This window comes from Saccopteryx bilineata, chromosome 12 (assembly GCF_036850765.1).
Source record: "Saccopteryx bilineata isolate mSacBil1 chromosome 12, mSacBil1_pri_phased_curated, whole genome shotgun sequence".
Lineage (NCBI taxonomy): Eukaryota > Metazoa > Chordata > Mammalia > Chiroptera > Emballonuridae > Saccopteryx > Saccopteryx bilineata.
This window is the reverse complement of record NC_089501.1, coordinates 15,600,891-15,889,248: the sequence shown is the minus strand read 5'-3', so window position 1 is coordinate 15,889,248 and position 288,358 is coordinate 15,600,891. Positions and strand designations below refer to the sequence as shown.

At 39.2% G+C, this 288,358-nt stretch overlaps 2 protein-coding genes across 3 annotated transcripts; one reads left to right on the top strand and one right to left on the bottom strand.

Annotated features, from left to right (window-relative positions):
* Positions 1 to 92,027: 92,027 nt before the first annotated feature.
* LOC136316470 (collagen alpha-2(I) chain-like) lies at positions 92,028 to 93,301 on the bottom strand. The gene is made up of 2 exons (XM_066248529.1): positions 92,952 to 93,301; positions 92,028 to 92,745 (listed from the first exon to the last, which is right to left on the bottom strand). Exons 1-2 carry the CDS (start codon positions 93,299 to 93,301, stop codon positions 92,724 to 92,726), a joined length of 372 nt encoding a protein of 123 aa, XP_066104626.1. The 3' UTR covers positions 92,028 to 92,723.
* MAN1A1 (mannosidase alpha class 1A member 1) lies at positions 93,275 to 256,896 on the top strand. 2 transcript variants are annotated; one of them, XM_066248528.1, is made up of 13 exons: positions 93,275 to 93,502; positions 93,760 to 94,566; positions 139,993 to 140,089; positions 142,555 to 142,670; positions 149,038 to 149,118; positions 186,380 to 186,474; positions 235,058 to 235,181; positions 236,327 to 236,420; positions 241,714 to 241,829; positions 245,774 to 245,993; positions 246,756 to 246,928; positions 253,733 to 253,848; positions 254,209 to 256,896. In XM_066248528.1, exons 2-13 carry the CDS (start codon positions 94,006 to 94,008, stop codon positions 254,333 to 254,335), a joined length of 1,920 nt encoding a protein of 639 aa, XP_066104625.1. In that variant the 5' UTR covers positions 93,275 to 93,502; positions 93,760 to 94,005; the 3' UTR covers positions 254,336 to 256,896. The 2 variants fall into 2 exon arrangements, with proteins under 2 accessions (XP_066104625.1, XP_066104624.1); XM_066248527.1 differs by having other exon boundaries at positions 93,275 to 93,548.
* The last annotated feature ends 31,462 nt before the right edge of the window (positions 256,897 to 288,358 follow it).

Below are 288,358 nucleotides of genomic sequence, written 5' to 3'. Positions count from 1 at the left end.
CGTTGACCAACAAAACTATGTGTTAATAAATAGGTGTTATTTTAAGCACTAAGTCGGTAGTACTCAGGTATGCAGCAGTAGCACAGGAATATAGTAGGTGACAATGGTAAGGATGAGGAGGTGACATGAGCCAGTGATATGAGTCTCACAGAGTAGAACATCAAGATACTGTATTTAGTAGTATTACAGGTCATTCTAGTATGACATCAATGATGAAACCCTTTTGCTAGAGGTTATATGTTTTATATGCATGTGTCACAGATCCTCACAGTTACAATCAAGATACATTTAAAAATGAACATTAATGCTAGATAGTAAGATGTAAAAATGTATTTTACCTTATCACTTTTTTTTTTGTATTTTTCTGAAGTAAGAATGGGGGAGGCAGAGAGACAGACTCCTGCATGCGCCCGACTGAGATCCACCTGGAAAACCCACTAGGGGGTGATGCTCTGCCCATCTGGGGTGTTGCTCCATTGCAACCGGAGTCATTCTAACACTTGAGGTGGAAGCCATAGAGTCATCCTCAGAGCCCCGGCCAATTTTGCTCCAATGGAGCCTTGGCTGTGGGAGAGGAAGAGAGATAGAGAGAAAGGAGAGGGGAAAGGGTGGAGAAGCAGATGGGCACTTCTCCTGTGTGCCCTGGCTGGGAATTAAACCTAGGACAACCACATGCTGGGCCAGTGCTCTACCACTGAGCCAGCTGGCCAGGGCTGCCTCGTCACAAAGTTTTAATTGTCACCTATTAATTTTCAAGAAATAAAATTAGTTGTATCAAAAGGTTGTTTCTTGGTATATTTACACTAGTATTAATTCATTTTATTTTAAATATAAGTTGTGATGAGTAGCTAGATATGATATATAGATTCATAAAATTAATGAACTTATCAGTTCTTCCTTCTCATCAAGGAGATTTCTCTGTTTCATGAACTAAATGTTGGGAAGACAATTTTAAGGTATCATTTGATCTTGTTTCTATAATGAGTCTAAATTAATTTAGGAAAATATCACCTTATAAATTGATACATCAATTATAAATTTTAATGTAAAGTTATGATAAGTTGTGTACAAGATCATGATTTGTAATTTTTAGTGAAAACAGAGAGGTATTACTTATTGTTGTTGTGGTATAAGGAAGCAACTAATGCAATGAACAAAATTTTTATATCAATTTAATGTTTTCAATGAAGCAAATAAAACCATTATCTCAATGATTTACAATTTATAGGACTTTTCGATCTCTACACTTAGGTAATATCAAGGTGCCCTTATAAATAGCCTGACACATCTGAGTAATAAATAGTCATTTCTGGATTTATTTGTAATGTACTTATTAAGGAAATTTTGCACTGAATTGCCTGTTTTGAAATTCAATTAGAATTTTGTTATTTTCTGGCTATGAGGTTTAATCCTTCTAAAAAATGCATACTTTAGTTTTCTTTTATAGTCATAGATAAAAAGGCATCTCATGGCACTCTGTCAACTTGAATACTTGGAAATGCTAAGCGATTGTAAATGAAGATATGACTAACGTACAAGGAGAAATGAGGATGTGGATATCTTAAAAATGAAGAGAAATTTAGAGCTAGAACAATAACATAGATAAGGGAACATGAATAAGGAAACAAAGAAGGTCAAAAAGGGACTAAGTAAAAAAAAAAAAGGAAGAAAGAAAGAAAAAAGACCTGAAGAAAATATAACAAAATATTACTACCCTTTGTTCAATAAAGCAAATAAGAGAAACAAAATAAAGATCCAGAGGACAAGTGGATTAAAAAGCTTTGGTGCATATATACTATGGAATACTACTCAGCCATAAGAAATGATGACATCGGATCATTTACAATAACATGGATGGACCTTGATAACATTATACAGAGTGAAATAAGTAAGAATGTGATGGCAACAGGTGTGGGGAGGTGGGGGGAGGAGGGATGGGGCGAGGAAGGAGAGGGGGGGTGGGGGAGGGGAGGGGCACAAAGAAAACCAGATAGAAGGTGACAGAAGACAATTTGACTTTGGGGGAGGGGTATACAGTACAATCAAATGTCAAAATAATCTGGAGATATTTTCTCTCAACATATGTACCCTGATTTATCAATGTCACTGCATTAAATTTAATAAATAAAAATAAAAATAAAAAAAATAAAGATCCAAAGAGGTTTTGTAAAAATGCTATTTTCAGGTGAAATTATTGTCTTGTCTATCCTGAGTAATAAACAAAGCAACTAGAACTAGCAAGTACATTTAGCTAAGTCATAACATACAAGTTCAAAATTTAAAATTCAGTTGTATTTCTACACAGTGGCAGGAAACAACTGGATAGTGAAATTTAAAAAACAATTTTATTTACAATAGTATCAGAAACAACATTTACACTGACAACAAAAGAATGTTTAAATACTAGAGATCTAAATAAAACAGAATATAACACGATATTAGATTGGAAGAATTCATATTATTAAGATGTCAATTCTACCTACATTAATTTATAGATTCAATATAAGCCAAATCATAATCCCAACAGACTCTTATAGACTCTTGCAAGCCAATTCTAAATTTACCTGGAAATAAAGTGTTCCTTAATAGCAAAATAATCTTGAAAAAAGAAAAACAAAACTGGAAGACTTAGACTAGGTAACCTCTACTGCATATCTATCCCCAAAACTCGAAAACATTGGTACGTAAAGACATATACACCCCATGTTCATCACAACATTATTCACGGTGTTGTTTCCAAGACATGGAAACAACCAAAGTATCCCTCAATAGAAGATTGGATAAAAAATGTAGTACATATATACAATGGAATACTACTCAGCCATAAGAAATGTTGACATAGTGTAATTTACAGAAAATAACATGGATGGACCTTGAGAACACTATACCAAGTGAAATAAGTAAATCAGAGAAAGCTAAGAACTATATGATTTCATACATACGTGGAATATAAAACTGAGACTCATGAAATTAGATAAAAGTGAAGTAGTTACCAGGGGGAGGAGGACACGGGGATGTGAGGACATGGGAGGGGGTGGGGGAAGAATGTAAAGAGGGACAAATATAAAGTGACAGAAAACTATTTGACTTCCGGTGATAGATATACAACATAATCAACAGTTCAAATGCTATAGAAATGTTTACCTGAAACCTATGTACTCGTATTGATCAAAGTCGCCTGTTGGGCAAATGAGTTTGCAAAATCTGTGTTTTTTTAGTTTGCTCACTTTTAGTGTTAATAAATGGTGCTAGGCAGCACCTGGTATATGTCTGTGAAATTGCAAATTACCTTCCTGCTTGGGAAGGGTCATTGTCTTGCTAATGATTGCTGGAGGAAAGGTTTTCACTCCAGAAAGTTTTGAAAAGAGCAGAGAAGAAGAAGAAGGGAGAAAGAAGCCAGTTTTGCAGGGAGAGCAGAGAGAATGCAAAGTGTGGAGAAAGAAGCCATGTCTGGAAAGTGAGAGCAGAGAGAATGCAGAGTATGAAGAAGAAGCGAGTTTGTGCAGAGAGGACAAGGTGTGCAGATGGGGAAGCAGAGGTGAGGGCCTTGGCAAGCTCTGCTGAAACTGATGGGGCCTTTGATTGGAGGAGAAATCAGAGAAGATTCTCCTGGTCGTGGAACCAGAGAATGTTTGAGTGGCTTTGGAGGCCCTGTGTGTTTGCTCGTCAGCTGGTGCGAGACTTTAATAAAGGAATGGCCCACCATTTTTTGGCCCCACTGTTTCTTAACAGTCTGCCCAAATCCAATGAGAACCTGCATGTGAATGGCCATGATGGCCACAACTACTGGCCCTACGTCGCCCTATTAAATTTAATTTGCTAAGTAAAATTTTAAAAAAGACTTAACCAAAACCTACAGTAATCAAGACAGTATAGGATTAGCATGAGGAGAGACAACTAGATCAATGTCACAGAATTAAGAATTTCTAATAGACTACAATTAAGGCAGTCAGTTGATTTTCAACAAAGACACTAAGGCATCACTAATTTGAAAAGAAAATCTCAATAGCCCTGGCCAGGTGGTACAGTGGACAGAGCAGTGTGCTGTTGTGTTGAGGTCACAGGTTCAATTCCCAGTCAGGGCACATACGAGAAGCAACAAATGAGTGCACAACTAAGGGGAATGAGTTGATGCTTCTCTCTCTCTCTCTCTCTCTCTCTCTCTCTCTCTCTCTTCATTCCTCTAATCCCCTCCCCCCTTCTCTCTCACAAATGAATGGGGAAAATGTTTTAATTTCAATAAATGGTTCTATGGTAACTAGATATTCGTGAGAGAGAAAACAAAAGAACTCTGATATCTCTGAAACTATACACAAAAATTAACTCAAGATGAATTACAGGCCTAAAAGTTGAAACTAAAGCTTTACTCTTTTAAAAGAAAACACTGGAGAGTACCTTTATAAATTGGGATAGGCAAAAAATGAAAAGAGAAGTCACAGACTGGGAAAAAAGTACTTTCAGTGCATATCTGACAAGGGACTTGTACCCAGAACATAAAGAACTCCTACAACTCAGGAAGAAAAAGACAACCAAACAAACAGAAGACAGGGAAAAAAAGGAACAAAAGACTTGAATAGAAAAATGAGACGACATCCATGTGTCTAATAAACACATGAAAAAGTGTTCAACACCTATAGCCATCAGGAAAATGAAAAATAAAACTGCTAAAATGACTAAAACAAGAGATTGACAATACCTAATGTCAAGGAGGATGTGAACCAACTAGAACTCCTGCATATTGCTGGTGGGAGTGTCAATGCTAGTCATTTTGGAAAGTAGTTTGGCATTTTCACATACACCTACCCTCTGACTCAGCAATCCCACTCCTAAATAATTACCTCTCCAAAAAGAGAGAGAGAGAGAGATGAAAACATATTCCAGAAGAAATCTATACAAGAATTTTCACAGTAGCCTTAACTGGAAACAACCTAAATGTCACACATCAACAGGGAGAATAAACAAATGCAATGAAATCCTATTCATCAATGAAAAGAAACGAATTATTGTAATATGTAACAACACCACGACTTTAGAAAACATTATGCTGAGTGAAAGAAGCAAGACACAAAGGAATGTGTACCTGTGACTTAATTTACATAAAGTACAAAAACAGGCAAAACTAATCTGTGGTGACTGAATATCAGACAGATCATTAGAAAGGTGGTGTTTTGCATGGTGGATGGATGGAAAAGTGGCTTGAGGGAACTTTTCAGACTCCTGGGTCTGTCGTATATCCTGTTTAGAGTGGTTGTTAAACAGGTATGTGTAATTGCCAAAATCTCTGACACTGTATACTGAAGACCTATGCATATACTGCATATAAATTATACCTCAACACTCTGCCGTGCCAACAAAACGTCTGTAAGAAAATACAGCATGTCACCCTTTGTTAATGTTGATTGTTGGATAATGGCAAAGAACTATTCTTTACATTTTCTTGTATTTACAAAAACCTCTAAAATATTTTAAATTTAATGTGCTTAAAACCATTTCTAAAGCAAATAAATACTTCCTGGTCTTAGAAAGCTTGCCAAATAATGCAAAATCAGAAAAGTAAGTAAATGCTTGCAATTCACAAGGATCATTATGACAGCAAAGACGTTGTTTCTTGTGTGTCTGAAGTACCAGTGCGTCTGGGATACAAGAGATTGGATCTGGAGATAGTCCCAAGGGCCCAATGAGCTTGCTTTGGGATGTGACTACAGTGTGCAATGACACCTGTGCCTTTGTCTTTGGCCATCAAAATTTATAGGAAGCAAATAATAATATTTTTCAATGTATTTCTTTTAACATATGTGACATTTACATGTTTCCAGTGTACACTCCCTTTCAGTAACTCAGACACAAGTGAACTCAGCACCTGGCTACAAAAATAACTAGTACAAATAAGTAAGGACCAGATGGCACCTACTGAATATAGCACTGTTGGAAAGCCACATCACAGTTCTCACAGGCAACGAGTTTGCTTTTCATTCAGCTTGTCCTGGGCTCCAAAACCGCTCTGCTCTGAACTCTAAGGTCACACAGTGAATGTTTTTCACTCCAAACTAAGTGTCAACAACTGGGTTCCAGCTAATGAGGGAAAGGAATCCCTAAACACCACAATTATGCTTGTGTGTGCTTTAGTTGGCTATATATCCCAGCCTTCATTCAATCACAGATGGAAGTGTTCTGTCGAACTAAATGCCAACTTTACTTCTGTTCCTCTGGGTGTTTCAAATACTGTTTATGGTTGAAACTTACACCATCAGGGAACTCAGGACTTGAGAAACATTACTTTGGTGACTTTTGAAATCACCTTTCATGTACTGCACATAATCGGGTTAGGTTGCTTTTAGAGATGGTATTAGGGACACTGCCACAATTTCACAAGGTTCCACGTACGATGATTTACAGGAGATTCTGCTCTAAGGTTCCAGTGTTTGGGAGCTGTGCCACCACTGAACAGTGTTATGATGACACATGAATCCTTCAATAAACTGTGATCTCCTCTTTGCTTTAGCTGCTAAAAAAACTCAGGATTAAATTTGCAACCCACTTCTGCAATTTTCTATAAATTTATTGAATGATTTATTTTTATCTATTCATTTTATCATGATATATTACTGTATTCATTTCTGTTAGCTCCCTGAAATCCTTTCTAGAGAAAAGAAGATTATAAATAATTACATTTATAAATTCATCAGCCATATGGCTATTTTTATTTACTTTTATGCATAGCTACTTCCAAAAAGAATTTGAAGTGTCTCCATTATGTATTTCTAAAAATAAATTGAAACTTAGATTGTATTTACCTCAGTTTCATTTTGCTTCATGGAGATATGACGTACAGACCATTTGAATGAATACTTATGAAGATACCTAGAGAATGAACTGCGGTAAAATAATAAATTATTTAATCCCTAGAAATCATTTAAGAAATAAATTGGGGTTTTTTCCCTTAGGATAATTCAGGACAGAAATAAGAGACAGGTCTGCAAATATCTCTATAAATGGATAAACGGCATGGGCACCAGACAAGCCACTTTCCAATCACTTGACAGAGAGTAAACCCCCCACACGTTAGCCACGACCCGGGGGATACAGGAAGAACATCCAGATTGATAGGTTAGATTTCTACCATCCCAGAAAAATGGTAGAAATTTCTACCATTCCATTTCTACCATTGAAATGGAAAATACATTTTTAGTAAAATAAAGTACTATGTCCTGCACACCTTAATTTGTATACATATTGAAGCTAATATGAAGCAGGATGATTTGTTTTTTTCTATATATAATGCATATGCCTATCTGTATGAATTATATGTGTACATTTCTCTCAGCAAAACTGGCAGGAAATATAAAACCAGTGGGTTTTTAAAACCTATCATTTTACAAAAAAAAATTTCCTATACATTTTTATGAGATTAAAACTGTCATTATTTTTGTTTGCTTTAATCAAAAAGGTAAAGTGATTCATTTTATGTAATAGTTATTTTTAAATAAATATTAGGAATATCAATTGAAACATTTAAAGCAATTGATATGATGTATTTCTCCAAGCAGGAAAATCTTTTACTGTGACTTCAATGAATTTTTTAGAGTATTTTCTTTTGTTTTCAGGTAAAAAGTTACACCCTAAAATGGTTAAATGGTATTGAAGTTGATACACTGGATCTATAATAATGAAATAATCAAAATATTCTACACACTATTTGACCTTGAACATTAAGATATATTGACTAATATATGGCATGGTTTTACCTTAATGGGTCTTTTCTTCTTTGCCCATTTTTTTACTGTTACCCCTTCTATAAATATGACCCACTTCTGAAACTCACACATGGATTAGATAAATACAATGACGGCAGTTGTATCTAAAATTGCTTCTGTCACTCCTGAAATAATGAACGTGATAAATTATTCAAAACAACAAGCAGGAAGTGATGGTTGTGTGTGTGCTTCTCAAGACCCAGAAACACAGTCACCACAAGCAGACTATAATCTAAACCCAGAAGCAAATCTTCACCTATCCAAGTTCATGGCCTTGTCTATATGCTTCCTGCAGCTTGGTTTGGATTTCTGTCATAGGACTTTTCCATCTTAATTTATAGTATACTTCTCTATTTGTATAAGCATCTCCTAACTTGGACTATAAACACCTTGAGGACAGTAACAGTGTCATGTCATCTTTGTATCTCCCTCAGTATCCAATATAACTTTGTGCAGAACTGTGCTATAACAAGCATGCTCTGACTTAAAACAGTTTTCAATATGACCTAAAGGGGAAGTCTATTTACCCAAGGTCTCATTTACAGTAATTCATTTAGCTAAACACCAACAGTTCAGCCAAGAGTTGGCACTGTACAGGCGGTGTGAAAAACTATCTCTCGGTGTTTTTTTCTCCACTGCGTGTCATGCATCTTAAATGACTGCAGTGCCAAGGCTCTGATGGACCGTCCTTGCCATTAGCCTATGGCCATCTGTCTTGCCAGGCTGTGAATGGCAGCTGGTCAAGGGATCCAGGCGTGGGGCCAAAACCAGGAAACCAGGATACAGACAAAACATGAGGGTCACAACAGTAATGGGGTTGGTCAAAAGTCATTAAACAAATAAAAGTCAAAAAGACACTGACAGCAGAGGCCAGAGAATGATAAAAGGCCCAACAATGAGCAAACAGGAAATCAGCAAAAGTTGAAGCTTAACACAACGTGGAGGGTCCTTATGCCCAAAGGAGGTTACATACACAGATGGAGAGAGAAGCTGACAGGATTAAGAAAAGGTGCTTGTCATATAACTTAAATAACAGTCCTATGACCAAACCTACTAGTGCACTTTGAGCTAAACAAGTTTTACATAAATCTTGTATTATCTTACAAAAAGCACAATTATGTTGCATTATGTTATTGCCTGATAAAACAATAATTTATTAAATTTCAACATTTTAAATAGACCACACTTCTTGCAAATTTTTTTAGATTTTCTTGTTTTGTTAACCTATCAGGAGCTTCAAAAAAACTTCAGCCATACTTAACTTAAATGGTACTGAAAAGAGCCCATTCTATAGATTGCTTTTATCATATTGACAAATATCCAAGCAAACAAGAACTCAGTAAGCTCTTTCCTCAGCAAGACCACATCTCACCTCCTTACTCTGCTTTTTAAGGCCTTCCGTAGCCTGACTCCAACTTACTGCTCTAACTTTTTCTTCAATGGAAGCAGCCCAAGTGTTCATCAGTAGATGAGTGGATAAAAGAGCTGCGGTGCATTTACACAATGGAATACTACTGAGCTATAAAGATGAAATCTTACCTTTTGCAACAGCATGGCTGGACCTGGAAAGCATTGTGCTAAGTGAAATAAACCAGTCAGAGAAAGACAAATACCATATGATTTCACTTATATGTGGAATCTAATGAACAAAATAAACTAACAAAATAGAAAAAAAAAACCACATATTTTTCCAACCTTAACTCATACTATTTGTAAAGAATAAACCTGGGCCCTGGCCAGTTGGCTCAGTGGATGACTCAGAGTGTGGATGTTCTGGCTTTGACTCCCAGTCAGGGCAAACAGGAGAAATGGCCATCAAGCAGCTTCTCCAATCCCCTTCTCCTCCCTCTCTCTGTCTCTTAACCTCTGAAAGCCATGGCTCAATTGGTTTGAGTGCATCAGCCCTGGGTGCTAAGCATGGTTCTGTGGAGCCTCCTCCTCTGGTGCTAAAAATAGCTCAGTTGCAATGATGGGCCCAGATGATCAGAGCATTGGCCCCAGATAGGGGTTCCTGAGTGGATCCCAGTCAGGGTACTTGCAGGAGTCTGTCTCTCTATCTCCACTCCTCCCACTTGGAAAAAGAAAGAAAAAAAAGAATTAAGCTATTCCTCCCAGCTTCCCTTCCCCCATAGCAGAAATAAAGAAGCCAGGAGTTCCATGAGCTCAGAGTAAGTCTGAGCCATTCCCAGCAACCCCCACCATTGGCAGGAATAAGAAGGGGTCCTAGGGCCTGACCAGGTGGCAGCACAGTGGATAGAGCATTGGGCTGGGATGCTGAGAACCCAAGTTAGAAACCCCAAGGTCGCCACCTCGAGCGCAGGCTCATTCAACTTGCATGTGGGATCATAGACATGACCATGGTCACTGGCTTGAGCCCAAAGGTCACTGGCTTAAAGCCCAAGGTTTTTGGCTTGAGCAAGGGGTCACTCACTCTGCTGGAGCCCCCCAGTCAAGGCACTTATGAGCAAGCAATCAATGAACAACTAAGATGCCACAATGAAGAATTGATGCTTCTCATCTCTCTCCATTCCAGCCTATCTGTCCCTGTCTGTACCTCTCCTCTTTCTCTCTCTCACTAAAAAAATAATAATAATAAGGGAAACTTCATCCATGCATGTTCCTGACAAGACCTCAACCCTTTCCTGACACACTCACAGCCTTGCCACCACCATATCCTTGGACACTTTTAAGAATTGTGTTACCTTGCCCTGTATCTCTGTGCACATATGTCAGAAAAAAATGGTGCAGACGTCCAGGTCTAGACTCCTCCCCGGAATCATGATGCTCATCATGCTGTCCCTCCCTTTTCCTAATTTTTCTCTATTTTATCTGACATGAGTAGAGGAGGGATAAGTGGTGATGGACAAAGACCTGACTTGGGGGGATGAACACACATATGGTGTACAAAGATGTGCTATAGAACTGGGCAGCTGAAACATTATGGTTTTGTTAACCAATGTCACCCCAATAAACTCAATATATATATTCTTATGTGGCTGTTCCTCCACTGGAACACAACCTCTATGAAGACAGGAATGTTTATCTGTCTGGTTTTTTGCAGTATTCTCTCTGGGAAGAAAAAGGCCTGGGACAAAACAGGCACAGAAAAAAATAGTTCTCTAATGAATGAGTGAAAAATATATGTTTGAACAGTCTTCTCTACATGCTGGATACAAGCAAAATTATACTGTTCCATCACTCCATTCAAATAGTTCCTGATGCAGAAGCTGGAAACCCTCCCTGTTCCTGTCTCCTTCCGCAGATCTACCTGTCAAGATCCATCTACACCCCCTACTCTTCTAAAAGCTTTCTCAGTCTGATCCTGCTGAATAATATGCCATTGTATGTACAGACAACGTTTTATTTTTGCATTCATCTGTGCATGAACAGTTGGGTTGCTTCCACCTTTTGGCTATTATGAAGGATGGTGCTGTTAATGTGCCTATACAAATATCTCTTTGAGATCCTGCTTTCAGTGGTTTTGGGTATATACTCAGAAGTGAAATTGCTGAAACATGTTGTGTGAAGGTATTTTTTTATATGTCATTCAAATTTAAATCAGTAAAGTTGGAGTAAAGCAAATTACCTTCCATATGTGGATAAACCTCATCCAATCAGATAAAGGTCTTAAAAGAAAAAATTCAAGTCCCCTGAGAGAAAAGAAATCCTTCCATTAGACTACCCTCAGACTTGAAGACAACATCAGTTCTTCTTTGGATCTCTAGCCTATAGGCTTGTCCTGTAGATTTCAGACTTGCTACCCTCAGAGTCAGGGGAGGCAGTTCCTTAAAATAAATGTCTCTGCATAGATTAGAGAGAGAGAGAGAGAGAGAGAGATCTGTGTGTGAGGCACTATCACAGATGCTAGAAGTAGGAAGTAAGACACCTGGAGTAAGAATCACAATGTGGTTCAATATATTCTTCTCACCTCCATGGGACTACAGAAGAAGGTGTGTTTAAATGTCCTATGATGGTCAATAAAAGCTTCGCTATGGCCTGACCAGATGGTGGCACAGTGGATAGAGTGTAGACTCAGGATGCTGAGGACCCAGGTTCGAAATCCCAAGGTCACCAGCTTGAGCACAGGTTCATATGACTTGGGCACAGCTTGCCAACTTGAGCACAGGGTCACGGGCTTGAGCATGGAATCATGGACATGACCCCATGATTGCCGCTTGAACCCAAGGTCACTGCTTGAAGCCCAAGGTTGCTGGCTTGAACCCAAGGTCACTGGCTTGAGCAAGGGGTCCCTGGCTCATGATCAAAACACATATGAGAAGCAATCAATGAACAACTAAAGTGATGCAACTATAAGTTGATGCTTCTCATCTCTCTCCCTTCTTGTCTGCCCATCTCTCTGTCTCTGTCTCTCACTAAAAAATAAAAATAAATAAAAAGCTTTATTGCCTGACCAAGTGGTAGCACAGTGGATAGAGCATCAGTCTGGGATGCAGAGGACCCAGGTTCAAAACCCCAAATTCACCAGTTTGAGCATGGGCTAATCTGGCTTGAGCACGGAGGATCACTGGCTTGAGCGTGGGATCATAGACATGACCCCATGGTTGCTGGCTTGAGCCCAAAGGTCACTGGCTTGAAGCCCAAGGTCACTGGCTTGAGCAAGGTGTAACTCGCTCTGCTGTAGCTCCCCATCCCTGGTCAAAGCACATATGAGAAAGCAATCAATGAACAACTAAGGTACCACAAGGAAGAATTGATGCTTCTCATCTCTCTCCCTTCCTGTCTGTCTGTCCCTCTCTCTGAGTCTGTCTCTGTCTCTGTCCAAAAACAAACAAACAGAAAAACAAACAAACAAAAAACAAATGCTTCATTGTGTCAGGAGATAGTGTATGAATGAAGTCTTTATAAAGGGCAATCATCAAGTGGTCCAGGTAGCCCACATGGTTAAGAAAAGGAAGAACATCCAAGCAGAATATATGATATATATGTATGCAAAAATACAGAAACATAAAAAAACAGGCCACTTTGTGTCAGTACACCATACACAACTACTTCCTTGCTGAAACCTAATAAAACTAACAATACTTGTTGGTGATAAGGAAGTTCTGTGTCAGAACTATATTACTAGATAGCTAATGTCATTAATTAATTATTGCTCTTTGTTTAGTTTTTATTGTAGAAAGAATAGGACTTCTGCCATTTTATTTATTTTTTTATTTTATTGATTTTAGCCAGAGAGGAAGGAGGGGGGGGAGATCGAGCTATTCTTGTATGTGCCCTGACTAGGGACCAAACCAGCAACCTCTGCACTTCCAAACAATGCTCCAACCAATTGAGCTATTTGGCCAGGACAAAATTTCTGCAGTTGTATTAATTCTGAATAAATGCAGTTCAATTTTTCTCCCTTTCCCAAGTAAGTACTGTGTTTCCTAAGCAGAAGAAAACCCCTCTCCACTATCGCTGTGTTGGATAAACTCTACACAGGGCACAAATGGTAAAAGTTCAGACTCCACAATCCCTAATGGAATGTACTTTGCAACCTCAGGGTACATCTTATTTGACCAACATGCTAGACCTATTTTTCAGATATTATAGACTTCTGCAGTAAGTAGGAGGAAGAAATTCTCTTTCAGTTCTCCATGTAATCAAAACAAAGACTCTATACAGGGTAAATTTTTTTCTTACTAAACACTGTTTAAAATGTATTATTATACCAGAGAACACATTTTTTTCCTATATTCCAACCACAGCTGAAAAAGTAAAAGTTTCCCACTGTACACAGCTTTAGAATATTCAAAGTATTTCTACATATTGTTCATTTGAACCTCAAAACAACCTTGGAGAATCTTCAAACTTAAAACAACCTTGGAATATTATCCCTATTTTTGCAAAGGAAATCAAAGCTGAAAGTAAAGCTTACCCAAACTCACACACTGAAACACGCTACTCAGAAGTCCATAGAAGCCATCATCTAGTCTAAGAAGCCTTCTGAAACGTCTCGTTCAAAACTCAACTAACTGTCCTTTCTTTGGGTTTCCATTGCCCTGTGCCTGCCCCTACCAAAGCTCTCATTTTACCAGTGCTTCTCAAACTTCAGTGTGCATGCAGACCACCTGAGGATCTTGTTTAATGTCAATTACGATTCCATTGATTTGGAAGTGGGGCCGGAGATTCTGTGTTTCTAACAGGATCCTGAGTGATGCTGATACTTCCGGTCTAAGGCATTCCAACAGGATCCTGAGTGATGCTGATACTCCTGGTCTAAGGCATTCCAACAGGATCCTGAGTGATGCTGATACTCCTGGTCTAAGGCATTCCAACAGGATCCTGAGTGATGCTGATACTTCCAGTGTCGTTGCAGCCTGTTTTTTTGTGGTTGTTGTTTCTTAATTCTCCTGCACTGTACTGTAACTCCAATAAGGCTATGGACTAGGCATATTTAAACATAGCATTTTCAGCACAAGATTTGACAGCCTATAAAAGTCTAAGTAAATATGAAAAATGAATAAGTAAAATCCATATTTGCTAGCCTAGAGTCGTTTCCACTGTCACGTTGTCTTTCAAAATCATGGGCCAGGGCCTACTGTTCCCTTTTAACTACCACATTAGTTAAGAGAAATTCCAGCTTTCTCAAGAAAACTCATCTCTCAGTGGCTAAACACATTAACGAGTTTTTTTCCTTGCTCACCTAAGTACACGGGTGTTTCCACTGTGGGTAGGGCAAAGGCAGGGAGTGCTCTGCTCCAGTCAGTCATTCAGAATCCAAACTGACAGTGGCTGTGCCGACTGCAGTATGAAACTTTCAAGGTCACTTTCAGAATCAATATCTAACTGGCATATGAAGCCTAAAAATAACCCATCACTTCTGCCACTGTTACAGGAGAAACTGAAATGTAGCCTTTGGTTGGGTAGTCAGTCTCTACTAATAACATACAAGAGAAGACCGCAGGGATCTTAGGTGGACACAGCCTTCCCTACTTCTGTATGAGCCCCAGGACTACCCACTGTCCTTTAATGACATGCCACCCTTTCCCAGATTCTATGGCAAACCCACAATTTTCCCTTTTCCTGAATTCTCCCATCTTTCAAGGCACATCTCAAAGATGTTGATGGGGTTATTTCAGATCTCCAAATCAAAGGTTACTTTTTTTTTTAGTCTTTCTAATCCTTTGTATTTTTCTAATTATCTTGAACACATTCTATCTTGCATTTTAGCTACAGGTACATTTAGAAGTTCCCAAAGAGCAGGAACTATACCTGAATCATCTTGGTAGCCCTCTCAGGATCTAGTGAAACATCTTACATATAGCAGTAATTCAGTCAATAGTGCCATCTGTACATTGAACTGAAAACACATATAATAAAGAGAAAATGCTCATCTAGCAATGACCTTGCTCTATGTTTTTCAATAGAGGAGATGGCTATAACTCCAAAAGTGAAAGAAACTGGAACTACCAGTGCTCAAGAGCTACCAATATAGCTAGAGCCATGGCATAAAATGAAATACTTCTGGTTCATATACTCCCACTGAGCAACAGTGCATTTTATACACTCCTTCTTTAATGGTTCAGGCATACAGTTCTTAACATCACACGGAGACTCATAACCTTCAGAATACAGCATGAATCAGCCGGCTGCACTGCAAAGAGAATATAAAATGCCATCAGGAATGTCCTAACGGAAACGGTAAACTTTTAAAGTACAAACCATTCATCTGTTAGCAGCCTGGCGTTTGGCTGTCTAGAAAGTAAATATGTTAGAAAGATATCTTTAAAGAGATTCCATTACTTGTATAAGTCAGAAATTTTCAATCGTGGATCTGTAGCAGATCCAGGTAAGAGGTGCTATGGCATGTCGACACTGCATAGGGCAATGCCGTGGTCCTACCATGAGGACTTTCTAATCACCAGTCCTTGAATCTGAAATAACTTCCTTAGGCTGAGGCACATTCATCCTCACTGACCAGCTTATGCGGCGCGGATTCACAGAAATACAGTCTATAAAAGGATGTCATTAAAAACATAAATCTGAAAACAAATATGTGCTCCATTACCTTACCTTTCTGTTTTTTTCAAAATCTTGCCTAAGTGGTCTGGTTTGCTTCAGGGTGCTCCAGGGAACCCAGAGTCTAAGCTTAACCGCTCATCCAGAAAAACAGTTTCTGCTTTGGCTCCAGAAAGGCCAGTGGAAACTGAAACTCTGGTTAATGGCCCAGGGCCATATAGCTAAAGGCAGCACAATCTGAAACTGAGAGCAATTCAGGTAACTGTGAGAACTAAGTTGCCAGCAACCCCCCCAAACTGTGAAAAAATAGATAAAAGGCCCAGTTAACCCAGATCCTTAAAAGAAACCATGTCCTACTGATACTTTGATTTTGGACTTCTAGACCCTGAACTGTTGAGTCATTAAATTGCTATTGTTTAAAAAAAAGTTTGAATAGAGCATTTAGTACATATGGAGAAATAGAAGGAACCAAGTCGAGCAATGTAGGTCCGGTTTTCCCAAGCCTGCACATGCTAGAGTAGGGACTTCACACACTTAGTTGACAGGCAATGAGCAGTCCTGAAAGTTGTCGAGCATGTTTTGTCATTACCCAAGCTGATGGCATTATGAAGACGTACTGGGGTTGAGAGATCTAGAGGGACAATAAGACCAAGGAAGTCATGGCCAATTTTTCAAGTAAGAAGCAAACTTAGAGTGAAGGCCTTGATAAGGAAAGGAGGAAAAAGATGTGATAAACATAAGAAGGGCGGCCCTGGCCGGTTGGCTCAGCGGTAGAGCGTCGGCCTAGTGTGCGGAGGACCCGGGTTCGATTCCCTGCCAGGGCACACAGGAGAAGCGCCCATTTGCTTCTCCACCCTTTCGCCGCGCTTTCCTCTCTGTCTCTCTTCCCCTCCCGCAGCCAAGGCTCCATTGGAGCAAGGATGGCCCGGGCGCTGGGGATGGCTCTGTGGCCTCTGCCTCAGGCGCTAGAGTGGCTCTGGTCACAACAAGGCGACGCCCAGGATGGGCAGAGCATCGCCCCCTGGTGGGCAGAGTGTTGCCCCTGGTGGGCGTGCCAGGTGGATCCTGGTCGGGCGCATGCGGGAGTCTGTCTGACTGTCTCTCCCTGTTTCCAATTTCAGAAAAATGGAAAAAAAAAAAAAAAACCCATAAGAAGGGCAATTCAATAGGACTTGTCAACTATATAATTGACTGAGTTCCTAAGTGTTAGAGAAAAATAGGAACTTGTTGGGAAAATAAGTTTGTAGAATTTGTGTTATTTGGTTTTGCTCACTTTTATTAAAATTGGCGCTGCCTACGGGGGGGGGGGGGGGCGGGCGGCAGATTATTTTTATGCTTGAGAAGGGGCTTGGTTATGTTAATGTGTGCTAGAGGAGGGGTTGTCCTGCTGAAAAGTTCTGAAAGGAGGAGACCAGGTTGTTGCAGGGGAGAGAGGCCAAGTGGTTGGAGGGGAGGAGAGAGCCAAAAATGGAGGCATGCAGAGGGGACTGAGTGAGATTATTGGGCCTTTGATTCTAGGAAAAACCAGAGAAAGTCTGTGGCTTTGGGAGCCCTGAACGCAAAGGGAAGTGTTTTCCCACTGTGTGTATTTTCTTGCCCGCCGAGTGCAAGCTAGGATTAAAGCTAATGGCCCACCAGTTCTTGGCTCCATTGTTTCATTACCGTCTGTCTGAATCAAATGGAAACCTGCATGGGCCAGGTGGGTGTAATGGCTGCAGCTACTGGCCCTACAGAACTGAACAGTGATTTCTAGATTTGGGGTTAGAGGCTGAAATGGTGGTTTCAGAAAAAGAAATTGGTCAGAAAAGATTGTTGAAGGGAAGATAATGCTTATGAAAGCCTCCTCCTCCTCTTCCTATCCCCTCTTCCTCCTCCTCCTCCTCCCCCTCCTCTTTTCCTTCCTTCACGTCATTGCCAGCATCAGCATCAGCATCTACAGGTGATGGCACTTAGTCTGTGCTGGGCTGCATTTTACACATATGACTAATACAACACTAAAAGCCAGTTCAGGAAGTACACACTAACAATATCCTCAATTCATAAACAAGGAAATGGAGAGACAGATAGGCAAATGACTTGCCCAAGGTCACATCATTAATAAAAAAGCAGTGGAACCTGAATTACAAACCCAGGCATTCTGACTCCACAGTCCAGCTTGAGATTTTTTTTTACTGAGAGAGAGACATCAAAATGTTCTTGTTGAAAAAAAAAAAACATTTTTTTTAACTGGTGCTTCTCAATAGCATACATGAGGGAAATAAGGGTTAAGAAACAATCTCGTGGCCTGACCTGTGGTGGTGCAGTGGATAAAGCGTCGACCTGGAAATGCTGAGGTCGCCGGTTCAAAACCCTGGGCTTGCCTGGTCAAGGCACATATGGGAGTTGATGCTTCCAGCTCCTCCCCTTTCACTCTCTCTGTCTGTCCTCTCTCCCTCTCTCTCTCCCTCTGTCTCTCCCTCTCTTCTCTAAAATGAATAAATAAAAAAGAAAAAAAAAAGAAACAATCTCGTACTTGCTGGGAGGACCTCTAGCCATAATAGTACACAGAGTATCAGTTCCAAAGCCTCCCCTCTCCTTTCGCAGGTGGCCAGGGTTTCATCTGCTTGTAGCTGGCAATGCTCCATTAACTTTTCAGGGACCGCCTGCTGGAATCTGTCTCCCCAGGCTGTGTGATCCTGATCCTGCCCTTTGTAGGTAATAGGGACATTCTCTCCTTCGCAGAAAGAGTGTTTTACCATTTGCCCTTTTCAGTCTTCTGATCTAATACATCTGGACAATGTATGACACTGCCCAGGCTTCCTTTTTTCTTTAACAAGGCAATTTAAAAATATTTACTCACAGTGTTTTGCATGTGGCAGAGAACCCAGCTCTTGCTGTGATACTGGCTACAGAGGAATTGTTTTCATTTTGCTCAATTACAATCTCCTCCAGTGTCTTGGGGTGATATGTTTATTTGATTTCCTTGTTTCTCTTTTCCTGGTTCCAAAACAATGGAGTTGAACCACTTGAGATCATGAGAAGGGACCACAAAAAAGGAAGGCTGCACCCAAGGAGAAAAGGAAAGAAAAAGGGAGAGGTTGCCTAATGAGAAGCCCCCAGGACCGCCGGCCATCAGCCAAGTGGCTGAGTGAGGCAGCAGCTGGCCCGGGCCTTGCCTCTACACTCCAGGGAATGTGAAATGAGCTGGCAGGACCGGGAGGACACAGGAACAGCATGACACAGCACTCTGGCTCAGTGTGACCATTGTACAGCACTCCAGGCCCATGAAACACGTGGACTTCAATAGCAACTAACTGATGCTTTAGGACTGCCCTCCAAATTTACTATTATACATTTCTTAAACATATAGAAAAGTTGAAAAATTATTACAGTGATTATAAACATTCTTACTGCCTAAACTCGACAATTGTTAATATTTTTTAATATTTTCCTTTATTTGCTTTATCTGTGTATATGCATATATATAAGTGTTATTTATATACATGTATAAATTTGTTTTACCAAATCATTTGAATGTATCTTATCAATATCATAGCATTTTATTTATGATCACTTCAGCTTACCTCTAATATACATCAAAACGTTCTCCTTAAAGAACATACCATTATATGTTAAAAAACAAATAAATATTTTAATGTATTCTAATATCTAGGCAATATTTAAATGTTGGTATTATCCCAAAAAACATATTATCAAATTCTAATCTAAGTTCAACTTTGCATTTGGGTGTTATTTCATTTTATTTTTTAAGTTTCTTTTTATTATAGCATATGCACAGAAAAAGGCAACAAGTCATGTGTCCAACTCAGTTTTCACAAAGTGAACACATATGTGTAACTATCAGTCAGATCAAGAAATAAAGTATTACCAACACTTCAGAATTCTGCCTTGCATGCCCTCCATCAGTACACGTCCCCTACGAGAACCACTACTCTGACATCAATTACCATAGATAATTTTTGCCTGTCTCTGAACTTTACATAAATGGCCTCATACAGTTTATACTTTATTTGTTCTAATGTCTTTTGAGCAACATTATGCCTATGAAGTTCAACTATCTTGTTATATGTAGCAGTAGTGCCTATATTCTCATCACTATATACTTCTACATTTTACTAAAATGCTACAATTTATTTGTTCATTGTTGATTGGCCATTTGTATATCCTCTTATAGTTAAATGCATGCTAAACCTATGCACATTTTTAATTAGGTTTCCAATCGTTTTCTTATTAATTTATGAGTTATTTTTATACTGAGGATATGAACTCTGTTAAATATGTGTGTTCCAAATACATTCTCGCACAGTGGTTTGCCTTTCATTGTTTACTGTGTTTTCTGAAGAGCTATTTATTTTAATGAATTTTAATCCTTCCTTTTTATGACTAGTACTTTTTGTGTTCTTTTAAAGAATACTCTGCCTACTCCAAAACATAAATATGTTCTCCTTCGTTATCTTCTGTGAGCTTTATTGTTTCTTTTTTTTTTTTTTTTTTTTTTTCCTGAAGCTGGAAACAGGGAGAGACAGTCAGACAGACTCCCGCATGCACCCGACCGGGATCCACCCAGCACGCCCACCAGGGGCGACGCTCTGCCCACCAGGGGGCGATGCTCTGCCCACCCTGGGCATTGCCATGTTGCGACCAGAGCCACTCTAGCGCCTGGGGCAGAGGCCAAGGAGCCATCCCCAGCGCCCGGGCCATCTTTGCTCCAATGGAGCCTTGGCTGCGGGAGGGGAAGAGAGAGACAGAGAGGAAAGCGCGGCGGAGGGGTGGAGAAGCAAATGGGCGCTTCTCCTGTGTGCCCTGGCCGGGAATCGAACCCGGGTCCTCCCCACGCTAGGCCGACGCTCTACCGCTGAGCCAACCGGCCAGGGCAGCTTTATTGTTTCATTTGTTACTTTGAGATACATAATCTATCTGGATTTGATTTTTGTGTGTGAGACAGGTAAGGGTCAGATTTTTTTTCCGTATGGCTATCCCATTGAACCATTCCATTTATTGAAGCAACCATTCTTCTTTCTCTTCACTGCTGTGTCAACATTGTCATACATCAGGTAATCATAAGTTTTAATGTCACATTTTCAGTATTATTCAACTCAAAATATTTTTAATTGCCATTGTTATTTTCTCTTTGACCCACAGGTTATTTGCAAACATTAGGGATTTTTTTTTATTCTTGATTTTAAGCTTAATTACGATGCTACCATAACAGAAAAGTTGTTAAAAAGAATTGTAAGATTGGTTATGAAAAGAATAGCTTTTTGCAAATGAGTGTTTTTGATGAGAATGGCTAGAAAAGCTGGGTAAAGCATAAAAATCAGCATCTGGTCTAGAAAGTGGAAATAGCCAGCAGAGGAGAACAAATGGATTTATAAGATAATACTGAATAGATCCTATAAAAACCAAGAAATAAGAAAGGGAAGAAAAAAATGGAATAAATAAATAATAAATGGTTATATGATAATGATAAACTTAAGTACATAATAACTATAGTAAATGAAAAGGATCTAAAAAATCTAATTAAAGGTTGAATTCTCAAATATGTTAAAAAAAAAACACCTCTGTTTCTGACAAGAAACGTAACTTAGATATAAGGATGCACAAAACCTAAACGTAAAAGAATTCACAAAGACGTATTGAGGGTAATAGTGTGCTATTGCTGCTGTAGCAGATTACCAGAAATATAGATGAAAATAACACAAATTTATTATCTTCTAGTTCTAGAGACAAGAAGTCTGAAATGAATCTTAGGGAGCAAAATCAAGGAGTGTTCTCTCTGAAGGTTCCAGGGGAGACTCTGTCCCTTGCCTTTTGCAACTTCTGGAGTCTGCCTTCATTCCTTGGCTTACGACCCCATTTCAGCAATCACATCACTCCTACCTCTGCTACTGTTATCACAGTTCTTTCTCTGACACTCCTAATCAGCATATATGGAACATGGCCCTTTTTCATATAACCACACATATTATTTTCAAGTGCATGTACATTATCCAAACTGATTTTGTGATGTGTAACAAAGTAACTATCAACACATGTTAATGAATTGAAATCATTGAAAATGATGTAAACATATCTCTTTACATAAGCACCAGAAAACTATCCTTGTTACATTTCTCTGTACTTCAGGAACTCACCCTTCTAACTGTTATAAATTCTTATTTTATCACATTTTAATCACATACACACAAAAAGAATTAAAATATTTGAATTTAATACTCCCTTGGGGACTCATTTTTCTCTCTCAAAAGCAAAAACATTTAGCCGCATCGAGTGAAATGGGGATAATAATCATAAGGGTATTCACAGTTAACCCAGCATATGTGATAACCTGATCCTGACTCCCAAATTTTAAGGGAAAAGTTGAGTGAGATCCCAACTTACTTGAGTGCAAGGTCATAGCTGCTATTTACACGCGGGATATGCAATAAATTTAGCAGTGGCCCAGAGTTTGTTGAATTCTATTCATTTGTTGATTTTCTAAAATTATACATTCTTGGGCAAGTCAGTTAGACTCTCTAAATCTCTGTCTCTTTTTCTATAAAGTAATCAAAGTAATAGTAATTCCCTCGTGTGTGTGTGTGTGTGTGTGTGTGTGTGTGTGTGTGTTGTGTGAAGATTAAATGAGCTAAAAACAAGTAAAACAGTATAGTACCTGGCATATTATATATACTCAATAAACACTAGTAATTTTAATTCCAATCCTAGCATGCTAACACCCCTACAGGAGCACTGAATGACCTAGAGGGACGCTAAACCAGCAGATGGAAGGGCAATCAATAAACTTCACCTCCTTGACACTTCTACCATGGGAATGGTTAAGAGATTAAAAGGTTAATTTGTAAAATTTTCCTGAATCTGCCCCCTATCCACCTAGGGTCTAAAAACCAGATGGTGGATAGGAAAAACTATATATACCTTCTGTGTTAGGAAAAAGAAACAGTACTTTTGTAAATATGGATGTGATCCATCTTCTGTGAGGGGTCTCTGTAGGTGCTTCCCTCTATGTCTGTCACTGTCTATTCTCATTTACAAACATGTATTAAGCACCTCCTGTGTTCCTGTCAGTGGGCATAGCAGCAGGTATGCCGATAAAAGAGCCTATGTTAAGTGCCAATGTTCTATTTCCTCTACCTACTTATGTTACTTAGCCTTCACCAACAACTCTAAAGTGCATACCATGTTATCCTAATTTTACAGATTAGGAAACTGAGACACAAAGAGGTTAAATAATATTAATGATTTAGTCCTTGTTCTAATAATGCTTACAGTCTACAAAGTAGAAGGCTTTTAGAACATTTTTCAAATTCTATTTAATGTAATACCATCCAAAAACTGGCACGCATCCAGGTAACCAGAAGTTAGCTTCATATACAACTTTCATTTACGCATTTGCAGGTATGTCATCTCAGCCCATTTCTGTGGCTCTAGCATTCCTGGTGTCTCATTATTTGTCAGCATAAGAAATATAATCAGGTTCTTATCCAAGTAATTTTGACAGTCTTCAGTAGATTTAACTGGAGCTCTTTTAAAATTTATTAGCAACACTAATTTAACTCTGTTCTAAAAGAAAAAAAATGTGATGTGTGCTAATTACAAGTATAAGTAGGTTAACTGACAATTTTGTTAGAAGTGGTGCTAAGAAAGCTGAAATATCGTGTATTCAATTAACAAGACACCAGCGTAACCAAAGTTTGTTAAGCATGACTAAGATATAAAATACAACATGAGAGAAAATATTTAACCACTATTTAAAAACTTAAAATTAAGTATAATGCCTGGGAACATAGGATAAGAATGTTGCCAGTTTAATTGCAGTCATATTAAGAATATTATTTTAACCAAGTGCGTGTGTGGCATGACTTCCACATTGTGAATGTGCTCACTGTTGATGTAATAGGTGGGTCCGACAAGACTACATCTATCTGTCTTTGGACTTTAAAATGCCAGTGGTACATTTTTAAGATGTAATATAAACATTGCTTTAAAGTCGACCATTGTCAAGAAACCACAGCCATCCGTGAAAGAAATATGCCAGAAACTGTAGAATATAGCTTCCTAGAGTTAAAACTCCTAGATGTTGGAGTTTCCTCAGGATTTTGGAGTAGAAAATGGAAATCAGCTAACACAACAAACAGTCATCTGAGCATCTACTCTGTGTACACATGGGACTTAGATGCCTCTTTGTAACATTTTTTTAAATGGGTTTGTGTGTGTTTGTGTGTGTGTTGTGTGCTTTTTCTCACTCCTATCACCCCCTCCCAACACATCTACAAGTACACTAAAATATATTATAAAGAAAAGAATGTATCTTTGTCCTATCATTGGTACCTAAAAGAGTACCCATATTTTTTGGTCAATACATAATTGATAGATCAATAAATAAAACAAAATCATGTAAGACACAGCCTTTGCCCCTACAAGGAGGAGCAGGCGATAGAAGAGAGAGCACTGAGCTGCGAGTGCAGACACCTGCTTCTCTCCCTCCGTGGCTTGGCCACGACTTGACCAATGAGCCTCAAGCAGAGGACCTTATTTTGCTTATGTGTAAAGCAGCTGGACTATCTCTGTTGTTTGTCAAGGTGTGGACCTCCTTCCTGGCCCATGACCAAATCAAGCCCATCCTAATTTCATCAGCTCAGTAGCAAATTTCCTAAATTTAAGTATCAACTATACATTTCCTAATATCCCTAAAGAAAAGTCATCAAACCCAATTGTTTCCATATCTCACAGCGCACACAATGGTCCTGACACCCTACCAGCACCTTTCTCCTCTGGCTGTTTCGCCCTGAGTCTGTCTCTCGGAGTGGGAGGCTTCTCTCTAGGCACTAGGCCTGGAGTTGGGGTGGACTGTGTTAGAAGTGGATGAAACAAGATAGCCAAGGGATGAAACAAGAAGGGGCAAGAATAGGTGGCAGCATGCATCCTCAGAGCCTGTGGACAGGGAAACCAAGGGCTGAAACCATTTCTGTACACAGCCCTAAGCGTACTCTGAACAAGAGCCTAACTGCAGGCAAACAACACTCCGAGGCTGGACTGTGGCCTGCAGAAGATGGAATGAGTAGAACATTCGAGTCTTTCCTTCCCCTCTCTCTCCCATAACCCACTTGCTCCTCTCTTTCTCGTCTTGTCTCCCTCTCTCCAAGCACCTCCCCAGACAGGAACCCATTTCCTTCTCACCCTTTATCTCTCCCTCTTGCCCCCACTTTTTCCTTTTTTATTCCTCTCATTCTGCCTCAAAGGGCCATAATACACATTTTAATCAATTTTATGTGTTAGATGAAATAGTATGTTCTATTTTCTTTTTTTTTTTTTAAGGAATGAAGTAATTTAAAACCTGTATTTTTTCCTCCCTTAAAAAACGGGCCCACAGTTTGTTTTAAATTGTTCTTTATGTGTCCCCTGCCTGAGATTATTTTTACCCTGCAGGTCAAAGTCTCCCCAAAATATATAGATTCTACATAAGACCTTTGGAAGTCCTACTTTATGAAGTTGTCCCCAAGAAGACTTGGCTTCTTCTTCCCTTGAATTCAGCAGAAAATTATACAAGTTGAGTCTATGGGGAAAAAATTTATGTCAGTGTGATTTGCAGAAGCCAGAAACTTTCTAGACCAGGCAAGGAGACACATATCACCCTGCTCTGGCACATCACGCTGACCCAGGAAGGGGTATGGTGGACATGAAATGGGTGATGCCGCCTGACCAGGTGGTGGCGCAGTGGATAGAGCATCGGACTTGGATGCGGAAGGACCCAGGTTCGAGACCCCGAGGTCGCCAGCTTGAGCGCGGGCTCATCTGGCTTGAGCAAAGAGCTCACCAGCTTGGATCCAAGGTTGCTGGCTCCAGCAGGGGGTTACTCGGTCTGCTGAAGGCCCACGGTCAAGGCACATGTGAGAAAGCAATCAATGAACAACTAAGAAGTCGCAACGCGCAACGAGAAACTGATGATTGATGCTTCTCATCTCTCTCCGTTCCTGTCTGTCCCTGTCTAACTCTGCCTCTGTAAAAAAAAATAAAAAATAAAAAATAAATGGGTGATGCCTTTAGGAGAGGAAGGATTTTCTCATATTAAGGCAAATGCCTTTTTCTCTGGTCTCCTCAGTGTCTTAGAGGAAGGCCTGAACTTTGAGTTTGAGGACAATGGCCTTACGCATGGAGTTCTTGGGTTATTTATTTAGTACAGGTATTTCATAAAGAAAAAGAAAGGGTTAGAGTGCTCAGGATCTGGGTACCCAGATGAACATTATCACCTTCTGTCAAACTAACATGCCTTGTATATAATAATAGCTCCATTATTAATTATTGTACATTCTTATGTAATTCACTTTATTCATTAATCCTCTCAACTACCATATATATGGGTTTCATTATTTTTACTCTGGAGATAAGAAAAATAAGGCTTGGGGAAGGCCAGTAATTGACCCAAATTAACAAACTGATAAATGTTAGAGATGAGATTTTTGACAACAAATCCAATGTTCTTTTTCCCACACTATATTTCTCACCCAATGTAATTGACCTTTTTATGTTCCTTCCTAAAACTAAGAGACTTCATGATCTCTATAAAAACACCATTTTCATAAATTTTAAACAAAATCTGTTCTTTGTCAGATTTTCTTTGAGTTCATTTTAATCTCCCAATCTGTGCTCTGTCCAAGGAAATGTTCTCAGCTCCTGCTTAAGAACCTTGCTTTCCACTATGGTTAGTTGTTTTGGACAGCAAATACTTTCTCTAGCTGAATCAGGCACCATGCTATTTATTATTCACTCAAGAATGCAGGGCTGAGCACAGGTCACTGCCCATGGTGCCTTCTAAAAATGTGTGAAGAGCTGAATTGGAGCTGAGAGTTCAGGGAGCATGAGGAGTAACTGGTATGGACAAAATAGAGCGTGGAGACCGGTCTGTTGTGAGGAATAGGTTTGTCGGGTAGAATGTGGTCAAAGTAGCAAGGAAGCTGAAAGTCGTGCAAGTGGTTTAAACTTGATGCTTCAGGCAAGAGGAAGCCAATAAAGATATTTGACTAGCTGTGTAGTAGGAAGAAAAGCAACATTTCAGAAAGCTCTGCCTCACAGGATGGTGCAAGATGAACTACAGCTGGAAAGAGAATAGAGCCAGATGCACCAGCCAATGGAAATGGTCCAGAAATCCAAGCATGAACTAATGAGGGCTCAGCCAGGAAACCCAGGTAGAAACAGCAATGATGTCTCCACACTGAACTAGGCACGTGTGTTAAGTTTCGTAAAGACAATTGTCTGTCGAAATTACTTGGAGAGCTTAAGTGGTGATGTAATTGCTGGTGTGTTTAATAATGAAAAAAAAAATCCTGATATATTACACTTAATATTTTTCTCTCATATCCTTAACATTTTTTCTCTTTAATACACTGGAGCCCTTATCTTTTTGACAATATCTCAATATATGTCTTTTTTAAAAGTTAATGCTTGGGAGAAAACTCACGTTTTCGTTCCAGGTTGACTAACAGGTACAGCTGTGAAGGGGAAGCTGGTGTCAGGAGGCCTTGGTTTTGATCCCAGATCTACCAGTTAGATGCTGTGTAGCTTTAAGCAATTTTTTTCACTATTCTGAACTCCAGTTTCCTAAGCTGTAAAATGAAGACGACGATACCTTCTAATCTACAAGATTATGGCCAAATTTAAGTGAAAACAAAAAAGGACATGAAAGCACTTTATACATTTTACACTGCAATGTAAATGCAGAATTTTATTTTTGTGCACTATTATACACAAATTAAAACTAAAGCTCTCATTCCTTCAAAATGAAACTTCATAAAAAATCTCTACAGTTACTCATTTCCTGCCGGTATTAGGGTGCACCCAGCAGCAGAGAATGGGAGGAAGTGGCATCAGGCAAGCAGGTGACATCAGAAATATTGTCAGTCAAGGCTAGGGCCCCAGGCAGGTCTGGTCAACAACCGCCACGATGCTGAACAAGCAGGGGACACATTAAGACTTGGGGAAATGGGCTTGGTAGCAGGGAGGTCAGACAGCAGGAGCGGGAATCCTGGAGTTCAAGTCAGGGAGGATTTGCCAGGGTGAAACCAGGCCCGTTTCAGAGAAACTTAGAGACCAAAAACCCGAGGCCAGAGCATAGGCACAGAGACAAAACCGGAGAGAGCCGTGCTACCAGAGGTGGGTCACAGGGAGAGAATTTGCAGAAGGGACAGGACAGCAGTTCTGCTACGGAAGCAGGATGTAAGGGGCGAGCCGCGCAGCCCTAAGAATACAACGCTGAGCTGCCTGGGTTCCTGACCTGAGGTGCGGGATCTTTCCCCTCGGCTGGTGAGGTGGACCATGTTTTTAAACTTAAGCGCAGGAGGTTATATTTCTACCTATTAAATTTCATCTTTTTTCTTTTGGCCCGTCAGTCCAGCCTGTCAATATCTTTTCGAGTCTTGACACTGTCATCAAAGTCATTAGTTGTTGCTCCCAGCGTAATGTCATCTTCAGATTTGATGAGTGTGCTTTCTATGCTTTGCTGCTGGTTTATTAAAGATCCGACAGAGCCCTGTGGCACATCCTGAAAAACTTCCTCTAGGAGATAGCCAGCTTCAAAGCCACTTAAGACACTCGGAGGGAGTCCCATTTCTTCACCCTTCAGCAAGAGCATCAAAAGAGGACTGTCAAATGTCTTGCTAAAAGCACAAATCACTGTAAGTCATAGCTCGGCCCTTGCTTTTCCCCTCCACTCCCCTCTCTCGCAGTTAGCTCCCTCTGCATATGTGCTCAACCACCCCGACCTCAAAGTTCAGTCACTCTCTCTGCCAAGGTCCTCTCCCTCCGCTGTGCCATGAATCCAAGTGCCTCCAATCTCCTCTAGGTCTTTCAATGCATTGTTTTTTCCTCTTTGTTTTCCATCCCCTCCTTTTCACCAGCTTTTTCCTTAGCCTAGCCCAGTGACTCTGAGACTTTCAGCATGCATCAGAATCCTTATTAAATTACACAGTGCTGGAGCCCAAGCAAGTGCATTTCAAACCAGTTCCAGGGGTTCTGAAGTGTGGTCCTTGAGCCGGTAGCATCAGCACTACCTGGGAACCAGTTAGACATGCACATTCTCAGGCCCACTCCAGACCTACTGAAGCAGCAACTGGGGGGCTAGAGCCCAGCAATCTATGTTTTACTCACCCCTCCAGGTGGGTCTCATGCATGCTAAAGTCCGAGAATCACTGGTCAGTTTATTAAATAAAAAAGGACATCACAGCCAAGGAAATTTGAGTTTGGATCCCTGCCATCTCCCTTCCTATCTGTGCACTGAGAGGTCACATGGCTTACTATCCCTAAACCTCAATATCTTAATCTATAAACTAGGAATAATAATATCCAGCTCTATGGATGGTAATGAAGATTAAATGAGATAATGTAAGTAAAGCACTCACTGAGCACAATGCCTAACTATTCAATAAATGGAAGAAATACTTGCTTATGCTATTAGAAAATGCCTAAATGTCTATCATTATTTAAAAAAAGAAAAAGAAAAAGAAAGTCTTGCCTCATACCCTATGTCGCACTCTAACCTTCATAGCCAAGCCCGTAGGAATCTCTATTCTTTGTCTCCACTTTCTTACATCTCATCACTTTTTAGCTCGCCACATTGGCTCTGTCCTCACTACTCCACTGCACTGGCCTTAGAAGATATCAATGTGATCATTCTGAAAGTAGGAGACTCTGCAGGTCTCTTGTTTCTAATTTCTGGCTTTTTTGCTTCATGACGCTCTCACTTCCCTTGGTTTTTAGATAACCACCTTTCATGATGCTAATCTTACTTCCTGCTAATCCTGTCTCAGTCTCTTTAACTGGCTCCTCCCCTCACTAATTGCTTTTCACTGTTCTCCATAAGTGACATTCTTCTCACCTGTGACCCCAGTTTTACCAACCACCTATCCACATTTCCAGGCAAGAGCTCTCTGGAGCTCTAGACATTTCCAAATGACAACTAGACTGCTCACAAAAATTAGGAGATATTTCAAAATGAATATGAAGAGACAAAATATCCCCTAGTTTTTGTGAGCAGTATAAATATCCCAACTCAGAAGACCCAACACAGCCTGTAAAGCCAGGAGGCAGGGCCACAGTCAGAGCAGCCCGGCCCATGCAGGTTCGCATTGGATTCGGACAGTCGGTAAAGAAACAATGGAGCCACAAACTGATGGGCCATAGTCTTTAATTCTAGCTTGTGTAAGGACCAAGAGAAGATCAGAAAATAAGCAGGGCACTAATGGAACAGGGAACTTAAGGGTTACAGGCAGGTCCTGCTCCTGTTCTGTTAGGGATAACATGCCCAAGGTCGTTCAAGAAGCAGAGACAGATAGGGACTCTGGGAGGCTGAAAGAAAGAGAGAGAAAAAAAGGAAAAAGAGACAAATGTTTGCATTCTATTGGTTAAGAGACCCTTATCAGAAGTTTATGTTTGAAATTCTCCACTGAGTAATACCCCCCCCCGTAACTGCGCACGACCTCCCTAGCCAATGACTAACAGCCACATCAGCTTCTGTATGATGCTTGCTCATCCTAGACAGCCACCCTATAAAAAGGAGTCATTTTAGAAGCTCGTGGCTGCAGTGCTCCAGTCTCTTCGGAGGCGTGGGTTGCCTGCAGTCCCTGCGCTGGTTTAGGGGGCTGCAGTGTTCCCCTGTGTGGGTTACCTGCAGTCCCTGCACAGGTTTAGAGGGCTGCAGTGTTCCCCTGTGTGGGTTACCTGCAGCCCCTGCACAGGTTTAGGGGGCTGCAGTGTTCCCTTGCATGCGTTGCCTGCAGTCCCTGTGCAGGTCTGCAATAAAACTTATAAAATTTACTTTGCGTCTGCTGTGGCCTATCTCGCTAGGATGTAACACTTGCACCCTGCGGGCAAGTAAAAACACACACTGGGCTCCAAAACCCACTCACATTCAGTGCTCACAAAGCTACTGATTTATCCGAGTTTCCTAGAATCAAAGGTTTCTAGCTCACCAGACTTATTCATCTCAGTTCCCCATCTCCTTCCTTCTCCAGCATCAAACTGCACAAACTGGCCTCTCACTCAACACTCCGCCATCTTGGCTGCTTCTCCTGGCCTCCTCCACGTGGCCTTTCTCTGCTCTCTGCTCTGCTCTCTCCTGCTAGTCATCCAGGAACCAAGCGGGCAAGTTCCCGTTCTACCCCTATTTTATAGTGTAGCTTCACAACCTCTAATCCAATATACAAAATAGGGAAGTCTCTAATACAAAGTCACTTCTCTGAGGCATGATTGGATTGTACCACTCCACATCAAAAAGGGTGGGAAAGGCTTAATCCCAAAACCAAGCCCCAGGCTACAATGATCCTGCCTGCCCCCAACACACATTAATATCACCTGGGCGAAGGCCTCCATCTTTAACAAAGTGAGCATAATACATTTTATCTGCCCAACACAGCCCAAAGATCAGACTCATTGCGCTCCTTCAGATCTGCATTCTCCTCTCAGTTCCTTATGTTCCCAGACAGACTGGAAGCTCTCGAGGTCAGAGTTAGGGTCTGACTGTCTCTGATCTTCCTTCCATACCTGGCCTCAGAGCCAGTTAAGAACTTAATAATATATGTGTTTGCTGAATGCCTAAATCAATAAAGTAAATTATGTCATATTACCTAGTAACTTTCATTAGAAGAAATTTAGAACTCTCATAGGAAAAAGAATTAATTACTTTCTAAATATACACTATTAGAGTCATCACTTCTTCTAGATCTTGACTTCAAATTCACCAGTCTTTAGTGCCTAAAATCCACCTTTCCCCCTTATTAATAATTAGGATATTTACCCATTCCAGACTTTGGATATTTCTCTTCATAAATCCTCCGAGATTACCAAGAGTAGTTTCATAATCACACCAGTAAGTACTCTCTAATTCTGCTAGAATCCAGTTTATCCAGAGACTTGAATACCCTTCAGCTGTTAAGTGTTTTCTCACTATTTCTGTTTCTTTCTAACTGTTGGGCAGATAAAATATATTATGCTCACTTTGTTAAAGACGGTGCTGCCCATGAGGAGGCCGTCGCCCAGGTGATATTAATGTGTGTTGAGAATCCTTGTAGCCTGGGGCTTGGTTTTGGGATTAAGCCTTTCCTACCCCTTTTTGATGTGGGGCGGTACAATCCAATCATGCCTCAGAGAAGTGACTTTGTATTGGAGACTTCCCTATTTTGTATATTGGATTAGAGGTTGTGAAGCTACGCTATAAAATGGGGACGGAGCGGGAGCTGGGGCTCTTGGTTCCTGGGATGATTAGCATGAGAGAGCAGAGGGAGCAGAGCAGAGAGCAGAAAGAGGCCATGTGGCAGGAGAAGCAGCCAAGATGGCGGAGTATTGAGTGAGAGGCCAGTTTGTGCAGTTTGACGCTGGAGAAGGAAGGAGATGGGGAACAGTGGTGAATAAGGCTGGTGAGCTAGAAACCTTTGATTCTAGGAAACTCGGATAAGTCAGTGGCTTTGTGAGCACTGAATGTGAGTGGGTTTTGGAGCCCAGTGTGTATTTTTACTTGTCCGCCGGTGCAAGCTAGAATTAAAGAAAATGGCCTATCAGTTTTTGGTTCCATTGTTTCTTTACCGACTGTCCGAATCCAATGTGAACCTGCATAGGCCAGAAGGCTGCTGTGATGGTGGCCCTGGCCCTGGCTCCTGGCTTTACACTAACTATGGTTTTTCTGCTGGTTTCAGCTTGAAGGTCCTTCTCCTTGACAGAAAAGACAGGGGTGAAATCAAATTTGAGTAGTTTTGTTCTCTCGGTCATTTAGCCTTACACCCCCCCCCCCATCCCTATTCCATCAAGCCCTTACCCCTTCCTGGTGCCTTAGTTTAAAATATAGTTTCCAATGTCCTTTTCTATCGTCTTTGGCATTTTTATCATGACAACATTTAGACTTGCTGATTATATTCTTACATTTTTAGATACTTTAGGAAGATTTGTTCTTGTCAGTGAGCCCCTCCTTCAATCTTTATATCCTGGCCAAAGGAGAGCAGGGTGAACAAAAGGAAGGGAGTAGGGAGGGAGCCAGACTGAGAATGGAGCAGGTGTCCCTGCCCTGGGGGAGTCCGAGCAGTACAAGCAGCACAGGTATCAGAAGGACACATATTTTGAGCATCAGATCTCAGTAACCAGAAAGGCAAATCCAGGGCTGGCCAGAGGTCCCCTGCTGAACTAGGCAGTCAAGTATTTTGGCTTCTTATCTGATAGCATGAACATTTCAAATTTGTTGTTATTCTAATTTTAGATTTGCCTATCTTCGTTCCAGATTGCTATTTAATCAGCAGTAGTTTGGAACATTTCAACTTTTAGTTTTTTACCAAGTTAAGTATTTAATGATCTGTAAACAAACACTTGAGAAGATGCCACTTAAAGGGTCTCTAATCCCTCTGTACTTTGTTAAATGAATAAATTCACTCTTGAATTTACCTTCTGATTTTCTTTCTGGTACTGGTATGGAAAAAAAAATACTGGGGCTAAGGGTGGTGGAGGTTGAATATTTTGTGAGTTTTATTCCCTACTCTGACTAGGGGAAGTCTTTTTGTGAAGGCTCCCTGGCCAATGTAGCTGGGAGAGAGAGGGAAAGAAGGAAAAAGGAAAGCAGGGAGATGAGAAAAGGACTAGGATTATACCAGGACTTGCAGGGAGAAGAAGAACCTATGTAAGTGTAGGTTAAAGTCCAAGAAGAGAAACTCTGAGAAGAAATTACAGTAGTGAGGAGGAGGGGGGATTAATTTAAACACAGAGGTGATTTTACAGGCAAAAGGAAATCAAAAGCCTTTAAAAAAAAAACAAGGGAAACAGAACAAAGGTGAGTGGAAACAAGGCTGTGATAAAACAACTGATCATTATCTACACTCACTTCAGTTTCCAAGAATGAGACTGATATTCTGCAAGTTGTGATGCTGGGAGCACATCCTTTTGAAATATGCGCACACTCCTGAAACTAATTTTTTAGATAATTTAATTTTATCCACATAAGAATAAGAACCATTTTTCACAGAACTGTAAGATTTTTACTTTGGGGGGAGCGGGGGGCGGATAGCCACTTATGCTTCTTGGGTGCCTTCTAAAATCTCAGGTTTGAGAATTATGGTTTTTGAAAAACGTGCCTCCCCCTAGAAGTGAGGGTTCTTTCCCCTGGCTATCACACACATCGTACCAGAGTCCCTTCCACTTGAGCAATTACTCTTCGCTTATTCATCAGAATTAGATCCAGAGTAGCAGTTCTTCTTTTTCACTTCTAAGAAATGAAACTGTCAGGAGAACAAGTCAAGTATTCTCAGATGTTCTTCCAACTAATTGTCAACATTGTCTCATATTTGAAAATCTGTCACAATGAGATTTTAGCCACAGTACCCCAAAGTGTTCCAATCTAATTCCCACCTGACAGCACAGAGATGGAAACAGATGTACACAGAAGCCATCACCGTGCAGGCTGCACCACCAAGGAGAGCATTGCTTGGTCTCTGTAACTGCCATGACATGGGTTGGTAAAAATGGGCAGGATTGTTAGGGACCAAGGTCACCAGCATTAGGTACTAGCCTGAAGCAATGGGGAAGGCAGAAGTCAAAGGGAAAGCAAAACTGGAGTTGGTGATGTCTGCAAAGATCCAAATGCCTGCAGGGGAGTATGCAGAGCATCAGACATGATGTGCTTTTGAAACCAACATTTAGTGTTGAGCCAAGAGTTCATTTAAAAAAAAAAAAGTACAAAAATAGCTTAAGCAACCAATAGGGTTTATTTTGATCATGACTTGATTCACCTACTGGTGTTGTTTTGCAGGTTCATGAGAGCAGAATCTCATCTGTATTTTCACTACTTTATCCCTGGGGCCTACCACAAATACTGGCATATAGTAAGCACTCAACAAATTAGTAGTGAACCAATCAAATACCAGTGTTTTCAACTTTTAAAAACTAAACCAGCATAGGTATGGTACACAGTGATTAGAATGGATTTAAGGTGCCAACACCACAGTGGGGACTATCCTGTTGGGCTGAGTCTACCCATTTGGCCTGAGTCTGTCCTCTGTCAGTTACATCAACTCACAATCCTCTTTCAGTTTCAATACTGCTAAACAACTCCTAAGAATAGAGATGACAGAAAAGATTCTAGGTACTTTTACTGTAGCATCTTTGGCATAGACATCTTTGCTCTACAAGCATTTTTGCAGCATAACTAACTGGCCATGAGGAAATTTTACCATAAAGAAGATATAGTTATGAAAGAAAACAAGACATAATGAAACATAGAGAAATGAATAAGAAAATCAAAAAGACTTTTTAAAAAATGTGTGTAGATTCATGGCAATCCTACACAAATAACTGATCTGTTTTGGATTTTTATATCTAAGCACTTGTCTTCATTCTATGGGAAATGTAGATTCAAAGCTGCACCTTCAGAGATAGCCCTGGGCCCCTCTTTCCCCTTCCAATGTAGTGTGTTTCAAAATAAGAAACAACTCTTGAGGAAAATTATCCTCACAGGAAAGAAATGCTAACTAGTTTAAGACCACCACCACATTTACTTGTCATTGTATACCATTCTGAGGGCTAGCTAAGAGTTATACACAATTTGAAAATGGAGCCTGATCAGGCAGTGGCACAGTGGATAAAGCATTGGTCTGAGATGGTGAGGACCCAGGTTCAAAACTCTGAGGTTGCTGACTTTAGCACGGGCTCACCAGTTTGACTGCAAGGTCGCTTGCTTGAGTATCAGATCCTAGACGTGACACCATGGTCAGTGGCTTGAGCCCATAGGTCACCGGCTTAAAGCCCAAGGTAATGGGCTTAAGCCCAAGGTCACTGGCTTAAGCAAGTGGTCAATGGCTTGACTGGAGGCTCCCCAGTCAAGGCACATATGAGAAAGCAATCAATAAACAACTAAGGTGCTACAATGAAGAAATGATGCTTCTCATCTCTCTCCCTTCCTGTCTGTCCCTCTTTCTTTCTCAAAAGAAAGAAGAAGAAAGAAAGAAAGAAAGAAAGAAAGAAAGAAAGAAAGAAAGAAAGAAAGAAAGAAAGAAAGAAGGAAAGAAAGAAACAGGGAGGGAGGGAGGGAGAAAGGGAGGGAGGGAGGAAGGGAGGAAGGAAGGAAGGAAGGAAGGAAGGAAGGAAGGAAGGAAGGAAGGAAGGAAGGAAGGAAGGAAGGGAGGGAGGAAGGAAAAGAAAGGAAAACGGAAGTAACTGCAAGAATTTCATCAGTGGAGAAATAAAACCAAACAAACAAAAGAAAACCCAACAGGAAACCAGTTATTTTTATCTTTTTTTTTACAGCAAAATTGCCTTACAGCCAATTATGTGGTAAAAATGTTTGCAGCAAAATATTTGTGACAAAGGTATCTATGGCAAAAATATAGAAACTACATTTTATGTAAGTATAAATGAACTACACCCTTCAAACAGACAATTACTTTTTTGAAAGGTTTTTCCTAAACAAAATTAATCTCAAATCTTACGTGACACTATTAAATATATTTTCAGCTTGATTTAGAATTTTTAATAGTGGAAGACTTTAGAAAGGTATTAATGAGCTTTTAAAATACTTCTGTGTTAAAAATAAATAAATAAATAAAATGCTTCTGTGTTGCAAAAAATGAAAGGATTCCATACCTACCTGAGCCGTATAATAATTTAACAATTTTTCAATTCCATGCTATAATTTCTATCTGAGTAATGATCCCACTGTTATCACTGATGTTGAAGCCTTCCCAATGGGTTAAAAAGATTTCTTTTTATCATATCACGGTAGAGCAAGATGCTTTCTTTTGATAATCTTGTAGCTATAGAATTCTAATATCCAACTCTTTATAACTTCAAAATATTGAACACGGAGCACTTTCCATGCTGGTTTGCCTGGTCCTAACCTCTACGCTCCTCTGCCCTTCAGCGGGGCCATTAATCAACCAGCAGAAGGTATGGCAAAGGGTACATGCTCAAGAAGTTGTTTACCAACAAATGGATGAGCTTTTCTGAGCTTCCCCTCTGATTTTGGCTTCCTTTGGGGATGATAATCTGATGGCCATATCCCTGCTGCTGGAAAGCTGAGCACAAGGAAAGGTCATGAATGGCAGCAAATGGGGAACAGCAACCTGGCTCAATCTTTCTCAAATTGTCACTGAGACACACAAGTCATAGAGGTGTCATTTGAGTGGGTGATAATAAAAGTTAAATGAATGAAAATCATTTTGAAGTGATAGGAAAGAGGACTTAAAATGAATCCTAACTAAACAAATGAAAAAGATCCTTTCTCTAAATCTCTTTCTTCCCAAGTACCATGAAAATGCTAGAATTCTACCCTTAGCACATAGATGTTCATGGCCATGATTAGAACAAAGGCGAGAAGAGAAAAAGCATTTTATTTACTCTACCAACTCCTTTTCCCTTCGCTTCAGCCCCTAGGTTGTGGCTGATTATGGCAGTGGGTAGTTAGCATGCTACTGCATGAGGATCACATAGAAATGAACTCTGATGCTAAGTAAAGGTGAAGGCTACCCATGAATGCAGGACATATGATCACAGGGTAGCAATCATCCTAGATATGGTAGGATCCTGACACCAATTTCAATATGTGTGGGGCTTTCTACACCAACAAGCAATTTTTGAATAACAGCTGGTGTCCTACAATTCAGCTCGATTCTGATGCTGTCTGTCTGGAGACCGCATCAGATTCCATGGGTGAAGGACTCAGTCCTGCTACCCTGCTCTCCACTTCAGATGCCAACTGAAGTCCAGGTTGTCACCTATCAGCTACAAATCAGGGGTTCCAACAACCCCCTCCTTGGGTTTGATTAATTTGCTAGAGTTTGATTAATTGCCTCATAGAACTAGAGAAACATTTTAGTTATTACCTGATCACCAGTTTATTAGAAAAGAACAAAAACTAGGAACAGCCAGAGAAAGAAATACACAAGGCAAAATGTGGGGGAAGGGGCAGAGCCCCTACACACCCCCTCCCAGCGCCCCACTCTCCCAGCCTCTCCACTCGTCCCCCAACCCAGAAGCTCTCGGAACCTTGTCTTTTTAGGGGTTTTATGGAGGCTTCTTTAAGGAGACATGATTAAATCACAGGTCATTGGTGGTGGAAATCAATCTCCAGGCCTTCTCCCCTTCCTTGGGGGCTAAGGAGAGGTGCTGAAAGTTTCAGCTCTCTAATCACATGGTTGGTTCCACTGGCAACCAGCCTCTATTGTTAGGTTACCTAGAGACTTTCCTAAAGCCACTTAATTAATATGACAAAATGCACCTCGATCACTTCCTTCACTTAGGAAATTCAAGAATTTTAGAAGCTATGTGACAGAAATGAGGATGAAGACCAATTAAGTATTTCTGACTATAAATCACAATATCATATACAAACATGGTGGAAAGCGAGAGGCACTATAAGCATCGTGACCACGGCGAGAGAGAAAAATGGTACTGAAGTGGAAGTCTAGCTAAAAGAATGAGAACTGACAAGAACAAGAGAGTGAGTTTAGGAGACGGAGCACTAGAAATGTCCTCTGACGCAATGCTGCATGCAGGAAAAGGGTATGGTAATCCATATGTGTTTTCTTAGGCAAGAGGTTGGGGGAAGCAGTTAAAGGACATCACAGATGTAAGGACATTTTTAGGATCATACTCTCAGTTCTTTACATGCTGAAATAATAAAGTAAGGATATAATGTGTGTGAATGAGTGTGTGTGTGTGTGTGTGTGTGTGTGTGTGTGTGTGTGTGTTTTGAGAAGGATGTTTCTACTTTGTCCCTTAAGGCTTCACAATGGCAACCAACAGTCTCCCAAGTAGGTAAGTCATTAATTTGGTTACTTGAGCATAAGGTAAGGCACAGCATTGGGCTGAGAAAAAGGCTGTTCTTCATATCAGTAATCCATGCTCAGAGAATGCGTATTGTTCAGCAAGAGCAGAAAAGTGAGCTAAATAAAGGCTCTTTTCTACAAGGTTTATGACATTTGAAAAATTGTGTAGGTGATTGTTAATATCAAATAAGCTCCCCCTAAAAATATAAGAAAAATGCTCTGAAGGGATATGAATTACACATATGTGAAATATGCCCATATCTGCTAAACTGATGTGAGCCACAAGGAAGAAATAATGTGGAAATAAAACAGGCAACATGAAACAAACAAAACCATTTATAACACGTGAAAATGGGCAGGCAAGAAGGTTGGCAAGCATGAGGGATAGAAAAAGAGTGCACTTGTTTCTAATGCTCCTGATGAATTGTTCAAGAACACCTCACCCTTGGAGAAGGATTCCGTTTAATTCTGTCAAGGTTGGTGTCTGCATGGGTTATGTGCCAAGTAATTGTCCAGTCTCAAGTTAACAGTGTCGCGAGGCTATTTTAAAGATGAATGGGAACATAAAACATATTTTGTCTCCACTTTAAATATGTCTCTGGAACAAAAATTGTACTTGAAATGAAATGGAGAAATGTGATTTTTATGAGTTACACGTTCTTTTTTTCTTCTTCACACCACTGACAGAACAAAAACATTTAGAGAAAGACAGCCCAAAGTCATGAAAGTATTTGTACATTCGTTCTTACGGTGGTACACAAGGGACATATGGAAGCCCCTCCCTGGCTAAAAATAGGACATTATTTAGGCTCTGCCATCATACTCCAATGCTTTTCTATACCTAAAAGAATCTTGCATTTCTTCCCATAGGACCTGCAAACTCAAAAAGAAAGATTCTTCTGCAACACATTCTATCGATAAATTGTATGTTTTACTTTCTGAGTTACTTTTAAAAAAACATATGCTAAGAAAAAGAGAAAGGGAAAAAAAGAAGGCCTCCATTTATGAATTGCTCTTTCTTATTCATGCTATTTATTTATACTATTTCCAAGACCAGGCAAATCATCACCATCTTCCTAATGGAGGTCTATAATTCCACCTAAGAATTTCCATTTTTCCTAAGCCAGTAAAAAACCGAGTTTTCATTTGCTGGATAAGTCATCTGTATGTGCTCATATGTGCACCCTGTCAATTTCTTTTGAATTTTAAGGTTATAAATAATTCCAAAACTCAAGTGTGTGCTGGTATTTTAATACGGATTCTTTGTACTCCTCTGCTGGTGTTAGTCCTTTTGATTTAATCATTATCTCTTACAGGCTGGCAGTAGTCCATTCAGTACACTGATGGGAACCAAGCCATCACCCCACCTCAGAATATCAATTATGTTTTGAAAGCATACATTCGATTCATGCAGAAACCACTGGACGTGCGTCATGGTGTTTTCACAAAGGCTGTTTTATTTACTCAGTTGGTCATATAGCAACCGTTTAACCTCCTTAAATCTTTTCAAGAAATCTTAAAGAACAAAAAGGAAAGCCTGACCTCAAGAATACATTTTTTTTTTGTTCTTATAAAAACCAGCTCCTCTATGAATACCTAAAATGAGGCAAAGCTTCAATGCCGCAGCCCAAAGCGCCATAAATACTGCACTGGGGAGACGGCTTTCAGCCAGGTCGGATCGATCAGCAGAAGGAAGCCCTCTGTCAGCTGATGTGTTCTTCACAAGTTTTTCTCCTCTAAAAAGGATACCAGACTACAATCCCTACTCGATTTCCCACTCAAGGCCTCTTAACAAGGGATTCTCACAATAGAAATAGGGATATACACACACATACACACACACCACCACCACCACCACCACACTCCTTCACTCAGGATTATCAGGACTCAGCCCTGAGCCAGCTCTGCTTACTGTGCTGCCTGATTTCTGGAAGCACAAACAGGCTCAAATGAGCCCAATATTTGCGCCTCCACCCCCGCCACCACCATCAGAAACAAGCAAACAAAACCAAGCCTGCCTTTTTCTATGCCTTTTGAAATAGGATCATGGGTGGGCCATGCACTGCTCAAGCTCTCTGTTCCTATGGACCAAACCACCTGCATCCTCTTCGTACCCATGAGCTCACCCACCAGCACAAACACGCAGACTCACAGGTGCGTGCACGCACATGCTCTCAGCAACCTCAGAGTGGCCACCCTTCCCTTCACACATACCCGTACCATGTGATAAATATTGCGGCAAGGATATAAAATTACTTGGTCTCCCCAAACCAACCCCGATGCCCTCCCTTTGTTCAGTGGAAATGACACACGTTTCTACACGGCGGCTTCCACACGGGACCAGAGGCTGGGTTTCTCCAGACACTCCCTCATCAAGAAATAATGAGCACAGCTGTACAGTGGGGCACACAGATAAACAACTGCAGTACAGTTGAGAACTGCTCTGTGCAGCCTGATTATCCACAGAGTGCCATGCTCTGCCAGGGTCAGTGTTGCAGAGGGGGGCTGTCTCCTCCATGTTATCCTTCTAGGATCAGTTATGACAACTCATGTAGAAAACTCCTTATTAAAAACAGCTGATGCCAGAAACCAGTAATGCACAGGAGAGAAGATTCTGAGGATATTCGCTCATACACCCCTCCTTGGTTGGTGTGTGCACAGGTTTGCCTGGGTCTGCATACTATACGTCTTAGGATGGATTTTGAAATATGACCAAATGATTTTACTCATTTCCCTTCACTTTAACTCTTCAATAAACCAGCAAATAAAATATCTTTGTGACAACTTCTGCAGTGTTTTTATAGGCATACCTGTGTATTTTTTTAAAGTTTAAATTCACACTATATTATGCTTTTTAAAGCATTTTTACTTACATATTTTATTTTTTTTCACTAAATGTTCTTTGATAATAATGTTAGTGATTAAATCTCCTTGGATGACATTGTTGGCCTTTATTATCTTAATTAAACATTAAACATTTAGGTGTAATTGGGGACAAACTCGTCTGATAAAGAGTGCTGAGGTCCAGATCCCACTGCGCCAAGCAGATTTCTTTTTCTGCGTTCTGTTATCATTGTTTAGTATATGGATTTGTTCATGCTCACTGAAGGTTTCTAATTCTTGAAAGCTTATGTATGGGTCTTTATTAAGTCTAGGGGTGCTACTGTCTGGCTGAGTGTGACATTCTGTAGTATTTATTTCATTTGTAAACATAAGCAATTCTTTACTAATCTAGAACTAGATTCACATTTGTTGTTAGACTTTCCATATAATTTGTACAATTACTCAAGTCTAATTTTTAGTCTAACAGAGCACGAGGAGAGCTTATAATCTTTATCATCCCCTCTCTAATCACCTTGTAAAGATGTATGTCAAGAATAAAACACAACATAGTATTGGTCACACAAGCAGCCATTCTGGTACAAAATGAAAGATGGTTGACTGTCCTTGGCCTTCAACTCTGCCAACCAGAAACAATCATAGGTTAAGCCTGTGCCCCAACCTGGTAACTCTTCCACAGAACCCGCTCTTTAGTGCCACCCTCAGACTGGGATCTGTAAAAAGCTCCCTAAAAGATCAGACCATAGTTTAAACCTTTTAAAATTTATATTATAATGAAATAAAACCCCCTTACGATGATTTGAAAGCACATTCTCCAGCTACAGAGAGAAAGAAAAATATCCCTCTCATACATTGATGACATAGTTTTATTGTCATGAACTGAGAGCAGCAGTAGACAATTAATTGGTTTAGCTGTCTAATGATTGTTCAAAAGAATAGGTTATGACCAATAATTCTGAAGGTAAAAAATCATTATTTTTGACAGTTATTCCCTGATTCAATTGATTTATATTTAATGATTTCATCTAACAAATCATTCCTGTGGTCACTTAGCGCCTTGACAGTTTCAGTGAGAAGCTCTTTTGCCAAACCAGATGTTTCTTGAACAAACTACTAACAGCTCTCTATGACTGACAGGCAATTGGCAACTCCTCCTTTGAAAATATTCTAGGATACATTATATGCCCCACATTCTATAGTATATAGCTTTGAAACATTGATAATTCATTTGTTTTTGTAAATGAATATAGAGGGGCTTTCTATAGAAAATCCTACACTCTCCCAAAGATCTTTTGAGCTATCTCATTGGAAAGTTAAAATAGCCATCCATTCAGGCGTGTAAGTTTTAGTTGGATTCCAATGGTAGCATCAAAAATGAGATTGGCTGATAATGGAGGAAGGTGAGAACAGGGGAGATTTCTAGAGAATGTGATCCCTGTTATGATTTTGAAGGACAAGTGGACTGGAGCTTGCTAGGGGATGGGAGGAATGGCACGCCAGGTAGAAGGAGCAGCAAGTGGAAACAGGCTATACTGTAGAGAATGGTAGGAATGAGGGTGCCAGAAATAGGAGGGTGGGTGGGAATGAGGCTATAACATGGTCAGGAGACAAGCCATGAAGGACATTTTGCGTCAAACCAAAATGTCCAATCTTTATCCTGAAGAATATGGGAGCTCATTCAAGGATTTTAAAAGCAGGGATGTGACATCTTCTGATTTGCCTTCTAGAAAGGTTACTCTGGCAACAGTGCAGAGAATGACAGTCGGTAAGACTGGAGGCAGAAAAGACAGATCAGATGTTATTGAAGCCATACCAAGGCCAAAGGGCACAGGAAGGTGGTGACAGTGAGAACAAAGAGCAATAGAGAGGTGCAAAGGTATTTAGGAAGTAGAATTAACAGGACACATTGAAGGTAGAGAAAGAAAAAGAGAACAGAATTAAGAATGGTACTCAGGTTTCTGGCTTGGAAGATTACATGCATAGTGGTGCCAGTTTCTGAAATAGGGAATACTACAGTAAAATCAGAATCTTATACCAAGATAATGAATTTGATTGGGGACATGTTGAATTTGAAGTGCAGGTAGACTATCCAGGTAGAGCTATCTTATCAGCAACTAGGTTACATGAGTGTGGAGGTTGGGGAAAAAATCTGGGCTTTGAGTAGATCTGAGATTTATCCATACGCAGATGGTAAATAAAAGCCACTGGTTTAAAGGAAGTTGCCCAGGGTGAGTGAATAGTGATAAGGCAGAGAGCCAGGGACAAAGATTATTGTCCACCGGAAAATCATCAGTAACCTCACTGGTAGCATTGTACTAGTGTATTAGGAAGCAGGAGGCTCACAGCCATGAGTTAAGAAGTGAGTGGCAGGTCCAGATATTGTTGAACCTCTGGAATCAGTACAACGAATGCAATAAGAAAACTAGGAATCTAGAATGAAGTCTGTAAAATAACTTACATAATCATAGGTTGGATTAAAGGGCTGTATCTGAAACTAAAAATGTGGTCGCACATGGAATACTACACTCAATTCTGGGTATCACCTTAAATTTCAGCTGAATGGACTTTCAAAGCTCATAGATTTGCCCCTCCTTCCCATCACTGCTGCAGCAAGTGAAGACAAGATGTCAGGGATTAAGCCAAAAGGGAAACCAAAAAAATATGATTTATCATTATGACAAGTGTTGGGCTTTATTAAAAAAAAATGGGAGAAAGTGGTGGGGCTCCTTTCTCTCAGCCACTCTGAATTAAAAACAGCCAGGCAAACAGGGTATGGCTGACCTGGAATTGGGAAAATTGGAAATTAAAGCAGAATCCTGATACTTCCTGGCCACTTCTAGAAGACAGTCTCCACCCTGCCTCACATGTGCTCACTTGCTGGAAGTAAAAAGGAGGCAAGAGTGAAGTTGTATGGCCCATAAGGCTCAGGTGGACAGTGAAAGAAATGGAATAGAGCCTATTTATCACCTTTGAGGTCAAGGAATCCTGGTCATTGTGAGAACCTTGGCCAAAAGGTTATGATTCTCAACAATCAGATTAGCTACAACTCTTCCTCTCCATAAGAATTAAGAGAAAAAGTGAATGGAGAAACTATAAAGTGTTCACACCCACCAACTCCTACACAGAGAAAGAATATTCCACTCTGTGTGGAAACATGAGGGTAGGAATGGAGAGCACCTCCCCCGGCAAGGACAGCACAGTCTGAGCAGATCAAGTGGAAAATAAAGGATCTAAAACTGTCAGCTGAGAGTTTGGGGAGCAAGAGAAATAAATGTACCTTAGCTGTGTCAAAAATGGATGTTGTTTGGAAGAAGAAAAAAAATAGCACTCTTTGCATAGCCAAAGATGGAGAATAAGTCCAACAGATGAAAATAAATAACAGAGTGATCGGATATCCTGATTTTCCAGGACTGAGGGCCGCCCCAGGATCCAGGACTTGGCTGAGCAAACAAGATCAGTTGATCATCTGGAATGACATTTCAGTTCAGTTAAAAGAAGACACTTGTTAACAGTTACAGGTGTCCAACGGGAGGTAAAAAGTGAGCTCTCACTGGAGATACTCAAACTGAGCTCAGCATGAGGCTGCCATTGAAAGTGAGAGCTGATGACTTGCCATGGCAAACCCATCTATGGAATCCAAGACTTCATAAAGGGTTTGGAAAATGAGGAGAAAGATTTCATGAGCCACCAAGGAAATGTTTCTTTACTATCAAACATGCTTCCTATTCTCAGTATTTGTTGTTTTGTGTTGTTTGTTTGCTTGCTTTTAGAGAGAAAGAGACAGGAAGACAGGAACAGATAGGGAGAGAGATGAAAAGTATCAATTCTTCGTTGCAGTGATCCCTTGCTCAAGCTAGTGACCTTTATGTTAAAGTCAGCAACTATGGGGTCATGTCTATGATCCCACGCTCAAGCCAGTGACCCCACACTCAAGCCAGAGACCCTGTGGTTTTCAATCTAGGTCCTCAGTATCGCGGGTCAACACTATATCCACCGTGCAACTGCCTGTTCAGGCTTTTGTTTGTTTGTTTGTTTTTCTGATGGTTGGCTGTTCATAGCTTAAAGTCAGTAGGAGGAACAGTGCTGGTGCCTACCCCAGGTCCAGCCTTAGGGTCTCAATTAAAGGGAAGTAATGAGGATCCCCTCACAGCAGCCATCCTATAGGAGACATAGCATCCTAGTGTCCTGGCCTTTTCAAAATCTTACTGGAATATAGCATTATCAAATTAATGATTGGGTTGTTTTTGATATCTGTATAATAACCTTCCTTTAAGAAACATATTTGTTCATGCATTTTATATAACTATGTATGTGTACATATATATGTACACATACATATTTACACATTTGAAGGGAGAGGGAAGAAAAATTTAGCTCTAAATCTAATCTCAGTTCTTTTCCATTCTCTTTTTTACCCACCCCATCATGTCTAACATACACACACACACACACACACACCACTATATTTATATTTTTCTTCAGTAGAAATTGCATTACAAGTAAGATGCTCTCTACAAAGGACTTGCTTTTACTTGCCATAGCAGATTCTGTTTAAATTAAACAGTACTTAAGCCGGAAAAGGGAAGTTAGTTCCTCAAACCACTCTCTCACTTCCCTCTTAAAGTAATTTATTGAAGGCCTGCTTCACATGGAGCCTATATTGGGCATGGTCAGAGTAGGGGCTGAATCAGCATAGTCAGGGGCACTTGATTACCCCTCTGGCTCTTTCTGAGTGTTAGATTCCTGACATATACCATGCTGAGTTTGAGTCTCAAGCAGATGTTTATGCCCATGTATATACGCCAGAATTTTTATTATCATTAAATCATGATGAAAAGGAATTTATGACCACTCAAAGAAGACATAAAACAAAATTAGAATTCAAAATGTTTCTCAATAATACCTTTGTGGGCTTTTTTTTTTCTTTCTTGGTCTTCCTCTTTGTTTAACACTCGTAGAATGAAGAACAGCATTGTCTGGCTGGTAGTGGTAATTTTTTTTTTAATTGGATATTCTTTTTGGCACTGTTGCTAATCTGTCCTGTCAGACTGGCCAAATTCACCCTAGAAAAACATAAAGGTAATTCTCACAGGAACACTCATTCTACTTTTCACTATCAGTATGCTTCACTGGGTGACCACAATAATTTAGTGGCTAGATGACAAAAGTCAAGAGAGCAAATAACTGTGACCCAGATACTTAAAATTTGAGAAAACTGCAAACAAGATCTGTAATGTAGCCAGCTGGCCCCAGACAGGGACATTTTCCAGACTTATAGAGCAAGAGCCAGACTGCAACATTCTCAAGCTGGTTCAGAGATGCCCACCAATCACCACTCACACAGTGACTTGTAATTAGTGTTTAAGAAGGAGATTTTAAAACTGAAGATCATGTCAAAAGAGAAAAGACAAGAAACATGTGGCCAGAATAGTATGGATAGGTAGGAAGAAAAGAGGAAGAAAATGTGGGAGGCATGGACTGATTGTGTGGCTGGCCCAAGAACAAGGGCAGCCCACTAGGAGGTCCCCTTCTTTGAGGGTCTAGACAGCTATACTAATATGAAAGAGTCAGGCAGACAAACTTCATCCAGTTAACAAAAGCTTTGTTGTTGGAGAGGAGAGAAGATTCTCAATATAGTATTGTGTCTGTCACTCAACAAACCATCATTGGGCATCTATGATGTGCCAGGTACTGTCCTCTAGGTGGGGGCAGGAGACGCACAGTCAACAAATGAACAAATAAATGTACAAGATAAATTCAGATAAGTGCCATGAGGAAAATGCAGCAGAGTGATGTAATGGTGCCATTAGGGAGGAAGGAAGGGACTATTTCAGCTACAGTCATCAGAGGAGTTCTTTCTAAAGAGATGAAGTCTGAATGAAAAAGGGAGCCATCCTGTCTGTGAGTGAATCAAATAAAGATAAAGCAGCATCCACCGGATTTGACAGCATGGAATTCATTGGTGACGTTACAAAAGCAGTTTCATTGGAGAACTGGTGTAGATGACAAGAAGGTGGGTGTACAGTAATCGTGGGGTAAGGAAGAGTGGAGACAGAGATTGCAGAAGTTCCACGTGAGACTAAACTTCCTAGAAATCGAAAGGATGTGAGCAACTGCAGGAGAGTTCCCTCCAGGAACATTGCTGAGAGGGAGAGTTAGACATGAAGAAAAGAAGGGAGAAAGTTGTTACAAATGCAGTAGAGACTCATATCCTGAATACAGGAAGAGGCTGGTCTTTGACAAGAAAAGGGACGGGAAATCCCTTTCTGCCTATGAACAGGAGGAAAGGAAGGGAACGAACTAATGCAGGGGTGGTTTCATGGGTCTGGCAACGGGAAGTGGAAGAAGTTTCCTTTCTTATTGAAGTAAAAAACAAGGTCATCAATGAGAGTGAGTGCTAAGAGAAGGTGTGCAATATGAGAGATAAGGGGAGAAAGTATAAAATAATTATCTTGAGAGTGCTTAAGTTTTGCTAGAGAAACACTATACTTCAGACAATGCCACTGCCAACTTAGGGCACTTAAATAAGATGATTAATTTTTCTCATGAAAGAATCAAGCAGCCTGGTTATTGATTTTTCTCTAACCATACACAATTGTTCAGATGTAGGTACAAAGAATGTGTAGCTCATTGGGCTCCACCAGTATTAAAGTTCTCCGGATGAGTGTGAGAGGCAGAGAAGTAAATAAGGGAATTGAGATCCTCTACAAGGACATGGTCATGATTTGAACCATCAGATCTGAGCTGGGTAAAAAGACAAGTGAAAGATAAATAACAAAATATTTGTGGGTTGGTGTCTCAGTGAGGATGTACCAAAGTGGTAGTGGGCTGTGATGACATAGTGAGAGAGGAGTTGGTGACTTCAGAGATGGTGAAGGATGCAGGCTGTGTTGTCGCAGTGGGTAGCTGAGCTAATGTGAAGAATGTAGAAGAAGGAGTTTCAGCAGAGGAGACAAAGAAAAGAATAATAAATGGGGAATGAGCCACCCCCACACAATTTAAAAAGCCTAGGCGAACTGAAGCAGAAATGGCTTTAAAGCTGCGAGCCAAGGATATTATTACTGAATGAAGAGTGGTCAGTAGCGTGTGGCCTGGCCATGCACAATGATTAAGAATTATGTTCTAGAGTCAGACTGCCAGGGTTTGAATCCCAGCTTCTTCACTTCACACGGATCCCCCTTGGATAGCAAAAGTAACAGCAAACACTTACGTGGTATTTACTGAGCATTTTATATAATTATTTATATCTCCCAATAACAGAATGAGTTAGACACTTATACCCACATATACAGATACGAATAAGTTTCTTGGCCTCTGTAGAGCTCATAATGACATGATGATAATAGTTTCTACGTGATGGAGCTATTGTGTGTGTTCAGTGAAATAATCTGTGCAACATGATTAGCATACCACCTGGCTCAGTAGAAGTGTTCAATAAATTAACTGATATTGTTAGATGAGAAGAAAAGGGTTAGCCTCAAAAGAGCAGAGTTTTAGTAAGAAGGAATAATGCTCTGAAACCAATACTGGCAAGCAAGGACACGCTCCCACTTCTGGCCTTGAAGAACATGCAACATCAAACAAACAAACAAACAAATAAAATGAAAGTAAAATCCTGGCTGAGAGTGTCCAGCTAGCTGTCAGGCAAGGAAAGGAACTAGAGAAAGGAGGTCAGCGAAAAAGGCTAAGAATATCGGAGAGTTTGCTGCTCAAGAAAGAGGAGTTTGAGGGCATGGAGCAAGAGTGAGGGGCAACAGAGGGTGCTGGGCTGGAAGAGAATGTACACGGGAGTGTGGGTGGTACTGAGTCCAGCACAACCTCATCTCACACACACACACACACACACACACACACACACACACACACACACACACACGTCTGACAGGCTGAGTTCAGATCTTAACCCTTGAGGAAGTTATGACTCTACTTTGGGGTAATGAGACCAATAGCCATAAAAATGACAGCCATCCAAAGAAGAAAAGTAAGTTGGAAAACAGGAAACAGCTGGCCTATTTTTAAAGAAAAGTGTATATGTTAATGTGACCAAGCAAGAGTTAACCTTGAATTCAGCAAACATTTTTCGAGTGTTTACCATATGCCAAAGCCCAAGCTAGGTATCCTTATGCTTATTATCTCATTTAACCCTTACCACCAAAAATCAAGCTGTATTAAGATTATAAAGGCTTAATAATTTTGCAGTCTTAATATAGAGTGATTACTCATCAGACGAGCTAGAATATTTCAGAATCCTGCACCCCATTTCCTGTCGGGGGTCATGGTTACCTTGAAGGAGATTAGTCAGCCACACCTGCCTGTACTTTTTCCCTTTGTTCCTCCCTTTAGTCTTCCTAGTGGTTCTCAAAGAATTGCTGTGGAAAGTTGCACCTTAAAATCATGTAAACAATTTTGCATGGATAATTTAAAGGGTTTTCAAGAGTAATTCTGACGTTACCTCAAACACTAACTACAGAGCCCAACTTCTAAGTAAGATGGAAGTACTTCTGTCCAAGAATTTACAGACACATGGAGAGGCTTGCATTTTAGATAAGAACCCATAAAACAGGGACAACGGGCAGGATGGATCATTTCTAGTCCCATCTCCAGTGGTTTAAAAGCTGGTTGCCCTAAAATCCATTTTAAACATTGAGTCACAAGGCAGTAGTACTTTGGCCACTTTCTAGCAGAGTATTATATCCAAATAAAGAGAGAATGTCTTCTCCCCAAACTGGCTTATCAAAGACAGATCCTGAAAGTGAAGCTAAAGAAAGAGTGAAAAACAGCGTTGATGGGACAGGGGAGAGTGAAAGTAAGACTTTGCATTAATTGAGGAGGGTATGTGTGTGTGTGTATGTGTGTGTGTGTGTAGGGCAAAATTAGGTTTACAATTGTCAGTACACAAAACACAGAGTTTATTACTTTTCTTTTTTTTTCTTTGTTAAGATTTTATGTATTCATTTTATTTTATTTTATTATTTATTTATTTATTTATTTATTTATTTATTTATTTTTGTGTTTTTCCAAAGTGAGAAGCGGGGAGGCAGACAGACAGACTCCCAAATGTGCCCAACCGGGATCCACCCAGCATGCCCACCAGGCGGCTATACTCTGCCCATCTGAGGCATTGCTCTGTTGCTACCAGAGCCCTTCTAGTTCCTGAGATGGAGGCAATGGAGCCATGCTCAGCACCTGGGCCAACTTTTGCTCCAATGAAGCCTTGGCTGCAGGATAGGAAGAGAGAGATAGAAAGAAAGAAGAGGAGGAAAGGTGGAGAAGCAGATGGGTGCTTCTCCTGTGTGCCCTGGTCAGGAATTGAACCCAGGACTTCCACACACCGGGCCGATGCTCTAGCACTGAGCCAATCGGCCAGGGCTATATTCATTTTAGACGGAAGAGAGAAAGACGGGGGGAGGAGCAGGAAGAATCAGCTCCCATATGTGCCTCGTCCAGGCATACCCAGGCTTTCAAACCAGCTACCTCAGTGTTCCAGGTCGACACTTTATCCACTGTGCCACCACAGGTCAGGCCTCATTTTCTATATAAAATACATATATGCATATAAATATCATATGCAAAATTCTTGGTGAAAGTGAATTGATACAAGGCTAGACATCTGCATGATCAGGTAGGACAAGGTTACAGATGGAAATTCTCAAAAATAAGAAAAATATTTGGTGGTGGACTTTAGAAGGATTTGTGCATGTTTTGGTTGTTTATATTGTTGCTACTTGTTTACTTTTAATTTTTTAGATTAAAGCATCATTAGGCATATCAGTTTATTTATCTGTTCTTTAAATTTACTTTGAATTGTAAGAAGTTTTTTACCATTCCACAGAAGTCTAATAATGCTTAAAGAACAGACAGATATATGAATGCATACAACTACAGCACCCAGCATTGTATTTTTAGACCCCTAATAATTGCAGCATACCAAATTACTTGCTGATTTATTTACAATTACAGGTAATAGAAGCAAAAGTCAAACCCATTGCCCTAGAGTAAGTAGAAAAAACATTTGGGTGACTATTGGTCAAATAAGCTTGTAAATATGATGTAGGTCTTTGCTTGCTTTGGGTGTGGGAGACAGTCTGTAAGCTGGCAAAGTCATTATAGCCTAAGGCTTAGTTTTAAGACTAAGCCTTTCCCTCCCTTCTAATACTAAGATCTCAAAACTAAGCTTTTCCCCATACCCTTGACTGTTGCATGATAGGGGGTTGTACACTCTTATGAGGAATACTGTTTATGCCTCAGATAAGTGGCTTTGTATCAGAGACTTCCTTATTTGTATGTTGGCTTAAAGGCTTTAATTTTCTACACTATAAAAATGAGGCAGACCAGGAGCTCTCGCTCTCTCTCAGTTCCTGCTATCAGCATTGCAGAGCCCTCCCTGATCCCTTGCGCTCTATGGGAAAAACAGGTTTTCTGCTTTTCCCTTGGCTTTTCTTATGGCTTGCCTGTCTTGGTGAGACACCAATAAACAGAATGGCCCAACATCCTCCGACTCCGCCATTTCTTTACCACCTGCCCAAATTCATTGAGAACCTGCATGTGAATGACCACAATGGCAGCCCCTGGCAATACAGTGACTGAGTTGGATTACTTCACAAGCATTATACTTGAAAACATAGTGACAACATCAAAATGGCAATGAAAACTTGCATGTGGTTCATACACGTAGTAAAAATTTTAGAAAACATAATAATATTCTTCCTTTGGATTTTGAAGCCATTCAGCCACAAAAATCACTGATACAACACACGCAACTACACAGAGAGGAGTGGGATCAATGGAGCAAGTAGAGATTAAACTGACAGCAGGAAAAAGAAGTACTCTAAAATGGAGAAAGTACATTACATCTTGGTAGAGAGCTATCTTGGTAGAAGAGGGTGGAGAAAGAAAGGAAGTTGAAGTTGCCTCCTTCAGACTTCCTCTAGTTTAGGAGATTAAACCATCTGCTGAGAGCCTGGAGAATCCTACAGGCCTAGGGAGGAATTTCAAAGGTCTGGGATAGCTTCATATATTTATGGATGGGCTTGTTTGCTTATTGGTAAATAGCTTATTAGACAAATAATAATTTCATAATTAAAAACTTTTGTCAAAATGAAAAAATTAAAAATTATATTTTCACTACCCTAACTTTTGTTTTTTAATTTGGTTTGAATAACTGTTCCCTGCCAATAAGTGGCATTACAAGGATATGCTACTCAATCAGCAATATGCTTTCTATTAGGTAAATTGCAACACTCTTATAAAACAACCACAAAAGGTTATTGTCTCGATATATTTACCTTATGTTTACATTTACCATAAATTTCATTTCTTTCCGAGATGGTGAAATTCCTTTCTAATACTAGTGATATGAGATAGGCCCAAGATTATTTTAATAATAAAACTCTGCAAATTTAATTTTTACATGAAGAAAATACAATGTAGCCACAGTGTACCTAAATCTTTAACAAAAAGCTATGTTATAATAAACTTTCAGTTGTAATCTTTTTTTCTTATCCTGTCATTTTAATTGTACATGAATTGCATTTTTGATTATCTAAAAGAGAAGAGTAAAAATAAATGACACAAAGATTTACACATTGCAGTAATTTAGCCTAAATTACAGATTGATGATATATAATTTAGGTGAAATTTTCAGGGGAAAAAATACCCCTGTTTTCATATGTGGTTAATAGTTGAATTCCTATGGAATCACATTTCCAAGCCAAAAGTAATGATCTAAATCTGAACAAAAACTTTCAATGGAAGTCTCCCAATAATTCATTGAGAATGTAAATGCAGTGAACTGTAAATTTATATTGCCTACAAAGACTGAGCTGGACATTTCTCAAAGTAATAAATTTGCTCAATATATTTTTTTTTATAATCTGTTTTATTCCTGTAAAGGACAAACGGCTACTGAGAATGACAAAAGATCAGTCAATCAGAGTAATAGTGGCACAAAATAATATAGCTGTGTCAAGTACAGATTGCTGTTAGACAGAGCATCTTAAATTTGGTACTTCTATAACTGGACTACATCAAATTTGAGTTTGAACCATTTTCATTTTACAACAGTTAAGGATTAGTCTCTGGAAAAAATTTTTAAACATTTAGCTAACTAAGTACCTCTTTCTAGTGTTTACAAGAATTGTACTAAATTGGTAAACAGAAAGCCTACACATATAATCTCCTAATTATAGTACAGTGCCAGATAAAAGAAAATAAATTTGTAATTGTAGAATGGGCAATCTATTGATGAAATTTACCTATTAAATACTAATGCACAGTTTATAATATACAGTGTGTCTGTAAAGTCATGGTGCACTTTTGACCGGTCACAGGAAAGCAACAAAAGACGATAGAAATGTGAAATCTGCACCAAATAAAAAAAAAACTCTCCCAGTTTCATACCTATTCAGTGCAGTTCGATGTGGGCTCATGCACAGAGTTTTTAGGGCTCCTTAGGTAGCTATCCCGTATAGCCTCTACAGACTCGTCACTGACTGATGGTCTACCAGAACGGGGTTTCTCCACCAAACTGCCGGTTTCCTTCAACTGCTTATCCCACCGAGTAATGTTATTCCTATGTAGTGGTGCTTCGTTATAAATGCGCCAATATTCAGGTTGCACTTTGGTCATGGATTCGAACTTAGCGAGCCACAGAACACACTGAACTTTCCTCTGTACCATCCACATCTCGACTGGCAAGGCCGTGGGCTGCTCTGCTGCATACATGGTATTATGTCATCATCTGCGCATGCGCACATGCTGCCACATCATCCTACAGAAACTGGGAGGGTTTTCCTTTTATTTGGTACAGATTTCACATTTCTATTGTCTTTTGATTTTTTTCCTGTGGCCGGTCAAAAGTGCACCATGACTTTACGGACACACTGTAGTTTATTTCAACTAAAATTCTTTCGTTTACTCCCTAGATTTTATTACTTATGAATATAAGATACTTCATTTAATGTCAAAACACTTTAAAAATTTGAAAGCAAAAATGAAAAGGTGATAGGAGTCTCTGTTTTTTCTTCTTAACTTTAAAATTTAAGAAGATTAAAAAGTTGCACTTTGGAACTGTTATATAACACTAATTGCAAAGTATCTAGCAAATGTTCTATCCTTTTATAATCCTATTGTACAGGCATACCATTTAAACTCACTGCCTAGTAGTAGAAATGCCATAAAACATTGGGCAAACATGCAGAAAATAGCTGGCCAACCTAACTAGTATAGTATCAGAACATATAACAGAGGGAAAATTAACTGGCTCAAAGAAAGACAATTACTGTTCAGTTTTAGACAAAAATTAAGTTTAAGATAAACCTTATTGTCTGCTCTAACTAATTGAGCTAATCAGCTATCATACAGTATTTACATTAAGAAATATTTATGCTTAATTGTGATAAAAAAAGCATTAAAATTTACCATTCTTAAGTGTATAGTTCAGTAGCATTAAATACATTCAAATTGTATTGCGACAGATCTCTAGAATGTTTTTGTCTTATAAAATTGAAACTCAGAACCTATTAAACAACTCCCCATTTCTCCTCCCATCTTATAACCCCTAATAACACTCTTGAGTTTGACTCGCTATCTCATGTCCATGGAATCATACATTATCTGTCTTTTTGTGACCTGTTATTTCACTTAGAATAATGTCTTTAAGGTTCACCCATGTTGTAACATGTGATATAACTTTCTTTTTTTAAAGCTGAAAACATTTGCCTGTATGCATATACCACCTTTTTTAAATTTTTCCCCAATCATCCCTTGATGGACATTTAGGTGGCTTCCACCTCTTGGCTATTATAAATAATATCACTACAAACCTGGATATACAGGTATCTCTTCAAGATCCTGCTAGTGATTACCCATTTTTAATCAAATAGTTATAAACTACATAAAATCCATGTAAAGCCAGAAGGCATGGCCACTATCACAGCAGCCTGGCCCATGCAGGTTCGTATTGGATTCGGACAGTTGGTAAAGAAACAACAGAGCCGCCTGACCAGGCAGTGGCGCAGTGGATAGTGTGTCAAACTGGGATGCGGAAGACCCAGGTTCAAGACCCCGAGGTTGTCAGCTTGAGCGAGGGCTCATCTGGTTTGAGCAAAAGCTCACCAGCTTGAGCCCAAGGTCGCTGGCTCAAGTAAGGGGTTACTCGGTCTGCTGAAGGTTTGTGGTAAAGGCATGTATGAGAAAGCAATCAGTGAATAATTAAGGTATTGCAGTGCACAACAAAAAACTAATGATTGATGCTTCTCATCTCTCCATTCCTGTCTGTCTGGTCCTTGTCTATCCCTCTCTCTTACTCTCTGTCTCTGTAAAAATTAAATAAATAAATAAATAAATAAATAAATAAAAACAATGGAGTCAAAAACTGGTGGGCCATCATTTTTAATCCTAGCTTGCACCCGACGGGCAAGTAAAAAACACACACTGGGCTCCAAAACCCACTCACATTCAGTGCTCACAAAGCTACTGACTTATCCGAGTTTCCTAGAATCAAAGGTTTCTAGCTCACCAGACTTATTCACCTCTGTTCCCCATCTCCTTCCTTCTTCCTGCACAAACTCTGCACAAACTGGCTTCTCCCTCAACACTCCACCATCTTGGCTGCTTCTCCTGGCCTCTTCCACATGGCCTTTCTCAGCTCTCCTCTGCTCTCTCCTCTAATATTAATCTCAGGAACCAAGAGAGCAAGCTCCCGTTCTGCCCCCATTTTATAGTGTAGAAATCAAAACCTTTAATCCAGTACACAAAATAGGGAAGTCTCTAATACAAAGTCACTTATCTGGGGCATAATAGGATTGTACCACCCCACATCAAAAAGGGTGGGAAAGGGCCCTGGCCAGTGGGCTCAGCGGTAGAGCGTTGGCCTAGCGTGCGGAGGACCCGGGTTCGATTCTCAGCCAGGGCACACAGGAGAAGCACCCATTTGCTTCTCCACCCCTCCGCTGCGCCTTCCTCTCTGTCTCTCTCTTCCCCTCCCGCAGCCAAGGCTCCATTGGAGCAAAGATGACCCGGGCGCTGGGGATGGCTCTGTGGCCTCTGCCTCAGGCGCTAGAGTGGCTCTGGTCGCAACATGGCGACGCCAGGATGGGCAGAGCATCACCCCCTGGTGGGCAGAGCGTCGCCCCATGGTGGGTGTGCCGGGTGGATCCCGGTCGGGCGCATGCGGGAGTCTGTCTGTCTCTCCCAGTTTCCAGCTTCAGAAAAATGAAAAAAAAAATTAAAAAAAAAAAAAGGGTGGGAAAGGCTTAGTTCTAAAACCAAGCCCAGGCTACAAGGATCCTGCCTTGCCCACAGCCCACCCCAAACACACATTAATATCACCTGGGCGGCAGCTTCCATGTGGGCAGCGCCATCTTTAACAAAGTGAGCATAATATATTTTATCTGCCCAACAATCCATCTATAAAATAGAGAGATTTTTGATAGAGAAAAGTCCCGAACAAAATGATAAAAAAAAAACTACACACACAAACCATGTTCACTACTTAACTAGGCAACAACTTCAAAAAAAAGAAAAGAACATCCCAGATATTATCAGGTTATGTTTGAATCTTCCAAGGCCCCGGCCCAATTGTTTGAGTCCTGTTAGGAATCGTGGCAATTAGTTGAGTTCAATTTGTTTCTCTGGCCTTTAATTCTGGCTGAGCAGATGCCTGAATGCCATTCTGAGGAAAGTTCAGATGAGGCTGCCATTGCAAGGCTGATTATGAGCAGCAGGACTGAGCGGCTGCTACCACCCGGAGCTTGGAAGCGGATGAGTCAGGAGGGAAACACAGAAAGACTGGAAGAGGCTCCCAGGAAACCATTTGTACTGCTTGTCTTTAGGATCTGACTTATGCATATACATGTTCTCATTCCTCTCTAAAGGACTTATCAAAAGTCAGTAGGAAGTTCTTGATAGTTTATTTAAAAATAATTATAAAAAATTCCATCCCAAAAAATTTTAATTTTAAATTTCGACTCATACAAATGAGAGAAAAACAGTAAATGTCTAAATTAATAGTAATGTTCATTAACTTCTAAAAAGTCTTATTCATATGTTTGCATTCAAGATAACAGCTATACAGGGTGGGGCAAAAGTAGGTTTACAGTTCTGAGTATGCAAAACACAGAGTTTAGTCAGTATTATTATTTATTAATTATTATGTTATTTTCATACAAACAAGTATAAACCTTCTTTTGCCCCACCCTGCATATTATATGTAGTTATAAGTATCAAAATAGATTTAATAGAATAAAATTCCAAAAGGTATCAAAATATTTCTCCAATACATAAACATTTCCTCACATTTTCTACCATGAATTTTTTTCATAAGAATAAAAAAACATAATAAATATTAGCTTTTGAAATACATAGAAAATTTGTCAAAACAATCTATTGACCATCAAGTGTTTAAATAGGTTAGAAAAATACTTCATGTTTACAGATTGAGCTTGACGTGGTCAGAAAGAATGAAATTTCATGCCTAGACATCAAGCAGTGCAGCAGACAGATGAGTCAAGGGCTTTCTGGTGTCAGGTAGATTTTTTCTTCACTAGAGGGCTGGTTAAAATGGTGTTCTGTGCACTGTAATGAAAAGCTGTATCCTTATAATGGTTCTATGGTGATTTAGCTTAGAATAAATATTTAATGCTACAATCTTAGCACAACAGATACTAATTCTCTTCATGTTCACTGTCCCAAAAAAGATCCACAAGAAAACAACAATTCCCAGTCGCCCTCGACCCAGGGCCTTGCTTCCAGAGCCAGATTAACATCTGTTGATGAAGTCGTCTGGGAGGCTGATGCTGTTTCCTGTCTTGGAATTAGTTTGGAATAAAAACCAAATATATTTGCTTACAAGTCTGTCAACCGGCCTGAATGGGAGTGGCACAGTAGATAGAGCATAGACTTGAAATGCTGAGCACCCAATTTCGAAACCCTGAGGTCATCGGCTTGAGCGCAGGCTCACCAGCTTGAGTGTGGGGTCACCAGCTTGAGCGTGAGATCATAGACATGACCCCATGGTTGCTGGCTTGAGTCCAAAGGTCACGTGGTTGAAGCACAGGGTTGTTGGTTTGAGCCCAAGGTCATTGGCTTGAGCAAGGGACCATTGGCTGAGCTAGAACCCCCTGGTCAAGGCACATATGATAAGCAATCAGTGAACTAAGGTGCCACAACTACAAGTTCATGCTTCTCATTTCTCTCTCCTCCTGTCTGCTGTCTGTCCCTGTCTGTCTCCTGTCTCTCTCTCCTTCCCTCACTAAACAAACAAACAAACAAACAAAACAAAAAAAACGAAAGAGACTGTCAACTAGCACTTCTCAAAAACCTATAAGACATATACATATGAGAACTCCATCTTTTCTGATTAGTCAGTGTTGAGGGAATTGGAGGAAATTGATAATATTTTCAGGACAATATGACTCCTTTCTAGCAGGTCTCATTGGTTAACAAATAGAGGGTGCACTGCTCTGACTTAATAGAACACTAATAAAAATAAAATAAACAAATAATGACAGAATGAATAAAGAACAGGAGAATTCTTAAATCAATATTGATTAGGTATAGTTTCAAATATTTATCTTGGTGATAACACAATTATATTTTACATAAAATATTTTAAAATTATGAGTGCTTCTTGTTTTTCCCCTACTTGAAATAACAGCTAAGAATTCTGATATTTCTCACTAATCCCCCTCCATAAAATCAATAAATAAAATCTTTAAAAAAAAAAAAAAGAAAAGAAAGTCTTTAAAAAAAAAAGAATTATGTTTTAAATCTCTTAAGAAGCAAAGCTGACCAAAAATATGATATATTGAATTTCTATGCCAGAGGTCCTCTGGCTTTGCAAACTAAACTTTATGAAGATATTAATTGGGTATTTGTTAAAATACTGACTCAGGGTGGGTCTTAGCCCTAGAGTGTCTGATACAGGAGGAATCTGACTCATGGGCATATACCAGGTGATTTTGAGGCAAATGGTCTGGGGAGCAGGAACAGCTATACAATTTGTGGAGCCCAGTGCAAAATGAAAATGTAGGCCCCGATGTTACTACATAGGCCCTGTGCCCATGAAGCTAGACCTGCTGGGAGATTTAGAAATATTGTTCTAAATAGAGTTGAAGACAGGCAGCTTTGGATGTCTCCAGCACCCTTAGAGACTCAAATAGAACCTACTACCATTGGATCAAAACAGGTATTAATCCAGAAGGGGCAGCCCAAGATGACTTCTATTTCTCAGAAATCCTTGAGGAGCAGAGTAGTACCTGAGGACCTTCTTCCAAAATGAAAGAACGCCTTTTAAATCCTGTTTTTGGAAAAATTCAAGAAAGAGCCAATTTCCAATAGGCTAATTTGATGCAAATCTGTTTAATTTCATTTTTCTCTTTGATAGCTCTTCTGCAGTTCCATATTATCCATGAGGCCATAACGAGTGTAAAGAGAAACAGAGGAGTTAAAGAACAGTGCCGTGTGAGCCTTCTCACAGCTGTGCAGAGATCTGGCCATGAGCCTTAGCATGGTTTTAAATCCCAGTCTAACCCGCATGTAGAAAGGGACAAAAAGCAGAAAATGACTGTGAACCAGGACGTCTGTGTTTCCTCAAGGATGGTCTGTCCTGAGGCATTCTGCCTGGAGTCATTTCCTCCCTATTCAAAACTCCGGAGCAGGATAATGGCTCCTCTCTCCAGGGTAAGAGGGAGAGTCCATGTGAATTCCTGGACACAAAGGTCACATCAGAACACAAAGGAAGAGTCTGAGCTAAAATGGTAGTGTCCAATAATTGAACGAAGGGGTCCTCAGACTTGCTTTCTGAGCTCAGGAGGCCACAGAAAATGTGTGTGCTTAGGTTACACAGCTCAGCAGAACGCAAGCATGAGGGAAGCCAAGCCCAGCACGGGGATTGCAACACAGAGCCCAAGTGCGCTGAGCAGAAAGGAGAAGTCCTGGCAGGAGAGAATCTATTGCAGCAGGTTGGCAAGTCATCATTCTAAAGCAATCATGAAGAAAAAGCCGTTAGGAAAACTAAAATTCTACATCAATGGTGAGGAGTATGCAAGAATCAGAGGAATACAAAGAAGGCCCTGGCCAGAACTCAGAATTGGCCTTTAGTCCTAGGGAGAGGAAGATAGATGAAAGACAGACAGACAGACAGACAGACAGATAGTTGTTAGATAGAATCTGCCTGGTCTTGAGGAGGTAATAGTATAAATAAGACAGTTCTTGTTGTACACATTGCAAAAAATTTTTAAGTATTTTTTTTTGTTTTCTAATAGCCTGAGTTCAAAAGAAAAAAACAAAACTCAATTATTATAAATGGACAAATTAAACCAAATGGACCTTAAAGACTATATCATGCTCTGAGTTCCTAATTGGGGAATTAGGTTTTCCAGGTCACCAGTTACAAATGCATCTCTGCTACACTGCTAACTCACTCAAACCATGTAGGGTCCTGATCAAGAATTTCCAGATTATTTTATTCTGCAAATTGTGTTAAAATAAAACATCCTGATGATGGTTTATTGAGGTAAGTCTTTAAAATATCAACATCAAATATATAGTATGTAGTTGAAACAGCCTATATGTAATATAAATTAATGAGACAAAAACAGAGGGAGTGGCAGATAGGAGAAAATAAAGCATTAAAGTGACATTGAAATGTGGACAGAAAAGGGAATTGCAACAGAAAAATACTTCATGATATTCTACTTGAATATAGGCTTCAAAACCTCCACCTTACTATATTATTCATTAGAAGCAAGTATATGGGGTTTCTACAAAACCATGGTCAAGTCATGTAATTTTTCTGAACTTCTGTCTCTTCACCAATAAAATGGAAATAACCTTTGAAATTATTAAGATTAAAGTAAATAATGTATGAATTAGGTTCTTTCAAGTTTCAAGGGGAAGGGATGCCTATTCCGAGTGCTTTAATTTCAGCAGCTACAGTGTCAGGCGCCCTGGATGGAGAAGCAGCTGATCCCTCAGAGCTGAGCACCCTGCTCCCTCTCTAGCATCTCTGGTTCCTCTGCCAGCTTCCCTCCCTGTGTCTGCTTCTACAGCTGTCTTCCCTTGACTTACGACACTCTCTTTTTTCCTATTAGCCTCCACTGCTTCGTGACATATGCTTCCTCTTTTCTGGACGCAAGTGTGATCCAAACCTACCCTGGTAACCTACAGTCAAGTTCTTGAAAGAGAGACACTGCATGGGTTAGTCAGACACAAACTAGAAAGAGCATTCTGTTGGATAGAGTTCTCTTGCCAGGCCCACTCATGGTCACTGACTTGCCTTTGGACAATCAGTCTGTTGTCTCACCAGCTGTTGGACAAATAAAGACGAATTGCCTGCAGTATTGTTCCTCAGGAAGGGCAATAGCGGGGCAGGCATTTAGAGCGCCCAGTCCTGGCCCTATGAATGGGTAAGCTCTTACTCAGTAAGGAGCAGGAGGCGTGGATCCCCAGATGTGCTGCAAGTGTAAAAGGAAGAAGTCCTAATTGGAATCAGCCTCTCTGTTCTCTCCATTTTCAAATGGCATACAACAAATCTTGACAAATATTAATCTTGATGTATAGCAGGAGACCAAAGAGAAAAAAAATAGCGTGGGCGTGTGAGGGTAGCTTCAGAGGCAGGGAATATGAAGAAAGAAAAAAAAAAAAAACAGTAATGAGGAGGGAGAAAAGAGAAAGTATGTGTGGCCGGGATAGGAAGACAATGAATAAGGACAAGTGACAGAAACTGTGAGCGAAGGGATAGACCTAGGGAAGAATGGAGATGAGCAGAAAACTCCTAGGGAAAGAAATGCAAAATAGGAGTGCTCTCCTCAAAAGTCTCAGAATAGGACCTGGCCGGTTGGCTCAGCGGTAGAGCGTCAGCGTCGGCCTGGCGTGCAGGAGTCCCTGGTTCGATTCCCAGCCAGGGCACACAAGAGAGGCGCCCATCTGCTTCTCCACCCCTCCCCCTCTCCTTCCTCTCTGTCTCTCTCTTCCCCTCCCGCAGCCGAGGCTCCATTGGAGCAAAGATGGCCCGGGCGCTGGGGATGGCTCTGTGGCCTCTGCCTCAGGCGCTAGAATGGCTCTGGATGCAACAGAGCGATGCCTCAGAAGGGCAGAACATCGCCCCCTGGTGGGCATGCCGGGTGGATCCCGGTCGGGCGCATGCAGCAGTCTGTCTGACTGCCTCCCCGTTTCCAGCTTCGGAAAAATGAAAAAAAAAAAGTCTCAGAATACAGCTCACTGCAGAAGGCCAGCTGCCCGGACACTGTAGTCTTTCTACTTGTGATCTTCATTCTCAACCAACCTCCAAGTCCAATGGGGGAGGGGAGGTGAGGGTGGAGGTAACAGGAGACAAGAGTCTGAGTGGGCTTCTCATTTCCAAGATTTTCTCACTTCCTGCCCCTTAAAATGTGGCCGCTCTCCAGAGCTGAACCTGTTTCCTTGACAAGGAGACTTGACTATGGGGGGGATGAAGATACAATACAGTATACAGATGATGTATTATAGAATTGCACATCTGAAACCTATATAATTTTATTAACCTATGTCACCCAATAAGTTCAATAAAATTTTTTAAAATAAAATAAATAATATAAACATTTTATCAGCCACGCTAATTAGAAAAAAAACATAATATCCTCTTGCCTGTTTGCTACACACATTAATCAAGAACATGATAAAAAAAACATAGCTGACAGTACAAAAAAAGAGGGAAAAGGCTCCTCCTCTCCTGCATTTCCTTTTTTCTTACCCCACTCCCACATTGACCTGCTTAAATTCAGAGATTACCAGAGCAAACAGGTGCATTCATCAACTCCCTTGAAGGTGGACGTATCAAGCACATGCAGGGCAGGCATAGTGATTATAGCTGCACAAAGGCTGGGCCATCTTCTACCCTACCTCCTTAGAGAATGGTTTCTATACAGTATCCCATTCAAAAGATTCACCAACCTGGCCTCCAGAAAACAAATGAAAATCGAAACCTAAAATGTCTCTCAAAGAAAACTGAGTCATTACATGTATAATGTGCAGCAGAACTTCAAATTAACCCTCACCCCATTTTTCTCTTAATGTATCCTATAACATGAAGAGCTCTCCTCTTTACTTCTATTTTAAAATTCTCCAAAATATTTCCCCTCAAAACCAGCCCTTTCTCCTCCTTTCTTTCTTCCTTTCCTGAATCTAGTCTCTTTTTTTTTATCCTGAAGAAACTTTATGGCTTTTCCTATCTATCTATCTATCTATTTATCTATCTATCTATCTACTTATTTATATATTTTTAAGTGGCCTGACCTGTGGTGGCGCAGTGGATAAAGTGTCGACCTGGAAATGCTGAGGTCACCGGTTCAAAACCCTGGGCTTGCCTGGTCAAGGCACATATGGGAGTTGATGCTTCCAGCTCCTCCCCCCTTCTCTCTCTCTGTCTCTCTCTCTCCTCTCTAAAAAAAAAAAAAAAAAAAAAAAAAATGAATAAATATATATTTTTAAGTAGGAGGAGGGAAGTGAGACAGAGGTGCATGCACCCTGACCGGGATAATTTTTATCAGTATTTTCCATTAGTTTTGTGCTTTTACATCTTCTTTAGAAATCCTTCCCAGCTTTGATTCATAAAGATATTCTCAAATATATTTTTTCAAAAGTTTAAAATGTTGCTCCTCACATTAAAATCTATACTTCTCCTGGAATTGAATTTTGTAGTGGGTAAGAAGTGAGATCTCAATTTAATTTTTTTCATGTTGATAATTATTTCCATATAGTTTATTGAAAAGGTTATTCTCCTACTTATATTTGATAAAAACCATCATCAATCATGTATCAAATGTTCTTATATGCAAGGTCTGTTCCTTGTTCTGTACCACTTACATTTTTGTTACTAAACCAATATCATACTGTATTAATAACTACAGTTTTCTGATACAATCTGGATATTAAATAGAGAAAATACCCTCCATGGTCTTCATAGTTAAGTGTCCCCTGGCCATTCTTAGCCTGTGGAATTTTACATAAAATTTAGAATCAGCTTGTTACATTTGCAACAACTTCCCCCTAAATCCAAATAGAAAACTTACTTGAAACTTTAATGAACCATCATTGAACCCACAGATCAATTAAGGAAGAGTTAAAATATTTAAAATATTAAGTCTTCCAATCCACGAATATGGTATATCTCTTCTTTATTTGGGGCTTCCTTATAACTTTAAATAAAGTTTTATAATATTCTTTATCATAGTGATGTCCATGTACAACTATATTTATTACTCTATAGTGGATGTAATAATGATATTGTTGATGAAATCACTTTTATTTTATTTATATTTTTTATTTATTTTTTTAAAAATTTTATTCTCTAAATATTTTTCTTGTTGTACAGGACTTCAATTGATATTTATACAATGTGTCAGTAAAGTCATGGTGCACTTTTGACCGGTCACAGGAAAGCAACAAAAGACGATAGAAATATGAAATCTGCACCAAATAAAAGAAAAACTCCCAGTTTCATACCTATTCAGTGCAGTTCGATGTGGGTTCACGCATAGATTTTTTAGGGCTCCTTAGGTAGCTATCCCGTATAGCCTCTACAGACTCCTCACTGACTGATGGCCTACCAGACGGGGTTTCTCCACCAAACTGCCGGTTTCCTTCAACTGCTTTTCCCACCGAGTAATGTTATTTCTATGTGGTGGCGTTTCGTTATAAACGCGCTGATATTCACGTTGCACTTTGGTCACGGATTCGAATTTAGTGAGCCACAGAACACACTGAACTTTCCTCTGTACTGTCCACATCTCGACTGGCATGGCTGTGGGCTGCTCCACTGTATACACGGTGTTACGTCATCATCTGCGCATGCACACATGCTGCCACATCATCCTACAGAAACTGGGAGGGTTTTCCTTTTATTTGGTGCAGATTTCACATTTCTGTTATCTTTTGTTGCTTTCCTGTGACCGGTCAAAAGTGCACCATGACTTTATGGACACACTGTATATTGATTTTTAGATCTAGAAATACTGCTAAATAAGTACAGTAACTCTAATAAATTTTTAATAGATTCTTTTGGATTTCCTTCACAATTAAATTTTTTGAGAAAGATGTTTTATTTTTTTTTGTACTATGCATTTTTTTTTCTTGACCTTTTTGTACCAGTTAGGCCCTCCATGATTAGAATGAACAGCAGTCAAGACAGAGGGCATTTTTATCTCCAGTATTAAAGGGAAATATATTTAAGATTTTACTATTAATATAATGTTTTCTGTAGTTAATTTGGGGTTTTATTTTAAAAGAGGTATTCTTTATTATGTTGAGAAAGCTTTCTATTGCTAGTATGATAAGAGAAGGTTTTAGTTTTATTTAAAGTATAAACGGGTGTTAATTTTATCACATTTTTTTACTACATCTATTGAAATTTTATATAGTTTTTCTCCTTTAACTTGTGAATGCTGTAAATTAAATTAACATTTTTATATAAACTTTTTATTCCTGGGATAAAACAAAATTGGTTATTCATTCATTCTACAAATATACACTTTACTCCTAATTTGCCAGGCACTATTCTAGACATCACATAAATAACCTTGTAAGTGTACTATAGGTAGAAAGCTGTAGAAAGAGGAATTGTGAAAAGAAATTGAGATGCTTGAAACAGAATTTTGATAGTATTCACAGTGATATTGAAAAGGTCCAGTGCGTGCTATCCAGAGTGGATAGCTGGGGTAGACTACAGAACATTATCATTAAAATAGAGGAGTTCTAGAAACTGAAAGGACAAGGTCTTAAAGGAATTGCTTATGTGACTATTAAAATCTCTCATAATTCAGATAATAATAAGGTTGGAAAGAATAAAAGTAAGTCAGGAACTAAAAATTTAAGGATTGTGAATAAGTGACTTAAGTCTAAGGAAATGACCTGAAAATGCAAAAAAAAGAAGTGCAGGAAAAAAAATTAAATAGACTGATAATTTGAAATTCAAAGCTTGAATAGAGGTTGGGGTGAAAGGTAGGAGGAGAAAGAAAGAATGACTTGGAACAGCAGTATGTCTGAAGGGCCATTTCTGGGAGCAGGGGAAAATATGGTAGGTAAAACTGCCACCACTAAAGAAGGTTGAATAGGGTGCAGTGTCCTCTGGAGAGGGCTAGGTTTCCTCTAAAGTGAGAAAGGGAAGACAGTATTCTGACAAAAATGTTGAGAATGAAAGTTTTGCTAAAGATGGAGTGTTAGTTGCAGAAGACCCAGTGGAAAGCGCAGATATTGAGGAGAGGTGGGTGAGGAGAGAAAGAGCATGTTCAGAAGTATAGGGAGAGAGGGCTAGAGATGAGGATGACCTGGGAATAAAAGGTTTCTTGTGGAACTAACATAGAAAGGGATAGCAGGCATAATGAAATGGTTTTGAAGCTCTCTAGGTAGACAGTGATGAGCAGCTGTAAGATTGGGAGAAAAGAGTAATGGGGACCTGGGCTGTCCTCTTCAACCTTAGATGTGATAACAGCGGTCTTACTCCAGTGCACATGGAACATTTTCTTGGTCCAACCAATGGAAAGGGGTCAAGATGTGCTTTCTTTGATGTGTGTGTGTGTGTGTGTGTGTGTGTGTGTGTGTGTGTGAAATACATTTTATACATTGTGGATTCTATTTGCTAATATTGTTTCTATGACTTTTCCATTTGTGTACATAAATGAAAATGTCCTGTCATTGTTCTCTTTCTATCTTTGTCACGTTTTGCTATCAAGGTTATGCCATTTTCTAAAATGAGTTGGGCATTGTTGTTTTTCTACAGCCTAGAATAATTTGTACAATACTAAAATTGTTTGTTCTTCAAATGTTTGGTAGAAATCAGCCTTAACATTATATGGGTCTGCAGTTTCATTTGAGAGAAGATTTCAAAATAGTGATTCAATTACTTTAATGAATCAGCAACCCTTTTTTGCTAAGGGCCAGGTAATAAATATTTTAGACTTTGTGGGTCATATACAGTCCCTGTCATATAGTCTTCTTTTCTTTTCCTTTTTTAAAAAAACCTTTTAAAACATAAAAACTATTTTTAGATTGCAGGCTGTGCAAAACTGAACGCAGGCTAGATTTAGCCTGTATACCATTGTATACCAAACCTAGCTATAATGGACGTAGGATATTCAGGTTTTCTATATCCACTTGAGTCAGTTTGGTAGATGACGTTTTTGTATATGAATGGGCTCATTTCTTTTCTTTTTTTTTTTTTTTTACAGAGGCAGAGATAGACAGGGACAGACAGACAGGAACAGAGAGAGATGAGAAGCATCAATCATCAGTTTCTCGTTGCGCGTTGCGACTTCTTAGTTGTTCATTGATTGCTTTCTCACATGTGCCTTGACCGTGGGCCTTCAGCAGACCGAGTAACCCCTTGCTGGAGCCAGGGACCTTGGGTCCAAGCTGGCGAGCTCTTTGCTCAAGCCAGATGAGCCCCGGCGCGACCTCGGAGTCTCGAACCTGGGTACTTCCGCATCCCAGTCCGACGCTCTATCCACTGCGCCACCGCCTGGTCAGGCGGCTCATTTCTTTTACAGTTTTGATTATATTGGGATAAAGTTGATAATACACTCTTACCTTTTTAATACCTGCCACATCTAAAGTTATGTCCCCTTCTATTTTTCCAATGTTATTTGCTTTTTCCCATTTTTTTTTCTAATCGTGCTTGCCAAAAGTTCAATTTCATTAGTCTAACAAAGATCTAGTTTTTATCTTCATAAATACATAAATTCTATCTAGTGCACACAATTTTATATTTTTTTTACTCATAAAAAATCTATACTTACAACCAAAGAAGAAATCATTATAAACTGTTAATGTAGTAAATTTGGGGTAGAGCTCTATAAGCAAGAATTATCTCCCAAATTTCTTTTACCCTACCATGTTTTTATAATTAAAATAGTTCAGAGCATTGTGCAGAATAACGTTAAGAAATAAAGATACCAATTTTACATTGAAATCCAGTTTTTATCTATGCTCCAGGAATATTCATGATTACAATAGAAGTTAATATTTTGACTATTTTAGTCTTTATATATGAGTTGTCTAAAACCATTCTTATATAACACTGGGGAACAAAATTTTTGTTGCATCAACAAAAACACTTGTTCTTACCTAATTTGAGTATGCTGATCTCAAATCTGACATTAGTTTTTCTCTGTAAGCTACAGTTTATTTGCAATTCATCAGATTTTAGGTTTTCATCTTATTGTAAAATTTTCAACATTTAGTTTAACATAATGAAGTAGAATGTCTTCTTGGGCATCATTGTGAAAATATAGTAAGTTATATAATGCAGTAAATATACTAATACACTAAAAGATATGATTGCATCAGAATTTGTCTACAATTTTGAAATAGAACATATTAAAACCTTATTTTAATCATAAAATTTGCGCAAAACTTATTTAAATTCTATTCAGGCAAAATTTTGTGTTTGTAGCTCTTGCATTTGTGTACTTGCTGAGGACAATCTTGTTTAAGGCTCCATAAGTAGTCTGCTGATCACTAACAGCTCCAAGATTTTTGGGAAACTTATCAAGGTGACTGTTCAGGAAGTGAATCTTAACACTTGTTACATCCAATGTCATGGAAAGCCAACAGCATCCTTTGATTCAGAAGTTCATAGTTTTCTGCTTTTTTGTTGCCAAGGAGGTTCTTTGTAACTGCCACAAAAGATTGCCATGCTGCTTTCTCCTCCTTATTCATCTTCCTGGCAAATTCTTCATCACGTATGAGGGTTCGAATTTGTGGTCCATCGAATACAGCTGCTTTTATCTTCTCAAAAGACAAGGCAGGAAAATCAGAAATAATATATTGAAAGCATTCATTTTCTCTATTCAAAGCATGAACAAACTGCTTCATTAAGCCAAGTTTGATGTGAAGTGGGGGGGAAATGATCCTGTCTCAATTAAGTACAGGTTCATTCACAATATTTTGCATCCCTACTTCCAGAGCTTCACATTTCAGCCACTCCTTCTATGTCCAGTGTTTCTCCCAAGCTTGGCTGTCCCACAAACACAGAAAGCAATGATACTTTGTGAAACCTCTCTGTTGTCCTAGCAGGAAATTTACCATTTTAAGATCCACACAAATGATCCAGTTATGCTCTTCATACTTCGGAAAGTCAAGGACAATTTTTATGTCATTCTTACTAAATCATTCAATTCAGGTTGGCTAAACTGCTGAGGGGTTAATGACTGCTTGCCACCAGATGAAGACCCTTCAGATTCTACAACCATTTCCTCATGCATCTTATCAAAATACACTTGATCACCATGTTCACTTTCTTCGTCCTTGGAAGAAATAAAACCATTGAAAACCGGAACCGGGAGTGTCTCAGAGTGTGGAATAGGTTGTATTGCTGAAGGAATATTAGGATATGCGATCATATGCCGTTTTTTCTTGCTGATGCCTTTGTATGGATCAGACAGAAATAACAGTCACTGCTGTGGTCCTTAGGTTCACTCCAAACCATGAGAATACCAAAAGGCATTCCTTTGTGTTTTCCTTTTGTCCAGTCACAAAGCATTTCCTTACAATTATGACACACAATATGAGGAGCCCAATTCTTGTCTTGATCACCCAGGGGAACTTGAAAATGGGCAATACATGCACGTGTCACAAATGATGAAATATTGCACCTTTGACATTGACGTGTGTAACAGCCACATATATAACAGAAGGTGTCAGGACTATTCTTACATTTATGCCTACTCGAAGAAGCCGTGATTCAATCTTAAAACAAAATAAGAGGGTGTTTTTATCAGATAATAATTTTTTACATTTAAAAACAACTACTATTATGTAAAAGTGATGTTTGTAAAACATTAATTTCCTTGTGGTTATGTTCAATCCAAGAGTCGTTGCCCTTTAACTCCAATTTAGAAACCAATGCATGCCATTAACTGTAACAAAAAAGAAATTAAAATTGCATAAAAACTGGAGCATGCACTGAAAAACTGATTTCAGATTTGGAATCAGTGATGCAGAGATATATAGAAACAGTTCTAAAACTTCATGCAACAAAAAATTAAAAACAAAATTGTTTCCCAGGATAATTCATAGTTTATCCATACATTTATCTTTAAGATTAAAAAATAATTTATGTAAAGCATTTAGTATATAATAAACATTGGGAAATATTAGGTATTGTCAATTAATAAATGATGGTATTACACACACATGAACTTCTCTACCTTATGCAGAATATTATACAACAAATCTGAAGACATTCCTTCCAGTTTTGTCAAACCTCAGTGATAAGGAATGGCTAGTTAAAATAATATACAGTAGAAGGCATAGGATAGAGGGACTTTTTAGAAACAATAAGTTTATTATTTACTCAGCCTATTCTACAATGAGAGAATAATAGAAACAGCATTCAGTCATCTAGCAAGTATGGTACTGAGCATCTACTATAGGGCAGGTGCCGGAACATAGTAGCAAACAACACAGGCCGAGTCCCTGTCCCCACTGAGCATGCCATCTGTTATGAAAGAGAAATATTAAGCCCATGAAGAAATGTGATGAGTATTAAGAAGGAGAAACAAAAGCAAGTAACAAACCCCTAAACTAAAATTGATCTGGGTTAAGAAAAGCTTCTTTGAAGAAATGACATGACCTCACATTTTATATAGATATGTAAGATTTTGTTCTGTTAGAGATATTAAAATGCTAGGGACTGGAATTTCCAACTTACATGGGTGCTTTTAATACTTGTAGTAAAGTCATCTTAAGCAATAGTTAAATTCTGCAGTTGCCACCTGATTGTAGTATATAGTGTAAATTACCTTCAAAAAACTTCTTAAATAACCCTCCAAAATTCAGTATCTGTAATAATATTTATATGCTCCTGACAACATTGAATTTTAACTGCACCCTGTTCTTCCGGAAAACAGCAAAAGTTAAGAATTGCCATCACCATCTTGTGTTCCAGGAAATGACTCACGATGAAGACAACCTTTTTCTAAACAAGTTAGATAAGATTTAGGGATACCTCTCTAGTTCCCTTTGATGAGACCAGACACAGACCCTTCAAATGATCATTCTTTGCTTCAAAAAGGATTAGCCGAACTGCTCACCCCCACTGATCAATGTGGACAAAATGCTTCTTAACTGAGTTTTGGTTAAGTTTTTCTCCCTGCCCAAGGTTCCCGACCCTCGGGTCCTCTTCAGCCTGAGCCAGCACGCAGCCCTCCCCAACAAGCTGACTCGGGGTAAAACCTCCTCTGAACTCCTCTCAGGGTGAGCCACTCTCTCATCCACTTCTCCCCGCCCAGTCTCTCCAGCCTTATTTCTTCATCTTATCAAATAAAAACCAACCTCATTGCCCCACTCTTGAGATGCTTGCCCTTCCCCCACAGTGCAGAATCCTTTCAAATCAAAGTCTCACCTTACTAAGTCCAGATTAGATTTTTAAAAATATAATTTGACACTAAATACTGGAAGCTAACCCAATAACTATAATACACTCTTTTTTTTTTTTTCTACTCCAGTATTTGAAGAGTTTAATGTTTTCTCAGTTCAACAAATAAAATACTTATTTGGTAACAGGCACAAAAAATAAGTGCTTCAAACACTATCATCACAAAGCAGATGCTGGCATCATTAGAGCCCTAAGAGTAACTGAGATTCAAGTGACAGCAAAGGTCTGTCTTCCATCTCAACATCATGCCAAACTATGTGCGCACCGAGTGCAATGGCTGCATCATTTTTTCTACCTTTTTTTTTATTGTCCTGCATACGTACAGTTGCATTTAGGTAAGTGAAGTGCAAGTGCTTTTCCCATGCTCTAAACCACTACAATAGAAAGGGAGACAAAGAAAGTATAATAAATCTCATCTATCAGGAATCCTTAGAGGATGTGTCACTCCGAAACATTGAAGATTTGCTCACTTAAATCTCTTTATGGAAATCTTTCTGAATTGTACTACATATTTTATTGCTTTCTTAAACAAAGTGCTCTAAATAGAACTTAACCTTTTCTTGGATGATGTACAATGATCCTTATGTTGAAATGAAATTCCACTCCAGCGTAGAACAATGACGACTGCGTGATCTGCTGTGATGCATAGAACTATCACTAAGCTTTCGGAGTTCTCTCTGCTCCTCCTCCTTTTTTCTTTTGACTAGTGTCTCTTTTCTAATTAAAAAAAAAAAAACCTTTTTTTTTTTAACCTCATTGTATCGCTCTGTGACTAGAACTCTTCCTCTTCCAAATGCTGCTTTTTATATGCTTTAAATTTCAGAGGAGGGGCGGGGGGAAGGAAGGATGGTAAAAATCCCATACTTCGAGGGCCAGTGCCAGGCCATTCTGAGCCTAGCGGGGAGGAGAGTCCAGGACCCTCTCACCTGAGAGACAGTTTCCCTCTGGGTAAACTGCACAAGCTTTAGCATTTTGATCTTTTTGTTTCCACTTTGGCTGTGCAGAGCTATCTTTATTTCCTGACTTTCAGCCATGTTTCAAACATCAAAAAGTAAAATATCCAGAGAATATCTTAGAAGAACATGGTGATGATAGGGTAAAGGCTGTTTTCTGGGGAATTGAAAGGGGCAGCCAGAAAAATCATGTGAAAAATTTGATTGGAACAACCAATTCCCTCTCAAGTAGTACATTTCCAAATCAGCTGTTTTTAATAGATAGAAGAATCTGGAAGGGCAAGTTAATGAAAAAGAATACTGACTCGGTTCAAAATAAGACCTGTCATGTATTAGCTGTGTGACCTTAAATAAATGAATTATCTATTCTAATTTTTAGTTCTCAACTATAAAAAGGAAATAGGATTGCTTGCTTTATCTATATGACGATGTTTCTGCAAAAATAAAAAAGTAATGTATTTTTTGATGCTGCTTATGAACTATAATAGTATTAAAAGGGAACGGACTGTCCAGCTAAACACCATCTGTCATGGACAAATGCTCTATCCACAAGTTTTCCATGACTCAAGCCTATTATATTCTCCATGGAAGTTTCCCTAAATTTCCTGATACAAAGCAACTAGAACAGTGCTTCTCAATCAGTAATCAGCACGCATCATCTTAAAATGCCTTGTTAAATGTAGATTCAAGGCTGGAGATCAGATGGAAATTTTGCATTTCTAACAAGCTTCCAGACCATGCAGATGCAACCGACCTGGAAACAGTTTGCTCTTCACCTGAGAGTTTGTTTGACCTGCAAAATCCCCAGCCTCACCCGGCCTACAGAATCGGAATCCGTATTTAACTAGATGACCAGGGACTTATGTATACCTTAAAGTTTAAGAAGCGTGTTCATAGTCTTATAGTAGTGATTCTCAAAATTAAAAATGCAAACCCTCAGACAAAAATGAGGAACAGGTCATTGGAAATTGGAAGAAAGGTAATTATTCTTATAAAGAGGAAAAGGACTTAACTGAATTGTATTGTACTGTTATATGGAAGGTACAACCTTTGAGCAATGAAATTGTACATAAGCAGAGGAGATTTCTAAAAAGTATTGAAGGTGCAGCTTGAGTCCTTTTTACTGCCTTAATAAGATAATGAGAGAAAACATGAATTAAAGAAAAGATTTTTAAGTATAAAAGAACCAGCACTTGGAGATTTGGAACATTCTATGCCTATCCAGAGAGAGAGAGAGGGGGGGGGGGAGGGCTTGTTCTGAAGAGAATACTAATGGATGGCTGAACAATCATTTGATAAAGAGATCATGGGTGTGACTCATGGATTTAATCAGCCATCTCAGCAGAAGTCATGAATAGGCTTGAGATTACACAACCCAGCAGAGGCAGAGAAAGTGAGACAGAAGGAAAGAAGACTGTGAGCGTTCTTGGATTCTAAAGGATGGGCCCATAGAGCTATCTGGCTGAGAACATGCTCTACCTTTCAGAAAAGGGAAAATGCCCCCAAAGGTGAGTCAGAGATCATCCCCAGTTTCATCGGACCAGATGGAGTCTGCGTGACAGAGCAGAGAAGATGTGACCCCTGCCTAGGATCTGGAAGGCAGGGCACCAAACCAGAGGATCGTTTCTAAACTTTAAAATCTAATGGAATTTGCCTTGTAGGGCATTGGGCTTGCTAAGGATTCATCATCTCTTTCTTCCTTATTTCACCCTTTTGGAATGACAATATCTATCCTGTGCCTGTCCCATCTTTGTATTTAGATGCAAATAATTTGTCTGGTCTCACAGGTTCACAACTGGAGAGGATTTTGTTTCAGAATGAATTATACCTCCAGTCTCACTTATATCTCATTTAAATGATACTAGGATGAGACTTCAGACTTTAGTCCTTAGAGTTGATGCTGGAATGAGTTAAGACTTTGGGGCTATTGCAATAGGATAAATATATCTTGGATGCATTAAGAACGTGAATTTTGGAATACCGTGGGCAGAATAAATTGTGTTCTTCCAATTTGTCTGTTAAAGCCTTAACCTCCAATGTAAGTGTATTTAAAAATAGGGTCTTTGCGAGGCAACTAAGATTAAACGAGATTACAAGGGTAGGATGGTCATATAAAAAGAGGAAGAGATCCACCCTTCTCCTCCACTTCCTGCCTAGGCACTAAGAAAGGCCATGTGGGGACACAGTAAAGTCAGCTGTCTGAATGCCAGGGAGAGAATTCTCCAGGAAACAAATCAGCCAGCACCTTGATCTTGGTCTCCCCAGGCTCTGGAACTGTGAGAAATAAGCATTTGTATTTAAACCACTCAGTCTGTGGTATTCTGTTACAACAGCCTGAGCATTCAGGGTCAGACAGCAATCATGAAGAAACGCTACGTGACAGAAGATGTGAAGGATGAGTATGAGTTAACAATGTAAAGGGTAACAGAGGAAAAAGCAAGCTATAGAGAGAAGGAACAGCATATGCAGAGACCAGGAAGCAGGAAGCAGTAAAGCAATCTCCCAGGTGACTGAGAGGATTTAACTGGGATGTGGGGCTGTGTGTAACAGGATCAAATTTTACATTAGAAATGAATAGATCAGAGGAGGGGCAAATATACAGCTAGACCAGTGGTAGTCAACCTGGTCCCTACCGCCCACTAGTGGGCGTTCCAGCTTTCAAGGTGGGTGGTAGCAGAGCAACCAAAGTATAAATAAAAAGATAGATTTAACTACAGTAAGTTGTTTTATAAAGATTTATTCTGCCAAACTTAGTGAAAATCTGACATAAAGTACTTGGTAAGTAATTATTATTATATGCTTTAACTTGCAGTAACTCTGCTTTATAAATTTTATAAAGTAAAGTTACTTCCCTACTTTATAAATCACCATTACTGTGGAACCAATGGGCGGTTAGAAAGTTTACTACTAACAGAGATACAAAAGTGGGTGGTAGGTATGAAAAGGTTGACTACCCCTGAGCTAGACCCAATAGGTTGTTGTAATCCAGGTGGCTTGCACCTGGAGATTTGATGGTGGCTTGCACTTGTTACTGTTGATGTTGGTAGAGCTGGAGAGAAGTGGATAGAGTCTAGAATGTTCAGGAGGAAAAAAGAAATCAATAAAATTTAGTGATGCATTAGATGTGGGATCGAGAGCGAGAGATTGTCAAGGATGTACCCTGGGCTTTTGGCTTGTTCAGTTCAATAAATAACAGTGTCATTCACTGAGACTGGAGATATTAGAAGAGGACCAGGATTATGGAGAAAAGAGCATTAGCATTTAAATTCTGTTTCTATTAGGATACAAATAACATGTGCAGGTACTATAAATGAACTCTGTCTAGTGCAAGAAAATGGAGGAGAAATGCTATAAGAAGCTCACCACTTCAAGTACTCTGAAGCACAAGCCCTGAAAACCAGGAGGAAATCACAGCTGGTCTATGCGGTCAAGAAGAGGGGTTATGAAAAGTCTTTTGACACAAATCATCAGGCCAGTCACCTCTGACTCTGCAAGAATCATGCAGTTATGCTACCAAAGATGACTTTTCGTCTGTCTTCATTTATGTGCTCCATGCTTAAATTTACCACCCAATGTAGCAGTGTCCAATTGGCTAGGTTGTATGCCCAACCTCATCATCCAAAAGCAGGGAAAGAAACTGACATCTTCAATGTCAATGTAGGAGGTGGGATGCTTTTCCTTTCCAAGACAATCTTCACTGGGAAAGACCCCAAATAGGAATGTAGTAAAATGGTAGATAGAGATAAAATTAAAAATGTACACCCATGGTCCATACCTTTGGTAGACCAACATCCACTCATGTCTTTTTTCCTAATATTATACTTCCCCCCAAATTGTTCCTCCTAACTTAATGTATACATTACTTGCACCACAAAAATACACTCTTTTTCCAACTGAAGACAATCTCAAATCTCATCTCTTACTCTATGTCATCAAAAGTCCACAAACTCCAAGTAATGTCCCTTCCTCCTTTAGTTTCATGGTGATATATAGTCTGTAGCCTAAAGGATAAGTTTTAGAGTTTACCACCACTAATAAGCTACATATGTTCTAGTATAGCGTGTGGAGAAAGAACGCTTCACCAGACCTGTAGTTTTTGGCTAGAGTAATAAACTAATCTTATGGACTGTTTCTCTAGTTTAAGCTCAAGGATTACATGATTAATTAGTCTCTGACGAAAGATTCCTATAGTCATCCTGCTTCATATCCTGCTACATTATAGGAGTCAGGCCCACCATTCCTCTAGTGGTGAGTGACTTATATCCCTTCTACCACCTTAGGGACTCGCTGTTTCTACTGAAATCAGGAAACCTATTTCTGTTTCGGTTTCTCCCACAGCCTCCAGATAACAACCGTTACAGTCCTTTGGTAATATGCCAGAGCTTCGATCATAATGCATGTCTCAAAATCCAAGTGAAGGAATGTCTCCTGGGCCTGCTGGAGAAATACACTTATTGGATGGACAAATCCAGTCATTCTACATTATTTCTCTACATTATTATTCTAAAATATTTCTAACATCATCTCAAGTTCATTCATAAATTCAGATTAGTGTTAACTAGCCCAGCCTCTTCCTGTTATGTGGCATCAGGAATCTCTGATATGAACTTATATCAAAACATATAGCCTGGCCCTGGCCGGTTGGCTCAGTGGTAGAGCATCAGCCTGGCGTGCAGGAGTCTCAGGTTTGATTCCCGGCCAGGGCACACAGGAGAAGCGCCCATCTGCTTCTCCACCCCTCCCCCTCTCCTTCCTCTCTCTCTCTTCCCCTCCTGCAGCCGAGGCTCCATTGGAGCAAAGATGGCCTGGGTGCTGGGGATGGCTCCTTGGCCTCTGCCCCAGGCGCTAGAGTGGCTCTGGTCGCAACAAAGCGACGCCCCGGATAGGCAGAGCATCGCCCCCAGGTGGGCAGAGCGTCGCCCTCTGGTGGGCATGCCGGGTGGATCCCGGTTGGGCGCATGCGGGAGTCTGTCTGGCTGTCTTTCCCTGTTTGGCTGTCTTTCCCCGTTTCCAGCTTCAGAAAACAAAACAAAACAAAACATATAGCCTAATCTAAAATTATGTTTCTCCATCTTTGCTCAGATATCCTAAAATTCCACTCTTACATATGTTCTCCTAATTACTGCTGATGTAAATTGGTAACGTCTTATAATGTTTTGATGTCTAAGCCTTCTCTTCCCGGGTTTTATTATTATAATTGGTGCCCTGGGTCTGTCTGGGTTCTAACTCTGGGTCCAAATCTACAAAATATTCTAGTTTTCTCTAGCAGCAAACCCCCTCATGTAAAGGAATAATAGTCACATGTTGATTTCATGAACTCTATCTTTCTAAAGCATCTTTTATTTTTTGACAGAGAAGGAGAGAGTCAGAAAAAGGGACAGATAGGCACACACAGACAAGAAGGGAGAGAGATGAGAAGCATCAATTCTTTGTTGCAGCACTTTAGTTGTTCATTGATTGCTTTCTTTTATGTGCCTTGACCAGGGGTCTACAGCAGAGTGAGTGACCCTTTGCACAAGCCATCAACTTTTGTGCTCAAGCCAGTGACCATGGGGTCAAGTTGATGATTTCACACTCAAGCCAGTGATCCTACACTCAAGCCAGGTGAGCCCACGCTCAAGCTGGATGAGCCTTTGCTCAAACCAGCAACCTTGAAGCTTTGAACCTGGGTTCTCTGCGCCCCAGTCCAATGCTCTATCCACCACAGCACCGCCTCATCAGGCTAAAGCATCTTAACTTATAAAAGATATTGGAATCAAGAAGTAGGCTGTTACAGAGAGCCTCAAAAGTCTCCTTAACATTATAGAACAATAATCTAGAAGTTCATGTCATGCAATAATCAAAAGCTAATTAAATTATCATCTTTGGTTACCTGAACTCAAGTGCCTAAAATATCTAAAAGACAATGTTGCCATCAACAGTTAAAGATTAAACGAATTCAATGACCATGAAAGGAATTTAGTGCATTTGATGGCATTAGAAATTTAAAGAGATTGCTAAATTCAAATACCTAATTTTTGGCCCACAGTATAAACTAAAACCTAAGAACTTTCAGTGATTAGGCTAACTGGGCCTTTTATCTGAGGCTCTGTTATCCAAGAAAAACCAAAAACAGAGTTTCCTTATTTCTAGCATGAATTCTTTCTGAGTTGCCACATTTCAGTGTCAATCTAGTCAGTTCTTGCATAAAAATAATAGTTCATCGTGAAGAGGAGTACCAAAAGAATGAAGAAGGCATAGGAAAGCACCCGTTCCAAATAAGCACACTTATCCTCAGAAGCAACCCCTAATTTTCTGAATGATAAGGCTTAGAAAATACATTGCTCACAAAAATTAAGGGATATTTTATTGCTTCACACTCATTTAAAAATATCCTCTAATTATTCTCACAAAAATTAGGGGCTATTTTATAACTTCATATTCATTTTGAAATATCCCCTAATTTTTGTGAATGGTATAGATAAGAACTGAGGTCACTCTGTAGGTCTTAAAATCACAGAGGATCACAAACATCTTTTAGGAGCAACAATCTAGGCAGAACACTAAAACTGCTGCATTATTGACATCTAACCTTTGAATGAATGGTGAATACATCTTTGTCTTGCAAACGGTTATTCAAGAGGCAAAAAGGTAATTGAAAAAGGCTTGATTATGTGTTCTGAACTGGATGCCTTGATGTCAGGGAGAATGAGGACTAGTTTCTCTTAGATTTAGTAGTATAAGTTTGGGAATTTCTTCTCATCAAGAGTGGGGAGTCTCCCCCCAAATTGGAAGGGAAATGTTGGAACAAGAATGGTTTAAGAAATGAGGCAGATGTCCATTAGAGATATGTTGAGCTTGAAATGTTTTGAGACCAACAAAAAAGAAGGAGGAGGAGGAGGGAGAGGAGGAAGAGGAGGAGGAAGAGGAAGAAGAAGAGGAAGAAGAAGAAGAAGAAGAAGAAGAAGAAGAAGAAGAAGAAGAAGAAGAAGAAGAAGAAGAGGAGAAGGAGGACGAGGAGGAGGAGGAGGAGGAGGAGGAGGAGGAGGAGGAGGAGGAGGAGGAGGAGGAGATGGAGAAGAAGTTGAAAAGAAGCAGATAAATCAATATATAGATCAAAAACTCTGAGAGGTCTGTACCAGAAATATTAATTTAGAATATCGTGTGTGTGTGTATTAATGTACATATATTAAATAAAGTGATGAGTCTGAATGACATTAGTCAGGAAGAAAGTGAAGATTAAGTTGTAAAGTCCCAGAACTGAATCTTAAAGAAATGCCTACATTTAAAGGCCAAGAAGATAAATAAGCCAGAAACAAAGGAATTGATTAGAGGTGTTGAAAACCAAGAGACTGCTGTGTCTCAGAAAGTAAGGGAAGGCTGGTTTCAAAAAGCAGGGAGTGATAGAATTGTTGAATGCTACGGAAAGGTAAAGTCAAGTAAAGACTTAAAGTTATCTCAGGAATTTATATGTGGAAAGTGTTGGTGACCTCCATCAGAGCTGTTTTAATGGAGTGAGGAGGCCAGAAGCCAGCCTGCAGTAGTAGGTTGAGCAATGAGTAGCAGGCAAAGAATTCAGATAGCTGGTGTCTTTAATGGTTATTTGGAGAAATGTGACTGCAAAGAGACAGGACAGGGTAGTACCTGGAAGGTAAGAATAATTTTATTTGTTTCCTTTAGTTGAAGAAATTTAATCATGTTGAAAATCAAAAAGAAGAACCCAGAAGGTCAAACTGAAATTACAAAGAGAAAATAAACGTTATGGAGAAGATGATAGGCTTTGAAATCCAACGCATGTCAGTGGGGTTAGCCTCAGCCAGGAGAAGGGGATAGCCTCCTACTGAAATCAGACGGGAGGCTCTGGGCAGCAGTGTGTGTTTGAAATAGAAAAGATGAAGGAGTTCCCAAAAGTCAGCAGCTATTTTCTCCAGACAGAAAGAAAGGCATCTGTTGAGCATGAAGGTGCTAGAGTGGGGTTTCTCAATCTCGGCATTATTGCCCCGTTAGACCAGGTAATTCTATATTGCGTGGGACTGTCCTCTATCTTGTGGGACATCAAGCAGCACACTTGGCTTTTACCTACTAGATGTCAGTAGCAATTCTCCTTCCCCCAGCAGGTGTGAAAATCTAAACAGTCTTCAGACATTACCAAATGTCCCTTAGGGGTTAGGGATGAAAAGAGGAGAGCAAAATTCCCCTAGTTGAGAATTACTGGGTTTGGGAAAGTAGAAGAGAATGGAGGATGGAAATTCTAGAGGCGAGCAGAAAAGTAAATTGACCAAACAGACACAGGAGGCTTGCTGGTCAGAGTCAAAGCCCATTTGAGGCTGGATATGTGCCCTGGTGGAATCAGTCTGTCATATTGTACTTTTTCTCCCAAGGTCTGGCTGCTGGGGTGCAGGCACTAAAGAAGGAGGTGTTTGTGTTCCCCCCAAATTGAGGTTTTGCCAGAGAAGTGTGACAAGAAGATAAAGGGCTTAGTATATGGGCAAAATTGTATTGAATTTATGAACCACTGAATCTATGCAGGTTGAGGTGGAGAGTAAGTAAGAAAAAATCTCTCTTTTTTAAAGAAGAATGTTGAGATAACTTTAAGTTGGAGCTAGAAATAAAGTTTTGGCCAAAACATCTTGGCAACAAGCGCATGCACACACACACACACACACACACGCATGTATTTCAATAACAGTTTTACGGGATTACCTGATCATGTATTAAATGAAGAAAATGAGAATAGAAAATAACATGGGTTCCATTTACTTTATATCCTAATTGCAATACATTGTTTCCATCATGTTCAGTTGTTTATGAACTAGATCTGAAATCCTGCAATTTCACCTTTACATTTCACATTAATACATAAACAGTGAGGTACTTATGTATTGACAAAGGACTCTGTTTTTTACTTAAAGATTAGTGACTAAAACATCACATATGGCTGTTGTACGTCAGTGCCCAGAATTAAATCTTTATCTTTTGGAAAGACCAGTAACAGTGAAGGGAGAAATTAACAACAGAATCTATTTTGAGAGGTAGAAAGAACTAATGAATCAATTCCTTCTAGCCCTGGCCAGATAGCTTGGTTTGTTAGAGCATGAGCATCACCCCAAAGTTCAGAGGTTGCCTGTTCAATCCCCAATCAGGGCACATACAAGAACAGCTTAATGTTTCTCTCTCTCTCTCTCTCTCTCTCTCTCTCTCTCTCAATACCCCTCCCTCTTTCACTGAAATCAATACAAAAAAATTTAGCCTGACCAGGCGGTGGCGCAGTGGATAGAGCATCAGACTGGGATGCCGAAAACCCAGGTTCGAGACTCCGAGGTTGCCAGCTTGAGCGAGGGCTCATCTGGTTTGAGCAAAAAGCTGGCGCGAGCAAGGGGTGACTCAGTCTGCTGAAGGCCTGCGGTCAAGGCACGTATGAGAAAGCAATCAATGAACAATTAAGGTGTTGCAACGTGCAATGAAAAACTAATGATTGATGTGTCTCATCTCTCCATTTCTGTTTGTCTGTTCCTGTCTATCCCTCTCTCTGACTCTCTCTCTGTAAAAAAGAAATAAAATAAAAAATTAAAGAAAATAATCAGTTCATTCTAACTATACAGCATATAAAGGGTAAGGCAAAATAAAACAAGAAACAACCATACATTTTAAATTGAACTAAAAACTTTAAACAAAGGGGAAAGCATACCATAATCAAAATGAAAGAGTAGCTATATCTTTTAGTCAACCAAACAAGATTGTATAATTTGATTATAATAAGCTTGTAAAAAGAAGCCCCAATGCTAAGAAAAGTCCTCTTTGACTCGTTCAGATAACTTTAATACTCTCTACATGTCAAAATTCAATGGTATGAAAAAGAAATTGCTCCTGATTGTTTAGATGTTTTACATGTATGGGTTTAATACTTTTTGTATTCATGTGTATGTGTTTTTTTAATGACAAGGAAAATATAAAAGTATATTAAATGTGATTATTTCTATGCAGTGAGAATAGTTGGTTGTTTTTTTTCTTAATGTTTATTGTCCCAAGTTTTATAAAAACATGTCTCTATAATAAAGAGAGAGTTATCACAGTTTAATAATGTCTTGGCACCAAGTGAAAGTAGAGAAATAGGTGGTCAGCAAAAACAGAAAAGTGATTAGAAAGAGGAAATCAATGATAAAACCTCTTTCATTTCCCATTTGTTACCATGTTTAAAAATGAGAAGCTTTAGGGGTTTAACAAAAGCATTACACATCCCCATGTACAAGGTTAATTGAAAAGAGATATTAGTTACCACAATAGAATTGTTCATGGTGACACAGGGAGAAGGGAGTAAATCCAGAAACAGTGTCTATTTGAACACATTAAAACAGAGCATGACTATGCAACTTTATATGTACAAATGCATTACTGTTGTAAGAATTTTGTTTATTTTACTTTTTGTTGGTCCATATCTCCTAAATTTTCTATAATAAATGGGTTACCTTTGTGATAAGATTATAAAACTATAACAGAGCAAAAAAATAAAAATCAACTGGAGAGGAGAAAATGTCAGCTTAATAGAGGTATGAATACTATATGACAGCAGAAAATCAGAAAATTTCTTAGGATGTCCTTGTTCTTATTCTTTATGAAGATATGTACAAGAATGATTTCTAGGCCCTGGCCAGTTGGCTCAGTGGTAGAGTGTCAGCCCGGTGTGTGGAAGTCCCAGGTTCGATTCCGGGTCAGGGCACACAGGAGAGGTGCCCATCTGCTTCTCCACCCCTCCCCCTCTCCTTCCTCTCTGTCTCTCTCTTCCCCTCCTGCAGCCAAGGCTCCATTGGAGCAAAGTTGGCCTGGGTGCTGAGGATGGCTCCATGGCCTCCATCTCAGGTGCTAGAATGGTTCTGGCCACAGGGGAACAATGCCCTAGATGAGCAGAGCATCACCCCCTTGTGTGGATGCCGGGTGGATCCCGGTCAGACGCATGTGGGAGTCTGTCTGTCTGCTTCCCCACTTCTAACTTCGGTAAAATACAAAAAAAAAAAAAAAAAAAAAAAGAATGATTTCTATTTTGGTAGGATTAACTGAACATAGAAGAGTTAAGTATAGGTTCTGCTTTAAATTTGATAATATGCCCTATTAAATATTCATAATGTTTTAAAACTTAAAAAGAATTATTTATTTTGATGAGAGAGCAACGAAGTGGGGGGGGGGACCTAGATACATTCTTGTATGTGCCTGACCACGCATTGAACCGGCAACCTCTACATTTTGGGACAATGCCCCAACCAACCTAGCTATCCAGCCAGGCTATACATTATTTCTTTAAAAAATAAAATAGCAATAAATTTTTCAAAATATTTCAACATTTTTTGTGTGTGAGAGAGAGATAGGCAGGCAAGAAGGGAGAGAGATGAGAAACATCAACTTGTAGTTAGTTGTATAACTTTTTAGCTGTTCATTGATTGCTTCTCATATGAGCCTTGATGGGGGGGCTCCAGCCAAGCCACTGATCCCAAGCCAGAGAACTTGGGCTCAAACCAGCATCCACAGAGTCATGTCTATGATCCCATTCTCAAGCCAGTGACCCTACATAGCATACTCAAGCCAGATGAGCCCCCACTCAAGCTGGTGACCTTGGGGTTTTGAATCTGGGTCCTCAGTGTCCCAGGCAGATGCTCTATCTACTATGTTACCACCAGTCAAGCCAAAATATTTCAACATTTTAAGTTAAATATTTTGAAGATAGGTAGATGATAGAAAGAAAGAGACAAAGAGAGAAAGGAAAGAAGGAAGGAAGGAAGGAAGGAAGGAAGGAAGGAAGGAAGGAAGGAAGGAAGGAAGGAAGGAAGGAAGGACAAAAAAAATCAAAGAAACAAGGAAAATTATCCCTTTGGTCTTCTTAATGATAATTGTGTTGAAATTCTAATGCTAGGTTCTCTGATTGCTTAATAATAATTATTATTAAATAATATTATTGTGTTAAGTAATATTAGTTATTAACAATTGTCATACTTTATAGCTGTTGATTATTCTCTGACATACATACAATATCTAATTTGACCTGCACAACAATGCTTTCAATTAAGAGTTTGCATTATTTTACAAAAGAAGAGAACGAGGCTGAGTGTTTAAATAATCCAATGAAATCAGAGCTAGTTTTAAAAACAATGTATTCTGATACCTAATCCAGCTCTCATGCTCCTACATCATTTTGCCTAGTTAAAGCTTCCTACTTTGAGCAAGATAACTTCTCCTGGAAATATTTTGGTAACTATAATGCTATAAGGTAATTTGATAGTAATTTTCTACACATCAAAAAATATAAATAATTTTACTTATCTATGTTTTACTTAATAAGAAGGAGTGTAAAGTGATTCATAATTGTAAAACATTCCCTCGGTCTGACTACTCAAGAAATGTAAGTATTTCTCAAGCTGAGAAATTGTAGCATTTTCTTCTGTGTTCTTGAAAATGTTTCTTGATTTCACATTCTCTACTTACTACTTTTTGGATTTAAATAGTTAATAATACCATTTAGTATAATGTCAACTATATGTTGTTATTTTTATCTTGTTTGCATAAGGTATTTTTTGGTTCTTGGGAAAGATTTTTATAAACCAGTTCTGAAAGGAAACATTCTTTCTTGCAATAGCTTTATTCAAATACAACTCACATACTATAAAAATCACCCATTTCGAGTGTACAATTCTGTAGCTTTTAATATATTCACAAAGCCATGCAACAATCACCACAATCAATGTTAAAACATTTCATCACTCCCAAGAAAGAAACCTTGTATCCTTCAGTGTTGAGCCTTCATTCCCTCAGAACCCCAGCCTAAAACAATCACTAATATACTTTATGTCTCCATAGATTTCCCTATTCGAGACATCTCCAAAAAATGGAATCATATCACATGTGGTTTTGGGTTACTGGCATCTTCAACTGAACATAAAGTCTCCAAGATACATACATGTTGTATCGTATTTCTCAGTACTTTGTTCCCTTTTCTTTCTTTCTTTCTCTTTCTTTCTTTCTTTCTTTCTCTCTCTCTCTTTCTCTTTCTTTCTTTTCCCTGAATCATATGCCATTGCTATACCACATTTTATCAGTTGATGGATATTTATATTGTTTCCTCCTTTGGCTATTATAAATAATGCTCTTATGTGTTATGTAATAATGTATGTACAGTCATATACAGATCTTTACATACACAAATGTTTTCATTTCTCTTGGGTATAGACCTAGGACTAAAATCGTGGGCTCCTATGATAATTCTCTATTTACTCACCCTTTTAAGGGACTGTCAGACTCTTCTTCAAAGCAGATATACCATTTTACATTCCCATCAGCAGTTCATATCAATTTAAAACCTTTTCAAGGAGAGGAAAATGATGAAACTACAAGCCCTTAATAAAATGTACTTAATGATAAATTATACCTAGCCTATTACTTAACTGAAAAGTTTTACAAATTTACATTTTCTAACTTTCTTCTTATAGTAATTTATTCTACCTTGTTAACACCTACGGGACAAAAGAAATTAACTCTACAATTACCTAAGTAAATTAAATTCTTTATAATGGTTACTTACTTTTAAGAATATTGAAATTAGTTTTTTATTAAATTTATTCGGGTAAAATTGGATAATAAAATTATACAGGTTTCAGGTGTACAATTCTATAATACATCATCTTTACGATCTATATGTTGCATTGTGTATTGACCACCCCAAGTCTCCCTCCATCACCATCTATCCACCCACCACCCTCTTCCCCGCCTTCAGTTCTGCACTCCCCACACTGTTGTGTCTATATATTTTTTTCTTTGCTTAATCCCTTCATCTATTGCATCCAGTCCCCCAACCCCCATCCCCTCCAGAGATATATGTGGATTTTATATAAAATGGATGGTGTAAGGATCAAGAAAAGATCAAATTGTTAGATTCAGGAACGTGTGCTGGGATTGCTAGAGTGTAGATGCAGAGACAGGGAGGTAAGGATAGGGACCCTGTAAGGCTAAGAACAAAGGAAGACAAACGTTTGCATTCCATTGGTTAGAGACCCTTATCAGAAGTTTATGTTTGAAGTTTGCCAATGAGCTAGACCCAGCTCCTGTTGCTATGCTATGTGCAACTCCCTTAGCAAATAGGTGACCGCTATTTTTGCTTCTGTATTTATGCTTGATTACTTAGGATATATAAGGAACTAGCTGTAAGCGCCCGGGGCAGTTCCCATTTGCAGCTCCTACTGAGTACGGTGTCTCCGGACATCAGGGAACTCGCCCCTGTGCAGGTGAAACTGGCCAATAAAGTTACATCTATACCTACCTCTGAAAGTCTCCGACATTTGTGTTTTTTTTTTTATTATACCCGGTGGATGCTTCAGATGGCATTGTTAGGCACTTGGAAGTTTCATTTCTTGTTATTGTTCAACATATGATATTATCATAATTGTAAAATACATTAACCCCAACTACTTTTTTGGAGAAACTAGGGAACCTAATAATTTCAGAGGATGTTCAAAACTGTATATAATCTAAGAGCCAGATTAAGTATCTCAACCGCAACACATCTTAAGCCAAGTTATCTGCAGAAACTCTATAGGAGACCCTGCCAGTTCCAGATCATTAAGTTTAATAGATACACGGGTCACTGGTTTGCAATTCTTCTCTTCTTCTTTCTATGTTAATTTCAGTATGTACTGTTCATTTTTAGAGTTCAGACTTGTATTAATTATACCCCCCTCAATATCCCACTAGTCACACATTCAGTAGATATTTGTTCAGGATCTATCTGCAACACAGATCTGCTTTTACCTTAGCTCCTCAATGAATCTATATATTTATTTCAGGAGAATGCTCTGCCTGAACTTGAAAAACAAGTTCAGTGGACAAAAAAAATCACAAGTGAATTCCTATCCACTTACAGGACCCAGAACTGAAGCGAAGCTCTGCCCCGAGGACAATGTGAAAGACGGAACGTGAGTGCTGGCAGCACATTTAATGTGTAATGATAACGGGAAGCCAAGTGCTGTTGTGTCTTAGTTGCAGATAGTGTCTCCAAAATAGGAACAAGCACATGTGGTTTCACTTCATTTCATAAAAATTTTTTTCAATTGGGCAGAATAATATATCATAATTTTTTATTTTCTGAGTTTCTTTGTTTTTTTCTGGAAAAGCATATGATCTTTTATGGGACAGAAAATGTAGAGAAAATGACATTTTTTAAAGAAAAAAAATTCTAAATTTGCATTGTATCTAGTGAATTAAAATCTCAAGAAAAGTTTTGTATCTGTCTCTGGCCACCAAAAGAAATTTTTTTCTTTAGTTTACACTCAGTTGAAATAGTATATTCTCCTCAAGTCCTAAAATTCAAACATTTTATATACAGCATTCCTAAAGATTGTTGCCACTCTCTGCCCAGCCCTTCTGCCCTGAACCCTTGGTTTCCTAATTCTTCAAGCTCTGAGCAATAATATCCTTCTTTCTACTTTGAAAATTTGCCATCATTCACATTTTCTCCATCCTTTAGAAACTGTAAGGTTGGTTAGTCAGTAAATTTTTTGGCCCTATTTATATAAAGAGTAGAGAAACATTGTAGGACCCTTTCCCTATCAAACCTGGGGCTGTTCTCCCCACTCCTTCTCCAGTGCCTATTGTTTAAATAGAGAACAGGAGTTGAAAAGTGACAAGCATATGAAGAACCACAAAATCCAGAATTTTTCCCTTGCTGCACCCTCTTCTGGTTCTTAGTTATAAGAATCCGATAGACAGTTATTTCTTGACTTCTGACCTGACATTAATTCCCTTTTTAAGAGAGGAGAAAAGGCCCTGGCTGGTTTGCTCAGTGGTAGAGCATCGGCAGTCCCCGGTTCAATCCCCGGCCAGGGCACACAGGAGAAGCGCCCATCTGCTTCTCCACCTTTCCCCCTCTCCTTCCTCTCTGTCTCTCTCTTCCCCTCCAAGGCTCCATTGGAGCAAAGTTGGGCCCGGCTCTGAGAACGACTCCATGGCCTCCGCCTCAGGTGCTAAAATGGCTCCAGCCACAGTGGAGCAATGCCCCAAATGGGCAGAGCATCGCCCCCTGGTGGGCATACTGGGTGGATCCTGGTGGGGCACATGCGGGAGTCTGTCTGACTGCCTCCCTGTTTCTAATTTCGGAAAAACACAAACAAAACAAAACCGAGAGGGGAGAAATTGAATTAAATTTCTTGAATGCCTGTTGTGCCTGACACATTAGTAATACCACTTAATCTGAAAGCTGCAGCAATGTTACAGATGAAGAATGAGAGATACAGAAGATAGGTGACTTATAACCATGGTCACACAGCCAAGGACATGCATGTCCTCTATAATAAATTACTCTCTCATTCAAACCCTTGCCCAGTTACCTCAGGAAAACCTGCTTGTTGCTTTCAGTCTCTTTTTAATCAAATAAAAGCAAAACAAAAACACCATAAGGGTCAGACTAGTGGTATACATGAAATCAAAGGAAAACTTACTTAGTGATGAAAAACTATATAGCTAAGAACTTCTATAACCTATATGACCTTGAAATATGCTTTAAACTCTTTTTGAAACAATCATTGTGTCTCTTCTTCCAAATAAATCTGTTTGTCTTCAGGCTCCCACATTTGATATAAATAAAACACTTTCTAATTTAATGCTACTTTGATTAGTAAGCATCGCAACAGTATTTTTTTCCAGTATTTTATTCCCTGGGGTCTTAGATCTTTGTAGAGCAGACTAGCAACCCAAAGTACCATTTAAAACTTTGTTTCTATGGAGAGAGATGTTTTGAAAATTTCAGAGAGCCAATGTACAAATACTTTGTGGGACACACAGTTTTTATGTTGGGGACTGCCAATATTTATGAAATGAGTGATCAAAACAAAACAAAAGATCTTTCAACAGGAGATTGTAGGGGCAGAGGAAGCTCATTAATTCATCTTCTTACTCACTGCCTCCCCCCACACACAAAGTGATTGAAGTTAAAAATAATGATAATAATATGCTACTTAGCAGTTCCAAAGTACATTGCAGGGTGTAGGGGGAAACGGTTAGGGGGCAGAACCAGAGCTATGACTACAGGTCCTCATATGACCACAAATATTACTGATAATTTTATATTAAAACTTTGGTTAATTCCCATCTTAATAAGCACCATATGAAATTCAGAGTTGCCTATTAAAGTATTAAAATGTCAGGGTTAATGTTAAAATGAACTTTTTTTGCATACTACATTTTGTTTTTTGTTTTTTAAATAAAAGCAAAAACCTATTCTGACTTGGAATTTGAGGACATTAGAAAATCAGCTATTGGAAGATTTTAACAGAAATCTAACTTGTTAGAGAATTTCAGTAGATAATTATTACATATATGTATTAAATTCATTGCTTTTATTAGATTACTTTTTATTTTTAAATAAAAAAAAATTTCAAAAGAATTCTTCCATAAACTTACTCCTAGTATCTTCTGGAAACTTCTTACTAAAAAATAATTTTGTGCTTTAATTTTTGAAGACTTCTAAGTTTCCAAAAATATTCGTAGAGCAGTTTTTATAAAAATATTGTCATTTTCCACTCTGCAACACTGTTTATAATTATTATTATATTTACTTTTAGGAATGTTAGTGTAGAAGTTAAATCTACTCTGTGTTAAATATAATTTTAAAAACAGAGAAATTCAAGCAGCCAAATAAATTGGGGATTTTTAAAATATTTTGGGGGGAATATCTCTAACCAAAATTACATTTTTTAAAATTACTTGATTCTAAAGATTTTATCTTGAAACTCAAAAATTTACAAATTGTTAAGGAAAGAGATAGAGATAAAATGAATAGGAAAAAAAGTAAGAATTTTTAAATTTAAAAGATTATTGATTTTAGAGAGACAGAGAAAGGAAGGGAGAGAGGGAAGTATTCATTTGCTGTTCCACTTAGTTGTGCATTAATTGGTTGCTTCTGATGTGTGCGCTGACTGGTGATGGAATTGCAACCTTGCCATTTCTGGAAGACATTCTAACCAACTGAGCTACCCAGCCAGGGCAACACAGCAAGCATTTAAACAGAATAACCACATGGAATTACTAAGGTTGCTAAATTTACATTAGAACATTCATAATGAGAAAACAGCAACTGTATTACAATCATTCTATTCACAAAAATCATGACAGATCTTCAAGTAGATATGGTAGGGGAATCTGAACTTTTATTATTTGGGGAAAGAATCCAACAGCTTTATTTTTGCTTTATTTTAGGATATAAAACTCTATTTTTTCCAACTGTAGAATGTGAAGTGCTTATGGTATTGAAATCAGGGCAAAGTATTAGATTTTGCTTCAAAATGCACATTTTTATTTATTGACCATTCTGTACTCCTTCCTTGTTGTGCACACACAGGTCTATACATGGTTATTTTAAAGGGTTTTATGTGGTTCATTTAGTGGGTATGTCTCTCCAAATACCTTCTGTGAATTTTTTAATTTGCTCTAGCCCAAATACAAGCGCTCCCACATATTTCTCATCCAACCTAACACGGACTGCAACCCTTTAACACATATCCCATAATCAACATCAATGCTAATTTCTTGTTTCAAAAAGTATCTAAGCCAGGTTTTACTCACAATGTCTCTTTTATACGAATACAGGTAAAAAGAAAGCAAACTTAAAAGAAGCTTCATAAAGGTGAACAGAAATAAAGCAATCATTTAAAAATACTTAAACACAATATAGAGAAATCAAATTTAAAGTTTTAGGGGGAAAAGATAATCTTTAAGTCCATATGCTAAATTTAGAGTGTTTCCACTATAGGTGATGGTTTCAATGTCCAAACTAGTTGCATATCATAATTAAAGAGTACCAGAAATAAAATTAGGTTATATTATAGCCTCCTATCCCTCATCATTTTAACATGCACTTAAAAGCTGATTTTATTGCTTTCTAGAACACTTGGTAGTATTAATTTTTAATCAAAGTTTTAAAATATTTTGTGTCTATAAGATATCCCATTTTTAAAGCATAATAGTGAAAGTAATAAATTTATTGTGAAAGAGACTGACTTTTAGGATAATTAACCCTAATCATTACCTATTTATTATCTATCTACCACGAGTAAATCAATTTTATAGTTGTTGTTGAAAACAATATTATTTCACAATGATCAAACTTTTCAATCTACCCATAACTTTGAAACAAAAGTCACCATTTCAGCATTTTGTTTTCTTTTCCAATCCTATATTTAATTACCCTGCTTGGATATGCTGCACTCTTCTGGGCATACAATTTCATAGCAGTTATCAAAATAATCAAGCCATAAAGTTGGCTTTATCAAACAATACTTTTCCATCAACAGAAACTTTGGCTGTATGATTCATTTCATACAAAACAAATATACAACAAATAATGATGGTGAAATGAATACTTAAATAAAAACTGTAATAAGGATTTCTGATTTACTTTTATATTTTCTCGTACAGTATAACACCTGAAAACAACTATTGTGGGCACTTCCCAGAAAGGTGCCAGCTGTTTCCTTTGTTTCAAGACAATAAGTACAGAGCTAAAATCACATTTCCAGAGAAGGGTGAGGGGTAAGATATGGCTGCTTCAAACTAGCTTTCAGAAATGAGAAGTCAGTCAGTCAACTATTTCTTCTCTGATAACCCTTTATTTGCAGAGCAACAGGGGAATTACGACCACATTTTGGAAAATAATACTGTCTTGAAAACAATCTCTTTTGGACAAAGTCCTTACTTCCATAGAAGTAGTCAAATCCAAGACTTAATTTCAACACAGTGTTCAAATTTATTTATTGCTTTTATGAAGCTCTGGCAACATAAAACTGTCTTCTTTAAATGGAAAATGTGACAACTATATGAGGTAAATGAATTTCAAAGTGGGAGTGGGTGGGGGAGGCACACACACTTTTTTTTTTTTTTTTTTTTTAAGGGGGAGGATGCGTGCGAAGAATTCTAAACCACCACAAAACCGTCTCTAACGGCGTTAGACCCGGCTGCGAAGAACCTCCCCGGAGCACAGATCCTCACCTGGGGACTTTCGGTTTAACCGCTACGGGGCATTTACGGAATCCCTGCATTGGGTAAAAAGAGGGTAATTGTTGAAACCACGCGCTTCCAAAGGATCCAGTGTCCGGTGCTTCTCTCGGAGACCCTGCCCTTCTCCGATCCCTCGGAGTCAGCCCACCTGGCCCGGCCCGGGTCCGAAGGGCGACAGGGTCCCCCGTCAGCCCAGGGACCCCTCAGTCACTGGAGAACAGCCACGACCCGGGACCCGTACCCGAGGCCAGCGCGGAATGAACTCCCTGACATCGAGGCCCTCCCGCGGTCCCGCGTCCCGGGCCTCCGCCCGGGTCGGACCTCGCTCCCCACCACAGCTGCTGTCCGCCTCACGCCTCGGGGACCCGCGACCTCGCGGCCCCGGGCCGGGCCCCCCAGAGGCTGCGCTTCCCGTAAACTCCCCGCCCCGCGCGGCCCCCTCCCCGCCTCGTCCCCGCCCCCGAGGGCCCCTGAGCGGCGTGTGATTGGCCCGGACGCGCCGTCACTCTTGGGCCGCGTAACCGCCCCCGTTTCCGACCGCCTGGAGACCGGCAGTGGTGTTGGTGCTCGCGGGGCCGCGGCGGAGGGCATCGTGCTACCCTGCTCCGCGGCGTTCGCCCGCGGGTCGGCGCGCTCGCCTAGCGGACCGGCTGCGGGGCTGCGGGGCTGCCGGGCTGCCGGGCTGCAAGCTCAGCAGCCGCCTGGGAAGCGGAGGCAACTAGTCCCAGTGTGAGATGGGGACCGGGCGAAGTTGACACGCCCGCACCCACGCCGCTCCCCGCCGGTCCCCAGGTGCGCCCCTCCGCCCGGGAGGTGCCCGCATGCGGGCCTGCCCCAGGTGCGCGCAGGACACCCCTCCTCCCGGGACGCGGAAACTTCACCTCAAGTCCAGAGAGTGGACTTGGAGGGCGGCGTCCGGGGCGCGACTCCCGACTCCGCGCAGGGGGAGCTGTCCGGGAGGCTCGCGCGGCTGTCGGCGGGCGGAGATCCGCTGGAAACTTTATCCCCATCCTCGTAATTACTACGTGTTACTGTTTCTTTCCCCGCAGGGGCTGCAGCCAGCTGTCTGTCGCGCTTGCTTGTTTGCCAAAGGAGCCACCCCAGGAAGAACACCCGGAGGGGAGGTGTTCGCCCAGGGGATCCCCGCAGCCCGGCCGAGAGGTGTGGGCGGCCTGGATGCGCAGGACCCAGCCCCGCAGCCGCTGACGCCGGGCGGCGGCGAAGTTTGGCTGCTGAGCGGCGGGGCGCAGGGCCATTGGCCAGCCGGCAGCCCGGCGGCCGCGACGGCGGGAACGATGCCGGTGGGGGGCCTGTTGCCGCTCTTCAGCAGCCCCGCGGGCAGCAGCCTGGGCGGTGGCCTGGGCGGGGGGCTCGGCGGCGGCGGCAGGAAGGGGTCCGGCCCCGCCGCTTTCCGCCTGACGGAGAAGTTCGTGCTGCTGCTGGTGTTCAGCGCCTTCATCACGCTCTGCTTCGGGGCGATCTTCTTTCTGCCCGACTCCTCCAAGCTGCTCAGCGGGGTCTTGTTCCACTCCAGCCCCGCCCTGCAGCCGGCCGCCGACCGCAAGCCCGGGCCCGGGGGGCGCGCCGAGGACGCGGCCGACCTGGAGGACAACTTGGCCAGGATCCGCGAAAACCACGAGCGGGCTCTCAGGGAAGCCAAGGAGACCCTGCAGAAGCTGCCCGAGGAGATCCAAAGAGACATCCTGCTAGAGAAGGAGAAGGTGGCCCAGGACCAGCTGCGTGACAAGGCGGCGTTCAGGGGGCTGCCCCCGGTGGATTTCGTGCCCCCCATCGGGGCGGTTGGCCGGGAGCCGGCAGACGCTGCCATCCGGGAGAAGAGGGCGAAGATCAAAGAGGTGGGTGCACCATGCTAGAAATCCCCTGAGATCCGCTGTGTTCTTCAGGGAGAAACGAGAAACCTGTAAAACTCTTAATTCTGAAACATGACAGTGTAGGGGGACGTGGAGGTTTACCACCTCCACCAGGTGTAGAGTCAAAGACTCTTTCGTTTTCCTTTTTTCAGTATCATAGTAGATGTGGCCAGTTACCATCTGAGGTTGAATCTCGTTGCTTCTAACTTGCATGCTCGGCTGAGCATAAGCAACACGAGGTAGGCATTAAATATAAGGGCAGGTAGTGTGCAAACCTCTTCTTTCACTGACAGATACTGTTAATTGTCCCTGAAAAACAGTGACAGTGAAGATCCCAAACAGCCCCCAATAAGACTTGGAATGAAGCTTTAATGTACGGTAAATGCTAAGCATCAATCACGCATGATAAAAGGGTTCTACAGCAAGCCAGCACACCCCAGCGTTCAGTCATGTGGCCTGATTATGCCAGGTGGCATCCTCTGTGTACTTACAGACTATAAAGGTGAAACTTGAGAACTGGCTACTATAGAGGATACACTCTTTACTTAAGAAAAAGAAAAAAAAAAGGAAAAATTGAAAAAGCCAAACCAACTGCCTCTTGTTTTTTAGTGTAGTCAGAAAAAAAGTATTTCACGTGATGCAACAGGTTTGCTCCACAGCAGCACAATGATGACAGGCTAGAACAAACATGGACTTTGATAAGTCTTTCATAATTTCTTTCATGTCACATGTGGTTAGCTCATGACTGGCTTAAAGCTGAAGAGAACCGTAAAATAATTTTAAATGGTCATTGTAAAGATGAAAGTTGAAGGGCCCAGAGCCCTAGAACCTGTTATTGATGGAGTCAGGACTTAAAACCTGGACTTCCTCTAGATCACTTGTCACCAGGCATGTGGACATGCCTTCTTCTACAGCTATTCTGTGTGAAACTACATACCAGCCTGGATGTTTACACAGTCCAAGAGCTGTAGGAAGCATATTAAAAACATTTCATCTCAAATCTTGATTCAGATTGCTGAAATACATTATGAATGAATGTAATATTTCTATCATTTTAAAAAATTTTACAGAGTCTGAAAATAAATTCTGCATTGTGACATTGGATAGGTAATCTGGAGAGGAAGCTTCCTAATCTCCCCTACCCCATTTTCAGACAGTAAACAGAATTATGAGGAGGTGAAGAGGTATTTAGCTTGAGTGGCTTCAGAATGGAGGTTGCTCAATGGTCAAAGAATTTGTGACTTGATTTTGTGATCAGATGAATTTGCTTAAGCTGCAGCTGAGCAAGATAAAGTGGATTTGGGCCCCTTTCAGTGGACCCTAGGGAGAGTGCCTTCATCCCTCCTGTGCAGAGAGAGCTTCCTTCCACAGCCCTTCGGCCTTTCTGTTTGGGGACCCCTTCTTATGCTTAGAAGCCTCCTAACTTGAGGGAATGGATTTTGGCTTCCTCTGACAATTTCTGGTTAGCACTTTCCCTTCCCCATGAAATTCTACCTGGGCTACCAAACCAGGAAGTTGGAAAAAGCTCCACTTCTTACCAACCATTTTCCTCCCCTTTTTATCCCCAGCCTCCTTAAAAATATCCCACCAAAACCCAGAAGTAAATCAACCCCAAGTCTGTATCTGCTGGTATTTTCCTTAAGTTTGAAGCAGTGTAATTCACACGTCTTATGCCTCTAAATTCCTTGAGCTGCCAATTAATATAGCTCATCGTTGTCCAAGGAAATTATTTTAAATACTAAAGATACATGAATGTTAAAAAGCTATTGGTACTGACCAGTAGTGATTAAAAGTGCATTTGGAGCAGAAGCAGTGGGACAGTCGTAGTCCATTCAGTACAGCATATTAACAGTGTGCATATCTGTCCCCATCAGATCCGTGTTATTCTGTGTCTCTATATCAAAAGATCTTAATTAACCATGTAAAGGAAATTTATTTAGTCTTCTGTGTCTGTGTGGTGCTAATATCTTAGATCCTAGATATTTTTATATTGCCCAGTCTTGCATAAAGTGGTGGAACTAAATGTGTTCTTTAAATTACATGTTGTGAGAACCGCACCCCCCCCCCCCCCAAAATATAATTAGCTTCAGTACTTAGTTGAGGTCTAAAGGGAAGAAATGCATTATGGTTTTTCTTCAGATTAGTTCAGGCAGATTTGTTCCTATGTAAACAAACAAAAAGAACTCATGCTATTCCTAAAACTGGGCTGTAAATGCTCGGTTTAAGAGAGGAAGAGCTGGTTGCCTACTGCGAATAAGGCACTGGACTTGAACTTAACACATTCAGATTCAGTTTCAGGTACCACCACGGACTCTCTGTCATGGACCAATGGCTCTTTGCCTTTGTTTTGATTTTTATTTGTTCCTATATTTTATAGTTCTCTTTATATACGTAGGTGCTCTATCACACCTAAATGTACTCAGAGTTTTATAGTAAAATTAAAAAATTAAATATAAGAGTCTGATATTTTGGGAGTTAGACTATAATTTAAAATTAAAACTTTTATTTTGTAAATGTGGTTCAAAGATAGCCAAAACTATTTTTATATTGCCAACATGGTTGTGTTACTGATATTGTGTTAAATTTTTAACAAATTTGAGCCTAAAGGAGACAGTCTGTAATTTCATGTAGGATTTTGCCTAGCATACTTCACAAAAAGGCATTTTTGTGAAGGACTTACTGATGGAAGTTAAATCTTGAAGTAAAACTTGAAGTTGAAGCACCCCTTTGATAACTTTGTAAATAAATTAATTCTGGAATTTCCCTGAAATTCATAATACATGTATACTACATATTTTCATGAGTTTGATCTTTTAAAAATGGTACTTAAGTTGTTCTTAGCTTTAAAAGCAGTGTTAGAATAAAGAAGCAGAGAAGTTAAAAGGCACCATGGAATTCTTAGAAAAATAGTCAGTTTCCCCTATTAAATTAGGAAGCTTGCCCTTTTTTTATGGGGGAGTCCCCACTAACATAAAGGAGGGGGGTTAGCAGCTGATTAGTCAGTTTAGGGTCTATCAGGTAAAGTTTTAGGACCTATCAGCTGTGGATCACTGTTGGTTTCCCTGGGTTTCTCAAAGCAGGCTTGAGTTTTTTTTATTACAGACCTATTTATATAATCATAAGTTTAATTTTTTCATATTGATGGCTGATAATTAAAATATATTTTATATGTTACACTAGCCTTAGGTCATTCTTCTTTTATTTTTTAATTTATTTTATTTTCCCAAAGTTAGAAGCGAGGAGGCAGTCAAACAGACTCCCACATGCACCTGACTGGGATCCACCCAGCATACCCACCAGGGGGCGATGCTCTGCCCATCTGGGGCGTTGCTCCATTGTGGCCGGAGCCATTCTAGCACCTGAGGTGGAAGCCATGGAGCCATCCTCAGCGCCTGGACCAACTTTGCTCCCATGGAGCCTTGGCCACGAGCGGGGAAGAGAAAGATAGAGAAGAAGAAGAGGGGGAAGGGTGGAGAAGCAGATGGGCGCTTCTCCTGTGTGCCCTGGCCAGGAATTGAACTGGTACTTCTACACGCTGGGCCGATGTTCTACCGCTGAGCCAACCGGCCAGGGCCTAGCCTTAGGTCATTCTTAAGTCTATAATTTATGTTAATGATTGACAATTAACCCTTTTTAAAAAAATATCAGACATAGGAATACTCTACCTTGGCAGATTAAAGCACTTTTATTTTGAAACTTAACTTTCCAATTTATTGGTAGTTCTGGTGCAGAAAATAATTTTTACGAAATAATAAAAGCCACAATTTGAAGACCTGACTCCGAAGGAGCTTATTAAATACCTTTGGGTTGTTACATTGCCTGTTTTGCTCACCCTGTTCTGAAACACACACACTGAATATGGGCAATGTAAGATTTCCCCACTCTTAGGATCTTTCCCAGATCAAGTACATCATGGAGTGTTTGTAAAGGTTTCTCTCTTTAACAAGTACATGAATAAATTCAGATTTCAACAGTGTAAGTACTGGAGTAGATGGTGACTGTTGATCACTAATATAGGAAAGCAAGAAAAAATTGTTAGTGGATAATGAATTATGTTCAGCTTAATTTTTGTAAGCTCTTGAAAATTTGTGTGAAAGAAGTATTCTGTCTTTTATCAGGTAACTTAAGATTCATATAAAGAAGCTGTGCTTAGGACTTAGAACCTAGTTAAGGGTGTGAAAAGAGGTAAAAAAAATGCATTTTTGAGTTAATGCATCTGCATTTTTTAATCTAGCAAACTAAACCATCTTGAGAAGTTTATCCTAGTATGTCACATGTGTAAAAAGTGCCTTTGTATGAGATCTGAATTTGTGGGCCTTCAGTGGAGAACTTACATATTTGTATTAAATTATTTTGTAATTTATGGTAGCACAGGCATGTGTCTCAAGGTCAGAGGGGCGGAATACCTACAGGTCTGTGTGAGTGATGAGGACTAAGTGTACAGGCATACCTCAGAGGTGTCACTGGTTAGGTTCCAGACCACTGCAATAAAACGAGTGTCGCAATAAAGTGAGTTGGAATCTTTTTGCTGGTGGAGGGTTTTGCCTTCGGTTTGTAAAAGAAATGCCACGTCAGTGAAGCATAATAAAGCAAACTGCAGTAAAATGAGGTATGCCTATACAAGGGCAGATCAAAACTGCCCGAAAGCCTGTCTATATACCCCATAGCCCAGGAGAGAGCCTGTGGCTTTTTAAGTTTTTACAGCCTATAAAAATAAGAATGTCTGTGTTTGTCAAAGATGAGTTTTGATTGGTTAAAATAGAAGAAGCCATTCCTGTGAGCTTCAGAGATGTGATAAAATGCCTTTCCCATAAGTAGATTAAAATGATAAAAGAGAAACTAATGTTGGATAGTTTAAGGAAGAAATTCTTTCTCTAGGTGAACTTAAGACTTCTTTTCCCTTGGTGTCTTTAGCTCGGTGCCTTGTTTAGTGTTAAGTAATTGAACTACCGCTAACAACCTCCCCAAACCCAAATCCTCGTTCTTTGAAGGTCCTTGACACAAAACTCTGCAAATTAATGTTCCTGCTACCATCAATATGCCATGAAAATGATAACTTTTATTTTTAAAAGTAAACATTTGCTCTAATTCAGGTATTGTATCTGGATGAGACCTTAGAGATAGCTCAACTTGTTTAATATACTGTAGAGGCCACTGAGGCACAAAGATGTTCTGGAAGTCACATTGCCAGTTAGATAAGTGTAGATAAGTGTAGTGTTGAATGGTAGACCAAGAATAGAAGCCTCGTCCTTGATGAGCATTGCTCACTATCTTATCACAAGTTGCTTCCTAATTAAAATGCCAAAAAAGTAGATAAATTGATTGTTCATTTTCATTATTTGACCCTAATATAGAGTGAGTATAAAACACATACAACATAATTCTTCAGAAATGTAAATTTGACTTTATATTATTAGTTAAGTCACATTACCTATAGTAATTTTTTTAAAACTCTTACTAGTGGCATGATTTATAAGATTTTATCTTTCTAAAGAGACCCAGGGAAAGTTTGATAGACATATTTTTCTCCTTATAAATTCTCTGCAGGAAACAGAGGCATTTGTAATCATTCAGTTGGGCATTTTTATTTTATCATAACCTAAGATGCCATCTGTTTTTTGTTTTGTTTTGTTTTGTTTTTAATGTAATTACTTTTCTTATATCTTTAAATTTAGAAATTTCCCTTTTAGTTCTTTCTGAGATTAAGCATTTAAGAAATTTTTTTCATTGATTTGAGAGAGAGAGAAAGAAATGCATCAACTCATTTGATTTAGTTCCATTTAGTTGTGCACTCATTGATTGCTTTCTCATAGATACCTTGACCAGGAGTTGAACACACAACCTCTGGTGTGTGGGGTTGAAGCTTTATCTACTAAGCCATCAGGCCAGGGAATTGGGCATTCTTTAAAATGGGAGGTGAGGAAGAAAAATGAGAGGGAGAAAAGAAGAGAGGAGAGAGAGCCTAGAGAAGAAGGTTATAACAACATGGGGGCTTTTTCAAACTATAAATATATATACTCTTTTATTTTTAATTTATTTTTAAATTATGGTTGACATACAATATTATATTAGCTTCAGGTGTACAATATGGTGATTAGACATTTATACACCTAATGAGGTAATCAGCATGATAACTGTAGTACCCATCTGTCCCCATACATGGTGATTATATTATTGACTATGTTCTCTGTGCTGTACATCACATTCCTGTGACTTTTTCTGTAACACAGTTTGTGCTTCCTAATATTCCTCACCTTTTCACCCATCTCCCCACCTCTCCTCCCATCTGGCAACCATTAATTCATTGTCTGTATCTATGAGTTGTTACTATTTTGTATTGTTCGTTCATTTGTTTTGTTTTTTACATTCTACATGTAAGTGAGCTCATTCAATATTCATCCTACTCTGATTTACTTCACTTAACATAATACCCTCTAGGTCCATCCAAGTTGTCAAAGATAGCATAATTTCATTTTTTTTATTGCTGAGTAACATTGCATTGTGTGTGTGTGTGTGTGTACGCACCACATCTTTGTACATACTGTCTTGACATTGCACTACGTGTAACAGAATTGACAGCTAACTTGAAGAATTTTTTAAAGGTAGTCATACATTTAAAAATTACACCAATCCCTAGGCTCTTCACTCTAGGAGTACACTGTCTCTTTACCTGAGTCAGTGCTGAAGTTTCTGGATGCCCTTCCCTTTCCCTGCTCCAAACATTTGTGACAATATGGTGGTAAGAAGGGCTGGTTCCAAAGCCAGATGCCCTGGGGCTGAATTTGGCCTTTTTCATTTACAAGATTTGTGACCTTAAGTAAGTTTTTTGATCTTTCAGAACTTCAGTTTTCTCATTTGTAAAAAGGGGGATAATAATAGTAGCTGTTTTGTTGGATCAGAAGGCTTATATGCCCTTCCACACAAAGCACTTAGAATGGCGTCAGGCATGCAGTGAGTATATAATAAATGCTACTTGCTGTTACTACAGCTATTAGTAACTACCTAAACTCATCAAACAAAGACCACATTGTTTTATATACTGTTGAATAAATTGTGGAAGTGGGTAATGAAGTTTCAAAAAGTTACCAAAAATAGTTCAAAAAAGTATGATGCTTAAAGGGACACAACAACCTTCCTAGCCAGCTCTAATTTTATTGTAGTACTGTCAACTCTGATTTTCTCAGATTTCTGCAAAATTCCAAAATATTTAGGTGTCTTTAAAATTATATACTTCTACCTGACCAGGCGGTGGCACAGTGGATAGAGCATCGGACTGGGATGCAGAGGACCCAGGTTTGAGACCCCAAGGTCGCCAGCTTGAGCACGGGCTCATCTCGTTTGAGCAAAGCTCACCAGCTTGGACCCAAGGTTGCTGGCTCGAGCAAGGGGTTACTCGATCTGCTGAAGGCCCATGGTCAAGGCACATATGAGAGAGCAATCAATGAATAACTAAGGTGCCGCAATGAAAAACTAATGATGGATGCTTCTCATCTTTTTCCCTTCCTGTCTGTCTGTCCTTATCTATCCCTCTCTCTGTCTCCGTCTCTATTAAAAAAAATTATATACTTCTCTAGCTTCTGTACTTCAAAATATGTGTTAAAGAATTAATTTGTCTCTTTCTCACAGTCTAATGTGCTTGTACTGAAGTACCATCTTCTCAGCATAATCATAGTTCTTGTGTTACCTCCTTAAGCATGGAAATTGTTCGCCAAAATAGAGAGAGAGATTGAGTAAAGTGCATTTTAACCTATGTTGTCTTTGGAGGGATGTTTTTAAGAGTTGAGAAGAGCCCTGGATCACTAGCTCAATTGGTTAGAGCCAAGGTTGCAGGTTCAATACCCAGTCAGGACACACATAAGAATCAACCAGAGAATGTATACATACCATAAGTGGAACAACAAATCAGTGTCCCTCTCTCCCTCCTTCCCTCCCTCTCTCCCTCCCTCCTTTCCTTCTTCCTCCTCTTCCTCTCTCTCTTTCTCTAAAATCAATAAACAAAAATTTTAAAAGTAAGAAGAAAATTATTTTAGACTTGGCAAAAATTTATATATCATAATTATGATCAATTCTGTAACCAGAGTTCAGTCTGTCACCTGATAGTAAAATTTATATAAATCAGTTGTATTTTATAATATATATAACTCAAAGATTTTGGCCTTTATTGAGAACTTTGAAGTTAGACTAAGCAAAACCTATGTAGTAAGTCTATACTAGGTTTTCAGGCCCAGTCGGACCTCAGAGAGCCTGAAGCCCAGAACTCATTTTATGTCTGAGAAACTGGGCGCATGATCTGGGACATCGTGAGACTTCCCCAGTGCACTGGGGAAGAGATGGGAACAGCCCCCTAGTGCCCAGGCCTTGCTAAGCCTGGGATAGCACAGCTCCAATGGCCCCACCCCACCTCCTGCTCAGCGAGTGGTAGGCCAGCAGCAGGAGCCCCACTGAGACCACCCTAAGGCGAGATGAAACATCTCTGCTGGGTAAAGTATCCCCTGAGAAAGCCATACTGGCTCTTTGCTTTGCTCTGAAGAATGCATTAGCCCTCCCCCACCCCCACTGAGTCCTGATAAGGACTTCTGTGATCATTAGGTGCTTGAAAGAAAACCTAATGAGATTAAAGTTTAAGAGCATTTAAAAGTGGAAGCCCTCTTCTCAGTCAGGAATACTCCACAGTGGCTTTTGGTACTTTGGAGCCCAGCAGTCCCGCTGATAATTCAGAATAGAGATAATAAAATGAAAAAGCACAGGTAGGTATCCTTTGTCAGTACTTGACTTGTGTAACTGGAATGCCTCCTCACTTCTTTTTTTCTGTCAGCCCTCTCTCTCTCTGGCTCTTAAGCTTATCAAAGGCCCAGTCCTGATTGTCCCCACTACTTTCTGATCACTCTTGCTCTACATCTTTTCACACAGTGACACTCGGGCCATGATATATGCTCTTCCGTTTGCAGTTTTCCACATACTTATATGTGGGTCTCCCGTTAGATAGTCCTGCTTCTGATTCTTAGTGTGGGAGGAGACCTGAAGAAGGACATCACGTGCCCACGGGGTAGCTTAATGACACAGCACGCCGCACACTACGCGGTCTTTGTTGTGACACTGGTGGGGATGCCTTTCTGCAAAGGGCGGTAGTTTATGACAAAAGGTGTGGCAGTAATTGATGTGCACAAGCTGTGAATGACTGTATTTGAGACAGGAGCTCAGCCGTCCAGAGGCCATGAGCTACTACTGCTCAAATCTGCACATCTGCCAAACCCTTCTTCATTGAATTGTCTCATTGAAGTCCTGTGAAGAACACTTGATTCCTCTTAAGGGACAAGAGAGTCAAAAGATGGAAGGCTGGGCCCATCACCCACACTGGCAGTGGTCATGTCCAGCTTTCCTGAGCTGGTGTTTGGAGCACGACTGTCTGACCCTAGTTCCTCTCTCACCAGGTTATGTGATGGAGCTACTGAAAGGGGTGTTTTCTCACTGCGTCTCTGTCAGGGCATAAGGCAAAAGGACAGACCTGTGACATGATTAAGACAGCACAGGAATGTGTGGCCGTTCTCAAAATCTCGTTCCCAGCTGCCTGAATTTTCAGCATCAGAGCCTCTCTTTCATTGATATATTGCTTCTTAAAGGCTGCTGTTAAAAGTCTTATCACTAGTTGCCTCACAAAAATTGATATTGGACTCGCAAAGGAGACAAAGTCCCGAAGAGCAGTAGAGAGCATTTTATTTTTAAAAAACATACAACAAAATTTGCTTCCTGCCTGGGTTGACACCTAGGATAAAATGTAGTGTTTATTGCAAGGGGCACAGTAGTGCCCCCTTATCCACGGGGATACGTTCAAGACCCACAGTGGATACCTGGAACCACGGATAGTGCCAAGTATGCTGTGTTATTTTTTTCTGGACATACATAACTTTTAACTTAAAGAAAGCACTGTACAGCTCTTCCTCTTTGGTATATCCAAATTGCCAGCATCACTACTCTTGTGCTTTGGGGCCATTATTAAATGAAATAGTTACTTGAATACAAGCACTGCAACAGTTGATCTAAGAACCCAGAGGGTTACTGAGTGACTGACATTGAGGTCTGGGAGCATATATGTCCTGGATACTCTGGAGAGACGGATGATTCAAACCAGCATCAGAGCAGGTGAGACATACCATCATTTTATCACGCTACTCAGAATGGCACACCATGAATTGTTTATTTAATGAATTTTTCATGTAACATTTTTGAACCACAGTTGACTATGGGTAAAGGACTGCTAAAAACACCTGAAACCGCCCATTTTATGTCAATTAAGCCTCCTTTAGCTCATCTTCATTGTTAAATTATAGTTGGGTTTTTGCATCAGATATTTGAGGAAGGTTACAGCACCTCTGAAGACTGGAGGTAGGTGGGGAGAGATCTTCTCTTTTTAGAATTCATCAGGATGATTATTATTTTAAGATTGTAGTTGAAGATCAAAAATAATTCAAATAGAATTTCAGAAGTGATTTCAGTGATGCCAGAAAATGGCAAGTCTTACAAAAAAACTAAATCCTTGAAAAAGAAAATTAACCAAAAGGAAATCATTAGTAAGACTTCATAGCTATAACTGTATACATCTTTATGTTTGAAGGGGCAGGCTAATCTTCTGTATGTTAGGGGCCTTTCATTTTATTTTTTAAAATAAGGTAAACGTGGCTTTTTATCTAAGGTATTTTATTTTAGAATAAAAGAAAAACATAATTTGTTTATGAAGTTTGGGTTCTTCATTTTTATTTTTCACTAATTCCCTCTAGTAACGTGTTTATAGTTCTGATTTTTTAATATAGCAAAGAAGTGCACATTTCAAAATGCATTTATAGTCTGACCTTCGCTATTTCATAAAAGTCTGCCAAACACCAGAACTGTTTAAAATTGGCTTTGAGACTACATTAACATGGTGAATAACGATTGACATAAAGGTACTATATTATTTTTATAAATTGTGGTTTGAGATGATAGTAATTTTAGGATATTTAGGATGCTGTTCTCTAAGACATTATTTTTATAGTCGACTAGCAGTGTAGATTGTCAACTACAGGTTTTCATCTTATTGTTAGAGATGCCTCAAACAGTACATATTATGTTTTCAGGAGTTAATTAGCCCAAGTCAGCAATTTTATAAGGCATTCTTACTAAGTGTAAAAGGAATTTTATATAGTTTAAAAGCATATTTTATCATTGGCATATGTTAATACTTTCTGAACATTCACTCATATTAAGCATTTTGGTTGATCTTCATTATATAATCCTCCTGGGGGTTATTTAACTTAAGAGAGTATAAGGAACTCAGTAACTTTAAAAAGTGGGGAGCAATATGAGGGGCATAAAAAGTGAAGATGATTTATTAATCACTGTCAAAAGTTGCGTTAGCAGTTAGGGGGAAAATTAAGATTAATTAAGTGTTCTATCAGTAATAAGATAAAATTGTTGCATAGGTTAGAAGTACTTCTGTTTTTTCTTACTCCAAGAGTACAGAATCTCTGGACGTTGGCTCTTCATAGCCATGAAGCTGTTCCAGAGCTACCATGTTGAGTAGGAGAAAGAGATTTCTCCTTATTCATCTACCAGGTCCACTAACTCTAGGCCTTGCCCATAATGACCCGGTAAATATTTGTTGAATGAATATACTTTTTTTTTTTTTTTGTATTTTTCTGAAGCTGGAAACGGGGAAAGACAGTCAGACAGACTCCCACATGCACCCGACCGGGATCCACGCGGCATGCCCACCAGGGGCGATGTTCTGCCCACCAGGGTGCGATGCTCTGCCCCTCCAGTGCGTAGCTCTGCCTCGACCAGAGCCACTCTAGCACCTGGGGCAGAGGCCAAGGACCCATCCCCAGCGCCCGGGCCATCTTTTGCTCCGATGGAGCCTCGGCTGTGGGAGGGGAAGAGAGAGACAGAGAGGAAGGAGGGGCGGGTGGAGAAGCAAATGGGCGCTTCTCCTATGTGCCCTGGCCGGAAATCGAACCCGGGTTCGAGAAAGAGAAACAAGAGGGGGAAAGATGGGAAACATCAACTTGTAGTTGTGTCACTTTTGTTGTTCATTGATTGCTTCTTTTTTTTTTTTTTTTTGTATCTTTCTGAAGCTGGAAACAGGGAGAGACAGTCAGACTCCCGCATGCGCTCGACCGGGATCCGCCCGGCATGCCCACCAGGGGGCGACGCTCTGCCCACCAGGGGGCGATGCTCTGCCCCTCCGGGGCATCGCTCTGTCGCGACCAGAGCCACTCTAGCGCCTGGGGCAGAGGCCAAGGAGCCATCCCCAGTGCCCGGGCCATCTTTGCTCCAATGGAGCCTCGGCTGCGGGAGGAGAAGAGAGAGACAGAGAGGAAGGAAAGGGGGAGGGGTAGAGAAGCAGATGGGCGCTTCTCCTGTGTGCCCTGGCCGGGAATTGAACCCGGGACTTCTGCACGCCAGGCCGACGCTCTACCACTGAACCATCCGGCCAGGGTCATTGACTGCTTCTTATATGTGCCTTGACCGAGGGGCTCAAGCTGAACCAGTGATGCCTTGATCAAGCCAGCGACCTTGGGCTCAAGCCAGTGACCTTTGGGTTCAAGCCAGTGACCATGGGATTATTTCAGTGATCCCACACTCAAGCTGGATGAGCCCATGCTCAAGCTGCGACCTCAGGATCTCGAACCTGGGGTCTCAGCATCCCAGGTTGACACTCCATTCCTTACACCACCACCGGTCAGGCTACATGAATATGCTTTTTAAAACAAACATACCAAGATGAGTTAACTCAGGTTAAATCTGGCAATTCTCCACCTTTATATAATCTCATAATCCAACACATTTCTAGAGCCCCTCTACCTATCCTCAGGGCCTACAAGTCATTGTCCTTTGAGGGGAGACTTAATTTTTTATAACAGTCAAAAATGATTCAGAACCAGATCTAGTGAATAAAGGAAGTAATACATGTAGGAAACACCCTTTTCCAAATTTAAAGTTGTTTTTAGAATGGTTTATAAAAAGAAAAACTGTAATCAGTGAAGGTGGTTCATAAAATATCTTTTGAGCAGATGTAATATTGCTGAAATAAATGTAGATACTTGTGAGATTCCCTTGAAAGTACACACTTAGCTGAAGATAAAAGTTCTATTTCATTTCAAACTTAGTCTGCTTTATGTTTACACCCAGCATTTTGTTTTTCAGGTCTAGTAGTCCACCCTTGTCCATGGTTTTGCTTTCTGCATTTTCAGTTACCCACCATGGTCTGAAATATGAAATGAAAATTTTCAGAAATCAAAAATTTGTAAGTTTTAAATTGTGTGCTCATCTGAGTCATGAGACGAAATCTGTGCTGTGCTGTGTGGGTTGTGCACCTTCCCTCGTGCGGCATCTCCGCGCCATCTGTGCCCTGCTCCCCGCCCTTAGTCATGTAGTAGCCATCCCAGTTACCATATTGACTTTTCCTGTGTGGTAGAGCTTGGGTTCAAGTAACCCTTATGGTCAGAAGGTCAGTAGTAGCCTAACACTCTGTCACGGTCAGTCTCTATGTCGTTCACCTCACTGCAGCTCCTGACGTAGGCATCGTGTCATCTCACAGCATTGCAAGAAGAAGAGTGAGTTCAGCACAGTAAGATACTTTGAGAGAGGGAACTACATTCACAGTACTTTTATTACAGCATATTTTTATAATTGTTCTATTTTATTATTAGGTGTTAATCTAACCATGACTGATTTATAAATTAAACCTTATTATAGGTATATCTATGTATAGTAGTAAGAAACATGGTATATATGAGGTTCGATATTATCTGCAGTTTCAGGTATCCACTGGGGATAAAGAAGGCTACTGTGTATGACTCTAATTTAGATAGCCCTCATTCATTTCTGCCCATTAGTATCTACAGTTGTAGACTATATTTAATAAGAACTTTTTTTTTTACATTTCAATTTTACATATGATGATACACCTAATTAAAGGTTTTTTTCCTATCCTAGCAAACAAACTCTGAGGGAAATGGTATTTTAATAAGTCATGCTAACAGTACTACACTGAAATGAAAAGTAATAAATTAGGTGTTATGTTCCACAATAGAAGTTAGAATTAATAAAAATTTTCTCTGTAAGAAGGTATGTTTTGAGAAAGAACCTTGGTCTTCGGTTTCCTCATTTAATATTGGATCTCCTAAAAAGTGCTCTCTCAAGTAAATATTTGCATGGTGCAGGCTCTGTGAATTTTATGAATTTGCAAATGGTCCCTTTTCCAATTCATTCTGCAGATCACTCTTAGATTAGTCTTCTTTAAATATCCCTTCTCTCCTGTTGCCAGCTTAGAGGTTTTAGTGGGCCTGCGTTTCCCACAGAGTCGCTCTTCAGAGAGTCACCTGGAGGGCATGTGAACAGTTGACTGGGTGCTCTCCCCAAACTTTCTGATTCAGCAGGTCTGGGGAGGCCACAAAATTGGCATATTTAACACATTCCTGGGTGATGCTGGCACTGCTGGTCTGGTGACTGAAGTTTGAAAACAGTGCTCTGGAATGAAGTCCCAGCTACTGAGGCTGATGTCCATGGTCTTCCACAGCCTGCCTGGGGTTGCTTCTCAGTCATAACCCTGAAATCAGGCCGGACTCGGCTTCAGCTAACTTGCATATGTTACGGTCTCTGAAACGCACCTATTCACGGTTTTGTCTTACTTTTTCATTCTCAATCTTTGCCAATCTCTTCTCAAAATTCCCGTCACATTTATGATTTTTCTTTGGCCTGTGTTTTGCTAATTTCATAGTTTTTAATATCTTCCAAGCAGACACCTTTTTCTATCTCTCAGATTCATGGCCCAGAATTTAAAAGTGGATGGCAATTTGTCTTAAATTTAACCAGAATGAGAAATGCCAAAATTCTAGTCAGCCTGTGCGCCAGTGTGGCGGAGTGGAAACCCTTCTTCTGAGCACCCCCTTTCCTCCTCTGTGAAATGGAGCTAATCATTCTGTTTTGCAGAGTTGTTGTAAGCATGAAGGTAAGAAAATGTATGTGACTCTTTCAGCACTGTGTCTGGCATGCAGCATAGCCAATAAACAGTATTTATTTATTAGCAGCTAGGGATTGATTGAAACAATAGCTTGGACTTTTCTTAAGAAAAGGGGTTGTTCATAAGTAATTGGATTCAAGAAGTCATTTCCAGGAAAGGAAAGGAAGTTTGGCTGCAGTATTGCTGTGTTAACCAACAGTTGTATTGCTGCTGCTACCACCCTGTTTAGTTGTTGCCAAAATCTCTGCTTCCTGTGGCAGGAAGGGAAGTACTCTTTTGCCTTGTTTCAGTTGTTTCCTTGTAGAAGTGATGCTCATCCTTAGGAAAACCAGGGAAACGGTGTCCAATTATCAGTGTCCAATTACATCTGGCTTCCTGGCCTCCTATCACTCAAATATACACTCAGATATATTTGTGTGGGGAGGGCTGGCAGAGAAAAATAAAATCTGGAGAGATACCTTCGGGGCATAGAAAGGAATATTTTGTGAGCCGAAAAGCTGAAAATGTTTCATTCTGAGATAGCTACGGGTATAAATTTAGCTTGATAATTAGGCATATGGTGCTTTCATTTAGGAAGTGTCTACACCCTTTGTGATAAGATCCGTTGAATATTAGAGCTGCTGCAGCTTTAACTACTTTGGGAGCAGAGATTCCTAATACATTTAAAAGAAGAATTGAAGAGTGAAATGGAAAAACGGAGTTAATAATTTGTCCTTGGTTGGTTTTAATCTGCTCTTTATTAACTTTGTAGTTTATGCCTGCAGGATTAGATTTGGAATCAGAACACCAAATAATGCTCTAAAACTTTACTTCCTTTTATTGGAACATTATATTCTTAAAGACTTTCTAAAAAACATTTTGGCTGAATTTAGACTTAACATAAGAGATGACATGTTTTTATGATTCAACCTAAACTAATAGAAAGCTTTTGATCTATGATGTTATTTTTAAGTTATTTCATGTTAGATTTCGAAGTAGGATTTATTTAATATAAGCTAATAACACAGAGAAGTAAAGGTGTTCTTTCCTGGCTACAACTGTGTTTTAGTTTCCTTTTTCTAGCTTTTTTAAATGCCCCCACCCCATCTATTGATTTTAATGTTAGAATTTTAGGTCCACTTTCCATTAATTGTAAGGAAAAGTAAAAACCAAAGGCTATTTGTACTTCCCATGCCTTGTCAAAATCAAATACTTCTAAGATTGACTGAAAAAAAATAGACAATTTTAACTATAAATAAAAAGTCCTGCTCTAAGATACATAGTATATTCCAAGGGCCCTATTCCAAGATGAACTGAAATACAGAGTTGTAAAAACAGTTGCCCTAGAGGGACTGGGGAAGGGAGATTCTGTTCATCTCTTTCTTCCTTAATGCTTCTTTAATGTAGTGCTATTAGAATATGCCTGTTAAGTTGTGTATTTGCTTCTGTGGTTGTAGTTCTCCACCCACCTGCGATCTAGAGAATTACACTCCCAGTTTGCATAAGGTAAACTAAAGAAAGGCAGGGAAATTTAGGAATCTAGGTTCTTTCTGGGACTAGGTAAAAGTTTGGCAAACTATAATATCAAGTCTAAGTAACCAGTTATAGAGTCCTCATTAGGAAAACTGCTCTGGGTGTATATATTCTTTTTTTTTTTTTTTTTTTTTTTTTTGTATTTTTCTGAATCTGGAAACGGGGAGAGACAGTCAGACAGACTCTCGCATGCGCCCAACAGGGATCCACCTGGCGCGCCCACCAGGGGCAATGCTCTGCCCACCAGGGGGGTGTCGCTCTGCCGCAACCAGAGCCACTCTAGCGCCTGGGGCAGAGGCCAAGGAGTCATCCCCAGCGCCCGGGCCACCTTTGCTCCAATGGAGCCTTGGCTGCGGGAGGGGAAGAGAGAGACAGAGAGGAAGGAGGGGTGGGGGTGGAGAAGCAAATGGCTGCCTCTCCTATGTGCCCTGGCCGGGAATCGAACCCGGGTCCCCCGCACACCAGGCCAACTGAGCCAACCGGCCAGGGCCTGGATGTATATATTCTTGATAAGTAAAAGTTCTGACCTAAATTCTCTACTTTATGTGATAAGTGAAGTTTAGGGTTTTATAATCATACAAGCCACGAGTAATCAGGTATTATTAGTTCCTTAGTTGTCTTAATCTGTCTTAACTTTAGTAGTCTTTTTCTGTCATACTTTTTACCCATTGCTGTTCATCATCTTCCATTCATTTGTGTTTTCTCTATAAAGAGCAGTGTAGCAGAAGTGGGGTTCTGTATATCACACCTGTCAGATTATTTAGTAATCAAGCAGTGACCGTGGTTAGCAGGGACTCAGCCCTGTTGCTTCCCGGAACCTTGAGAGGTGAATTCCAGACGCTGGCACTGACAGAACACCTTTTCCCTGACAGCTGAGCACTGCATTTTAGAATTCCTGAGGGAGAAAGCTGTCTCGTTACATGATTGGTTAGTATATTTGTAGGCCTTTGGTTCTCAGTGGAATTGCTCAAAAGCTGTCTCAAGAAGGGACTGCCTTTGATAGACTTGAAATCTTTTGCATTACCATCGTGTTTCTAGGGTTTTCCCAAACACTGGGAGATTTTTGCAGATAGCACTTTCAGGAGCTGATCTGAAGGTGGCAAACCAAACTGACAGGGAGGAAAGGTTCTTCCTCCACCTCTGGTGAGACCCTTGCTCCTGCGCTTCACTCTGGAGCATCCTGTTTTCACAAACCCCAGAGGCACAGAGCATATCAGTGGCATAAAAGACAGTGTCTGCTGTATATAATGTACCCCAGACTTTTCCATCATTATGTAACAAGACCTCAAGTTAAGATATTTATTTTTTAAACAAAATTTTGCCTTATTTAAAATAAGATTTTTATTTCTTAATTGACTCTTAAGCCTCAGATATTAGTTTGCATGTATATTGGGTTTATGAAAAACAATAGTAACAATGCCTGATAAATTTTCCTTTTTCTTTAGGTTTAAAATAGAGGTGATTAGTTAAGACCACACATTTAATAAAAAATACAGCTCCTCAGTTATACTCTAAAATATGCTCCCTTCTTCCTCCCAATAGAATGCATGTTCTTGTCCAGAGAATGGTCTCCTTAAGCTTGATCTAAACATAAGTAAAGCAGCCAAGATCTTGATGTTTACAGTCTCATCACTGCATAGATGGTTTTTCTCCTTTAATTATGACTTCCTTCTAGTGTGGTAAAAGTGTGAAAATAGAGCATACCATTTGTCGAGTGCTTGCTTCTCGTCAGGCATTATGCTATGCTCACCACTTTATATACAGAACCTCATTTAATTTTCAGAATTGCATTATGAATTCAGTATTATTTCCCTCACTTTACACCTGGGAAATGGAGACCAGAGGGTCACGCAAATTGCCCAGGGTACAGTTTCTGTGTGCCCGACTGGGATCTGCCTGGCCCTGATGCACACCCTGCTCCCTCTGCACTGGCTCCCGGTGCACACCCGAGCCCCACCCCACGCCCACCGTGGCCCTCTTGAGGATCTTAAGGACCGTGGCTAAAGAATGAGACTCTTGTCTGAGAGTCCCTTCTTTGCTGAGAAACAGGAGGGAAGCAGGGGCCTGAGGGCTGACACAATTTCCATCTTACCTTGTGGCAAACAACATGCTGGGTGTTTTTTTAACTTAATTCTGAAAGTAAAACCCATGATCAGTTTGTTTGGAAATGCTTCCCTTAAGAGAATTATTGTGTTCAACATTAAGCACATGTTTATTATTGTGTATTAATGTATGTATATACACCGTAATGATATGTATATACACAATATATACATGATTATGTGCATATAATTATCTAAAATAGTGCTTTAAGCATTAATAAAAGTAATGGGGGGTTTCTAGAAAGTTGTTTAAATCAAAATGAAGAAAAAGAAGACATCTCTGAAGGTAATTATAAATTTGCTTTCTTTTCTACCCCTAGTCTTGGGGCTAGCTAGTATAACTTAAATTTTAGAGGAAATAGTCTTGCAATTATTTAATTTTTAAGTGAGTCATTTTATAAAGGACATAATAACACAAATGTGATGTGAATTTTAAATTCATAATGAGGTATATTACCAAAAAAGATTCTCTGAGTCAAAGTAATACACTGTTACTGACTGGACAAAAGCATAGTGAGCTGGCCCCAAGCAGTGACACCCAGGTAGTGTAGCTCTTCCTGAAGTGTATGCAAAAGGGAAAGACAGTAATCATTCATATCCAAATATCTTTAAAAATAATCTTAGTGTTGTCTTTCTTTAGTAAATTAAATTAAGAAACATTTGCCAGTAGTCCTCCTTCCAGAAATATTTAGGAGTACCACCGGTGGCGCTGGAGAGAGAGCAGTAAGCAGGACAGCTGTAACAACCGCCACTAGGAAGCCAAAGAGCTGAAGCGTGAAAAGCCAGTGTGAAGTCTTAGGATGTTTGTCCTTTTCTATGTGATTTATTTCACTTACCATAATACCATCAGGACCCATCCACATTCTTGCAAAATGCGAAACATAAAACAAAAAAGTGTGATGGGCACACAACTCAATCAACATTTCAAATGGTGTAGGGTTCACCTGAACCCTATGTACTCTGATTGATCAATGTCACCCCATTAAATTTAATATCAAAATAAAATATAAAAACCAACAAAAAGTAATGAACAAACACATAAAACAAAAACAATCTCATAGATGACAGACAACAGGATGGTGGTGACCAGAGGGAAGGAGGGTTGAGGGTGAGCTAAATGGGTAAAGGGGGTCAGATATGAGTAATGATGGAGCATGCACGAGAGTACACAGATACCAGATTATAATGTTGTATGCCTGGAATTTATACAGTGTTACTAACCAGTGTTACCTCCAGAAATGTAAATAGATGAATACAATTTTTAAAAAGGTTAGTGTGATAATTGCTTTAGTAGAGGAAATGAGGGTGTGGTGAAAGAGTGTGATTGGGAGAGTTAGTTCAGATTTCGGGGATTCTGGAACACTTTTGGAAGGCAGTCAAGTATTAGGGGAAACTGAAGAGGAGTAGGGTTAGCCACCTGAAGGGGAGAGTGAAGAATGCTGAAGAAATAGGAAATGGGCCTGACCAGGCGGTGGCGCAGTGGATAGAGCGTCAGACTGGGATGCAGAGGACCCAGGTTCGAGACCCCAAGGTTGCCAGCTTGAGCATGGGCTCATCTGGTTTGAGCAAAGCTCACCAGCTTGGACCCAAGGTCACTGACTCGAGCAAGGGGTTACTCGGTCTGCTGAAGACCCACGGTCAAGGCACATATGAGAAGGCAGTCAATGAACAACTAAGGTGTCGCAACATAAAACTGATGATTGATGCTTCTCATCTTTCTCCATTCCTGTCTGTCCCTGTCTATCCCTCTCTCTGACTCTCTCTCTGTCTTAGTAAAAAAATAAAGAAAGAAAGAAATAGGGAATGGACTAGGTGAAGGCTCTGTGGATAAGCTAAACAACCAAATCAGGAGCTTATGCTAAGAGGAGCGCTAAGAAATGGGCCAAAGGCATAAAGCAGAACGTGAATCTTATGACTTTATCTTGAAGTCACTGGGAATCATAGAAGGGTTTTTTTTGTTTGTTTTTTATTATCATGTTTTGTATGTGAGAAGAGGGGAGATAGTGAGGCAGACTCCTGCATGCGACCCTACAGGGATCCACCTGGCAACCCCATCTAGGGGTGATGCTCGAGTACTGAGCTATGTTTAGCACCTGAGGCTGATGCACTCCAATGGAGCTCCCCTCAGTGCCAGGGCCATGCTTGAACCAATCGAGCCATTGGCTGCTAGACAGAGAAAGGAAGAGGGAGGGGAGAGGGAACAGGGCAGTGGAGGGGGGGGGAGCAGGTGGTTGCTTTTCCTGTGTGCCCTGACTGAAAATCAAACCCAGGACGTCCATATGCCGGGCCGGTGTTCCACTGAGCCATCTGATAGGGTCATGGAAGGGTTTTACGTTGGAGAAATAATATAAAATTTGCATTTTTGGATGAGATTGGAATCAGGGACATATTATAAAAGACTCTGCCATATTTTGGTGAGAAGTAATAATGTCCTTAATGCAGAAAGGGGTAATAGGGATCCAGAAAACTCCTTGAGCTATTTAAAAAAGAACATTTACAAAACCTTGTGAGCACTTATATGGAATGGGAAGGAGAAAGTGGAGTCAAAGACCCTGCCTGGTTTCTTGGTTTGTGCAAGGGGTTGAGTGAAGGTGGGTACACAGGTGAAAGAGAGGAGTGGAGAGATATAATGGATTTATTTTGGGGTGTTTCACATTAGGTGAGAAAGATGTCCAAGAGCAGAGGGTCCCCTGTAGGCAATTGGAAATATACATAAAGTACTGCAAAGAGAGACCTAACGATACCAGTCTTAAGACTGGCAATCCGTGGATGTAAATGACCTCCCACAGGAATGTGTTGTCCAATCAGAAGAGTCAGGGCTTGAGGCACATCAGCATTAAGGGATGTGTAGAGGAACAGACAACAGACAAGGAGCCTGACCTATGGTGGTGCAGTGAATGGAGCATTGGCCTGGGGTGCTGCCGCTGCCAGTTCAGAACCCTGGGCTTGCCTGGTCAAGGCACATATAAGAAGTGACTGCTAGGCCTGACCTGTGGTGGCACAGTGGATAAAGCGTCGACCTGGAAATGCTGAGGTCACCGGTTCAAAACCCTGGGCTTGCCTGGTCAAGGCACATATGGTAGTTGATGCTTCCAGCTCCTCCCCCCTTCTCTCTCTCTCCTCTCTTTCCCTCTCTGTCTCTCTCTCCTCTCTAAAAATGAATAAATAATTAAAAAAAAAAGAAGTGACTGCTACGAGTTGATGCTTCCTGCTCCTTCCTCCCTTTCTCTCTCCCCGCCCCAAATCAATAAATAAAAAATCTTAAGAAGAAGAAGCAGCAGCCTGAGCAGGCAGTGGCGCAGTGGATAGAGTGTCGGACTAGGATGCGGAGGACCCAGGTTCAAGACCCCAAGGTTGCCAGCTTGAGTGCGGGCACATCTGGTTTGAGCAAAGCTCACCAGCTTGGACCTAAGGTCACTAGCTGGAGCAAGGGATTACTCAGTCTGTGTAGCCCCACGGTCTAGGCACATATGAGAAAGCAATCAATTAACAACTAAGGTGTCACAACAAAAAAAACTAATGACTGATGCTTCTCATCTCCGTTCCTGTCTGTCTGTCCCTATCTATCCCTCTCTCTCTCTGTCTCTGTTAAAAAAAAAAAAAAAAGCAGCAGAGAGAGTAAACTAGCAGAGTGTGGCAGCGTGGAGTGTTTTTGGATATTTACTATTTGAAGGAATGCGTCTCAGCACTGTCAAATGCTGCTGGAAGGCAAGACAGGGAACAAGAACTGGCCTTGGGGTTTGATGACAGCAGGTAGAAAGTGCCCCCCCCCCCTACTAGAGTAGATCTAGTGGCGTATTCTGGTGGGAGCCACATTGCAGTGGAGGTAAGGAAGTGCAGAGGCCCCTCTTTGCAGAAGCCACAGTGGATGCAACTGGAGAGATAGGGTGGTCGCTGCAAGATGACAGTAGGCAACAGGAAGACTGAGTAGAGAATCTGGTGACTTGTGGGACACTGCTGAGCACGCAGGTGGGGCTGGTACCCATGGGTTTGTGATGGCCCCATCTGTCCATTTGTTTGATTCTTCCTTAGCAGGATTCAGCCACTCTGATATACTTGGAGAAGGCAGACAAGCAAATTGACCTATTCTTGGGGTTTTTCTAACCTTGGAATAGAGCAGGAGTCGGGAACCTTTTTGGCTAAGAGAGCCATGAACGCCACATATTTTAAAATGTAATTCCATGAGGGCCATACAATGACCCATGTACGTTACACATTATCCAATAAAAATTTGGTGTTGTCCTGGAGGACATCTGTGATTGGCTCCAGCCAGCTGCAACCATGAACATGAGCGGTAGGAAATGAACGGATTGTAATACGTGAGAATGTTTTATATTTTTAATATTATTTTTTTTATTAAAGATTTGTCTGTGAGCCAGATGCAGCCATCAAAAGAGCCACATCTGGCTCGCGAGCCATGGGTTTCCAACCCCTGGAATAGAGAGAAGACTCATGGTCCCAAGTGCTGTTTTTTTTTTGGGGGGGGGGTTGTTTTGTTTGTTTTTTTAATTTTCTCTTTCTGAAGCTGGAAATGGGGAGACAGTCAGACAGACTCCCGCATGCGCCCGACCGGGATCCACCCGGCACGCCCACCAGGGGGCGACGCTCTGCCCACCAGGGGGCGACGCTCTGCCCACCAGGGGGTGATGCTCTGCCCCTCCGGGGCGTCGCTCTGCTGCGACCAGAGCCACTCTAGCGCCTGGGGCAGAGGCCAAGGAGCAATCCCCAGCGCCCGGGCCATCTTTGCTCCAATGGAGCCTTGGCTGCAGGAGGGGAAGAGAGAGACAGAGAGGAAGGAGGGGGTGGGGGGGTGGAGAAGCAAATGGGCGCTTCTCCTGTGTGCCCTGGCCGGGAATCGAACCCGGGTCCCCCGCACTCCAGGCCGACGCTCTACCGCTGAGCCAACCGGCCAGGGCCCCAAGTGCTGTTTTTAAGAATCTGATAAAATGATCATTGGGATAAGAGGGGATTGTTTCATGGATCCAGGAGAGAAAGTACAGAAAGACCTCACAGGGCTTGAAACTATGAATCCAGAAGGCCCCGGGAACCAGGATTGCTAATTCCTCCAGTTTCTTTTCCTGAGCTACTTAATCTTTTGTCTATAGACACATCTGCTTCATTCTTTCCTCTGTAAACAAGCTCCTTACAAATCAATCCTCTAGTTTACATGGTCAGTGAGTTTAAGTACTAATAAAGGTTCTAAAAAGCATCTTAGAGACTCAGTTCCAAATTCCCAGAATGGAGAGTCTGACCTAGCTGTAGTTAGGTGTCTAATCAGCTATAGCCAAAGGAAGGCATTTTGATTTTTAGTACCAGTGTAGCCAGGGCATAGAGCCTGAGTCTTGGAGAGGAGAGGGTTGCCTGGCTGCACAGCGGTCTCCCACTTCCTCTGCTGCACCAGCTGCATTTATCTTATCAGGGGGTCCTCTGTTGTAGGACTACTAGTTATAGGCAGATTGTCTGGGCTTCTGCTATTAGTCACTAGAGAAGGTTCTACCTTCTTGAAATGACAGTTCACCAGCATTTGCTTTTTCATGTTGTTTCATTAACTGTGATGCCAGCGTATCTGCAAAATATCAGTTCAAGAACCAAACACACCTGTCCTGAGATGTTCACTATTTAACAGCCTGCCATAGAGCTGCTTCATAACGTGATGAAGTCCAAACACTTTCACTCTAATGGCGATCAGTTAAACCACGTGCCAACACAAACACACACCAGAATTTGATTTCAGATTTACAAAAAAAAAAAAAAAAAAAAGGCAGGAGGTCTTAACATTCATCTTTTGAAATCCTATCTGTCCTTCAAGACCCAACTTAAAATCTCATCAGTTTCACTACGTCTTACCTCTTCCTAGTCCCCTTTGGCAGGAAAGCATCTGTTCTTTCATGGCTTACTTTGTCTAATCCTCTTTAATATATTTATTACATTTTTACTGTTAAAGGCAGTACATTCAAAGGCAAAGATATGAAAGAGTGTGGCTTTGTCACTTATTAACAGGCCAAACCTGTGTAAGTACACAGTGCTGCGGAGCCCTTCCCATCTGTATATGCCTACCTTCCAGTGGCTGTTCGGGGCCACTGAGCAAATGGGTGCAAAACTATTCACTTCCACTCTGATGCAGATGTTAATTATTTAGGGAAATAGTCTGGGAGTTGAAAGGCCAGTTTTCTAAACTCCATCTGCTACATGGTAATTATCTCAGGTATGTTGTGTGCTGTGTTACTCTTCTGTCGCTGCTGTAACAAATTATCACAAAGATAGCAGCATAGAGCAATACAAAGTAATGTCTCATGGTTCTGCAGGTCAGAGTCCAAGAGGCCTTGTTTGGTTTCTCTGTACTGGGTCTCTGAAAGCCAGAATCAAGATGTGGTCACGCCTGGGTTCTTGCCTGCAGGTTCTATAGGAGAAATCACTTATAGGTTCATTCAGGTGGTTGGCAAAATTGAGTTCCTTGCAGCAGTAAGTCTGAGGCCCCATTTTCTTCCCAGCTGTCAGCCAGGAGCCTGTCAGCCACACGAGCAGTGCCTGCTGAACCCCCAGCTCCCCTTCCACTGCCCCTGTTTCACCTCCAGACAAAGACTGGTCTCTGCGTTTAAGAGCACAGGTGACTAGATTAGGTCCCTTGGAATATGTTTGTGTTTTAAGGTCACTTTAATTATCCTCGTGCAGCTGTCATTACATCTACAAACTCTCTCTTTTTTGCCATGTAAAATACATAGAGCATATTCACAGGTCCGAGATGGGGGAGTAGATATCTTTGGTGGGGTGGGGGGATGGGGAATTTCTGCTTACCACCTGTGAGTACTGCGTGTGTGGTGCAGTGTGTGAAGCTAGGTGCAGTCCCTGAGGTACAAGAGCTACTTAACGACCATCGGAAACTTTTGTGGCCTGTTGCTGTGGTTTGTGATGGGACACACTGCTATGCAGGAGGTATTTTGTGCCACAGATGACTGGGAGGGGTGACCTAAACCAAAAGAAGCCAGGTTTCATAGTATTTCTTTGTATAATCAATTCTAATTATATGCAGGTAAACAGGGGAGAGAAGAAACCAAAGATGCATTAACATGTAAAGAGTATAGATAGATAAGAAAGAATATGCCATTCGTCATTCTTAGAGCTTTTGTTGAACCTTACTGAATACCTTTGATAAAATACCATATTTTAATTTCATATTGTTCCTAGTTTGCAGATGAGTATCCTGAAATCAGTAGGGATGCCCAGTGTTATAGTGCTACTAAAAATCTTGAACAAAATATCATTCTGATTTGTGTTTATTCTCATCTCATAGCAGGTAATAGTGTCAAAGTGAGGAGCCCAAACTCTGCAGCCATAGTCCTTGGGTTTGACTCTCCCCAGCCACTTATATGTCCAATGGACAAGTTACTTAACCTCTCTGTAACGCAATTTACTCATCTGTAAAATGAAGATTAAAATAAGCCTTTTTTTTAAAATTTTTTTTAATTCATTTTAGAGAGGAGAGGGAGAGACAGAGAGAGGGAGAGAGGAGAGACAGAGAGAGAGAAGGGGGGAGGAGCTGGAAGCATCAACTGCCATATGTGCCTTGACCAGGCAAGCCCAGGGTTTCGAACCGGCGACCTCAGCATTTCCAGGTTGACGCTTTATCCACTGCGCCACCATAGGTCAGGCATACTTTGTAGAGTTGTTATTGAGGGTCGAATTGAATTGTGCCTAGTACATAATACTATATTAGTATTAGTATTATTATTGTAATCAAACAATTTGTGTTAACTGTTGGTTCTCAGCTGGGTCTATTTTGCCCCCCAGGGTACATTTAACAATGTCTGGAGACATTGACTGACATCCAGGGGTATGTGCTCAGTCATGTAGTAGGTGAGGCCAGGATACTGCTCAACATCTTAATGGGACAACCCCTACAACAAAGAATTATCCACCGGAAATGTCAGGAGTGCTAAGGTTGAGAAATCCTTTTTTAAGTCAATGGCTTTTTATGGTTTTAGTAGCAACTTTCTTTGCAAGTAAGACAGTCTTGTTTCATTAGTGCCTTTTAACATGGAGGATATTCAGGCCTGGTAGCCATGGGGCTCTGAGTTCCTCAGTCAAATATAAAGAAAAACAACTAAATTTCCCAGTGATTAAAAAAGAAAACCTTTACTCTGTGTCTGTTTTTGTATGTAACATAGATTTCACAAATGTATGCTTAACCTCTAGAATATGCAGTTACCGTAGGTGTTAGAAACACTCTGTTCCTGTGAAAAATTGAATGGCGTTTCTAACTTTCTTAATCCAATGAGCTTTCTTCTGAAGATCACAGGGAAGAAATTACTTGAATTTGGGAATCTGCTGTTACTATATATGTTGAAACACTGTAATAGTCAAGGCAACTACCCCTGACAACGACCTATTTAGAATTTACCTACATTGTAGTGTATGACTTGGAAAAGCCTGAGAAGTTCTGCCAGTGTCATTGTTACTGCTGACTGTTGTCTCAGGCTGTATGATTGCGGTCTCCACTCCTCCCCTCCCATTCTTAGACATGCCTAATGCTTTGCAGTATTCTTCAACTACTTCCTCTCTAGCACTCACCCGTCACCTCCACCTCAAGTCTAGCTATTTGAATTGCCTATCTCACTCTCCAAGGCTCTTTTTATCCATTCTCAGTTTTTAGTGTTTGTGCCACTGATGGTGTGGTAAGTTACCCATCAACACCTGCATTACCACTGGGCACGGCGGCTGCCTAGACTGGCATCCTGGGGGGAAAAGAATTGGGCACATTCCCATGCCTCCCACTCTCATCTGCCTGGAGAAACTGTGACCACAGGACACAATCACAACAACTACAATTGTGAACGGTTATGGATTAAGGGAACACTGACACACAGGGTACCAGTTAGGTGCTTAAAAATACTTAATAATTGATCATATGGTACAATTACTAACTTGCTAAAATATATGATTGTGATCAAATCATAATGGAAATAATTTTTCTTACTGTATTTAACAAATTCATGGCTTATATAAAGGAAGGTTTTAATTGGAGTGGGGATGACATCCACTGTACTCTTTTTAAGTTGTTATGTTACAACTTTGACTCTTCTGGTACAAAGAGAAACACTGAGGCACTTCATTTAAAAGGAACAAACAAAACATTTTCAATACAAACCCTATCTGCCATGCTTTGTCATTAAGGCTAGAAACTGCAAAAAGCAGTTTACAATAGAATTACATTTTTCATGGAAAGCTTCACAAGTTTGTTTTTGTGACACTCTCTAGAAGTGGTGGAGCAGTGATAACTGCTTCTTTACAGACTTCATAATGAAGAGGGATTAGCTTTAAGTGTGATTGGTATCTCTCCAGGGTTTGGACGGAGTCCAGCTTTTCTCCTGCGATCTTGGGCTGTTTGAATGAAGAACCTTGTCTGTCCATAGCCACCAAAGGGTCAAGCTACGTAGCAGTTGAAAACTGGTTAAGGCCTTTTTTTCAAATTTGTAATGACTGTTACCCCAATCTTATTTTGCTACTTCATAATTTAGAGCCTTGTGCTGAAGACATTTTGGAAAAACACTTAACAGCTATGCCAGTGAAATATGGGGAAACGCTTGAGTTTCTCTATCAGTTTGATGGAGGGGGGACCTTGAATTACAGTGAACCAGCATTTATGTGTGTTGTGATATAGAAAGATATTGTGTTAACAAGATTATCTCAGAAACAAACATCACAGGACCATGCTCATGGAAGTTTATACACTTCTAAGTGAGTATAACGGCATTTTATTGTGATGGCCTTGTCCATGGCTGCAGGAGCCTAAAGGCTAGATAGAGTTCATTCAAGAAGGCAGTTCTTTTATAAGAGATGGTGACTAGTAGTTCTGAAAATAGTGTTGAGGTGTGAGTTTGGTTTTCAAAGAATAAGGACATTCTATAGGGCTTCAAAGGATGGCGTATCATGGTAGTCATGGGTGTAAGGTGAGTAAAGGCCAGTACCCAGAGGTCCAAGTGGGTTAAGGAGAAAAAAGACAAGTGGAACCAGATTGCACCTTAGTAACATTGATAGGACTTACCACATAGACATATAGCCGTGCACAGGTCAGCCCCTGTGGACAGGAATTGAATGTGGTATTGGCTATGGAGCAATAGGTGTACAGATGTTTGTGAAAGGGATGAACAGTTCAGCCTGGCAGATAGGAACAGGTGGGAATGGAGTTGGGAATTGGAGTCCAGAGATTTCAGCAGGACGGACAGCTGAGCAGTTGCACCCCACTGCCCAACTGGATGTGTTCTAGCATTTACTCCCTACCTGACTGACAAAAGTTTGGTCTCCTTCCTTCAGTGACATCATGTCAGTAACCAGCCAGTGTGATGGAAGACTAAGGCCACTGCAGATCTCCACCATTGTCCAGGGTGAACATTTACAGGCCATGTATTTGATCTTTTAGATTCAGGACCTCGAATCTTTGCCAGTAGAGTTCAGAGGTCAAGCTGGTTGCGGGGAGAGTATCCTGCTAATATGGGGCAAAGAAAGCAGGAAGAATTAACAGATCTCTCATAAATCCTGATGGAGTAGGAAAAGGTGAAATATTCTTCTGGCTCTGAGAAGCATTTTAAACAAGGATATTTTAAATCAAGTTAGTGAGTCTAAGCCAAGGACAGTATTTTATATTCAGTACTAGGAAGGTATTTTCTGTCAATGGTAGAAGGTCACATTTCTCTATTTGGAACAACAGTCTTGTTTCCAAAAAGGAAAGATATGGAATTCTAATATTGTTCAAATGGTGAGAAGAAAATATACAATATAAGAGAGTCAGTTTATATGGAAATTAATAGTTGAAGATCACAAGTATACTGACCAATTTTAAACAAGATTTGGTGTAGTTGCAATAAAACAATGATAAAAAATGTATTTTTTCAAATATAAGTATATATATATTTGATAGAGAGAATTTTTAAATTTAAGAAAAAGAAATTGTAACTCAGCTATGATGCTCTATAAAAGTACAAAATCAAACTTTTTAAAAAGATTAAATTAATTTTTAGACATATAGGAGAGAGAGAGAAGGAGGGAGGAGCAGGAAGCATCAACTCCCATATGTGCCTTGACCAGGCAGTCCAGGGTTTTGAACCAGCAACCTCAGCATTCCAGGTTGACGCTTTATCCACTGTGCCACCATAGGTCAAGCCAAAATCAAACATTTCAACTAGTGTTAATTTTACTAAGCAAAAGACCAGTATTTAGTAAAAACAGTAATTATAATTTTTTAAGTTAGGATTTTTTTTTTACATTTACTATTATTTTGTATTAGTTTCAGGTGTACAGCTTGGTGGTTAGATAATTATATATATATATAATTTTTTAAAAGTGAGAGTAGGGGGCATACAGAAACAGACTCCCACATGTGCCCTGACCAGGATTCACCTGGCAACCCCCATCTGGGACTGATGCTCTGCCCTTCTGGAGCCACTGGCAACTGAGCTATTTTTAGCACCTGAGGCTGAGGCTCCACAGAGCCATCCTCAGCATCCAGGGCCAGTGCTCTCCAATCAGTCAAGCCATACCTGTAGGAAAAGAAGAGAGAGAGAGAGAGAAAGTGGTGATAGGAAAGCAAATGGTTGCCTCTCCTCTGTGCCCTGACTGAATTGAACCTAGGACTTTCACATACTAGGTCAGTGCTCTACCACTGAGTCAACCAGCCAGGACTGACAATCATATATTTTACAAAGTATTCTCCCTGATATTTCCAGTCCCAGCCGACACCATACATCATTATTACAGTATTATTGACTATATTTTCTATGCTGTACTTCACATCCAATGACTATTTTGTAACTACCAATCTGTGCTTCTCAATTACTTCACCTTTTCTCCCAGGCCCCCAAACCTACCCTCTTCTGACAGCTGTCAATCTGTTCTTTGTATCTATAAGTCTGTTTCTGTTTTGTTTCTTTGTATTGTTTTTTATATTCCACATATAAGTTAATCACATGATATTTGTCTTTCTCTGACTGACTTATTTCACTTAACATAGTAACTTCTAACTCCATCCCTGCTATCACAGATTGTAAAATTTCATTCTTTTTACAGCTGAGTAATATTTCATTGTATATATGTACTACAGCTTTTTTATCCACTTGCCTGTTGATGGGCGCTTGAGTTGCTTTATAGTTTGTAAATAATACTGCAGTGAACATAGGGGTTCATATATTAACCAGAACCTTTTCTAGATATCTTAGGATAATTTTATAGTTAACAAGAATTGAGATGAAAGTATTAGGATATCAGTTTTTAACAGCATGGTGATAAATTATACCACAGAAAATGCCTTAATTAATGTGAGATTTAATATTAATTTAAATATAGAATAGTCTTCTTTGATAATATTTACTTGAATAATTTATCCCATTTTGAAAAAATATCCTACTTTTTTCAAGCTAAGTAGAGGAACACAACATCTTCTTTTTCTAGCTTTTTAACCTTCCCCCAAGCCCTGCAATATATCAGACATTTAGACCTTGAACAGAGGACTTTACCCTAAATTCATTGATAAGTCATACAATTTATCATTATATAACTGTTCTGATCAAACCTTTATAGTACCAAACAATACTGTGGAAAGAAATAATATGGAGAAAAACTTGCTATTTCTCCAAATTTTAAGTATGGTGTAAGTACAATTTTGATCTGACCACTCATTTAAAAACTCAACCAAAGGATAGGTACTCAAATGTTTAACGCTTTAGTGGTGACAGTCAATGAGTTAAGTAACATGGTAGCCTTAGTTTGAACTTAAGGCATAACTGGGAACAGGCTGTCACTGTCTCCTCCATCGTGGCAATGCCTCTAAAGTTCTCCTGGGTTTACACTCATGTGGCAGCAGAACAGCCGCTGTGACAGCACGTCAGCCAGCATCACACCTTCATTCAAGGCAGAAAGGAGAGGGGAAATGGGGCTGCTGGCTGGCCTTGCACATGTTTCATTGGCCGAAACTTTGTCACATCACCAACTCTCACTAGAGAAAGGCTTGAGAAGCACACATTTGGCTTTTACAGCTTCTGTTCAAGGGGCAAGCAAGGAAGAAGGAGATTTTAGTGTGGGATGAATTAGTCGATAGTATCTGCTTCAAGTAGACGATATATTCATTTTCCCTCATTTTTATTATTGTTTTGCAGTTTTGTGTAGTCTTTTGAATAGAAGAATTTGACCTCTGTTAATAATCTTGGCATCTTTTTAAAATTCTTAAGTGTATGAAAGTCTGCCTGCTTTTTAAACTGTAAAATAGCTGAACAAAATTGGAACTCATTGTACCCAAAGCTAATACTACTAAGTAATGCAGTCTACTTTAACAGATCACTGAATTTTGCATATATTTAATGCTGGGCACTTGCCATCCAGCAACAGTAGGATGAATGATGATTATCTTTTTCTACTATTTGAAAAATAATTCAGGCTTTATCATATTTTATAGCTCTAACAGAATGGTTAGAGTAATGCATTTTCAGACCAAGGAAATATTTGCCATCACTTACAGAACATCTCAAATGATCTTCTATCATAGGAAAGTGTTTGTTTATAGAGAGGTAGTGATACAAGTATATTAGATGTTAATGCCTGCCTTAAAAATGATACCATATATAATACAAGATAAATTGTTTTTTACCTTAAGTAATAACCTTAGTAACATAGTAGAAGTCTATATGAAACTATAGTAGAAAGAGCGTTGAAAAATAGTCTGTCTATACTTTATTTTTGCAAGTGTTTAGTAAGAAATCTGATGTTGCTAATTTAGGGGCAATTTATACTGTTACTGACATGTAAAGTCATATTGAGCAATGTGTGTTTTTTCAATAGCCATAAAACAAAATTATGACTATGTAATGTGTTCTGTTAGTGATAATATATTATTTATAAAACCAACAATAAAGGTTGTGAGATAACTCTATAATGATGCCCAAATAAAGATGAACAGATATCTTTCAAAAGAAGGAAATGGTAGATGTTAAACTTTATGTAAAGCAAAATATTTTTTCAACATATACAAAATATCTTTATCCTAAGGGCACTAGAAGCAAGAGATATTCTTATTTTCATTTTTGTCTCTTAATCTACCAATACATTTAATGTTTCTCCTCAGTATCAGTGAGGTTTGCAAAAAAACATAATAATTAGAAAGTAGTTTGCATATCTTGTTTCCCAAATTCTCATTATTAAAAGTTAATTTTTCCCCAAATAATTAAGTAGGTAATAGGAAACATTCAAAGATATATATCAATAACACAGGGGCTAACAGTTTATTTCAAAGCTTATTTGGAACTTGAGTTCCCCAGATTACATGGGTCACATGCTTAGATCAGGACAGTGTATAAGAAAGACATGTATATCATAGGCTTCAAAGTCAGCCTGAATTCAGAGCCAGCCTCCACCCATATGCTAAAGATCTGACCATAGGAAAATTGTATAACCTTTTGATTTCCTCATCTGTGCAAGGGAATGTCAGTAGGGAAACTACCTTCCTTGTAGGGTTGTTGAGAGTCTGAAAGAATATGCAGCTGCTTTGCATATTTCCTGACACATGTTAGATACAAGCTGGCTCCTTCAGTTTTTAAAAATGATGATTACGTACCCTTCGGAGACACACCAAATATGGAGTTTAAGTCTTCCAGAATCACTAATTATTACTCTAAGATTATAATCAGGATCCAGCATTTTTGGTATTCAGTACAAATACTACATTTTATGAGTAATTTTAGAAGTACCACCTTTTTATACAATATTTAAATTATTCCTGTACCTGAATAATATTATCTAAAACTGTTATCTGCAGTGTACAAAAGGGTTTCTTTCAGAAAATCATGCAGTCTAGAATGACAGTGGGTGTCCCAATTATTTATTAATAATGGACAGTTTTAAGAGCAGTTATTTCAGAAGTTTAAAAAACATTTACCTATTCAACATTTTATAACCAGTATTTTTTATGAATTCTACCTTCACATAGTAATAGCTTGTAAAATTATGATTCATAACCTTTTAGTTAATAATTTCTGGTTTTAATTTGTAGAGGAAACACTTGTGCCCTGCAACTCTCTGTTTGACAAGAGCTTTATTCATAATTGACAAAACTTGGAAGCCACCAAGATATCTTTTAGAAGGTGAATGAATAAATCAACCGTGATTGATCCAGACAATAGAATATTAGTCTAAAAAAAAAAGAATTATCAAGCTATGAAATTTTAGACATAGAGGAACCTTAAATTTATATTTACTAAGTGAAAGAAGCCAATTGGAAAGGGCTACATACTATGTAATTTTAACTATATGACATTCTGGACAAGGCAAAACTCTGGAGACAGGCAAAAGATCAGTGGTTGTCAGCAGAGGGTGGGGATGAACAGGCAAGCCCAGATTTAGGGGGGTGAAATTACTCTGTATAATGGTGGACACAGTCATTATACATTTATCAAAGTCCATAGTACATGAAACAACAAGAGTGAATATAAACTGTGGACTTCAGGTGATAATGATATGTCAGTAGAGGTCACTGACGTACCCAAGTGCCACCCAGGTACATGATGTTGATAATGGAGAGGTTGTGTTGTGTCCCAGCCGTGCACATATGAGGAATCATTATATTTTTCACATATGAGGAATCATTATATTTTGTGCTCAATTTTGCTTTGAATCTAAAACTGCTCTAAAAATTAAGTCTACTTAAAGAACATACACACAAAAGAAAAAAGAGAGAAGAAACACTTGTGTCCTGCAACATCCTTAATAACTGAAGCAGAACAGGACTTGACTCTCTAGGGCTAGTGGATTGCTGAGAGGGAGAGAGAGAGAGAGAGAGAGAGGAAAAAGACTAATGTAAAAAGGGAGATCTGCTAGCTCTTGCTCATTTTTATAAAATTCAATCTAATTATCTTTCACGTATCATTAGTTACACTGTAACTTCATAATATTTGTAAAGTTTAAATAGAGAATATTAAAGAAAAAATAAAAAGTTATTAGTCTTTATGAACTTGATATGTTCATAAACTAATTCCTTAAGGAGAACACATTTCAGTTCTAAAAATATCATTGTGTCACTACTGCAAAAAGGTAAATGTAGTGAAAATTTTAAGCTGTAGAACAACATGCCCGGGGGAAAAGAATGTTTGGACTTGCCTTTTAATTATAGATATTAAACCTACAAAAGGGGCTCTTTTAAGAAATGGAGTAGAAAGAATTAGCAAGGAAGAGTTCACAGCCTTGCTGTTCCTCTGAGCCATGCTGGGCCTCAGCTTGCTAATCTGTAAAATGGGGTCATGATACCCCAGAGAGCTGATGCAAAGATGAAGAGTGTGATGAGTTGTTTCAAGTTCCCCACACAGTTTCTCATGATAGGCATTTGACAAAGTTAAGTCACTTCCTTTTTTTCAGCTTCTCTGGTTGCATTTGGAGAACAGAGTATTTAGAATTCTAAATGCTTTCTAAAATGTGAAACTACCACTCATCTAGAAAAAAGAGAATTACTGAGAAGTGTATGCATAATGCTTTCTATATCTCAAGTCTCCAGGACCTCACTCATTTTTGGCAGAGAGATAGCGTGACAGTGCGACTGGGGCAGTCCCTTTGGGCACTGAGGGCAGCCTGCGCCAGGAGCAGGCGGGCGCTGCTGGCTGAGCGGTGGGAGCAGGCATGAGGGAGCGCCGTGCCCACAGGCTAAGGTAGTGCAGTCAGGTCTCAACAGGTGCAAACCAGGTTTACAGTGCAGACTGTTGGTCTGTGGGCTGTCTATGGCTCACAGACATATTTTTTACCCTTAGCTAACATACTATTTTTTTTTTCTAGACCCATGGAAAACATTTTCCATAGTATTGTTTAATGGCTTTAAGTGAGGGCCTTTACTTTTGCTTTGCCAAATCTCCATCATTTTCAGTTGCCCTAGACCTGGTCATTCTGTTGCTGTTTGGTCCCTGAGTTTTATGACCCCTCTTTCCAGCCCAAGTCAGAGCAGGGCCCAAGCCAGGGAGCAGGCCGTGGCTGCAGAGCCAGGATTTGAGTGTGTTCTCTCTGTCCTCGGGTTGCCAGATGAAATGCAGGGCTCTCTGTGAAACACGCATAGCAAACAGCAATACTTTTTTTAGTATAAGTATGTCCCATGCAATCTATTTATTTCTTAAAGCTGGCACCTTTCTCTGTCCTCATTTATAATTTATGCCCTGCCAACATTAGGAACTCGGTAAGTAGTAATTGTCATTGCAACATTGAGAAAAAGAATCTTGGAAATAGAACACCTTAGCCGCCTTGGGGAAAGGGAGAGAAAAATTGATCAAGGCGTGTGAATGAGTGTCTTAATTTGATATGGGTAAAGTTGGAAACTCACGGCTGAGGGTGTTTTTCACTGTGCTGGTTGATGACAGATAAGAAGGTGACTGGACTGAGGCCCTTGATCAGTGAAAAACTGTGTCAAGAGCAGATCATTCCTAGGGCTATCTCAGGTCGCATCTTGATGTTAAAATGGGAGGGTATTAAATGCTGGAATTCTGATAGATTCCTGGCCAGTGAATGCAGAGTCATACCAAGCTCTGTGTCTGTCACCTCTAGGTGACATTGGCCTCTTTCCTGTTTTGTTCATTAACTTCTCCCGAATTGCCCTGCCCACTTCAGTGTAGTTACGTGTCCTCTTGCCTTCTGGCTGTTCTCTCTTATCTTGTTTAACTCCTGTGACCTAGAAGGACGGTGAGGAGGTGGGATGGATGAAGGCCAGGGGCACTCACTGGATATCTTCCACCGGCCAGGAGTATTATCAGATGTGATCTCCAGACCATATTGTGAGGAAGATAATGTTATTCTTTTCTTTATATAGACTTTATTTTTGAGACCAGTTTTAATATCATAGCAAAATTGAGTGGGAATTGTAGAGTTTGCATATATCCCCGGCCAAAAACATCCCCTCTGTTTGTTAGCATCAATTATTGTTTTGTTTTTAATTTACAAATTAAATTTAATGGGCTGACATTGATCAATAGTATTACATCAGTTTCAGGTAGACATTTCTATAGCATTTGAACTGTTGATTATGTTCTCTGCCCATCATGCTATGTCAAATCATTTCCATCACCTATATTTGTCCTTCTTTACTCCTCTCCCCCTGGTAACCACTTCATTTTTATCTATGTCCATGGGTCTCCGTTTTATATACCACCTATATGTGAAATCATACAGTTCTTAGCTTTTTCTGATTTACTTATTTCACTCAGTATAATATTCTCAAGGCCCATCCATGTTGTTGTAAATGGTAATATGTCATCATTTCTTATGGCTGAGTAGTATATAATAAAACTAACAAAGCTCAGCAATAAACAAGGAAACCATCCCATTAAAAAATGGGAAGAGGACCTGGTCAGACACTTCTCCCAGAAGACATACAGATGGCCCAACAGATATATGAAAAGGTGCTCATCTTCGCTAGGTATTAGAGAAACACAAATCAAAACTACATTAAGATACTAACTCACACCTGTTAGATTGACTGTTATCAACAAGACAAGTAATAACAAGTATTAGAAAGGCTGTGGAGAAAAAGGAACCCTCATTCACTGCTGGTGGGAATGTAAACTTGTACAGCCATTGTGAAAGAAAGTAGGTGGTTCCTTAAAAAATTAAGAATAGAACTACCATATGACCCAGCAATCCCTATACTGGGTATCTGTAGTACTCCAGCCCGCTGGGAACTACCAGTGTCACATGGAAGAAACCTACTCAAGACACAAACTTATGGCAAGAGGAAGAGGGGGAGGCCTACCAAGGAAGGCAAGGAAGACCTGCATTTTCTTCTCCCTTAGCTTTTATTGATCAGAAGCAGAGCAGAGGTAACAGGATTACAAGGAAGGGAGGTCAGGTGATAAGGGGAAAGAATGACTAATGGCCATTTTGCTGACATGGAGAAAGGGCTAATTTGATCAGTACATTCTTTTTCTTTTGCTAATTAACAAGTACAAAGGAAGGGCAATCTAGAACCTCTAGGCTAATTTTCTGAAGCCTGTTCACATGCATTCCTTTCTGTCTGCACAAAGGTCACTCACACAGCTTCTTAGTGTTTGCATCCAAGAGACATTCACTCAGGAGTTTTAACTAAAATTCCCCAATTCAATTCATAGAGGGTTCAAGGTTAGATGGGTGATTCCCTATAGGTATCTACCCCCAAAACTCAAAAACATTGGTACGTAAAGACACATGCACCCCATGTTCACCACAGCATTATTAATGGTGGCCAAGACATGTAAATACCCAGTGTCCCTCGGTAGAGGATTGGATAAAGAAGGTGTGGTACATATACACAATTGATTATTGTTTGTTAAAGATCAGAAAACTAAGAGTTTGAGAGGTCAGACCTGTGGCAGCCATCCTCAGCAGCAGGACCATCCCTGGCCGTGTTCCTGCTGGTCCTCTTGGGCTCCGTCCCCTTGGGAAATGTAGGCAGAGGGCTGGCATCAGATGAGAAGTGGTGGCTAGATTGTTGTCTGATAGTCACATATCTAGAAATTCTTTTCCAACAAACAAGAGAGGGTTTGAGTAAACTGAAACTTGATTCCCCCTCAAGTTACATTTTATCTTCTTCTTTTCTTTATTTGCCAGTTCTAACACAGAGTAAAATAAAAAGTTGATAGATACAATGATTCTAAAAGTGTGCTGTGTTGAGCTTTTATCTCAAAGTTGTAGAAGTTAGTTTCATGTTGACAATCAAGTGATTTTCAGGCAAAGTTTTGTGAACAATACCCACCGGCTTTTAAAATTATTATTTTTTCCCAAAAAAACCTTAACTGTGAGTATAATTTTAAGAGGGAAGGCCATGAATTTCTGCTTTAACAATCAGTGAGGTAGATTGACCTGCCACCAAGAGCTCCCTGAACCAGAAACAGCCCTTCATTGCCTTTAGAACAGTGGAAATGTGTCACTGGTCTGCATGCAAGCCTTCTCTTTCCTGTCAAATGACAAGTAGTTGTGTAAATGAGCCAACCATGGACTTTGGGTCCCCAGGTTGCTTATTACTTCACTGCAAACTGCAACTTGTTAGCACCAATCTAGCTGGCACCAAATTCAAATTTTTGCGCATCCAATTGTTTTTAATACAAGCAGACTTTTAGCCATTTAGAGCCTGCCTGCTTTATATACCCAGCAAAACCTTACTTGGCATCTGTTGGCCTTTGATAAGATAAAGCCTTGTGGTTATAAAACTCCAAGCTGCTGCTGCCTTTTGGAGTCCTTTGACCCAGAGATTCTCCACCATCCTCTGAGTGACAGCACTTACACATGCAAGCCCCTGTCTGGGAATTTTCCTGCCTTTCCCCTTCTGGATGCTGACTCCCCTTAACCCCCTGGGCAGTGTCATGCTTGAGAGGCTGTTCCTCTCATGCAGCCCTGTCCAAGCACCACCCCATAAAGCTTGTTGAGTATTGCTTACCATCAGGGTATATCCTTTTTTTTTTCTAGATCAGCCCTAAAATTCCTCAGGCAAACTAGGCACAACCAAGATTTCAAAAAAGCCAGTATATGAACCTTCAGAACCAAAGCTGACTCATACTGCCTTAAAACTGGAGAAGACTCTGTAGAAATGATCTCTATTCTTTCTTCCTTCGTCTTTGGATACCAAATAGTTGTATATATTTATAGAGAGTTTTTGTGTACTATATAGGTTTGCCTGGTTTTGTGTAGATCGGGCCATCCTGTTTATTATAGCATAAGTTACTAGAAAAAAGTATGAAGCTCTTTCACATTGCAAAGACCAGAGACATGCTTGAATTTTTAATAAAAATAATTTATTATATTATTTTTATTAAATGCCTGTAAGTTATCAAGCATTTACTATGTGTCAAGTGACATAGTAAGCTCTTTACATGCATTATTTTATTTAATCATTTAGTAACCAGTGAGACTGGTATTTTTTTTTTATTTGCATTTATGGGTGCAAGAAGTGAGCTCACAGTGACTAATTGTCTCATTAAGAGTCAGTGATGGCTGAGCTCAGATAGAAACCCAGTTTGTCAGCTGCTCCTGCCTGGGACCTGCTCTTATTCATTCCTCCTCAGTGAGTGAGAGGTCTTCAATAAGGACACATGGAGACTAAAGTAAAAGTCTCAGTAGTCAAAGAGCAGTTCCATGGAGTTTAGCTCATTCATCAACATTCAGAATTTAATAACGTGGCTTATAGTTCCCTAGCAGATCTGCAGTTCTGACATCACTCCCCTGCCCACCGCCTAGCCACCTCTGACGTTTCTCTCCTTGCCATTTGTCTCCTGCTTTCTCCTCATGGTCTCAATTGCCTCATGGCTCCTTTTTATGGTTTTTCCCCTTTGTGTATTTGTATTTCTCTGCTCCTGCATTTCCTGTGAATATCTCCCAGTTATACTGTTATACTCCCATTGGTAGGGTAGATGGCAGGTTGGCCCATTCACTGGAGAGTGCTTCACACCTGAGTGCCTAACCTGCAGCACTCACGGCCAGCTCTCAGTTGTCCACCCTCAGGTCAGGCACAGGCCCTGAATCGGTCGGCACGGGCTGGGGACCCAGATCACACTGTATAAACTATAGAAATTTTGTATAAGACCCACCAGGAAGGGGTTATAAATAGGACTTGAACTTGTAGCCTCTTTTAAGGGGGCAGTGAAAGCTGAAAGTTTCTCTTTAAGTTGAAATTTTATTTTTTTAACTTAGATTTTATATATATATATATATATATATATATATTTTTTTTTTTTTTTTTTTTTTTAATTAAGTGAGAAGATGAGAGGCAGGAAGATAGAGAGACAGACTCCTGCATGCTCCCTGAGTGAGATCTACCCAGCAAGCCCACTAGGGGACAATGCCCTACCTGTCTGGGGCCACTGCTCTGTTGCTTGACAACTGAGCTATTTTAGCACCTGAGGCGAGGCCATAGAGCCATGCTCAGCACCCAGAGCCAACTTGCTTGAACCATTTGAGCCATGGCTATGGGAGGGGAAGAGAGAGAGAGAGAGAGAAGGGGGAGTGGAGAAGCAGATAGTTGCTTCTCCTGTGTGCCCTGACTGGGAATCGAACCTGAGACTTCCACACACCAGGCCAATGTTCTACAGGTAAATCAACTGGCCAGGGCCAGATTTTTAAAATTTAAGTATAGTTGGTGTACAATATAATATCAGTTACCATAATATTAGTTTCAGATGTAAGATAAAGTGATTGGACATTTGTACATCTTATAATGTGATAACCCTACTTATTCTAGTAATCATCTGTCACCCTGCAGACTTATCCTAATATGAATACTATATTCCCCTTCACTTTTTTTCACTCACCCCCCATCCCTCTGGCAACTATCTCTTTGGACTCTGTTTCTATGTATCTGTTATTGTTTTGTTCTCTTTTTTTTTAATGTCTCTTAGATTCTACATGTAAGTGAAATGACACTGTATTTGTCTTTCTCTGTTGGACTTATTTTGCTTAGCATAATACCCTCTATGTTCATTCATGTTGTAGCAAATGGCAAGATTTTATTTTTATTGCAGTAATATTCCATTGTACATATATACTACATCTTTATCCATTCATGTATCAGTGGACTCTTAGATTGTTTCTATATCTTGGTTATTGTAAATAGTGCTGCAATGAACATAGGGGCAATTATGTCTTAGTGTTTTCATTTTCTTTGGATAAATACCCAGAAGTGGAATTTCTGGGTCATATGGTAACCTGGTTAGCAAAAGTGCAGAGATTTTCAAAAATGTTTTTAATGTATCTGTTGTGAATAACTTAAAATCATATGATTAAAACATCTGTTAATTGGCTCTGGCTGGTGGTTTAGTGGATAGAGTATCAGTCCAATGTACGGATGTCCCAGGTTTGATTCCCAGTCAGGGTACACAGGAGAAGTGACTATCTGCTTCTCCCTGCCTTGCTCTCCCATCTCTTCCTCTTCCCTTCCTGCAGCTATTGGCTCAGCTGGTTCAAGTGTGGCTCCTGCCACTGAGGATGGCTCCATTGGAGTGCATCAGCCTCAGGTGCTAAAAATAGCTTGGTACTCAAGCATTGGCCTATGATGGGGTTGTAGGGTGGATCCTGGTCAGGGCACATATAGGAGTCTGCCTCGCTATCTCCCCTTTTCTCACCTAAAATAAATAAATTAATTAATTAATTTTAAAAAATCCATAAGTAAAAATATTTTCTAAGTGTAGTTTCTGTCAAAAAACATGTAACTTCTGAAATCAACACATACCTAGAGAAATTTAAGCATGTATTTTTTTATTCATGGCTTTGCATGTCCTTGATTAGGTCAGGTCTTAAAATTAAAAATGAACTGTTAGGTACAACAGTTGACTGTGCACAACATTTAATTAGTTTTCTTCTTGTTCTCATATATATATATAAACATATACGAGTATGTAAGAAAAAGAATATTAAGCTTCCATACATTACCTATTTGATTATCAGCATGCTAAAATAATGTATACTTCCCTTCTAGTTTTTTAGCATCTTGTTATTTATAGTATAACTGACTCCTCAGTAAATGGCATTGCCTAATTACTCAGCCCTGGTACCAAATGAGAAGAAACTGCTAATAGAAGAATCTTCTGTAAACATAGAGTCAAGGGGAAGTCATGCTATTTTTTTGTATATTTTATGCCTTGATTCCAGCTTCTCTGGGTAAAATAATGGATTGCTATTATGAAATTATTTTATCATTTTTCTCTTATTTGTTACCATTCATATCATGCATTAACTGTACCTTTCACTAATGAAAATATAATTTTGGAGGAAAAAATAAAATTTTGGCTTGCTTTCAATTTATCTTTTTTCATGAGGGGTTCAATATTGCATTTGAAGCCCCAATCAACATCTAGTTTAGGCCTATTTTAATCCCGTACTTGGGATGCCTGGCTGTAGAACCCTAATTAAATTGACGAAAGACTACAAAATGAAATTAAGGAGCCTGTGCAGAGGGGGTTTAATCCTATCCATGAACTTTTAGGTTGGTAGTTGAATTTTTAAAAAGTGACCTTCTTGTCCTTTCAGCCCACAAGCTCACCAAGTCTGGAGAGATTAAATGCCTGTATCCCCATGGTCCCTCAGCTGGTCAGCGGCTTAATACTGTAAAATTAGAAGCTGGTGGCATTGTGATATTTTCAGATATTTGTATAAGTCATAAACCTGAGTTACAAAGTTGATTTTATATATGACTTGTAAATTCAATCTGTTCTTTTGCGTGCATGTGTGCATGCGTGCACACGCACAGGGTGTCGTGTGGGGCTCTAACACGGTGCACCATTTCCAGAGGCCATCAGTCTCTGCAATTAGATTCCTGGAGGAGCCACTCTTGATGCTCCACTAAGGGCATTTTGACCACCTTGTTTTCTTTTTATTTTCTCACTTTAACTCATAGAAATTCCGTGGAATGAAGAACCCGTTTTGAGAAACATGTCCCAGAAACCGGAAATGTAGGAAGCTAAGCAATCAATGTCAGATTTTTCCTTGGGGAAAAAAGATAAGAAAAGTTAATATACACAACAGAGATAACTCAAGCAAGTTCTGTAACTTGGTATAAATGATCATTTTTGACAGAGCAACTAACTGTCTGCGATAGGAGAGCTTCATTCTCTTTGGAGTCATTGATAGGGTGTGGCACTGGCTTCCATTCAGACTTGGAGCTGAAACCAACCATTTTTTTCCTGATCTTGGGTCCTATGTATTCCAGACACTTTTGAAATTATAAAGTACTTTTTTTTCTTTTGAAGTTTATATAAATGGAAAGTTTATCAAATGTAATACATTTAATAGGAAACCAAACCAATATCAGATGTAACCTCAAGGTGTTTTTATGACTTTTGTTTTTAGCAAGGATGACAGACATACAGACAAGGGAGAGAGATGAGAAGTATAACTTGAAGTTCCATCTCTTTAGTTGTTCTTTCCTCTCATAGTGCCTTGATGGGGGGAGGAGGCACTCAAGCCAAGCCAGTGACCCCTTGCTCAAGCCAGCAACCATAGGGTCGTGTCAATGATCCCATGCTCAAGCCAGTGACCTTGGAGTTTTGAACTTGGATCCTCAGCATCTCAGGTCAACACTCTGTCCACTATGCCACCACCAGTCAGGCTGTTTTTATGATTTTTTTATACTTAGTCTTTTCAGGGGCTCATTGGTTTCTATTTCTGTGATGTTCATTTAAATGGTTTCAGCATAGGTTTAAAGTTTAGTAAAGTGATTACCCACCATGTGCCAAGCCGTGTGCTGGGTGCAGTCATGTAGGCCATGTTCATGTAATCCTTACATGTGCACCCCACGACGAATTGTAATCCCATTTTTTCAAATAAAAACATTTTCACAAAAACTGACTTGTCCATGATTATGTAGTCTTACTGGGATTATAAATCAGGTTACTTTATCCTCAAATCTGTTATACTTTACAATAAAATTAATTTTCTTCTTATAAGGAGAAAATCTTAGAACACTACCCTATATGCATTTTATTGATTGTTGAAAGATCAACAGTCTGATTCATCAAAGGAAGGTTCTGGCGCTGACTCATGAAAGGAAGATGATGCTTTGTGTTGGGTAATGCCATGGGGTTTGGAGGCGGGTCACACTGGGATGGACCCTGGCTCCTCAGCTGTGGAGGATTGTCATGACTGAGTAAAGCTGTTTGGGTTTTAATTTCCACGCCTCAGTTTCTTCATCTACCAAACAATAGTAATACAATACATTTTATTGGGTTCTAATGAGAATTGGGTACAATATTTAATGTAGAGCATTTAGCAGAGTTTCCAGCAGATAGTACAGATTTAAAACATTTTTAAATTTATTTGAATAACATTGATAATAACATTATATAAGTGTCAGGTGTACAACATTACAATTCAGCATCTGCCTGCTCACTACCTGAAGTCTCATTTCCTTCAATTACTGTATATTAGACCCCCTCTACCCACTTGATCCTTTCCCATCTGCCTTCCCTTCTGGTAACCACCATCCTGTTGTCTGTATCTTTGAGTTTGTTCTTCTTTGTTTTGTTTGTTCTTCTTATTTTGTTTGTTCATTTGGTACTTTTAGTTTTATACCCCACATATGAGTGAAATAATATATTTTTGTCCTTTTCTGTATGACTTATTTCAGTTGGCCTAATACCCTCAAGATCTATTCATGTTGTTGCAAATGGCAGTATTCAGTCTTTTTAGGGCTGAGTAGTTTTCTATTGTATATATGTACTTTATCTTCTTCATTCAGTGGGCACTTACATTGTTTCCGTGTCTTAGCTATTGTATATAGTGCTGCAGTGAACAAAGGGAGTATAGATTCTGGTAGCCATTATTAATAGCAATCGAGAGAGGAAGATAACGTTCACATTGGTTAAACAAAGTGATAATCTTAGATATTTGTCTGGGATGTTTGTGATATACCATGAGGATAAACAGAAAACCTTGTATAAAAGTATGAATTTCAAATAGAGTCTTTGCAGATTTAATCTGTCATGAGAATGAAATAGATAAGTTTAGGAATGATTCATCCTTTTAGGGATAAGCTGAACTTCTTTTTTTGGAAACTGACTTTTGAAAATGATGTGTCTTAAATAGGATTAAATGGATTCAAAAAAGAAAATCTCCATTTATAAACATAAAGGGGTGATATGTATATGTATGTGTGTATGTATGTGTTCTAGCTTATTCCTTATTCATACTATTGTCACCATTTTAATTATCTTTTTAACTAAAACTGTGAGTTTTAATATTTTAACTTTTATGTCTTTATTGTATTGTATGATCTATTTTGTAGCAAATACATCTCAAATTAAATTATAATCCCATTTTTATTTTTTTTCTCAGATGATGAAACATGCTTGGAATAATTATAAACGTTATGCCTGGGGATTAAATGAACTGAAACCTGTATCAAAAGAGGGCCATTCCAGCAGTTTGTTTGGTGAGTAGAATATACATTGTGTTACTTGTCTCAACACAAGTGACGGTAACTTCTCTCTAACTGACTGAACTTGTGGGTGGTAGAGATGTTTGTGTGACCCCCCCAGACCGTGTTGCTAGGAAACTTGCACACCTGATGGAGTTATCTGCAAGGACTGTGCATAGTGTATCCTTCAGACAGAGCACTGACGCATGTCAGAACCACCCGCATGCTTTTGAAAATACTGATACCAGAGATTCTCATCTAAAGCATTTGGATACAGCCTCATGGTTTACTAGATCCCAGGATGATACCCAGCAGGGAAGCATTTGGTCAGCTGCATTAAGTGCTTTCTATCAGGTGAAAGCTGTGTCTTGATCAGTAATCTGGCCACGGCAGCCAGCCGTGACTGTCACTGTATCTCCCTGACCCTCTCCTTTGGCTCTAGGTTTCTCCTGTTTGTGCCGTGGAAGAGAAAGTGAGGGTGGATTAGATTATGATCTGAATTTCCATTTATACACTTGGGCAAGCTTTAATGTATTTGTTCCTCACAGCGTCTGTGATTGGTGCTGTGGGTATTAGTAGCATTCCCATTGTGGAGGCGAGGAAGCTAAGTAGCGGAAAGTTCAGATGGATTCCTTGGGTCACAAAGCTACCCAGTGTTCTTTCCCCTGCACTGGATAACCCTTTTAGCCCCAGTATTTTATCTGTAAGTAGCAGAATTAAGAGAATGGAGTCTTACTCTGACACTTCACCATAGAATAAATGTTACTTTCTATACTTTATTTTTTATAAAGATTTTATTTATTCATTATAGAGAGGGGGGGAGAGAGAGAGAGAGAGAGAAGGGGGGAGGAGCAGAAAGCATCAACTCCCATATGCGCCTTGACCAGGTAAGCCCAGGGTTTTGAACCGGTGACCTCAGCATTTCCAGGTTGACGCTTTATCCACTGCACCACCACAGGTCAGGCCACTTTCTATACTTTAACTGAAAGTATTAAATAATATCAAATCATATCACAAATGACAGCAATAGCTGACACTGTATACCAAGTGCCATTGATGCATCTCTCAGTTAACTTCATTATTATACACATTTTATAGATGAGAAAAATGAAGCTCAGAGAACAGCTTGCCCAGTATTAGCCACCTACTGACTGTCTGATTTGGGTCTTTACCCAGGTTGGCTAAGGGCAGACTGCTCCTAGTCACCACACCTTGCTTTTCCACTCATTTAGGACCTTCCATGTATTTGGCTCTACTGCCAGCAGTGGTGTTAATAAACACAATGCAAGTCTTTGCAGAGTTCATGGCATACTGCTGAAGACTTTTGTTGTAAATACTGATTGTCAAAGCATTAGGTGATTCAGCAGATATTCATGCGAAGTTCTGAGGAACCAATAGGATCTCAGGGAGAGAGAAGGATGCTCATTATAAGAACAGGTCGGGAGAGCTTGGAAGGGTAGAAGAAAGGCTGGTTGGTCTATCACGGTGACACGTTTTAGAGATGAAGAGAGCCTAAACCTGGAGTGGTGACAGTTAAAGTGATTTCAGATGTTTCTGAAGTAGTGTTTTGAGAACATGGTCACCATTTAATATGGGTGACGAGCCATAGGATTTGAGGAGAGAAACTCGGAAACTTCAGGCCGACTCAGAAGCCGTTATTTGTCATAGTTTACTGTAACTTTTTAAATGCCATTCCATTTTTGCTTTTATCTCTATCAAGTTCTCATACCATTATGAAATCAGTTATGTGTAAATTTTCCATAATCGAACAGATTATTTGGTTCTCTGTTATATTGATGGTTTTAAAATTTATTATTGAACATTAAAAACCTACTAAGTCTCTTACTATGGAGTGTGCAGATGAACAAAACATGACTTCTGTATTTTAAGGAAGTTTACAGACTAGAAGAGATGCGTATAAGTAATTGTTATAGAAGACAGAAAATACAAAAGCTATGTAAATCAAGGGAGTTGAGGAAATAAATCAGTCAGGAGTGATGAGGTGGTGGTGGGGAGGTTAGGATCAGTCAGGGTTTCAAAGAGGGACTCAAGTTCCACTGTAGAGGGATAGTTCTTAGAGCTAATACTAACGCTTTTAGAGCTAATTCAATTGAAACAGTTCTACACAGGTGCACCTTGATATAATGACATTAAAGTTAATAAGTGTGTTGTTACTGTTTCTTAGGTCTATGTTTTTCTTAGAGAATGCAATCACGAATGAAATTCCTGAGATTTATTTTCTACAACTCAGAAGAAACTTTAAAGATTAATTTATTCATCTATAGCCTGTGATAATTTTTAGATTGGCTTTGGTACAGTTTTAAAATTTTCCTTCACTCTAAGAATTTTAGACTGTGTTCAGTATTACTGTTTATTAATAAATTCAGTATCACCTTCTCCCTTTCCAAGGTATGGCCAATTTGCATGTATCTTATCTGTCAAAGTAATATACTGAATAAACATTTTTCTGGTATTTTCAGGTAATATCAAAGGAGCAACAATTGTAGATGCTCTGGATACACTTTTTATCATGGAAATGAAAGATGAATTTGAAGAGGCAAAATCATGGGTTGAAGAAAATCTAGATTTTAATGTGGTAAGTTAAACAGAAGTTGCAAGTTCGGTTCTTAAATTTCAGTTAATATGGATAAATTCTGTTGTTCGAGAGATCATTGTGTTGTACCCTAGCAGAAACAAAGTATGCAGCTTTTAAGTAGTATCATGCTGTTTTTAACATATCCTCCCTTACTACACAAGTACATGTCTTTGTTTTTTGGCAATTTAAAAGTAAGAAAAAAGAAATGAATATTTCATGAGGCCTACATGTACCAAATATTCTAACTCAAGTCCCACAAAAAGCCTGCGAGTCAGGTATTGTTTTCACACCTTTACAGATAGGAAATTGAGCCTCAGAGCTTGTAGCAGACCAAACAGCAGTTCCCAGTCTGAGCTTAGAGCTGGGAGTGGGACACAGCTGTGTGGCTCTAAGGCTCACACTTGTGCACTAAGCCAAGGTGCATTGTTAAGACTTTGTCAAATTAACATTTGTTAAGGGGAGCACAGGGTGCCAGATGGGGAGCTGAAGTTTAGGAAAAGACCACAAGAGAAATTGAAATAGAAACTGACTACTCACAGATCCTAAGTTAATAAGGCTTGTTCCTAGGGACCATGAAGGAAGGTCAAGGCATAATACAGACAGGCTGAAAGACAGGACCTGGTGCACATGCCTTTATTAGGGTGGGTAGAATGCTTTGGAGTTCCCAGGCTAAAGGCCAGATGGGTCAATTCAACCCCCCCAAAAAAAAGCGGAGTTTGATAAACCCAGTAGGGGTCTTTTCTAAGGGGTTCACCAGGGAGGCCCTGGAGGTGGGGAGTCTCATCACAAGGGCTGTCTAGGGAGTCATATCAGAAACTAACATTTGCTTGTAACTCCACTAACTCTATCTGGGGCATGCGCTGACTTGGGGGGCTAGTTTCAGTTTCCGGGGCCCACAGGCCACCTGGCCGCACAGAACAGGTGCGGAGGCAGTAATACCACGGAGAGCTTAGCTCAGCGCTCCACAGCTTCCCGCAGCAGCTGCTTCCATCTTCCCTCAGATGGGCTTCAAACTTGGTTGATTGTATACCCTCAAGTATAAAATTTGTCAGTATACATTTTAAATATTTTTAAATTTTTTGTACACGTGCTATTATTCTTAACGAATACCTCAAAACCCATTGTACACCAAGGAGAAAGTTCAGAAGGAAGGCGGGTGGCCACTTCTGATACTTCCTGACAACGCTGCTTTGGAAGGAGCAAGGGCTGCACAGGTGGAGCTCTGTGTTCAGTGCAAGTGTCTGGAGAGGTGCATAGATCTGGGCGGAAAAACTGAAGATATACTCCTGCAGGGTGGAGAGGGGCCGGTTTTAATTTAAAAATAATCCTAGGACACAGCTTCTAAAGCAGATCCTTCGTTATTCCTTACTCATTCATTCATTCATGTATCAATTATTTACTAAATATCTATTAAGTGTCAGGTACTTACTGTCCTGAACATACAGTGTAGGAGAAGTAGTCCAAGCACCCAGCTGTGGTTGCATTTCCTTCAAAAGGCAGAAAGGAAGGGGGAAACTAGACTTAGAGAGTACTGAGACGTACCAGGTGCTTTTTTTCATAGGCTGTCTCATTTAGTCTTCGTGATAACTATACAGGGAAATAATATTTTCCTATTTTTATAGATCAAGAGGTGCTTGTGTAGTCGGCCCAAAGTCAGGCAGTGAGAGCTGTGGTTTGAACAAGGTCTGCCTTGCTCAGTCTCTGTTTTTATTGGAGAGGAATTGCAGAGTTGAGAAATACCTAGGTGGACAGAATTTGAGTCCTCCAAGGTTAGGTGTGTAATCTTAGTATCACAGTGCTCACGAAGTGCATTGTTCCGTAGGTATTCACTATATATTAATTAATATATCTTGTCCTGCTTCCCGACAGACTCAGTGGAAGAGGAGCTGACGGTGCAAGGGTGGCTGCGTTGTCGCTTAGTTTTATACGGTGAAATGATCTGGAGTTTCAAGTGCAGTTGATCCACTTGTTTTTACCTAATCTACTTCCAGAATGGATTTTTGGTGGCTCCTGTTATAGGAAGATAATTAACATAAAGACAAATGGTCCAGAGTTTCGCATTTGGGCATTTCTAAATTCAGTACTGAACTTCCTGTTCTTTACTGTCACTTTAAAGATGTATTGATTACCTAGATCCTTAAATGAGAAATATTGAAAAGTCTCTTCAGTAATGAATTTTGTAGAGTATGTAGAAATTTTCTTCAGATAACAATTTCTTATATAAATGCTTCGTGAAAGCCAAAGCTGTATTAAAATTATCCTTAAAAAGCTTTGTTCCGCATTGAGTAAAGCGATGCCTCTGTATGAGAGGCCAGGTGTTGAGAATGACAGAGGAGAGGTGATTAGCTAGCGTGCTCCAGAAACTAACTAGCAACACACTGAGGTTGTGATCTTGGGCACATGCCTGGAGTGTATCTTTGATTGTAGTGAACACCGTATGTTTTAACAGTACTGGTAGCAAAAGTGAATTTATTGTTTAAAAATCCAGACTTCTCATATCTAGTCTGACTGCCACCATACTTTACAGGAGAATAAATTGTAAGGTTCCCTAGCTGAAGGATGTAAATTGACCTCAAGACTGCATTTTCTCAAATGCCTGAATAATTGGCTTAGGTCCAGAGCTCCAGGCGATAAAGTCTGAATGAAGTGAGTTTTGCCCAAATATTGCTCTTGTAAAGTTTACTGTCCTGTTGGGTGAAATTATTCACTATTTTCCATCTGAATGCTAATCAGTACTTGCCTAGAGTGATGATTTGGGTTTCGGCTTTAAGAGCAGTTTTTTCTTACAGATTGAACTGCTGTGTGGGGGCCCTTCTGACCTGTGTGGTAAAACTAACCTATTAACAGAGAAAAGATGATTATTTGCCCATCTTTGTAGTCCAGAGAACTTCCACTTTGTTCATCGAGTTACTTAAATATGAAACTAAAAGCTGCTATATGTTACACTAAGCTACACTCTTAATATTTCACTTTAATCTGTGAAAAGGAATTTTATACTTATTCTTCCCCTCAAAGTGTTTGTTAGTAAGACACATACTTTGAAGAACCATATATAGATAAAGACACATACTAAGCCTAACATAGACAAGGCATATGTGCAATTAATTACCTGTCTTTAATTAGTGGCTTTGAAGTCTCATTTTTATATCTCTGATGGTGTTTGAAATGGTTCAGTTCTCTACTGTGCAATAGTTCTTATCAGATGTCTATATAGAGGTCCTGATTCTCCAAAATGTTTATAGGAGGAAGAGAGAATACATGTCTAGTGAACCCATAGCTAGAGTAAGAATATAAAATCATCTTAACAGGCTTCAGTAGGCAGAGATGTGGAGGACTGTTCTCAGGTTTAAAAACAGAAAAACAAAAGTACAAATTGAGAGTGATACAATTTGAGGGTTTAGATTCATTAGATTTTATTACAGGACATTGTTACCCTTGGGCATAAGAAAACAGCTATGTGAGCCAAAATAAATTAATGGATTTCTTTATCTTTTTCTTATCAATAATTTTGTGGAACACTAAAACTTTTTTTTGTTTGTTTATTTATTTACTTATTTATTTATTAGTGAGAGAGAGAGAAAGAGAGAGAGGAAGGGACAGACAGAAGACAGGAAGGGAGATGAGAAGCATCAATTCTGTAGCACCTTAGTTGTTCATTGATTGCTTTCTCATATGTGCCTTGACTGCCGAGGCTCCAACTGAGCCAGTGACCCCTTGCTCAAGCCAGCGACCATGGGGTCATGTCTGTGATTCCACATTCAAGACAGCGACCCTGCACTCAAGCCGGATGAGCCCACACGCTAGCCAGTGACCTTGGGGTTTTGGACCAGGGTCTTCTGCCTCCCAGGCTGACATTCTGCCTATTGCACCACTGCCTAGTCAGGTAGTAATTTTGTGGAACACTAAAACTATTATAAATATTTACATAAAGTCATTTTGAGTGATAAACCTCGTGGATAAATTGTACCTATATATAGAGTGCTTTTAATCAAATTATACGAGGTGCATGGTACAAATTATAAAATGCAGTTAAGCAACATAAGAGTATTTTATGATACTTCTGCATAACTCAGGCCCAGTAATTCTTTCTTCTAAGTAGTTTTCATAATCTTTTTGCAGGAATCTTTTTGAAAAAAAAATTTAACTTAAGCAGTTAGCTTTAATTGTTAGATCCTTATACCTTTTTAGAGAGATCATGCGTGTATTAAGTTAAATATATCTTCTTTTCTTTTTTTCTGAAACTGTTTTCTCCCACTGTAATGTAGACTGTAATGCAGTGTTTGAGGTCCTTGTCAGTCTTCATTGCCATGTCCTTAGAACAGTGGTTCTCAAAGTGTGTGCCAGGGTGCACTGGTGCACCCTAGAAGATTTCCAGGTGCATCCTATGGTTTCCAGAGAAATATGTGCCTGTTGGGAACCAAAAACCAACAGGGTTTTTGGAGTTTAGATTTTTGGAGGACAGAGGTGTGGGGAATTGGCTGTAAACTGACAGTCTGCCCAACCCCCCACCTCAGTTGCCTGATTAGGTTGCAGAAGCCTGTTAAACTGTGGTGCTGGATTATTTACACTACCCCCCATGTTACCCAGAAAGACTGGAGGCAAGTTTCTTCTATCCTTTGTTTGGTGTCAAATTAAGATGATATGTAAGGTGGGGTTTTTTTTGCACTCAATACAATTAAGAGTAAAAAGAGAGGAATTCTTCAATGTATTGACGAGGAAATGAGAGTTTGCCTTTCAAATATATGCCCGAACATTGAAGAAATCACTAGGACACATCAGGCTCATGTTTCTCATATAACAAGAATGAGAAAACTTAACACATTCACGCTGGGTCCTGCCAAATTTACTAAATCTTACTAAGAATATATCTATATATATAAAAAGATAACATTTTGTCATTTTTCATTTTTAAACCCTCTTTTTTACAAATTCTAAAAAGCATAACAAAAAATGTAACATAAAAATGTTTTTTAATGTCAGAATAAATTTAATTTTGTCATTTATTTTATTTAATTACCATAAAGCACACTTGGATTTTATATATTTTTCTTTAATATTTGACTTAATTATTATAACATATTTCTCAGAAATTTGTCTATAGTGTGCCTACAATTATTTGTAGGATTTTAAATGTGCCCCGACTTCAAAAAGTTTGAGAACCACTGCCTTAGAACGTAAGACAATGCCTAGCACACAGAAGTTGGTTAATGTTTGTTAAAGAAAATAATATTTTGAATGATTTTCACTGAGGTTATGAGCTGCATATTTACTCCGTACTTTGTAATTTGCTGTTCTCTCTCATGATTGTCAGTAAATGGTTTGATGTTAGGCAGAAGTGAACAATTACTGAGAAGGCCCAGAAAACAAGGAAAGAGTACCTTACATTTATTATAGGTTAGTTTTATTAAATAACCTAGTAACAGAATGCAGAAAAAATATATTTAGTAGTCAGATATTGTAAAATAAAAAATAATTTAGCAATAGTTACTAATTATTATGATATGACTATTGATAAAGAAACTTGCATCATGTGAGGTGATACTGGAATTAAAATAGGAGAGCCCCATACCAAAAATTGAGTATTCAAGTTCAAATCCTGGTTCAAATAATTAGGTGTCTGACCTTAAAAATCCTCTTTCTATCCATAAGTAAAATGGGCATAAGAATAGCCAAGTATTTCATAGAGTTGGTGTGAGGATTAAAAGACGTGGTCCATGGAAAGAGATTAGCACAGGATCATAACTGTAAAAGCAAACTATTATTGACATAAATAAGAGCTATTTCAACAACGTACACCATACATTATAATTATCATCTCCTTTATGCAAAGATGAAATTTCTTCTCAGACAGATGTGACCATTCAAGGCTGCAGGGAGAAAATTAGGAACCAGGGCTAGAACCAAGTCCCCCAACTTAAAATCTAGTTAGCATTCCAGCTGTGCTATTTTAGCATGATGTGAGAAGGATGCTAGAATAATGTTGAACTACCAGCCAAAGCATGGGTCTGAGTGACCTTTCAGGAAGAAGCAGCAAATGAATGAAAGGAGAAAGAACACTATAGAAAAACATTGCCCTGGCTCAGTGCATCTGCACAGGGAGGGAACCCCAAGCATCGTCTCTGCTGTTGAATCGAGGGAGGAAAGAACTCTGTCATCAATATTTTTATAATTACGATTTTAGGAGTCAACGTTATTTTATCGCTTTATATATTTTGGCAGGATTTTCCCCTCTTGTATAGAAATCTCCTTGGGCAAGCATATAGGATTGGAACAAAATTTAAAGATTTAGTGCACTGTATCACAATGATATTTTTCTCAATTGTGTTCTATCATTTATATATGAACCTCTTTTATTTTATTTCCTCAGAATGCTGAAGTTTCTGTTTTTGAAGTTAATATACGCTTTGTTGGTGGACTGCTCTCAGCCTACTATCTGTCTGGAGAAGAGGTAATGAAAAATGGCATGTGGATATGAATTACAAAGTGTCTTAAAGTTACATTTTTAGGGTAAAATGTGCCTTTTGCAGTATGTATTTAGGGGTAGCCACTGAATTTTTGTATCTTGATGGACTTCTGGGATACACGGAATTTCATATAATAAGTACTAATTCAGTGAACACACTGGGAAAGTTTGGCAGAACATGTCAGGAAATGGCAACCAATGCCTCCATGTGTTAGGTATAGTGTGATTCTAACAGCAAATTATAGATATGACTGTGGATAAAATGAAGAGAGTTGTATAGTGGCAGGCTTTAAAATGAGTTTTTTCCTTTATAAATTATTATAACAGTATAATGTTAACTTAAGAAAAACTTTTTAAAATGAAGGTTGGCAAGTGAGATATAAACATTACAGCATTTAAGAAATTGAGGGGTGAGTGAGAAGGTCCCCTTTCCAGCGAGGAGTCCCGTATGGAGGGCTTTGGGGCTTTCTCTAGGCCCTAGGGCAAGGCTAAGTTTATTATCTGCAACTCAGAGCAAAACAGGAATTTTTTAATTCAGCTGCGTTTTATTGATGGATTAAAAAAGGATTTTTGTTTCATTCTCATAAAGAGTACAGATTTTCTTAAAAGGTTTTGGACAACTTTATGAGTAACTTAAGTGTCCACTAAAGGTTGTCGCAATGGACCTCAGCCTGTAACGTTGAGTGTTAAAAGCTGATGTGGAGGGAAAACAGTCCTGTATTTCCACTGCATGCCAGTGAGATTTGTGTTAGCCTCAGCCTCTAGCTGGAGGGAGAGTGGATCTTACCTAGGCGAGGGTAGTATTTCATGTATTTCTATGCTCCTTCAAACAGATTAAGCAGAGCAATAAATGTTTAATAAGAAAAGCTGCTCTAATATTATCCTGTCTCTCAGGTACTTTCTTAGACATAACAAAACAGCCTGCACAATCTTAACATTTTCTCTCTCTTTAGATTTTGTTCTACCGTAGAGCTTTTCAAAGTTATATAGAGGCTTCTGTAGTCCTCCGTATCTGTCCTATTTACATCTCAAAGTCTGTTCTTCATTGCAGACTTTGTCACCCTCTCAGGCAGGGTAAAGAGACCTGCCAGGGTGCTATGCCTCTTCTTCTGTTTTCCAGTCCTAAGTAATTTTATTTGTTCAGTTTGGCGTAAGGTGTCCTAAACATTAAGACAGGGAATCCATACTTTTAAAAAGTCATATTTAAAATTACCTGATGTAATTTTAGTTAACACATTTCTGCTTTTAGAATGCTTGTCTTTGAGTATCCAGTGCCTGGGCATTCTCATGGGTTTTTCACGTGACATACTTAGAAAGACCTTGATTTTAAGTTTCTTCATCATTTTGTGGAGGTGAGACAATTGGGGGAAATAATGACTACATTATTCTATATCTAAGCTTAAATAGAATAATCAGGTGTACAAAAAGAAACAAAGACATGTATTCTAAATATGCATCATGTTTAATTAGGATACTTTATCATTTATAATAATGTTTTTAGTTTATACACATATTTGTTTATGTATGTTTATTATAGACATGTAAGTGTTTACATGTTTATATAAATACCCACAGATACTATAGTTTGCCTATAGAGAAAATCATTTGCCTGTGACCTTGGAAGGCTATTTTTTTATTCTATACTTGGTTAAACTTATTAAACAAAAGACCACAAAGAACACCTCCATTGAAAATCTTGTGTTTGATGTATGTGCTTTGTCCTTATCTCTGTGCAAACATTGTTTTATTATATCTATATTTTCTATCTTTTAATTTTATTATAATAAGTTACATAAGATATTTCCTTTCTCATATATATCTTTGCATTTTAATTTTAGTTCATAAGATTGATCTTAGCATGGTTTTTACCTAACTATTCCCTAAACGTTGGATAGTTGGATAGTTTTCAGTATTCTTTTATTTTGAATAATGTAACTATAATCAGTCAGTAAGTATTTATTTCCTGAAGTGGGGTTGCCAGGTGCAAAGTGACTAGTTCTGCACTGTTTCAGCCTCACTTCCTGCTTCTTCCTCCCTGTTACCTCAGTGCTGACAATTGCCTCTCCTTGACCAGTGCATTCTGGGGAATTGGCTATTAGGAATGTATTTGGAAAAAATTATTTTACCTCAAACCTGTGCTTGAGGTATATGTCTCCATATCAAAAGGAAAAATTGAATATTCATTTAATAAAAAGAACACCAACAGACTTACCTGGCGACCAGAGAGCAAGGTGGGTTGAAAAGACCAGCTTATCTCCCAAGTGGAAAGGACAGGGAGAGGGACAGACTGTGAGGAGCTAAGGTATGCAAGAAATGAAATAAAAAAGCTGACTCATTCGTGCTGGAGGTGGCCATAGCTGGGGGAGGGACTGAACCTTTCACAAAACAGAGCTGAAGTGCTTCCGGATCAGAGATCTCCGGACATCTATCCAGCTCCAATCAGTACAACAAGACACAGCTGAAAACAAGAAGTGGGGAGGAGGGGCAGTAACTCAGGTCTCCATGGAGATCTGAGATACACCTCCCCCTACTGAAGCTGAGAAAAAACCCTGCCCCCAGTGAGATTAGTTGGAGGAAGAGACCTTCAGCGTCTCAGGTTACACCCACAGCATTCCTGGTTACAGTTTCAAGGAAGCCCCCTGCTGAGATCAGTTAACAAGACTATCACCTGGTAAGAAAACAAACAAATCAAGACTTCAAAGCTGCCCAAATCCGAAAGTGGATTACAAGTAATAGCTGATACCAACCCACGAAGACCTAAAAATAACACAACTGAAAACTGGAGGCAGACAACACCAAGCCTAGACTCAACCAACTCTACAAATAAAATAAAAAAATAAAAATAAAAAAAAAGAAAATGAGAAGACAAAGGAGTGCAATCCAAATGAAACCACAAGAGACACCTTCAAGAGATGAACTGAGTGATATGGAAATAATCAAACTTCCAGATGCGGAGTTCAAAATAATGATTGTAAGGATGCTTAGGGATCTTAGAACAACAATGGAGGGACAATTTGAAAACCTAAACAAAGAAATAGCAAGTATAAAAAAGAATCAGTTGGAGACGACAAATACAATATCAGAAATAAAGACCACAATGGAAGGAATTAAAAACAGGATAGATAGAGCAGAGGATCGAATCAGCGAGTTAGAGGACAACTGGAATGAAGGCATGAAAGCAGAGAAGAAAAGAGAAAAAAGACTCAAAAAGTCAGAGGAAACTCTTAGAGAGCTCTGTGACAACATGAAGAGAAATAACATCCACATCATAGGGGTTCCTGAAGAAGAAGAAAAAGAACAAGGGATAGAGACTTTGTTCAATCATATCATAGCTGAAAACTTCCCTAAATTAATGCAAGAGAAACTCTCACAAATCCAAGAAGCACAGAGGACTCCATTAAAGAGAAACCCAAAGAAACCTACACCAAGACACATCATAATTAAAATACCAAAGCTAAGCGATAAAGAGAAAATATTAAAAGCTGCAAGAGAAAAAAAAGTTATCACCTACAAAGGAGCCCCCATAAGGATGACTTCTGACTTCTCAACAGAAACACTTGAGGCCAGAAGGGAATGGCAAGAAATATTGAAAGTAATGCAGAACAAGAACCTACAACCAAGACTACTTTATCCAGCAAGGCTATCGTTTAAATTCGAAGGAGAAATAAAAAGCTTCCCAGACAAAAAACAACTCAAGGAATTCATTACAACCAAACCAATGCTGCAGGAAATATTAAGGGGCCTGGTGTAAACAGATAAAGTGGGAAAAGACTACAGAAAAAAAAAAAAAAAAGGAATACACCTTTAAAGAAGAAAATGGCAATAAACAACTACATATCAATAATAACCTTAAATGTAAATGGATTAAATGATCCAATCAAAAGACATAGGGTAGCTGCGTGGATAAGAAAACAGGACCCATACATATGTTGTCTACAAGAGACACACCTTAGAACAAAAGACGCACACAGATTGAAGGTAAAAGGATGGAAAAAAACGTTTCATGCAAACGGAAATGAAAAAAAAGCTGGGGTAGCAATACTTATATCAGACAAATTGGACTTTAAAACAAAGGATATAGTAAGAGATAAAGAAGGCCACTACATAATGATAAAGGGAGTAATCCAACAGGAAGATATAACTATTATAAATATCTATGCACCTAATATAGGAGCACCCAAATATATAAAACAGACTTTGATGGATTTAAAGGGCGAGATCAACAGCAATACTATAATAGTAGGGGATTTCAATACCCCACTAACATCACTAGATAGATCCTCAAGAAAGAAAATTAACAAAGAAACATCAGACTTATTGGAAACACTAGATCAACTCGATTTAATATCTTCAGAACCTTTCACCCTAAAGCAGCAGAATATACATTCTTTTCAAGTGCTCATGGTACATTCTCTAGGATAGACCACATGTTAGGGCACAAAAGTGCTCTCAACAAATTTAAGAAGACTGAAATCATATCAAGCACTTTCTCCGATCACAACAGCATGAAACTAGAAATGAATCACAGCAGAAAAGCTCAGAAATTCTCAAACACATGGAAACTAAATAGCAGGCTGTTAAATAATGAATGGATTAAGAATGAGATCAAAGAAGAAATAAAAAAATTCCTAGAAACGAATGACAATGAGCATACAACAACTCAAAATTTATGGGACACAGCGAAAGCAGTGCTGAGAGGGAAGTTCATAGCACTACAGGCACACTTTCAGAAGCTAGAAAAAGCTCAAATAAACAACTTAACCCTGCATCTAAAAGAATTAGAAAAAGAACAGCAAGTAAAGCCCAAATGTAGTAGAAGGAAGGAAATAATAAAGATCAGAGCAGAAATAAATGACATAGAGGCTAAAGAAACAATACAGAGGATCAATGAAACTAGGAGCTGGTTCTTTGAAAAGGTAAACAAGATTGATGAACCTTTAAGTAGACTCACCAAGAAAAAGAGAGAGAGGACTCAAATAAATAAAATTAGAAATGAGAGAGGAGAAATAACAACTGACACAACAGAAATACAAAATATTGTAAGAAAATACTATGAAGAACTGTATGCCAAAAAACTAGACAACCTAGATGAAATGGACAAATTCCTTGAAACATACAATCTTCCAAAAATCAATCTGGAAGAATCAGAAAACCTAAACAGACCGATTACACCAAATGAGATCGAAACAGTTATCAAAAAACTCCCAACAAAGAAAAGTCCGGGGCCCGATGGCTTCACAACGGAATTCTACCAAATATTCAAAGAAGAACTAACTCCTATCCTTCTCAAACTATTTCAAAAAATTCAAGAGGAAGGAAGACTTCCAAGCTCCTTTTATGAAGCGAGCATAATTCTGATTCCAAAACCAGGCAAAGACAATACAAAGAAAGAAAATTATAGGCCAATATCTCTGATGAATATAGATGCTAAAATCCTCAACAAAATATTAGCAAACCGGATCCAACAACATATGGAAAAAATCATACACCATGATCAAGTGGGATTTATTCTGGGGAGGCAAGGCTGGTACAATATTCGTAAGTCAATCAATGTGATTCATCACATAAACAAAAAGAAGGAGAAAAACCATATGATAATTTCAATAGATGCAGAAAAAGCATTTGATAAAATCCAGCACCCATTCTTGATCAAAACTCTCAGCAAAGTGGGAATACAGGGAACATACCTCAACATGATAAAAGCCATCTATGAGAAACCCACAGCCAACATCATTCTCAATGGGCAAAAATTAAAAGCAATACCCTTAAGATCAGGAACAAGGCAGGGGTGCCCCCTTTCACCACTCTTATTTAACATAGTCCTGGAAGTCCTAGCCACAGCAATCAGACAAGAAAAAGAAATAAAAGGCATTCAAGTTGGAAAAGAAGAAGTAAAACTATCATTATTTGCAGATGATATGATATTGTATATAGAAAACCCTAAAGTCTCAGTCAAAAAACTACTGGACCTGATAAGTAAATTCAGCAAAGTGGCAGGATATAAAATCAATACTCAGAAATCAGAAGCATTTTTATACACCAAAATGAACAGTCAGAAAGAGAAATTAAGGAAACAATCCCCTTCACAATTACAACCAAAAAAATAAAGTACCTAGGAGTAAACTTAACCAAGGAGACTAAAGACTTGTACTTGGAAAATTACAAAACATTGATAAAAGAAATCAAGGAAGATACAAACAAGTGGAAGCATATACCGTGCTCATGGTTAGGAAGAATAAACATCATTAAAATGTCTATATTACCCAAAGCAATTTATAAATTCAATGCAATACCAATTAAAATACCAATGACATACTTCAAAGATATAGAACACATATTCCAAAAATTTATATGGAACCAAAAAAGGACACGAATAGCCTCAGCAATCTTAAAAAAGAAGAATAAAGTGGGAGGTATCACACTTCCTGATATCAAGTTATACTACAAGGCCATTGTACTCAAAACAGCCTGGTACTGGCATAAGAACAGGCATATAGATCAATGGAACAGAACAGAGAACCCAGAAATAAACCCACAGTTCTATGGACAACTGATATTCGACAAAGGAGGTAAGGAAATACAATGGAGTAAAGACAGCCTCTTTAACAAATGGTGTTGGGAAAATTGGACAGCTACCTGCAAAAAAATGAAACTAGATCACCAGCTTACACCACTCACAAAAATAAACTCAAAATGGATAAAAGACTTGAATGTAGGCCGTGAAACTATAAGCATCTTAGAAGAAAACATAGGCAGTAAGCTCTCTGACATCTCTCGCAGCAATATATTTGCTGATTTATCTCCACGGGGAAGTGAAATAAAAGACAGGATAAACAAATGGGACTATATCAAACTAAAAAGCTTTTGCACAGCTAAAGACAACAAGAACAGAATAAAAAGACAAACTACACAATGGGAGAACATATTTGACAATATGTCTGATAAGGGGTTAATAACCAAAATTTATAAAGAACTTGTAAAACTCAACACCAGGAAGACAAACAACCCAATCCAGAAATGGGCAAAAGAGATGAATAGACACTTCTCCAAAGAGGACATACAGATGGCCAATAGGCATATGAAAAAATGCTCAACATCACTAATCATTAGAGAAATGCAAATTAAAACCACAATGAGATATCACCTTACACCAGTCAGAATGGCGCTTATCAACAAAACAACACAGAATAAGTGCTGGCGAGGATGTGGAGAAAAGGGAACCCTCCTGCACTGCTGGTGGGAATGCAGACTGGTGCAGCCACTGTGGAAAACAGTATGGAGATTCCTCAAAAAACTGAAAATCGAACTGCCTTTGGACCCAGCTATCCCACTTTTAGGAATATACCCCAAGGACGCCATAGAACGGCTCGAAAAGGAGAAATGCACCCGCATGTTTGTGGCAGCATTGTTCACAATAGCGAAGATCTGGAAACAGCCCAAGTGTCCGTCAGAGGACGAGTGGATTAAAAAACTTTGGTACATATATACTATGGAATACTACTCAGCCATAAGAAATGATGACATCGGATCATTTACAATAACATGGATGGACCTTGACAACATTATACGGAGTGAAATAAGTAAATCAGAAAAAAAACTAAGATGAATCCATACATAGAAGGGACATAAAAATGAGACTCAGAGACATGAACAAGAATGTGATGGCAACAGGGGCGGGGGGTTGGGAGAGGGGGATGGGGTGAAGAAGGAGAGAGGGGTTAGGGGAGGGGAGGGGCACAAGAAAAAAAAAAAAAAAGAGAACACCAACATGTCCAAATTATGAATAAATTGGTTTCAGATTGTTGATAAAGTTCTATACCACACACTTTTAAGTATATCAAGGTATTTACTAAGGTAATCTAAGAAAGTCTACATTCCTAAATTATCTCATAAAGGAGCTACTAAATTACCACTAATTTAACATTCTAATTTCATCACTGAAGCTCAGGAGTATTTAGAGAGCATCTTATAAATCATCATCAGGAGTATATAGGCCCCCATTGAGATGAGCTCCAAATTCTTAAATTTATATTGCTAAAATAGAAGAGGAAGTACCACTGATTTGTGTTACATGCTTCACGAAAATTACAATTAGAAACAGAACAGCCTTGACTGGGTAGTTCAGTTGGTTAAAGCGTCATCCTGATATGCCAAGGTTGCGTTTTCCATCCCTGGTCAGGGCACATGGGAGAATCAATGAGTGAAGGCATAAATAAGGGGAACAACAAATCGGTTTCTTTCGCTGTCATTCCCTTCCTCTCTCTCTCTCTCTCTCTAAAAGCAATTCATTTTTTTTTAAAAAGTGAACTCTACAATAAATAACACTGAACAATCAGGAATGCCAGTGAAACTCTAAACGTATTAAAAGAGCAGTAGAAACATTAAATACATATAATAAACTTTGATTTCAAGGACATATTTAGAAATTTTATCACCCTAGCTCACTTACAATATCTTGTAATACCAATGGGGGGGGGGGGAATCAAGCTACGAGATTTTCAAAGTCTGTAAGAAATGCAAACAAACACTACAAACAGATAGGATAGAGATAAGATGAATACTAAATAGAAATGATCAGCATTACAGATAAATAAAAGAAATAACATTGCTCTATTATGAGCACTAGGGAATTTAAGTCCTCATTGGAGACAGTAAATAGTAGCATCTAGAGTATCATTATCCAGAATGTGTTCTACAGGCCACAAGTTTCTTTAGGTATGGCAGGATAAATCTGTCTGTACACATACTAAAAATAAGTCAGAAAAAGCTACATCCTGTATACTTTCTTAGAAATTCACAACGCACAGGAAAACAAGGGAGTTAAATTTTATTAATGTCTGTTTTCCATACTTAACTATGTATAATTCTCTCTCCTTTTTTATGTAACATTTCTAATGCTGAGTTACAAATACTGTTTCCCAGAACACACTTTAGAAAATGCCATTGTAGAGTAAGAGTAACCAAAGCAAAAATTATATTGAAAATTTGCAAGTGCAAAACAATTGTCAAATTGCAAGAGAAGATGGTACATGTAGAAATATCACACGTATTATTATTTGTCTTACAACAGAAACCAATGGCTGTATTGAGCAGAAAATGAGTTTTGTAAAACATAGTGATGCCACAGAATCAGAGAGAGGGTTGAAGACCAGGTTGGAACTAATAGTCTCAAGTTGCCACAGAGGATCTCTCTGGCCTAATGGACCACTCTAGCATATCCTAGAATTAATAAAAATGCAATATTTTTATACCCTTGTCAAAAAACAAAGTCCTATAACCTGGACATATTATCTTTGAATATATGTATCTTGATTTACTGATGTCACCCCATTAAAAATAAATACAATAAAAACAAACAAACAAACAAAAAAAACAAAGTCCTAGGAGAACAGGGTCAGTTGGCAGTTTCAGTTACATGTGGTACTTTGGGGACCTTGGGGAGTGAAAGAGAGGATATGATAGAAGCAGTGTTCCAGAGGATTTGAATTTAGTATCCTGTGACTACCAAGGAGAAGGGAGTATGCATAACTCCTGAACAGCAAATTGATGTCCTATTGGAAAGGGGGAGAGAATACATGTTTGGAAACCAAACACAAAAACAAAGGGAAAAAAAGATTTAAGCCTACTAAGAAAAATAAGGTTGTCAGAGAAAATAGACAAGCTTATGGAAATTGGTAATTTAAGGAAATGCTTCAAAAATTTTTCTGAAGTTTTTGAAAAATGACTTTATTCTATAAATTAAAAGGGAACTTTAAGAACTAATAAGGTATTAATCTTCAAAGGAAACATTTTGAATAGTATGTTTTAAGATGTGAGCTAGAAAAACAAGGCCAGCTCCTGGGAACTAAAAGGGCTGAAGAACTAGCTTTCAGTGATAAAAGGTAATGAGAACATCTGATCCAAGACTGAGGAAGCATGTACAATGGATTCTCACATTAGGTCAATTTACTTTGCCAAAGTATCCTTCATTTTGCAACAGGATTTTTCTCCCATGTTTACCAAGAGAAATCTTCTGCTCCAGACAGCGGTAGCAAGGATTGCTAAGGGACTTACTGAGGAAGAGAAATAGCTGATACCACTGGCCCTGGCCGGTTGGCTCAGCGGTAGAGCGTCGGCCTAGCGTGCGGAGGACCCGGGTTCGATTCCCGACCAGGGCACGCAGGAGAGGCGCCCATTTGCTTCTCCACCCCTCTGCCGCGCTTTCCTCTCTGTCTCTCTCTTCCCCTTCCGCAGCCAAGGCTCCATTGGAGCAAAGATGGCCCGGGCGCTGGGGATGGCTCTGTGGCCTCTGCCCCAGGCCCTAGAGTGGCTCTGGTCGCAACATGGCGACGCCCAGGATGGGCAGAGCATCGCCCCCTGGTGGGCGGAGCATCGCCCCTGGTGGGCGTGCCGGGTGGATCCCGGTCGGGTGCATGCGGGAGTCTGTCTGACTGTCTCTCCCTGTTTCCAGCTTCAGAAAAATGGAAGAAAAAAAAAATAGCTGATACCACTGAGTTTAAGAATATCAAGGAGAAATGTAATGAGAATGTGGGATTGTGGAATGGGAAAGAGGGAAATAAAATGGAGAATACGAGTTCGGTGCTGGAAAGACCTAGTTATTTTCTTTCTTGTAATGGGATTCAGACATTTGGTGTGTTTAAGGTCCCAGACATTGATCTTGTAGAGTCTTTGTAGTGAAGACCATAAAAGTGTTCATAATCCCTTAGAAAATTAGGATGCATTGACAGGGATTCCTTTTAAACTCAGAGTTTGCCATAGTTCACTCAAGAGATAAAGTCACCTCCCAGACCATCCCCCTCCTGCCTCATTCTGCCAAGAAATTGAAGTGACTTACAAAAAGTGCATAATATACACCGAGCTGTGAAAAAGTTAAAGTCACAGATAAAATGAACAAATGGCTGGTACAGCAACTCGGTTTATGGCTGATATTTGTCTTCAGGTTTCCTAGTGACCAGATCAAAGAAGGGGAGAGAACTAATAGTAATTTGGTTTTGCTATTTTTGTGAATGCTAAAATATGATAATGTAATATTACCTGAGTATATACTGAATTTCCACAAAACACAGAACTATCTGGTATAAACGAGAAAAATTCAATGATTCAGTTGGAGCCATCAGAAATACATTAACACCTGCCTAAAATTGGAAAAATTGGGCTCACATTTATCCTGCACTCTCAGATATATGAAAAGAAGTTTAATTTTGGTCTTTAAAGTTGATTTAAATCTAGAAAGCAGAGATATCAACAGCTGGCATGACTGAATAAAAAATGACAGAAAATGGAGAAAAAATAATCTTAGTATTCCAAGATCAAAATATAATATATTAATAGTAAATCTATATAATAAAGAAATGACAGATTTGAGCAACTCAGTTAAAAAAGAGGCTTGAAATATGGCACAATGAAATAGAAAAATTAGGTAAATTCTTAACCAATATTTATTACATGCTAGATGAGAATATTACAGTAAAATATATATACAGTCCTAGCAATCAAAATATAACATTGGAAATATTTGATATACATATTTTAAATGGTGAAACCACATAAAAATTTTTAAAATAATCTTTTAAATAACAACCAGATCAGGGAATGAATATACAGGGCTGGGCAAAAGTAGGTTTACAGTTGTTCTTATGGAGAAAATATTACAAGAGCTTTGTTAACTCTGTTTATGGACTCGAACCTGTAAACCTACTTTTGTCCATCCCTGTATGATATTCACATAAACAACTTAACAAACAACTAATGTATAAGCATCACTTTAAATTTTGTGGAAAGCAGCCAAGTTGTACTTAGAGGAATACTGGTTCTAAATATCTACAGTATGAAAAAATTACTATATTATTAACGAAATCTATATTTTATTAATTAGAAAAAAAAGAATCAAAAAGGGAAATAATGAAAATAAGGACATAAATATATTGTTGAATGAGAAAATGGTTGGACTAACAAACCTTTTTCTCCCTCTTCCTCATTAACAATCTTACTGAGAATAATTTTCTGGGGAAGAATTTGGTAACAGGAAGACCCATATTATTCATCTATTAAGCAGGGGAGGCATTTGATGAGGGCAGGTTTGGGAGGCCCTCTCAGTAGGAAGACTCTCACAGGTGTGTGTCTGCAGCATAACAACTCCTACGAAGAGGTGGTGGTCAGAGGTGGTGGTCAGATAAGGCCTGGTGCAGAGAAAGCAGCGGTGGGCGTATCCCCACAGTCAGAGCCGCAGCCTGGGGCAGGGCATGTCTCTCTTCAGTAGATGTTGGTTGCACTCCTGCCATGTGTTGGACACTGTTCTTTGCCTTCAGATATACCTGAGAATAAAATCCCCTGGGCTCCTGCCCTGTGGAGCTTATCTGTTAGTGAGGGAATGTAACTTTCATAAACCCAAGCTGGGAAATTTGAACAGACCTATAAGAAGAACAGATCTGTGATTTGGTTTGTTAGTTTTATTTTTGGTATGGCAGGACAATAGGCAGGCAGAAAACAGACTTTGAGATGTCCATCCAAACTGACCATATTTTCAGCATTTGACTTCAGTCAGTTCCCCACTTACCACAAAATGAAGATGAAACCCTGTCCACAGCCTTCTCTAACCTCCATCAGTCCAGTCTTTATGGCCTTAAAAGTGGACTTTTGGTTTGGCCTACGAAGCCTGTATAAACCTGACCTCAGCTTACTTTTTCTAGTTTCTTTTATTACTCCCCTCAGAAACTTTCTCTCTAACTACAGTGTAACTCTTTCCTTCAAAAAATACCTTAAGCACATAGGTGTGCTTTTTATGTGCTCATTCTCTCTGCCTGCTGCGGGCTCTCCCCCATTCCTTCCACCGCCCTGCAGCCAGTACTGCCTGCGGAGGCCCCCTAAGGACACTGCTCAGCCCCTCCCCCTCCTGTGTTCTGCCCTGTGTTGCCGCTACACTTCCCTGTCCGTGGTTGGGTGCATCTTCTTACCCACACCCCAGGAGAATTTGTACAACTCAGAAACAAAGCTTGACTTTCGGCTGTTTTTCTGCCCTTTTGCTTAGCCCTGTGTGCCTAACCCTAGAGAAATGTTTAGTGTTTGTTGACTAACCTTCTCTTAGATTTTCTGTGAACCCCACCAGAAAATTCTTTCAATAAGTTTCAAGTCTGTACATTGATAGCGTTAAGAAGCAGCTGGCCCAAAAAACTTGAGGTGGATGGTTGGGAGAGAGAATGTAATCAGGAGATTGAAAATAGCCTGGATCTCTGACCTCCTGTGTGAACCCCTGCGACTCAGCCCGCTCCTAAACCCCCCAACCCCCTCACCCCCCTCACCCTCCTCACCCCCACGCCCTCACCCCAGCACCCCTCCCCAGCTCCACAGAACATCTTCCTTGTGATCTGTTCTCTGCATGCTGGTTCTCTGAAGATAAAGTGTTGAAACCAGTGATCCAGAGACTATGTCTCAATTTCAGTCATTAGTAAATATGGTAGGTCATTAATTGTGGACCTTTTAAATAGCATTGACATTAGTTAGAACATTTTCTGAAATTTTAAGCTTAAGAAGAAATTAGAAAAGGTAAGTGCAAAAGGGATTCAATAGCATATATTTGCTTTAATTTGAGGACACTAGGCAGCTGAAACTTTAGCTATGAATTGATTTATTTATGCTAATTTCCTGTAAAGGAACAATTGTTTAATTGTATTTATTAAAGTGGTATTGGTTGTTTCCTTATGTCATTATGTGCTAATGTTTTTGTCCTTATAGTTTCTTAGAGGCTTTTGATCCCTACATAGACTTATTAATTTACTATTTAGCATCCATTATTGAATTTTAATGAAAAAAGAATATGATATAACAAATAGCTAATATTTTTATTTAGAAGGTTTAATTTAGTAAAACATGATATTAGAAAACAGTAATTTTGCTTATACTTATAATTAAATTATCATGGTTAATGAGGTACAGTTGTCACATATTGAATATTTCATTATGATTGGAAGTCTAATTTGTACTTTAAAAGAGATCTAGGAGCATATGGAGTTGATTTTAAAATAATATTCATTGAAGTTAAATGAAATTATCATTTTTGACCCAGAGTAAATTAGAGAAATCGTGCTCGGGTTTGCTATATGTTTCTCTCCCAGTTATAAATCTCTATTCTATATTTTAGTTGTTTTCAAAAGCACAGAAGTTTTATCAGTTATAAGAACTTTATCTTAGCAACTCATGAAAGCTGTTATACAGTTTGCTAATAAGTCCAGCTCCCAAATTTATTCATGTCAATGTATAAATGGTAGAAACTGGTCTAACTTCCCATCTGATTAATTGACATGGCAGACCAAACAGGAGTGGTGGGTGCCTAAAGAAAAGTGAAGGTCAAAAAATAATTTGTGTCTTAATCAAATGTTCATTAACTATTTAGTTTAGCATGGTATAGTAAGCTGACTACAAATTCACATCAGTAAGAATAGATCCAGGTTATGATGAAGTAACAATCTCAAAATCTTCCTCATTTAAGGCAGTATGCTCTACCTACCCCACTGTGTGTTTTGCTCTCTGTTTCTCATGATCCTCCTTCTAGAGCCCAGACTGATGGAGCAGCTGCCATCAGGGTCATTTTGCCCTGGCAGGATTTAGGGGATTAGGGGAAGGGAAGTGGCAAAAGAGAACCTGGAAAATCACACAATGGCTTTTAATGAATCTATCTGAAAGCTCGTATCTCATTGGCCAGAGTAAGTCACATGGCCACTATAATATAAAGGGTTGTGGAGAGGATTTGGGGTTAGCCTCATATTCCTGCTAGACAAGTTAAATGAACAGTGTTAATAACTGCCACAGAGTGGCCACTTAAACTATACAGCCTTCTCAACTGCCAGGAGTATCAGAATATAGGAATTTGTGAGAAGATAGGAACTTCTTCAAGGGTCCCCAAACAGGACTGAGTCTGCAACAACTAGGGAAAGGCTTCCATCCTTTGCAACCAAGGAAGTAAGTAGAGAGTCGTGCCTTCGGATAGCAATACAGTACACATCTTCACTGACTTTTCAAGTAAAAGGCTACTGCTCCAGCACTTGTCTAAAAATTTCTGCTTCTCCAAGAAATAGCTTTTACCCTAGGCTTCTTCTCTAACTTTCCAACCGTCAAATAAAAAGAACCCCATGAAAAAACCGTTGTCTGGTACGGGGGCTAGTCAGTGCTCTTTGGCAGCACCCTTCTATGTTGACCGGACGTTGAGGACCTGGTGCTTTTCCGTCAGTCACGCCCTCTTTTTGGTTTAAGTGTTCTCTAGGCCGGCCACTTCTTATTTTACAAAAGCCTACTGAAAGAGATGAGGTAATATGTTTGTGTTTAGATTAATGTTGAATCATTTCATATTTCACAATGTCTGTTAAAACCTATACTTCAAATCATTTCTATTGCCTGAATCATATTGATGTGGATTGATAATATAGGGGTGAGTGAGTGTGAGCGTGTGTGTGTGTGTGTGTGTGTGTGTGTGGTTTAAACAGAAGTTGTATTTTTCTAGGAATATTCTTATATATTTTTTTCTCTCAATTTGTGGTGTCCTTTAAAAGGGCACCATAAGGTAGCGATAGCAAGGAATTTAAAATTTAATAGGACTAGCAGAAAATTCCTCCAAATTGTGATAATTTACCATCTGGTAAGTTCATTTATTCAGTGAATCAGCAGATGTGTATTGAATACCTGCTCTGAGGCTCTGCACTTGGTGCTGCAGAAATAACGAACAAATACTAATTCATTAGATTTCACAGTCACCATATAAAGTAGGAGTAGCTCGTGCTTTGATCTTCATTCTATAGAGGAAGACACCGCACAGAGAGTGAAGCTGAAGGCTTGCAAAGAGACGGAGCTGGGCTTCAGACTTGGACATTTTGGCTCATGAGACCGAGTAGCGGTTAGACATTAGGGATCCTAAGATAGTACAAGCCATAGCCCTGAACTTGGGAGGCCTCTACAGCTAAATGATAATTGAAGGGGAAAGGTTACCTGGAGTATATAAAGACTGAGCAAAGGGGATTTAACATCTAAGCATTTATGAGAAGAAAGAGCTAGAAAAAGAAGCTGGCAGTGGTGGTCTCAGAAGTAGGAGGAAAACCAGTAGAATGTGATTATCATAGAAGCCAAGGGAAACTAGTACTTTGACAAATGAGGAAGTATTCAGTTGTGTCAAAGGCTGCTGCTAGGCCTAGTTGTATAAGGGCTAAAAAGTGTCTTTGGGATATAGCAATATGGAGGTCACAGATTCTGAGAGTACAGAATCTATGTGGAGCTTGACTGAAGAGGAGAAGATCTTTAAGAAAGTAGGGGAGAGTGGGACTCAGAGGACAAATGGCATTAGGGAGAGGTCCTTCCTCCATGGCAGTATGAGAGAATGGAGGTAAAGATGGGCACACATGTCAGTAACTTTGTAGATTTGGTGCCAAAATATGAGACAGTTGTCCCATGGTCCCTGTTAACTGTGTGAAGAAGTAGAAGACAGGGATATTGGCAAAGACTTGAGGAGAGAACAAGCATTTGAAATGAGTGTACACAATTTAAAATCGTCATTCTAGAGAGGGTTGACAAGAGAAATGGGGTAGAGTTTTTGGATAGTGTCTAGGTTGGTGACATCAGCCCCTCCAGGCATATGACATTTCATTCTCTAGCATGGCTCAGCAGTTCAGATACAGGTATATAGAAAATATTTCGTTGATTTTAGTCGTGTTTTGCTAGCCAGATGTAACAGACAAAGGCATGGATTTTAAGGTATTAGCAAAAATTTTATTGAAATTATAGACCTTGAAATCCAAAATGAGTATAAGACAGTATGAAAAAAAGCAAATGAGTGATGAGTAGAGAGAAAATGCACCAGCTAAATTGTCGGAAACTTAGTAGAATAGGAGTTGTAGCAGTAATTTAGCAGGTTAGTAGAATTTAAAGCTATATAGTGGGATGTATAAATAAGGTTTTTTAAATGGGGCAGTTTTGAGAGATTTCATAATTCAAAATAGTATCACAAGACTGAGTGGTTAAGGAGGGATTTTGCCAGAATCTATGGGACTGACTATGAAATACATTTTAATTGAAAAACTAGAATGTAAAAATTGCTCTTCAAAAACATACCAAGCGTCACCGAACTTACTATTAAATTGCTAAGATATAAGTTGTTTATATAATATTAATTTGTATGAAAATATGAATTGAACAAAGGTTGCTGCTTAAACAAAACAGAAAGTATTTATGCTTCATAAAATTTAAATATTGATTGTTGGACAAACACTCACAACTTTAGAACCTTAAGAATTAGAGTTAGCACTAGAATTGTAAACAAAATTAGCTAATTAGTTGGATTTAATGCAACTTATATATCTATGCAGAGCTGTTTCTTTTAAACTGTAGATGAAATTTATATTCAGTAAATATAGTAAACTTGATCATGGTTATAGGAACTTGTTTTGGATTTCCTTTAAAAAATAAATCTTACCTTGTAAAGGTCATTTGATTTATAAAAATGTGCTTGGTTACCATGTTTATGGTTTAGGAATTAGGTACTGAGTTCATTCAGGCTGCTGTAACAAAATACCATAGGTTGCGTGGATTGTAAACAACAAATATTTGTTTCTCAATGTCCTGGAGTTTGAGAAGTCCAAGATCAAGGGCCCAGAAGATTCAGTGTCTGATGACAGCCCACTTTCTAATTCACAGATGGCCATCTTCTCGATGTGTCCTCATATGACAGAAGGGGTGAGGGAAGAATCTAAGGTCTCGTTTTAAGGGCACTAATCCCATTCATAAGGGCTTCATCTCATGACCTAATCCCCTTCCAAGGCCCCACCTCCAAATGTCATCACACTGAGGATTATTAGTTAATATATGAATTTGGGAGGGGAGGGGGACACAAACATTCAGTGTATAGCAGGGGCCTTATAAATAAGGCCTCAAAAGATTTTATTTACAGCCTTTCTTGTTACTATTTTGTGATGTAGATTTATGCTATATGATTTTTTTTTTAAGTTTTTTTCTTTAAAACAGTTTAGAAAATAGTTCACGGACAAATCTTAGGGTTAACCATTCTAGTAACTCAACTCATTTCTGCTCCAATATCAAGTGTTTTTCCAAGCATGATCTGCTGATATATTTGAATATGCCACTATTAATTCTGCATTAGAAAGCAGACAGTTCATTTTATAATTTAGCTGAAATTGCTTTCACATTGATGATAACATGAACCCAAGCCTTGAGGGTGATGTTTGTTTTTAACTTAATAACCGATCTTTATTTTAATTTGAAGTATCCAATTCCTCTGAAGCAGTACAAATATTGATTAATTCTAGGGTTCTAAAAAATGAGGGACTTCAAGAGCTTTAATGGTACAGGCACAGAACACAAGAATGTTTGTTTTTCAGCTCTTTGTTCTAAACATTTGTTTTGTTTTTTATTTTTGCCATTAGATAGAAGGTTAGGGTTAGACCAGATAAATGAAAGAGATTGTCATCTTTGAGTTATAAGTCCTGTTTGTTTAATATATTTACTTATTTAAACTTACTTTAATAGATTTTTTAAGTTTATGATAATAATAGCAACAGCTACTCTAATTTATAAATCACTGCTGATTGCTGTGCTCAATTCTTACATATAACTTGGTATTATATTTATTAAATAGCAGTTTTTTACCATAGTCTTCTCGCACAAACTTCCTCAAGTCAGATAGAAAGTACATGTACTCCCACTGTTAACTCAGAGAATGATAGCATTTGTGTGTTTTTTGCTGTCTAATCTTTATGACTATCTAATGCTATCTCTAATGCTTTATGATTAGGCTTACAATTTTATTAACCCGGAGTTTAACTCAGAAAAATTAGTTATAGTGGATCTTAAAGCTCTGTCATCAATTATTAACGTACTTATTTGCTTATGATTTACACCTTTATTAAGCAAATATTATATGCCATCTATGATTAACTTGAGCATCTATTATGTGCCAGACCGTGTTCTTGTCTCTGGAGAGTTCAGCCATGAATTAGACAAAGTCTTCTTACTCACAAAATGTACATGCTAATGGAGTAAACTGTGAAGTTCACAGGATAGTATCAGTTAGTGGTAAGTGCTATGAAGAAAACACCACACACTCAGGTGATAAAGAAAGAGTGAAGGGGAGGGGGAGGGGGAGAGAGTTGAGGAAGACTACTTTAAACCAAATGGGAACCAGGATTTGAATGACACCATTGAAGATTTGGAGAAAATAACATTCTAAATACAGGAATCTGGGAGTTCTGAGTGATTTCTCTTTCCTTTGGGATGAAGAAGAGGAGGCAGAGTACAGCAGCGGTGATGACAATGGTGCTAAGAATACCGTTTCTGTGAGGGTTTATTGTGTGTGGGGTGTACAGTGTCAGTGCAGGAAGGTTGCCTATCTCCGTTGTAGATATGCTGAAGCTCTGTGCAGCTTATTCCTGAGTCACGTAGGAAGCCACCGAACTGCGGTTCCACCCTCCTCTGCCTGCTGCATGATCCTGCCCACATATTATTCTCTAAACCAAAGCTACCAGGATTAGGACCACAGTCTTTGTCTTTCTTCTTTTACTTGCTCATTAGTTCAACACCTAAACTTTATATAGTGAGCTGGCAACCATCTTCTGTAATCTATGAAATCTACTTCTGAGCAATGAAGAATAGTTAAGGTATGAAAACCAAAACAGTGTGTTTACAACACTTGTGAGTTTATAACATATTTTTAATCAGGCTTATTTGAAATTATTTACTTATTGCATTTATGTCTTTACAGAATACAGACAAAGTTGTCCTTGAATTTCTCCAAATAATTAAGTTGTAAGCATTCTTGTTTTTTCTTCTATCCTTCATTCTGTCACACTCTTCATCAGTAGAATAAAATGCATCTCACTGTTCATTCAGTATCTATAGCAGACAGCTTATAATTATATATTTTTTAAATAAAAAATGTGATTTTAGCACTAATTCCCTTTTTTTCTGAATTAGTCTCAGGTCCAGTTCAAAATGTTGATAAAATTTATATATATTTTGGTGTAACATTTAATGATTAAGGAATACATTCAGTTCTTTGTAAGTAAGACCTATTGAAGACATGGTCATTGAAAGCACTGACTGATATAGATGTACACAATTTAGGAAAGGAATCGTTTTTCAATTTTGAATCTCTTTTTTTTTTTTTGCATTTTTCTGAAGCTGGAAACAGGGAGAGACAGTCAGACAGACTCCCACATGCGCCCGACCGGGATCCACCCAGCACGCCCACCAGGGGCGACGCTCTGCCCACCAGGGGGCGATGCTCTGCCCATCCTGGGCGTCACCATGTTGCGACCAGAGCCACTCTAGCGCCTGAGGCAGAGGCCACAGAGCCATCCCCAGCGCCTGGGCCATCTTTGCTCCAATGGAGCCTTGGCTGCGGGAGGGGAAGAGAGAGACAGAGAGGAAGGTGCGGCGGAGGGGTGGAGAAGCAAATGGGCGCTTCTCCTGTGTGCCCTGGCCGGGAATCGAACCTGGGTCCTCCGCACACTAGGCCAATGCTCTACCGCTGAGCCAACCGGCCAGGGCCTTGAATCTCTTTTTGATAAAGAAGTATGAAGGGGAAAAATAATAGTACCCTGTTACTTCAGATGTCTCTAAAATCTTTCGCCTTTATTAACAGACAAAAATTTTGAAGTTTACCAGTACAATCAGAATGCTTTTATGTAATTAGAGTATTCCAAAAAAGATTTAGAAATAGCTCATAAATCTACCATATGTTGACAGCACTTTAATAAATTTCTCCTGACTGTGAACAAAAATTTGGAATCCAGTTGCCTATTTGCTTTTTATATTTTATTTATTTAGACAAAGAGAGGAAGGAAAGCTTAGATTTATCATCTATCATTTAAATTAACTGGAAAAATGATTAAAACACCTACTTATCATAGTCTAAGATTTGCAGTGAGCCAACATTTTATAGTATGTTTTTCTTCAATTATTTTAACTGCTGTTAAAAGACAAGACTCAAAACAAAGGCCCCTAATGCCAACTAAGATTAGATTTAGTGACCCAGCATTCTGCCTTGAGTTTTTCCTTGGGGTCAATATCATTGTGGAATTTCAAGATGTTGCTTCGCACAATAAAATTTAATTAATCCTCAGGAAAACAGGCAGTTCCCATATTTAAGTACTGCCAAACCTTTCACTATGGCCTGGTATTGCATGTTCCACTAGTTTTACTTACCCATTCAGTGCTTTCCCCAGGTTCAGACAGATGTAGAATAATCATTTACTCTCTTTATAAATACTCAAAGGAAAATACTAACACTTCAACTCCTCTCTCTTTTTATTCCTATCAAATTAGCAAAAACTAATCCCTGTTAATACCTAATTTGGTGAAAGTGGGGCAACAATGTACTTAGACATGCTTAAAGGAATGTAATTTGATACAATTGCTCTGAAAAGCTATTAAGTACTACCTATATAAAGAAGATCCTTAATAAAGATATGTATATAGCTTCAGTTATTTTTTTATTAGGGAATGTATTCAAAGGAAAAAATCCAAAGGTAATTATATTATCCCTAAAGAAGTTAATGGATACATTTTATAGACTCAGTAAATAAGAAGAGACATCTCAAATATGCAGCAGTAAGAGAATGGTGGACCAAACCATGCAATATTCACACAATGACATATTGTGCAGCCATTAAAATTTATGCTTGTTCATGCATATAATGGTATGGACAGGTATTGATATAATAAATAAAACTAGATAAAAAATTTCATATATAATTTCAGCTGTGGAACAGAAAGAATAATTACATAGGGAACTATTTCTAAGTAGAAGTTTTATTTGCTTCTGGTTGGTATATGATCTTTCCCCTGCCCTTTTGTTTTTCTATACTTATCAGATATTTTATAGTGAACTAGTAATAATCTTATGATCAGAAAAATATCAAAAGAAAAGTGCAATACACATAAGAAAAAAGTCATTACCAAACTCTTGCCCCTAGACTTACTCAGGATTGAGTTGCAGCCTGTCTTTAAGATTTAAATTCTTTTAGCTTTTCTTGTAAGATTCTAGCCTGTGAAGTCTTGAAAGTCACCTTTTTCTTTTTCTGACATCTGTTTCATAAAGAAAATGACCTTTACTCAATGATAATTGAATTTCCTTTCTTAAAGTCAATTTATAGATTGCCATTGTGGATGGTGGTTTATTTACAGAAACATCTATTAGATGTTAATATTATCCTCAGTTTATATGGAAGTGGAGTTGAAACAAAGCTTAAGTAAACAGATTGGTCATAAATCTTTGCACATCTCAGATCCAAGTTAGTGTTTGCATTATCAAAAGCAATATTAAAAGACAAGGTTTTTATACTAACAAGATTTTTTTGTTAAACAAATATATACAAATCAATCTAAAATGTGATACAGATTAGTATGTAGGCTTTTTCATATTCTAAAAAGCATATGTGCATTGGAAATTTCTTTACATTTTCATTTAGCAACCATTTAAAAGGCAAAAGAGTATAATTATTTGTGATAAATGCATAGACTCAATAATAAAGTTTATGTTTATTACTAGTATAGAAGGAAATCTGGGAATACTGAAGCACTTAGCATAATCTGTGACTGCCTTTCTCTACAGGACCTAATTAAAAGAGAGTATTAGGGAAGATATAGCAGAGGCCCTTGTTTCTGTTGTTACAACAGTATATATGCCTTAAGAAACTTCAAAAGCAATGCATGCTTGCTTGAGGAAGAAGAAAATAAGAGAAAAGCTGTTAAGTATCGAGCCAGTGAAAAAGAAAACCTTGTCTAATAAAGAGGTGACTACGTAAGGGAAAGCAGAGAGTCTACCAAACACTCTTGAGGCTTCCAAATCAAAATATAGATTCACTTTATGGTGGAAACTCAAAATAATTAGAGACTGTACTATGTTTCTTTATTTTTTTAAATCCAAACCAAATTCAACTATATGAGTACATGATATGAATTAATAGAATCTGATTATGGGTACATAGGTATTAGATATTTCTATATTATTCAAATACAATTTTTAAAAAAATGTTTGGAGGAATCTATAGATGTACTTAAAAGTCAACAATGTCTTCTTCCATTTCACTCTCTCCTTTCCTAGACTCTGCCTCTTCCTCCAGCTATGGGATATTAGCTAACTTGTCTGAGATCCTGTAATTAGAGGAGACTTTTGTGTAATGATCTGAGGCTCTCAATACTTAAAATTGTATTTCTTAGTGAAATTGTCAAATTTTGAGCCTATAAGTAAGCCATTTGTAAATAGAGGCTACTTGAACTATTCATTGTATTAGAGACAGCAACCTAAGGAACTTAAGAAGTAACTCTTGTGGAATGGAAAGAACATTGCTCTCTAATCTGAAATCCTGGCTTCTCAGGCCCTTTAGATTGACTCCAGTACAGCTTTACTTTGAGCAAGTCATTTTATCACTTTTAGATTTGTTTCATTAATTGAAAATAATAGGATATGAAATAAATGTCTTTTGAACATTCTTTAAATCTAGCACTCTCAAACTATGATGCACTAATTTCCAAGGTCATGAATGTTCTAAATGGGAAGAAGAATGTGGTGAGAGAAGTTTCTTCCTATAACTCAAAACTTCTTAACTCATTTTTGGGAATAAACACAATGACTCCTTCTAGTGAACTGCAGAGTTGTGCTTGTGTTGTATGATGCTTTAGTAATTCAGATATGTAAATCCCTGGGAATGAAACAGACGTAGGGAAGTTGGACAACTTTATTCCCTGGAAGAACCGTGGAAGAGAGAGGCTTAGAAGTAGAGCAGTTCTGCAAGGAAAGCAATAAACTGCTGTAGACACAGGAACAGGGACACGCACTGGCTCTTTACTTATGGGATAGCCACAGTCTTACCTCCTTCCTATCCTAAACTTGAATTCAGAACCGATCTCCTGTTTTAGTGACAACATAGGAAGAATGAGAAACAAGATTTTATATCCAGTACAACTGACTTTCAGGTATAAAAGACACAAAGGCAAATTAGTATGCAAGAACTTAGGGAATATTGTTACAGGAGTCCTTCCTGAGGGGTCTACCAAAGAATAGGATTCAAACAACCAAAAGGCCACATACTGTGTGATTCAATCTTAATTTTAAAGTTGTATGTACATGTCTTCTTCACACATTTAATATAAACCATTCCTCATTTTACAAATTTTTGTTAATTACATAATTCCAAATGTACAGTATTGGCATAGCTCTTACTGTTGAAAAATAATCGTTTTTTAAAAATGTTTTAAACCCTGTATGACTAGTCCTGTGCTAAAATAGGAATGGTTGTTTACCTGTGAACACCACATACAGATATTGAGCTACTTTACAGATAAATGCCCTTCAAAGCTAAATACTTTTGTGTACTGATTTGAAACAGAGTCTGTGTAAAAAGAGAAAAGACTAATAAATGCTGTGTTGTGAAACAATAATTAGGTTCTCAAATGTGGTACAAAGTACTCACAGGAGGTTCATTCTTGGCCTCATAAATTTGACCATATCTTTTCATTTTAATGCTATTAAGTGACTTAGAGACATGACTTAACAGTAAAATAAGCTACTAAACCACAGTGGCAAGCGCAGAGGACTGAAATTATGCAGTCATGATTGCCATTCATTTAGGAATTGGCTGTCCCATTTGCTCTTAATATCAGGCAAACAGCAAATGGAGAATTGGCTGTGAAACTGCACATTCAGCATCACATGACTTAATGCCTCTTGTGCTCTTTGCAAAACTTAAAGATTGCTAAAGATTTTTGCTTGATTCACTGCAGAAACAGTATAATACCTGGGTACTATATAATTATTTTGATTAAAGTATTGTTTTCTATTAACTTATTTCCCATTCTTACTGAATTACCTGATTCCACCTTCTGAGAAGGTCAGTGCTTCTCAAACTTAGGAGTTTGAGAATCCCAGAAAGGCTTATTAAAACATTATGGGCCCTGGCCGGTTGGCTCAGTGGTAGAGCGTCGGCCTGGCGTGCGGGGGACCCAGGTTTGATTCCCGTACAGGGCACATAGGAGAAGCGCCCATTTGCTTCTCCACCCCCCCCCCTCCTTCCTCTCTGTCTCTCTCTTCCCCTCCCGCAGCCAAGGCTCCACTGGAGCAAAGATGGCCCGGGTGCTGGGGATGGCTCCTTGGCCTCTGCCCCAGGTGCTAGAGTGGCTCTGGTCTCGGCAGAGCGACGCCCCGGAGGGGCAGAGCATTGCCCCCTGGTGGGCAGAGCGTGGCTCCTGGTGGGCGTGCCGGGTGGATCCCAGTCGGGCGCATGCGGGAGTCTGTCTGTCTCTCCCCGTTTCCAGCTTCAGGAAAAAAAAAAACATTTTGGTCCCCACTTTCAGGATTTCTTATTCTCTAGTTCTGGGTGGGGGCTGATAATTTACTGTATTTCCCCATGATAAGACGCAACTTAATTTTGGGGCCTGAAATTAAAAAAGAATTATTATATAAAGTTACTGAACTCAAGTTTTATCATCATAAAAATCATACAACTCCTCATCACTGTCAAAACTCCTACCCATTAGCTTGTCCTCATCTGTGTCTGATGATGAATCACTGTCTTCATATATTTCCTTGTCCTCAGTTCCATCTACGGCATTTGAAATGCCACAACCACTGTATAAGACGCACTCAGTTTTTAGACCCCAAACTTTTCGAAAAATGGTGCATCTTATACATGGGGGAATACAGTACATTTCTCACAGGGTCCCAGGCGATGCTGATGCCATGGGTCTGACCAGTGAAAGCCTCCTCTTTCAATCAACAGGACTCCTTTCTTTAAAAGAATGAACTAAGAAAATAGGCATCCAGATTCGGCTATCACCATTGTTTAGGAAACCATGCCCTAATTTACTAAATCTATAATTGAGGGAAACATTTCCTCTATTGGGAGTCATAATAAAACTCCTTTCCTAAAATCTGACAAACGTTGTATCAAATGCAGCATAAGCTATTTGATGTTTCATTTACATTAAGGAAAACTGCAGTTAAATAAAACAAACAGAAGAGCCCTCTCTCATAATTCCTGAAGAATTTATGACACAAGTTTCTGTCATTAATATATATTGAAGATTTTTAAAGTCTTCTGAAATCTTATTTCCTCCAAGTCCAAGGACCGTGTTGGATTTGGCCAGAATTTTTGTTTCTATTTTCCTATCACAACCCCTTAAAAAAAATCGCTTTTTCTCATGATTTTCAGTCATTTGTCTTCAACAGTGCTGCCTTGTAGTGACTAAAATTTGGGCCAAAGTAATAATACCTCACTCTTATTCTATTGTTGACACATGAAATTTTCTACCTTTATCTCAAGTTTTTACCCAGCACATTGCTTTGGGTTTAATGTTAGAAGAACTGGACTGGCCACTTTGGTTCTGTCAGTCTACGGCCTGGCCTTCACTGCACCTCAGAGTGGAAACTTGTGTTTTCACCTCTTTTTTATCCTTGACTGCCATGTATTTCCTGCTGTGTTTTACCTCAGAACTTTGAGTCTTACTTTTTCTTTTTCAGCTTTATTGAGGTATACGTGACTCATAAGATGTGTATTTGGTGGCAATTTGATCCATTTCTTTTTTTTTTTTCTTTTCTTTTTTTTTTTCATTTTTCTGAAGCTGGAAACAGGGAGAGACAGTCAGACAGACTCCCGCATGCGCCCGACCGGGATCCACCCGGCATGCCCACCAGGGGCGATGCTCTGCCCACCAGGGGGCAATGCTCTGCCCATCCTGGGCGTCGCCATGTTGCGACCAGAGCCACTCTAGCGCCTGAGGCAGAGGCCACAGAGCCATCCCCAGCGCCCGGGCCATCTTTGCTCCAATGGAGCCTTGGCTGCAGGAGGGGAAGAGAGAGACAGAGAGGAAGGCGCGGCAGAGGGGTGGAGAAGCAAATGGGCGCTTCTCCTGTGTGCCCTGGCCGGGAATCGAACCCGGGTCCTCCGCACGCTAGGCCGACGCTCTACCGCTGAGCCAACCGGCCAGGGCTTGATCCATTTCTATATTGTAAAATGCTTGCTAACCACGCTAGCATTAGTTAACACCTCCATCACCTCACATAACGACTACTTCTTTTGTTGTTGTTGTGAGAACACTTAAGACCTATTCCTTAGCAACACTCAAGTATGTAATACAGTGTTGTTAACTACAGTGTGTCTGTAAAGTCATGGTGCACTTTTGACCGGTCACAGGAAAGCAACAAAAGACGATAGAAATGTGAAATCTGCACCAAATAAAAGGAAAACTCTCCCAGTTTCATACCTATTCAGTGCAGTTTGATGTGGGCTCACGCACAGATTTTTTAGGACTCCTTAGGTAGCTATCCCATATAGCCTCTACAGACTCGTCACTGACTGATGGCCTACCGGAACGGGGTTTATCCACCAAACTGCCGGTTTCCTTCAACTGCTTATCCCACCAAGTAATGTTATTCCTCTTTGTTATAAATGCACTGATATTCATGTTGCACTTTGGTCACGGATTCTAATTTAGCAAGCCATGGAACACACTGAACTTTCCTCTGTACCGTCCACATCTCGACTGGCATGGCCGTGGGCTGCTCCGCTGTATACACAGTGTTACGTCATCATCTGCGCATGCACACATGCTGCCACATCATCCTACAGAAACTAGGAGGGTTTTCCTTTTATTTGGTGCAGATTTCACATTTCTGTCGTCTTTTGTTGCTTTCCTGTGACCAGTCAAAAGTACACCATGACTTTATGGACACACTGTATAATCACCAGATTGTACATTATTAAATCACCAGAACTTAATTCATCTTCTAACTGAAAGTTTGTATCATATTTTTTGACCAACATCTCCTTATTTCCCCCGCCATCCCCTTCCTCAGCCTCAGGCAACCACAATTCTAGTCTTTCTTTCTATGAGTTCAGCTTTTATAGATTCCACATATGTGATATGATATAGTATTTGTCTTTTTCTGTTCGTGAGTTACATTTTTAATTTTAAAATGCAGTGCTGCTATCCCAGCCCTTCTGTTAGAGTTAGTTCTTTTGAACAGATCTAAAAGGTCAGTTTCTTAGCAGTAAAGGTGATTCCCATCGGAATGATGAGATATTAACTGGTCACAGGAGAAAAGATGGATAGCTGATGTACATAGATCATACCGGGGGAAGTTTACTCTGTTTGAAGTTGAATTTATGATCTTCCAGTAACATAATTGGTAACTTTCCCTACAGTTTTATACAATTGTCTTTCTATATATCTCTGATACTTGCCAGTTTTACATAGTCAAACATCATTATGGATTTACCTGATTACCTTGAGGAATACTCCAACAATATTATATCATCCATCTTAATTTTCTTTTTAAAGAAGAAATGGAAGTTATTACTTCATCCTTTCCTTTGTATCATAAAATACTACTCTGTGGACATTTCCCCACTGTTATACTTCAAAACCAAGTGTTATTATGAGTCATTGACCACAGCCGTCTTGTTTACTTATGTATTCCCAGTGCCTCGTGCAGCTTGGCATGTAGTACATAGGCACTCAATAAATATTTGTTGAATAAATGAGTTGACATTTTTAAAAGGTCAGAATAATAGAAGAGGTTCCTTTTTAAAAGTTTATAACTTAGAAAGTTAAACTATGTTGAAGTGTGTGTGTGTGAGAGAGCTTTAAAAACCATTCAGATAATACAAGAGTAGCCACAATGAATGAGATAAGTTATTTGTCCTGTTAGTTAGTATTTATATTTTAAAGACAAAATGTCTCTCAAATTATTTCAATTTGATATTTTCAAAACTGTGTATAATAGAAAAATATTATGTAACATTTTGATATTTTGATGATGATTATTAATGCAAGGCATTGTTTCATTAAATTATTTATGATAGTATAAGAATATAACTGATCTATTAAAAACAGATATAATATTGTTATGAAGTAGAATATACAAAAATATTTTAAAACTCTACTTAAATGAAAATTATGTAAGATGCCTTCAGTCAAGTTAACACGATCCAGGGATTGATGATGTCCAGGGATGTTCATTCTGCTGCTGTTTGTAATGTCAAGACAATGGAAGCCTAAGAATCAAACAATAAATGACTGGCTAAATTGTGGCATATCCTTACTCTGGTATACAATATAGCAGTTGAAAAAGATGTCACAGAAATGTATCCATTGATATAAAACAGGGCTCATCAAACAACACTCTGACCAAATTCAGTCTGAGACCTGTTTTTGTACTGCAACCAGAGCTAAGAATGGTTTTTACAATTTAAAGGATTATAAAAGAAAAAAATTTTTAAACATGGTATACAAAGAGTATGTAGTTGTCAGAGTTCTATCTGACCCTCTAAAATTCTATCTGACCCTTTACAGAAAATGTTTGCTGATCTTTGACATAGAATGTTGTATTTAATGTAGATTGAGTTGCTGGGGTGGACTTAACACATTACAACATAGTATATATAAAATAATGCCTTTTTTTCCTTAAAAAATACAGTTAATACTATTTTGAATAATGGATACTTAAGATGTTAACAGTAGTTGTGTTTGGGTGTATAAAATTAATGATGATCTACAATTTTTGTTTATTTGACAACTTTATGATTTTTCAATAATGAGAATATATTATGTAATGAGAAGTTTTAATTTGGGTGTTGGGAAAAAAGAATAGGAAAAAGAAAGAACTTCTCTGAGTTCTAAGGTGCAAAGGTATATTTCTCCATTTTGTAGATGAAGAAACTGAGGCTGAGAGAGGTTAGTCACCTTGTCAAGGGGGACAAACATGAGAACAATTGCACTGCTCCCAAATTTTCTGTCTGGCAGCATCACCATTTAATCATTTTAAATGCTCGTCCATCATCTGCCATCTAAATCTGAACTCTTTGCCCAAAGGTACTTTAGAGGTATCAGTGTATAATATATATTAAGGAGGGTTATGCAGAAATCAAAAACCACCAATTTAATGGTATTAGATGCACAACCAAATAGGTGTCCATTTACTTAGAAAACTTTTTTGAAATTTACATTTCTCATGGTTTACAGAAAACCAAACAAAACCTATGTAGACATGTGTATTTGATTTTTTGTATTTGATTTACTTCATAAATCTGCAAACTGTTACTCCTAAATAATATATATACTAATTCATTGCTTTTTCATAGCTATAGAGTCAATAGTTCACATTTAGTCATCTGACACAAAAAAGGCACATTTCCTTCCCAAAAGATAGACACAGAAGAGACATTTGACTTCCTCAGTCCTGGGTACAGACAACTGTTTACAAAATTACTCAACAACTTAGAATGAGAGCAAACAGGCTAGGACAGTGGGTAATCTTCATTGTAACAAACAGAGCTAATCACAGGAAGAAACAGTAGGACAATAGAATGTGGACATAAAAACTCAGCAGTTTTTGGACCATTTAGTGTATGGACAAAAATTTAACATCTTTCAATTATTCCTGAGGGAACTCCTATCGTACAGCGCAGAACAATGATGATGGTAATTATTTTTACAGCTCTTTAAAAAACACTGGAACATTTAATCATCTTGTGATGTGGGAGGACGATTCCCTATTCATCTATCTAGAAACTGAGGCACAGAGTGGGTTAAGTGAATGTTGAGGATAATCCAGCTCAGACAGCTGGTGATGGGCCCGAGATCACTCAGCCCCAGCTCAGCATCTGCATGCGCTGCTGAGTCACCAAGACAGAATCCCTGTACATTTCACTAAATCAAAAGAAAAGATAAACGTGTTTTTAAAATTGATGCAAAGAAAAAGGTTAAACTATAAATATTTTGATGCTCTTTAGCAGTGAGATGTAGTCTCTGGAAAAAGTCACTAGCACAGAATGCCTCATAACTCAAAAAAATGCCAGGAACTCACAATATACTCGCATAGATGAGGCTGTTATTTTCTTCCTCTTATCTTTCTATTGAACAGAAGTTTCCTTTCCAAGGCTAGGTTTTGCATATTTCAAATGATTTGTGATGTTTACCTGAAAATGTGATAATAAACACAGCGGTCCCTATTTAATACTATGATACCACATATTATCAACCTCTATGTGGTAGATTGCACAAATTGTGCTAGAAATCATAGCAAGGTAGGGTGCATGCTTTCATAATTCCTGTCTCTTTAGGAGGCGTTATGGTTTATTTAAAGACGTTTCCTTTCTGGTGTGGAATGTGTGTTCAGAAACTATTTGATATACTTATCTAATATTAAAAGTTGTTAACAAATATACTGCATATTTTTCAAAACATGTTAGTAACTTGCCTATTTTTTAAACCTAACTTGAGATAAAATGAGCAGCTCATCCACCCATCTGTAAATACTGCAGTGGTTCGGACTATGATGTTATTTACTGTTGTTGGGCTGGTACTTTAGGGGTTAAAACATCTACTGTAATACCATGTGGGGAACACCTAAGGATAATTCTAAGCACAGGAATTATATAGTCTTTGGTTTTACTTTCCTTTTCTGTGCATTTTAAACTTCCATATTGAAAGCATGTCAGAAGAGGGACTTGTAACTCTCTTATCATCCTACTATATTCTTTTTCCCAGCTCCCTCCTCTGCACCATTTGCCTCTACAACAAACTTTCTTCTCCAGAAGACACTTTTTTAAAGGGCCCTAATTCTTTCTCAAGCTATTTCCTCTAATCAGACAGCCAGTATAATTTCTTGATGTTGTCATTTGTGGGTCGTTGCTCCTTATCTCAGAAGAGTTCCATAACCATTGGGGAGGGAAGCGATACATCTATCTCCATGGTAATAGAACTAGTGAGTAGCTGGCCCTGAACTAGCACTCAGGCTCCTGATTCCCTGATCAGTGAGTCTATTGCCAGCCCATCCTGACGCCAGCTTGTGCTCAGGGAAAACACAGAGCGAGTTCCAGGAGTAGGTAGCATTGGCTGCTGCCCACGTGGATACTGGTGATGTCTACCTTGAACAGCAGCCTGGAGGTTTCCCCGGTATTTCATCTTGCTCTCTTCGCTTTATAAAATCTTCCCAGCTCAAGAACTAGGAAATGAAATCAGAGCCCTCAAGAAAAAAAGCAGTCTCAGTATTCATTCACTTAACGTTTATTTATTTTGACTAGTAGATAGTATAAAAGCAAACTTTTAAAAAGAACTAACTTGCTGTTAATTTTTTCATGAGAATAATTATCTTTCAAGAAGCTGGATAAGTCTAAAATGCCTTCTCACTAGTGCATTTTGCATCTAGATTTTTAAATCATAAGTTTTATCTTGCTCTTAAACTTCGTGTTTTCATACCTTAGAAACTCAAGTTTGGGTATAATTGTATTGATTCTTCTTTGTTATGACTCAGGGTTACTGGCAGGTTAGCATGCATATCCTTTATAGTTTGAATAAACAATTTGATGAGATGTTAGTTCTTTAATTTTTCAAGAAAGTGAAGAACTCTCTGATCATCTAGTTGCCCAAAGGCTAAAAACGGAATTGTACTGAATCAGAGGGAAGAAAAACAAAACAACTGGCAAAAGTATTCATGTAATTAAAATTTAAACTTAAAAAAAAACAAAGTTCATAATGCAATTTGATAAATATAACAATAATTATTTTAATTTTTAAAATTTCAGGTTTGGGTTTTAATCAATTAGAAAATGCAAAGATTAGAAACAGGCAACGAAAGGAAGATGTGTGCACACACTCATTCTAGAAGAATCCCTCTGGGTGAAAAGAACCACAGGTGTCTGAGACAGCTTGAGTCCAGCCATCACCTGGCTGTAGCTGTCATAAAACCATCCCCTATCAAAGCATTTAACTAGGACAGTGGTCGGCAAACTGCGGCTCGCGAGCCACATGCGGCTCTTTGGCCCCTTAAGTGTGGCTCTTGTACCACATGTGGGCACGCAGGTTATAATAACAGTGTACCTACCTATAGAGTTTAAGTTGAAAAAATTTGGCTCTCAAAAGAAATTTCAATCATTGTACTGTTGATATTTGGCTCTGATGACTAATGAGTTTGCCAACCACTACACTAGGAGAAGAAGGCTGCTCTGAACCTCAGTTTCCTCATCTGTATACCAAGATTATGGAAATAGTGACCTTTGATGTCCCTTCCAGCTATAGTTTCTGCTGGATTAACTATTTTTATATGTCTTTATTTGAATATGTAAGCCTTTAGAGGTTTCACTTCCAACTGGAAAGCCAGAATAGTTCAATAAGTATTTATTGCTTAAATGTTGTTAATCAACTCAGCTAACAATATATGGTTTATTTCAGTAGTTTTTTAGCCAAAGATATTTATCATATCTATGACATCTTGTGCTGAAAGCTTTCAGTAGCAAGAATGAGTAAAAGGTAAACTCTGCTTTTACTAATGGGGAATTAGTGTTTGATCTTGTAACAGTGAAGTTCAGCATGAGCGTTTGAAGGGAGGCTTTGATATTGATTGTGCACTTCAGACTGAAGCATGCCCGAACCGAAACTGGTTCTTTCCAGAGCTGTCTCTTCTTACTCATTTTTTCTTTCCACTCTTTGCTCTGACATGTAAATATTCGTGTGCAGTTCTTCGGGGATCTGCAAACTGGAAAACCAAAGAAAGCCATACATCTTGTTTTACAGCCTTGTCTAATCCTATCTGTAAGGGTAAAGTGAAAAGATAAATGTTTTTATTTGATAGATTCTAAAATCTGAAGTTTTTAAAACATTGATCAAAGACTGTGATGATGTTACTTAAGTGTGATGAAAAGATACAGTTTTGGTACAGTTATTTTGAAATCCTTAACATCAGATCATAAATATTTTTGTTTAAACCTATTTCTAAGTTGCATGCTTGGAAGATTATTTTAGAAGCTATTTCATCATATTTTACCATTCTTCTTTCAGCACGTTATATTAGTTTTTATTTTGCAGTGAATGAAATGAGAATCTTTATAATACAGAATTTTTTTTAAGATTTTTGTTGATGCATAAGATGTTTGCTCATCTCAAACTGGTCATTGAAAAAAAGAAACTATCCTTTTCTTGCTCAATCCCTCTATTACCAGCAAGGATGACAATTTATTAGCTATTATTTCCATTTTGCCCTTTTAACTTTATAAAATCCTCCCCTCCAAAAGGAGATTGACCAAGAATCAGATGGCAAGTTAAGACTTATCTTCATAAAACATGACCATAATTTTGCTTTTTGCCAGTCTCATTTTAGCACTTGCTTTATGACTTCTAAATATTCGTTTTTTTCAGTGACAAATTGAAAGTAGAAATTACAAGCCTGGCTCTCCCACTTTACAAGGGTAACTGGGAACCAGAAAAGTTAGGGGGCTGGTCAGGCCTCCCACTGAAGTCCTAGTAGAGCCAGTGCTAGCGCCCACATGTTGTGGGCCCCGGGCTCAACGCTTCCCCATCATGCCTGCCCTCTTTTGAAGGAACACTGAGATACCACTTAGTGTTCCTCTTATGAGCATTTGCTGTCCAGCACATTATCCAATATGTGCCAGTTAAAATTTAACTGCCCTTTAGAATGATTTGTGACATTTCTCCTTTATTCTTTTAACTATATTAACTGTGTAAGCTAGTTTGGAATTTTATTACCTACCCACTTTATTAGCTATGAAGATGTTCTCTTTTAGAATGTGGATTCCTTCTCCAAGTAACCTCTCTTCATATCTCAGGAGAAAGTAACAAATCAAACCTTAAGAGTTGGAACTGATTCAGACTCACATGCATTGAAAGTATCAATAGTTAAATTAATGTTTCAATCCAAAACTATTTTGTAATTGTGCCCAAGATCGAGACTCTGGAATACTTGACATCATTCATTATCTGCAGACAGTAGAAACCAGTCAAATAGGATGGAGCAGTTTGCAAACAGTAGAATATCAATTGTTTCTCTTTACAGTGCTCCAGCAATGTCTACTTATGAAATGAACATTTATTATTGAGTACCAGTTACTTTGCTGGAAAATATACATATACATTTATCTCCATTTACACATGCACACCACAAAACAGGACACAGTCCATGTCCTCAGGAAGCTCACATCTGTTGGGGTTGTCAAAAAATAAACAGATAATCAAATAAGATCTTTAGGATGAAATGCATAGTGAGATGAAAATAAAAAAGATGATACAATAGGCAATAAATGGGAATGGCCAACTCTACATGGGGTTGCTAAAAAGGACCTCTCTTAGAAGGGACATTAAAAGGGACTGCTGAAGTTAAGAGTGAACCAGGCATTTGAAGAGGGCAGAGGAGCGTCGCAGCCAGGGACTCATTGTCAGTGTCAGAACTGGGGGAGTTTGCCTGAGACATTAAATGATTGATTTTATCTTGGACATGTCAAGTGACAGAAGATAAGACACCCAAATTGTGATGTAAACACACCAGTAGAAGTACAGAACTAAAGCTACAATGGGAAGTTGAATTAGGGAATGCAAACAGGGTGAGAACTGAAGGCTTAGCTGTGGAGAATGAGTGCTTATGATTAAGAGGGTGTGCAGTGGGAAGAGGGCGCGCGCGCGCACACACACACGCACGCACACACACGCCCCCCCCCCCAATAGACGATACCAAAACAGCAGGTGGCTAAAAGCCAAGGCCAGAAAGAATTTCAGACAGTAAAGAGGAGAAATTCTTGGGGAAATACCATTATTATTGTCATACAAACTACAACTTAGCTTCATGTTTATGACCGTCCCTGATCTAGGTCAGTGCTATGTGTGTGCCTGACCTTGGTTAGCGCATTCCCCTGTTTTGGTCAGGCAAGCTGGCCGGGCTGTTTCTTCTGCAGGCCCCTGCTTGCCTCCACCTGTGACTAGACTGCTGCCTTCAGGATGTGCCCTGCCCGTCCTGCCCCTCACCCCAATCCCTAGCTCCCAGTACATACTGTGTACAACCCGCATGGAAGTGCCGTCTCTACCACACAGCCTGATTGAACTTCTCTGAGCTCCTAGATGATTCTATCTCCAGCTCTTGTTTTATCTGTATTCTAGATATTTATGTACATATATTCTATTTTTTATTAAATTCTGGGCAGAATCTGTGCCTGATTTAACTTTGTATCTTTCAAATCACCTACACTTAACATCAGAGGAAGAGCTAAGAAGATGTATCAATTATGTGTAATACAGCCTTTTACAACTTCTTTTCTTTTGTTTGTGGGTATTATTTATTTACGTATTTATTTTTATTTCTTTTTAATTATTGGGTAACATAGGTTAATAAGATTAGATAAGTGTCAAGTGTACATTTCTTTTTTTTTCCTTTCTTTTTTTTTTTTTTCTTTTCTTTCATTTTTCTGAAGCTGGAAACAGGGAGAGACAGTCAGACAGACTCCCGCGTGCGCCCGACCGGGATCCACCCGGCACGCCCACCAGGGGCGATGCTCTGCCCACCAGGGGGCGACGCTCTGCCCACCAGGGGGCAATGCTCTGCCCACCAGGGGGTGATGCTCTGCCCATCATGGGCGTCGCCATGTTGCGACCAGAGCCACTCTAGCGCCTGAGGCAGAGGCCACAGAGCCATCCCCAGCGCTCGGGCCATCTTTGCTCCAATGGAGCCTTGGCTGCGGGAGCGGAAGAGAGAGACAGAGAGGAAAGCGCGGCGGAGGGGTGGAGAAGCAAATGGGCGCTTCTCCTGTGTGCCCTGGCCGGGAATCGAACCCGGGTCCTCCGCACGCTAGGCCGACGCTCTACCGCTGAGCCAACCGGCCAGGGCAAGTGTACATTTCTTTGATACATCATCTGTATATTGCATTATGTGCCCACCACCCGAAGTCACATCATCTTCTGTCACCATATGTTTGACCCCCTTTACTCATCATTACCCCACTCACCCCCCTTCCCTCAGGTTTCCTTTCATGGTGCCCTAGTAAATAGACGAAGAGAGAACAGGACCAGATCTGATTTGCAGTCCAAGATTTATCCGCTAACAACAGTGGTTCTCTCCCTGGCTTGCACAGTGGAACCACCCGACATCACCTGTAATGCTTGAAAATATTCTCATATGGAAGCCCCAAACCATAGAAATTAGAATCTCAGGAGTGCAACCCAGTCATCAGTGTTCTTTAAAGCTCCTTATGTGATTCTCATGTGCAACCAGAAGTGGAATCCATACCCCAGAACACAGTGAGCCTTAGACCACTCTTATTTCCTCGGTAATTCTATTTGGGAATTCTTTTGAGAAACTTTTAATTTTTTTTTAATATATAGAAAATCTTAAAATAAGTGCTAAATGTGAGATAGTAGCACAGTGTTTTGTTTTGCTTACAACAGAAGCTTACTGAACTGTTTAACTTTTCAGATATTTCGAAAGAAAGCAGTGGAACTTGGGGTAAAATTGCTGCCTGCATTTCACACTCCCTCTGGAATACCTTGGGCATTGCTGAACTTAAAAAGGTAAAACTCTTCATTTTCGACAACGTATTTTAAGTTGAAATAAACACTGGATGAATAATCACTTGTTTGATATCGGCCACTTACACCATTGGGAGTCTTGGCATCGGGCCTTGTGTTAGAAGTTGTTAATTTTTCAGTGTTCCATGGCCTTAGATGGGTCTCTGTCATGGGACAGCGTGACCCCAGTGGAGTCATCCAAGCTAGACGTGTCCTGAGGTTTCCACTATCATGGGGACATTGCATCAGTGAAAGTGTCTCCGATTCCAAGAATGTCCCCATTATCTTTACAATTGTCCTGAAAGTATTTCCGAGGTAGAACACTTGGGCTAACCGGATGTCCCCTGCAGTGAGACCTGGGTAGGGGGCACCTGAGGCTGTCCCACCCACAGTTACAACAGGGAGGGGAGCTGCTCCACCGACTCGGATCACCCGACCTCCTCATCCCTTCTGGGAGAAGAACCCGTTAGTATGATGAGGCTGTGGGAAAAACCTGGCTGAAGACTTCCTGGCATTCTCCCAGGAAATAGTTTGAATTTTCATGATAGCTTGAGTATTTTGTTAATAAACAATTTTAAGTTTCCTGAACTCCTTCTTCCCTATAAGTAATTAATTGCACATATGCCTTTGGTGGTGGAGGTGGTGGTGGTGGTGGTGATGATAGCTATTTATGAAATCATAAAATATGAAGCTTCGTTATACACACTTTACACAAATTACCATATTTAGTCCTCACAACAATCCAACAATGTCAGTACTGTTATCTCCATTTTAATAATGAGGAACTCAAGTCACAGACAGATGAAATCATTTGTCTGTCATCATACGCTATATAAATGGTAGAGCTAGAATGTGTACTTTGATGTTTACGCACACATTGATGCATAGGCATAATGAAACAGCTTTCTTGTTTTATAAATGCGGAAAAGATGCACAGGCTGGTTTGGCAGGATTAATACAGATATTTTCCTCATTATTTATTTTAGTGACATTCTTTCCTAAAATTAGTCATGAAAAATCAGTTAAACGTCATGTATTGTTTTCATTTGTATGTTATATATGTGCACCTTGAAATGATCCTGTCCCTGTCTATAAATGTGGGGGGGGGGCAGCTGTGTTGAAGCAGTAAAGTGGGGAGAGTCCACACGACTGGTCCCTGTTGATGAGGCTGTTCTCTATTGTATAATATGATATCCCAGGACCTGTTTTCCCCTTGAAGGGTCCTAAGGCTTTCTCCGTGATCTGGAAGGCACAGCATCTGCTGCTGCAGGGTCTGGAGGCTGGAGTGGGTATGAGCTTATCTTAGAGGCAGCATGGCATTTGCTTGAGTTTTTTATTCAATTCATGTAGACCACCGATATTACCTTCCACATCTTCAGACTTTGTATTTATAGACAGTATTCTGACCTAGAAACTACTCTATATTACCTGAAGTAAAATCTGGTTACAAGAATGCCGTGCATATTTAGCACGTTTTTCCCTATGTACACTCTGAGAAAAATGATATGGGCAGAATAATACACTGAGCTAATTGGATATCAAGAGACCTGGTCCTGGATGTTTTATAGTTACTGTAGGTTTATCTTTAGAGTAGTCATTTTAGGTCTCCAGGCTTATTTGTAAGCTGGAAGTTAGGCTACTTTAATTGTTCTTCTGTGACAGTTTTCAGGTTCACTGGCCACTTTGAAATTCCAATGCAACGTGGCCCTCTCCTCATAAATTAGATATTCATGAGTACACATATCATTAGTTTCCAAAAGCTAACAGAGCCCCCGGAGCCCGCCTGCAGCCTGAGGTCCCCAGGTTTAAAGCACTGAAGTGAATCATCTCTCTAGCCATCTACCAGAAGATTCCGTGGAACTAGTTCTCTCTTTTTTTTAATTTTTAATTTAATTTTATTTATTTTATTTATTTTTTGAGGAAGAGCAAGAGCGTGAGGGAGAAAGAGACAGGAAGGGAGGATGAGCAGCATCGACGCGGAGTTGATTTCACTTTGGTTGTGCATTTATTGCTTCTTGCACATGCCGTGACCAGGAAGGGTCAAGCCCGTGTCCTCTTGCTCAAGCCAGCAACCTTGGGCTTTTTATGCCAGCGACCTTGGAACTCAAGCTGGTGAGCTCCCACTCAAGATGGTGACCCTCGGGGTTTCCAGCAAGCAACCTCAGCAGTTTGGGTCAATGCTTTATCCCCTGAGCCACCACCGGTCAGGCTCCATGGAACCAGTTCTTATTGCTTCTTGGAAGATAAAGGCTTACTAAAACTAACAGACATGTGGGCCTACTACATCTTTGCAAAAATTCAGTCAATTATTGTAAGGTGCTAATATCATTTAATTAGTTCTAGCCTCTCTTGATATAAGCATAAGAAATTGGGTTCTTTTAAAGCATACTTAACTTTACTTAGTGTTTATTTCTAATAGCCAAGAGAACATTTTCTCAGTTAAATCTGTCCTTAGTGTACAACGGAGATATTTTTTTGGTATATAAAGGTATATTTCTAAAACTATTAAATAGTGAATCCTCTATTCTCTTTCATATCTGTGCCTCTTGAAAATTCACTAAATGAGGCATTCAGATTTTTCTTAACACCTTATAATATCAGTCCACTAAAACTTCTCCTACCCATTTGCCCAGTCAGGCCCACTCATCGAATCTACTCTCCTTTCAGCTGTGAAGCTAATTTGTCATCTTAAAAGAATTTCCACTAGGGGAAGAAAACAGCATTTCATATTCATCTGCAATAATTGCATTTCAGGATACACTGTAGATAGCAACCTGGATACATATGCTGTTTCATCCGAATTCGTATGTTTTTGCAGTTTGGGCCAGGGGATGAGGGACAGCTGCCATGGAGCTCTCTTTCTAGTAGCTTTTTGAAGACTGTCACCAGTAGAAATTATAAAGAAGAGAGGAAAAATATGTCTGGCACAGTCATATTTTCTTAATTACCCTCTCGGAATAAGGGAGTGTCTGTGGAAGGATGCCAAAGAGGAAGGAAAGTGCTTAAGGATGCTTTTTAGAATAGCTGTGCACTCACTGTTGACTGGCTCTGAAATTCTTGGCAATAATTAGGATGGGAGAGGCACAGGATATGCCATCTATAATATAATTTGGCTCTTCCCTCTAGATTTTGAAAATAGTTATGAATGCTGCTCTTTGCCAACAACTGTTAACAAAAAATGTGAACTTATTGGTATTATCTGTTTATATCTGTCTAACATTCAGATTATCACCTAAAGATAATAGGTTTCCTTACCTTTTCTTTGTAAAAATAAATAAGTAAGCATTTATTTATTTAAGTCCCTACTCTGATGACGTTTCTGTACTAGGTCCTGGGAAGATTGTCCACTTCTCTTCACCTTGTTTAAAAAGGAAATAGACATGGCCTCTCCTTCTGGGTAGTCACAGCCCAGTTGGTAAAACACAATATATGTATTTTCTATATTACACAGACACTACTGTAATTGACAAATGTAGATAGTCTGTGCCAAGGAGAGATAATAAGAACTCACTGGATTAAATTTGAAGCAAGCAGTATTTTGAATTGGAGAAGTTTATGCATTTGGAGCCAAAACCCCAATCAGCCAAATTGGATTTCAGTATTTGTGCAAACTGAGAATAGCAGAGAACCTACATAATTTACTCTCATTCTACATTAGGAAGTCAGTCCCAAAATTTGTGCAGAAAAAAACGTATTTTATAGTTATCTCTCTGCTACATCTGTAATAAATTCTTAATTCAAGAGCTGCTAAATTAAGTTGTAAATTAATTGGAATTGGGCTTTAATAGCAAATGGTGATTTGCTTGAATGCCTAGGTGGTACATATACAGTGCCTGAGTAGGCTAACGTGCTTGCTTTACCAACACGACAGTAGAATGGAAATGCGTAACTTGCATAACACCTCCGCTAAAAGGAAACCATTGCCTTTTTAGCAGATTAGATTTTGGTAGAACTCAATTTCTCTAAAGTGAAACTGTCAAAATTTGATATCTGATCTTGTTATTACTATTAGCAAGAGACCATGTGCACTTTTTCTTCCAACCTAAAGAAGAAAAATCACCTCTGGTTTGTAAAATCAAGTATTTCACCATTTCCATATGTGTGTATTTCAAGCCTAGGTAGATTAAACTTATTTGATTTTGAGTTTTCTAAAGTGTGTTCTTAATTTTAAATAATATAGGATCTGTTCCCATTATTCATTTCTATCACAGGACATACCTTCTGGGGAATTTCAAATAATTATTCTGTCTTTCTTGATAAACGAGTTAGTCTTACTGTGTACCGTTTTATCACTTGTTCCTCTTTGTGGATTTTTCTGAAGTGACACTTTCCTGGTGGTTGTATTAGGTTAGCAGAAGTGTCTATAGCATGTGCTTTTATTGCACACATCAAGGGATGCTCTGAGAAATGACTGATCTGCATTGTAGCTCTCATTAGTCAGCCAGGCAATGAATGAGGCACAACTCTCTCACCTGTTTTTATTTCCTGCTATGTAAAGTTTTATTCACTGACTAATTATCCAATGCAAATGTGTACTTCATCATTAGTTACATTGCAGTTTGTATTATTATAATTAAATTGCAAATTGCTTTACTTTAACTGAAATGGGGCCTTAATTAACAATGGTACATAACTTAATGTTTTCTAATAATGAAAGATTATCCTGTGTGAGCATGTAGTATATATATTGTAACAAAAGGCAGTAGCCTTTTATTGGGTTTCTCAGTACTTCAGTATTGTAAGATGATGAAATATTAGAGTTGGTTAGTTTTAATAGACACAAACTCTGAAAGACAGTGTAATTAGGTTAAATATTTTAAAAATATTTTCTATATATCTCCTTGCGTTTCAACTTGACAGTTGAAATATAAATTTCTGGATCACTGAATTTGCTAACCATTTTTTTAAAATAGCTGGTTTCAGATTTGAAAGAATGTAGTATGTTTTAGAATTACAGCTACAATTCTATACCTTAACATCATAAAAATAATAGAAAAAATATCTAGAAATAAATATCTGAACATGAGCTGATCAAATTTATTTAATGATTTGTTAATATTCTAAGAGGCAAAATGGCCCTTTATTGCCCTAAAAACTGTTCTGTAGCTGTGATATATCCTTAGCAGAAAATCAGAGCTGCATTCTACAGTTCTATCTTGGATTACATGTGCTATGGATCTGTTAAATTCAACGTTCTACAAACTATAGAAAAGTAAAAAAGAAGTTACAGTCTTACCAAGTATTTTAAGCTAACCTGTTTTATGTTTTTATTTTTTATTAGATGTTTTATTATATAGGGTTTTTCTTCTATCTATTTGAATTCATTTGGTCATTTAAGCTCTTTTGGAATCAGTCCTAATCATATTTAATGTTTTAATACTTATATGCCCACCTATTAATATTAGACATTAGAATATTATTACCTTGGTTAAAGCTGCTATTTATTAACATTGTCTATATAGCTCTTGAGCTTGAATAACTCAGGTAACTGAGCTTATTTTCTCATAAGTAAAACTAAAATAAAAACAATACTAGTATCTGTCCTGATGATCTCATAAGGATTTTGTGGAAATCTAATGAATTTCTATGTAGAAGAGTAATCATTGCAAAGTACTATGTACTATGAAATAAACATAAATTAGAATGGTTAATTGATGGTCTTGTTCTGAACTTGCATTCTAAAATACAGTATATGATAAAATAACATAGCTAAAACTAACTTGATTCTGATGCCTTTTTATGATAATCTTCAGTTTTTTAAGCCACTCAATGCTTCTAACCCATTCTCAAGCTCAAGTCCCACTTTCTTAGATCAAGAAGGAAGATGTCATTGGTAGAACAAGCTGGAAATATGGAGAAAATGTCTTCATGTAGTGCGTGTGGAAGAGTTGTGGCTATATATTCAAACATTTATTTTTATATATAATTATTTTGGAATTTATCTATCAGGCCAAAACATTTTTTTTCTCCAAAATTATATTTATTGTTGAATTTTATCCTCTAGAAATAAGAACTCTATAATCCATAAGATTTAAGAAGAGCATAAGGCAATAAAATGTAGTGTTTTCTCCCCTTCTGCATGCTACTAGTGCCTAATGCAGTACAACCAGCCAGTGGAAAGGTACATGTATCCTTGCTATAAACATTCACATTCTATTTCCTCATTTCTCGGCTGTCCTGTTTCTATCAAGGGTCTGACTGCTGTGGTTACTTACTTTCTGTCAATGATGCCCAACCCTCCTAGTGCTTTAGAATAACTGGGGCATTTTTAAAACTGTATGTATATCTTATTGCTGTCTCTCTACACCCAATTTGTTTCAATCAGTTTGGAGTAAAGTCCTGGCATTTTTATAAGCCTCTTCGGGGCATTCTAATATTCAGCCGGGGTTGAGAATCACTGCTTTATTATGTCTAGTATTTATATCCTGAGGATAGTTTCATTTCTCCTCTCAGTGAACTTTGAAACTTTTCCCTGCCCAGTGATTGTCAACTTATTGAAATATAGAATATTAGAAAGTTGGTTTGAAAATGCCCACCAGCTTTAACAGAACAGTGGTTCTCAAACTTTAAAGTCTATGAGAATTGCTTATGAAAACACATATTGCTGGGTCCCGCCCCAAAAGTTTTAGATCCATTGGGCTTTGGCAAGGCTCCAGAATTTGCGATTCAAACCAGAGCCCAACTGATGCAGAGGCTGATGCGGCTGGCCCATGGTCTATACTTTGAGAACTGTTACAATACAAGCAGTGACTGAACCACCCACCAGAGCTGGTCAGAATCTGCCTGCCACAGCGGCTCTGAGGCAGTCAGTTAAACATCCATGGAAAGGAAGAGGGTTGTGGTTTCCCTCATTGACTCACTTTTGTTACCCAGAATTTTCACTTAACTCTAAGCTGCATGACGATTCTCCCAGAAAGCAGCTAACCCCAGTCACTGGTTACCCAAAAAGAGTTCACAATGTCTTTTTGTCTCTTGAATTATTATTATTACTATTATTCTATCAGGTAAGACTAGAAAGCAAGCTTTGTGCCATTTTAACAGAGCAGAAGAAAAACAAAAGCCATTTTTAATTAAGGACCTTAAGGTAACATAAAAAGGAGACGTTATCATAAAGCTGGTCTTGTGGCGTCAGGCAAAGTGACTTTATTATAACCAGCTGATGCCCTGGTCCTACACCTAAGGGCATTCCAGGGCCAAAAAAAAAAAAAAAAAAAAGAGGCAGCCAGTGTTCTCCCACCAGAGGAAGAGGGGACCTTAAGGCTGGGGACCGTGGCCATGCAGGTTCCCATTGGATTTAGGCAGAAGGTAAAGGAACTGTGGAGCCGGAGGATGGTGGGCCGTTCTGTTTTTAGTCTCACAACTGCGAATGAGCAAGCAGGCAGGGAAAACCCCTTCTCTCTCTCTCAAGGCTGATGAGCAAACAGGCCGGGGTAGGGGGGTGGGACCTTCTCTGGCAAACAATAGCAAAAAATGTCCCCTCCCAATGGTGGCAGGCAATACGCAATCTACAATCTGCCACCCTGAGGGCAAGCACCTGCAGCCTTACATAGACTATACACACAAGGTGCTGCCCCGAGCTCATGCATCAATCAGGCAAAGTGCAAGAGGGCGAGCCTAACACACTTGTTTGCCCAACAGGACCTCAGCTTCTTCTGGATCCTTTGGTCCTTTCTCCAAGCTTTTGATCACTGTGTCCATGCCAGCTTGTGGGGGCTCGACCAAGCTAAAGGCACTTATTGATTGCAAGTGGACAAGCGGAGAGATAACAGTTTACATGGAACTTGTATACAGGCCTTCTCTCCAAAGACTTGAGGGACCAGCAATTTTGTGCAAAGGATGCTTTGCTGTGTCTTTGTCTTGCTTTGTGAGGCAGTAGGATTTTGAAGTGCCTCCGAGGGCCTGAACTGTTCCCTTTCTTCTCACATCTCCAGTCATAATCGGAGTTAATATTCAGGTTAAATGGGGCTTTCAGTATTTTTTTAATCCCTGGAGGAAGGAGCAGACGTATCTGGCTCTGAACTCAGGCTCCAGCCGTCCTCGTTACCTCTGCATACCCCCTTTCCTCTCTGTCCCCCATTACTGCTGTGCTGCTGGTGGGGCGGTGGCAGAAAATTGACATGTGGATGGAGTCAACTGGCTGACGTTTTACTCAACCATATATTAGATGTTTGGGGGAAAATTTTGTGTTCTATACTGCTGTAAGGTCCTGCATTTTAAGGTTAAATTGCAGCATACAAGTAATCGAAGTGCAGAAATGTATAAAAGGTAATGTGTAGGCAATTTAGAGACAATCTGTCCGCATCCCTTAAGAAATGACTGGTGGCATGTGGGAAGTCGGTTAAGGTCCTTTCCTCACTCTTCAATTTTTGGTAGAGAGCCTTGGTACAGAAACCCACGGGACTGGACTGTTAACTCTGGCCACTGCTTCCCCCCAGCATCCCCATCGTTTAAGCAGTTAACTCACCAGGAAAATGCTGCTTCAGGAAAATTACAGTTATTTGAATGCAGCAAACTCAAAGTGGCTTTCCTCTCAAGTTTTTCGAATGCACAGAACTAATGTTTTACAGATTCAGCATTGTTCGCACTATTCACACAAATCAGCATTGGTGATTTGAAATGTATTTTGTGTGAAGAAATTAGATTAAGAGCAAGTCAGAACACAGAATTCCTACAATGCAGGTCAGTGGTGGAGTCATCTTTTCAAGGAACTTGCCATCCTAGGTTTTTAATGGAACAGTGATCAATTTTCCTGTGATTCTTCTCAAGACCAACTCATGTTGTTAGTGTGTAGCACATCTTTCAAATAGCTAATTAATAAAGTTTAATTTAAAGGTTCATAAAATTGTTTGGAAAAGTGTTTGAAAATCAGCTTGGTATCCAGGCACATTCTCAGTCCTCGTAACTCTTTCTCATTGTAAATATTAAAGTAACTGCATTGAATCTTTGAGTAAAAATTGGAAGGTCAATATAAAATATTTATACCACAGCCAATCATTTTTTAAGGCCTCACAATCTCCACTCCATGTTTCCTGCTTGTGCAGTAAAAGGTATAGTTGATCTGTTTTTGAAAATGAGAGGAACAATAATTGATTGCAGTCTGTTTTATTAACTGGAAAAAGAAAAGTGATGGAGCAATAGTAATAATTAATTGTAATTATTAATCTGGAAATTAATGTGCAGCTGGGCATGAGCTCAGGCAGTGCAATCTGGTGATTTAGCAATCATGACAAATTACCTTCATCTGTAAGGTGGAGAGGTGCTCGCTTTTCTTTGTTTGACTTTTAGGAGCAGACCCAGTCTCAGGAAGACTGTATGAATGCTCACGGTGCCCTTTTCTCCTGGAAATGTCAAGTGGAGTTTAGCATTATTAATTAAATCTTGCTTTCCCTCTTTTGTCATGTCATGCTATAGTTTTTATGGAACATTTATACAAAACAGTGATTACTGGTAATTGACCTGCATATGTTGAATAATCTTAAGATGCTGAGAGTTTAATGTACCTTGTAAATTGAGAGGCTTCCAATTAAGTTGAGTTCTTAAGATAATCACTTTCAAAACTAATCAAGTAATAGGACATTAGTAAAGCTCTTATTGACTTAATTGTGACAAATTAATAAACAGACCCAGTGCAATTACTATAATGGCTTTATCAGGGAGCAGTTTTCCAAACTTTAAGTATAAATCTGTTCTACCCCCTCGAAGTACAATAAAAGTTACAGAAGTCATTTTAAGATGGATATCACTATTAATAGTTATATAGGAGTACATTGTGCAAGTAACTTGGATTTTTTTTGTTTTTCTTTTTAAATGTGATTACATTTGACACTGACCTTTGATAAAGGTCAGTGAATCCACTAACTAAGTCCTTAAACCATTTTTTGAAATCTTCTGTATGCCTTGGGCAAAACTGTTAGACATTCCTGTGTTTTCTCATCACTGCTTTTCTGTGCTTGTGCTTGGGGGATGCCCTCTCTCCTCTAAGAGCTATGAAGTGTCTGTCCACTGTCTCTGTCCCAAAGCGTTTTCATCACAGCATCTTTCTATACCTGCTTGGCACTCTGCAAAAGACTTTGGAAAACAAATGAATTATGGACTACAGATTTGCCATATTTTAATATCTGACGGTGTCAGTTCCTGTAACTTTACTGATTGTAACTACTGCACCCACTACTTTAAGAATACTCTAACAAGTATATATACTGCTCACAAAAGTTAGGGATATTTCAAAATGAATATGAAGTGATATAAAAAAGAATCATTTGGTTTTTTTTTTTTATTAAACAAGAACATCAGAAAAGCAAACAACAAGTCAAAGAAAGTTGTTTTATTATGCAAATGAGATGCAAAACCACCTTTTATTTCATTGGTGAAAATGCACTATACAAAAGGTTAAAAGTACTTGGGGCCCTGGCCGGTTGGCTCAGTGGTAGAGCGTTGGCCTGGCGTGCGGAAGTCCTGGGTTCAATTCCCGGCCAGGGCACACAGGAGAGGCGCCCATCTGCTTCTCCACCCCCCCCCTCTCCTTCCTCTTCGTCTCTCTCTGAGGCTCCATTGGAGCAAAGATGGCCCGGGCGCTGGGGATGGCTCTATGGCCTTTGCCTCAGGCGCTAGAGTGGCTCTGGTCGCAACAGAGCAACGCCCCAGATGGGCAGAGCATCGCCCCCTGGTGGGCGTGCCGGTTGGATCCCGGTCGGGCGCATGCGGGAGTCTGTCTGACTGCCTCCCTGTTTCCAGCTTCAGAAAAATACAAATAAATAAATAAATAAAAAGTACTTGGGTATCTGCACATTCCCTGATCACCTAATTTTTGTGAGCAGTGTATATTTCTCAATATATGTATGTGTTTAAGATCCTGTATTTTAAACCAAAGATAACTCTACTAAAAAATAATGCGGTCACATATCTTTTTGTAAGCCATAGTTTTCTAATTTTTTTAAAAGTGGGATTAATAATATCAATTTTACAGGAATAATGTTTGTGAAAAAACTTAGAAATTAAGGAAATGGGGAGGGCTTTTATACCTAGAGGAGTAGATCCCTATGGAATTTTAAGATCCTGAAATCATGGTAGGCATCCCTAACAATCTATATTTAAGTTAGACCTTAACAAGGAGGAATGGATTTTCAAGTATGTGAGCGTGTGTGTAATATGTATGCACACATCTGTAATTCTAGTAAGCCTCTCCTGTGTTTCGTTTATAACACATAGTCTTTCTCAAACAAGGAAGCATTTTAGAGTAATTGTCATCATCTGGAACAACAAAGGGAAGAACACGATGAAACTGCCCAGCTGAAGAAGGGTTATTTTTATTTTTAAAGTATTGGAATACCCTAAAATGAGGACTGCACAGAAAGACTAAAATTGTGGCAGTTTCATTAATTATGAGGTATTTAAAGTTGTGGTTCTTGAATTTAACAGGAAAAGTTAATTTAACACTGTACAGCTCCAGTACTTCTAGCCATTTATCTATATGCAGTTACTGCAGCTAGTGGCGTAGTGGAATTTGCACCCCACAGTTATATCAGGACCATAGGATATGCCTGTGGTTTTTAAACATTTTTGCTCTCTTATCAAAATACTTTACTGACTCCAAACGTGTATTATTATTTGCAAGTTATATATACATATACCACTGTTTTATTGTCACGTTCATTTTTAAATAATCAAAAATAAAATTACAAAAGGGTATGATATAGATGAGAAAATAAAATATGTATATTTAATCAAGAGTATATGAATGATATTTTTAGTGAGAGCAGTGTGAGCCATTATTTTTCAAACATCAGTTTAATGCTTATGATATAATAAGTGATTCAGTTTTTGCTTTGTGTTATTTCCAAACTTGGTTTTAAATCTGGTCTGGGTGGATCTTTTGGAGAGATGGGTAGTATTGACCAACCTTCATAAAATATGATTAAATCTCATTAATCTTTTAGTTATGCAAAGGATACTTTTGTAATTTTGCTAGAAAATTTAAATCTTTCCTGATAGATTCATTTGTTCAGATTTTTTTATTCTTGTTAAATTGCCACCTTTATTTTCAAAAGGTAGGCTGAGTATGTTGTTTTCTTCCTATTAATTTTGTGGGGTTTTTTTCTTTTTAAATTACCAGTTAGATACGATAATTCTGACAACCACTTGACCCAGAAAACATCAGCAAATCAGGACACATTCTTTTTTGTGAAATGTCAGCTCTTGATTAAGTACTTTGCCTCAAAACAATAAAAAAATCTCTTTTGGTGCAAAAATATGTTCACGATCACTCTTCATCTCTTTACAAAGTATTGTAATTATTCTGTGTAAAGGTGTTGGAATTTAAAATTAACTGCACCAGTGACATTCTGTAGCTCACAAACCCCAATACAGTTGGCCCACCATTTCTGCAGGTTCAACATTCTTGGATTCAACCAACTATAGAGCAAAACTTCGAAAAAGAAAACATTTCATTATTGTTGATACGTACTGTGTAGTTAGGCCTACATAGTTGCTAATGGGCTGATCATGTACAAACTTTTCTTTCTTGGCATTCCCTAAATAATACAATGTAGCAATTATTTATAGAGCATTTACATTGTATGAGGCATTACAAGTAACCTAGAGATGATTGAAAGTACCTGGGAGAACATACCCAGGTTATATGCAAATGGCACCTCATTTTATATAAGGGACTTGAGCATCCTTGGATTTTAGTATTCGAGAGGGGGTCCTGAAACCAATCCCCCACAGATATCGAGGGGTGAATGTACATCAGAAGTCTCTAAAAGCTGTCAAACCAGTGAAGCCCACTGTCAACCTCCCCTCATTGTGCTGTGGTCTCCACGGGAACCTCTGGGCATCTTTTATATGAAACCTTCCTCATAAGCAGCAATGGAAGGGAGCAGTGACTCTCTGAATATTTTATTTAGTAAAGCTTTTTTCTTACATTTAGATAAAAAATTTAGAAATAGCAGCTTTGATAGTTTCTTTCTGTACTCTAATTAAGAGCCTTGCATTCTGCTTCAAAGGCTGTTTCCATAAACAATACATATCTGAATGTCACTCACCATTATCAAGCCCAGACAAATATCTTATCATTTGGCAGTTTATAATGGGCATATTGTCTCATTATATTTTGTGGACTTTGATCCTTCTTAGATTACTCTTGAGAATATTTTTTAAATTGGTTTCACTGGAACTTCTGAATTAGTATTAACCAGATCTAAAATAAACATAATGACACTAAATAATCTCGTGGCACTTTTTCCTTTATTTGTATTGTTTCTCCACTTAAAAGTGGGCCAGCTATGGAAATGTGCCTGAAAATGTTTTTAATTAGAACAAGAGCTTTTCTTAGGTGAGTTATTGGTTTTAATATGCAATAGGTCAGAACGTGCTTGAAAACATTAATCTTTCATATTGATTTAAGCAATGAAATGATGGAGGATGTCAGTCTGTACTAGAAGAATGATAATTTAAAATGAACTACATATTTGATGCTGGAATACAAAATTTTTACTAAATTCAGAGGGCTTCAGATTATAGAATTTGCTAATCTGTGTCTCTGAGACCTATGACCAAGAGAGTAGTAATTTTATAATTATATTTTTTTTAAGTTTCAAAAACTGGAATTTATAGAGTAAGTGTAAGCAATAATTTACAAAAACAGCAAATTCATTTTTAAAGTTTTTCTAAAGATGATAAAGTCTAGGTCTCTTTTCAAACTAAAGAAGTGCTATAAAATATATTTATTAGTATGTTGATTCCAAATAAAAAGTATATAAAGGGTAGGATATGGAAAGCAAGAGGAATTATGAGTGTACAAGCTATAGGCAGCCAGACAAGGTAATGTATATATTAATGCCTTATGCATCTATGGTTCCCTGTAGTCTAGAAGGGAGTTCCAAATATATGAATATTTTTAAAGTTTCATTAATTAGATTTAATCTATTTGGCACAGACATAAATATCCAATTCCTTAATTCAAATTTTTAAATAAATTGGAACCAAAAAAATTATTTTATGCTTTTCAATTTCCTGATACGTGGAAGAAAGGGAAGAGGAAGCTGCCCTAACCCCTCACTGCACTTAGGTGAGCGTGTTTGTCTGTGTGTGCTATCTTGATCATTAATCACTCCTAGGTGATAATCAGTTTTCCATGGAATTCCATTCACTTCCCAGACTGAATTGTCACCAGTAACCCTGGGGTTTGATATATACAAACAATCTTTTGTTAAGCTCACTTTCACTATTTAATGATAAAAATACATGTAAACAAATAGAATCACCTCTCTAAAAAGTTAAAAATAAAAAATTACATGCATACCATCTTTTTTGTCTGGATATAGAAACTAGGATTATGCATATCTTCCCTTCACCTTCTCTTCTAGAAAAAAAAACAAACTGAATTCTTATAAACCTTGTTGAAACCAATTTTTCTGTCTTCCTGCCATCTTAGTGACTCCTCTACTTCTGTGCTTTTTCTCATCTTTGTGATAATGTGATTACAATTTGAAACTGTATTCAAGTCTTAGCTAATTAAGAAGAGTTCTTGCATTCCCTACAACTCAGCCACTCATCCTTTCTTTGGTGCATTGGCCAGGCCCTCCGTGCAGTGAGGGAGGCCTTTTGGTCCTCCCTCCCACCTTCTCTTCACTCTCGAAGTCACCAGTCCTTCTCTCTTCATCTTTCACACAACCTACTCCATCAGATACCTCTCATCTTCCCCACTTGATAGAGACGTGAAGATTTTCCCTGTGAGTCTTTTCTGCATTAATATGATATATATATAGTCTATTGTTATGTTCTGTATTTGTACCTGAACCACCTCCTATTCCTTTCTCTCTCCCCAGAAGGGAGCATCTAAAGCCATCACTGTGCTCTTGAACATAGCCCTTGTCATTCTTCCAGGAGCTTGTTTTCTGAGCCCTCTCCTCTTCCTTCTTACCAATTCCCCATTCATAATGTTTCATTCATTTCTGTTTCTTTCTGCTCCTCTCTTCCTTCTGTTCCCTTCCAGCCCTCATCATCACTACTTCAACCATTGCAGTAACCCTCAGTGGATCTCCCTGCTGCCAGTTTCCCAAGGCATCTTCCAGAGTTCCATGCTGTTGATGTGTTTTGTAAAATGGAAATTTTATCATATTGCTTCCTTGTATCTTCTTCTTTAGTGATTATTCATTACTGCTACTGATTGGTTCTTTTCAGTTCTGTTCCCTTGTTCCATAGACAGAAATGACTAGGAAAAGGAACGTGTTCATTTAATTTGGAAAAGAGTACATGGTGTAAAATATATTCTGGTTCAAAATTGCTGTAAGTAGGGATGAGTCCATCATCAAAAAATTAAACTCGGCAAGTGTAAGTCTTTATTAGTTTATTTTGCATTTTTTTATAATAGAGAATAAGTAATTACATGAGTTGAGAACAAGACAGAGGAAACCCTCAGAGAACAAGAAAAAGGTTTATGAAAGACAAAACATTCTACTTAGTATTATTCAAGCATTCATAGACGTGTGTGCTCTTGGTTGCCAATCAAAAAATGCTTACTTCCAACTCACTGCATTTGTGAAATATATATGTGTGTATATATGCACATACACATACATATTTTAAGCCAACATAGCAGAGTTTGTAAATTAGTATTTCATAGAATATTATGTCAATGAAAAATTAGTAGGTGAGCTATGAAAAGAAAACCGCTCTATAGGTAAATTTAAACAATGCATTAAAGAGATTTCCTTGTTTTAAATTTCTCAGAGCAATTAATTGGATAACGTGCAATGTACATTGCTGATCTCTGGGATAGAATTTTATTAGAACATTGCTCCCCAATCTTCTTTTACCTGGAACCTCTTTTATCCAGAACACCTATTGCCTTTTTTTGATCTGCATTTCTTGTCTTCAAAGCACACTGCTATAAATTGCTGATTGCGATGAATGTTGTTATATGTTTTTCAAAGTAGTCATCTTAGGAAATATATCATTCTAGTAATGAACATACTGCCTCAAATATATTTGGAAATAATTGAGACAATTCATTATTGTTCATTTACGTTAGCCACTAATACCATGTGTTTAGTAATAAGAAATCTTAATCTCAAAAAAGTATCAATTGTAGAAAATCAGTGTTAGTGCCTATGTTAAATTAATCATCTTTTTAATCAGAAAGAAGCCAGCTTACATATTTGCCCTCAGTGCGAGTATCGACCTCTGGGAGGTTAACTAGCAGGGGCAGCAGTGAAGTTACACGTAATTACATATATAAAGCGGTGCCATTTACCAGTACAAAGGCCCTCACTTTTTAATTCTGATTTTGTAATTTTTAAAAGGTATAAGATTGATACAAACTGGCTATTTCTTCTATGTGCTGGTAAACCATTTGCATTTTTATTTAGAAAGATTTTAATATTTATTTTCGTGTTCAGAGTTCTTCATATTTAGTCTCAATTTCTAGTAACCTTGTGACTAAGAAATTCTTTTTTTAACAGTTTCCTAAAAGAATCTGAGCTACTTGGTTTTGTGAGAAAATTTAAGATGTATAGTTATAGAACTCTTATTTTTCTGAATTTCAAGTTATTTTATGTGCTAATGATTTGTTCTTTGATGCATGTTTGAAAGACAAGTCTAGATGGTTGAGTTTCTCAGTAAAAAATTGTTGAAAGAATCATTTTTTAAAAGATATTAGAGGATCACCAATATACTTGAAAGAAAACCCTAAAGCAATACAACAATATCGTGATATTTACAGAGTATGATCATTTCTATTGAACAACACTTTGGATTCATTATAAATACATGACATATCAGTAGGGTTAGAATGAAGTTAATTAGAATCTTTGCTCTTGAATTAAAGGTAAAACTTATTCAGTTAAGTTACATTGAGAAGTAAGTATGCTGGTGAATAATCAATACGTAATTATTGTACCACAAAGCTGTATTGCAAGGGTATCTCTGAACCATGTCACTTTCACAAGTCTGAAAAGTTTAGTTTTTCAACATTAAAGCTCAGTTGAACACATTAAACTGAGAGCTAGAAAATCAAACAATATTTTTGTCTCCTCATTCACTCCAATGAGCATTTTCACATATTTGGAAACATTTTAGTTTACTAATTTTTTTTTTTTTTCTGAAATAAGAAGCTGGGAGACAGAGACAGATTCCCACATGTGCAGACTGGGATCCACTTGGCAAGCCCACCAAGGGGCTATGCTCTGTCAAAATGGGGCGTTGCTCTGTTGCAACCAGAGCCATTCCCACACCTGAGGCGGGAGGCCATGGAGCCATCCTCAGCGCCTGGGCCAACTTTGCTCCAGTGGAGCCTTGGCTGCAGGAGAGGAAGAGAGAGACAGAGAGGAAGGAGAGGGGGAAGGTTGGAGAAGCAGATGGGCGCTTCTCCTGTGTGCCCTGGCCGGGAATCAAACCTGGGACTTCCACACACCAGGCTGACGCTCTACCACTGAGCCAACCAGCCAGGGCGGTTTCCTAAGTATTTGAATGTGTAGTGTCATGAAATACTACAGGTGTATTTTTCTCATGTGTGTGTGTGTGTTTTTTTTAAATTTTATTTATTCATTTTAGAGAGGAGAAAGAAAGGGAGAGAGAGAGACAGAGAGGGAGAGAGAGAGGAGAGAGAGACAGAGAGAGAAGGTGGGGAGGAGCTGGAAGCATCAACTCCCATATGTGCCTTGACCAGGCAAGCCCAGGGTTTTGAACCGGCGACCTCAGCGTTTCCAGGTCGACGCTTTATCCACTGCGCCACCACAGGTCAGGCCAGGTGTATTTTTCTCTATGTAATGAATTTTCTTTTAATGAACAAATTAATCTTTTATAAGTTTATTATTTTTAATGTTTTATAGCTTTTTTCTGATTATAGAATTTCAATCCAATGTGAACACCCTGTTATATATCACTCAATATCCATTTTTAAAGGACAGTGATAACATATACTTTAGTTTTTAAATTAAATTCATTGTTGTAACATGGTTTAATAACACTATATAGATTTCAAGTATACAGTTCTACAATATATCATCTGTTGATTGCCTTGTGTGCTCACCACCCGTAGTTTCTATGTATCTGACCCCCTTAACCCTCTCCTTCTTCTCTCTACCTCCCCTCCCCTCTGGTAACCATCATACTGTTGCTGTGTCTGTGAGTTTGTTTTTTGCTTTTTGTCTTATATATCCATGTATGAGTGAAATCATATAGTTCTTGTCCTTTTCCATTTGACTTTCTTCCCCTTTTCTTCTGGAATATCAGTTACCTTCCTGTTTGACCTATAAATATTATTCCACAAGTCTCTGAAGCTCTTCAGTTATATTTAATCTATTTTCTCTATATTCAAATATGATCGCATTTATCGGTATCTTCAAGCTTACTGGTTCTTCTATTCATTTCTTTGGCAAGTTTTCTTTTAATTCTTTGAATGTATTTAACTAGTTGCTTTGAAATCTTTGCTAAATCAGCATCTAGACCCACTCAGGGTTGGGTTCCTGTTAACTATCTCTTCCTGAGCATGAGTCACATTTTCCTGTTTCTTTGCATATTTAGCAACTTCTGGTTAAAAACTAGATATTGTGGATGTATTTTGGAACCCTTGTTGTGTCACATGCTTCTGAAAATTATTTTGTTGTTTAGCAAGCAGCTAACTCTCTTGGGTTCAAACCATAAATGCTGTCTCCCTTGCACTATAAAACAGCTGAGATTTCTGCTCAGTTCTCTCCATTTCCAGCTGTTAGTGCTTTTAACCTGACCTCCTGGAAATCTTTCATATACCTGAGCAACTTAACATTCGATCAGGATTTAGGCAAAGTTTGTGGTGGGCCATCAGCAGACTCTGTCCTTTGACAAATTATGTCAGTAAGGCTTTAAGTTTCCATGTCCTGAGTTAGTCATGGGTTCAGGAGTACCCTGAGCAGAAAACAGCAAACTCACAATCTCATCTAGTACAGGTCTGCCTTGCAAAGATAAATGTTCTCTGGGTGTGTCAGCTGTTTCCTAGTAATCCACTGATGTTTTCTTAAGTGGTGCTGTAGGTTTTAGGGCAGAGGTGATACTCAGCTATTTGGTCCCACCCTTCTATGACTCCCCAGGTCATATAACTTTAATTTTTTTTAAAAGATTCTATTAATTTTAGAGAAAGGAGAGAGAGAAAGGTCAGGAGGAGGTGCAGGAAGCATCAACTTACAGTTGCTTCTCCTCATATGTGCCTTGACCAGGCAAGCGCAGAGTTTTAAACCAACAACCTTAGCATTTCAGGTTGACACTCTATCAACTGCGCCACCACAGGTCAGGCAACTTTAAATTTATTATGAGGTGTTTTATTGCTAAAAGAATTATTTGATTGGTTTTTATAAAGCAAAAAATTATTTCTGATTTGGAACTGTCTGCACATACCATGCTTACATTAGCAAGAGTTACATTTTAATATGGTTATATAACCAAAATAGTGGAATAAAAAGAACCTTTAGTTTATTTACCTTAATTTTAGTTTAATTATTAATCTTTTATTTTAGTACAAGAATACATAGAAAATTTTATATTCCACTTTAGAAAACAGGATAGGGGTGACGTCATGGAAATGGCGCCGTGAGCAGCACGTCCGACAGCTCTCCCCTAAATCACAACAAATTTATCAACTGGAAACAGAAAAATTTATCCTCGGAGCATTCCGGAGTTCCACACAAACTGATAGCGAAAGGACTGTTATCACTTGAATCTGAGAGACAAGGGTGTGGAGGAAGCTACCGCAGGGACGTTCTTTCAAGCCGCGAGGTTGTGCACCTGTGGTGAGTCAGCCCACACTCGGGAGCCGCGAGCAGCCACGAGCAGCCGCCGGGAGCAGCCGCCGCGCCGCGGGCGCGCGCCCGCACGGTTGCAGAACGAGCACCGCCCACACTTGGGAACAGCCGGCGGCGTGCCCGCTCTGGTTGCAGAGCGAGCACCGCTAACGTTCCCAGCGGCCCGCGCACTGCGAGTGAAAGTCGCCAGCCACCGGTGCCCGGAGCACCCCATTCGCTCGCGTGCCCTGGGCATTCCACGCGCCCAGAGCGCCCTACTGGCCCGCACACCCAGGGTGCCCCATTATCCTGCGCCTGGTGCGATCCAGCCGCCAGTGGCAGGGCGAGCGGGAGAGGCACCAGGGTGGTCTTCCCTACTTGGGAGATTCTCTCCATGGGCGGGGCACCTCACCCAGCCATTCAAGCTAACAATCAAGCGTTGGGGGAGGGGCGCGCGCAGGCAGCGTAAAATACCTTCGGGAGCACAGCTGCGACCCAATCACTGAAATTAGCTTAACCCATGAAATCTGCGCACCCTCGGTTCTAATTGATAAGATCTCTCTCAGTTCAGCGACCCAAGACAAGAGGCGTGATATTTTTTAGTGCCTCTCGCTAAAGGGGCGGGGGCAACTTCTGATTGATAGAGCCTCCATATTCAGGGATAAACGCTAACAAGAAGGACTTGGCAGATAATAAGATCTATACTACACTAGTCGCAAGCAAAGACTAGTGCCTCTTCTTCCCAGCAAAAACAGGCTACAAAGTGTGGAAAGCCTGGGTTGAGAGCTCCAACTGAATGATAGGCGCTGAACAGTCACCTTGACAACAATTGACTCCCACCCCCGCCTGATTACACTGGAGGCCCTGACTACCAGAGCCTTTCCCAAAGCCTTGCACTGAGTGCGGATAGAGTGGGGATTTCCCAGCTCTTCGAGCCTCTTACTCCCCAGGCAGAAGCAGTTGCAGCCTTATAGCTGGATCACCAGGCTGCTAATTCAGAAAGGGGGGAGTAGGAGAGAGAATCCAGGAAAGCAAACTCTCTCATCGTTGGACCCTGCAAACGCCAATAAGCCCTGACTACCAGCAAGACTAAAGCCAATTATATGACATTGCCATAGAATCCCATCAACTGCAAATCCCTACCTAAGTGTGACACAGGGGCAGAGCCTGGGGTACAGAGTCACCCACCAGGAAGAGGGAGAGAAAAGAAAAAGGAAGAAGTTAACCTCTCAAAATCAAGAAAAATCCACAGACTTTACAACTTGTTCCACTAATTTTTTTTGTTGTTGTTGTTTGTTTCTTCTATCTTATTGCCTTTATTTCCTCCACCTCGGTCCTTCTATTCTCTGCCCATGTTATGCTTCCCTTTTCTTGAACTACACTACCCATGAGTGTTACATTTTATTTCTCTTCTTCATCCTCACCCTCCTTTAAGGTTATACTCCAAAACACTTAACTCTCACTCTCTCCTCTTTTGTTTTTTTTTTGTTTGTTTGTTTTGCTTTATTTTGTTTTTTTTCTTTTCCTTTTTTATTCCTTCGTTTTTCTCTTTTTCTTATTTTTTCCTTTCTATTCGTTTTTTCTTCTCTTATTTTACTTTCCTCCCATTTAATCCTCAATCACAAACAAATTAGTTAATTTGGGACTCAAGGCTTTTTTTGGCTTTATTTTTCTTATTTGCTTTTGTTTTTATTTTTTTCTTCTTTGTTTATTTTTGTGGCATTTTGGGTCCTCCCAACCCAAGGTCTCCATTGTATTTAGTCTTCGCTCCACTTAATACAACAGATTTTTACTTATTATTTTTATTTTTCTCTTCTTTATTATTCTTTTTTGGTCCTTTTTTCTGGTTCCCTCTTATCCCTCTCATTATATCTCTTAGTTGACCATCACTTACAAGCAAATCATCTTATGCTTGTCTAAGATTTTCTTCCTTTTTTTTTTTTTTTTTTTTTTTGCATTTAGTAGGTCCCTACTCCCTTTTTTTGCCCCTTGAACTCTTCACCCCACATCAGGCCCTCCATTATAGACATGATATTTCCCTGAGGAGGGGAGAGGAGGGAAAGAGAAGAGAGAAAAAAGGGGGAAATAATAAATTATTACTGTTTTTTTTGTGGGGTGTTTTACCTTTTTTTTTTTTTTACTTTTTACTCTTTATTAATTCTAATTAGTGCTATCAACAAGACCACCCTCAGATGTCGATAAGAAAGAGGAAATCGAATATTATGGATACAAAAGAAAGAGAGGTAACACAAATAGATGTGGAAAAATCTATGGAAAAAAGACTTAACATATTGGAAGCCTTGGAGCTAAATGACAGAGAATTTAAAATAGAAATCTTAAAAATACTCAGAGATATACAAGAAAACACAGAAAGGCAATATAGGGAGATCAGAAAACAACTCAATGAACACAAAGAATATATTACCAAGGAAATTGAAACTATAAAAACAAATCAAACAGAAATGAAAAACTCAATTCACGAGCTGAAAAATGAGGTAACAAGTTTAGCTAACAGAACAGCCCAGATTGAAGATAGGATTAGTGAAATAGAAGACAAACAACTTGAGGCACAACAGAGAGAAGAAGAAAGAGACTCAAAAATAATAAAAAACGAGAAAGCCCTACAGGAATTGTCTGACTCCATCAGAAAGAATAACATAAGAATAATAGGTATATCAGAGGGAGAAGAGAAAGAAAATGGAATGGAGAATATACTCAAACAAATAATAGACGAGAACTTCCCAAGCCTGTGGAAGGAACTAAAGCCTCAAATTCAAGAAGCAAACAGAACACCGAGTTTTCTTAACCCCAACAAACCCACTCCAAGGCACATCATAATAGAGATGACACAAACCAATGACAAAGAAAAAATTCTCAAGGCAGCCAGGGAAAAGAAGAGTACAACATATAAAGGAAGACCTATTAGATTATCATCAGATTTCTCAGCAGAAACTCTACAAGCTAGAAGAGAGTGGACCCCAGTATTTAAAGCCCTGAAAGAGAGGAACTTCCAGCCAAGAATACTATACCCATCAAAGCTATCCTTCAAGTATGAAGGAGATATAAAAACATTAACAAATACAGAAAAGATGAGAGAATTTATCAACAGAAAGCCCCCACTCCAGGAAATACTAAAGGGGGTTTTCCAACCAGATTCAAAGAACAAAAGAAAACAACACCACAAGTAACAGCTCCACCAAGAACACAATAAAACCAAACTTAAACTGTGACAACAAAGGAAAAAAAGGGGGGAGAGGATGGAGATTAACAGTAGCAAAGGATGATGAAGTGCAGAAATACTTATAAGATAGGGTACTACAATGAATATGGTAGGTACCCTTTTCATTATTTAATGGTAACCACCCTTAAAAAAACCACCACAAAAACACTTGACTTAAAAAAGGTAGCAACAGAGGAAAGAAGTATGGAACACAAACAAACAAAAACAAATGATAGAAAAACAAAAGAGAAGAATCAAACTAGATACAAAACTAACAGAAAGCAATTTATAAAATGGCAGTAGGGAACCCACAAGTGTCAATAATTACACTAAATGTAAATGGATTAAACTTACCAATAAAAAGACACAGAGTAGCAGAATGGATTAAAAAAGAAAATCCAACTATATGCTGCCTACAAGAAACACATCTAAGCAACAAGGATAAAAACAAATTCAAAGTGAAAGGCTGGAAAACAATACTCCAAGCAAACAACACCCCAAAAAAAGCAGGTGTAGCAATACTCATATCTAATAATGCTGACTACAAGACAGAAAAAGTATTCAGAGACAAAAATGGTCATTTCATAATGATTAAGGGGAAGTTGAATCAAGAAGACATACAATCCTTAATATATATGCACCAAATCAAGGAGCACCAAAATATATAAGACAGCTACTTATTGACCTTAAAACAAAAACTAACAAAAATACAATCATACTTGGAGACCTCAATACACCGCTGATGGCTCTAGATCGGTCATCCAAACAGAGAATCAATAAAGATATAGTGGCCTTAAACGAAATACTAGAACACCTGGATATGATAGACATCTACAGGACATTTCATCCCAAAGCGACAGAGTATACATTTTTCTCTAGTGTACATGGAACATTCTCAAGAATTGACCATATGTTGGGCCACAAAGACAATATCAGCAAATTTAGAAAAATTGAAATTGTACCAAGCATATTTTCTGATCATAAAGCCTTGAAACTAGAATTCAACTGCAAAAAAGAGGGGGGAAAACCCACAAAAATGTGGAAACTAAACAACATACTTCTAAAAAATGAATGGGTCAAAGAAGAAATAAGCGCAGAGATCAAAAGATATATACAGACAAATGAAAATGAAAATACGACATATCAGAATCTCTGGGATGCAGCAAAAGCAGTAATAAGAGGAAAGTTCATATCACTTCAGGCCTATATCAACAAACAAGAGAGAGCCGAAGTAAACCACTTAACTTCACACCTTAAGGAACTAGAAAAAGAAGAACAAAGACAACCCAAAACCAGCCGAAGAAAGGAGATAATAAAAATCAGAGCAGAAATAAATGAAATAGAGAACAGAAAAACTATAGAAAAAATCAATAAAACAAGGAGCTGGTTCTTTGAAAAGATCAACAAAATTGACAAACCCTTGGCAAGACTCACCAAGGAAAAAAGACACAGGACTCAAATAAATAAAATCCAAAATGAAAGAGGAGAGATCACCACAGACATCATAGATATACAAAGAATTATTGTAGAATACTATGAAAAATTATATGCCACCAAATACAACAATCTAGAAGAAATGGATAAATTCCTAGAACAATACAACCTTCCTAGACTGAGTCATGAAGAAGCAGAAAGCCTAAACAGACCAATCAGTAGGGAGGAAATAGAAAAAACTATTAAAAACCTCCCCAAAAATAAAAGTCCAGGCCCAGACGGTTATACTAGTGAATTCTATCAAACATTCAAAGAAGACTTGGTTCCTATTCTACTCAAAGTCTTCCAAAAAATTGAAGAAGAAGCAATACTTCCAAACACATTTTATGAGGCCAACATAACCCTCATACCAAAACCTGGCAAGGATGGCACAAGGAAAGAAAACTACAGACCAATAGCTCTAATGAACACAGATGCTAAAATACTAAACAAAATACTGGCAAACCGAATACAACAACATATTAAACAAATAATACATCATGATCAAGTGGGATTCATCCCAGAATCTCAAGGATGGTTCAACATACGCAAAACGGTTAACGTAATACACCATATCAACAAAACAAAGAACAAAAACCACATGATCTTATCAATAGATGCAGAAAAGGCTTTTGATAAAATACAACACAATTTTATGTTTAAGACTCTCAACAAAATGGGTATAGAAGGAAAATATCTCAACATGATAAAGGCCATATATGATAAACCATCAGCCAACATCCTATTAAACGGCATAAAACTGAGGACTTTCTACCTTAAATCAGGAACAAGACAGGGTTGTCCACTCTCTCCACTCTTATTCAACGTGGTGCTAGAAGTTCTGGCCAGAGCAATCAGACAAGACAAAGAAATAAAAGGCATCCATATTGGAAAAGAAGAAGTAAAGGTATCACTTTTTGCTGATGATATGATCCTATACATCGAAAACCCGAAGGACTCCACAAAAAGATTATTAGAAACAATAAACCAATACAGTAAGGTCGCAGGATACAAAATTAACATACAAAAGTCCATAGCCTTTCTATATGCCAACAATGAAATATTAGAAAACGAACTCAAAAAAATAATCCCCTTCACGATTGCAACAAAAAAAATAAAATACCTAGGAATAAACATAACAAAGAATGTAAAGGACCTATATAATGAAAATTACAAAGCATTGTTAAGGGAAATCGAAAAAGATACAATGAGATGGAAAAATATTCCTTGTTCTTGGATAGGAAGAATAAATATAATCAAAATGGCCATATTACCCAAAGCAATATACAAATTTAATGCAATTCCCATCAAAATCCCTATGAGATTTTTTAAAGAAATGGAACAAAAAATCATCAGATTTATATGGAACTATAAAAAACCCCGAATAGCCAAAACAATCCTAAGGAAAAAGAATGAAGCTGGGGGCATTACAATACCTGACTTTAAACTATATTATAGGGCCACGATAATCAAAACAGCATGGTATTGGCAGAAAAATAGACACTCAGACCAATGGAACAGAATAGAAGGCCCAGAAATAAAACCACATATATATGGTCAAATAATCTTTGATAAAGGGGCCAACAACACACAATGGAGAAAAGAAAGCCTCTTCAACAAATGGTGTTGGGAAAACTGGAAAGCCACATGCAAAAGAATGAAACTCGACTACAGCCTGTCCCCGTGTACTAAAATTAATTCAAAATGGATCAAAGACCTAAATATAAGACCTGAAACAATAAAGTACATAGAAGAAGACATAGGTACTAAAATCATGGACCTGGGTTTTAAAGAACATTTTATGAACTTGACTCCAATGGCAAGAGAAGTGAAGGCAGCCCTGGCCGGTTGGCTCAGCGGTAGAGCGTCGGCCTAGCGTGCGGAGGACCCGGGTTCGATTCCCGGCCAGGGCACACAGGAGAAGCGCCCATTTGCTTCTCCACCCCTCCGCCGCGGTTTCCTCTCTGTCTCTCTCGTCCCCTCCCGCAGCCAAGGCTCCACTGGAGCAAAGATGGCCCGGGCGCTGGGGATGGCTCTGTGGCCTCTGCCCCAGGCGCTAGAGTGGCTCTGGTCGCAACATGGCGACGCCCAGGATGGGCAGAGCATCGCCCCCTGGTGGGCAGAGCTTCGCCCCATGGTGGGCGTGCCGGGTGGATCCCGGTCGGGTGCATGCGGGAGTCTGTCTGACTGTCTCTCCCTGTTTCCAGCTTCAGAAAAAAAAAAAAAAAAAAAAAAAAAAAAAAAAAAAAAAAAAAAGAAAAAAAAAAAAAAAGAGAAGTGAAGGCAAAGATAAATGAATGGGACTACATCAGAATAAAAAGTTTTTGCTCAGCAAGAGAAACTGATATAAAAATAAACAGACAGCCAACTAAATGGGAAATGATATTTTCAAACAACAGCTCAGATAAGGGCCTAATATCCAAAATTTACAAAGAACTCATAAAACTCAACAACAAACAAACAAACAATCCAATAAAAAAATGGGAAGAGGACATGAACAGACACTTCTCCCAGGAAGAGATACAAATGGCCAACAGATATATGAAAAGATGCTCAGCTTCATTAGTTATTAGAGAAATGCAAATCAAAACTACAATGAGATACCACCTCACCCCTGTTAGATTAGCTATTATCAACAAGACGGGTAATAGCAAATGTTGGAGAGGCTGTGGAGAAAAAGGAACCCTCATTCACTGTTGGTGGGACTGTAAAGTAGTACAACCATTATGGAGGAAAGTATGGTGGTTCCTCAAAAAACTGCAAATAGAACTACCTTATGACCCAGCAATCCCTCTACTGGGTATATACCCCAAAACCTCAGAAACATTGATACGTGAAGACACATGTAGCCCCATGTTCATTGCAGCACTGTTCACAGTGGCCAAGACATGGAAACAACCAAAAAGCCCTTCAATAGAAGACTGGATAAAGAAGATGTGGCACATATACACTATGGAATACTACTCAGCCATAAGAAATGATGACATCAGATCATTTACAGCAAAATGGTGGGATCTTGATAACATTATAAGGAGTGAAATAAGTAAATCAGAAAAAAACAAGAACTACATGATTCCATACATTGGTGGAACATAAAAATGAGACTAAGAGACATGGACAAGAGTGTGGTGGTTACCAGGGGTGGGGGGAGGGAGGACATGGGAGGGAGGGAGGGAGAGAGTTAGGGGGAGGGGGAGGGGCACAGAGAACTAGATAGAGTGTGGCGGAGGACAATCTGACTTTGGGCGAGGGGTATGCAACATAATTTAATGACAAAATAACCTAGACATGTTTTCTTTGAATATATGTACCCTGATTTATTAATGTCATCCCATTACCATTAATAAAAATTTATTTAAAAAAAAAAAAAACAGGATATTTCAGAGTAAGTTTTATACCTATTTCCTCTTTCCTCTTTTTAAAAATGCTCTATTGAGATAAAATTCACATACTATGCAATCACCTGTTTGATGTGTACAATTCAGTGGTATTTAGTATGTTCACAGAGCTATATAGCCACCACCACAACTGATTTCCCTTTCTTTTGAATAGTAATATGAGGATGCTAGCTAGAACCCTGACGAGGTCACTGAGCTGAGAGATTATGGGGCAGAGAAAAGGAAAACCCTGCCTTAAGGGGAGCTGGTCGTTTTCCTCCCCAGTTCCTCACCACGCGGAGTCTTAGCTGTGGTTATGTAAATAACACTTTTAGGAAGTTTTATCCATGTAAAACCGTGGAAGGTTAGTCATGTTGAATAAAGTTTCCTATGCTAATGTCAGAAGACAATTTAGACAGTGTTTTTTGATAGAGGTGAAAGGCACTAATAAAAATAAAATAACATCAAAATTTAAAAAAAACACTTTAGAGTAAACTTTTATTTCTCTTATGCTACTAATACCACAGCAGAAATAGAGTTCTGTAACAGATAATGCTTCTTCACATTTTGAGGTGAGTTAGTTTGTAAAATTTGAATATGGACTAGGCATTAGATGAGTTGAAGAAATTACTGTTAACTATCTTTGGTGCCATGTGATAATGTGGTCCTATAGGGAAATTTTCTTGTTTTGGGGGAGATGAATGCTGATATATTTTGTAACTTGATGGCTATAATTCTTTTTCTTTTTTTTTTTTTTTTTTTTGTATTTTTCTGAAGTTGGAAACGAGGAGGGAGGCAGTCAGACAGACTCCCGTGTGCGCTCAACCGGGATCTACCCAGCATGCCCACCAGGAAGCGATGCTCTGCCCATCTGGGACGTCACTCTGTTGCAACCAGAGCCATTCTGGCACCTGAGGCAGAGGCCACAGAGCCATCCTCAGTGCCCGGGCCAGCTTTGCTCCAATGGAGCCTTGGCTGCAGGAGGGGAAGAGAGAGACAGAGAGGAAGGTGAAGGGGAGGGATGGAGAAGCAGATGGGCGCTTCTCCTGTGTGCCCTGGCTGAGAATCGAACCCGGGACTCCTGCACGCCAGGCCAAAGCTCTACCACTGAGCCAACCGGCCAGGGCCCTATAATTTCTTTAAAATAATTCACTAATAAGCAAAATAGCAGCATACTCAGAGAACAGGCTGATGGTGAGCAGCTGGGTGTGGGGTGTAGGAATTGAGCAAAAAAGAAAAATACAGAAAAACTCACAGACACAGACAACATTGTGATGATTGCAGGAATGGGGGGACAGTGTAGGGTGATACATGGTGACGTCACAGACGGAGACCTGACTTGGGGTGGTGAATGCACAACACAGAGTTGTGCACCTGATTCCTCTAATATTTTGTTAACGGTGTCACCCCAATAAATTCAATTAAAAATAAATTAATTTTTTAAATCCCCCAAAAGAATATTAATATGCTTACATATATATAGGTAAAGCAAATATGGCATTAATATAAGTATAAATATTAATAGGTGTTAAATTTAGGTGGTAGGTGTATGGGTAAATCTAAGTGTAGCTTGAACTTCTGCTTTATTTTGTATAATTGAAATTTTTATTAAAATAAAGCTTTTAAAATATGTCTGATGTTTAGAACTGAAATAAGATATGGTCTTAACAGTGTTGTCAGCTACTGTTTATGTAAAAAGGGGTAGATCTTTATTCATCTTTGTTAGTGTATGCAGAATATTATCTTTGGAATGCAATTCAAAAAACAGTCATGATTATCTGTGGACGAGAGGAAATAGGAAATGAGTGGATGGGCAGGCATTGGAAGTAAAATTTACTGTTACTTTTTTATGTTTTTTAATATCCTTAAACATTTTATATCTAATAAGAATAAATATTGAGAGAGATAATATGGTCTCAAGGCACCATTAAGAACTGTATACTTGCCTGACCAGGTGGTGGTGCAGTGGATAGAGCGTCGGACTGGGATGCGGAAGACCCAGGTTCGAGACCCCAAGGTTGCCAGCTTGAGCACGAGCTTATCTGGGTTGAGCAAAAAAAGCTCACCAGCTCGGACCTAAGGTCACTGAGCAAGGGGTCACTTGGTCTGCTGAAGGCCCACGGTCAAGGCACATATGAGAAAGCAATCAATGAACAACTAAGGTGTCGCAATGAGAAACTAATGATTGATGCTTCTCATCTCTCTCCGTTCCTGTCTGTCTGTCCCTATCTATCCCTCTCTCTGACTCTCTCTCTGTCCCTGTAAAAAAAAAAAAAAAACCTGTATACTTAATAAAAGAAAAATTATTTCTTCATGCTCTCAAGACCTTTTAAATTTTCATAAAGCACCGGGTTTGTGGATCAAGTAACTATTGTTGACCTAGAAATTTAGAGTTTGTTTGGGGGGGCATTAAAAAACTGAACTTGTTTAAGTTTGTGGCATTATTTATATCATCATTATTTTTCTTTTTTGTCCTTACAGCATGTTTGCATTGGGGAGTTTTATTTTAAAGGAAAAAGTATATTATGAGTTAGTTTTGTATATATCATTTTTTCCTTTCTCAAATACCATCTTGTTTCAGACAAATAAATACTGATTGGTAATATCTCAGTTTTCACTGCTAATAAATTCCTTGTGCTCTCCCAGACTCAGGAGAGTGGCTTTTAACCCCTAGCCTAGAGGGGAACATAAGAAATACCATGATGTAGTATGTAGAGAGTGGAGCACACATTGTCTAAACAGTCAGGCACGGTGTGGAAACATACCCTGTCCCTGCCACTCCACTGAAGATCGTAGGCAAGCACCTTGCTGAGTCCCACTTTCCTTTGGTAAATATTAAGAGTATGCAACCTACATGGTGGTTGTGATGCTCAACTGAGTTATATAAAGAACATCCTGGCTGGCTGTCATGCTCTCATTTAAAGGAGGCATCCGTTGGCTATTTTTAACATGTAGATTACCAGTAAGTCTGTGAAGGGCTATCATTTTTTACATTGGTTACACTCCTTTATTTATTTACAGGTAATTCTAATGAGAATGAAATTTAAACCATTTACTTGCAAACAGGACATTATATGAAGGTAATTTTAATTAAAATTTAAAATTAGGTTAATTTCAAAAATTATTTTAGACCAAAGTCTCTTCAAACTTGCCAAGTAAAATAAATTCCTGATTATCCCATCTTTACTCTTTAGAATTAAGCTTTACATTTTCAGTTGGTTTAACCATTGGTTCAATCAATTGGGTCAGCAGCTCTAGAAATTATAATGTCCTTTGCAAATATTTTTTATTGTTTGTAGTAAAGTAGCTGGCACAGTGAGCAAGTTTGGGCCTAAGAGAGATTTCTGTGGTAGGCTTTGGAAATCATTCTGAAAATGGAAGTTGTGATAACAGTCCTCTTCTGGCAGGGGATAAGAGAATAATCTTAATTAATTTCCTGTGCATATGGATGTTTAAAAGCAGATGGATTTTTAAGTGAGGATTCATTAAGGACTCATAATTGATTATTTAGCCACCCTGCAGAAAGGATATACTACATCTGTCCGAAATAGACTAAGATTTCTTACCTGTGCAGGTGGTATGAGGATCATTGGACAGGATTTTGGTCCTCTACCTGGGTAACTCATATGTCATCGGTCTGTGCAGCTATCGCTTACTGCTGGAAATGTTGTTTAACTTCATTTCTCCAGTGGACTTGCAAGACATGAAAGATTTCTTAAAGTGCTACATATTTGGTAATTGTACAGCAATGAAATTGCTTTAGGAAAATTGTCTAACAGTAACAATTTGTTACATTTTTAAATCTTGGGAATGGCTTACTTTGTTTCATTATTGCTTGTGTTATCATTTCTGTCTCCAAATGAACATTTGGTGAATTTATTTTTGAGTAGACATCTCTAAAATTGAAGAAAAAATCTGAAAACAGATTTCTTTTGGTTAGATAAATATCAGTTGCTAATGCAAAAGTTAAAAATACTTTTCTGGACTAAATTTATTTATAATTTTAAAGCACTTTAATGTGTATTATCCCATTTGATCCTGCTAAAATCCAAGAGGTAAGTTTCACTGGTGTTACTTTGTTTTAAAGATCAAGAGATTTCTGCCTTAGAGAGTTTAAGGGACTTGCCCAAGGTCACACCTGAAAATTCTCTACATGCATAAATAAATTTAAAGATTATCTAGTCCATTCTCTGACTTACCTGTAGCTTCTCTATTGTCAAAATTCTCTGGATAAAATGTTTTCCATTGTTGTTTAAATGTACCTTTTTTTTCTTACCCTCTTAATGGAGAGTCATTGATGAAATTACTCTCTAAAGGAAGGAAATTAGTAAGACTTTGCAATAAGATCAAAAAGAGAAAAAAATACTAAGAAATTAACTTTATAAATTTTTAAATAGTCAATAGCTATAATTAGCTCTGCTATTGAACAGGTGAGCCTAATACAGTTTACAAAAAGGTGTTAAGTGGCATGAAGAAAATATTTATAGTTTTAAGACACAAAATTTATACTTTTTTATATACAATAATACTGTGATTTTTCACTGCTGAATATGACTTAAAAGAAAGAAGTTATTTTCCAGATTTTCAAGATTTTTAAACCATAATCTTGGGTGAGGAGAGACTTTCTAAATAGGGCACAGACCAGAACATATATATGGAAAAAATTGGAGATTTTTACCAAATACAAATTAGTATAGTAAAAATATGACTAAAATCAAAAGACAAACTACCAAATGGGAAAAAAATACAAAGCACATGATAGCTAAAAGGAAAGTTTTCTTAATGTATGTATAAAAAAACTCTTGCTAAAAGCATTAATATGAATATGGATGGTTAATGTGGCATGATTGTTGTATTTAAAATTCAGATCTATCAGTAGAAGATTGGTTTAATAAAATGTGATTATCCATTTTATGAAATAGTTCTTATCATACTGCTTGCTATTAAAAATGATTATCTAGAAAGGTGTCTATGATGAGCTACTAATTTAGACAGGTACCTTGCAAAGTAATGTGTATAATATAACCCATTTCATTGAAAAGAACAGATCATACACACACACACTATGCTTATGTATATATATCCATATGCTTATGTATGCATATGGGTAGATAAAATTATTTAACTAGGATTGGCAGGTGAGAGAACTTGCATGGGGGTAGGGATACAGTATTAGCTTTTCTCAATTCATCTTTACATTGTTTTTCTCATAAGAGTATGCATTTCTTGTGTAATATTTATTTATTTATTTATTTACAGAGGCAGAGAGAGAGAGGGATAGGTAGGGACAGACAGACAGGAACAGTGAAAGATGAAAAGCGTCAATTATCAGTTTTTTGTTGCGACACCTTAGTTGTTCATTGATTGATTCGCATATGTGCCTTGACCGTGGGCCTTCAGCAGACCGAGTAACCCCTTGCTCAAGCCAGCGACCTTGGGTCCGAGCTAGTGAGCTTTGCTCAAACCAGATGAGTCCGTGCTCAAGCTGACGACTTCAAGGTCTCGAACCCGGGTCCTCCACATCCCACTCTGACACTCCATCCACTGTGCCACCGCCTAGTCAGGCTTGTGTAATTTTTAAAAGTATAAAAATAATAGAACCGGGAAAGGCAGTGACACCAATACTTCAAAAAGATAAGTTCATAAACATGTACTTCTCCGAAAAAAGATTTGCATTAATGTTGGGTATGGGAAGCTCACATGTAAAGTAATGCAAATTAAAATAGTGTTAAGATGTTATTTATTTTTATGTAACAGATTCACCAAGTGTTAAAATGTGATAAATGCCCAGAGTTAGGAGCTTAGAACATTCTCATGCACACTTGGAGAATGTACTGAGGCAAACTCTTCTGAAGGTAATTGGGTGATGTTTATTAAATTTTAAATACCTACTTAAGACCTGGACATTCCACCTGTAGGATTTTATCCTGGAGATCTGCTCAAGAATCTGCAACATTGTTTATAACAGCCAAACTGGAGACAAAAGAACATGATTGAATAAGTCACTATCCACCCACACATCACCTTAACTAGGCAGCTGTAGAAGGTGGAGCGCCAAGACACTTTACCTTTTCATGAAACACAGTATATAACAATACCAATAGTATGCTTCCATTTCTGTGTTTTTGTTTTGTTTGGGGGGTTTGTTTGTTTTGTTTTGTTTTGTTGCCTAGTTACCATGCACTAAGAAATTTTGGAAGAGATGTCAGTAAATTATTTATTGTTTTTACTTTGGGAAATAATAATGGGATCTGGAATATGAGGCAGTTTCTTTACATTATAAAATCTTTTGTATGTTTTCAATTTTTTTTGCTTATGTATGTGGTATTCATAACTTAAAAATTATTTGAGGAAAAGCCATTATAAAAAAAAAGTTTCTCGAATTGAATAAATTGATCTTTAGAAGAAACCGTGAAAGGAAAATTAAAATGCTAAAGTTTGGGGGGTTTTTTCCTTGCAATTGTTAATTGTGTTTTTAGAGCAAAATCTAAAAGCAGAACCCGTGCTGTGCTTTAGCGTGGCCCCTTATTCGTCAGTCTTTTCCATCTTCTTAATGGCACCAGTACCCACCCAGCTGCTAAAGCCAGAAAACTAGAAATCACCCTTAATTTCTGTCTTCCCTCAGCCCAAATCCAGTTCTTCCTGACAACTCTTACATCCGAGCACAGCTTGAACCCTTCCATACGTGCCCATCTCTCCTCTTGGTACCCACTCCATACCACCATCTGTCTGTTGCCTGGACAACTGTTTGCTAGCTTATTGCCAATCTTGCTCTCATATAATCAATTTTTCCACAGTGTCCAGAGTGAACTTTTAAATATGCAAATCAGATCTTACCATCTCGTCTTTAAAACCCTTGAGTGACGTTTTGTTGCACTTAGAATAAATCCAGACACTAGCCCCGTCCTACAGGTTCCTGTGCTCTGCCCTTTATCAGCCCTTCAGTGCTCCGGTCCTAGTGTCCTCTTGCTGATTACCCTCCAGCCACGCGGCAGCCTTCTGTTTTCGTGCCTTATAGAGTCATGCCCATTCAGGGCACTTGCAGGAACCACTCCCGGGTTTTGACTGACAGGTTCTTTTTTACCTTGCCGGTCTCAGCTTGAAGCTCTCCCCTTCAGTGTGGTCTTCCTAAGCACCCCTTCTAAGGAAGCTTTCATCACACTCTGCCACATCATCTTGTTCTAATTTTTTCTTAGCATTTAACGTTACAAGATAAATGTGCCATGTATCACATCAGCATTTTACTATTAACTGAAGTAGGTAATCTTAAATTCTAAGAATGTACATTTTGCCCATGGGACCCAAGTGAGCATTTTTATTTTGAAGGAAGGGGAAATAACCCATAAACATTGTTACTGTTTTTAAATTGACATTTAAGGGGAAAAAAGGCTCTCATCAAAGTTGTTAAGATTTATTTTGTACCAAGAGTAGCCCCAAGCCTGACCAGGTGGTGGCTCAGTGGAAAAAATATCAAACTGGGACACTGAGTACCCAGGTTTGAAACCCTGAGGTTGCTGGCTTGAGCACGGGCTCACCAGCTTGAGTGCAGGGTTACCAGCTTGAGCATGGGATCATAGACATGACCCCATGGTCACTGGCTCTAGTCCAAAGATCACTGGCTTGAAGCCCAAGGTTGCTGGCTTGAGCAAGGGGTCACTGGCTCAGCTGGAGCCCCTTTGTCAAGGCACATATGAGAAAGCAATCAGTGAACAACTAAGACGCTGCAACTCTGATCTTTGTGGAAAGTCTGGTCTGATCTTACTCAGGTATAATGTGTCCTAAGTTCAGCTTCCCTTTCAACTCTTGGTTCCTCTATCTCCCAGAGATCCTTTCATTGAGATCGCCACATCCTGTCCTCAGAGGTTAGGAACAGCCGTGTTGGGGGCCTAGTTACTGTGTAAAATTCTCTGAGCTTGCAGTTTGTACTGCACCCTGACTGCAATGTGTCAAGCCCAGCCTCCGTTAGCAGAGAGTAAAGGAGGGGGGAGGGGTTTTCCTCCCTTCCATCTCCTTAAAGGTAAAATGAGTGTGATTCTTATTTTTTATTTTAAAATACTATTTTTGATGTTTTCATTTTAGAGTATGTTATAATGTTTTTTCAAAAATTAAAGTTACCAAAAGCTACAGCTTTTTGTGTGAGCACTTACTGATCTAAGTATTTCCTTAAAGGTATAATAGGAATGATTATATGGTCTCAAGATGCTATACTGATGTTTTCATTTTACAGAGCTAACAGATCTTAAAAAATAAAGATTTTTTTAAAGCTACAGTTATTTATGTCTGTCAACACTCATATTTTGAGTATGTCTGCTAGGAAATAGGCACTGTAGTTTTACTATAAAAGTTCCACCAACTTTTACTTAGTACAATTGACCTTTGAACACGCAGGGGTTAGGAGTGCCCCCACTCCCACCCCACACACACATACACAGTTGAAAATCCACAGATAACTTTTGACTCCCAAAAGCTTAACTCCTAATAGCCTTTTGTTGACCAAAGTCTTACCAATAATATAAACAATTGATTAACACATATTTTGTATATTATATATATTATGTACAGTATTCTTACAATAAGCTAGAAAGAAAAAATGTTATTTTAAAAATCATAATTAGGCCCTGGCCAGTTGGATCAGTGGTAAAACGTCAGCCCGGCATGTGGATGTCCTGAGTTCAATTCCTGGTCAGGGCACACAGAAGAGACCATCTGCTTCTCCAGCCCTCCCCCTCTCCCTTCTCTCTTTCTATCTCTTCCCATCCTGCAGCCATAGCTTGGTTGGAGCAAGTTGGCCCCAGACAGTAAGGATGGCTCCATGGCCTCGCCTCAGGTGCTAAAATAGATCAGTTGCCAAGCAACAGAGCAGTGGCTTCAATGGGCAGAGAGCATCACCCCATAGGGGGACATGCTGGGTGGATCCCGGTCAGGGTGCATGACAGAATCTGTCTCTCTGCCTCCTTGCTTTTCACTTAAGAAAAAAAATTTTTTTAATCATAAGGAAAACACATCTATGGTATTTCTTGAAAAATATCCATATATAAGTGTATATACCCATTTGAACTCATGTTGTTCAAGGGTCAACTGTACTTTGAAACACTTTTTAACATGAATATCAGTGTTAGGAGGCTACCAAAAATCGAGACCATGTAGATTTGTAAAAGTTGTTAGGAGTTCAGTTATGTTTTTCAGAATTTTTTTTCTATAATATAAAGTCTTTTTTTTTCTGAGAACACTTTTTTTTATTAATTTTAATAGGGTGACATTAATCAATCAGGGTACATATGTTCAGAGAAAACATCTCCAGGTTATTTTGACATTTGATTATGTTGCATACCATCACCCTAAGTCAGGGGTCTCCAAACTACGGCCCGCGGGCCACATGCGGCCCCCACCACACTTCCAGAAGGGGCACCTCTTTCATTGGTGTTCAATATCTACATCCTGTGCTACTGGAGTACTGTATGTGGTGGCAGCGGTGCCGCAAAGTGCGGCGGTGCTTACGTACAGTACTACTTCCGGTGACGCGGGACGCGTGCATCACGGCTCTGGAAGCACGTCATATTGCTTGTTACGGCTAGCAGTGACAAATATGGAACCGGGCATTGACCATCTCATTAGCCAAAAGCAGGCCCATAGTTCCCATTGAAATACTGGTCAGTTTGTTGATTTAAATTTACATGTTCTTTATTTTAAATATTGTATTTGTTCCTGTTTTGTTTTTTTATTTTAAAATAAGATATGTGCAGTGTGCATAGGGATTTGTTCATAGTTTTTTTTTTTATAGTCTGGCCCTCCAACGGTCTGAGGGATAGTGAACTTGGCCCCCTGTGTAAAAAGTTTGGGGACCCCTGCCCTAAGTCATATAGTCTTCCATCACCTTCTATCTGGTTTTCTTTGTGCCCCTTCTCCCCCTCCCCCACCCACTCCCTTCCCTTCCCCACCCCCGGTAACCACCACATTCTTGTCCATGTCCATGAGTCTCATTTTTATGTCCCACCTATGTATGGAATCATACAGTTCTTAGTTTTTTCTGATTTACTTATTTCACTCAGTATAATGTTATCAAGATCCATCCATGTTGTTGTAAATGATCCGATGTCATCATTTCTTATGGCTGAGTAGTATTCCATAGTATATATGTACCACATCTTCTTTATCCAATCATTTATTGAAGGGTTTTTTGGTTGTTTCCATGTCTTGGCCACTGTGAACAATGCTGTCATGAACATGGGGCTGCATGTGTCTTTATATACTAGTGTTTATGAGTTATAGGGGTATATTCCCAGTAGAGGGATTGCTGGGTCATATGGTAGCTCTATTTTTAATTTTTTGAGGAACCACCATACTTTCTAACATAGTGGTTGTACTACTTTACATTCCCACCAACAATGGATGAGGATTCCTTTTTCTCCACAGCCTCTCCAACACTTGCTATTACCTGTCTTGTTGATAATAGCTAATCTAACAGGTGTGAGGTGGTATCTCATTGTAGTTTTGATTTGCATTTCTCTAATAGCTGATGAAGATGAGCATCTTTTCATATATCTGTTGGCCATTTGTATTTCTTCCTGGGAGAACTGTCTGTTCATGTCCTCTTCCCATTTTTTTATTGGATTGTTTGCTTGTTTGTTGTTGAGTTTTATGAGTTCTTTGTATATTATGGATATTAGGCCCTTATCTGAGCTGTTGTTTGAAAAAATCATCTCCCATGTAGTTGACTGTCTGTTTGTTTTGTTGTCATTTTCTTTTGTTGTGCAAAAGCTTCTTAGTCTGATATAGTCCTATTCATTTATCTTTGCCTTCACTTCCGTTGCCTTTGGAGTCAAATTCATAAAGTGCTCTTTGTAACCAAGGTCCATGATTTTAGTACCTATGTTTTCTTCTATGTAATTTATTGTTTCAGGTCTTATATTTAGGTCTTTGATCCATTTTGAATTAATTTTAGTACAAGGGGACAAACTGGAGTCGAGTTTCATTCTTTTGCATGTGGTTTTCCAGTTTTCCCAGCACCATTTGTTGAAGAGGCAATATAAAGAATCTTAACGACTAAAAACATATAAACATGTAAGCTAAAGGGAAATAACAATACATGTAAAATATTTTAACTATGAGTAATAAACCTTGCTTAGAGTATTTCCTGGATTTTTAAATATATAGGTGAATTATAGTAATGTTAGAAATGATATGTTTCTGCCATATATAAATGAAACAATCATCAAATTTTGGGCATCTACTATGCAGATATCTATTTGAGGAGGTGATGGTGGTAAAGGACAGAATTGTATCTCTGCCTTTAGGTCTTATTCTCCAGTTAGGGAGATGAGTTTAAACATGCAGAAAGTTAAAGAACAGAGAAGACGTCACAGGGTTGTCCGTTATGCCGATTCTATTTTATATGAGGGTGTCACTGAGGGCTGGAACAGAATAGACAGTGATTCCATTGTAGTAGTTCATGTTCTGTTGAGGATACCTGTCTCAACAATTTATTCTTTTTCTGTATTCTTTATTCTCCATTGTCCTCTTTATTCATTTTGTCATGGTTTTTCTAAGCTTTATGTCTTTAAAACTTTAGTTGCCACACTGTTTCATAACACAGCTTTACTCAGCCTCGAAACCATACGTTGTAGGCAGAAGGCAGGCAAGTGAGAATGAAGTAGCAGGACAGCTTTATTCTGCGGCATCTGTTCCAAGTACTCCTATGTCTGTCTGTTCTAACCACAAGCTCTGAGCTTGTGTGGTACTCCTTACAGTCTTACATAAAAAAAATTCAAAACTAAGAAATGCTAGCAGTTCAAATTATAAGGTGGTTTAATTAATTGTCTGAATTTCTTTTCATTGCTTAGATTCTTATTAGACGTTAAGAGAAATATCTGAATGTACATAGTTCAGCTTAAAACCACACGCTAATTAACCCTAAATTACCTAGACATCATGTATTTTTTTATCTTTCTTGCTGTTTATTCATCGTTTGGGAATTTTATTAGCATTTAGAAACATTTTACCTCTATAGGTTTTGTAATTTAGCATTTATTTTACTGATCTTGTCTTAACAGCAACTTATTGCCTACCCTGAAGTGTAATGACAACTAATTTGTTAAGTATTAGGGAATGACTCTTCCCCAGTTACTCCCAAGCAGTTTACTATCTGGAAAAAAACCTACAGGGAAGATCTGCTGAACTGCGTAATAGTATGTAAATGTGTTTCATATTACCAGTCAGACGAAGTTTATTTTACTTTATTAACAGTTAATTAGACCCACTTAATTTCTTCCCTAAAGATCTCTAAGGAATAAGTGCCCAGAGAAAGACAGAAATTGTTCTCTGAAAAACTGTTGTACCTCTACTCGTGTGCCTGAGCAAAAACTTAATTGAGTTGCAGTTGATATTCCAGAGCTCCAAAATTTCTGAGCAGGCTGTCTCGGTTATTAAAAAACTTCGCAGGTTTCCTACAGCGTTTGATGACTGCATTGCACACAATCTGGCACAGAATAAGCACTCAATAAATTATGGTTCACTGATTGACTCAGTCATACTTGCTGAATTTGGCAAGATAACCCCAAAGTACTCACCTTTTAAACTATTGAGCAAAATCATTTAATATTATTCTTCTCTACCTCAGAATTTCTGCCAAAAACTTAGTACATTGGTTATGGCATAATGGATAGTGAGGTGTCCTCTCCATTAGTAATTGCTCTGTGGCTTCAGCTGCATCTGAAGATCTATGGTGCCAGAGTTTTCACTTTCATGGACCAAGTAAAATTTCCCCAATTACTGGGCGACTAGCCTTAGTTCGCAATGTTTTTATCTCATCAAAAAAGAGAACGAAAAAGGAAAAATTGCCTACTCTCATCATTTCATATTAAAAGAAAAAGATGAGCCTGACATCACAAAAATGGGAAGGACAGCCTGACCAGGCGGTGGCGCAGTAGATAGAGCGTCGGACTGGGATGCGGAAGTACCCAGGTTCGAGACTCCGAGGTCGCGCGCGGGCTCAGCTGGCTTGAGCAAAGAGCTCGCCAGCTTGGACCCAAGGTCGCTGGCTCCAGCAAGGGGTTACTCGGTCTGCTGAAGGCCCACGGTCAAGGCACATGTGAGAAAGCAATCAATGAACAACTAAGAAGTCGCAATGCGCAACGAGAAACTGATGATTGATGCTTCTCATCTCTCTCTGTTCCTGTCTGTCTGTCTGTCCCTATCTCTGCCTCTGTAAAAAAAAAAAAAAAAAAAAAAATGGGAAGGACATGGATTCAGAATAAAAGGCAATCATTTAAACCGAATCAAATGTAGCCTTTATAAAAACTTACCATCCTGTCCTTACTTTCCTCATTTCATCATCTCTCAACTTTTGGCAATCACAACTTCAGACCACTTCAACTGTGTGATTGTCACCCACGTGACCAGCCTAGAAAGGAGAATTTTTTTTTAACTGGCTATAACAGAGCTATATGGTCTGTTAATTTAAGCTTAATTTAATATGGTCTATAATATATAAGCTTAAATTATTTAGCTGTATTTGGGGTGGAAACCAATGACACAACTCTTTGTATTGGTTTTTAATTTCATTAAATGAAACATGTATAGAGCACCTCTGCTTCTTGGCACTGCCCCCAACTTAAGAGATTACACAGGTGCATGAAGCAAAGTCTGTCCCTGAGGATCTTAGACTCGAGGACAAGAGAGCAATCCTAGACATTCTGGCTACTAGAAGACACTGTAAAACAGAACTTGGAGAATTAAAAGCCTGGAGTCTGTACTCATTTGATTTCGCTTGATCCATAGGTGATTCATAGACCTGTAGAATGAAAGGCAGAAAAAGAGCTAAGCAGCCCAACTTCACTGTAGTCTTGACCCTTGAGTAATGTCTTAGAATGATGATATGTGTTAAACTATTACAACAATGGAGCAGTTGTATATAAAACCTAAAGCCAAAGGAAGGGGATGTCTGGCAAACTAAGATTAGTGGATTACCATTTCTAAAAATGGACTATGCTCTGCATCCTGAGGTTTATTAGAAAGGTACCTGGATTAAAATGCTTGTTTGTAGCTCCCCATTCTCCAATTTTAAAGGACTTGATGCAGTGATTTACAGCAGATGGATTTGAGATATCCCAAGATTTCTAGAGACTACCAAATGGAATATAACAGGCCCACACTATAAAGAGAAATAACTACACAGCGGACATTTATGCCTTTAATACACATTCCCAAATCCATCCTCATTATCAGTTTAGACAATTAAACTAACATTTTTTAGCTGGTATCTTTGTAGACATTTTTGTATGAATATAAGTTTGCTTATATTCACACAGAGGAAAAAAAAGAACTAGACATACCACTAAATTTTTTTATAGTGGCAAAAAATAAAAAATAGCCTCAATGCCAATTAGTAGGTATATGTTTAAATAAATTAGAATTTATCCAAATAGACACTATTCACTCAACAACAATGATAATATACATTGATTGACATAGAAAATGCTCATGAAAAAAAATGTAATATACATATATATATATATTTTTTAAGTTCAGTAAAGTAAAGCTGTTTACATGCCTGCACACCCTAAAGGCATTGAAATGCTTTCTCTTCAGCACTGCTAGCCTTTTCCCGAACCTAGTAATAGACTATCCCAATTTGCCTAATAACTGGACAGAAAACTACATTCAATTACTGCAGTCTGTTTATAGTGGTAGGCAAGGAGATATTACCCAAAGGACAGCTGGAAACAGGACTTTGGCATGTTTGCACCTCATGAGCAGATTACTTAGGGAATTAGAGAGGCTTCCCACTGTCTCAAGCTTTGTAACTCCCAGCCTCGCCTCCAATCCTCAAATAGTCAAAGCAGTATGGAGAGCAAGAATAAACTAAAATAATAAGTATTCCATTTTAATTTTGTGTAAAATAACTACCCAGAATGTGAAGCAAGATATGGCTAATTTTAAAACATAAACTTTGGCCCTTTGTTAAAAAATTTTAAGTTTGGAAGATTTAACTCACATGCTACTGTTCAGAAGCAGTAAGTTGTAGATTATTAATTAATGTGATCAAATGGCTGCCCTTTATGGCCTTTTTTTTCTGTGCAATAAACCTTGGGGAAGTAGTCCTCCCCAGACAAATTTTCCATGTACCACCTACAGTAGAGTCTTGACTAGTTTGAGAATGCCAGTCCCTGGAACTGTTGGTTTAACTCTTAGTGAGGTCTTAAACTGCACACCCGAAAGAATGGCACTGTGTGAACCTTATCAGGAAGGAGGCATTTCTAATAAGTGAAGATGAAATCATTTTATCTCAAAATCAGTGAGCTTTGGGAATACAATTAAATGAACTTTCTAGTCTTTTCCAATTTGTGCTAAAATCCAAAAGGAATAATATTGGATTATCATCTTTTAGGAAATGAATATCCCTGTGTGCCTCTCTATTTGCATATATAAGTAAGACTTACCATAATGTACAGAATGTGGGGGATGTTTTTCCTTCCAAAACTTGTAAACTCCCTTACCCCCAAGGAGTAACCTATATTCTGGACTATGACCTTGCAGGGAGTTTGTTTACTGATGAACTAATCAGAAATTATTCAGGCATGAATCCTCAAGGAAAATTTTTATTGGCCCATTTCCCATTTTGCATAGAATAGCAAGCAGCAAGGAAAAGTAAATTTGAAGGTCATAGCTAATTGAGACTTTCTAACTATTTAATGCTTTGCTTATATATTTATCTGACTTTTTAGAATTGTTTCAGTTCTGTAAAAAAAAATTTGGCCCTTAATTACACTAAGTAGCCAAATGTATTTGTTAATAATGCAGACTGTAGCTGAGCAGTAACTATAACATGTAACTTTAGGTACCTCAATTTAAGATTCTTTTGAAGATACATACCATCAATCTAGAACAACCCTCTAGCTACTTGATTCATTACAAGCTCTAGCAAAAGAATTAGCAGCTCTCCCATGGGATTCAGCCCTGAGTAGAACAGTGTCATTACTGCTGTAGTTTCTTTCTCTGGTGCTATTAACCATTCCCAGGAGGGAGAAGGAAAAACATTTAATGTTCATTGCTTATCAGAGCTATAAGGTCAGTAAATAATTATACCTTCTTGTTTCGCGTGCAGTAGGATGAGGAAGTATAGTGCCACTGCTAATAAAGTATATTCAGATTAAATCTTGAAAGAATAAGGTAATCACATTTTCGAAAGAACCATAGTGGTTCAATTTTTTTGAAGACATGATACTAATTGCAGTTGCCAAAATCGGTTATTTTTTTCTGTATTTTCAAGGAAGTTACCCTTGTAGACTGAAATTTTAAATTAAGTTAAAAATTGAAATATATACATTGAAACCTTGAACAACATTGGAGATGAGAGATACTCCCCCACCAGGTAGTTAAAAATCCACATGTAACTTTTGACTCCCTAAAACCTTAATTACCAATAGCCTACTCTTGACTGAAAACCTTACAGATAACTTAAACAGTTGGTTAATATATTTTTGTATGTTTGTTAAATGTATTATATCCTGTATTCTTACAATAAAGTAAGCTAGAAAAAAAGAAAATGTTATTAAGGAAGGGAAAATACATTTTACAGTATTTATTGAAAAAAGTCTGCATATAAGTGGACCCATGCATTTCAAACCCATAGTGTTCAAGTGTCAACTATATAGCAAATGACACTTCAATTTAAAATGGAAATACTGGCTAGCCTGTGGTAATGCAGTGGATAGAGTGCCAGCCTGGAGCACTGAGGTCACTGGTTCAAAACCCTGGGCTTACCCAGTCAAGGCACATACAACAAGCAATCAATGAACAACTAAAGTGAAGTAACTATGAGTTGAAACTTCTCATTCCAGCCCCCTCTTTGTAGAATCAAATTTTTTTAAAAATCTTTTAAAATAGATGAATGAATGAATGAATGAATGAATGAATGAATGAATGAATGGAAAAATGAGATTGGAGGAAATAGAAAGAAGTGACAGAGTGATAGAAAAATTCTGTTCCAGGATTCCTTGAACCGAAACAAACACTTGGCAGCTCCCCAGATCATGTTAATTGCCTTTTTGTGTATACATTTCCATATGCTGACTCATGGTTTGGACTTAAAATGCAGTGACTGTAACAAAATTGATAATATCTAACTGTTCTTTCCTTTCATGCCTGCCTTATAGAACTAATAGTTTCTGAACAGTTTTTCATCTTTAAAACATTTTTTAAAATACTATTAGTGTTGCTAAAATATATATAAAATAGATAAAGAACACCATGACCGCCTTTAAAATATTGTGATAATGGAAGTAAAGTTAGAGACATTTTATTTTTAATTGAATTTATTGGGTGTCATTGATTAGTAAAATTATATAGGTTTCAGGTGTACAATCTTATAGTATATCATGTGTATATTGTGCTATGTGTTTACCCCAAGTCAAGTCTAAGATATTTTAAATCCGCTACTCCCTGAGATGAGATTCATTTTGGGCCAGAGGTTTAGAAATCTTAACTTTTCATATCATGAGATGCCCAGGGCACTGGCTCCCTACGCCCACCCCCCAACCAGGGGAATAAAATGCTCTCTAGACTCATTTCCCTTTTATCACAACTCCACCATTTTGATGTCAAATGCCCACTGTCCGTATGTCTCACTTTAGATATTAGAGCCATACAAATACATAGATTCCTGAGTAGACTCATAGAATTGAAAGATAAGATCTTGGAGCTCATTCCGTGGGTGACCAGAACTTGATTCTCACTCATTGCACCTGTGCTGTGCAGGTAGACAGCCGTTTCCCTGACACACACATATTTAAGCTGTGAGAGCGCACAGATTGTACCCCAGGCTCTCCCCCTAAACCAACCTTCAAGTTTTTAAACCTTTTGTTAAGAACAGGCAAGGGACCTTATTTAACAGCCCACTCTGATTTCTTGAAGCCCTCCCCCGATCAGCGTATCCATTGATCTTCTGTTTTACTGAAGTACATAAATACTGTGGGTTGGAAAAGTGGTAGCCAAAGCCATTCGTTCATATAAACATGCCATGTATTCTGAACTCAGCATTCTTTCTGTTAGCATGTCATAACCTTTGCCAGAACTTGTAATGTTATTGCTCCCTATATAATTAAACAGTGATAGCCTGACAGCGGTGGTGCACTGGATAAAGCATCTACCCGGGGCACGGAGGACCCAGGTTCAAAATCCTGAAGTCGCTGGCTTGAGCATGGGATCATAGACATGACCCTAAGTTCGCTGGCTTGAGCAAGGGGTCACTGGCTCAGCTGGAGCCCTCACAGTCAAGGCACATACTAGAAAGGAACCAATGAACACCTAAGGTGCCACAACTAAGCGTTAATCCTTCTCACCTCTCTCCTTTCCTGTCTCTCTTCCCTCTCTCTCACACAAAAAGAATAATAATAATTAAATGATGATAGAAAAGAATACTGTTTTCCTTTTCATATGAATGTGTGCAAAGAAGGAGAGAATATATATGTAAAACCTTTTAAATCTTAATAAAACATAACTGAAAATTTTCAATGTCTCTATTTTTCTCTTGATTAACCACATTAATAGCAGGAAATAAATGCCTAGATACAGAAGTAACTTTAATTTTAGTTTAGTACTGTATACTGCTCAAGTTTCCCGTCCAAGTGTACCACTGGACTCTCTCGTCCCCTGGACTGAAAGAGCCAGTCCCTGAGGACCCGGGGGCTGGGCTGCTTTCCGGAGCATGCTGTCCTCCCCTCTCCAGGATGAAGTCATCACTTCCTCCTGTCCTGACATTACCATATGTTGCAGCTTTGGGTTTAATAGTTTCTCTAGAACACAGAAATTTGTAATTTTGCTCAATATGCTTATTGACTTCGGTCAGTGATGGAATGGTTGGACTATAAAAAATAATGTCATGACAACAAATTAATGACCAATTACTGTGTGCATTTGCCATATGTTAATAAAATTTGAAAGTAGCTGTTCATCCTATTTGGATGATTGGATGTTCCTTTTATCTAAGCCAACCATGAAAATAAAAACTGACTCACATTCTCAGAACTTAATAAATATCAAGTATTTCTAAAATGAATGAATATATGATTTTCAGACCTCTTCTGCTTACTTTTCATTAGGTTGGCTGTAAATCAGTGTTTTGGAACAAAGTCTAGATTTTGTTCTACAAAGAAATCAGGACTAAGAGTGAGGCCAGTTTAGAAGCCAGGTAGCAGTGGTCCCCGTTTTCCTCTCTCCAGCCTTGCTCAGCAGCGCCGCAGCAGGAGCAGTGACAGCTGGAAGGGGTGGCCCCGAGCTGGGAATAACGGAAGGAGAAGACAGAGGGGGCAGCAAATCTAGGCACGCCAAGCGCAATATTTAAATGGGGCCAGCTTGGAAAGAGAGGAGTGTGAGAAGTCCATAAGACTAGACTGGGCTCAGTGGAACCTGTGGCTTTCTCTCCTGCCTCCCGTCCCTCCTCTCACCAGCCTCAGGGGCCACCTCCAGTTCCCGGCGAGCCCGTCTGTGCACCTCTCCACATCCAGCTCCTCCCTCTCACCATTCTTCCCTCATGGCTTCTCATGTGTCCTTCAAGAACCTACTCAGGACGCTCCCCTTGTAGAAGCCGCCTGTGACCCCCACCGTGCTGGATGGTGTGTCCTGGCGCTAGGTGCACCGAGAACTCTCCACACGTTTGTCTTGGCATTTACCGCTCTCAGTTGGAATTATTTATGCCTAGATCTTTCTCTCCCATTACACTATAAGGTCTTTGAGAAAAGAATGATTTCTTCATCATAACCATCTTGTAACCCAGTTTCATGAATAGTCCTTGACAAATAGTAGGCACTTAATAAATGTGCTTCTGATATAAAAGCAAAATGTGGGTTTTCAGATTTCTGCAAGGGAATTTATTGATCAGAGGAATCATTTACTTTACTCTATTTGAATTACCATATATGTCTTGACATTTTAAGTGGTTTTCCAGAAATAACCTGTAACCAAGAGTATGACCATGTTTCAGTAGCTTCTTTGTGTATTTGTGTGTGGGGGGGGGGTGGGTGTGTATTTAAGACAAACTCTTTTTAAAAAGCATTTCTCCAAGATGAGCTATGAGGCAGTAATTTTTGAAGCGCCTACCTCTGATCCCTTTCAAATTTGATTTACATAATTTTGCTGACATTTTTTAATTTAAACTAGATTAAATATGTCAGGGAATGAGTCAGTGCCTTAGAAAATATACTTAGCATATAGGTAAAATATTGTTAATAGAGACATAAGAGAAGAAGTTCAGTAAATGGAAATGTTCAGAGAGGGTATGGTATGAGTATAGCACTAATGAATTTTTGAAATTTATCCAATATCTGAGAAAAAAATTGTATATAATATGAATGTCTATAACAGTCCATAGAATCTCAGGCTGAAATTAATTAAAATGTTGAGTGCTTTAGGTGGGATTTGGGGCATAGTGTTTTGGCCTGATTTTGTTTTATATTCTACTTGGAATGGGTGTACATCTCCATATGGCACCTAGACCTTCCAAAATATTTTTCTGTTCATCAACAGTAAGCACATAGCAACTTCTTTGTGACATAAGTGAACAGTAATTTTCAATTTGGAAATAGAAGTGAAAGCCTGAAACTAGTAGCCAAAGACAACAGTGCCGGAGGTTTTTAAATATCCAAACTCGACAATTGCTAAGGAGCCATTAGTGAAAGCTGTCTCTTTCACTTCTGCTATTTAGAGCAGGAAGGAAAAAAAATGGAATTAGTTTGACTCATAACTCCTCGATCTCTTCTCTTCTTTAGTGGGATTGGAAGGAACTGGCCTTGGGCCTCAGGAGGCAGCAGTATTTTGGCCGAATTTGGAACTCTGCATTTGGAGTTTATGCACCTGAGCCGCTTGTCAGGAAACCCCATCTTTGCTGAAAAGGTGAGATTTCCCCCGTGCCTTGCACTGCAAAGCATTGCTCATGAGAAACAATATTCTCTACTGAGAGATTTGATAATATTGGGCGTGGAAAAAAACAACCAAGTTTAATATAGCTCTTTATGAAGTTTTGTTACGTGTAGTATTTATTTAACCAAACTGTAGACTCTCAGTCCTTCCACAATGCAGCCTTTCCATGGAGCCGAGTCAGCATTTCACTGAGAGGTCTAATAGACAACTCCCATGTCAGGGGCTCCAACTCAACCCCCAGACCTGCTTCCACTCCAGCCTTCACTGTCTTGGTAACTGGCACCTCAGTTTACCCAGTCGCTCAGACCAAAACTCTTCAAGTTACCCTGGTTCCTCTCTTTCTGGTAAACTTTCGGTTCAACGCATCAAGAAACCCTTGGGCCCTAGGCTGTGACATCTGCTGCCACCCTGGACCAAGCATCCGTCATCTCTCCCCGGACTCTGCAGTGGCCGCCTGACCGCCACTCCCTCCCGCGCACCCTGGTCACACCAGTTAACAACACGTTTCCTCAATGGCTTCCCGTCACACTCAGAATAAACTAAGCCCTTGTGGCCTACAAGGCCTGCATCTCCCCTTTGCTTCTATCCTCCAAACCCACTATCTTCTCACAGCTTTTCAACTTGCTCCTCCCTCCGGCCAGGCTGCTCTTCCTCCAGGTTTCTGCACGGCCTGCTCCTTGGTGCCTCAATATCTCTGCTCAAACACTTTGCCATCAGCGTCCTGAAGCCACCCTCACCGCTGCACAGCACCTCTGTCCCATGTACATCCTGTGCTTTTCTCCATAGCATTTGTTACCATGTGATAGTGCTGGTGTTGCAAGTGTTATATTTCTTGGTTTACCGTCTGTCTCATCCTGCTGTAATGGACTTTGCTTACCTACTGGAATACCCCTAGTTCCTTGTATGGCATCTGGCCTGCGGTAGATCAGTGTGACTCTGCTTACTTACTACCTATTATTTTTGTAGGCTGGTGGTGACAATCTTTTTTCTAATTCTGCATTCATTTAAATCAACTTATTTTTTTCTCACATGAAAAACTATAATCAAGAAAGAGAGAAGAGTGGCAGCAAAATTGTGTGTTTCAGATTTTCATGGTAACGTTTTATTTTCTGCTGTAGGTCATGAATATTCGAACAGTACTGAACAGCCTGGAAAAGCCACAAGGCCTTTATCCTAACTATCTGAATCCCAGCAGTGGACAGTGGGGTCAATGTAAGTCAAAAACTTAGCATTGTTTGAGCTCTTTATGATACCCAGCACTGTTCTAGTAACAGAGAGAAATAGCAGACTAAAGCACAGTCTTTGGGGAGAATGTTTAGAAAAGGGGAAGGAGGCACAGTCCCTTTAATAAATAGGCTTCTGTCGTAAGACACACCGTAAGTGTTACCAGGAAACTCGAGTATTTATTTTTCGTGGGTAACTGTAAGCATGATGACATATAAGCACATTCAAAGCTATTAAATCAGAAAGGGAAGGTCTAATCAGGGAAGTGTGGGGATGTGAGCCTGTAACAAGCTGGTCATGTGGACAGGAGGGGAAATTGTTCCTTTGTTTTAATGACTATCACAGGGGTTTATAGAGAGGAGCTAGGTCATTCTACTCCATAACATTTTCTTGCTGCTTGACTATCAGAGGAGAGTGGAGTCTGAATCTTTAAGGGTTGGGAAATTAAAGAGCAAACAGGGTACTTTCTCTACTTAATTTTAAGCCAGCTGATAAAGGTTTCTGCCAGAAGAGCTACCTTTAGGTAAGAGAGAGTATTATGCCAAAGTCTCTCACTTGAGATCCTCACAGACTTTGACCAGAGGTTGCATGATTCAGAGTGGGTGACAGAAATATTCTCCAGCTGATTTGGAAAAACAGTGGTAGATTAAGTAGCGACTGAGAACAAGTGGAGAATCCTAAGTGAGACGATGCCTGCTGTGCCGCCTGTTAGAATGTCTTCGCATTTACTCTGAGTTGAGTTGTTGCCTTATATTTAAATATCATATGTTTTTAGGTGGCTGTGCCTCAGTGCTACTTTAGAAGTACTTTGCTTAAAGAATGATTTAGTAGGAAAGAGAAATGCTGAAATCTATGTCACTGTGTTAGTAATGACTAGGGAAGGCCTCCATCGAGATCATAAAACTAGAGTCAAGGTTACCACTTAACCGAAGTGTGGTCTGCAGATCCCTGGACATTCCTGAGACCTTTCCGGGCATCTACAGGGTCAAAGCTGTTTTTATAAACATACTGAGGCTTTCTGCCACTGTGTGGACATTTACAGTTATGTTGCAAAAGTACTGGTGTGTAAAACAACTAAAGCCGTAGTGAAAACCATGACAGGGGCTCCAGATAGGACTAATAGTCACGTTCTAAATCTTCCCAGCAGGTTAAAAACAGGAAGACAGAAAAGTCAGTTTCACCTATGAATGTTCTTAATGAAGCAAAAGTAAATGATTGGTTCTAGTAAATCTTGGGCATCGGACACACACTGTTGTAATATTCCGAGGATTAGATGGAAAGTACTCTTAAAGCACTCCTGCTCCACAATAGGAAATAGCGAGGATGGCCTCATGGACAGGCGTTTGTGTGGTTGTCCGAGGTGTTTCGCAGACACCAGTTTTACTTGACAGAACAGCTGAAGACAAACTGGTTTTTCCAAGTTGGGTAATTAGTGGATGTGTTCTTGAAAATGAGCCTGTCACTTCAAAGAAAACATGTCAGTTGTTGGTGCCAATGATAAAATTTGCAATTCTAAGTGAATTTCAGAATTTTAGATAACTTGTATATGCCACATGAATGAGCTCATTGCCTTTAGCCAACACTTAAAGACCGTTCCAATGAGATGGGTGGTGATATTAACAAAAATGGTTTTTTGGTTTGTATAATGAGAAGTGTCAACATTTGGAAGATCTGCATAATTCAGTGAGCAGTCTTTTCCACAGGACCGATGCATGCTTTTTACAAAGTCGTGTCTGAGAAAAAGACCCATTCAAAGTGCAAGACAGACCAGTGGCTTTTAAGGCAACAGTACAAAAGTTACTGATGTGGTTTCTAACTCTACATTGCAATTAACTGAAAAAAAATTAACCTTTAAAAAAACCACTTGTCAGGTTTTGTTGCAATAACAGAGAAAAATATCCACAGTAATCTGCAAAGACTATTAAAATACTCTCCTTTTGCAACTGTGAGGCTGCATTTTCTCAATCTGTCTCAGCCAAGACAACACATAGAGCGGATTGAATGTAGAGCAGGTATGAATTGCAGCTGCTTTTCCCTGCAGGAAACATCAGAGATTTACAAAAATGGAAAGTACTATCACTCTTCTCACTATTTTTATTATGTAAAATATAATAATATTTTTATGAAAAAAAAACCTATATGTTATAATGGGTATATTGTTGTTTTAAATAAGTTAAAGTAGAAAGGGGTCCTAAGGCTATAAAGAGTGTGAGGGCCATTAGAGTATTTGGGATAAAATAGAACTTGAGTAGCTTTCTAAGGACAAGACGACTGAAAGGGTGAGGGTTTTTAGAGTTCTCCTTATGAAAGATTCAAAAGTTGAAGAACAGGCTTTAGGATTTACTGTTTTTCTTCCTGTCAGGGTGTAGAAGTCGCTAGGAAAAGGGACAAAAGAGTCGGTTGTACTGGAACATCCCAGCTTCACCACTGGGTCACCAATGTACTATGTACTTGGCCATGTTTCCCGGTACAAAGAGCTCTTTATATTTGGATTGCTTGTGGGTCAGTTTCCTGATGGAAAAACAAACAGGGTTGATGAGCCCCGTGTTTCCCCTTGCCCAGCCCCATCCTGTGCTCCAGCCACAAGGAAGGCACAGTTAGTTTTTTATTCTTTAATCAGGGCATCCTTGGCCATTCCCTGTTCTGGGCTTGTCCTGTTTCCTCAGCCCTTTTATCGTCCTTCTGCCTCTACCAAGGCCCAGCTCGGTCTCCACTTCTGGGAGGCCTTCTTATTCCAGACCCGGGTTGGAACTGGTTAGCACCCACTCTTCCTCTGCCTACCGCCTCCCTCCTCCCTCCTCCCTCCTCCCACACCTTGGGTACTTTCCTGTCACAGTCCTTTTCCTAATGATCCTTATACATAGTCATCAGCCTAGGGACCCAAAACTTTGGAGGGCGGTGACTTTGTCTTAGTCATGTTTGTTAACCCAACACCCAACACATAGCATCTTGCACCTAGTGGGTGTTTACTTACTTGAATTTTGTGAAACTCATGCACTCTGTATCCATTTTGACTGTCTTTTAATCTTTTAAAAAGCTTCTGTTTTAAATAGTGGTTCTATTTATTCTCTTTGAACAGTTTGCCTCTGCTTCTCAATTGTGGCTGCAAGGCAGCATCTAGTCCTGAAAACCGACAATATAAATAAATCTTAGAGGACAGTTGAGGCCAGACGTGGGGCTCCTTGTCAACAAAAAGAACAATCATCACCTTTCTTTGATTAATATAACAATACTAATATATATTTGTATAGTATCACTAGCATCATTGGGGGATTGCTTTGAGGAAAGAAGTTCAGGTTCAAGTGATGTCTACAGAATTAAAATATGAAGATTTTAATATTTTTTATCTTGATTGTTTTGTTTTGTTTTTCCCCCCTTTTAAGCATTGGGAATCCTTTTATGAGGACCTATTTCTATTGGGAAGAAAAGAATAAATTGCCCCCTGTAGAGAACAGCATAATATTTGTGTGATTATAGTACACATGACCTTCAGAGCATTTGGGAATAAAAATGCCCCCTATGTTCTTTCTAGAACTAGGCGGTTCTTTCCTGCTGGCAAAATCAGGCATGTTCTCTCCTACATCCACTAAGATATTTACACAGGACTCTGTTGCCAACACAAATAGTCATCCAGACACAGGGGAAGCTTAGTGAGTGATATGCTAAAACCTCAAAGGGACTTTCTCTTGCTTAGAACCTCCATGTTTATTCTGATTCTTTCCAACTATGAAAATTTTATAGGCAGGAAATTAAAAATAGAAAATCAACTAGCACTTACCAAAACTAATTAAAATACATGTATTACTATGTAATCCTTTTTCCTTTTTAAAAAATCATCAAATGGACAAACTTGTTCCTTTCTTGCGTTATAGAATCATAACCCAAGGGGGATGAAAATGAAGCTGCTTCTGGGGTAGTTCTCAGCTCTTGTTGCTTTAACTCTGCGGGACTCGGCTGGAGCACGGCCATCACTTCCTATTACTTTACTTAGTCCTTGTTATTTGACAGGAACAGGACAGTGATTTGCTTTACCATGCATCACTTGCATTTGTCTCCTGCAGTCATGTTTATAACAACAAGGCTTATTATTGATGAGATAGGTCCTAGCCTATTTAATTTTTAAATGTCAGAGGTTTCCGTGGTGATTTATTTAGGAAACTATAAAGGTCACTTCAAACATTGCTATTTTAAGAACCAGTTTTACAATTGTAAAAACTTAAATTTTATGTTAAAATTAAAACTATAATTCTGGACTTTATTAATGAAATCACATATTCAACCATTTAAAACTGTAGCCCTTCTGGCTTGAATAGGTATAGCCTTTCATAAGACTGAATTAAAAGATTTTGTTTTGGTCAGTTGTTTACTGAGTACCCACTCAATGCAGTTTTTCCAAAATAAGTGCATCTTTATTAATGTGCAAGTTCTCTGTGACTTCTAAGAATGATATTTCAAATAGATTACATCGTTTTTATAGGTAAATATACTTGAAAAGCAAAAGTATTAACTCAAGCAGCAGGTAAATGAATCCGTGTGTTGTTGCAGAGCAAGCAGGTGAAAATGCAAGACCGCGTAGGTCCAATCAAATTCCATTTACCAAGGTTGTAATCTCATCGAGCATCGATAAGCCTCAGTTATCTCACTTTTAATGAGGGTACCGTGAGATTGTTGGTAACATATGTAGTGGATCTGGCATAATAAATAGCGGAGGAGGATTGTGGGAATGGTGTATAAAGGAAGAAAAAACTTCTGCCCTATCTTCTTTCTTACTACCCCACCCAAGGATTTTGACCCTTCGGATTGATAACACTAGAAAACCCATCTAATAACAGCAGTAATAATAATAACCACAAGAAGCTGAGGAGCTTCTTGGTTTATTGCAAGCCACTTTTAAAAAGATTTGGTAATACTCAATTGCTTTTACATGATTTATATTATTGAGAGTCGAAGCAATTAAAAATTTATTTGAATATATATTGTAAAACATTTTAATTTGGTATTTTTACTAGAAAACCAATTTTTAGAATTGGGAGGATTATATATTTTCTATCTTTATGCTCACAAAAGTACCCTGGTAATTATGTAGAGTGTATCGCATTAGTTACTGGCACATCTGCTCATTTCAGAATGCCTTTCTGAAAACAAGAGATTTGTTGGAATTTAAATGTAACACTGAGTTGCAGTTGACGTAGGGTTTTACGTCCTAGTTGCTAATGTGATTTTGCTGCATTATCTGAATTAAAGGCTGAATCACTCTAAAATTCATTTTCCTCTCTTGCAGATCATGTATCAGTTGGAGGACTCGGAGACAGTTTTTATGAATATTTGCTCAAGGCATGGTTAATGTCTGACAAGACAGATCTAGAAGCTAAGGAGATGTATTTTGATGCTGTTCAGGTAAACCCAATAGTTAAATCATCTTTGCCACTCAGATCTAACTTGTAACTTATATATTAATCAAGCTTTAATGAAAAAATGGAATATGGAATACTACATGGTGGATTACAAATCATTTCCAGTTAGGTAGGGTAAAATTATATAACTATAACAATATTAATCATACTTGTACTTAGTTCTAAGAGGGAAATTAAGTTTTTTACATGGTTCAAATCTCACTGAAGATCTACATAACTGAAAAAAAAGGTTCACATATCTGGGGTGTGGGGAAGTATTTTTCTTCAGTGAACGTAAATTCCCTCCTTAGAATCGATTAAAATTAGGAAGAGGAGAAAAGGTCTGAATTTATATTTTGAAAATTGACTAAATTAAAATTGCCCAAGATTATAAATAATCCTAATGCCTACCTCCATTTGAATAAACTAATCTTCAGAGATATATGGACAACACTTTCAAATAAAAATCTGAACTTAATCAAATTAATATTTCAGAGAAGGTTATTAATGCTTTTCAAAGGTCCATTAAATGGAGGAGAAATGAGAGGGAGCAAATACTTGTTGACTTGCATACTGCGTGTGAAGTCATGTGTTAGTAAAATATTCGTTTGTTTCCTCACAGTAGTTTAGATATTATTCACCTTGTATTACAGATTGTGTTAGTTATATACAGATAAGACAACTGAGAGTCAGAGCAGTGAAGTGTGAAAACCAAAATTCAAACTAAAACTTGTGTCAACACTTGCTCCTTCTCACCTCACCACTATGGGTTTATTTGCGAATAGAATTTTCCTGCTACATGTCAGCAGTACGAAAAGACTTACAGTCTTTATCGGCAGTAAGTTAGTAAGGTAAGTTACAGATTACTTAGCAAAGTCTATAGTAGGTGGCCAGGGTAAGAGTAGAACTAAGCCTCGGTCAAAAATGAAAATAAAATTTGAAGTAAATAAAATAAAAAAAGAAAATAATTTTATTTAAAACACTGGAACTTGCCCCAGACTTTTCAGGAACAAAGTTTGTAACAAATATCAAGTGCCTTTATGGTTGATAAAAGTAGTTTATATGGCAATATATATTTTTTATGTTAATTATTATCAGGATAATTAACAATATCTGCATGTTTAAAATTATGGGTCAATCCCCAGAAAAATTGACCTTTTATTGATGGCTTAGAAATGTTTTTATTATTAAGACTAATACTTCATAGGAAGAAAAAAATGAAATGTGAAATTTCAATAATGTAGCCATTGTTCTAAAATTGGTCTCCCTGAGAAGAGGTCTGGGTGATTTTGACATAGGCTGATTTATTTATTTGAATATAAATGCAATTTGCTTTGTTCTGGTTGACCAAACTAAATGCCACATTTCCTTGTCGAGGTCAGTAGGGAGCCTCACTGAAAGAGCTGATACAACTCTACTGTTCCACACACTGGAACCGAAGCACCTTAGTTAGAACACTGGCCTTTATTTAGCACAGTCTGTAGTAAGGCAGACGATGAACATCGAAAGTCCACAGGGTCTGGTCCACACGGCCTCTGTCAGGTTTCGTTTTCTTCATCCCTGTGAGCTTTAGGTTTTAACCTAGGGAGTTCTTTCCCATACAGTACGGTTTCCATTGTATCATTTTTTAATTCCTGTCCTGGCTAGACATTTTAATTATTCTAATCTGGGTCCCCTAAGACCTGGTGGTCCAAGAAAAGCAACTTTAAAAAAGTCTTTGAAATATTTTCCCTCAGTTTCTAGAACTATATACCCACACAGCTTTTAACATATTGTATTTAGACAAACCATTGACAGGAAAATCCATTAAGAACAATTGAAGTCAAAGTGTTTCCTGTTTCTCTTAATAGTAAAAACACTTTCAACCCATTGTGTTTTCAACTTAGAGAGCAAAGCTAGAACACTTAAACTTTGGTTTTTGAGAAGTAGCCCTGTCTGACATAGCCAAGTTTCTTTGTCTAGCCGTGCTTACGAAGATCATTATTATCAAGGAGAGGATCCCGTACATTACTGCTCCAGTATAGCTGAGTCACTGGACATAGAGTTTATCGCTTTTAGCTTCAAGTGGATTTTAGAAAGTCTTTGATTCCAGAAGGACATGTTTTCTTTAACTGGCGATCGTGGTCTTCTCTGGAGACCACACCGGGAACCCACAGCGCTGGGCGCTGCCCCTACCAGAGGTCCACTTGAGTGAATGGCACCTGGCAGGCGTTATGTTGGGATTCTACAGGTATCCTCACACTTTTTTTTTCAAATATAGAAGGATAAAATCACAAAATATAAATACTCCTTTTTTCTAATCAATTCTCTGTAGACTTGACACAACATTTTTTTTAAAGCCACTAAAGACTATTTTGTCCTCTGTACTTATTTACATATTCTAATTGGTACACAAACATTGCTTGGCAGGTCTTGGGACTTTGTTGCCTAATTGATGTTGAGAGTAGCAACTTGGTCAGATCATGACAAAAGTAATATAGTACGTTATGCAGGATTCATAACAGAGTAATAATGTTTTTCTAATCTGTGCTCCAAAGCCATCCCTCTTGCTGTGTAGAAAGAATAATTTCGTGGGTGATGAACAGGTATCTGCTTGAAGGACTTGATTGCAATGTGTGCTATGACAAGTGTAAATAGCTAAGATGTTCCGTCACATGAGTAAGAATGAAATATTAATGTAATAACTAAAACATCAATAAAATTAGCTTAAACACAGTTAATGAGCACAGCACTGTGTTTATTTATTTCTTACCATCTTGGGTTCATTTGTTTACTTCTAATAAAGTTAGGGAAAGTTTTATCTGCATAGGTATTCATTTTAATTCATTTTTCTCTAAGACATGTTTTATATGTGTCTACTATTTCCAAATGTGCTTCCTAAAAACCCCTCTTTTCCTGATAATAGTATAATAAGTATAGACACTGTCATAGCCCTGTCCCTCTATGAAGTTTTTTAAAGGGGACGGGACATTTCCTGTTACAGTAATGAGAAATTAGTAATTCCAAGCATACTTCATTTTTTTCTTTTTAAAATATAAAGCTTATTTCACTTTTTCTGTCTACTTTAAAAGAATATGAACAGTCCAGGGCAGAAATAAAAGGTATTATATAAATAAATTTTTGTAAGCATTATTATTTCTCCCAAATTTAAAGATCTTTATTCTTTTTAAAAAATGTATTCCTTGTATACTAATTTATTATGTAACAGAATTATTAAGGGGAAACTTAATACAAGTGTTACCACATGGGGAAATGAATGAGATAATCAATTATCTTTATCAAGTGCTGGTCACAAGACTGACCACTTTATAAACAAAATGTTGCAATTTTCTCAGCGGAAACTAATACTTTCATATTAGAAGTTAGAATACTAAGAATTAGGGATATAGTAAGCAAATTACTCACAGGGTTCACAGACAGAAAAGAAGTTTACCAGAGCCGGGCTTTGACTCCAAGCAGCCTGACTTGCAAACAGCTCCTCCTTCCCACTCTGTTTGGCCACACCTTCACCCCCAGGGAGCAGAGGAAGGGGAGCACCCCAGCTTGGATTTCATACACAGACAGGCTCTGCCCTTCCTTCACGGCAGGGCCTGGGCTTCGTGTCCTCTCCTTTTGTGAAAATGGAAATGCGCTATTCCAACTATTAGCACTAACCCCGTGGCCCACGTTTGAGAAAGGGACAGCCCTTTGGTGTGGGGACTACAAGTGTCTGATCACGATACTGAGCAAAAGCCAACTGGGCTGGCCCAACGACAGTAACTGGAGCACAACTCACAAGGCATAGGGTAGAGGAGCACTACGGAAAGCTTGAGTTGGATTTGTAACACCAGATTCAAATTGTGAGTGATGATATGTTATCTTTTGGGGTTTTTTTAATGTTGTTGGTAGTAGGGGTTTAGTATAAATTTGAGAAGAGATTACAAATACTGAAAATTAGTATTATTTCAGGCAATCGAAACACACTTGATCCGCAAGTCCAGCCGGGGACTGACTTACATCGCAGAGTGGAAAGGGGGCCTCCTGGAGCACAAGATGGGCCACCTGACCTGCTTTGCTGGAGGCATGTTCGCGCTTGGGGCCGACGACGCTCCCGAGGGCCTGACCCAGCACCACCTGCAGCTCGGGGCTGAGATTGCCCGAACCTGCCATGAGTCCTATAACCGCACCTGTGAGTGCATGCCAGTCTTCGTGTCCTGTCTATTGCCACATGGTTTTATTCCATTCAGGCAGGAACATTGTCATTGCTGCCCTCCAAAGAATATCCACTGTGCCTGATGAAACTTCACGATCATGATTAACATCTTAAAGGAATTTATATTCTCAGTTTAAAAGACACTGCTTTTCTACATAAAAATATTTACTTGTAGTTTCCCAAGAAACAGAAATCCAGGCCATAAAACATTAAACCAATCTAATTTATTGACCTTGCTTTCAATAAATAACATTGGATAAGAGTTTCTATCCCAGTGCAAAAGAAATTTAGTATATATATTTTTGTAAACCATTATAAATCTTCCCAGTGTCTCCATGAAATAGGTTTTGAGTCTGACTCCCTCCTTATAAAATAAGGTTTGAAGCACAAAGATTAAATAACCTTTCATGACATAATGACTTAAAATTTACAATCCCTGGTTTTCTAGCTAGCTTACAGGGTGTTCCGTGGTGCCTTGGACCTGCCCACTGGGGGCCCAGTAAGTGGCGGCTAAGTGAAAGGGAATGAAGAATCATTACCATTTTCTCAAATAGGCACTTTGGGATGACTAAATTTTAAAAGAATATTGAATATTATTTACTATACGATGTTTATAACTGTTCTTTAAAATGATTTGGCATTATTCTTGAATGTTGTAAACTACTTTCCAGGTTCAGTTAAGCTGTAGGCACTAAGCCTTGTCCAGGACAGTAATTTCTGCCCTTGCCTTTTCCTTAGTCGTGAAACTGGGACCAGAAGCTTTCCGGTTCGATGGCGGGGTTGAAGCTATCGCCACAAGGCAAAACGAGAAGTACTACATCCTGCGGCCAGAGGTGGTTGAGACTTACATGTACATGTGGCGACTAACTCACGATCCAAAGTACAGGACGTGGGCCTGGGAAGCTGTGGAGGTGACATCTTAATTCACTTATGTTTCTTATAGATAAATGTCTCAGGGGAAAAAATGTTCAGTGGTACCTACAAATCTAGCATCTCAACTTTTCTGTAACTTTTAAAACTGTGACCAGACTTCTTCCATTTCAAGACTGAGTGTTCTCAGGTAAGGCATCCTGTATTTCTGGCTTCAGCTTTACTGAATATAACAATAGAGATCAATTTCACCCACTTTGGTACAGAAGGATATATCCAGGAAGTCTTATTATAAGATTAAGTTCCCATGGCTATTGTAGTGATGATCACTGAATTCCACAAAAGGTTTTGGCAGTTTGGGGGATAGTCAGCCGTGCCTGTTGCTGTTTCAAGAAACCACTGTTGTTGTTTTTTCTATTAGTCTTTGAGCATTGAAATATAATACCGTATATGTTTTTACTTAGAGTAAATTAGCTACTTCATTTTAGAAACACCTTATGGAAGAACTACTTTCTGCAAGAATATTCCTTCAGGATCTCAGGTTTCCTTGAATATCGATAAGCTTTTCATCTGTCCATTGTACTGTTTTAATTGTCACTTTTTGGGTCTCTTCCTGCCGAACCTGGCACATCATCTTCCTGAACGGATCTGTTGTGTGCCGGCAGCCAACGGAAGCACCCTTCAGGTTATGCACCAAACAGTGTCTAATTTTACGAGCTATTATTCTGAAAGAGTGGGAGGGAATTTAGGGGATAAGAACAAGCAAATGCTTTAATTACTCTCTCTTATTTTCTAGCACTCTTTGTTAGAAAGTTAGCTGTCTTTAAAAAGCAGTCCATTAGGGAAAACTTCTCTCAGGAAATAAATCTAAAATGAATATTGCCTTTGTGTAAAATTTAATATCTTAGGAAGCTGTTGATGAATCTTGCTTATTACCTTGTTCCTTTAGTGTGTGTCTTATCACTAGTCATCAGTCATTTTAAGTAATAGCAATTCTTTAGGCCTGGTTTTCTTTTTCCTCAAAGACTTCTAATTATCTTTAGTCAGCAATAATTTCAATTTCTTTAAATTCATTCTTTTCTCTGAAAAAATGTATTAAAATTACAATTCATCAAAATTTTGGTTGGTGATAGGAAATTATTTGGTCTTTAATAGGCCAACAAGGGAATTAAGGCTAGTACTCACCTTGCAAATATTAGTTTGAAGTAAAAACAGCAGAAATAACTTATTTCATCAAATCTAAAACACCATAAGATAAGAAACACCATTATTTTATATACCACTAAGAAAGTACAACAGTACCAATTAAATTATGACATGACAGTTTTAGAGATGTTAAAATGTAAAAAAATGTATGACAGAATTGGTCAAAACGGAAAGTGAGTTAAAGCTCTTTTGCTGTATGGGGCGAAGCTTTTGCCTGGTTCTTCAGGGGAGTTAATCAGTTTCTAAAGTAATAGGTTGGTTTGATGTGTTAGGAATTTTGTCTATTGCCAACTTCAGTGTAGAATCTGATGAGAATTGTTTCATTGTGTCACAGAGCAGGGATCCCCCTGTTTTTGCCACTCTTCACTTCTGCTAGGACTTGAGTTATAGTGGGAGGGAGGAGCGCTGGGGGCTCTCGCTTTTCTACAGCCCAGAAGTCACAGACCTAGAAGGTGCGGCAGCACGGCTTCGCTGTCCCGGTCTGGTCCGCTTGGCCCCCGGTGTCTGTGCTTGTTTCCGGGGCAGCTGCAGTGGGCGGTGCCCCTGCCTGCTGGCAGCCTTACCACCAGTGCCCGAGCTTCTCCGCTCTTCTGACTCAGAGCTTCTTCCCAGGCAGCTGCCGTCTGGGAAGTGCGGGAGAGTTCATGGTCCTGGGGCAGCCCTCCACCAGTGAGCTACTGGAGCAGATGGGTGACGCTCCGGGTCTCCCTTCTTTGAAGAAGGGCTCTGAGATGTTCTGCACGGTCCCTCAGAGAGTTTCCAGTGGGAGTGAGCCCCTGTGGCGCACGGATGTAACCTGCTCACCGTGTTTTACGGCCCCTCTCCCTTCCCTGTTTCACTCTCCCACTTCCGGATATCACACCCTGCCCCCTGCGAACGCCCTGCATCCAGCCCTTGTCTCATGCTCTGTTTTTAGGGGAACCCAAACTAAAACATGGGGGACTTTTAAAATCACCTAGCCCAGGTTCCACTCAAAGAAAAGACTCCTACATACCTTTGCCGTATGGCTATTCCTCCTCAATTCAAGGACTTTGTAGCCAAAAGGAATATATTACTAATAACATAATTCATGTCATTTTTAATGGCCGAAAGAGTTAGAAAGTTACTCCTTTTCAAACCAGAATTTGTGCTGTAGGGCTACTGAAAAAAGTAATCCCCTCTCTCTTGTGCATTTCAGCTCCTCAACTATCTGAAGGCAGCCCCGTCTGCTGACTGTCCCTTCCCTCATTCGTCCTTCACCTCCACTTTCTCGTGACCCGGTTCCCAGCTGTGTTCTTCAGGGCTGAACCCTGTGACTCAAAAACCTCTCTTCTAAGTGCTGTTTTCTACAGCCTGTGCTCCAACTTGTTCTTTTAGTAGATTTATAAAACCGCTGGCTTACACCGAAATTATGGTCAAATGATGCTAACTACAACGTTAATGACTGTTGAGACATCTCTTTTGTTCCACGCTTGTATTCACCCATACTTGCAGTTTATAAGGGATTAGTCTAACAAGCACTCCCTTCCCAGCCTTCTTTCAGTGTTACACTTGATAAACCTGCTTTCCGTGTCTTAACTACATTTCTGAATGGTGTCAAATAAGATATGAAGGTATATAATCTAGCGTACAGCAAGAGAGAATTCCTCCACAGGTGACCAGCAATTCATTAATCACAGGTGTGCAAGCACTTGGGAGCTGACCTAACAGAACAAACAGCTGCCTGGATAGTTCTTTTGCTTTTTCTCAGTGTCACAAAGAACTTCATTAAATTCCTTCCAGTTAAACATGTATAATTAATATTCCTGTAAAACTCGTAAGTTATACATATACATTCATATTTATGAAGGTAAATATAGATTGTATAATATCTATAAATAAAGGTATGTGTGGATTATATTGATAGAATGTCTCCACTAGGCCACAGCTTTGGATAAACCTTATGTAGGAATGCTCGTTTCTTTATTTGCATAGATATTTCTTCCTAATCCCCTTAATATAACCTTTTCCACCTGGACATTCGGGCTCTCAGAGAAAGATTTATCTTCTCAGTTCCTGCCTCTTCCTCCATAGGCTTGATACCTGTTTTCTGACTCTTTGATATGTCCATTTTTCCCAGTTCTCAGACCAAACTCAACCAGTTAGCCTTAGTATTAGCATGTTTCGTGGGATTCACTCTTAGAGGTTTCCATTGATCAGCTGTTTGTCCCACCTGATAGATGAGAGAATGCTGTTCTGTTCTTACAGTGATGCTTTCTGACTTATGATGTAGCTCATGCTGCCCACTATTCCTTTAGCTTTCTCCCTCCTAAAAAGTACAGTCACTTGGAGTTAGGCCTGTCTTTCCTCTTTTTCTAGGGTTACAGTCACTGTAAAATCTCTTCTATCCTTCTTGTCTAGCTATTAGCTCATCCCAGTTACATGTGATCACTAATAAGTAATGTAAACATTTACTAAAATTAAGGTGGTTCATATGCTCAGAGGCTGAATCCCCAAAACAGACTGCCATCAAATGACGCTCTTGATCAGACTCTGCTCCATAGCTACGTCCTTCCACTGTTGAGACTCTGTAAAACCAGGGGCTGTCATGGGGGCCCAGGAGAGCTGCTTGTCCCAGCTTTACACACCTAAACTCTTAAAATTTAGACTTGACATGAAGGTTTTTTTTGTTTTTTTTTAATTTATGTATGTGGAGGTCCCAGGTTCGATGCCCAGTCAGGGCACACAGGAGAAGTGACCATCTAATTCTCCACCCTCTCCCCTCCTCCTTCTCTCCCCCCCCTCTTCCCCTCCCACAGCCATGGCTCAAATGGCTTGAGCAAGTTGGCCCCAGGTGCTGAGGATGGCTTCATGGCCTCACCTCAGGTACTGATAGCTCAGTAGCCGAGCAACAGAGCAGCAGCCCCAGATAGGCAGAGCATTGCCCCATAGAGGGTTTGCCAGGTGGATCCCGGTCGGGGCACTAGCAGGAGTCTGTGTCTGCCTCCCCGCCTCCCACGTAATAAAAGAAAGAGAGAGAGAGAGAGAGAAAAGAAGGGAGGGAGGGGAGGAGGGAGGGAGGGAGGGAGGGAAGGAGGGAGGAAGGGAGGGAATTTAAAATGTATCTTTGCCATTTTCCTTTTTTTTTTAATGTAGCAGAAGCTTGAAAAAAAAAAAAGAAAGAAAGAAACTAGGCCTCTTGAGCCCCTGACAGGCCCTGCATTATGCTGTGTTTTCATCCTGTTTTGTTGTCACAACAACCCCATATTGACCGAAGGAACAGGAACACTATCTGGATCCAGGACCCTTGGGCCACAGTTCCAGAGTCTAGAGCTGGGACACAACCCCCTCCTCTAAAACTTTAGGTTGTGTTCTGAACTACTGTGGCTCGCCCCATCAGGACTATGGGGGGAAAAAGAACAAACGGGGTGAACTGAAAAAGAGGAAAAACTTTGGGCATAGCCAGCCCCCCAAAGCAATTCTTTTTCTATAACAAAAGAAGGAACTTACAGAGATTTCTGTGTGAGAGGGCAGCCTGGCACTCGCACCCACTTATCACCCAAGAACTTCAAGAAGAAAACCAAGAGAAACTTTTGTGGTTCAATTATTTGTTTGGAAATAGGATTTCATTATGTTCTATAATAATAAACTCACCCATTCTTTTAAATCTCGATTTTTTTTTTTTTTTTACAAATAATTTTTAACCTACTCCGGTGTATCTGGTATTGGACTTTTTCTCAAAAGAAACTTTGATCAAAAAAGGAAGAAAGGGGAATAAAATAATTGGACCTGAAAGTTCCTTTCTGCAGGCTTTCCTACACTTGGCTCATTGTCTGCAACTAAGAATATAATCAAAGCTTTTTTTTTTTTCCTAAGCTGATCTTATTTTCCCAGGGGCTTTTAAAAAATACCAAATCATGAGACATTTTCTTTATTCATGTAGCCTGTCAGTTAGATTTTCTTGAACCTGGTAATTAAATGCTTCTCCTCGTGGCGCTGCGCTCTGACCCCCCTGCCCTCCAGCCCTAGAGTGCAAAATCAATTTCCTCATTATCAGTATCAGCAGATGGAAGCGAGCTCAGCGCCCTGTCCCTACTCACGGGCTTTGCCTTCTCTCTCCTCTTGTCAGGACTTTGCATTCTTAAGAGCCATGTTTTCCTCCAAAACCTTTTTCTAGCCAAGAAAAGATTTTCCTCAACTAATACAGGAGGGTCTGTGTTCTCCATCTTTTTGGTAGTTGGGCTAAATGGGAGAAAAGTGGAGTATAATTATGCACATAAAAAAGAGGGCCAGGGGCCTGACCTGTGGTGGCGCAGTGGGATAAAGCGTCGACCTGGAACACTGAGGTTGCCGGTTTGAAACCCTGGGCTTGCCTGGTCAAGGCACATATGGGAGTTGATGCTTCCTGCTCCTCCCCCTTCTTTCTCTCTCCCCTCTCTCTAAAAATCAATTAAAAAATCAATAAATTAAAAAAAAAAAAAAAAAGAGGGCCAGGGTTATGGTCCATAAAAGAAAACTGAGAAACAAAACAGCAGGAGAACCTAAGAATAACTTTTATCTTCATGTTTTCTGTATTTATTTCATTATAAACATTAGGGTTTATAATAAGTCTTGAAGGTTATTTCTTTGGTCCACATTCTATAAATTTCTGACAGCAATTCTTGTGACCATATAGTTAATAGGATTAGTAGAATGTGGTGAGTAAGAAATAACTTCTTTAGAGATGAATAGGCCTGGCCTGGCAGCTAGCAAAGCAGCCAATGTAAGTTCAAACTACAAAGAGCAGGCCACTTAGTGGCAGCGGACAGTGTAGAAGGCACGTTAGTGTAGGTTGTTACCTAAACTGTAATTCTGACGCTGCCCAGCCCATCTCTTTTCCAAATACTCCTTACAGTCAGACAGCTACAGGAAGGTGGGCCTTGCTAGATAGTTACCGGTGGACTCATCCCATCGTCTTGCATCCCAGACTAAAGAAAAGAAAATGTATGTTTTAGAATATCATCCCCATTTTTCTCACAGCTTATTCATGTAGCTTGTCAGTTAGATTTTCTTGAACTTCCTTCTATTGTCTCTACCACCAATATCACTAATTAATAGTACTCTGCAATCAATTTTTAAGCAATAAGATATTCTTATTATAGTAACAGCTGTTTTTGTCCCCAGCACACTTTCTTAACCAGTGGTTTATAATCCCATTTGACATTGAATAATCTTTCCAGACCAGGGGTCAACAAATGTTTTCTCTAAGAGCTGGAGAGAATTAGGTTTGGGGGTCATACGCAACTACTCAGCTGCCATTTTAGTAAAGAAATAGCCAGAAACAACATGTAAACAAATGAGGGTGGCTGTGGTCCAGAAACACTTGATGTACCAAAACAGACAGCAGACGGGATTTCTCCTCTGGTCCCCAGTGTGATGAACTCTGCTGGAGATTGTCAGAGGCAGTGGTTCCACAACTCAATGTAGAAGTGTTTCTAATTAGGTGAGAAGATATATTATCCATATATCCTTTAACTTTTCATGCTTTATTTGCATTTACATTTTATAGTTTTTTTAAATTCCCATCTAGCCACATGACAAATTTATCAGTTTAATTTGAATCCGTTTTTTATTTGAGTTTGACAGTCTAATAATAAAAAGGAGTGACAATCACGTGACTTTCCCCTCTCTTTGTAACGTAGGCCCTGGAGAATCACTGCAGGGTGAACGGAGGCTACTCGGGCCTCAGGGATGTTTACCTCAAACATGACAGCTACGATGACGTTCAGCAGAGCTTCTTCCTGGCAGAGACTCTAAAGTAAGTCACCATGATTTCACAAGTCTGCGGCCAAGGGAGCTGGCCAGGCCTTCGTAGATGTCCTTGCTGTGAACACAGGCAGTATCTGGTGTGACTGCCTCTGAGTGCCAGTCTACATGTGTGACAACGTTTGCAGGTTTGTTTTTGGTCACGTGTAAGCCTGATGATTGGGGCTGCTTTAATGGTTCTCATACCCCAGCGTCCAAGCACAGAGCAGCTTCCTCACTCTGCATTAACAGACTCCCCCAGGGCTTTGCTGTGTTGCCCATGGTTCTCGGTAAGATGAATGGAGACACTGATGTGGTTTTCGCTGTGCCTTTGTGGTTTTACTGCCTCATATACTCGTGTTTCTCTCTCTAGATACTTGTACTTAATATTTTCTGATGATGATCTACTTCCACTGGAGCACTGGATCTTCAATACCGAGGCACATCTCCTCCCTATACTGTATACGAATAAAAAAGAAGTTGAAGTCAATGAAAAATAAGAAGACATTTTATATTTTACTCTGCTGCATTCCCATCACTGCATACCTTGAAAGTTCCTTTTCTGGTATTCAGGACATGATGAATTTTTATTACTAGGTCTGTGATTATTCTAAGTTCTAAAATTGTTTTGCAGTCTTTTATGTTTATTATCATAGGCTTAGATGGACTCAAATTCCTTATTGTATCCTCTGTTATTCAGTCAGTAGATCACAGGTTTTTTTATTTGACGTAATCTATTATCTCTGGAGTTCATGAAGTTGTAGTATCATTTTTATTAAACTAAATAGAATGGTATACCAGTGATCTCTTAATTACAGTTTTGATATGACTGCAAAACTTTTTCCTCCTCTATGAGGAGATGATGTCTGCTTTAAGCTGTAATGTTTTGCCATGTTGCAAAAAGCCATAATTATAAATTAAATATTAAAAAGGCTTTTTCCTTTTCAATTTCATGTTAATATGGTTTGTCTATCCACCAGAGACAGATCTTATAACTGTGACAGCCTCCTTATGCGGGTCTATCATTATTTGATAGAATGTCTTCTAAAATACTTCACTCACATTTTAATTCAAAATAGAATGTCGTCCCAAAAGGATCATCTCATATTGACCTCATTTCATTAGAACCACAGTATATTTTTGTTGGTGAATTGTATCCGTGTTTCCTAATTTGTGAAGTAGTTCTCAAAATTTACTTTAAATTACCTGTCATTTCTGGATCATGTACTGGTTAATTTCTTCTATACCCTACCACACAGTGAAGTGAGCTTCCAAGTTTTGCAGGTCTCTGCTATTACTGAATTATATTTTTTAAAGGGAAACAGTATCACTCAGTGAGTTAGCTTTTGCTTTTTACTGAATATATGAAGAATTAGGCCTCTCTAAAGAGAGGGTGAATATTTCATATGGTTTTTAATTTGCATTTCATATTTAACCTTTTTTTCTCCTGAAGTATAAAGTATTTGGTTGAGATTTTTCAGATTTGAAAAGGGCCCTTTCTCAAATTAGTCTATTATTTTAGTTCAATTCATGAAAGCAGGATTTAGCTCTGAAAGCAGCTTTAGCAATGTCTATTCATGGTCAATTGAGGAAAATCTAATTAACTTTTAGATCAAATAAGAATATAGTCTATTTTTTTCTGGTTAAATTAGCAACATAGATACCCCAGTTTAGAAGGAATATATAGGAGTGGGTGCTTTTCAGCCCCTGCAATCATATAGTAGATCAAAATAATTATATGGTCCTTCAAAACATTGTTTTGAAATATGAGTGGTTGTCCCAAGAATAGATTTGCTGACATCTTGTGTTTTCTTATCTCTTTGGACCATATAATATATTCCCATGAAAGGGCCAGTATGGGGGAGCCTATACTGAGGGACAAGGACTTGAACCACCTGCATTCAGCCTGCAGGGGTCAGATCCGTCAGGGTAACCCCATGGATTAAGCTGAAGCATATGAAATTGCTGCATTTGTAGTTTAAAACTATTCAGTATCAGTGATTTCCTATAGTTCAACCTAATATTTTTAAGACAATTATTTTCTTAGATCTCTATAGACTTAATTGTTTTAGTTATTTCAGCTTTTAAAGTGTTTCAAAAGATTTGCTTTGTCTGAAAGGATCACCTGTGTGAGCTGCTCTTTTTTTCAGTATTGTACATTGGTATACAAAGAATATGTCAAAGAATCAATTAATATAATTAGTAAATGAAGAATATCCTTTAATGCATCATTATTACCATGTTAATCTGTTTGGAGACCCAGAACATCTTCCACTCATCTCAGCTCCCCTTATGTAATGAATGGTAGTGAGAGTTCTTTTCTCCCAGGACTTAAAGGCATAACATACAAGATTATTGCTGAAATTAGGCCATATGTATTTAGATTATACTTTTTACATAAATGTCCTTTTAAGCTATTTTCTTTGCTTTTAAATTTGGTTTGAAAGAGCACAAAGCTGATACATATTTCTGCAGCAGATAGGATTTTAATATCAGGTTTATGTACACACTGCACTATAATGTACCTTTTACTCGCTGGTATAACTAGGCAAAAAGATTGTTCTACATGTTGTATTCTCAGATCTAGAACTTGGATTTTTTAACATTAAGTCCCAAAACACCAAAAATGTAAACAAGATAAAGATGACTAGTATAATATGTAATTTAATTAAAGTTATATTTTGTGTTAATTATTTTAAATAACCTAAGTATACATTGTCTTTCCTTCATGTTCAGCAGTCTCACCTAAAAGATGAATAATTAAAATAGCACTTAATTTGCTGTTTCTGTCTATGTTTTTGGTATACTTTGTGCAATTAATATTACACATATAAATTGTATGGCAATTTACAGGACTCAGTATTTGTCATAACTCCTTCATATGTGTTACCCATTCTTGACAGTGATTGTTTTTGATTTGTGCATAAATCCATTCTGTCATTTCCAACTTTATATAAATCTTTAATGTTATGGGAAACATAATAGATTGACACATAATTTTTAAAAACTATATTTGTAAAATTTCTCTATTGTGAATAAAGCCTTTTAATATATCTCCTCATTTGTTGTTTTTCTCCTTTTAAGTAAGTTTTTATATGTGTAGGGGTGAGTGTGTACAGTGCAATTAAAAATATTAGATCCTAATACTGATTCCACATCACACCCAGAGTATCCTGACAAGGAAACATTTTCCATTAAAAACTTTAATTTGCAAATTATTTAGCACACACAGCCTTTAGTTAATCAAATATCTTTATTAAGAATCTAACTATGTTCAACACCAGGGCATATGGGATGGAGGTGGGGAGTTGGTGTCAAAAATAGGATAAAGGTAAAGATCGTACCTTGTTCTTAAGTTTACAGTCAGAGATCAGACTCACTCTGCCGCCGAAACAAAACCAAGCAGCATTTAGTTGTGTTAAATGACAGGTTAAATTCTTCTGTTCAAGGAGCAAGAGGTCACTAGGATTTGAGCAGTCAAAGAGGCTTACTAGAAAAGAGATAACTTAAGCCGCAGGATAGCCTCCAGTATTTTTGGAAAAGCCTCGATTTTTCAAATGCACGTCCTACTTATTAGAATGTTTTAGACATTTTGGGTTTTGTTCTCACTGCCCAGAACTCTCTTTACTCAATGATTTTATGACTCATTTTTCACTTCCTTGGAGTATCTGCTCACTTGGCACCTCACCAGAGTGGCTGTTTTGACAAATCAATATAAAATTTCTGATTACCCTTTATCTCTTAGTTTTATTGTATTTTGTACTTAACATTTGTTAGATTACATATTCATTTCCTTATTTGTTGATTGTCTTTCTAACCCCTTAGAATTTAAGCCTCATGAGAACAGAAGTTTCTTTATTTGGTGCCCCTCCGCCATCTTCAGCACCTAAAGCAGCACCTAGGACTTGGAATGTTTGCTGAACAGTGAATGAATGAATGGATGGATGAATGGATGGATGAATGAATGAATGGATGGATGAATGAGATTCCTAGGGTTTGCTACAACTATATATTGACAAATGTCTTTTAATAAGCTGTATGTTTTTTAAAATATTAAGCATCAGTGTTACATACCATGCTGTTTTAAATAAATATAAGAAGGGACAATTTCTTTTGCTACTTATAGTAGTTTTGAAAAAATATAGAGTAAATTTGTATTTCTGACTGTAATTAATGCTCAAAAAACTGATTTTTAAAAAATAACATATCATGTATGGCGTTATGTAAAATACCAAAAAAAGGTAAGTTGTGATTTCTTCAATAAAGAGTATTTTCAGCGTTACTATTTGAATAGCCTCTTCTGACTTAATCCCACAGTCCTTGTCATATATATATATATATATATATATATATATATATATATACTTTCTTCAGCATCAAAAAAAATAGTTTTTTATTTAAAATAGAGCTAGTCAAGTAGGAACCTTCTGAATTCAATTATTTGTAACAAATGATGTTGGTTGTATTTACTCTGTTGGTGACAAATTTTTAAAAAATATTCTAAACATAATTTTTATTTATACTAATGGTCAACAGCCCACCCAGAGATGGCAGCCTGGCAATTAATACATCCAATTTCTGATCATTATATGTAGACAGTTTCTTAAATATTTAAGAAAACAAGATAAATCTTTTTTTCATTTCAGCATAAAATTCACGTATCGAATTGCCATCCCAGCTCCCTAATTTGTATCTGAAATGTGAGGGTGAGGAAAAAAACATTATTTAATCTTGATTTAATGGCTCGAAGACTGATTTCTGTTTTTCCTGGTTTATTCCATCCACACTATCCAACACATGAGTCATAATCTTCAAGAAATATCTGCCAGGCATCAGATATGCACATAAAGTATTAGAACTACATAGGAGTCTAGACAGCATTTAGTCCAAATCCTACTTTAAATATGAGGAAATGGGATTTTCCCAAGGTCAGACACTATTTTTTATCCTGACTATGCTGCCAGAAACAGTGATTTGGTAAGATTTATGCTAATAAAAAAGAACAATATATGAAAGCACATGCTATAGCCAACTGCTCCAAAATAAAGCTATAAATTCAGAGTTCACCCTCAGAAATGGGTCTAATGCCATATTTCTCAAGGTGTGGGCTACCATTCACTTATACCAGAACCCCTTGCAAGTCTTGTTAAGATTCCAGAGCATACTGTAAATTGTAGCACATCAAAATTGCGGGGGGGACCCTGGAATACTAAAGTTGAGAGTCACAATTTTAAGTTATAGGGAGGTGGAACTCCCAGGATAGCAGAAGAAATAATGAATTATTTAATAGCAAGGCATGACAAGCACATGTACCTTCTTTCTGTATTTTTGTGTCTACTTCAAGGTTTAAGCACAACAATAACTTTGAAACATGATTTGGATCACTTTGGAAATATAGTTCACCCTTTTACAGAAGTATTTCTGAGCACTAAGCCATAGAAAGCTAAAAGTTTTAACAGTCACATTGGATTTTTAAACATAACTTTTTCTTACTTGAGCAAACTCTGAAGTATTAACTTCAATCACACCTGATTTTTATTCAGTGACTGATTCATTTGTTTTCTTCTCCCAAAAGCTGCTTTTAAGTCAGTTCTCAAATTGTTTCTTCTGTTCTTGTTGAATTTTAACATGATTGTCACTTGCACAGACTAGACAAGAATTCTTAGTTTGGACATGTGTCTTATAAATATATAAGATATTCTTGGAAATGACCTCTGAAAAGCACCTTCATTTCTGTCTCCTGTCCCCTGTGTTTTTGCATTCATTGCAATGCTAATTGTCAAAGATTTGTTGGCTCGCCATTATTAGGGGATCACTTTGAGTCCCCTTAAAACATGCCATTACTTACTGAATAAATTAATGTAAATTGTGTCACAGATTCATTTAATTCCCCAGTGCCTGCAAATTACCATGAAAGCTTAGAAAGCAGTAATAGATACATAGCTTTTTAAAAAGCTTTCCCACATACTGGGATGTTGCGGCCTTAGGCTATGAACACATATTAATTCATAAGTTTACAAACCAGGCCTTAAAATGTACTACTTTTCATATCATATTTTTCTTTTTTTTTTATTAAAGATTTTATTTATTCATTATAGAGAGGGGAGAGAGAGAGAGAGAAGGGGGGAGGAGCAGAAAGCATCAACTCCCATATGTGCCTTGACCAGGCAAGCCCAGAGTTTTGAACCGGCAACCTCAGCATTTCTAGGTTGACACTTTATCCACTGCGCCACCACAGGTCAGGCCACAAATCGTATTTTTCAAAATGACTGGCACCTAAGAGTTTTTAGTTTTATTTTGTTTTGTTTTTCATTTTCTCCGGGGAAACAAGTAAATGACCCTAATTCACAAAATCTTTAACAACTTTGTTCTTGACTTTTCAACCTTATTGGCGTTCTCTGTGGAAAGTGGAAACAAAGCTTAGAATAATCTCCCAGAACCAGATGGAAGATCACCATTATCAACTTCTCCAAGCAGGCACAGTGCTGTTGGCCCATTTCGTGGATGTGATCACTTGCCTTGTTGTGACCTCTGTTTAGTAAATAACAGAAGGAGAACAAACTAGATCTCTTCCTTCTGTATGCAAAATGTCATCACCACTCCGCCTTGCAACACAGCACTTTAACCTGGCTTCACTGCTATTCACACTCCTAGTTTGCTAGTGCTAAACTGATAACTTGGTAATTTACATAGTCTTAGCCAGGAGCTGCAAAATTATATACATTTTAAGTGCTGCCATTATAATACATTAAATCCCTCTAGTCTCTCTTCTTTATCCGATCCAGGATAGAAGGGACAGAGCGCATGGTGCACTAGGACCAATAGTAAGCAGACGTCACTTGGAATCGAGACAACTGAGTTCTAAACTTAGTTCTGTTATTAACTTCCTGAGTCATGTGGGACAAGCGCTCACGTCTTCACGTCTCAGTTTCCTCGTTGGTAAAATGAGAGAAGCAATTAGTCCAGGGGGAGTTGCTACACAAACCGGCAATTTCCTATCCGTGGACTAGAGACCACCACACCCAAATTACAAAACATCAGAACTTCAATTTCCTCATCTGTAGAGTGGGATGAACAATACCTACTTCCTGAGGATTAAAACTGCTAATGTATGTGAAATTTCTTAGCTCTGTTTGGCAGGACCATGCGCTCAACCCCTGCATCCCAGCCCTATTTCCAGCTCGTCTATCCCGTGGAAGAATCCTCTCTCCTCCACATTGGGAAGCTGCCAGCTTGTTCTGCTACAACACATTTGCTATTATTTTGCCTGCTGTGTCCAACTACCCTCAGGTTTCTGGCTGCCAGCCTACAATCAGACTGCTTCAAATGCATGCCATTGCTCACCATCCAGTGTCAGAGCTCAGCACTTATTTTCCGACATGAGAAGATAGAAATATTCGGCTCTTTCTTCAAACCTGTATTGTGCACTAATTGAAGACTTGATCACTTTTGGGGTTTTTTTATTTTTTATTTTTCTGAAGAGCAGACGTTTTCTTTCAGCATCTGTAGAAGAAATAAGGATTTACCTGCATGACTGCTGCACCAGTAAAAACACTATCATCAATGTGGCATTGATCTATTGAAATAATCAGTGAAAATAAAGCAATGACTGCAAGTTAAGAACTCCTTTTAAATTTTAGTTTTTCAACCCAGAGTGGCTTTGAAAACCAATAAAGTCAATTTTATGAACTGAGAAGGACTGCAGAAATAATTTCTGGAAGAGCCAATAACTGCTTCCAAAATTAGCTAATATATTTGAAAATCACTTGCAGTGACGGAAAACTAATCATATCCAAAGAAAAAGGCATAAAGAGATTTTGATTGAGAGTCTACCTACCCTGTCCCCACCCACGCACTCCACATCCCCCCAAATACCTCTAGTTTGTATAGCACTGGACACACAAATTCTGTGCAAGTAACTCTTTTCTTCTGGTCCCCCTCCCACAGGAATATAAGACAGCTTCTGACGAGAAGCTTGCAGTTCTTCCCCAGATTCCTTTAAGTACTCAGGGTCCCCTTTCCTTCGCAGCAGCCACCGGCTCGCTGACTTTGGCTCTTCTCCGTCTGCCTGAAATGGCCCTCCCAGTCTCTTCCTCCTCTTCTTGGGAAACGCCTACTCCTTTAAGTCTCAATTTACCTGCCTGCCTCTCGGGTCCCTCAACTTATTCTTGCTTCTTCCGGGACTCCTGAGAACTTCATGCAAACTGATTCACAAGCATCACACTATAGTATCACTGTTCATTTCCATTCATTCATTTCACAAATATTTACTAAGCACCAAGAACGTTCCGGGCATTTTCTAGAACCCAAGGATTCAGCAAGGAGCAAGTTAGACTTGCTTCTTATTTTTATAGAGCTAAAGACTAGGGGCAAAAACAAAAAACAAATATGCACCAAAAAATAAATAAAATTTTAAAAAGAAAGGCAAAATGGCTTGTTCATTCATATAAACACAGGACTTAATACAGCATTATGTACATATTTGTTCTCAACCAGATTGCATCCTTTTATCCTGTATATAAGAGGCACCCAGAGAGTATTTGGTAAAGAGTTAACCAATTATTAGGAAATGGAGAAAAAGTCACAAACTTTTGTTCAAAAATATAAACCCAGTTTTGGTCTTAAGTTTCTCTATAAGAGGACTAGACACTTGCCTGCTAGACATTACTAACTCAAGAGTGGCACACCTACTTGCAAATGTGAATACAGATTTTATTTTTAGGGGATACTCTAGTGTTTACCTTAACTGTGAGAAACCTAATTATAAGCTCTCATCAGAAAATATTGCTGCGTTGGCCTGGCGTGCAGGAGTCCCAGGTTCGATTCCCAGCCAGGGCACACAGGAGAAGCGCCCATCTACTTCTCCACCCCTCCCCCTCTCCTTCCTCTCTGTCTCTCTCTTCCCCTCCCACAGCCAAGGCTCCATTGGAGCAAAGATGGCCCGGGCGCTGGGGATGGCTCCTTGGCCTCTGCCTCAGGCACTAGAATGGCTCTGGATGCAACAGAGCGACGCCCCAGTGGGGCAGAACATCGCCCCCTGGTGGGCATGCCGGGTGGATCCCAGTCGGGCGCATGCGGGAGTCTGTCTGACTGCCTCCCCGTTTCCAGCTTCGGAAAAATGAAAAAAGAAAAAAAAGAAAATATTCCTCACTCACTTGCAAAAGCAAACTCACCAAAAAACCAAAAATAAGACACTTTTCTTATCTTGTAATATGTTCAAAATACAACAATTGTCTCAGGGAAAACATACAGGAGTCTAAGCTGTGTCCCTCCATTTTAATTTCTTCTGGACTCCAAGCTGTTGGTAAGGTCAACAGAGACACATCAGATACTCGCAAGGCCATCAGGGTCTGGCTTATTTTGTTTGTGGGGGGTGAGGGGTTACTTGTTTGTTTGTCTCAGCCATCATAGAATAAGGCTCTAACTGGCATGCCCACACATCCAGGGCTGGCTTCCTCTGGTCAATGAAACACTTAAAGGGACACGAAATTTCAGTGACGTAAACAAAGACAAGAGAACTCCTCTGCGGTGACTGCAACTGTTTTGTAATCCTCTCTAGTAATAAGACAAAGGATTCTAAGACTAAAGCAAATTCATTACTCTCTTTTTATATTCTTTCTAATAATTTCAGCTTTTTATTTCTCAAGCTGCCTTTCTTCAAACAGTCTAACATATGACAAAAAATGACTGATTAGAATTTTTACCCTCCTCCACCTTATCTTCTCATCTCTAATGTCCGGGAGAGGTGCTAATATAAATGAACACACGCCAGAAAAATAGAAAAACAAAGGATTTCACAGCGATGAATCAGTCCCTAAAAAATCTGCAAGTGACATTTATCACAATTATAAATCAGTCTGCTGGATTTCTTTAAACAGCTGATAATAACTATATATAGTATGTCAAAACCGTGATTAAAAGGTAAATAAATATAGTGAATTCTGACAAAAGCTTAGATTTATTTTACAGCTTTAAAAAAGTATAGGATAGATTGTTTTCTTCTTTCTGGTTCCCTTCACACAACAATGATTACATTAAGGAGAAATTTCAAAATTTCCACATTGAATATCTGGGCTTTTAACCTCTCGCTAAGATCAGATAGAGACTGCCAAACCAAAAAGCATTCTTGGCTCTTGTACACAGCTCATTCTTTAAACAGGAGTTTCAGCACGTCCAGGCAGAAGCAAAGACTTCTCAAGAGTTTTTATCTATTGATTAACTGTGGAAGCATTTTTGTTTAAAATGATTCATGAATACTCTGTAAAATAAATGTTTTATTCTATTTTAGAATAAAGAGTGCAGAGGGAGAACTGAGACATACACATCCCTCCCCCATCCTGCCAATATGTCACATTACTTTTCTGCCCATGATATTTCTATTAAGAGCTAGAAGCAAAAAAGAAAAATCCATTTGGCAATAAGATTTTTTATTTTTCCTCCTCAGATGGAAATCCAAGACCAAGTGCCAGTTATTACTGTACTGAGCACAGGTCACCATGGAGCTCTCCAAGACACATTAGGAACTGCCCTGAGACCTTTGGGGACACTACAGACATGCCCCACATCACAAAGGGAAATCAGGGAAACCTTCCTTTACCTGCGATTCTGATGGTTAAGACACCAACATTCCTAGATAGAAGCCTCAGAAGCAGGCATCACATTGTGAAAAAATTATTTTTAAATGAGAAATTTTTGTATTGTTTTGTGGTGAATGTTTTTGTGATTATTACAAGTGGTGTATCAGCCATACACAAACACACATACACACACACACACACACACAGAAAACATTTGTCTCAACTAGAAGAAATTTAACATAGGGACTTGAGTACTGAGAAAGAGGAGAGCTGAGAAGCCAAAAAGAATGGTGAATTCTCATGGAAATTTAGAAATTTGCAATAGCAGGACGCACTATCTGGGACATGAGTTTGAAGGACACAAGGTAGATGTAATGTTACCAGAGAACAGAAATGTCCAGAGCATGAACTAGATCTGCAAGGGAGGACTTCACAACAGGAACTAGTCCAACAGGAGCAAGAATCATGAAGGTGATGAAGCTACTGCTTGAGACACCGCTAGAAGCACAATCAATGGGAGAAATACTCTGAACTCTCTGTCTCCTACTTTCTAATCTTGTTTAAGTGCCTTCCTTTGGTCAAGACTACCAGAAAGCAAGGCAAGGGAGTCTGGGAAACGTAGTTCCTTGAGATGCAGAGCCATGCTGAGGAATTTAGGAAATATTTATGAAAAAAAACCCAGGTAAATGACAGGCAAAAGTAACAATATCTAGACTCACCATTTAGGACCTCTGTTTAGCCTGTGATGCCTTTATTGAAAAAAACAATCCTGAAGCTCACCAGATGCTAGAGCTGGTGGAGAGCCTGGGCTGCAGTGGTCTGTGCACAGCCCCTGACTTACGCAGCAAAATCACTGTACTTCCCCATGTGTAAGACACTCCCATGTGTAAGACGTAATTTAATCTGGGGGCCCAAATTTTGGAGGAAAAAATGTATTATATAAAGTTATTGAACTTAAGTTTTATTCATCATAAAATTCATACAACTCAACAAGCACAAAATGCAAGTAAAAAAAAAAATCTGTAACCACTATATAAGATGCACCCAGTTTTTAGACCCCAATTTTTTAAAAAATAGTACATCTTATACATGGGGAAATATGGCACTCAACATATTGTTTAGCTTTCGTATCTCAATAGTGAACTTGCTAGTGAAAAGCCACATCTGCCCACCCATGACACTTCAAAAAAGTGTTCAGTAAAAGAATAGGCTTGGGAGAAGGAAGTCTGTGAGTGCAGGAAGCACTTGCTGTCGGAGAATTAGGAAGACGGGCAGGCCTACAGGATAGCCTGCAGAAGCCATGGCCTTCCAAACGATCCTCTTTAGATGTTGGTGATTAAACTGTGGCCAAACTGCTTGGGATCACAATTGATTTTAACTCCAAATTTTCACATGACTGATAGTAGCACTTTCAAAGCCTTTATCTGCCGACCCAAATATGTCAGTCTAGTTTTATATCCTACTTAGTGAAGCATAAAATGATGAAAGCTAAATGATCATGCAAGGGAGACAACTCAGATTTTTTTTTCTTAAGATTCTGACTCTATTTAATATCACTACGTTCCAGCACAAAACCCTGTGGTTTGGGGAAAAAAAAATTAAGAGACATTTTTGATCATTTTGTTTTACATGCCTCACTGGGTTTAGATAGCGAAGCCTACTCTTCTATGCCCGACTCAAATGTCACATCTGAACCTTTCCTCGTCTGGCTCCTTTTCCCTGTTAGCAGCTTGGATAAGCTTGCACAGCTGTGCTTATTACACTATGTTGCAATTATCTGTTGCCCACATAGCGCTACTAAAGATTTAGACCAAGACAACCTGTTGAAAGCAATTTAACTTTACAGATTGGACAAATATAAGTCGGTCCACATTATAATTTGGTCAGAAATTAATATCCCTAGTCACTGTTGCCAAATTTGATCATTTTGTTGTGGAGTGAGGTTGTTTTGCAATATCTTGTGGGTCCAGAATTTAAGCTTTTTTGACATTTTTACAGAAAAGAGAATGGACCTTCTCTCATTTTTGCTAATTAATTTTCAGTTAGTTTTTGCTACTCTGCATTTTTTGTAAAAGTTGAAACAATCATAATATCTGATTTAAGAGATTGATTGCAACAATTTTCAGTATAAGGGCAAATAGGAACAACCTTAACATCCAAAATTGATTGGCTGGAAATACATAAATTATATTTTTCTTTTTATAGAAAAGTATTATAATGATACCTGTTAGTACTTGATTCTAGGCTAATGGTATAAAATAAGCATTTAATAAATGAGTAGGTACTCTAGATGAAATGTTTGTGATTCCTCCCACCCCCCAAATTCCAATGTTGAAACCTAATTTACAATGTGATGGTATTTGGAGGTGGGGGTTTGGGGACGTGTTTAGGTTATAAGAGTGGAGCCCTCATGAATGGGATTAGTGCCTTCATAAAAGAGTCCTCAGAAAGCTTCTTCATCCTTTCCACCACGTGAAGACAAAGCAAAAAGACTATGAACCAGGAATCGGGCCCTCACAAAGAAACTGAATCTGCCCGCACCTTGATCTTAAACTTCCCAAGCTCCAGAACTACGAGAAGTAAATTTCTGTTGTTCATAAGTCTATGCTATTCTGTTACAGCAGCCTCAATAGAGTACCACAGTATGAGTATAATTTTTTTCTTCCTCCTTCTACGTTCACTCCATCTCAAAAGATGGCTGGCCCTCTTTCAGGCATTTAACAAATATGTGTATATTTCTTTACTGAAGATTTAGCCTGAATGCACTGGTTCAAATTTGATTTTACTGAGCTAAGATGTTATTTTTCTAACTGGGAACTAAATGTTGTTTCTCTCCCTACTCATCTCTCAGACAGAAGTCTGCTTCTCCAGTTCCCAGTTCTTCCCATTCCCTATTCCTCCTCCTGAAATGTTAAGAAAAACTCTATCTGTAAACCATATGTCAGGACAAAGTTATCCCCTTCATAAGTAATTTTCTGCCCAACTCCAAGAATTCATTTAAACAACAGTCCTAAGAGTTCTCTATATCAGAATTGTATGTTGTCACTTAAGGCACAAGGGGGAAAAGAATTATCAAGCTCATATGTTATTCTTGAGTGGTTATCTACTTCCAACATCATATAGGAGAGTGTGAGTGCAGCAGGCATCCTTAATCTGGCAAAGTGTTTATTGGTGTTATTTCCAGTATATGGTACAGGAACTATGAGATCTAATTCAATATATGAATGCACATTAATGGTTTATAATCAGATTATAACAAGAAATCAGTCAAACAAACAAGTAATTGGCTTGCTTAAAATGTAATTAATAAGCCCTGGCCGGTTGGCTCAGCGGTAGAGCATCGGCCTAGCATGCGGAAGACCCAGGTTCGATTCCTGGCCAGGGCACACAGGAGAAGCGCCCATTTGCTTCTCCACCCCTCCGCCGCACCTTCCTCTCTGTCTCTCTCTTCCCCTCCCGCAGCCAAGGCTCCATTGGAGCAAAGATGGCCCAGGCGCTGGGCATGGCTCTGTGGCCTCTGCCTCAGGCGCTAGAGTGGCTCTGGTCGCAACATGGCGACGCCCAGGATGGGCAGAGCATCGCCTCCTGGTGGGCAGAGCATCGCCCCTGGTGGGCATGCCGGGTGGATCCCGGTTGGGCGCATGCAGGAGTCTGTCTGTCTCTCCCTGTTTCTAGCTTCAGAAAAATGGAAACAAAAAAAAATGTAATTAATAAAATGATTAATTCAGGTCAGAATTGAGTTACTTTTGGCAAGACCTTTGTTGGAATCACAGCATGGTGCAAGCCCATCAGAGAATACTACAGAAAAGTGTTTTGTTGTTGTTGGTGGTGGTGTGTGTGTGTGTGTGTGTGTGTGTGTTTTACAGAATGCAAAGGGCTTCACATATAGTATGCACCCGAAAGTTACCTGTCCTATAAAATTGGAGTGTAGGCATATAGCGATCTTTTTACTTGAACTTTTTAGGGTGATACTAGTTAACATAATTATACAGGTTTCAGGTGCCCGATTCTACAACACATCTCTGTACACTGTATTGGGTGCTCGCTCCCTCCCACCACCCCTACCACGACAAGTCTTTATCCATGTGGTAATTTTTTAAAATGAATCATTAACCTGACAAAAGAATAAAGAAGCATTTTGGATTATGAGAATGAAAAGATCGTGTTTTAGAGCAGTTTCTATAATACACAAAGCATTTGCTCCAACATCAATCAACAGCTTTAGTGCTGAATTTTTAAATGGCCAATGCAAATAATAATAATAATTAATAATAACATCAATGCACTCACATTGGCTTTTTGTGACATTGCCTCACATAAATTATTTCATTTAATCATTCTAATGGTGAAAATGTCATTCATATGTGTATGTATTATGTGCATATGCTTCAATGTAAGCAGCAAATTTTGACACATTTCCAGAGTGCATCACAAAGATCATAAACACAGGAAAGTCCTGGCATGGTGTCAAATAAGCAAATTGTTGACCAAGGGGTCCATGCATGTGAGTGTATGTGCATTTCTCAGGGATGATGATCTAAAATCTAGTTAGATTCACAAAGGAAGAGGAGGAAAGTATCTGACCCAAAAGAAGATTGGAAACTGCTGTTTTAGATAAATGCTATAGTTAACAAGGTTCTGTTGACCTCAAAGCTCTCCAAATATAAGTTTGTTGCACTATTTGGATAGGAAGAATCCTACTAGAATTCTCAATTTTCCTCTGTGATCCTAGTTAATGTAAGGTGAAGAAGTAAGCCTGCTTTTTATTCCATTGGTAGCTTTTCCTAGAATACCAAGGGAGAGATGTGCATGTGTAAAGAGAAGTTGCTGTGTGTGACACCTGGTGTATTTTCTTCTAGACCAGGCAATCTGGGGCCAGGGGAAAACTGTATCTTGGTCAGTTCTACACTTTGGGAAGCTATTGTATACTCTCTCAAGTCACCAGTGTGCTGATTAAAAGATTTGTTGTATTTACTTTTTAGGTAATCAAAAAGTGCAATCTGAATCCTACAACATCCTTTGAGATCTTGTGTTACAAAGCAGCATGTATATCCATTGGGAGCGAAACCAAATCGCCCAGGATCAATTAAAACAATGCCACAGCCATTCCAAGTACCGGGATTTTCTGCGGAGACTAGTTTCTTGCAATGGGAAGTCATACAGAGGTGGTTTATTTTTACTAGGCTCATTCTGTTTCCAAGTTTTATTGAATCTATTGGGGTGACATTGGTTAGTAAAGTGATAGAGGTTTCGGGTGTGTAATTCTATAATACATCATCTGTTCACTCTATTGTGTGTTCACCACCCCAAGTCAAGTCTCCTTTCATCGCCCTCTTTTTTTTTTTTTTTTTTTTTTCTGAAGCTGGAAACAGGAAGAGACAGTCAGACAGACTCCCGCATGTGCCGGACCGGGATCCACCTGGCATGCCCACCAGGGGGCAACGCTCTGCCCACCAGGGGGCGATGCTCTGCCCCTCCAGGGCGTCGCTCTGTCGCGACCAGAGCCACTCTAGCACCTGGAGCAGAGGCCAAGGAGCCATCCCCAGTGCCCGGGCCATCTTTGTTCCAATGGAGCCTCGGCTGGCTGCGGGAGGGGAAGAGAGAGACAGAGAGGAAGGAGAGGGGGAGGGGTGGAGGAGCAGATGGGCGCTTCTCCTGTGTGCCCTGGCCGGGAATCGAACCCGGGACTTCTGCACGCCAGGCTGACGCTCTACCACTGAGCCAACCGGCCAGGGCTCATCGCCCTCTTTAAAGTCCCCCACTGCCTCCATCCCTCTGGTAATCACCATACTGTTGTCTGCCTGTGTCTATGCGTTTGGTTTGTGGGGGTTTTAGCTTTGTTTTGTTTTTGCTTAACTCCTTCACCTCTCTCACCCAGCCCCCAAGCCCCCTTGCAGTGCTGTTCCGGGAACCTGCACTGGCTCCCCTCTATGTCATCAGCCAAGTCCTGATTTGTGCTTGTGTTCTGATTTTCCTCATCATAATATTTCCCCAAATACTGTTTTATACTTATATGTACAATCGATCTCTATATAGAGATTTATGTCAAAATAGATGCCACAAGCTAGGAAATGCTAAATTAATCCCATTATTCTCTTTTGTAGGGAAGAAATGCTTGCTGTTGACCAAATACCAGCCTAACTGGTTGCTCTCTGACTGGGTTAATATGTTCCAGAATGCTATTCCCAAGCAGTTAGGGTGTTCATTAAAACATTAATTCCAGGGCTATCCTAGAAATACAAACAGTGAGCCAGTATGAGAATAAATATGACTGTCTCCTTTCACCCGGAATCCACATAATGTGCAACTTTCTATGACCAAGCTATTGATATTAGGGTGAAAATTGTCCTTAATGCCAACATAAACAAGGTCAGCTAATAACAGGGACAAAAGCAAGAAAACAAAACAGAAACCAGAACCGCAGCATAATGAGGAAAAGGGTCGGGTGAATGAGAGTTCAGGAGAGGATCTGTTCTGAGGGATCTCAGCAGGGAGGGCGTGCATCCTTCAAGCCAGGGGGCCCCCGTCGGCCCAGTTCTGCCCTCACATTAGAGAGTTGCTTCATAGTAATTAGGGTTCATATTTAGACTTAATTGAAAACAAAAACAACAAAGCCACTGCAGCAACCCAGCCCTCAGGGCTCAGCTGTATGTATTTCTGCCCAGAAAGCAGCCACCCAGGTAATGCTTAGTGTCCCCGCTCCACAGGCCTCTCCTCACACCCTCTCAAGCGCTCTCTCCTGGCACCTTCAGCTCATGCCTTCCAAGTCCCAGCTGTTTTCCTCCATCCTTTCCTAGAGGGTGAATCCTTCGAGCAAGGCCGGGAGCCAATTTCAGATTTGACAGGTGTCTGACTTGGACAGATCACAGGCATGTCTTGACCACTCAGCATGGGCCCAACAGCTTGTGTTGTTTTCAAAGAGGATTCATTCAGGACATTCTCAAAGACCACAGAGCTGAGTACCTGTGACCAGGAATGCGCCACCTCATCAGGACAAGCAGGATGCCAGCAAACCTGTCAGCCAGGAAAAACAAGGCAGGTCCCTGGGTTCACACACATAACTTTAGTATCTCTGCTATGAGGAAGCTGTCCAGTGGGGAAATCTAATTGACAGGCATGTCTTGAACAGCCAATGAGGATAGGCCACGAGTTCTGAGATGGGAAAGCAGGATGAGCAGCTTTGGAGCTCAACTCCAGTTCTGCCTCTTGCTAGGTTGACGCTAAGGTCACCTTTCATTAAATTGATTTCTTAGCTATTGATGGACTAGCACGTGTCTGTCACTATTCTAAGGGCTTTAGAGACAGCAGTGGACAGGCAGAGCAAGCTCCCTTTTCCCGGGCAGCTTACATCCTAGCAGAAGACAACAACAAAAAAACTTTATAAATAAGAAAATTACATAAATGTTAGAAGGTGAAAACTACAGGAAAATTAAGCTGTGAAACAGGATAAGACAGTCAGGAGTCCTGTCTTGGAGATGGCACATCCTGTACATGTTGTAGTATGAAGATCGGGTGGTCAGGGTGGACCTCGTTGAGAACAGATTGGAAGCAAGGGCACAGAGGATGTGAAGAATTAGCCAAGGAATTACATGGGTTATCCAGGGGAAGAATGTTCCAGGCAGAGGGACTGGCTGGAGCAAAGGACTTATGAGATTATGGGGCATGGGGACAGGGTAGGAAAGGTTAAGAAACATGAGGGGACAGGAATGGAGTGAGTGGGGCGGCGTGGAGAACACTATCAGGAGCAAGGGCCCGTCTCCCCGCCCTCATTTTTCAAGGATGTGATACATACAAAGTGCCTCTGCGAGAGCCCGTGAGGACGTGGGAGCAGCTGTGAAGGGCCCCGCGCAGCAGGAGGCAGAGCCTCCAGAAGGCTCCGAGGACCTGCTTCCCCCTCATTCACCGCCAATGGCACAACTAGTGCAAATGAGCCCAAATTTAGGGCTGGGAAACCGGAGCTGTGTCCTACAACAGAGTAGCAGAGGGCACAGATTTTAAAATAAGGTATTTTTTTTTCCCAATAAATTTGAATCTTTCTAACTCCCTCAATCCCTACTCCCTCCATCCCCTGCAGCCAGCGGTCCAAGCTCATGGTCACCACAGTCCCTGGTTACAGGTGGAGACTGTACAACCTAGAGACCCAAGGTCAAGGGAAAGAGTCTGAAAGAGAGAAGCTTGGGTTCTCAAAGGGGTCTCCTTTCCCTCCCTTGTCCCCCATCCCTGTCCTACCCCCCAGGGCTGACCAGGCCCTCAACAGAGTGGAGGGGTCTTATCCTGCTGCAATGTCGGGTGGGCCCCGGTGGTGTACCACCAGGCACAATTAAGAGTTCCGTACTTGCACCTTTAAGGAATGAGGTGGATGTGAACCAGCAGGTTCTTGGGAAGGAGGAGGGCACATTAGAGAAGAAAAGCCAGCAGGTGGGGGCTTTCCCAGGGAAGGAATGCTCAGCGCCAGGGAATCTAAAGGACTGTTCCCCTCCGCATGCCTTGGTGGTAAGAGAAGCTGGTTGCAACTGCTCTGGCTGGGGCTTCCCCCGCTTCTCTCCTGGCCAATGAGAGGAGGTGAAAGGCTGACAGGAAGAGAAAAGATTTCCCTTCCTACCTCAGAGGTGCAGGTGCTTAGACAGGTGCCAATTGCAGCCAGACTTCCAAAAGCACAATTACTTACGGCAAATGTCTCTCTCTTCACACTGAGCCTCCCCACTCAGGGAGAAGCCCCACACGGTGGGGTGGGGTAGACGCCTTCCCAGCAGGCCCACAGGCTGTGGTTTATTTTTCAGCCCCACCCATACAGCTAGTCTGGAGGGAAAAGAGAAGGGAAGAAAGGGAGGGGAGGGGGGAGGGGGAAGGGAGCCCTCGTCGTCATCCAGAACCTGTCCCACGTGTCCATGTTGGACTTCCAGGAAGTCTTCATCCTAGTTGTCAGCCAGCAGCTGCCCCATTTCTCTTCCCCTTCCAAGAGCTAGCTGTCTGTCCCCATTCCAGAGCAGGTCACAGCTCAGAGTGCTTGGGCCTAGGTACAAACCCAAGACCTGAATGCCAAGGAAAGCTCTGCCCTTGAGTCTTTTTACCTATAGGGCTCCAAGGGGAAGAATTAGGCAATGGCTCTGACCTTGAAGCATTTTTAAATAAGTTGGGGAACCAGAACTGACAGAAGAGAGACAGGAGTGAGCTTCGGGAGAGAGCACGTAATTACTGTGTGACAAGCGCCACCAGCGATGGGGAAAGAAGAGAGCCCGGAGGCCTGGAAGGGTCCAGGAAAGATGAGGAATTTACAGATAAAGCCAACAGGGCAGCCAGACTGCGGATGAGATGTTGAGGATGAGTCCAAAACAAGTTGCTTAAGCAGGGTGGGGTCAGAGGAAGGAGGGTGTTGAAAGCAAGGAAGAAAAGCTTAGCATTCCCCATTACGAAATGATCCATTAGGAAACATGGGTCATCGAAGGTTTCGTGCGTGGGGCTGCTGTTGTTGACGCAGATGCTGCTGCACAGCCCACGAGGCCTCCTCCGGACAGCAAGTCACATGCTCATGCCTCACCAGGAGCCCACGCACCCCTCCCCCGCCCACCCCGGGGCCCAGCGAGTGGGCAGCCACAGAGGATGTCCTCCGTGAGTAGGTCAGATCCCTGGGGCAGCGTTCAGACCTGGTACTCTATTTCTGGCAGACCAAGAAGGCTGCCAGGAGAGGGGAAGCTCTGCTAGTGAAAATAATGTGGGCTGTCCCTGGCGGGGTGGCTGGAAGCAAAATCAGTCCGAAAGCTCACAGATGGCAGGCTCACGCCGCCCCATTTTGGCGCCACCCATTGGTTTTATTTTATTTTGCATTTTCAGGTTCCCACCACGGTGACCCAGGAAACAGGTCTCCACAGAAAGCTGAGTTGGGGGAGGGGAGAGGGACAGGGAGGAGGGTCCCAGGCCCCATCAGTCCTTGACAGAATCTGCCCCTCGAGCTGTGGCCTCGCCTCACCTAACCAAAACACGTGGTCACCAAGACACTCACAGCTGACCCCTTGTCCTCTACTTCCATCCCCTCTCCTCTCATTTTTATATCTACCCACAAAAAAAAAAGAACATTCTCCTCTCTTTTTTCTAACTGGCAAGGGCTTTCCTTCTTTCCTCCTCATCATGGCTTAGTTTTGATGCATAAACCTGCCAGGGAGGAAACAAAAAGACAAATCTGTGCCCATTACACACTTCACACCGTCCTTCCATCACCGGGCAGAGGCTGGGGCCAGAAGGGTGGTTGCTGCCAGGAAAAGAACTAGTTACCTACACTTCTTAGTATAGAAAAGATTTCCTCTTTCCCTCTCTCACAGTGTTATTGGTGGATGAAATCACTGACTTCTTCCTTTAGTAAAGAGTTATGGGCCTGACCAGGTGGTGGCGCAGTGGATAGAGCATCGGCCTGGGATGCTGAGGACTCAGGTTCAAAGCCACAAAGCCCCCAGAGCGCAGGCTGACCAGCTTGAGTGCAGGGTCACTGGCTTGAGCGTGGGATCATAAACATGACTCCAAGGTCACTGGCTTGAGCCCAAGGGTCGCGGGCTTGAGCAAGGGGTCACTGGCTCAACTGGAGTCCCCCAGTCAATGCACATATGAGAAAGCAATCAATGAACAACTAAAGTGCTACAACAAAGAATTGATGTTTCTCATCTCCCTTTCTGTCTGTCCCTCTCTCTGTCTCTCTCGTTAAAAAGAAAAAAAAAGAGTTATGACACACTTAGTCCACACCCCATGGCCAGGGTTCGATGCCTCTGTTGCTGGTCTGTGTGGCTGCTGTGTGCCAGCAGCCCGGTGTCTTCACCCAGCATGCATCTGCCCACCTGCCCAGCACTGCGGGCATTGCGCCACACACAGCACGGCCAGGGCCAATCTGCGGAGAACCTCTGGGAAAAGCCAGATGTCAGGAACCCATCTGCCCCTCCAGCAGGTTTCAGCTCCACTCTGGATTAGTTACTCATTAAATCTTAGCCAAACACCAGGCCTCTGCTTCCACTGATACTGAAGCACACGCTGAACCATAGCTTACTAATCATGCAATTCGGCTAAACTGTCAGGAAATTAAGAGGAATGTCAGCAAAGCAGAAAGGAAGTCTCACTGGGAGTGGGGGAAGCAGCCCTGGCCAGGAGGGCATCCACCAGGGCAGGCAGCAGGCCTGGCCCGGCCACAGATGCCGCGAGCATTTGATTAATGCTGGGCCTCTCTGACTGTGATGATCTCAAAAAAGACCTGCTCCTGATCCGATCTTGGAAAGGATCGTTGGCGTTTTACAGGGCAACACACACTAAGGCGAAGGTAAAGCCAGGAGAAATTCCCAACTCTAGTTCTGAGATGTAGTCTCGGGGTTTTAGAAGACAAACTCCAGGTCTTGGCTTCTCTTACTCCTTCTAAGATGTCCCACTCCGTCTAATTCTCTGGCTACATGCCACCAAAGGTACGGCGGTGAGACCCTGCATCCTGAGGGCTGGCCCCAGCGGTACGTTCTGGCGCCCCTGACATGCTGCTGAGCTGCATGGACTGTGCCCCTCGTACGTTGAGTCTTTCACAAAAAACACGGTGCTGTGCTCTGTACCACGATATTCCAGAGTAATTTGGCTCAACATCAGAGAGTGTTGGCAGTACTTAACAGCCTTGTAAAAATATATTGGCAACAGTTGTTGGCTGTGTAATACTTTTTAAACCACAGTGTTTGGGCTACAGTTAAGTGTGTGTATCACTTATTTAAAGTTTATGCTATTAATTAATAAATGTCTGCTTTAATTCTGCCTGTCATCTATTTCTGAACCAAACGTTTCTTTTGTTCTAAAAGAAACAAAGGACTGTCAGAGTGGCAGAGTGGACGAGTTGACTATGACTGGGCGTGCTAACAGTTACCTGCACCCTCCCTCCACCACTCCTCTCACCCGCTCCCTGGCCCTGTGCTTAGCTCTTACCTGAGATAACGCTGCTCTCCAACATACAACTGCAATTCCTCCAATTTTCGAGGATTTCCTTTCTTCTCTCGGGGAACTATAACCCATAAATATCCTAAAAACCAAAGTAGGCCCTGTGGCATCCTGAGCTTCTTCTGGGAGACAGGACGAGCTTGAGCACCATCTGGTCCCCTCAGCTGGGGCTCCTTAGGCAGGCCACTCAGCCTCCTCCCAGGCACAGCAGGAGGTCCCAGGGCAGCAGCCACGGGGGGCTGCACGGCAGCTTCCTTGGTGTGTGCAGAGCTGAGGACCAGGACCAGTTCCACGTCTTTAGCCTTCTGGCAATTGCTTTGCAGCCCTGTTTAAGATCTGCAGGCACTAAGCTGGGAAAGGACTACCTCTGGACTGTCAAGGTAAGATGTCCCTCCTGCGGGGGGGGGGGGGGGGGCCCTTGCAGCTGTAACGTGTTGGGCTGCAGCAGGGGTAGTCAACCATTTTATACCTACCGCCCACTTTTGTATCTCTGTTAGTAGTAAAATTTTCTAACCACCCACCGGTTCCACAGTAATGGTGATTTATAAAGTAGGGAAGTAACTTTACTTTATAAAATTTATAAAGCAGAGTTACAGCAAGTTAAAGCATATAATAATTACTTACCAAGTATTTCATGTCAGATTTTCACTAAGTTTGGCAGAATAAATCATTATAAAACAACTTACTATAGTTAAATTTATCTTTTTATTTATACTTTGGTTGCTCTGCTACTGCCCACCATGAAAGCTGGAATGCCCACTAGGGGGCGGTAGGGACCAGGTTGACTACCACTGGGCTAAAGGATACTTAGCTCCTCTTCTAATGAGGTATTTCAGGCAGAAAGAAGAAAAGATGACTGCTGCAGCCTAGATTTAGAGAATCAACATGCCCTTGAGTTTGTCTCATCCAAAGTGCTCTTCAAAGGGTTACGAGGGGCATAAACAAAGGGGTTTATTAGGTCAAGAGGTGTTCAGGATGACTGAAAGCTGTCATAAAAATACACTTACCTTTTATCCTTCCCACCTAAAGAGCACACTCCTGAATGGACCCCAACCATCTCAGCTTTTTCACAACCTTTCTTTGGATATCAAAAAAATGTTCCGAGTACCCGGATTTCCCCGGAGCGAAGAGACCCACAATAAACCTGGCCAAGATAACAATGCAATTTTGGAGGTGGCCACAGGGCTAGAGTAGCAGAAATTGTTGGATCACTAGTTTAACGTAAGGACAATTAACAAACTAATAGCTGTAAACCGTGTTTATCTCCTCTTGGAGTCACTATCGAAAGACAGAAAGTAACAATGTTTTCTTGAGTATATTGCCCTGAACAGTTTGGGAGAAGAAGATTTTTAGGAATCTCTTCTAAGCACGCAGTCAGAAATACAGACAGAAATTTAGATTCAAAGTTTTCACTCCAATATTATTAACAATAGTGAAAAGTCAAAACCAAGCTACATTAGAACTGATAAGAGAAATAGCTAGGTAAAATTAAGGCACGTCAATAAGTCAGAATATTGCACAGCCACTGAAGAGGGTGTTAACCACAAAGATTTAACAATATACAATAGGAAAACAGTCACAATTAAGGAAAAATCAGGATAAAGTAGTGTGTGTCACGTATTAACAGTTCTTAATTTAGGAGAGAATTCTGTATCGTTTTCATTTCCTTCTGTGTTTTTCTGATTTTCTTCAAGAACCGTATATTATTTGTACAATCAGAAAACCTAAAGAGAGAACTAGAAGATTTTAAGTAGATAAGCTAGTCACTTTATATAGGATATGTTAAATGATTCTCAAACTACTTAACTCCCCAACTGCATAAAATATGATTTAATTTTAAGCACAAATTTCTTAATTGAAAAAATACTTATTAAGTGCCTACAATTTCCTGGGTAATTTATTTATTTATTTTGTGCAACAAATATTTACTAGAGACTGAGTAGGAGGTACTGAAAATAACAGAATGGATTCTCTGCCCCTTGGAGCTAAGAATCTGCTCAGAGGAATTGGTGATCCTGAAATAAAAGACAAAAAGAAACTCTCCCTCAAGCAACTCCAGAATTCAGACAGAGAGGCATGCTGGCGTGTCAGGGCACACGGTGCTGGGCTAAGGAAACCGGCCAGGAAAGAAGGGAAGGGAGCATACACTGGATGTGGGTCAGGGGCCCAGGCCTCAGTCCAAACACAGGTAAACCGCTCACAATTTCTTTCTTGTGGCTTCTATTATTAGCTTGCTAAACATTTCCTTATCCCTCCTACTCAGGGGGTTTAACTGTGTTCAAAATAGCATTAAAAACATTTTCATTTTTAATTGAAAAAAGAAAAAAAAAACAGAAGACGTGAATGTTCCATGACCATAACCACCCTCCTGCTAAACAGAGGACTCTCCCAACGCCACAAACTGAATGTCTGTGCCGTCCTCCCTCAATCGTGTGTTGAAGTCCTGTGTGATGACTTTAGGAGGTGAGGCCTTTGGGAGGTACTTAGCTCATGAGGGTAGAGCCTTTGTGAATGGGATTACTGCGCTAATAAAGGAGACCCTCTTCCTTGTTCCTCCCACCATGTGAGGACACAGGGAGACATTCAAGTTCCCCATGGGCTCTCTTAGGCGCCTTATTCTTCTCTCTGATCATGCAAACTATGTAACTGACCCTTAACCACTAAGCTGTCATGAATCTGAGTCATATTCAAAGCTTAATTACAGAAGCTACGTAGCCACCCCACCCCAAACATCTGAACATGTTTTTCCTAATTTAGATTGACTTTCTGCTATCGTGTGTGAGTTCCTTGTTCCTGATTCCTTACTTCATTGTTTCCTTATTTCACTGTTGTTTTCTTATATGACATCTGTGGTTAGCAGACAAAAATCTTGGTTGATGGGAAACTTAGCATTAATTAGTACATGAAAATACAATTCCCAACAATGGCCCTGTGAAATAGTTGGCCCTGTACTGTGTCTCTGTTTTTCCAGATAACAAAACAAAGGTGAAGCTGTGTCCAATTGTGTCCTGTTGTGTCACCTTGAGTATTTGGACGTTGAAAGAGATAAATCACAGAATGACATTTTTAGCATCAGTAGGGGAGATCGCTGTCTTTTTCATAAACCAATACGCCTAGTCCTGTCAACGGATGCCATGCTCTTCCTACAGGTAATGAAAACATTACCTCTGGAGCTTAAGTGACTTTTTCCTAAGTAATGGAAAAAGAACTGTCAGGTGATGTAGAACACAGAGTTTGGTCTCCTAAGGAAGGCTTGGGGACACGGACAAGGGGACCAGCTGCTGGAAGAAAAGAAAGAGGGGAGAGCAGAGCAGTTTCAAATGAAAAATTAAATTAATTTAAAAACCTAATTTAAAGCAAAATAGAGCAGCAGATGTGGAGGGAGTTGAAACTCCTCCTTGGATTGTATCCCCTAAACTTTCCTGTTCTTCATTCAGCCTGAACATCATCCTATTTATAACAAATAGCAAAACTGGATTAATTAAGAAATAAAATACTCCAGACAGTTTGTTTCCAGGGATTGTTTGTACACAGCATGTATGAAGGGAAGAAAATGCTTATAATTTTAATTTTTCCTGAAAGAAAGGCCACTCATGCTTTCTACCTCTCCTTTTCTAGTGTATTTTCCTGTGAGGCTGTCTTAATCATCTTTAAGTCCAAGAATTAAGTATTAGTAAAGTATGTACTTATTTTTGTAGTTCATTTATTCTTTTTTTTTTTTTTTGTATTTTTCTGAAGCTGGAAATGGGGAGAGACAGACTCCTGCATGCGCCCGACTGGGATCCACCCGGCATACCCACCAGGGGGCGACGCTCTGCCCACCAGGGGGCGATGCTCTGCCCCTCCGAGGCGTCGCTCTGTTGCGACCAGAGCCACTCTAGCGCCTGGGGCAGAGGCCAAGGAGCCATCCCCAGCGCCCGGGCCATCTTTGTTCCAATGGAGCCTCGGCTGTGGGAGGGGAAGAGAGAGACAGAGAGGAAGGAGAGGGGGAGGGGTGGAGAAGCAGATGGGCGCTTCTCCTGTGTGCCCTGGCCGGGAATCAAACCCAGGACTCCTGCACACCAGGCCGACGCTCTACCACTGAGCCAACCGGCCAGGGCTGTTCATTTATTCTTACAACCCATACTTGTTGGGCACCTTGTGTTAGTGAGTCAGAAGCCGTGTGAGCTTCTCTGTTGGCTGGCTGGGTGATTTTAGAAACTGTCTAGAAGCCAAGATCCAAAGTCAAGTCACTGGCCAGACCGGCCAACACCTCTGCCCACTTGACATCAGTGAGACAGGTCATATCAGAAAACAAGAGAATAACCCTGCCTCCTTTCTGCTGTCACAGGACAAGTGTAAAATAAAGCAGTCACTGAGGAGCCCTACCAGGAACCTTGTGCTTTTCAGGAGATTAATTTCCACTCCTGGAGATGTGTGAATAGCAACTCCAGATGCTCAGGGCCCCCCTCAGTACTGCGGGTTTGTCTCCTGCTAGTCACTGGCCTGACACCTGCTAAAACACCTCGAAATTGAATCATGGAAGTTGTCTGTTCTACCCTCATCTTGTATGAAATTATTCTTTATACACCAGGCTTTCTATTTAGTGATGCTCTGCTCAAGGTGTTCAAATGTTTTAAAAATCTAATCAACAGCTTGATTGAAATCTGCTTTTGTCTATGCCTTTCTGCACATGTTTAAGCATCACAATAAAATGCAGGCTCTTGTAACCAGGGAAGAGAAGCCATGTAGGAATATTCATGAACAAAGGAACTCATGTTCGGAAAGGTAAGAAATCTCACTAGCCCACAGCAACAGCAATAATAGCTAACATTTATTGAATGCTTACTAGGTGCCCAGGACTGGGTCAGTGCATCCATGCTATTTCAGTTTCCTGGACAGACATAGTAAAGTACCACAAACTTAGGTCACTTAACAGAAATTTATTGTCTCACAATTCTGGGGGCTAGACATTGGAGATCAAGGTATTGGCTGCCTTCTGAGGGCTATGTGGCAGAATCTGTTCCATGCCTCTCGCCTAGCTCCTGGTGGTTTGATGGCAATTTTTGGCATTCCTTGGTTTGTAGATATATCACTCGATTGCTCCCTTCATCTTCACATGGCATTATCTCTGTGTGTGTCCCTTTCTCCACACTTTCTCTTTCTTTTTATAAGGACACTTGTTGTATTATATTAGGACCTACCCTAATAACCTTATCTTAACTTTACCATCTGCAAAGACCCTATTACTAAATACAGTCACCTTCCCAGGTACCAGGGATTCAAAATTCATATCTTTATGGGGGAAACACAATTCAACCCATTACATATGCATTCTCTCACTCAACGTTGAAGTGGGGACTATGATTATTGCCATTACAAACAGGGACCCTGAGGCTTAGAGAGCCTTGCTTACTTTTTCTAAATTCATCTACTGCACAAATGGCAGAACCAGGGTTTGGATCCAGACAGTTTAACTCTAAAGATCATGCTCTTAATAACTGCCTGGGGTTTCCAAAGAAGCATGAAGAACTTTCCTGAGCTTTTAGTTGTTGACATACATTATGTTCTGTAACCATCCAATCTATTCACAGGAATACTAGCTACCAGTGAGCAGGCAAACAGTATGAATATTTGCATTGTCTCATTTAACCCCCTTTCCAAATAAAACAACTTTAGGAGCCAAATCCTCTTTACACCAGTTTACAGATAAGCAAATTAAAGGTCAAAAAAGTTGAAATAATTCAATCAAGGTCATAAATAAAGTAAGTGTTGAGCCAAGATTCCAGTCACCCCCTCTCCAATCTTGACCCTGAAGGTATATTCCTACCCATTGCCTTCATTGCCTTTCACACAGAACTTGGGGGATATCAGGCTATCATTTGATCCCATTAAAAAATAAGACCCATGGGATTCCAAGATGGCAACAGATTAGGCAGATATTCCAACTGCCACCTCCCAGGACCAAATTGAATGACAACTTAACTTAGAGCATAATCAAAGGTCAAAATAATCTGGAGATGTTTTCTCAGAACATATGTACCCTGATTTATCAATGTCACTGCATTAAAATTAATAAAAATAAGATTAAAATAAAGAACAATCATCTTAAAAAACCAATTTTGGACTAAATGAAGAGGAGTCCATAACCACACAGCTGCAAGAGAAGGTGGAGCCAGAAAAATGGAGGCAAATTTTATGAAGCTTGGGGCTTTTAGGAAGCTGCTGTCATCGCTAAACAGGAGGAAGCTGATCATCATACACAGGTTGGCCCCTCTCACACCATCCAGTCACAGAAAACGCAGACACAAACAGCGAACAGAGCAGTAGCTCCAGACAGGTAGCCCATGGCAAGTTACAAACAATGTCTGTTGCCAACCCCAAGAAGACCCATAACCAACACCACCAGCAGTGGGTGGCAGACAGCACCAATACTAGACTGAGCTAGCTACACAAGCAGTACACCCAAAGGAAGAGTCCAGCAGCCACCAGACACTGTGGAGAATAAATACACCCAACAGGACAGACACTGCACAGTGTCTAATACACATAATTAAGGTTGACCATTAGAGCCAGTCAGCCTGAGAAGATAACAGCACCCATGAAAGGACCAACTGCATTCAATACTCACATACAACACTAGCCTCAAGAAGCATTCCTAGAGCAAGGAAATCAGGTGGCCTGGAGGTCAGTACCACTAAGCCCGTCTTCCTCATAAAGACACCACAACAAATTTCAAAGTCAAACTGCACTACCTAATACACAGACAAAATGGGCAGACAAAGAAATATGACCCAAATGAATCAACAAGGGAATTCCCCCCAAAAAGAACTAAGTGAAATGGAAGTAACAAAACTGCCAAATGCAGAGTTTAAAATAATGATTTTTAGGTTTGCTCAAGGATTTTAGGACAACAATGGATGATCACAATGAGAACTTAAAAAAAAGATAGCAAGCATCAAAAAGGATATTGAAATGATAAAAAGGAACCAGTCAGAAATGATAAATACAATATCAGAAATGAAGACTGCACTAGAAGGAATCAACAGCAGGCTGGATGAAGCAGAGGATTGAATCAGTGATTTAGAGGACAAGATAAACAGAAGCACAGAAGCAGAGCAGCAAAACAAAAAAAGGCTCAAAAAGACTGAGGAAACTCTAAGAGAGCTCTGTGACAACAGGAAGAGAAACAACATCCACATCATAGGGGTTCCTGAAGGAGAAGAGAAAGAACAAGGGAGAGAGAACCTGTTTGAAGGAACCATAGCTGAAAACTTCCTGAAATTGATGAAGGAAAAAGTCATACAAATTCTAGAAGCACAGAGAGTTCCATTAAAGAGGAACCCAAGGAGGCCTACACCAAGACACACCATAATTAAAATTCCAAAGTTAAGAGACAGAGAGAATACGAAAAGCTTCAGGAGAAAAGCAGTTAATTACCTACAGAGGAACCCTCATAAAGATGACAACTGACTTCTCAACAGAAACACTTGAGGCCAGAAGGGTTTGGAAAGAAATATTCAAAGTGATGCAAGACAAGAACCTACAACCAAGACTTCTTTATCCAGCAAGGCTATCATTTAAAATTGAAGGAGAAATAAAAAGCTTTTCAGACAAAAAAAAAGACTCAAGAAATTCATTACAACCAAACTAGTACCGAAAGAAATGTTAAGGGGCCTGTAGTAAAAAGAGCAAAGGAAAAAAATATTGAGAGAAAGAGGATTGTAGGTTTAAAGAATAAAATGGCAATAAATAAGTACATATTAATAATAACCTTTGATGTAAATGAATTAAATGCTCCAATCAAAAGGTATAGGGTAGTTGCATGGATAAGAAAACAGGACCCATACATATGTTATCTACAAGAAACCCACCTCAGAACAAAGGATACACGTACACTGAAAGTGAAGGGTTGGAAAAAAATATTTTATGCAAATGGAAATTTAAAAAGCTGGGGTAGCAATACTTAAAACAAAGGCTATAGTAAGGGACAAAAAAAATTACATAATGATAAAGGGAATAATCCAACAGGAGGATATAACCATTGTAAATATTTATGCACCTGATATAGGAGCACCTAAATATATAAAGCAGATTTTGATGGACATAAAGGGCAAGATCAACAACAATACTATAATAGTAGGGGATTTTAATACCGCACTAACATCAATGGATGGATCCTCCAGGCAGAAAATGAACAAAAAAACAGCAACCTTAAATGACACACTAGATATAATTGATAACTGGATTTAATTGATATCTTCAGAACACTTTACCCCAAAGCAGCAGACTAAAAATTCTTTTCAAGTGCTCATAGTATATTTTCTAGGATAGACCACATGTTAGGACACAAAACAAGTCTCTCTAGATTTAAGAAAATTTAAATCATATCAAGCATCTTCTCTGATCACAATGGCATGAAACTGGAAATTAGCTACAATAGAAAAACTGAAAAACATTCAAACACTTAGATGCTAAATAGCATGTTATTAAATAACAAATGGATTAACAATGAGATAAAGGAAGAAATAAAAAATTTCCTTGAAACAAATGAATATGAACATACAACAACTCAAAATTTACGGAACATAGCAAAAGCAGTCCGACGAGGGAAGTTCATAGCATTACAGGCATACCTTAGGAATCAAGAAAAAGCTCAAATAAACAACCTAACTCTGCACCTAAAAAAAAAAAGAAAAAAACAATGAATAGAAAGAGGGAAATAATAAAGATCAGAGCAGAAATAAATGACATAGAGAGTAAAAAAAAATTAATAAATACAAAAGATCAGTGAAACCAAGAGCTGCTTCTTTGAAAAATTAAACAAGATTGATGAACCTTTAACCAGATTCATCAAGAAAAAAAGAGATAAATAAAATTAGATATGAAAATGGAGAAGAAACAACTGATACCACAGAAATACAAGGGATTGTAAAAAAAATACTATGGGCCCTGGCAGGTTGGCTCAGTGGTAGAGAGCTGGCCAAGTGTGTGATGTCCCAGGTTTGATTCCTAGTCAGGGCACCACAGGAGAAGCACCCATCTGCTTCTCTACCCCTCCCCCTCTTGCTTCTCTCTCTCTCTCTCTCTCTCTCTCTCTCTCTCTCTTCCCCTTCTGTAGCCATGGCTTAATTGGAGTGAGTAGGCTCCAAGTGCTGAAAATGGCTCTATGGCCTCTGCCTCAGGTGCTAAGAAGAGCTCAGTTGCTGAGCAACAGAGCAATGCCCCAGATGAGCAGAGCATTGCCCCCAAGTGGGCTTGCCAGGTAGACCTCAGTTCGGGCACATGCAAGATTCTGTCTCTGCCTCCCCTCCTCACATTGAATTTAAAAATATATTATTAAGATCTATATGCCAAAAAACTGGACAACCTAGGCAAAATGGATAAATTTTTAGAAATATACAATCTTTCAAAACTCAATCTGGAAGAATAATAAAATCTATCCAGACCAATTAAAACAAATAAAATTGAAACAGTTATCAAAAAACTTCCAGCAAATGAAAGCCCTAGACCAGATGGTTTCACAGGCAAATTTTACAAAATATACAAAGAAAAACTAACACCTATCCTTCTCAAGCTATTCCAAAAAATTCAAGAGTTGAGTGAAGACTTCCAAGCTCATTTTATAAGGCAAGCATTATCCTCACTCCAAAACCAGGTAAAGACACTACAAAGAAGGAAAAACTACAGACCAATATCCCTGATGAACTTAGATGCTAAAATTTTCCACAAAATATTAGCAAACCGGATCCAGCAATACATTAAAAACATCATCAAAAAAACAAACAAAAAAAAAAACAAACCATCATACACCATGAACAAGTGAGATTTATTCTGGGGAGGCAAGGGTAGTACAATATTCACAAATCAATCAATGTGATTCATCACATAAACAAAATGAAGGATAAAAATCACATGATTATATCAATAGATGCAGAAAAAGCATTTGATAAAATCTAGCACCCAGTGATGATCAAAACTCTGAGTAAAGTGAGAATACAGGAAACATACCTCAACATAATAAAGGCCATGTATGACAAACTCACAGCCAACATCATACTCAATGGGCAAAAATTAAAAGCAATCCTCTTAAGATCAGGAACTAGACAGGGATGCCCCATTTTAACACTCTTATTCAACATAGGTCTGAAAGTTCTAACCATAGCAATCAGACAAGACAAAGAAATAAAAGGCAATCAAATTGGAAAAGAAGAAGCAAAACTGTCACTATTTGCTAACAACATGATACTGTACATAGAAAACCTTCAAGTCTCAGTCAAGAAGCTACTAGACCTGATAAATGAATTCAGCAAGGTATCAGGATATAAAATTAATATCCAGAAATCAGTGACATTTTTATACACCAACAACAAACTGTCAGCAAGAGAAATTAAGGAAGCAATCCCCTTCACTATTGCGACAACAACAACAACAAAAATAAAAGTGCCTAGGAATAAATTTAACCAAGGAGGTAAAAGACTTGTACTAGGAAAATTATAAGACATTGAATAAAGAAATCAAGGAAGATACAAACAAGTGGAAGCATAAACCATGTTCATGGATAGGAAGAATAAACATCATTAAAATGTCTATACTACTCAAAGCAATCTATAAACTCAGTGAAATTCCTATTAAAATGCCAATGGCATACTTCACAAATCTAAAACAAATATTCCAAAAATTTATATGGAACCAAAAAAGAACCCGCATAGCCTCAACAATCTTGAAAATGAAAAACAAAATGGGAGACATCACATTTCCTGATATCAAGTTATATTACAAGGCTATTATACTCAAAACAGGTTGGCACTGGCATAAGAACGGGCATACAGATCAATGGAACAGAACAGAGAACCCAGAAATAAACCAATGCCTTTATGGTCAATTGATATTCGACAAAGGAGGCAAGAGTATATAATGGAATAAAGACAGTCTCTTTAATAAATGATGTTGGGAAAATTAGACAGGTACATGCAAAAAATGAAACTAGACCACCAGCTTACGCCATTCACAAAAGTAAACTCAAAATGGGTAAAAGACTTAAATGTAAGTTCCAAAACCATAGAAATCTTGGAAGAACAAATAGGCTATAAACTCTCTAATTTCTCTTATAGCAATACTTTTGCTGATGTATCTCCATGGGCAAGTGAAATAAAGGACAAAATAAACAAATGGGACTATATCAAACTAAAAAGCTTTTGCACAGCAAAAAACATCATTAACAAAATATAAAGACAACTCATACAATGGGAGAACATATCTGCCGATGTGTCTGATAAAGGGTTAATAACCAAAATTTATAAAAATTCCTAAAACTCAACATCAGGAAGGTAAACAATCCAATTAAAAAAATGGGCAAAGGAACTGAATAGACATTTCTCCAAAAAAGACACCCAGATGGCCAATAGGCATATGAAAAAAATGTTCATCACTAATCATCAGAGAAATGCAAATTAAACCACAATGAGATATCACCTCACACCTGTCAGGTGGCACTTATTAACTAATCAACACACAATAAGTTCTGGCGAGGGTGTGGAGAAAAGGGAACCCTCCTGCACTGCTGGTGGGAATGCAGACTGGTGCAGCCACTGTAGAAAACATGATGATGTTTCCTCAAAAAATTAAAAATGGAACTGTCTTTTGACCCAGCTATCCCACTTTTAGGAATATATATATATATACTAAGATTCCCAAAACACTGATTCAAAAGAAGATATGCACCCCCATGTTTATTATAGCATTTTTTATAGTAGCCAAGATCTGGAAACAGCCCAAGTGTCCATCAGTGGACAAGTGGATTAAAAAAGCTGTGGTACATATACACAAAGGAATACTATACAGCCCTGGAAAAGAAAGAAATCTTACCTTTTGCAATGGCATGGATGGACTTGGAGATTATTATGCTACGTGAAGTAATCCAGGCAGAGAAAGAAAGAAATCATATGATCTCACTTATATGCAGAATGTAATGAACATGGTGAACTGAGGAGTGGAATAGAGGCAGAGGCGAGGTCACAA

What these genes read in the sequence shown, in the direction of transcription:
- MAN1A1 (XM_066248528.1), top strand. Translation starts at nt 94,006, where the DNA reads ATGCCGGTGGGGGGCCTGTTGCCGCTCTTCAGCAGCCCCGCGGGCAGC. An exon ending in ACTATCTGTCTGGAGAAGAG is followed by an intron (nt 149,119 to 186,379) that starts GTAATGAAAAAT and finishes TTAACTTTTCAG; the next exon opens with ATATTTCGAAAGAAAGCAGT. An exon ending in GCATTGCTGAACTTAAAAAG is followed by an intron (nt 186,475 to 235,057) that starts GTAAAACTCTTC and finishes TCTCTTCTTTAG; the next exon opens with TGGGATTGGAAGGAACTGGC.
- LOC136316470 (XM_066248529.1), bottom strand. Translation starts at nt 93,301, where the DNA reads ATGCCCTCCGCCGCGGCCCCGCGAGCACCAACACCACTGCCGGTCTCC. An exon ending in TCATTCCGCGCTGGCCTCGG is followed by an intron (nt 92,746 to 92,951) that starts GTACGGGTCCCG and finishes TACCCAATGCAG; the next exon opens with GGATTCCGTAAATGCCCCGT.